This window comes from Salvia hispanica, chromosome 4 (assembly GCF_029641045.1).
Source record: "Salvia hispanica isolate PSC_SH4W2 chromosome 4, Shi_PSC_v1, whole genome shotgun sequence".
Taxonomy (NCBI): domain Eukaryota; kingdom Viridiplantae; phylum Streptophyta; class Magnoliopsida; order Lamiales; family Lamiaceae; genus Salvia; species Salvia hispanica.
The window spans coordinates 54,034,800-54,259,197 of NC_142695.1; the positions used below are offsets into that span (position 1 = coordinate 54,034,800).

Genomic DNA, 224,398 nt, shown 5'->3' on the forward strand with positions numbered 1-224,398 from the left:
GCACGGGCAAATTAAGGGCACTTCAAGACATGAACAAGAAACAAGAAACAATAAAATCTGATAAAAGCAACAAAAGACTGTTTCTTCTATTCATGTGTAGTTTGAATAAAAAAGTAATACTAGGTTATTTAATATATACAATTACTATCATCTAGAAACATCGAGGGGGACATTTTATATTGTATTGCCATGAATTACAAAACAAGACAATCACATTTTAGAAGTAACAGAATTGGGAAATGAACCATGTGATAAACCTACAATTATTAATGATGTACAAGAGATCATAATCAAAATAATTTACCAAGTAAAAGCAATTCAATAGGAAGCATTCCGGTTTAACACACAAACAAACCTGAGCAGCTTCATTGGTAGCATTCTTTGTCCAGATTGAAATTTTCTCTTGCCTTGCTCGAACATTCACAACAGCCCCACAAATTTCATCTCCATAATCAAATTGTTCACCGATCATCGCAAGCAACTAAAAGGAATCCAAAAAAAGAACCATAGCATAAATTCAATAAACAGAGAACAAAAAATAGACATATGATGAGCTTGAAATCATCTCGTTCAACAAAGACGGTTTGAAGCATACCGTGTAAAGCCAACAAGTGTCGGATTTACCGCGTGAGTAAGTCACAGTCCACTTCCCCCCATTGGCACAAATAGGATCTTCCCATTTTGGCTCAATATTATGTTTAAAACAGTAAAAGTCAGCTCCAACTGCAAGCTTTCCCGGATGGTGTATATTATTGTAAACACTACAAATCAAGACAGAGAAATCGTAATGTTGGTACGGTTCACATATACATGAAGAGCAACCAACTGCGACAAATGTTTCTACTCAGATTGGGGGAAGGAATCATACATTTATCGGAAATTCAATCACGCCGTTAACCAAGAAAACAAGATTAATTTCAATTCATATCCCTTCCCTAATTCTCCATTTCTCCATGTTTATTTTCAATTTCTTAAAAACCTATGATCCAAAAAATAGGTAACAACATATACAAATGACGAAACTGTGCAATTACGATCCTAATTCACTCAAGAACACCACTATAATTAAAAACCCCCAAAATACTCACACAGCAGTTTACCTCCAGAAATCTTCGACGGTGGAGAAGGTGTAAATCGGGCGCATTGAGCTTCCCCACGCCGCCTGTTTAGATTTTGCGGACGGATTGTCGAACCAGAACGTCCAGGAGTGCTCCAGGGGGTGTCTCGGCGGTGGCAGCGGTGCGACGGCGTCCGAATCGGAGGCGATGATCTCCCCTTCCTCGGCATCCGATTCCTCGCCGTGGTGAACCTTGTTCGACTCAGATGAGTTATCTAATTCCTCTTTGATGGCGGAAGCCGCTGATTTCTCGCTTTCTTCAACCATGACTCTTCTTCGTCACCGATTTCTGCAGATTTGGGTTTTGGAATGTGCAGTGAAAGAAGAAAATGAAAGATGGGGTTTTGGTAGTCAAATGCAGTAACTCTTATAGGCCCATAACGAGGCCCATTTACTCGAATGTGTATTTTCAGTTTTGGGCCGAGAATTTGATCCATGAAAATAGTTCAAATTATTAACAATAAAAATTAGTCTCAATTCTTTTATTTTATCAATTGTTCATTGAAACTCATGTCGTATAATAATTTTTTCATTAATAGAAATTTATCATTTAAGCATTAGAACTCATTTCATCTATAAATAAGATTATTTTTCTTAAAAACAAAGAGTAATTTGTGCGCGACATTTAGTGATCCATTTTTGTATGAGAAAAACTCATGCAAGCGACGTATCACATGTGTGCGAACAATCGACCCGGATTTGACTAGGGGAGAAGGCGAGGCAACTTTAGTGAGGGGGGGAAGGAGAAGGTGACAACGATGGCAGTGAGATGGCGGCAGCAATGCAGGAGACGGGCGAGAAGGAGAATATTAGGTCGCCCGCACCCCGTCTTTTTCTTTTTGTATCATTTTTACATTTTCATATCTTTTTATATATCTTTAATTTATTTTTATATTAATTAAATTTATACTCGTGACCACAAAAATATATACGAGAATATATATCTCTCGAACCACAAAATATATACGAGAATATCCCAATTGGAAATAAAATATGTATGAATATTTATGGGATTAATACTCATTTCACCTCATATAATCTAAGTTTGAGAATTATCTTGATAACAAAAAATAACAATAATAATGTTAATATAATCCCAACTGAAATTTCAGTACTACTCCGAAACCAAAAAACTGTAAAACTTACATGTACAAGAAGCTAATCAACACACATTTAATCAATAGTAGTAATTAATTAATCAGTAATGAAGCAACAATATTATATGTAGAGACTAGAGAGAGATGCATCTTTATATCTTCATGTAATCAAGAAATGATTTCCCGTTGAGCTTCCTGGCAAAGAAATCTTTAACGTACTGCTCCATCTTCAGCCGCCTGAAAATCGGCCGCTGCGTCGTCAACAACGACCGAGACGGCCCCACTTCCGCTTCGTATTTGCAGTTGAAAAACATAGCGATCGTTATTCTCTCTCTCTCCGAATTCACCGTCGCCCTGTGCTCAATACTCTTGAACTCCCCATTGCTCAATATCTGCTTATAAGTGTTTTTGAGTGAGTATTCGGTTTTTGATTTATCCCAAAAATCGAATCAAGAAAAGCAAAATACAAAGTGGAGTATAAAAATTGATCTGAATCGAAAAATAAAAAAGCTAAACTTATATAAAAATATTATAAAAACCGGAAAAAATCTTAAATTTCAAAAATATACACTATGTACAATACTTTATATATTTATTAATATTATATCATGTGCAATTAATTTCAAACATAAAATCAATATTTAAATGTTATCTTGTTATTATTAATTTACAATTTAGTATAACCAAGTATCTTATTCGTTTAAAAATAGATGTCCAAAAAATTGTAAAATACTCAATACTTAGCGGAGATAATATTAATTAAAAAAATTAAAATTTTAGATATTATTTCAATATTAAAACTCTATATATAATTTAACCCGAAATATGAAATTTAACTAAACTTAGTTTTCAATTTTCCCGATTTTTATATATCCAAACTGAACTAAAATTTGAATTTGTAACATTCCCGATCGAGTCAGCATGCACGATTCTCACACGACTAAAAATCTCTTTGATTAATTAATTGAATGATTGACCAAATCTTGGTGAATATATTAGGATTAGGCTAACATGTGCGAGAGTCAACAAACCTCAAGGATGTCTCCTACGTTGACAACAAAGGCGTCGGACAGGAAATGGACGGGCATCCAGACGCCGTCTTTCTTGATCTGGAAGCCTTGGACGCCGTTAACTTGGAGGAGGACGGTGATCCCGCTCGCATCCGAGTGTGGTGTCAGCCCCATCACCTTCTCCGGCTCCGGGCAAGGAGGGTAGTATGTCATCCGCAGTGACTGCATCCCGTCCTCGAACATATCCTCCACCTCCCTGGCGTCCATCTTAAGAGACTCTGCCATCACAGCGAATATCGCCTTTGACAGCTTCTGGAGCTCGGAGATGTAGGCTTCTAGGGTTTCTCTACATAGAGTTGTTCAGTGCACTCGATTAGATTCAAAAACAACATTGGAATTTATTCTGGTAGAAGCTATTTATTCTAAAATTTGATTTCGTAATTTTGAGACAATGATTTTCCACTGTTTCGTTGTGGTGATAGAGACTTTTGCACAATGACTAACATTAAATCAAATCCGAAAGAATATGACATCATCGTTATTGAAGCCACAAGTGAAAAAGTCAAATTTTGAAAAGGGCAAATTGGTATGTGTTTGGTCAAACTTTCCCGAAACTTAAAAAATTGATAAAAAAAATTATGAAATTTAACATTGCTCGCACCTATCCCATGGCGAATTATTTATGTTGTCTCTATGTAATATAGTTTCAAATTGATTATATGATTGAACAAGTGTTAAGTGTCTTGTCAAACTGATGAAGATTCTCATAGATCTAACTCGTTTTTTGACTATCACACCGGACACGAGGTCACTCAAATCAGAGCCCATGGGACAATTGCGAAATAGTATGTTATACTATGCGATTTTTCTTGCCGATTTTTTAAGTTGCAAGACCATTAGACCAACCAGAATTTGACCAAACTTCATGGTTTTTCCGTCAATTTGGCCTTTCGAAAACCAAAAAATTGTTTAAAAAGAATATGCACCTGAGTGATGGAGGGAGATCGGGAAAGAGATGAGGTTTGCGGCGTTGGATGGGATTAGTGATCATGTAGAATCTGTCTGCCCAATCAACTTTTTGATCTTGAGAAACAATTACTGTTTGACCATAGCCTTCAACCTCTCCCTCCCTAATCTTGTATCTCAACCTCTCTTCCAGTGGAAGATTGTAGAATTCTTTGATTTCATGCTTCAATTTCTCCACCAATGAAGTGTTCACCCGGTGATTCACTAGCTGCATATATACGATTATTAGATGATGACATGAATTCCTAACAAAATCCGATAAAACCTAAAATAGAAAAATTTGAAACCTGGAATATGCCCCACTCGGTGCATGTCGAGTGAAGCTTCTCGAGCTGGGAGGCTTTCGTTTGTTCGTTGAGCAAGCTTTCCATGTCGAGAACCGGGATTTCTGCTGCGGCTGAGGATGAAATATCCTCAGACGAGCGTGAAATCGCGGCTTCTTGATCCACAATGTACCGCGTTGGGATCTCGTGGATTGGTTTTTTCACCATTTCTTGAAGGCTCAGCTCCATTCCTAACTAAGATGAATAAATATAAATGTAGTTTGTGTTATAGTGAGATGTTAGGGTAGAAATTGAAGTATTTATAGGCATGACCGCATGACTGACAATTGTATAAGACTGATTTTTGATTTTAGGAATAATGTATAATGTTGTAGCAGTAGAATACTCGGAAATTAAAGAAGAAAAATACTTTTTCAAAGTTGAACAATGACCGGATTTCGACAGATATGTAAGATCCTATTAGCACCGACCCTCTACCGTAAAATATAATATGTGGTGTATAAAGTTTATTAAATATATTAGTCAAATTGTCTAATTATTTTTGTCTGATTTGAACAACTTGGATTAATCTGTCATGTTCATGCAGAATGTTCATTTAAATAAATCAAATTGCTTCCAGAAATGGAGCTGGCGTAGCAGCATATATTAAATCAATAAAAAGATTTTAGAGCTATTATACCTGATTTATTCAATAGAGTTGTTTGATTATCCATTAATTTGTATTTTTATTCGTTAATCTGTAATAGTATATTTCAATCCCAGTATTTTATTTCATGAGTATATAAATACTACTAATACAATATTTTTTGGGATGTTCGGTTGACAAGATTATATCTCAGGATTAAGTATGTATTGGTTTGGTTCATGCATGGAATTGAATCCCACAACTTAATCATAGATGAATAATGATCGATGTGATAATTAGTCATAGTCATTCCACACCAACTAAAATGATCTCACAAATTAAGATGGATCACCATATAATAATTAGTCATGACAACCGAATGACACCTTCATGTAGTATTTTATATTCCTTTGTGGTACATGAGAATATTGTGATAATTCATGTCGAAATACATTGATATTATGGGCTACTTAGCTCATGAATTAAAAAAAATAATAATAAATCTAAGGGATGTGATCGAGTAGTAGGAGACTGGTACATACTTAATCAAATGATTAGGGGATCATCCCTATTTTTAGGTATGGATCATGTGCTTTTGGGCGTGGAGCATGGGTCAGTTATTCCACCCATCGAAGTGCCTACAAATCAACGGAAGAAATATTCACTTGGTCCATTGGGGATACGCCCTTATTAATAATAATAATAATAATAATAATAATAATAATAATAATAATAATAATAATAATAATAATAATAATAATAATAATAATAATAATAATAATAATAATAACTAAAGTACATCAAAGAAAATTAAAACAGTGTGTGTGAGATAGTACATCTTATTCAATTTGGCACAAGTAATTTAGAAATGAACAGTTCAAACACAAGGATTTATTCTTAAATCGGAAGAAAATGGAGAATTAAAAAATAAGTAATACACTAATTGGCTTTGATTTTTGAATTCCTTTTGAATATTTTCAGTTTTGAGGTATTAATAATATGCTATACTCCTTGATTGCATTATATTATCCAAAAGCAGGAATCAAATTACCCAAATCGCAGGGGCTGTCGACGACAATAATAATAAAAAAAATGGCCACTAGTAGTTCTTAATCTATATAAATACGTATATTTATACAGAGTCATTGTTTATATTTAGTTCTCTGTTGGTCAGTGGTTGTGAAATAATATTAAAAAACTTGTGTATACGTATGGGGAAGCAGGCTGTTCAGACCGGTAAAAGGGTACTTTTGAAGTCTTCCATTTTTTAATGACTAATGTCTTCTTAAATTTCTTTTAGTAGTTCTCCATAATATGTATCTTTTGGTCCCAAATAATTATGATTTGATCTAAGTTTTCGTTAAAATTAATAGTCAAACGTGTTTTATTAAATTAATGGCTTAACTATAATTTAATTAATATTATTAATTTAATATTTAATTTATAAAAAATTTTACTTAAATAAAAATTAACTAAATTAAAAGGAAATGTACTTAAATATGAATTTAATTCATATATAATCTCTATGTAATACTCACTAAAACACTAAAACTTTGTGATAAAAAGAGAGAAGCTTTTCATTAATCGTACTAAGAGAGTACTTTACTGTATTGGGTATAAGTATTTATAAGTAATTTTGTGACAATTTTGGAAAGAAAAATATCTTTTAATTTTTATTCTATGTAAATTTTCTTTTAATTTAATCAATTTTATTTTAAGTAATTTTTTTAATAAATTATAGTATTAAATTAATTAGGTAAATTAGATTATAATTAAATCATTAATTTGGTCAAACAGGTTGACCATTAGTTTTAATGGAAAAAGTCAAGCTTTGACCAAAATATATTGTCTGAGACCAAAAAATCATATATTTAAAGTAAAGGATAAAAAAAAATTTAGGGTAATTGTAGGGGACTAAATTCGTACTTTAGTCTTGTTTAATTTGTTAACACTATTTTATCTTCTTTTTTTTTGGAATGGCTTGTCTTTCATAAAAATATTAATATGAACTTAATTAAACTGCTATTTTTATACTTTGTCGGTGAGAAGAAATAAGTTATTTAATTAAATACTGTTATTCCTAATGCCTCATTTAATTACTCTATGAATTGTTTAATTTGAGAATTAAAGAAAATATATTGAAACAAAACAAACATTTGAATACTCACTTCATAAGCATTGTGTTAAATTTTATGAGAGTAAGATACATTCCTATGTATTAAAGCGTAGTGATACGTGAAGGAGAGATTAATTAAATTGTAGGGTTTCATTGGTTACAATAAAAATGTTTGTAATGGCTCAACTGTTTATATAATTTTATAGACACAAATTTAATTTGATCATTTTCATAAATTTGAAAATTAAAAAATATAGAAGAATGAATCTGGTAAGGACTTAAACCAAGTCGATTTTACTTCATATTTTCAATTTGAGATATAAATTGATAGAAGCTTCATCTTGGACATAATCAAAACCAGAAAAAGTTTATTATAATTATTATAGTCAAGACAAGCAGTTTGAGAAGCTATTCGTGGAAATAATCAATCATATCCATATAATAGTAGGTCGAACATATTATTCATACCTAAAGATTTTGAAATATTCACGTTTTAGAATCAAATCTGGATGCCATTTTCTTTAACCATCTAAATTGTGAATTAAGATGGTTATCAACTTTTATTAATAAACCAGTCGTATGTAAGCAAGTGTTACATGTGCTGTGTCAAAAAATTAATTATTTAATATTGTAAAATCGACTTAAACCAACTTTTTTATTTATTTTATCATATTTGTAGTAGTTATTCTTGACATCTTCAACTTCAAATTCATTTAATAGTTCTAGAATTTTATACTCTATTCCATTTAACGCTGGCGTTGAACCAAACCTAATTATTTATGACACTAATTCGGATAGTTCCAAATAATTTACATATATTTAAATAAAACGTGGCTAATGTCGCGTTTTGTTATATAGAGAAATATGTTTACGTGTTTGACTTATGTGTGGTCTGTATAATATGGAAATTAAACACGTTTGATGAAAATGACAGAATGAATGAATAATAAGATTGGTGTATTACTTTATTTCATTCTTTAATTTATTTTCTGCAGTGAGATGATTACGAATTTTTGGGCCCAAAGCATTGAAATTTCAGCTGTCATGTAATTTAATTAAGAGGCTTGAATCATGCTTTATTGAGATATTTTATTTTTAATTGGGTTATATTTGTTGTGAGTCATCACGTTCCATTCTTTTAGTGTTGATGTAGTAGTAATATTTAATATTTTATGGGCTAAGACATCACGCTTCAATTTTTTTAGTGTTGGTATAATATTTTACAGGCTAAGTAGCATTAAAGTCATAATATCTAATTATTTATTGCGAAAAGTAAATAAATCACTAACGTTTTGTATTCAATTTGGCCACTAATATTTACAGCGAAATACAAATACATCCTTGACCTTAACATTAATGGGCAAACTGAGTCACATATATATGGAGTGCGTTATAATAATAATTCATATTTACGTGGTAATCTAATAACCCTATCATTTTATGGGTCAAAAATATAATTTTTACTAAAAATAATATTTATACATGATAAAATGATATTTTTTCAGCATACATAAAATGATACTTTTAATCAATAAATGATATTATGTTCTATAAAATGATACATTTCGTCCATAAAATGAGGGTTATTAGGTTATCACCATAATTATGTGTATCATATGATCACATCCCCATATATATATATATATAGGGGAGCATTAGGGTCCAAGTGACTCTTAAGTATTAAGTTCAAATGTATTTCTAGCCCTAGGATTAACTAGATGGAGGGTGTAGATTTGTAATGTACCTCCTTCTCCATGTTACATTATTCAGGCTTCCGAATTACATTATGGGGGTATATTGGGAACATCAACTACATCATACGATTTTAAAAAATGAAGCTCCGAAATAAGGGCCATTTATTTCAACCAACCTCCCACATTCCCCTCACTCTCCATTTCTCACTCCAAAGCAGCCGATTCAATTCCAAAAACCTAGTTCCCTAAAATTCTCTACACATTCAACCTTAGTCTTCTTGTTAGCACTACATTCCCTCACTATCAAATTTTCACCCAGGTGATTCCTTGTCCACGGCAACGGAGGCGTCGGGAAAATTTAACCTGGCCTGGATAATCAAAGCGACGGCGGCGGCGGCAGTAGACGCGACCCAAATTGGAAGTTTACAGGTTTGGGATGATTGAACTTGTTTTATTTTGAACAAAAATTTAATCGACCATTTCTGAGATTTGATTTTTGGGTTTTTGGTTTACATTACTGACATTAGTTGAACAAAGATTTGATTGACTGATTTAAAACAAAAATTGGATTTTTGATTGAATCAAACAAAGATTTAATCGACTGATTCAAAACAAAGTTTGAATTTTTGGTTTACATTACTGAGATTAATCGACCATAGGTTTACATTTATGATATTATTTGACCCTAGGTTTTTTTTTTTGGAATTGTATTTCGTTGAATTGTTGGTTTACATTACATTTTTCAGTATATATTTGATTGGTTTAGTGTTTTTTGGTTGAATTCTAATGTTCTTGTGTATCATTTTTTTCAGTCAGTTCTAACAGATGAAAAAAGAGAAGAACGTGGTCAAAAGAGGACGACCCTGCAAGCCCAATTTTAACACCGAAGATGGTAAGCTTTGTGTCTCTGTTAAGACTTGAGATCTTGAAATTTGAATAATGTAACATATTTAGGCTTGTGTTGGTATTTCTTTTTTGGCATGATCTCTGTTACATTGTTTACATCTGACGGATACATTAAGCAATAGGCTACCGATAATAATGTATAGCTTTTTTGTAAACATTGTTGTGCTAAACTTTACATTATTTCGTCCCCTGCATCATCTTAAATAGAGCTTCTGATAGTTGTGTATTTACATTACACAGTTAGTTCTGTAATATTATGCAGTTTGATCATAATTATAAAATTTACATTATTCAGTAGTTCATTTTTAATCATACATATTTTATCTACTTATGTATAAGGTCTAAGAGGCTAAGAGTTGTTGATGCTACGGATGATTCTTGGGATGATTTTATTCCCATAGCAGCGCTAGACATTCAAATCATGTATTTAAATACATTAGTTGATAATGTAATTTATATTATTTTACAGAGACAGCTTCTCTGAAATGCTGTTGAAATGCGGTCAGCCAAAACTAGGAGCCATTATCAAACGATGTGCAGTTAATATCAATTTGTGGAAATGCCTTGGAGAACCAATTATAACCAAATAGATGACAACATTCACTTGATGAGGCACATGGAGACATTCTTTGGAGCAAAGGAGAAGGAATGACGCTGTGACCTGACAACAAATGGCACCAAAAGTCTAGAAACAATGAGAATGAAGGTGAATAGCACCTTGATTCTGTCCGAGCACAATGCCTGGGCGAAGGTTAGCCAAAATTTAGCAACAGCACACGGGAAAGCCAAGAAGATCAAAGGCAGCTTCGAAAATTGACTCGCGTATTATGGGCAGTAATGTGTTTTATGGCCAGAGATTTGGATTGTGAATCACAATTTTATTTTTTAAAGTCTGTTTTTGGTACTAAGGTTAATGACTTGGATCTAGCTAATATAATTATTGTTTTATCATATTTGGAGTTTATGCGAAACCCTTTAAGAATCTACGTATAATTATTCCAGCTCTAGTAATGTCATGATGCAGCACGTCTAATGTGATGATGCTGAATGTATAATGTAATTATGCTGCACGTATAATGTAATTATACATCGCCTAAAATGTAACCCTATTGCAGACAAGGGAAAAGGGGTCGAAAAACCTAGTAGTGTTCCAGTAATTATACAAAACGTATAATGTAATGATACAACACGTGTAATGTAGTGTATCGTTAATTGTTACATAATGTAAAGAGTATACGTGAACAATCTTTAACAAATTCTATACAAAGTAGATGTCAGGTAGGAATAATGTAATAGAAACTAGTTGTGCCAACGTAAGTTCATTACAACGGAGATCTAGTTGAATAGAAGACGTGCTTATTAAAATATGTCTAAAGCAAAAATGATGCTCAATTTAAATAATAGAAATAGTACAAGCCCATAATGTATGAGAGCTGTGAAGATAATGTAAAAAAAAAAAAAATCAACATTTCCTCTTGCCTTATGCTTCTCCATTCCTTTCCTCTTGCCTATACCCGGGTCTTTTTCGGGGCATGTTCTTGAATCATGATGAACCATGTCACCACATGTCCTACACTTCCGAAGGGGTCTACTCGCTTTCTTTATTGCTTTTTCCCTCAATGTCTTGCCGGTTTGGAAAATAACGCGGCTCGCCTCTACTCCCGTCTCAGTGTATTGCCGGTTTGTACGCAACATCATCAAGTATTTCGTTGCATTTAGCTCCATCAAGTATGACGCGATTAAAGTGCCTGCACGATAATCATATATTTTCGTGCAAATAAATAAAACATTAATCGCAAAACATAACCAAAGTAGGCAGCACAGTATCTAATAATTTGTATACAAAATTGGTAACAGTTTGAGAACGTAAATTCAAATCATAAATCATATGCATAAAAACACTTACATTCTTCCATCGTTGATAACACATCAAAATATAGTTGAGCTGATGAAGGATGAAGCGGATTTTCTTACGGTGCTTATGTTCTTCTTCATGAATAAAATTTGATTTGGTTTCAATTACAAATGAAAAATTAAAACTTCCGTTAGAAAATTGGCGTGAATCATGGAAAATAAATAATTGCATAATATATCTCATTCCATCCGTACCCTTTTATCATTTTTATAAATATTAAAAAAGGATAAAATGGAGCCATATAAATCGTCAGATCCATAATTGAAGGGATGAGATTGACTTGGATATTTGACATAAAATGAGTTATGGACCTGATCACTCTCCTATATATATATATCTAAATTAAGCTGTCCAAAATATTGAGATCTAAACATTGAGTATATAATAATTATAAAATGGAGCAGATATTCAAGAAATTTCAGCACTTATATTCATCTTAAATCTTCTGGAAGACGCGATTGAAATTAAAAAACTTTTCTTTAGATTTTGAATTTTGTTCCTGTATTGAATTCACACACAATTCCATCACCAACTTTATATTTATTTAATTTATATAATTAATAATGTTAATAACATGTATATTTGAAGTATGAGAACCAAACTAATGTATTAAAACCAAAAGAAATGAGAGTTTGAGTTAGATGATTAGTGAGAAATCAAAAGTGTAAGCATACAAATCAATGAACAAGAATAATTATAACTGAATAACTACTTCTCAGAAATCAAAACTTCCTTCCAACACAAAAAAGGTTTATTGACAATCATAACTGCCATTTTGTCCCTCTTTCTTCCCAATCATGGTAGCAAAATTAGAAAGAGAAAAGCAGCCAATCAAGAATTATTATGATCAACCTAATCAACACAGAAAAAAGCATATTGACATACTTATTTAGACTCTTATCTCTGATTTTCATCACTCACTACTGTGCACTTGCATGAAGAGCAACCAATGATGCATACACTCCATCTTTGATCTTCATCAGCACATCGTGCTTCCCCTTCTCACAAAGCACTCCGTTCTTCACCACCGCAATGACATCCGCCCCCATTATTGTCGTCAGCCGATGCGCCACCACAACCGTGGTTCTGTTCACCATCACCCGATCCAACGCGTCCTGCACTATTTTCTCCGACTCAGCATCCAGCGCGCTTGTCGCCTCGTCAAGGAGAAGGATCTTAGGATCCTTCAGTATTGCCCGAGAAATGGCTATCCGTTGCTTCTGACCACCTGATAACTGCACGCCTCTCTCCCCAACGCCCGTATCGTAGCCATTAGGCAGCCCGGAGATGAAGGTGTGAGCATTGGCTGCTTTCGTTGCATTGATGATCTCTTCCTCTGTCACCTCTCCCTTTTTCCCGTAGGCGATATTGGCTCGGATTGTGTCGTTGAACAGCACCGGCTCCTGGCTCACCAGCCCCATTTGATGCCTCAGCCAACTCAGCCTGAACTTCCTGAGCTCTACTCCGTCCAAGAAAATCTGTCCCGAGTCAGGATTATAGAATCTCTCTATCAGAGCAATGACGGTTGATTTTCCACTGCCGCTTTCGCCAACTAGAGCAACTGTCTGTAGAAAGTAGGAGTCGTTTTAAGCAAATGTGATTATTGACAGAATTGAGATGAAATTGAACAATATACAGACCTTTCCAGAAGGTATGGAGAGGCATAAGTCTCTGAAGATTGGAATATCAGGCCGTGTGGGATACTTGAAACTGACATGAAGAAGCTCAATCTCACCGCGAACGCTAGACAACGTCGTGCCATCCTCTTTGCTTGAATCGATCTTAGGCTTGCTGTCGAGCAGCTCGAATATAGAGGCAGCAGAGTCTTTCACTTTGTTAACATCCGGAGCTGTAGCGCTAGCTTGGGAGATCCCAGTCGCGGACATGGTTAAGGCGAAGAAAACCTTGAATACTTCACCAAATGATGCTCTACCGTTTTGAATGAGAATGGCTCCTATATAGAAACAGAAGGCCTGGGTGCAGTAGAGCGCCAATGCACCAACACCAAAACCTGCACCACTAACAATTCCGAGCCTGACTCCTTGCTTCAGAGGACCCTCGCATTTCTGCTCGTACATCTTCATCACCTTGTCCTCAGCGCTGAACGACGCCACTGTTCTGATACTGCCAACAGCATCGTTTGCAATTTGGCTAGCCTCTTCATACATAACCTGCACAAACATTCCATTCAAAAACTTGTTTCTCATGTGTGTGTGTGTGTATTTGGTTGGTGGTGTGAAGAGACCTTGGCATCAGCAGAGAAGCCTTTGTAGAATCTCATCTGAAGGAATCCTTGTAAACCAACAAGAGGGAGGACTGCTAAGATAATGATGGCCAGCAACCAGTTAGCAGTGAAGGCAATGATGAGACCTGCTAAACAAGTGGACATATTTTGAGCTATCAGTCCCAAAGCATCCCCCACAATGCTTCTAACAGTTGCGGCATCACTTGATAATCTCGCTCCGATTGCTCCACTGCACATATCAAACACCTCCAACCATCACAAACACGCACCAAAACAGAAAAAAGGGCGTTCAGATATTAACTTCATTAGATAGTGACAAACCTTGAGTTTGCAGGATCATCAAACCAACTGATCTCTTGGTGAACGACCTTCTTGAACGACAAAGAGCGAATCCTCTGGATCAATTTTCCACCCGCAACTCCAAAGAAGAAGTTCTGTACAGGAAGGGCCAGCAGAGTACTGAGGCCTAGCACAACCATCATAAGCCCCCAAAAACTGGAATCCTTCTTGAGCTGACTCGGAGGTTCGAAGAAGATTCTGATAGCTGTTGACAGCAAAAGCCCAAACATAGGGAAGACCAAACCCTGCACTCCTGCACCTACACACCCAAGTAGCAAGTATGGCACTTCGGGTTTGTTCATGGCTGCTAACCGTCTGATAGAAACTTTGTTGCGTCTGCTCGTTGTGTGTTCGTCAGGTTCTTCTTCATCATCTTCGATAGGTTGGATTCCGCGCAGGTCAAAGTTAGGAACACCGTAAAGTGTGAAAGAATGCCTTGATGAGTCATTGCTTGAGGATTTGCGCATGGAAAGTCTCTGGCTGTCGGATCTACTCAAGCTTCTCTCGGATCTGCTCACGCTTCTTTCTAAGGCGTGAGGGGTCTCTTCTTGACTGCTAGGACTACTTTCAGCCTCTTTGCTCCTTTCTTGCATGCGGACAAGCTGCGTATAAGCTCCTTCAGGATCTTTCATCAGTTCATCATGTGTGCCTATGATTCAAATGTTAGTATGTACTAGATCGCAATTAAGACTGAAATGGTGAAAAAACATATGCATATGCATGCACCTTGCTCGACCAGTTTCCCTTGATGCACAACAGCTATGATATCAGCATTCCTAATAGTTGTCAAACGATGTGCAACCACCACTGTTGTACGGTTTGTCATGACATTGTCGAGTGCTTCCTGAACTGTTCGTTCTGATTCGGCATCAAGAGCGCTCGTTGCTTCATCAAGAAGTAGAATTCTGGGATCTTTCAGAATGGCACGAGCAATTGCAATCCTCTGCTTCTGACCCCCAGAGAGCTGGGTGCCATGTTCGCCCACCATTGTATCAAGACCCTGCAATGTTGAAGCTTGTCATTTCCAAAATCCTTTAGGAAAAAGCATGCTAAAGAATATCAGACAAAAAGAGGAATATGTCTTTCCTTTGGTAACTTGTCAATGAACTTAGCAGCATTAGCAAGCTGAATAGACCTTCGTATCTCTTCATCTGTGGCATCTTCCTTCCCGTATAGTATGTTCTCTTTAATGGAAGTGGCAAACAAGATAGGTTCCTGGCTGACAAGTCCAATCTTTCCTCTGATCCATTTCAGCTTTAACTTCTTCAAGTCAACTCCATCAATCAGTACTTCTCCAGCTTCAGGATCATAAAACCTCTCCACGAAGCTAATCACGGTTGATTTGCCACTCCCACTCTGCCCAACCAAAGCAGCAGTCTTCCCACTCGGTATGAAAATCGAGAAGCCTTGAAATATCTGGACTTCTGGCCTTGCTGGATATCTGAAATACACATCTTTGAGCTCGATCTCGCCTTTTATATCCTCCAAAATAATTCCACCACAATCAGCATCAATTTTTGGTTTCCGATGGATGGTCTCAAACATCTTGTAGGCAGCAGCTTGCCCGGCTGCAAAGGCGTTCACACACGGAAAAGCCTGGCCAATTGCTCTGGTGAAGAAGCATAAATCATACTTAGCGAAATATGTTAATCTGGAAAACAATAAACTAAGTTACTGCAACTTACATCCCCCCTGTCATGATGGACATGATAACATTCACAACTTTCCCTCCACTGTATCCTTTGGTGATTATCAGTTTGCCTCCATACCAAATTGCAAGTCCATAAGTAGAAAAGACCATGAACAACATGCAACCAAATCCAGTGCCAGAAGCTAGCCCTTGTTTCACAGAAGCCTTATAAGCAATAACCAATTTGGCGTCGTACTTATCCACAGCTTGTTTCTCACCAGTGTAGGATTGAACCTACACAAACAAGTTAATAGCACGTTTTAACTTGACAAGGAAGAAGCAATGGGATCGAAATTCTGAAAACATACCGTCCTAATTGCTGAAACTGTTTGTTCAACTACATTTCCGGCATCAGCATAAGCAGTTTGTCCACGTGTCGCCATCTTCCCCATGAGTACAGCCGAAACTGCTCCTGCTGCAACAAGAGCAGGAATGCACGTACACAAGACGATCGACAGGAGCCATCCTCTACAGAAAGCAATAATAAAGCCTCCAAAGAATGTTGAAAAAAATTGAATAAATTTTCCCACCTGTTCATGATCAAACTCATATTTAAGAATCCTTGCCTCTTTTATAACTTTTACAATGACTATTATCCTAACTTAAGAGCTTACTTTTTCACCCATGGCTTCTTGAATGAGAATCGTATCGCCAGACATCCTCCCAATGATCTCTCCTGTTGATGTTTGAGTATCGAAGAACTCGACATCCTGCCTTAATATAGTTTTCAAGTATAGTCCTCTTATTCGAGTAGCCTGTCTCTCACCAGTTACCATCCAACACACCATCTCTGTTCATGATTTCACACACAGAGTTTATGGCAATAAATGTAAACCGCAAATTGCATTCAAATGCAGTAAAAAAGGAATTAATACTCACGCAGAAGTGAAGCAATACCAGCAGCAATGCCCAAGTATACCAATTTCAACGAAACCTGCAAAATTAAATGCATCGCTTCATACAAGTTCAAATTCAAATCAATTTAGGAACAGGAAAGGATTCAATCCAGCAATTAATCAAACGAAACAACTCGATTCAGCATTATCACGTTTAATTAGACGACAATCGGCTGCATGAAATCCCCAAAACAGAACATTCAACAAAAAAACAAAAACCTAAATCGATCACCTTCGAAACTGCATGCACCACAGTTGATCGATCACCACCGCCGAAGGAATCGATCAACTCGCCGAAAATCAGCGTCATGAGCGGCTGCGACACGCCATTCCCGATGGCTGAGATTGTGCCGACCACCATTAGAAGTATGTCGAGCTTGTCTGCAAAGGAAAACAGTTTATAAAACGGAACTTTCTCATCATCTTTCTTCTCCGGTGGCTTCACCGCCGCCGCCTGACCGTCGGCCATTATTCTGCGATTTAGAAATTTTTTTTACGAAACACTTTTCTCAAAACTGAAGAAACAATGATCAAATTTTGATGTGAAATATTAATCAGATCACAATTTATAAGTTGAGTGTGTTATATTTATAAATATATATACGTATAAAAGATTTGTTGGATGAATCAGTTATATAGCCGTCGTTATCTCTTTTATGTTAATTTTATTTCTAGAATTTCATGTGATATTTATACACTTTAAATTAGGTAGTTAAATGTGACAAAATCTAGCCACTGAAATACTTCAGATACGGAGTATAAAATAAAATATATGAATGTCACATTTTTTATTGTGTGGAATATTATAGTCAAAGTTCATTCAATTCTAGCCCTTCGTTCTTTGATTTTGGTGTTTCTATAAAGAAATATTATTGCCCAGGTTATAATAATAGTAATAGATCCATTTATTTACAAAATCTTTTTATAGAATTGAAAAATAATGACTGAGATTTCCTTCTCGTAATATATATATGTGGAGATAAGAATTAATCACAAATTTACGTATCTATGAAAGTCAATCACACGTTCCATGCACTAGATTGCGTTGCATTATAAATGTAGTTTATCTCATATGAACGATGTTTTAAAAATCGGACCGGACCTGCTGTTATGATAGGTTTGATCGTGAACCGGCATGTAGTCCAGTCTGGTTCAGCCTATAAAGCAGTTAGCATATCATACCGTTCTGAACTGTCAAAACCATCCAGTCGGGAATCGACCATTCTCTACTCTTGAAAATGTTTTTCAAATTTTTAAAATTTTGTGATTGATAGGATCAAACATATGACCTCTGCTAAACTTACCAACACCTCTATCTTGTTGTCTTGTTGTGGATCCCGAGGCATGAAATTTATCCGCAGCAGATCGAAATGTTAACAATTGGGGTGAAACAGTGGTTTTTGGACGGAACGGAGCTCCATCTGAGTCCGTTATGGGTTTCCTAATTTGCTACCAAACAAAGAGAAGAACATGGATAAAAAGCCTTAACCATGCTCTTGGTAAATTAAGTACTCCTACTAACCATGTCACTTTAGATTGGAGGAGTACTAGAAGGAAAAAAAATAAAGAATCCAAGCCCAAGAGAAAGTCATACTGAAGTAGTACATTCTATCAAATCTCTTATAAAAGTACGGAAATAATTTTTTTTGTATTCGAAGATTTAGTTAATAAATGAGATAAATAATTTAATTTTATGTGAATAAATAAACATGAGTTCATTTTATTGACCATTCATTAATGAAAATTCTTTCTTTAATAAATGTATAGAAATAATGATGCATGATATGTTGGCAACCTAATTCCACAGTGAATCAGTGTAGTCACAGTTTATTTTGTCCAATGAAATTCGGCTTTTTCATTATATTTTATTTTTTGAGGTGTACTTATAACCTTCATATTGCCATTCCAATTTAAATCTATTTCCTCTTAAAACTTATAACGCGTTTTTCCTATCCCAAAATTGTGGAATGATGGAAATGTTAGGCTAGATGTTCTCCTCTTTTTAACAGATGACACTATTGATGTATGCCCATTTTTGGTAGTATTTCACATGTGGTGTGACTTACCTCATTCTCAGCATTTGGCCCTTGTTAAATGCATCCTTCGTCCCATAAAATTTTTTAAAATGATTTATTTTTTGTGTTGAATGGATGAGAAAATATAATTTTTATATTAATGTGAGAGATTTTTTTCAAAAATGGAAATATAATATTTTTATAGAATAAAATCAAAAGAAACTAGACATTTTTTTATGGGATGAGTTAGCAATTAATCACAGCTCTCGGTAAAGATATAATAAAATTGTTGTTTGTTCAACAAATATGTTAACCACAAGGCACTTATGTCACTTAACTTGAAGGGTGTATTAAAGTTAAGGAACGAAAACCAAAACTTCATTTTTCTGGTTCCTTCAATGTTGGGCCACATTTTTTGGGTTAGGCTTATAGCCCACTAACCCACTAAATAACATGTGTACATAGCTTAATCAAGCAATTCAATACAATAATGAACAAATCTTCATAGAGCAATTCAATACAAACCAAATTCAAAATTTTACAATAGTGAACAAAGCTTCATCGAGCAATTCAATACAAGCCAAATTCAACCCACACATAATTATAAAATACTTCACACTTTCAACATTTGAATTATTGCACACCATCATAGTCAATTCAAACACAACATCATTCAAATATAATATCATATTCAACAACGATATTGAAGCTCGAAGGAGGAGAAATGTAACCTGCAACACAAGAAAAATAAAATTAAACGATACTACATTATAATGAGTTGAGCTTTATTAACACTTTAGCAAGGAATGTACCCTTTAGAGAAAGGTAAGATGCTGTTTTCATTGAGCACCAAAAGTGGTAGTAAGAATCAGTTATTCTCCAAAGGATCAATGCTCAACCTGTAAATTTAGCAATAATACAAAAGATTTCTCTTGTTATAAATACAAATAAATGAAAATAAAAACATAATGACAGGATTAGACTTTATGATTTTATTTTGCCAAGTAATTTTCAAGAGCTTATAAGCCTCAATTGAACCAATACCTTGTAACTGTGGGCACATAGGCAACAAAAATAGTAAAGATGTGTTTGGTTTGATGAGTAGTGCCTAATTTAAAAGGATCAAAGAATTATAAGAATTTGTAATTATTAATGATATCAAGAATGAAAATAAGAGCAAATACAACTACTAATTTGCAACTGCCAAGCGAATTTTTATTCTCGTTGCCACAAAAATTCAAATTCTACTATTTCAATGGAACATAAATAAAAGTTAGCTCAGATAATAGATTTTATTAAGAGTTTTGAAATATCTAATATCTAAAATTTCAATCCATCTTATTAAACAATGGATTAACTTGTACTAGTAAAAGCCTTCTTGAGAGTTCTGTTAGCTTTAATTATAAGACCAATTAAACAAGAATAAATCTAATACTAATAATAAAAAACGATTCTTTTTGTAATCAACCATCACCTGTAATGTTAGAGTAGAATCCTTATATAATTTACATCTTGGGAACATATTTGCCTCAGTAATTAGTAGAAGGAGATAAAGATGTGTTTTGGTTAAAAAAAGTATATATGAATAGGAAGCAAACACTACTTACAATTTGTCACATGAACTTAATTTTCTGTTTACTATCCAAAAACTTTACAATATATATAGGGTGTGTTCCAACTCTTTGATGTAAAATGATGGAATCATGGAACATTTATATTTTCAGTATTTATTTTGAGAAGTTTTATAGATAGATAATTATCCCCAGACATAATGGAAAATTTTCCTGGGCAGCTCATTTTCCCTTTTTCATTTTAATCCACAAAGGGACCACTAAAATATTATACACATATAGAAATCAATATTTTCTTATTACTCATTTTCTTACTATAAATTTGCAATTAAATGAAACTCGCCAAAACTAACGAATAAAAATGTGAGAAATGAGATACCTGGGTGAAGACTAGTATTTGAAACGAATTGTGGGGACATGGCGGACTTTGTGGAAATCCTGTCCTGCTGGTGATACCCTTTCGCTCAATTCCGGCATTTTCTTAATTACGAGAGTCTGAAGGGTAGAAATGCCACTCAATCCCTCTGGAACCATCTTCAGACAAGAACAGTCTGTGACTGTTAATTTAGAGAGAAGGGGCATGGCTCCTGCCTCCACTCTCCACACCTTCAACTTTGGTAAACCTAATAATAACAGCTTCTTGAGGCAACGAAAACTGTTTGCTGGGCATGTCATCTTCTCCCCAACAAATGATTCTTGATGCATTCGCAATATTATCAAGCAAGGAAGCTTTCCTAGTATCCCCATCGGATCATCCTCAATCTCACAACTATTCAGTACCAAACACTTAAGTTTCGAGCTCGACAAATCACTCTCGCACTTTGCTAGCGCCTTCGCTGATTTAGATACAATAGTCAAATCATAAAGATTGGGACATGTCAAAGCCTTCTCCAGCATTCGCTCACTTGTTAAGTCGCAACTTCCTTGAATGATTACTTGACAATCTTGTATCTTGTTCAAGTTCATAATGTCATTCATGATAGCTGACAAGCTTTCATTATCGTATATTTTTGCTGTAAAATATCGGAGATTCTTCATTCTGTCCATACATTTAAGTTCATGGCATCTACTATCAAGCCATTGTAGAGTCTCCAACTCATATACTCCCTCATCCAATCTTAGTCGATAATTTCTAATATTTTCATCTCCATAGATAGGAAGAATCAAGTGTTTTAATCGCAACATCTCCTTAAAAACATTTGGAACTTCAACATTCTTTGAAAAGTTCAAATCAAGGGTATCCATATATACCAAATTCTTCATGGAAGAGGGTAGCTTATCAAGTTCACATCTTTGTAAACGCAAACGTCTAAGGTGAACAAGTTTAGTGATTCCTCTCGGTAACTTTCCTCCTGCAAATTTGAATCTAAACAAAAATAGATCTCTCAGCAATTTGAATTTCTGAAAATCAACTATACTTTGTCGGGGGAACTCATCAACAAACGATCCTGTGAGATTGAATAATTGAACAGTCCTTATATGCTCGCTACTATCTTCTCCACAAGCAACTATATTCTCATGCTCGACTTCATTTCTGAAATGTATTGCCAGATGTTGTATCTTCATATGCGACGAAGCTTCCCGTAGTAAGGTACTAAGTTTCCCACCTTTATACTCCAAACTCAGCACACCAAAATGCTCCCTTTTTCCCAATTTCAAACATAGTTCTCTTACTACGTCATGAAGTTTGCATGTAGCATACTTTTTAGTTCTATCTACAACATCATAACCAAGTTTCATTTCAACTTGAACAATGGACCTGGAGGCTAACTCACTTAAGTACAGCTCAGCGATATCCATTAAAGTGTCATCCTTGTCTCCAATATTCTCATATGAAATCATGCCTTGTGCTATCCACATGCTATATAGATAGAAGCATATATGGTTGCATCCTCACCCAATATACCCAAATAGAGAAAGCAAGGCTTCAAATAATAGGGTAAACTTTCATAGCTTAAATTCAGCACTCCATCAATCCGCTCTTCAACTCCATATATGGCTGCTTTGATGTGCTCATTTACTGATTTCCACTCAACAATCGATTTTTTCTCTCTCAAGACCCCACCGAGTAAAGAAATTGCCAATGGCAAATAACCACATTTTTGTACCATTTCTTTCCCAATAATTTCAAATCTTTCTTCCAATGCAAAGTCTGCATATTAAAGTAATAATAAATAAATGATGATCGATTGAATAGTACAATTCTAAGATAGTAGCCTTACAAGTTTTTTAAATCTAAGTTACAAATTGCTCGAGACCTAAAAGTTCATTCAAAATATATGGCAAAATAAGCTTATACTACTCTATAATAAATTAAGCTTCAGTGCTTATGAGCACTTCAGAAATAATTTTATCAACTCAATTTATTTTTTAACAAATTATAAGCAATGGTAAAATTACAAAAATAGTTCTAGTGTGCTGTGTGTTCGAATATTTACTTTTGATTTCATTTCTTTATAATTTTATCTCTATTATGACTCTAATTAGTACTCCATGTCCCATTAGAAATGCAACATTTTCCTTTTTGGGTTGTCCCACTAAAAATGAAACGTTTCCTAAAATGGAAACATCACTCTCTCTACTTTTCCCTCTCTCTTACTTTACTCTTTCTTCATTAACTCACAAAACAACACTTGCATAAAATCTTGTACCGGAAACCAAATATTTCATATTTATTGGGACGGAGGGAGTATTTCGCTAGCTTATAAGCTCAATTATTGAGATATTTTTTATAATTTCAAATCTATTGATAATAGGGATATTGACCCATCTATTATGACTCTAATTAGTATTTCGCTAGCTTATAAGCTCAATTATTGAGATTTTTTTTATAATTTCAAATCTATTGATAATAGGGATATTGACCCCTAATATCATGGATCTTTCAAAAAGTTGATTTTTCCACGAACATTTAATTCGTCAAATAATATCACGAACTTTACCCGAGTTTGTTAATTTCCACTGACGAAAAAATTACGGCAAATAATAACATGATACGGATTTTTTTCATAATTGCTTGAGAACAACTTCGATAGCTTCAAGTTCTTCAATCTTTAAGGATAGTTTTTCTTGAAAACTCCCTCCAAAATTATTCTTCAATCCATTAATATAGCCGTGAATTTTTTCGCCATTGGGAAACAACAAACTCGGGTAAAGTTTGTGATATTATTTGTCAAATTAAAATTTCGTGGGAAAAAACCCAACCTTTTGAAAATTTCATGATATTAGGGGCCAATATCGCTACTGGATCGATCGGTTTGTCTGAGCCTCTTTGTTTAATTCGGTCAGATTCACACATTTAAAACCATGGACTAATGAGTTGCCATCAGTGAGAATCAAGGATCCTAAAATGGAAGGGGCGAAATAAAATTTATCAAAAGCTAACGAAGGAGGGAGGAGCGACGTCAGGAGCTATAAGAGACTATGGAAAATTTACATCCGGGGTCCATGGTAGCTGGTGTGGAGGGGCGGTCGCCCCCTCCTGCCCCCTAGGATCTCCCATTGGCGGCCATGAGTAGGAAAATAAGCTCGTTCGACCATGAACCACAAGATGACCAACCATTTTTAAAATTTTTAAACATTTAAAAATAGTAATTTGTGCCTCGTAAGATTTCAGTCATCCGTTTATCATGAAGAATGTATATCAGAGCTTAACCACTACACCACAAACATAAACATATTAGAACATTAAAAACTTGAAATAATCTTATTAAAAATAATATTTTTATCTAAACTAAATAATAATTTGTATTTGATTATATATTCATATAAAATACTACTCCCTCCATTCCAAGGAAGATAACATCTTTCTTGGGTGACACAAGATTTTATACAACTTTATTTTATATGTTAAGTGGAGATAATACAACAACGAAGGAATAATTAAAGTAGAGATAAAGATGTTTCAAATTTTAGTAATGAGTCATTTTGATTAGGATAACCAAAAAGAAAAATGAGTCATCTTCGGTGGGACGAAGGGAGTAATTTTGAGACATAATGTCTCTATGCCATAATACCTTTATGTTTTTATTTTTATTTTTATCATAAGTATAATTTATATTTTGAGGGGGGTGTTCTTCGAGCTTATACAGAGGTCGAGGAAGAAGCTGGGGTTGAGGGGAGGGGGGGGGGGGGAGCGGATGAAGCGGAGGATTTCGATGACGCCACCGAATAGGCGGTGGCAGTGTTTTTTTTAATTTTTATAAAATTTTCGTTGTATAATTTTCCCCTATCTATAATACAACGAAGATTTGGATTACATTTTTTTATGTTTTACGTGTTTTTCTAATTATTATTGTCTGATAATTTTTAATCGAATTTAACAAAAATAAACAAATAAATAATAAATATTGTGATTTGTGGCCGTGGAATAGGGCTAGACAATTGTTTTTTAAGCTGTGGACAACTTTTGTGGTTGTGAAAACCGGAAGAGATCAATTATTACATTATATATTATAGTATTTCCTAATGCATTATTGTAAAGTGGACTCATAATAATCATAGGCCTTTTCGTAATAATCTTTTTGGAAATGCTAATTAACTAATACAATTACGTTTCTCGTGAAGAGTTAACACAATTATTTAAATTAAAAATAATAAAGAGAGGAAATACTAGAGAGAGTAATATAAAACTGACCTGGAATGTTTCCATGCTGAAATGCTTTGTTTTTGAGTAGTTCCAAAGCAGCATTCATATGTAAGAGCCCATGTTTCACTGCCAATCCAATCTCTGCAACCTTTTGTTCCCGTGTTGTCACCAATATTTTGGTCTGCAAATTTTGGACAACGAATGGATGCTTCAACTCCTCCCAATGAGAAAGCTCCCAAAGATCATCCAAAACAATGAGACATCGCTTCTCTCTTTGTATCTCACATAGTCTCTCTATCAACTCTGAGTCGCTCGGACTTGGAATCTCCACCCTTATTCGTGGCTCATCGCTCAGACTTGAAACACTCCTTTTCTTCTCTAGCTGCCTCAGAACATCCTCCCAAACTGATCGACTCTCACATTGCTGAGTAATGCAAACCCACGCCGAGAGGTCAAAGTCGGTCGTCTCGTTGTAGAGCTTCTTTGCAATTGCGGTCTTGCCTGAGCCTCCCATTCCCCACACTGATATAATTCGATGCTCTGTATCTTTCCCTAGGTGATGAACAAGCAGCTTCACCTCATCCTCCATGCCTAGAAAGCAATCTCCCATCTCCAAATAGGGGAAAGTCTTCCTTGACATATTGTTTCCAGTCGAGCTTTCCCCCTCTCCTTTCGGATTGATGAGTATGCTCCGTGTTATGCCTTTTTCCTGCATATCCTTATTTATTCTCTCCAGGTTTGATGTAATTTGTGAAATCTCGGACCCTAATTGGTGGAGTGAGTAGCAATCTGTCAAAATGCAGGAATATTTGCGGACGAACTGCTTGAGGCCTCTTCTCCTTGAAGAAACTTGATAAGCTGCATGTCTTTCAATGGCGGATTCGGATCTGTAGACGAGATCTCTGATCTCGGAGATCCAATTGGAGATGGTACTGCTTTCATGACGTCTTTTGTCAGCGTCTTGGAGGAAACACTTCATCTCCTTGAGCTGCGACTGGAGCTCTTTCACTTGATTGCCCACACCAGCTAAAAACCTTCCCTCTTCCAAGAGCAAATCACGGATAGTTTCGAGAGCAATTGACACCACTGCTTCTGCCATTGCAACAATTCCAAGCTTTGATTGTTTAGTCAACGGCACTCAGATGTGAAAAAAGGAATGAAAGAAGCATGTTAAGAGAAGACTGTTTAAACATACTAGTACTAGCTTGCATTGGTTAGTTGAAACTACTGAAACTGAAAGAGACATGATTTCCAGCTACCATTGCCACAGATTAAACATACAAAATTAATTAGCATGTCATTATTGGCTTGCTCAATTTGTCTACTAGTGCACATTTTTTATTATCCATTTGTTAGCGGGTCATTAGTGGCTTGCTTAACTTGTCAACTATAGTACACATTTTCTTACTATTATCCATTTGTTAGCAGGTAATTAGTGGCTTGCTTAACTTGTCAACTAGTACACATTTTCTTATTATGCATATGTTAGTAGGTAATTAGTCGCTTGCTTAACTTGTCAACTAGTACACATTTTCTTATTATCCATTTGTTAGTAGGTAATTAGTGGCTGGCTTAACTTGTCAACTAGTACATATTTTCTTATTATCCATTTTTTAGCAGGTAATTGGTGGCTTGTTTAACTTGTCAACTAATACACATTTTCTTATTATCTACTCCCTCCGTCTCATTAAATATACAACATTTGCTTTTCGGCACATGATTTTATATAGTGTTGTTTTGTGAGTTAATGAAGAGAGAGTAAAGTAAGAGAGAAGAAAAAGTAGACAGAGTATTGTTTCTATTTTTAGAAACGTTTCATTTTTTATGGGACAGATAAAAAAGGAAAACGTTTCATTTCTAATGGGACAGAGGGAGTATTTGTTAACAGGTCATTAGTGGCTTGCTTAAGTTGTCAACTATTAGACACATGTTCTTTTCCATTTTGTTTTTTATTTCAATACTCGCCAACAACTTTTCTTTTCTTTTTTCTAGAGTTGGAAAATATGTCTACAATTAGAATCATACGGCTGTATATGAATCACAAGTAATTTCAGGCTGTTATATTATATGAATCTTGCATCACATAGCAAGTCTAAGCCACACACCCTGTTAAGGGCCTTTTCCCTTAACGGCGATCGGTGGCTGTTGCTCGGCGATCTAAACGGCCCGGCGCCCTAGCACAGGGTCGGTGGAAGACGTAGCTTCGAGTTGTGCGCAGGTTCTTTCCGTCGGACAACGCAATAACTAGAGTTTGTAGAGAATTCAACAATATGTTGGGCAGATAATATTTTCATTGATTGATTGAATGAATTTGATGACAATTGCCCTATTTATAGACTAAGGAAAATAAAATACCTAACTTATTGAATAAGAAACAAAGATATAGAAAAGATATGGTGAAATAAAAGATAACTAAATAATTGAGATTTCCTAAGATATGAGATCGTATAACTCCCCCACGGTTGAAATCCACGTTGTCCTCAAGGTGGAAAACACGAAGCAACGACGATAGTTGAAAGCAAAATCTTTGGTGAGGCGTCTCCTCCTGGATCAAACACACACCGAACAGCTGAGCGTCTCCCTCCATCACCTCCATAAAAAATCAACAAAGACAGACTGATGTGGTTGTCCAAATTCAATGCTAAAATGGAAAGCTCTGCCACACGCCCCTGAATGATCAAACACGGCTTGTTATTTCGCTGAGGGATCAACCTTGCACCGGCGTCGAGCGATGGTAAACGAGGATTCATGCTTGTAATATCAATGACATTCAAATCCCCGTTAAATTTCAGAGTAGTATTGAAGACAACATGGTTTGCAGGCATGTGTAGCTCAATCAATGCGAAAGGTCCTTGTGGCAAACAAGCACTTGCTTACTTCTTCATGTGGCAGCTCCTTCTTGCTATCACGTGGATTCGGTTTTGCCATTTGCGTAGTAAGAAATTCACCCTTTTGATTGCTGAAACTGACACATATATCAGGATCGAATGCGCGCGCAGTGATCATTTTGATCATCCTAAATATATCAATATCTTCATCATCTTTACTCCCAACTAAACCTTTCGATTCTATTCCATTCTCTTTCAATTTGTCTTCAACAATGCCCTCTTCCACCCCAACATCAAGAAGGCAAGGCACAACTTTTAACAAACCATATTCATCAGCATTGTGAAGATTTTTTTGCCACTCCTTCTTCCTTGAACTCGGGACAACTTGTGAATGACCATTGGAGGCCAACAATGGAACTGTCACGGACGGCGGGTGCAAGGGCGGGGAAGGTCTTGGAGCGGAGTAGGGCAGCAGCTCCAAGGGCGGTGCTGGGGCTGGCGATCTGATCGCGGCAATGGCGGCGACGACTGGTAGGGTTGGTGGATCTGGTATACAGCAGGGGTTGCCATTAGAGGTGGTTCCCCACACGAAGGCTGGCACGCTTGGGGTTGATCGGATTTGGTGCGGTGTCGTGGTGAATCCGCTGACTCATTGGGCACTAAACCGAGAGGCCCAAAAGAAGCCTCATTATTTCTCGATGGAGTATATGTCCTCTTTCGGAGCGGCGCGGAAACATTTGGTTGATCAGGATCGGGCTCGGGCTGCGGCGACGATCGGAATTTGCTAAACCGACGATTTGTGGCACCGACCCAAGTTTCCATCCTATCAAATGCTTCCAATAAGAGGTCTATTTTGCGTTAATCGGGTCCTCCGCTTTGGTGGCTGAACGAGGGTGATATTGAGGCTGCCACGAACGATATCGTGCATAGGATTCTCGCGGCTGCAGGTCTGAATCCGGGTCCATATATGGGTCAATATACGGTGGTGGACCGCAGCGATCAATGCGTTGTACGGGTTGATCATAATCCGAACATCCTCGCGATGCACAGCGAGGCGGTGGTTCCCAACAAGAGGGCTGCCGCGATGGTGGTGGGTCGTAGGGTTAGAAACTCGGCAGTGGTCGGATTCCGGGAGGATCCCAACAGATGGGGTGGCGGTTTTGGACCGATCCCATGTGGTGAGGCGGTGCTCGCCGGTGACTTGTCGGCGTGCGATGGTTATGTATTGCGCTGTAATTGTGTGGCGGCTGATCATAGGGTGGAAAACCTGTGGATTGCGGCTGTCCGGAGGTTCCCAGCTGGTTGAACGCTGTGGTTGGACCGACTGGTAGGGACAAAACGGCTGCGCAGGCTGAGGAAGGCCGTATTGACGACGATGATAGTTGACGTAGTCGTACGACATGGTGGTGGTCTGACTTCGACGCGGCGCGCGGGAATCCTTCCCGTTGGGGTTGCAGAAGTAGAGTTGTCCGGCGGCTAGAGCTCGGCGGACAGGCGGGACTCGACAACCCAAGCAGTCGTTGTGCGTGGAATGTTTACCGTCGGGCAGCGGTGTAGCTTCGGTTCGAGATGGTGGGAGGGTGAGATCACGATGAAAGCACCAGTTGGTAAGGGCCTTTTCCCTTAATGGCGATCGGCGGCTGTTGCTTGGCGATCTAAACGGCCCAGCGCCCTAGCACAGGGTCGGCGGAAGACGTAGCTTCGAGTTGTGCACTGGTTCTTCCCGTCGGGCAACGCGATAACTAGATTTTGTAGAAAATTCAACAATATGTTGGGTAGATAATATTTTCATTGATTAATTGAATGAATTTGATGACAATTAAATAGACTAAGGAAAATAAAATACCTAACTTATTGATAAGAAACAAAGATATAGAAATAAAAGATATGATGAAATAAAAGATAACTAAATTATTGAGATTTACTAAGATATGGGATCGTATCACACCCATATAGTAGACTATACAAAATCCTCAAACTAACATCTAAAGATCACAAGTAGCAATACAAACGAGAACCCATGAAGCAAATTATAAACTAAACCAAAGTCATTAAAATCGAATGTGACTCTATCAACTAGCCATGAGGATTCAGTTGCATGAGATGGAGACATGTCATATATATTTGATCATGCAAGCTTGATTTAAGGGGATTGAGACGGCACCACAAGTCCTCGTATATCAAAATATCTCCTCTTGAAAGAGTTTACTGATGCAATATTGTCTAGTTGCAGGCAACACAAACCCATTCATATCATGTGAACAAAAAAAGAACATTGCAGCAATGCAGGCAACACAAACCCACTCAGCAAGAATTTGAGTTTCCAACATATTACTACTCCCTCCGTCCCGATTAATTGTCACTCTTTGACCGGACACGAGTTTTAAGAAATATAAAAAAAGTTGGTTGAAAAAGTTAATGGAATGTGTGATCCACTTTTTTATATTGGTTTTATAATAAAATGTGAGTGAAGTGAGTTAGTGGAATGTGAGACCTACTTACCATTTATTGTAAAAAATGAAGTGTGACAATTATTGAGGGACGGACGTTAAAAAGTGACAATTAATTGGGGACGGAGGGAGTATTATTTAGTCTTATTTTCATGATTATTAGAAATTGATTTGATTTGATTTTATATTTGATAATAACTAATCATAAAATAAGTACTTCATCGGTTCCACTATAAGCGAGTCGTAATAGTCTTTGAAAGTAAATGAAAAGGCTAAATTTTGGGATAATAATACTGAAATAAGTGTATCCAATTCAACATAATCGAATCACGCACATTAAGGTGGATATACACTTTATATGAGCAAACATAGTGAAATTGTTATTTGTTTGACGGATAACAACCAAAGCACTTATGCCACATGAAGGGAGCATTGGAACAGAGGAAAGAAAATCAAAAGAATTAAGGACCAAGATAAGTCATTCTAGGTATAAATTCAATCAAATAATCTATTATCCTATAAAGGATAATGACTGATGGAACACCATGTGAAATTTATGAACATATACTATGTGACCATGAATTGAAGTTGTTGTACGACAAGGTGTTCCTTCGAGTGCGATGCTTGTGGCAACTTAGACAGGGGGAGTTTCTACTACACATGCACCACGGATGATTATCAGTATTGAATCCAAAAAAAATTATATGCTTCTCACATTACCAAGAGAAAAGCAAAAGACAAAGACATAGAGATTAAAAAAAGAAAAGAAAAAGGATATTCTATTGTGGAACGTAACCCACAATGCACACTGATCAACGCACGAACTCAACCGTGGCCCAATTTTGTAGTTGGCCTTATATGTAGTATTGGAAAAGCAAAAGGGAAAAGGAAAGGAAAAGGAAAAGGAAAAGGAGATTGTTTTGAGTGAATAATTGGTTACTTCAAAAAAGTATTTGGGTATTTAAATGTCTGTCCAGACAAGCACACACATAGAGTGACATATTTGAGAGGGACAAAATATAGGTGATACGGAGCTGACCTCGACAATGTGCAGGGAGATACAAGAGAATGAGGAGGAACGGGAGAAGGAGAGCGAGGAGTCGGAACTGGAGGAAAACGCACCAGTTTTCGCGACGGAAGAGGAAGAGCCGAGGCCGCCCAAAGCTCAAGCGATCAATGACCGACCTCGGCGACAACACAAGCCGCCGGTGAGATATGGCGATTTCGTGTCACGGTAAAGAGGCGCGCAAGAGCTTCGTTATTTTACTTTCTTTTTACTTTCACGTTTTGGACTATTTTAATTAAATATTAGAGTCGAGCCCAATAAGCATTTTTCCTGGTTTTCTTGGTGATTCTTTCCCGGATCGCAAAAGAGGGTCGAATCATCTAGGGTCCTTAGAATATAAAAGCGGAGCTTTGTTATGATTTGATTAATCAATGAAATAACCTTAATTTTCCTATCTTTGTTTTTCGTCTCTTTCATATTGTCGCAACCCTAGTTACCGGATTTGATCTCGGGGAGAGCCCGTGACGTCCACAAAACCAACCTCGTCGTCGACATCTCATCGTCGCCGACACTCGTTAAGGGGAGAATACCCTTAACAAATTGGCGCTTTCATTGTTGTACTCATGACAAATTCTCAGACGGGCGTGGGAAGAACGGATCCGATGTGTTCCCTTCCGGTGGTAACCGCGCCGGTAGTGTCCCAACTAATGGATTCGCAGTCCTTGGATCAAGCAAAGACCATGTTAGAGCATCTAGTAGCAAGTATGGCTCGTTTTGAGGCACGTATGGATGCCTTTGACCGTCGGCCGTCATCATCACGCTACCCTCATCGGCCGAATCCAGACCCGCCGTACAACATCCCTTCCACCAGATCCATGGAAGCATCGTTGCCAATCACTCCCTCGTTCTCGGCCGTGAGCGTTGCCATTCCATCTCTACCTCTCTCGGCCAGCGCCGCCCCGTTTTTAGGATTTCATGAGGGTTTTTGCCCTAACCCTAATGGGCCACCAGGGTTTTCGAGGGCTCAACCACCACAGCCTTCCAACCGCTGGCAGTCGTCGTGGGATCTTCCGCCGCGTCAACCTCAGACGTGGGATTCATGGGGGGAACCGTCCGCCTCAGGAATTACCGTTCCAGACGACCGGATCGGCGTGGGACTTGCCTTCTGCACGGCAGCTTGGAGGTGCAACTGCCTCTGACAAAACTAAAGGGCTGACCATGAAGCCACCACGCTTTGACGGCTCGAATGCGGTAAGTTGGATCTCTAGGGTGCAATTTATTTTGATCATTTCATGCTTCCGGAGGAACATCGCTTACATTATTCTGTTATGTTATTTGATCCTCCAGTGGCGGATTGGATCTTCAATTATCGGGAGAGTAACCCGGTGGTAAAGTGGTATGAGTTTCAGGAAGATGTCCGGCGCCATTTCGATCCCAAATGCTTCGTGGATTATTTTGGAGTGATCGCGAAACTGAGTCAGACTAGATCGTTGGAGAATTATAACACCGAATTTGAGGGAATGCTGAATCGGGTACGCGTGGTTCTGGAATCACGACTGGTTACACTATATATGGAAGGATTGCAGCAACCGGTTCGTAACCAGGTGAAGTTTCTGTATCCCCAATCGGTGGCAGCAGCAATTGCCTTGGCAGTTGAGTTTGATGCAGTCATAGAGCACCCACCCCTCGGTTGCACCACCATCTTAGCGACGACCGTGGCAGCCTCGTGAACCACGACAGCAGCAATCGTCGCCACACTCAGAAGAGCTGCCAAACTTAAGCCAGCGGCCAGGTCGCCCGAATCAACCACCAACAAAGGGGTTGGACTTCACCGGGTTGCCAGTTATTCGGCTGGGTTTAGGGTATTTTATGTAAATCAAATAGTTGACTATGTTACTCTAATATTTCGTGCATTTTTAATTAAACCATTTGTACATGTCAAATAATAATTCAAATTTGACTATCTTTTGTTAATTGATTTTTGTACGTATGGAATGGGGTTGTTGGTTTATTAATTCATTTGTAAAAAGCCTAATTTATGTTATATGTTTTCTTGGCAGGAAGTGCTAAATATTGCATGAATAATGATTAAAAAAAGCACCCAATTGTGGAAGGAATCGCATGTTATAAGGAAAGAAAATAATATTTTAATTGGTGTTAATATCTATTCCCAAAAGAGAAGAAAAAGGAGGCGAGACTTTAGGGAAAATTGACGACTAATTATAAGAAACTTGGGGTAGAAGAAAAGAAAGATATAAAAAGGAGGGATTGAGAGGAGCGCCGCAGGAGAGATGACCTAAGGAGAAAAGTAGACGGTGATATTGAAAAAATTGAGAAGAAAATTGGAGTGATTACTTGGAGAAGTCAAGAAATCAGGAGGAGGAATCATCAAGTCAAGCATCATCCTCTCCAAATTCACTCCATGGTTTCTAGGGTTTCATCTCCATTTATCATTATTCTTAGTTTAATTATGTTAGGCTAGGAATCTTATGTTACTCCAAACAAGCAGTATGACATTTTGATTTCGTGATTTATTCTATGCTCGTTTCTATCTCATGTTTGTTATTACTACTTATTTGATTGAATGAATTTATTACTCTAGGTGCATCTTTAGTGATAATTCTATAGTCTTGATTTAATGCCTCTTTAGCTTGAATTGAGATGGATTGTGGTAGTAATGAATTATCAATTGGAATTGTTTAGATGACAACTAGATAATGGATTTTGATCTTAATTGCAACTGTACTTTGAATCTCTCGCTTCCGTAGGGTTCTTAGGATTTTTGAAATTGGTTTAAAGAGTAAGTGTTTAACTATTCTTTGACTAGTTGATGTTTAGCATGTTTAGTGGTTGCATGTTGATTTATTTTAAATTGTCCCGAACGTATGAGATAGATTTGAATCCATAGGATAAATCTGTGTCTTGTCGGCAAATGTTTGGAGTAACAATTGTCTCACTTGTGTTAATTTGAATTCATCTTTATTTTCATTGTTTTGAGAAAGCAAATCTTCAAACAAAAACCTTTATCTTTAAAGTTTTTATTTTATTTTATTTGGAGTTAAACAAGCTTACCTTCCCTGCGGATCGACACCTTAAATTACTATACACGAAGCTGTATTCTTGCAGTTAAGTGGTAATATTAGGGATAATTTTGTGAACCTGAGTGCGAATCTATTTTGACTTAAAAGACCTAAACTTACACATCAGTGGGGAACATCGTTGGTATGTTCATTTGCTAGCGTCGCGACAGCTTTACAGATACAAGATGAACAGTTTACAGTTACCTTGCATATTCTTCCTGTTCACGGTCCGGATGTAGTTTTGGGACTGTCGTGGCTTCGCTCTTTGCAACGGGTGACGAATGATTATGTGAAGGGCACTATCGAGTTTGTAAGGGATGGTCTGCCGGTGTGCTTGAAAGTAGATCCCCCGGTACCGCATGAGGTGTCCTTGCGAGTGGCAGCGTCCCTGCTGTTACAGTGGCGAGGCGCAGGTATTTGAGCTGCTGCAATTACCAGTACAGCCGTGGCGTCGATCGAAGTGTTTCCCAAAGATCTGCTGGAAGCAAAATTGGGGGTATTGGAGAAAAACCGTGCAGTGTTCCAGCTTCCCACAGGCATGCCCCCGGAACGCACGTTCGATCACATGATTCATTTGCTTCCCAATTCAAAGCCGGTTAATGCCAAACCTTACAGATACTCGTACTTTCAGAAGACAGAAATAGAACGTCATGTGAAGGAGATGTTGAACACAAGAATCATCAGACGGAGCGATAGTCCGTTTTGGTTCCCGGTTTTATTAATCAGAAAGAAGGATGATTCATTACGATTTTGTATCGATTACAGAGCACTCAATACTGCCACGGTACCGAACCATTTTCCAATAGCCACAACGGATGAATTGTTCGATGAGCTTGGGGTAGCTCGGATCTTCACAAAGTTGCACCTTCGCGCGGGGTACCACCAGATCCGCATACATTCAGAGGACGTGTTTAAAACAGCATTTCGCACACATGACGGACACTTCGAGTTTTTGGTCATGCCATTCGGATTGACGAACACTCCCTACATTCCAGCCGCAATGAATGGCATATTTCGGCCCCTTCTGCGACAATCAGCCATTGTCTTCTTTGCTGACATCCTCATCTACAGCCCGACTTTGGAGGACCATACCACTAACTTACATGAGGTGTTTTCTATCCTTGCTTCGCATAGCTTCTTTGTAAAATTGTCCGAGTGCACCTTCTGCACCTATTCTGTTGATTGTTTAGGCCACTTGTTTGAGGGCGGACAGTTGGGGGTGGACCCGAGCAAGATAGAAGCAATGGTGGCATGGCCTACCCCATCGACGATCAAACAATTGGGGGGATTTCTGTGCTTGACAGGATATTACAAAAGATTTATCGCTGGATACGCGTCCATTGCAACACCCCTGACCGAATTACTTAAGAAAGAGGCATTTGTGTGATCGCCAAGAGCATAACAGAGTTTTGTGGAGTTAAAATCAGCAATGACGTCAGCACCGATATTGCGTTTACCGGATTTCTCAAAGACTTTTTATTTGGAAACCGATGCGTCAGATTTTAAAGTATGAGCGGTTTTGCTACATCCTCTGGCATTCTTCAGTAAAAAGCTCGGTCCTAGGCGGAGGCGGTGCAGAAATGAAGACAATATATGTTGGGACGGGAGTTTGTAATCAGAAGTGATCAGAAAAGCCTAAAAGGGTTGCTGCAACAAATTATTCAAATGCCAGATCAACAGTTATTTGTGCGTAAACTGATGGGATATAAGTTTCGCATCGAGTATAAGACGGGTGCGTCGAACAAAGCTACGGATGCCTTGTCTCGCCGCGATATGGAGGTTCAAGATGCAGCAGCTGCAACGTCGATGCTTGCGTTGGTGAGTCACCCAATACCGGGCTCGTCTATTTCGGCCGTCGCATCGTTGTTGCCACGACTTCAGCGGTTAAGGAAGCTCTCATTCATGAACACCATAGTACTCCGCTGGTCGGTCATCCTGGGGTGGATCGCACATTTCGCCGATTGGCCGATTCGTTCTTTTGGAAGAATATGTGGGCTGACGTCAAATGGTTTGTCGAGGCTTGCTCTGAGTGTCAAACAACTAAGTATTCGACCCAAAAGCCTGCAGGGCTTCTGCAGCCTTTGCCTGTGCCATCTCAAGTCTGGGAAGACGTATCAATGGACATCATCACGAGTTTGCCTCAGTCTCGGGGTTATACAACAATCTTGGTTGCGGTGGATCGTCTTTCAAAATATGCACACTTTGCTCCTCTCCCGTCGAGATTTGATGTGTGGAGAGTGGCGAATCTCTTTATTGACACTGTGGTCAAACACCACGGGTTCCCGAAGACGTTGGTGTCCGACCGCGATCCTCTTTTCCTGAATGAAGTATGGGAGCATATGTTGAACCTCAGTGGGACGAAGCAACACTTTACCACAGCGTACCATCCAAAATCTGATGGCCAGACGAAGGTCCGAAATAGGTGGTTAGAACAATACTTAAGGGCGTTTGTGGCTGACAAACCATCGAAATTGGCTAATTTCCTACCGTGGGGAATTAACATTGAATTACTTTTATCACAAGGGCTTAAGGACTTCCCTGTTTCATGCTCTATATGGTCGGGAGCCGTCCGCGCTAATAGCAGCGCCTCCGTCCGCAGCTACACCGCCAGATGTGGCAAAATACATCAGGTAGAGGGGCGAATTAATTGTCGCACTTCGGAAGAATCTGGAAACCGAATGCATGCAGCAGCGAATCGCCATAGATGACATCTGGAGTTCGCGGTGGGCGACCGGGTGTTACTGAAATTACAGCAATACCGCCAGCACTCGGTGGCACGACAGATTTCGGCAAAATTAGCGCGACGTTTCTATGGTTCTTTTGAAATTCTGGTAAGGATTGGCCAAGTGGATTATCGTTTGAAGTTGCCGGAGGGTAGTAGGATCCACAATGTGTTCCATGTGAGCCTCTTGAGCCCATTTGTTGATGGGGTCGGATAGGGAAACGACAGAATTTCCGGTGATATTTGCAAGGGTACATCCAATTGCTCGTCCGACGCGATTATTGGATAGGTGAGTGGTGTGGTATGATGGTGCTTCGTGAGAAGAAGGGAAATTGCAGTGGAGCGATGATAGGGGTACAACGCAAACGTGGGAGCCAATGTCTCTCATTGAGAAACATTTTCCCGAACAAGGAGCATTCTAAGAAGGGGGGAGTTGATACGGAGCTGACCTCGACAATGTGCAAAGATATACAAGAGAATGAGGAGCAACGAGAGAAGGAGAACGAGGAGTCAGAACTGGAGGAAAACGCACCAAAGCTCAGGCGATCAATGACCGACCTTGGCGACAGCACAAGCCGCCTATGAGATATGGCGATTTCGCGCGCAAGAGCAGCACTTCGTTATTTTATGTTATTTTGCTGATTAGTATTTTGGATATTTTTACTTTCACGTTTTGGACTATTTTAATTAAATATTATAGTCGAGCCCAATAAGCTCTTTTCCTCTTTTCCGGGTTTTCTTGGTGATTCTTTCCCGGATCACAAAAAGAGAGTCGAATCATCTAGGGTCCTTAGAATATAAAAGGGGAGTTGTGTTATGATTTGATTAATCAATGAAATAACCTAATTTTCCTATCTTTGTTTTTCATCTCTTTCATATTTCCGCAACCCTAGTTACCGGATTTGATCTCGGGGAGAGCCCGTCACGTCCACAAAACCTCGTCATCGACATCTCGTCGTCGCCGACACTCGTTAAGGGGAGAATACCCTTAGCAGTAGAGAAGGAAAGCAAATAGAGAAGGAGGAGGAAATGGAGATGGTCGATCATTGGAGCCACGAGTAAACATAATATTTGGTCCATTGCCTATAGATGCAGCTTCCGTGGAACGATTAGTGTAACAACTTATAACGACGACAGTGGTGATGGTGAAGATGATGATGATGAGCAAATGCCCAGCATCATAAGTCATCCAAGTCATCCCAACCATGAGTTGAAGTTGTTGAAGAGAAGGTCCTCCTTCGATTGCAATGCCTGCAGATCCACACGCAGAGGAAGTTCCTACATGTGCACCACAGATGCTTGTGGGTGTCGGGCCACCAGAGATGAGCTTCCTTGCCTCAAATTCTCAAAAGGGAAGACCATCATCACTCTCTTTCTCTATGTTATCGTGTCCCACCAGAATATATGAAATATGGCTACAAATGTGATTTATGCATCAAATATCTTCCACCCCACTGGTGGATATATCATTGTGAAGCCTGCGGATATATTCTCCACATCAATTTTGTCTTCAACCGGTCTGACCTATGTGGGTTTGTGATGCACCTGAGATGCGTACAAGGGTTTACTAGCATTACAGATGCAAATGATGAGCAAAGGTGCAACATCATATATCATCCAAGTCATCCAGACCATGGACTGAAGTTGTTAAGGAGAAAGTGTTCCTTCAAGTGCGATGCTTGCGGCACCACACTCAAAGGGAGTTCCCACACATGCACTGCAGATGATTGTCAATATTGAATCCATGAGAGTTGTGCTTCCTTGCCTCTAAGCTTCAAAAAGGAAGAGCACCATCACTCTCTATCTCTATCCTTTCACGTCCCATATGAATATCTCATTTTTAACTTCAAATATGGTGTGTGCACAACTTTTTGCCACCCAACTATTGGATATATCATTTTTGAATTTGCAGATATATTGTCCACGTCAAATGCGCCTTCAACAAGCCACCTCGCCTCACTGAGTATGTGCTACTACTACACTTTATATTTCTGCAACATTCATTCTTAGATTATCCTTCATTTTCTTCTTATGTCCAACAAAAATATTGGGAAAGACATGATCCGCTTTCCATTGAATGAGGTGGCGGAGGAACTAATTACACCGTTTGTTATGAGACATGTCGGAAGAGGAACATTGATACCACCCATCATCATCCCTGCTGCTGCTGATGCGTTGGTGAATGTGAAATATAACTTCTTTCATCACCATCATCAGCTCACTTTAGTCTCATCCTCACCTCAAAACCTAGAAGAAGAACAAGACAGAAGAGAATTATGGAATAAGATCAGAACTAATATGTGACGGTTGCATCACTCCTATATCTTCATCATCAACTAGTAGTAAATGCTACTACTATATGAGTTGCAGTGAATGTAAATACAATCTTCACGTGTCCTGCTTTCAATTGCCACCTCGCGTCCCGTCTCTTCCACTCCACCACCACCAAGATGATGATGGTCACCACCTAATCCTCAAATCTTGTGACAAACTTCAACCTTGAAACTACCAATATTGTAGTGTCTGTAAGTATAATATGAATGGGTTGTTTTACATTTGTGAAAAGTGCGACTTTCAAGTAGATATCCAGTGTGCTTGTATGCCGGATACCATACACCACGCAGCTCACCCGCTACAACTCCTCAAGCATGTGACTAAGCCGAGTCTACGCAGAGATATCAATTCATGGCGCTTGTCATGTGCTGCTGGCTGTGTCATTGGTAATGGCATACCTTTAAATGATTATTACAAGTGCTCCAGCAACACATGTGATTTCATTGTGCACGTTAGATGCGCTGTGCTGCCTGCGTCAATCAGCAGCCGTAGATGGGACAAGCACCACCAGTTGTTGTTGGCGCACGATGCTACTGTAAACCGTCCTGGCTATTTCTCCTGTGATCAATGTGAAACACAAATGAATCCCAGGAGTTGGATGTTTCGCTGCCACACCTGCGATCTCTCCTTCCATCCACGATGCTTTCAAACTACATCAGGCGAGTATAGAAACACCAAGTTGGGGGCAGGAATATGTGAATCCCGCAACCCAACCACACTGTCTCACCTTTCAACTTCTTACCACAAAACGCCGTTGCAACATTTGTGGTTGGGATAGGCATGAAATGCTAGGTTTTACTGTGCATCATGCAACTTCTTCATTTGTTACTACTTCTGCGGTGAAGACATGATCGCAAAGGGGGACTTGAAGGCCATCGATTGAGAGAAATTATGTGTTTCAGATCATTCATTTAGTACTATGTCTAGAATGATGATGCATATATATGTTGTTTACCTCTTTTACATGTTCTAATATTCTCGTTTCCTTTTCGTCGATGATTGAGTCACACAAAAAAATGAACTCCCAGTTGACCTCTGAACTCAAACATTAACCACTCTTTAGTTAATATATACACATGCTAAAGTTGTACATTATTAATTACTAGTGTTAACCCACGCGACACTAAATTCTATTAATTTGATATTATGAATAAATTAAATAAAATGAAAATAACATTATTACATAAAATAAAGAAAGAAAAATATATTATAGTGACAATATGTTAAAAAAATGATAAATAGCTATAATAAGTGTTCAATTAAATCAATATGAAGATATTTGTTAATTAAAACACTTATTAGGTCTCTACAAGAAATAAATATATTGTTATTAATAACATACATATAAAATACTATCAATATTAAATCAATTTGAAATATTAAAAATGCAACAAAAAAATATTACGAGAGCAATGATATCGCCTTAAAAGATAAAATGATGAACTACAAAACAAAACAAAACGCATATACAAACATTAGAATAATAAAACAATAATTCGTACTATGAAAAAACTTATTTGTAAACAACCTTAAAGGTAGGAGTACAATAATAAGAATAGCTAAATTAATAAAAAGAAATAGTAAAGCACAAATCTCAATCTACAATAACTCTGCCTCAACCTTATTTTCCTCCTTTATCTCCAAATTGATGATTTATACATTTGTAAGTAAACAATGTGAATTTTTATGTTCTTTTTCTTTGTTTCATTTTTCCATTTCGTTGGCTTTGGGTGTTTTTCTTTGCATGAAAAAATATGGAAGTGACAAAGTTAACGACGAATATGCAAAGTTGCAGCTTCAAAATATTATAGATAGTTAGTTAGCTTATGTGATTTCTTACAAAAAAAAAGAATTTCTATAAGCTAAGAAAAAAAAAATATTTAAATAAAACTAACAAAAGTAAAACAAATTGATATTAAAAACGCTTAAAATGAACTAACACCAACGAAATAGAGAATGCTCAAAATAGGATTAAAAATTGTTATTTTCCTTTCACCATCTCTCACACGATTCTCTCCCCGCAACCTCCGACTCGGATCTTTAGCTCTTCGCCTTTCACTCTTTCTTATAGGATTATATCTTCACCACCTACGTCTCCGGCTCCATTATTGTTGCGGGAGAACCCATGTTGCAGGCCGGGTGTTGAATACTTTGAGAAAAGCGGTATGAAATTTACTGTTGTATGAAAATAGATACTTCCACGATGAAATAAACATGTGGAGTATTTATAAAGAAATATTAGAGTTACCAATACATTTTAAAACCTTTCAATTGTCACTATACATTAAATGCATTTATATAGCTAATCAATAATAATTAATTGATAAGTTAAGTAAAAACGTTTTGAGAAATTAATGGTATAATCATATTAATTATATGCTCTTAATTGATTATTAATTAATTTAAATTAATTTGACAGTTTTATAAAACGTAGAGACGGACTATAGTATAGACCTATTCACTAATTAATTAATTTTTTTGTAATTGTGAGTAAATAACTGAAATTGGTTTTTAAAAAATAGATTTCTTTATATTTTTTTGCTTTATATATCATGTGTTTTTTAAATTATCAAACTATTTGAAAAAAAATGCACGTCCTCTTCATCATTTTTAGCTATAATTTATTAATGGCCCTGTTCCTAAATTACATCCTTAAAATTCTCCTTATGTTTCCTCAAAGCTTGCCCTTTATATTGTAATAAAGATTTATTAAAAATTTTATATATCAAAATTCGTTGCCAACTGAAAATAAATAAAATGAGTTTAAAATCTAAAGATCCATGTTGTTTTTTACATATAAATATTTATTCATGGCAGTTACTTACTACAAATATTTATATTTATTGAGAACTATCCAAAATTTATAAATATTCACAATCTAGTATAAAACTAATCTAGTATAAAACTCTAAATATTCAAAATTAGTTCAAAACTCATAAATATTTAAAATCATGCCCAAAATTTATCAATATTCAAAATTGAGGCCAAAACTCGCCTTTTATATATTTATAGATATGTTACGTGTATCTCATGCGTTCTCAAACCAGTCGTTCAATATATGTTTCTTTTGAAATCGAAACAAAAGTCAAATTGAAAACTTCGACAAATGCCGGAAAATCTTATTGTGATTTAATCATTTGTAAAAATTTACTACCAATTCATTTTTAGTTAAAAAAAAGAGGAACTTTATATATATTTGTCTTTTGCATTTCCAAAAAATAATATTTTTATATTGGAAAAGCAAAAGACAGAGGACAGAAAGAAAAAAATTTGTTGATCGTGAGATAACTTGTTACTTTGATACATTCGGTTTGTGCTCTTGAAAAAGAGAAATCCTCAAAGCATTATTTATAACGGGAATCGATGCTTTGGCTCCTGACTCAATCCGATTGTTAATTTAGAGAGAAGGGGCATGGCTCCTGACTCCACTCTCCACTCCCTCAACTTTGGCAAACCTCTTAATGTTAGCTTCTTGAGGCGAGGAAAACTGTTTGCTGGACACCTCATCTCCTCCCCAACAAATGAGTCATCCTTCAATCGCAGTATTACCAGGCAAGGAAGCTTTCCCAGTATCCCCATTGGGTCATCCTCAATCTCGGATCTGCTTTTCATCTCCATATATGGCTGCTTTGATATGCTTATTTACTGATTCCCACTCAACAACTGACTTTTTCTCTCGCAAAACCCCACCGAGTAAAGAAATTGCCAATGGCAAATAACCACATTTTTGTACCATATCTTTCACAATAATTTCAAATCTTTCTTCCAATGCAAAGTCTGCATATTGAAGTAATAATAAATGACGATCGATTAGTTCAATTGACTAAGAAAGTGTTCTTATAAGTTTTTTAAAACAAGTTAGAAATTGTATAAAAACTTCAAAATTCTCATGTGATTTTTTTTATACCTATTTTTATATTGATATTAAAGAATCTTGACATAGGGGTAGTAGACAATCCATCCCATGTTATTTAGCATGACTGGAATAATAGTAATATAAAACTGACCGGGAATGTTTCCATGCTGAAATGCTTTGTATTTGAGTAGTTCCAAAGCAGCATCCATATGTAAAAGCCCATGTTTCACGGCCAATCCAATCTCTGCAACATTTTGTTTTCGTGTTGTCACCAATATTTTGGTCTGCAAATTTTGGACAACGAATGGATGCTTCAACTCATGCCAATGATCAAGCTCCCAAAGATCATCCAAAACAATGAGACATCGCTTCTCTCTTTGTATCTCACATAGTCTCTCTATCAATTCAAAGTCGCTCAGACTTGGAACCTCCTCCCTTATTCGTGGCTCATGGCTCAGACTTGAAACACTCCTCTTCTTCTCTAGCTGCCTCAGAACATCCTCCAAAACTGATCGACTATCACATTGCTGAGTAATGCAAACCCACGCCAACAGATCAAAGTCGGTTGTCTCGTTGTAGAGCTTCTTGGCAATTGCTGTCTTGCCTGACCCTCCCATTCCCCACACTGAAATAATTCAATGCTCTGTATCTTTCCTTAGGTGATGAACAAGCTGCTTCAGCTCATCCTCCATGCCTACGAAGCAATCTCCCATCTCCAAATAGGGGAATGTTTTCCTTGACATGTTGTTTCCACCCGACCTTTCCCCCTTTCCATTTGGATTCATGATTATGCTTCTTTTTATGCCGTCTTCTTGCATAGCCTTGTTTATCCTCTCCAGGTTTGATGTAATTTGTGAAATCACGGAGCCTAATTGGTGGAGTGAGTTGCAATCTTTCAAAATGCAGGAATAGTTGCGGACTAACTGCCTGAGGCCTCTTCTCCTTGAAGAAGAAACTTGATAAGCTGCGTGTCTTTCAATGGCGGATTCGGATCTGTAGACCAGATCTCTGATCTCCGAGATCCAATTGGAGATTGTTCTGCTTTCATGTCGTCGTTTGTCAGCGTCTTTGAGGAAACACTTCATCTCTTTGAGCTGCCGCTCGAGCTCCTTAACTTGATCGGCCACACCAGCTAAAAACCTTCCCTCTTCCAATAGCAAATCACGGATGGTTTCTAGAGCAGTCGACACCACTGCCTCTGCCATAGCAACAATTCCAAGCTGTGTTAGGTCAAATGCTCAGACGTGAAGATAGAAGGAACGGCATAAACAAGAGAGTAGGAGACAGACAGACAAAGCAGCTTGCAACAGATGTCAATAATGCTGACAAATTCAAGCATCCGTACAATAACAACAAACGGCTGTAAACCAAGGAATTTTTTTACAATAATGAACAGAGCTTAATAGAGCAATTCAATACAAACCAAATTCAACCCACGCACAATTTTATAATAGTGAACAAAGCTTCATCGAGCAATTCAATACAAACCAAATTCAACCCACACACAATTATACAATACTTCACACTTTCAACATTTGAATTATTGCACACCATCATAGTATTCAACAACAAGATTGAAGCTCGAAGGAGGAGAAATGTTACCTGCAACACAAGAAAAATAAAATTAAAGACGATACTGCATTATAATGAGTTGAGCTTTATTAACACTTTAGCAAGGAATGTACCCTTTAGAGAAAGGTAAGATGCTGTTTTCATTGAGCACCAAAAGTGGTAGTGATAATCAGTTATCCTCCAAAGAATCAATGCTCAACCTGTAAAATTAGCAATAATACAAAAGAGTTCTCCTGTTATAAACACAAATAAATGAAAATAAAAACATAATGACAGGATTAGACTTTATGATTTTATTTTGCCAAGTAATTTTCAAGAGCTTATAAGCCTCAAATGAACCAATACCTTGTAACTGTACAGAAATAGGAAAAATGTGTTTGGTTTGATGAGTAGTGCCTAATTTAAAAGGATCAAAGAATTATAAGAATTTGTAATTATTAATGATATGAAGAATGAAAATAAGGGCAAATACAACTATTACTTTGCAACTGCCAAGGAATTTTCACTCTCGTTGCCACAAAAATTCAAATTCTACTATTTCAATGGAACATAAATAAAAATTAGCTCAGATAATAGATTTTATTAAGAGTTTAGAGATATCTAAAATTTCAGTCCATCTTATTAAACAATGGATTAACTTTTACTAGTAAAAGCCTTCTTGAGAGTTGTGTTAGCTTTAAGACCAATTAAACAAAAATAAATCTAATACTAATAATAAAAAAACGAATTCTTTTTGTAATCAACCAACACCTGTAATGTTAGAGTAGAATCCTTTTATAATTTACATCTTGGGATATAATTATTGGTTTAGTTAATTCTCAATAACATATTTGCCTCACTTAGTAGAAGGAGATAAATACCCCCTATGTTCCATAGTAATAGAGGCATTTCATTTTGCGCACTTATTTTGAAAAAATAATTATAAATAGTTAAAGTGGAGAAAAAGTAAAGTAAGAGAGAGAATATTATAGATAAAACTCTTCTCTACAATATTCTCTCTCTTACTTTACTTTTTCTCCACTTTAATTATTTATAATTATTTTTTCAAAATGAGTGCAGAAAATGAAATGCAACGGAGGGAGTATGTGTTTTGGTTAAAGAAAGTAGTATATATGAATAGGAAGCAAACACTACTTATAATTTGTCACATGAACTTAAACTGTGGTTTACTATCCAAAACTTTGCAAATTATGTAGGGTGTGTTCCATCTCTTTGATGTAAAATGATGGAATCATGGAACATTTATATTTTCAGTATTTGTTTTGAGAAATTTTATAGATAGATAATTATCCCCAGACAAAATGGAAAATTTTACTGGGCAGCTCATTTTCCTTTTTTCATTTTAATCCACAACAACATTATCATGTAAAATTGATACTTAAAGAACATGAATAAAAAAACAAAGGGACCACTAAAATATTATACACATAGAAATCAATTTTTTCTTATTACTCATTTTCTTACTATAAAATTGCAATTAAATGAAACTCGCCAAAACTAACGAATAAAAATGTGAGAAATGAGATACCTGGTGAAGACTATTCCTTGATGATAATTATAGGGACATGACGTACTTTGTAGAAATCCGGTCCTGATGGTGATACCCTTTCTCTCAATTCCGGCATGTGTTTAATTGAGAGTGTCTTAAGGGTAGAAATGCCACTCAATCCCTCTGGAACCATCTCCAGACAAGAACAGTCTGCGATTGTTAATTTAGAGAGAAGGGGCATGGCCCTTGCCTCCACTCTCCACTCCCTCAACTTTGGTAAACCTCTTAACACTAGCCTCTTGAGGTGAGGAAAACTATTTGCTGGACACCTCATCTCCTCCCCAACAAATGATTCGTGATGTATTCGCAATATTATCAAGCAAGGAAGCTTTCCTAGTAACCCCATCGGATCATCCTCAATCTCACAACCAATCAGATTCAAACACTTAAGTTTCGAGCTCGACAAATCACTCTCGCACTTTGCTAGCGCCTTCCCTAACTTCGACCAGATAATCAAATCATAAAGATTGGGACATGTCAAAGCCTTCTCCAGCATTTCCTCACTTGTTAAGTCGCAACTTCCTCGAATGGTTACTTGACAAACCTGTATCTTGTTCCAGTTCATAATACCATTCATGATAGCTGACAAGCTTTCATTATCGTACATTGCTGCTATAAAAAATCGGAGATTCTTCATTCTGTCCATAGATTTAAGTTCATGGCATCTGCTATCAAAGAATAGTAGAGTCTCCAAATCATATACTCCCTCATCCAATCTTAGTCGATAATTTCTAATGTTTTCATTTCCATAAAAAGGAAGAATCAAGTGTTTTAATCGCAACATCTCCTTAAAAACATTTGGAACTTCAACATTCGTTGAACCTGATAAATCGAGGGTATCCAAATATACCAAATTCCTCATGGTAGAGGGTAGCTTATCAAGTTCACATCTTCGTAAATACAAACGTCTAAGGTGAACAAGTTTAGTGATTCCTCTCGGTAACTTTCCTCCTGCGAATTTGAATCCGAACAAAAATAGATCTCTCAGTAATTTGAATTTCTGAAAATCAACAATACTTTGTGGGGGGAACTCAACAACATTCGATCCTATGAGATTGAAAAATCGAACAGACCTTATATGCTCCCAAGTATCTTCTCCACAAGCAACTATATGCTCATACTCGACTTCATTCTTGAAATATATTCCCAGATGTTGTATCTTCATCCGCGACGAAGCTTCCCGTAGTAAGGTACAAAGTTTCCCACCTTTATACTCCAAACCCTGCACACCAAATGCTCCCTCTTTCCCAATTTCAAACATAGTTCTCGTACTACATCATGAAGTTTGCATGTGCCATATTTTTTGTTTCCGACATCATAATCAAGATTAATTTCAACTTGAACAATGGACCTGGAGGCTAACTCACTTAAGTACAGCTCAGCGATGTCCATTAAAGTGTCATCCTTGTCTCCAATATTCTCATTTGAAATCATGCCTTGTGCTATCCACATCTTATATAGATCCAAACAAGGTATGTTTTCATCCTCATGAAAAATACCCAAATAGAGAAAACAAGGCTTCAAATAATAGGGCAAACTTTCATAGCTTAAATTTAGCACTCCATCAATCTGCTCTTTAACTCCATATATGGCGGCTTTGATGTGCTCATTTACTGATTCCCACTTAACAATCGATTTTTTCTCTCTCAAAACCCCACCGAGTAGAGAAATTGCCAATGGCAAATAACCACATTTTTGTACCATTTCTTTCCCAATTTTTTCAAATCTTTCTTCCAATGCAAAGTCTGCATATTGAAGTAATAATATATTACGATTAATTGAATAGTGCAATTAACTAAGATAGCGTTCTTACAAGTTTTTTAAACTAAGTTACAAATTTTTCAAGACCTTAAAAATTCTTTCAAAATATTTGGCAAAATAAGCTTATAATCAAACTACTACTCTATAATAAAATAAGCTTCAGTAGCTTATGAGCACTTCACAAATAATTTTATCAACTCAATTTATTTTTTAACAATTTATAAGCAATACAAAAATAGTTCTAGTGTGCTGTGTATTCGAATATTTACTTTTGATTTCATTTCTTTATAATTTTATCACTAATATGACTCTAATTATTTCGCTAGCTTATAAGCTCAATTATTTTTGATAAAGAGAGAGAAATACTAGAGAGAAGGTAGAGGAGAGGGGTTGTACTGAAAATGGATTCTCACAAATTATGAGATCTACTGATCCACATTTGTTCTTAGGTGTATTAGACCATCTCCAACGTACTGCAAATCTTAAAATGTAGTAGAAAAATACCTCCAACAGTACTGAAAAACCAATCCTATTATAGATTGTTGAAGAAAAAATATCTATCTTTAGGTTTATACTAAAAGTATATCAAAAACACTTTTCAAATTTTGATTTATTGCATTCAAGTCCAAATCAATTTATATTATTACAAAAAAAAAAGGAAATGAAGAGAAATTAAAAATACAGAAAACCTAAAAAAAAAAACTTGAGGAAGAAGAGCTGCGGTGTGAAATAAGAAGATAGGAATAATAACCTAATTTAATTCTATTATTATTTAATTAGTTTTTAATTAGTGGACTAGCCCATATTAATATAATTAATATAATAGTATTAAAAATGATTGATTAAATTAATAATTAATAATATTAATAACACTACACGTACATAATTAAAAAAAAGTTAGTAAATTAAGCAGTATTGTACTATTCTACTACTACACGTACACAATTATTCATAATACTACTACAGATACATAATTTTCATTTTTCAATAATTGTTTATTAGTTTAAAAACTGACAGAATCTTAATTTTAAACAAAATCTTACTACAGTAACATATTTAATTTAATTTAATTTAATTTAATTTAAGATATTAACAAGTCACGGGTTAGTGTGTAATTTAGATAAAATATATAGGTGTGATTGAAAAGTATAAAATGTACTACCTCTGTCCCAGATATTTCGTCTCACTTTGACCGGGTATGGGTTTTAAGAAACGTAATGAAAAGTGAGTTAAAAAAGTTAGTGGAATGTGGATCCTCCTTTTATATACTCCCTCCGTCCCATTAAATATGCAACATTTGCTTTTCGGCACAGGATTTTAGGTAGTGTTGTTTTGTGAATTAATGAATAGAGAGTAAAGTAAGATAGGGAAGAAAAAGTAGAGGGAGTATTGTTTCCATTTTTGGAAACGTTTCATTTTTAATGGGACAAACTAAAAAGAAAAACGTTTCATTTCTAATGGGACAGAGGGAGTATTAGTTTTAGAATAAAATGTGAGTAGAAATGAATTGGTGGAATATGAGGTCCAAGATGGTAAAAAAGTGAAATAGGACAAACTATGTGGGATGGACCGAAATGGAAAAACGGGACAAATTATATGGGACGAAGGGAGTAAGCGAGCAGAGAATATTCTTTTGAGTTTGGGTTTAGTGTAAATGGTTGGAATAAAATCAAATTTTAGTATGACATTTACACTAAAATGGGTTTGAGTTTAGTGTAATGGTTTGAGATGCTCGTAGGAATGCAATATAATGCATAAGTGATCCCTTCCACTGAAAAAAAACTCCTACCAATCTAAATTACTTGACTCATGTCTATTTTGGATTGTCTCAAGTTATTACTTGAGTTATTTTTCTTATTTTTTCTTTCCCACTTTACTTTTTTTTACTTTATTTTTTGTTTTCATTAAACTATCTAATTATAATTTTCTTAAATTATGTGCCTCACTAATATAGGAATAAGGGAGTGGTTCATTTTTGATATTTTGGTTTATCCACCAAAACTAGTATTTCAAAAACTTTTTTATCATACATTACACTAATAATGATTTGAGTCACATTATTCATTAACAAAACATTAGATACTTCTTCTTTTTATCTTCTTCTAGATCAATTTTGCATTTGAAAGTGTCTAATTTTTTTATTTTTTTTTGGGGGGGGGGGGCTAAGGAATATAAAACTGGCCTGGAATGTTTCCGTGCTGAAAAGCTTTGTTTTTGAGTAGTTCCAAAGCAGCATCGGTATGTAAAAGCCCATGTTTCACTGCCAATCCAATCTCTGCGACCTTTTGTTTCCGTGTTGTCACCAATATTTTGCTCTGCAAATTATGGACAACGAATGGATGCTTCAACTCCTCCCAATGAGAAAGCTCCCAAAGATCATCCAAAACAATGAGACATCGCTTCTCTATTTGTATCTCACATAGTCTCTCTATCAACTCTGAGTTGCTCAGACTTGGAACCTCATCCCTTATTCGCGGTTCATGGCTCAGACTTGAAACACTCCTCTTCTTTTCAAGTTGCCCAAGAACATCCTCCCACACAGATCGACTCTCGCATTGCTGAGTAATGCAAACCCACGCCGACAGATCAAAGTCGGTCGTCTCGTTGTAGAGCTTCTTGGCAATTGCGGTCTTGCCTGACCCTCCCATTCCCCACACTGATATAATTCGATCCTCTGTATCTTTCCCTAGGTGATGAACAAGCTGCTTCACCTCATCCTCCATGCCTACGAAGCAATCTCCCATCTCCAAATTGGGGAAAGTCTTCCTTGACATGTTGTTTCCACCCGAGCTTCCCTCCTCTCCATTTGGATTCATGATTATGCTTCTTTTTATTCCGTTTTCTTGCATATCCTTGCTTATCCTCTCGAGATTTGATGTAATTTGTGAAATCTCGGAGCCTAATTGGTGGAGTGAGTTGCAATCTTTCAAAATGCAGGAATAGTTGCGGACGAACTGCCTGAGGCCTCTTCTCCTTGAAGAAACTTGATAAGCTGCGTGTCTTTCAATGGCGGATTCGGATCTGTAGACAAGATCTCTGATCTCAGAGATCCAATTGGAGATTGTTCTGCTTTCATGTCGTCTTTTATCAGCGTCTTCGAGGAAATACTTCATTTCTTTGAGCTGCCTATCGAGCTCCTTGACTTGATCGGCCACACCAGCTAAAAACCTTCCCTCTTCCAATAGCAAATCACGGATAGTTTCTAGAGCAATAGACACCACTGCCTCTGCCATTGCAGCAATTCCAAGCTTTGATTGTTTAGTGAATGCTAAGATGTGACGAAAGGGTTACGAAAGTAGGAATGCAGGAATCTAGAGAGGATATATAGATTAAGAACTTGTGATGAACAACAAAGTATACGTACAAAGAAAGGGGGAAGAAAGAAGTATAGACTCAAAATGGCCATGTTACATATTTCATGAGTAGTAAAATAATCTCACTTTTATTCCTTTCTTATGCAGTACTTTATTTCTTGAGCAGTATAATAATCTCACTTTATTTCTTACTTATGTTTATTTTCTATGCATTGAAATAATCTCCCTTTATTCTTTTCTTTCGTGAGCAGTAAACATTCTGACTTTATTCTTTTCTAATGTTTAACATTCTGACTTTAATTTTTGTCAAGTAAATGTTTAGGGCATCCACAACTTCGGCCTAGATTCAGGCTCCAAGTCCCCTCCACGTCATCGTTCCCCTAAATTTTAGTCCCAGGCCACAACTCCTCTTACCATGCAGGCCTCATCGAAGCCCCAACTATTAAACTACACTATTCACAACTCTGATAAGACTCGTTTTATGCATAGTTTAGGGTGGTTAATATACTATTTTAGGGGATATAACACAAGAAAAATTGGAGTTTTAGTGTACAGGATGAAGAATCGAGAATCGACCAAGTGGCAGATGCTTCTTGATCAAGTGGAAATAGAAGAGAAAATGGCCCAAAAGTGGTACAAGCTGATCAAGAGAGCGAAAGTGATGTGACCAAGCCAAGCAGCCGTGCAACTTGATCAAGAGATCTAATTAAGATGGAGTTGCGAAAGGATGAGTGAAATGAGAGAAACATGAGTAGTCTTCTTCAACAAGGGTATTAATGCCAAATCATGAAGACCTTGCCCTAGGGATTGGAGCTGAAGCCGTCCTATAAATAGAGGTGTAACCGAGAAGAAAATCATCACCGATCATCGAGCCTAAATCTCGACATACACCCAGTTCCAAATTCTACACCAAAGAGAACCAGCAACCATGGGGAAAGGAGGTTAAATAGCAGCGAGGACCAGATTTCACCAGAAGGATACTCTCTTCTTCCTCACTTGGAGGAGAGAGCTTAGTTTAGAAGAAAGCTACTGTCGTTCGTGTGTTCTTAAGCTCCGGGGAGCAGCTACAATCATTTTAATTCTATATTGTTATGTTTTCGAGATACAAGTCCTAACTGCGATTAAGAACAACGTAAATGTACAACTAGTTCACATTTGTCAACTAGTAGACATGTTCTTCTTTTCCATTTTGCATACGCGGTTACAGCTCTTATTTTTCTAGATGAACATGGTTAGAGTTGGAGAATTATGTTTTTCACAACGGCTGTATATTTCTTCTCAAAATACTTCAAACAAATGGAAGAAAGTCAGAAACTCCATACATGAAATTCTCCAATTGGAAATGAAATTAAAGTTAAATCTAGAAATCTTCTACAACCAAGTCTTTAAATTTCCTTTACAAATAGACAATTTTTTTTTCTAGCGGAAGCATCCACATAACTCAGCTACAGAACATAGAATGGTAGTATTGATAATGAAATTATGGACATACAGACAAAAGAGAGGAAAATACAAGTTACTCCAATTCAAGTAGCACCACTATAGTATTACTAAAATCATAAATTGCGAGTTGTTTTAATAAAATAATCCCTAAACAAAAAATAAATATACTTACTTGCTGCAATATTCAATCGTTGATGGTGAGAAGAGGATGGTTGCACTCAATTAGGAAATAGCTCTCTCTCGCTTGCTCGCAAGGGTCAATTACAAACATTAAGAATTGAATATTAGTAGGCAGCTATTTCCTTCTACTCGAGCATCATCGTTGTGTTGAAATCGTGAGCATAATAATGCTCCACACAATATTGAATCTTCTATGATGGAATAGCCTTCCATCGGCCGCCGATTCCACGCCGTCGGATCCCTGCCCATCTCAACCATCGGCGGCGTCTTCTCTGTCGAGATGATGGATCAAGTTTTGTTCTCTACTTCATATATTTGGGGCCAATTTCTTTCAATATTTGGGCCATAGTTTTTCCTTTAATAATTACTTACAGCCCAATAGCCCACGAACCCATCCATTCTTCAATACACGGATCAGTTAAGGCAACTAAGCAACGGAAGTCGACTTTTTTTAGTTTATTTAATTTTGTGATTTTTCAATTTTAGATCAGGGCTTTATATGATTTCGTATACAATGTTTGGGCCATAGTTTCTCCTTTACTAATTACTTAAAGCCCAATAAGCCCACGACCCCACTAACGAAGCTTGATATAACAATAATCCATTCCTCAATATACAGATCAACTAAAGCACGTAACCAAATGGTCAGGGGATTCCCGATGCCTGTCTTTGGTTATGAAGCAGTTTTAAATCCTTGACCAACTGTCTCACCCATTGAGGGGTCTACAAATTAGCGCGGAAAATAGTCACTGGACCCGATGGATATCGTTAGTAATTACCAAAAAAAATAGTGATAAATATTTAACTTAAAATTTACGTTGGAAATCTGCAAGTTCTTACATAACACTGCATATGTATCCATGTTCCTGAAAGTATGATTATCACAATAGGGATAAATATCAAGAATAGTACTCCCTCCGTCCCAAGATAAGTGACCTACTTCTTTTGGGCACGGGATTTAAGGAAGGGTATTTAAATAAGTTAAAGTGGAGAGAGTAAAGTATGAGAGAGGGAAAAGTAGAAGAGAGAAGAGAGAATAAAGTAGGTGGAGAATAAAGTAAGAGATATGACTTTTTGCTAAAAATGGAAATAGGTCACCTATAGTGGGACACCCCAAAAAGGAATACAAGTCACTTATCTTGGGACGGAGGGAGTATAAATTAGAATATTTAGTAATTTAAAACCGTATTCTCAAATTGTGAATTTAGTTGACAACTAAATGAACACAACTAATTATTTCAGTTTTATCTGAGGAATTTAGTCACTAGATAGAACAAAGAAATAGCAAGCGATTCATCACTCAAGTGCAATTGCAAAATCCAATTTATCCTTATACAGAGAGATTCAATCAAATATCTTATAAAAGTATAAAATATTATTTCCATGTATAAGTGTACAATGATCCTAGCTACTATAATGGATCGACTTTAAACAATAATTGATCGTGCAATTCAATACAAACCAAATACTCCCTCCGTCCGCGAATAGAAGTCCCGTTTTCCATTTTGGTCCGTCCACGAATAGGAGTCCCGGTTCATAATTACCATAAATGGTAAAGAAGCCCCACATTCCACCAACCCATTCCACTCACATATCATTTAAAACTATAATATATACAAGTGGGACCCCTATTCCACTAACTTTCTTCCACTCACTTTTCTTAACATTTCTTAAAACCCGCACCGATAAGAAATGGGACTCCTATTGTTGGACGGAGGGAGTATAACGCAAACACGTACAAACGTGCAATAATTCACTTTCAACATTTGAGCTATTGCAAACGATCAATTTCAATTCAAACACAACATCATTTCAAATATAACTATGTTATTAACCCACACGACACAACTTTAAATTACCAAGATTCCAAACAATTACTTATACACAAACACATAGTAACTAGGAATGATTTCCCGGCCAGAGAAAAGAGTACAAAAAGGAACACTCAGAGAAATACAACAACGTAACTGAAGCAAGAAGGGGAGGAAATTTAACCTGCAACAAAAGAAGAATAAAATAAAATATAAGGCGATACAATCTTACAAAGATTTAAAGTCATTATAACCTTACCAAGGAATGTACCCTTTGGAGAAAGGTAGTAATTCACCTGTAAATAAGCAATGACATGATTAGAGCTTATGATTTTATTTTGCCAAACTTGAATAAAGAAAAATGTGAGAAATGAGATACCTGGTGAAGACTATTCCTTGATGATAATTGAAGGGACATGGCGGACTTTGTGGAAATCATGTCCTGCTGGTGATAACCTTTCGCTCAATTCCGGCATTTTTTTTATTACGAGAGTCTGAAGGGTAGAAATGGCACTCAATCCCTCTGGAACCATCTCCAAACAAAAACACTCCCCGATTGTTAATTTAGAGAGAAGGGGCATGGCTCCTGACTCCACTCTCCACTCCCTCAACTTTGGTAAACCTCTTAATACTAGCTTCTTGAGGCGAGGAAAACTGTTTGCTGGACACCTCATCTCCTCCCCAACAAATGAGTTCTTATATAATCGCAATCTTATCAAGCAAGGAAGCTTTCCCAGTATCCCCATTGGATCGTCCTCAATCTCGGTCTCATACAAGTTCAAAAACCTAAGTTCGGAGCTCAAGAAGTCACTCCCGCTCTCTGCTAGCGCCTTCCCTAGCTTAGAAATGATATACAATTGATAAAGATTGGGACATGTCAAAGCCTTCTCCAGCATTCGCTCACTTGTTAAGTCGCAACTTTCTCGAATGGATACATGGATATCCTGTATCTTGTTCCAGTTCATAATGTCATTCATTATAGCTGACAAGCTTTCATTATCGTATATTGATGCCATAAAAAATCGGAGATTCTTCATTCTGTCCATACATTTAAGTTCATGGCATCTGCTATCAAAGAATGCTAGAGTCTCCAACTCATATACTCCCTCATCCAATCTTAGTCGATAATTTCTAATGTTTTCATTTCCATAGATAGGAAGAATCAAGTGTTTTAATCCCAACATCTCCTTAAAAACATTTGGAACTTCAACATTCGCTGAACCTGTTAAATCAAGGGTATCCATATATACCAAATTCCTCATGGAAGAGGGTAGCTTATCAAGTTCACATCCATATAAAAGCAAACGTCTAAGGTGAACAAGTTTAGTGATTCCTTTTGGTAACTTTCCTCCTGCAAATTTGAATCTAAAAAATAATAGATCTCTTACCAATTTGAATTTCTGAAAATCAGCTATACTTTGGGGGGGGATCTCAACAACATTCGATTCTACGAGATTGCATAACCGAACAGACCTTATATGCTCCCTAGTATCTTCTCCATAAGCCACTATAAGCTCATGCTCGACTTCACTTCTGAAATTGATTGCCAGATGTTGTATCTTCATATGCGACGAAGCTTCCCGTAGTAAGGTACTAAGTTTCCCACCTTTATACTCCAAACTCTGCACACCAAAATGCTCCTTTTTTCCCAATTTCAAGCATAGTTCTCTTACTACATCATGAAGTTTGCATGTACCATATTTTTTATTTCCGATATCAATAATCAAGTTTAATGTCAACTTGAACAATGGACCTGGAGGCCAACTCACTTAAGTAAAGCTCAGCGATATCCATTAAAGTGTCCTCCTTGTCTCCAATATTCTCATATGAAATCATGCCTTGTGCTATCCACATCTTATATAGACGCCAAGCAGATATGTTTTCATCTTCATTGAAAATACCCATCAAGAGAAAGCAAGGCTTCAAATAATATGGTAAACTTTCATAGCTTAAATTTAGCACTTCATCAATCTGCTTTCCATCTCCATATATGGCTGCTTTGATGTGCTCATTTACTGATTCCCACTCATCAATCGATTTTTTCTCTCTCAAAACCCCACCGAGTAAATAAATTGCCAATGGCAAATAACCACATTTATGTACCATTTCTTTCCCAATTTTTTCAAATCTTTTTTCCAATGCAAAGTCTGCATATTGAAGTAATAATATATGACGATTAATTGAATAGTGCAATTAACTAAGATAGCGTTCTTACAAGTTTTTTAAAACTAAGTTACAAATTGTTCAAGACTTTAAAAATTCTTTCAAAATATTTGACAAAATAAGCTTATAATCAAACTACTACTCTATAATAAAATAAGCTTCAGTAGCTTATGAGCACTTCAAAAATAATTTTATCAACTCAATTTATTTTTTAACAATTTATGAGCAATGGTAAAATTACAAAAATAGTTCTAGTGTGCTGTGTATTCGAATATTTACTTTTGATTTCATTTCTTTATAATTTTATCTCTATTATGACTCTAATTATTTCGCTAGCTTAAAAGCTCAATTATTGAGATATTTTTGATAATTTCAAATGTATTGATAATAGGGATATTGGCCTCTAATATCATTGATATTTCAAAAAGTTGGGTTTTTTTTATCACGAACTTTTAAATTGGCAAGTAATATCACGAGCTTTACCTGAGTTTGTTAGTTATCATCGGCGAAGAAATTACGGCAAAAAACATCATGATACGGATTTTTTTTGTAATTGCTCGAGAACAACTTCGAGAGCTTCAAGTTCTTCAATCCTTGAGGATAGTTTTTTTTTTACTCCCTCCAAATTGTTCTTCAATCCATTAATATAGCCTGAATTTTTTCGCCGGTGAAAAATAACAAACTCGGGTAAAGTTGGCAATATAATTTGCCAAATTAAAAGTTCGTGGGAAAATTCAACTTTTTGAAAATTCCACAATATTAGGGGCAAATATCGCTACTGGTTTGTCTAAGTATCTTTGTTTAATTCGGTCATATTCACGCATTTAAACCCATGGACTAATGAGTTGCCATCAGTGGGGATTCAGGATCCTAAACTGGATGGGGGAAATAAAATTTATCTGAAGCTAACGGAGGAAGGAGGAGCTACGTCGGAAGCTATTAGAGGGGGCGGCTATAGAAAGTTTACGTCCGAGGTCCATGGTGGCCGGTATGGAGGGGCGGTCGCCCACTCCTGCCCCCTAGGATCTGCCATTGGCTGCCATGAACAGGAAAATCAGCCCGTTCGACCATGAACCACAAGATGGCCAACCATTTCTTTTTATTTTAAACTTTTAAAAATAATAATTTGTGTCTCATAAGATTTCATTCATCCGTTTATCATGAAGAATGTATATAAGAGCTTCACCACTACACCACAAACATATTTGAGCATTATAAACTTGAAATAATCTTATAACAAATAGTAATTTTTAATCTAAACTAACTAATAAATTTTGTTTGATTATATATTTCATATAAAATACTATTCCCTCCATTCCGAGGAAGATGACATCTTCCTTGGGTGACACAAGATTTTATACAACCTTATTTTGTGTGTTAAGTGGAGAGAATACAACAAAAAGGGAATAAAGGAGAAATAAAGATACTTCAATTTTTAGTAACGATGAGTCATTTTGATTAGGACAAACCAAAAAGAATAATGAGTCATCTTTGGTAGGATGAAGAGAGTAATTTTGAGAGATAATGTCTCTATCACATAAATACTCTTATGTTTTTTTTTAATGATAAGAATAATTTATATTTTGACTTATACCCTAATGTTAGTTTAGAAAAATATTTTAGATTAAAAAAATTGAATTAGATTTTATTTAATGTATCCATAGTTTCAATTAGAGTATTTGAAGTCTCAATTACTACTCACTCTGTCCGCGAATAGGAGTCCGATTTTTCCATTTTGGTTCATCCGCGAATATGAGTCCCGGTTCACTTTTACTATAAATAGTATATAGACCCAACATTCCATTTACTCATTTCACTCACATTTCATTTAAAACTAATTATATAAATGTAACACATATTCCACTAACTTTTTTCTCACTCACCTTTCTTAATATTTTTTCAAATCCGCGCCGAAAAGAAATAGAACTCCTATTTGCGGACGGGTTATAAGGTAGTGCGACTATTTGATTTTTTTATTCTTTACATACTTAATATAAAATTTATCAAATTAATGATAATTTTTAAAACACACATATTTTGTACAGAGAAAGAGCTCATATGATTATTAAAATATAAAATTAAAAATGATTGCTTTTAAAAATAAAATTTCTCAGTTAGTATTAATGTATCATGTATATCAAATTTTAATTTTTTTCATTATATTAAGAATTATCTAAGAATTGAGATCTAAATTCTGATATTTCTCAAATATTAACTAGATAGCTTTAAACTATTAAACAAATGAGTTAATATATATAATTTTTTTTTATCGAAGTTCGACTATGACACTCTAAAAATAAATAATTTATAGAATTTAAACTTTTAGAAAGTAAAGAATTCAAAATCAAAATTGTAAACCCAATTAATATAACAAAAACCACTAATCAAATTTTAATTTATTTCTTAGTATAGTAATTGAGCTAAGAACTCTAATACTCCTCTATAAAGAAAATGAGAAAATAAACTACTATATAGCTTATAAAAAGTGTTAAATAGACAAGTTAAGAATATGTGATTTTTTTTATCTAAGTTCGACTTTAACATTCCAAATAATTATGAGTTTAAATAAATTAAAAGTAAAATTATGAAAATCTCAAAATCGTAATATTAATTATTTTAACTTAAAACATTAAATAGACAATTTAAGAAAATGTGATTATTTTTTTATCGAGGTTCGACTGCAATGTTCCAAAAATTAAGAGAATAAATTACAAATTGAGCAAATATATATTCATTAAAAACTGCTTAGAAACCATATAGGGGGATCGATCAGATATGTATTGTAAGTTACATAGGGAATCTTAGTTTGGGAAAAAATAATGTAGAGAAAATTGATCAAATGTGTATTGTAATTCGTAAAAAAAAATTATGATATTTTTCAGGTTAGTTAAAACAACTAATTATAATTGATTATGAAAATTATTTAAGTATTATAGTATCATCTAAAATTTAAATAATATTTATTTATTTTAGTTAATTTTATACTTATTTTATTAGTAAGCAAGTAAAATTATGATAAGGGTAATTTTGAAAGACATATCTTCAACTAATTAATTTTTGAAAGACATGTCTTCGAGTAATTTTGAAAGATATATCTTCGAGTAATTTATTTCAGTTTGGAAGGTATACATTCAATTAACTATATATTAAATATTTGATTATTTTGTATTTTATATTTTTGAATACTAGTATTGGTTTTAAATGATTTTTTTTTTTTTAATTTAAGTTATCATCATTTGCGAATTTTAAGTGAATCACAATCAACTTATAGAATTGTCAAATAGAGATTTATTGTGATTAATTAATTAAGGAAATATTAAGAGTATGCCATAATTATAAGGATAGCAAATCTCGTTCGCCTTGATTAGAAGAAATAAACAGTTATCACTTATCAGGACAAGAATGTATATATCACAGAGAAAAATGTTTTAGAGATATAATGTCAATGACATAATGTTAAAATGGTAAATGTATATTATATTATATTTTTAATTAAATTTATATTTTATATATGTACTTTATTACCCCTACAGTAATTTGTTTACTAAATACACCTATTTAAGGATATAAATTTGATTATGCATAGATAGGGCTGACAATTTTTAGCACGACACGATAACACGACACGAACCCGCATGAAATTAATGGATATGTGTCAAAGCTTATTGGGTTCGTGTCCTTAACGTGTTGACACGATAATGACACGAAAATTTCGTGTCGTGTTCGTGTTACACGTTAAGTATATTATAATATTATTTTTATTTTTATTTTTATTTATTTAAAAATTTAAAAATTTAAAAAATTTAAAATTTCATATTAGAAATAATATTAATATATTATAATATTATTATTATAGTTTCGGTATCGTGTTGTGTCATATATGTTGTTATAGTGTCGTGTTGACCTGAAGTGGTTCGTGTCGTTAATGGGTTCGTGTCGTGTTCGTTTCTGAGGGTAGCGGGTCGTGTTCGTGTTCGTGTTTGTTGTTATCGTGTCGTGTCGTTATCGTGTCGACACGATAACGACACAACACGCACGATTTGCCACCCCTATCAGCATAGATGATGCATGCATTTAATAACACGTGAATATGCATAGATGATCGCTGCAATCATCTAATCGTTTAAAACATGATTGGATAACTTTTTTTATATACTCCCATTTTAATGTATTTACTTAAAGATATTTCTTTAAAATTTTAAAATATTAATTTTATTAGCTTTATATATTTAGTGTACATTTTGTCTACAAATAAAATAAGATTTATCAGCAAACAAATAATTTCAGACTTCTTAACGGATTAGTCTTTATAAATTTGAATTTAAATAAATTTTAACAAATAATTAGCGCTATAAAATATAAATAATTAGTTATCTAATATTTTTTCACTGTAAATACTCAGAGTTACTATAACATGTGACAAAAAATAATTACTTGGTAATTATAATACTATAATCTTCAATATTGATAAACTTATTCTTTTAGCTCACGTTAATATAACACCCAACACATTAAAATTTGATAATACTATATTATATATTAATACTACTATTAAGTGAGTATATGGTTTTGATTTTAAGAATTCTCTAGTTCTAATTTTTTATTTTGATTTCTTTAAATTCTTAAATCTTGGACCATTACAGTTGAACCTCGATAAAATCATATGTTCTTATATCATCTATTTCATATTTTAAATATATTAAAATATTTAACTATAACCTGCAATAAATTAAATTTGATTCATGGTGTACGAATACTAATTGAGTTTAGTGTTTACAGTTTTAAATTTCATTCTTTATTTTATAGAATTGTTTGTAATTTTAATTTTAATTCTTTATTTTGATTTATAGAATTATAATTTCTTTAATTTATATTTTTTGAAAGATTATGTTTAACAGCGATCAATAAATAATCGCATACTAATAAGTCATAACTCATCCAATTAATATTTTTAAAATATGTAATTAATATTAAAAATATGTATTTAATATGTTCTCGTATTGACCATTATCTTAGCTCAAATAACTGTAGCATGCTATACATTAAAATTTAATATAGGATTTAGTATTCATTAAGATTACCGTTCTGATTTTAAGAATTTCATAATTTTAATTTTAATTTTTTAGCCCAAATTTCAGTTTCTTAATTCTTAATTTTTGGAATGTTACATAGAATATCAATAAAAAAAATTATATGTATGTTCTTAACTCATCTATATTTAATATTTAAATATATATAATTAATATTTTTTTTATAGCTCTTTGCTCGATTCTTTAATATTTTAATGCTATAGTTCGTATTTTCTCTTTTTTTTTTATATAAAATATTAAAGTTTTTAACTAAATTCACTATATCATGGAACAAAGTAAAATTTTATCTATAACGTGTTAATACTAATTGAGTATGTGGTTTTGATTTTAAAATTTTCATAAGTTTGATATTAATTTTTTATGTTCCAAAATTTTATTTTTTTAAAAAAATATTACAATTCAAGATATAAACACATGTTCTTAACTTATATATTTAACATTTTAAAGCTACATATTTAATATTTCCTCTCTCTTTTTTTTGCAAATATTAGACTTCCTAACTCTAAAAAAATAATACTCCGTATTATCTTATACTACCTCCGTCCACCAAAATTTGTCCCATTTTTTCATTTCCATCCGTCCCCCAAAATTTGTCCCATTTCACTTTTACCATTTTTGATAGTGGACCTCATATTCCACTAACTCATTCATACTCACATTTTATTATAAAACTAATATATAAAAGTAGGTCCCATAATCCACTAACTTTTTCCAACTCACTTTTCATTACATTTCTTAAAACCCGTGTCGGATCAAAGCGGGACAAATTTTGGTGGACGGAGGTAGTAATATTAGTAGAGTTTATGATCCTTATTACTTTTAATTCTTAACCAATTAGTTGATATGTGATATATTAAAATAATCTAAAATAAGAAAAATAGATTTATCCTATTATTTCCGTATTTGATTAATAATTTCTTTGATTTTTAATATTTAAAATGATACATTCCAATCTGAATAAAAATTAATTGTATTTTCTTAACTCATCTATTTAATATTTTAAAACTATATAGTTATATTAAACTATTAGACTCCCTAGCTTAATTAAATAAAAATATTAAATTTAATTAAATAAAAAATATTAAATTTAATTAAAGCAAAGAAAAATAAAAAAAATTGAAAAGATAATGAAAAAATAGTATATTATTTTATTATATAAACCAATCTAAATAAGATAAATATTTAATGTTTTACATATTTTTCATATAATAGTTATGAATGATTTCATTGTTACTACATTGACAAAATGTTTCAAAAAATTTAACGAAAAAAATAAGTTATGAAAAAATAGCACAATGGATAAAGAAAAGGCTAAAAATTAAATTATAGAATGATTAAATAAAAATCTATTTGAAAAATCATATAATGCTATTTGAGTTATCAAATTATTTTACAATTAAATATAATAATTTAGTTATGCAGTTTGTTAATTAATACTGATAATCTAAATTACTGATTTTTTAATTAATTGTTTTAAAAATTTATACGACAAGAATGGTTTTGATTAAATTTTTTTTAAATTCATTACTCTAGTGCATTATTAAGTTTATCTCCAATTAACATATATGCATTTAGATAAGAATAATTAATTTGGTTAAATTTTCCTTAATTAAGTATATATCTATTTAATACTATAATGTTAGGGTAAATTAGTCACAATGTAAATTATATCTATAGCAAAAATACATAAGGGTATTATGTCTTGGAGACATTATGTCTCTAAATCACTACTCATATTCAACCTTTTTACGTTAAAAAAAATGGAACAGAGCAGTAACATTTTCTTGTGTGGATATATCCAAAAACTCACAAAAATAAATGCGCAAAAATGCGATTAGTAAATATACTTATTAGACAATTAATTATTGAAACATAGGAATTTTTTAAGAGCAACATTTTCTCACGTGGAACCATATTCAAAAACTCACAACGTAGAACCACGACTTGTAATTTATTATAGAAACAGGAACTTTTTTAGTAAAATCGTACTCCTGCGTCTTATATTATAGAAACAAATGATAGGACTTTAATATAACAAATAAAAGAAAATACCCAGTTGATTTAGCCTTGGTTAGTGAGACTAACTAGTAATAGTAGTAATAATAAATTAAAAAATTCCCAAATAATAAGCCCAGTATAGTTAGAGAAAAAGCATTGATCCTATGAATGCCGAAGAGATCAATTATTACATGTATATTATTTCCTAATACAATATTATAGAGTGGACTCATAATAATCGTAAGCCTTTTCGTAATAATTTTTTTGGAAATGCTAATTAACTAATACAATTACATTTCTCGGGAAGGTTAACAAAATTATTTAAATTAAAAGTAATAAAGAGAGGAAATACTAGAGAGAAGATGGAGGAGAGGGGTTGTATTGAAAATTGACTCTCAAAAATATGAGATCCACTAATCCACATTTGTCCTTGGTGTATTAGGAATGCAATATAGTATAATGTAGTAAGTGATCCCTTTCGCTAAAAAATATTCCGTCAATCTAAATTACTTGAGTCGTGTTTATTTTGGATTGTTTCAAGTTATTACTTGAGTTATTTTCCTTTTTGGTAAGACATCTAATATTCTCTCTAGTACTTACTCTTTTCTCTTTCCTATTTTACTTTTATGCTACTTTATTTTATTTTCATTAAACTCGCTAAATATAACTTTCTTAAATTCCTAATGAAAAAAATGCCTCACTAACATGGGATAAGCCGATAAGGGAGTAGTTCAATTTTTGTATTTTAGTTTATCCATCAATACTAGTCCACTTTTAGTTTCAAAAACTTGTTTACCATGCATTATACCAATAATGATTTGAGACTCATTATCCATTAACAAGACATTAGATACTTTTTCTTTTACTCTTCTTCTAGATCAATTTTGCATTAGAAAGTATCTATTTCTAGAAGAAAGAGGGAGTAATATAAAACTGACCTGGAATGTTTCCATGCTTAAATGCTTTGTATTTGAGTAGTTCCAAAGCAGCATCCATTTGTAAAAGCCCATGTTTCACTGCCAATCCAATCTCTGCAACCTTTTGTTCCCGTGTTGTCACCAATATTTTGCTCTGCAAATTTTGGACGACGAATGGATGCTTCAACTCCTCCCATTGAGAAAGCTCCCAAAGATCATCCAAAACAATCAGACATCGCTTCTCTCTTTGTATCTCACATAGTCTCTCTATCAATTCAAAGTCGCTCAGACTTGGAACCTCCTCCCTTATTCGTGGCTCATGGCTCAGACTTGAAACACTCCTCTTCTTTTCAAGCTGCCTCAGAACATCCTCCCACAAAGATCGAGTCTCGCATTGCTGAGTAATGCAAACCCACACAGAGAGATCAAACTCGATTGTCTCGTTGTAGAGCTTCTTGGCAATTGCGGTCTTGCCTGAGCCTCCCATTCCCCACACTGAAATAATTCGATGCTCTGTATCTTTCCCGAGGTGATGAACAAGCTGCTTCACCTCATCCTCCATGCCTAGAAAGCAATCTCCCATCTCCAAAAAGGGGAAAGTCTTCCTTGACATGTAGTTTCCACCCGAGCTTCCCTCCTCTCCATTTGGATTCATGATTATGCTTCTTTTTATGCCGTTTTCTTGCATATCCTTGCTTATCCTCTCCAGGTTTGATGTAATTTGTGAAATCTCGGACCCTAATTGGTGGAGTGAGTTGCAATCTGTCAAAATGCAGGAATATTTGCGGACGAACTGCCTGAGGCTTCTTCTCTTTGAATGAACTTGATAAGCTGCGTGTCTTTCAATGGCGGATTCAGATCTGTAGACGAGATCTCTGATCTCGGAGATCCAATTGAAGATGGTACTGCTTTCATGTCGTCGTTTGTCAGCGTCTTGGAGGAAACACTTCATCTCTTTGAGCTGCCGCTCGAGCTCCTTGACTTGATCGGCCACACCAACTAAAAACCTTCCCTCTTCCAATAGCAAATGACGGATGGTTTCAAGAGCAATAGACACCACTGCTTCTGCCATTGCAACAATTCCAAGCTTTGATATTTTGGTCAAATTAAATGCTAAGATGTGAAGATAGAAGGAATGGCATAAACAAGAGAGTAGAAGACAGGCAGACAAAGCAGCTTGCAAAAGAGGTCAATTATGCTAACAAATTCAAGAATCCCTACAATAACAACGGACGGCTGTAAATTTAAATAATTTATTAAAAAGTTGAAACCGAGATTCTAGAAATGAACGGAGTTTAAATTCTGGCATTCCCTTGGGAAATCCGCCTACCCAACCCCGTCGATGACTTTGAGATGGAGCAAACACATAAAACAAAATAAAATGAAAAAAAAATAAAGCAAAAATTAAATAACCCAATCCAACCTCCAATTTGGGGTCTTGTTAGCCGGCCTAAGATAAAGTGAAGGCCAAATGACACATGTACATTTTCTATTGGTTCAATGTATTACTCCATCCGTCCATGAAAAATAGAACACTTTCATTTTCTGCACTCGTTTTAAAAAATGATAATAAATAGTTGAAGTGGGGATAAAGTAAAGTACGAGAGAGAATAATGTAGAGAAGTCTCTTGTCTATATTATTCTCTCTCTTACTTTTCTTTCTCTTCACTTTAACTATTTATTATCATTTTTTCAAAACAAGTGCAGGAAATAGAAGTGACCTATTTTTCGTGGACGGAGGGAGTATTATTTTTGCTTTTTTTATTTACTATTAATTATTGATTAATCACTACTTAATTTATGTACATGTTTTAGAATTTTATACTATAAATATGAAATGTAAATATTTTAGGTAATCACATTTTGAATATTTTTAACATTGTGAATTTATGATATTTTTATTACTTTTAGTTATTAATTTAATTTATTTAATTAATTAATATATTTGTCTTTATATATCATTTCAAAACTCATGTGATTTATTCTTCCAAACATTCATGTGAGCACCTCTTGTGAAATATTCACGTGAGCTAGTTCAATTTATTTATAATTAATTATTATTTTAGGTCATTTCTTTATTATTTGCTACTTTTTTATTGTGCTTCATTTTTTCTATATCCCAAGAAGCATGCAAAATCTTCGCAACAAACTAACTTTCTTTTCGTTCTTGTTTTGATAAATTTGGTTTCATGGATCCAAATTATCCAAACTATCGTCCTTGTTTCCCAAACCATCAAAATTGCCAAAATTATCAACAATTATCATAATATCCAAACTCCTAATTTTTTTACAAATTCCGAGTATTCACAAAACCTTGAATTTTCTCCAAATCTAAGTCAAATTCCTACATCTTCTGAAATTCCCAAGCCTGGAAATATCACCTGCAATTTGTTCGGAGATGTCCAACAAGCGAACAAAAATTAGAGGAGCTCAAAAAATGTAAAAAAAGTGTAAGTTGGTGTGTGAAAGAAGATATAACACTTATGTCTTCTTGGATCTACTCAAGCAAAGATAATGTGCGTGGTAAAAATTAGAAGGGAGATACATTATGACTACATGTCCATAAATTGTATCATGAAAGATAAGCATAAAATCCAGGTGAAATTAACAAATGAAATATGGACTCTTTGAAGGGTCGATGGAAACGACTTAACGGAAACGGCAACAAATGGGTGGCTGTTTGCAGAGAAGCCAATGCCCGAAAGAGGAATAGCAAACCATCACTTTCAATTCAAACACAACATCATTTCAAATATAATATTAGTACGAGTCTCTTCTATTATTAATTGATTTTAGGATGAAATCCTAAGAGCATGTGCTTATTTTTTCTTGTATCTCAAGTAAAACATAGTATCTTCTCTATATTCTGGAGCTAAGCTTTCAAACACCTCAGCCAGAAAGTACTCTGTTTTATTTGCACTACGAATGAGAGTAGTCACAAGTGAGGCCGCCTTATGCCTCTGTTTCTCTTAAACCACCTTCATCAAATAGCAAACACTTATATAAGCACTACTCTAAACTTAAACTTTGTAGGAATCTAAGAGATCAAATAAATATACTGCTTTCCTAGGGTACAATAAATGCGGCGGCTGCTACCCAAACGGACTTCCAAGAAATAAACGTGGGCTAGGGTTTCATTTAAAGAGTGTTGACCAGAAGACTAGAAAGAATTATCGGAGTATTTAACCTAGAAGTTTAAATGAAAAAGGAAGGGATCATAAATAACGATCAAAATATCTTAAGTGTGCGACATAATATCCAAGACAAAATCACAAAAAAAAGGGCTAAGGCCTCAAACCGAAGTCAAGATGCAAATATCCCAAAAAAAAATCCTAAGATGTATCAAATTCAGCGGAAAACGACCAAGAGAAAGAGTAGCTATGTATGAAGACACCACTAGCTCGAAGTTCAAAAACATATCCATTAATTAGTTATCATGCTCAACACCCGCCACCGCTCGTCATCATTCAACCTGCACATAAGGAAAACACATGCAGGGCTGAGTATTTTGAAATACTCAGTGAGCTCATTGCCAAAACATTTTATAAGTTATGCCACCCTTACCAAGTGAATTCGAGTTTTAAGCAGTTATAAAAGAAGTATCACGAGTATCACAAAATATATTTTCATAGACTGGCCACTCAAATAATCTCCCATTTTCTCATCAAATTAACAATCATAAACATTCCATGGTGCGACGAAAGTGTGGCCACACTTTTCGCCCACGAGACCGGCCGACTAGCAAGGACGGCTCCCGATCCCCTCGTGTACACAGCCTGGTAGGGCTTGCGGCCCATACTCAAACCCGAATTCGTATAAGCATATCCAACATCACATTTAAACAAACATAGGCATGGCATAACAGTTAAACCACCCTTATAACACCAAACAATAATTTTGATAAAATAAAAGAGAGTGTTTAGAGTAAAGCCCACCTCGACTGCTTAGTTTTCAAGTAGTTTCGCTTTTCCGTTATCCGGCTTCGCAACCAATGTTTCACCTTTTAATCACATAGGCACATATCACAAATTAGGTTCAATACTATTCTTACTCATGCATGTCTCATTATTTTTTTTCCTTTTCCCATCGATTTATCTTATCATTACTAATTAATCAAGATCATGTTTATCTCACAAGATTATTTAGCCATCAAATACACACTACACAACACACACATACACGACACACACACACACACACCACACACGCACACACGCCACGCACACACACACACACACATGAACATATTCCCATATCCCTTATATCCCTCTTTCACTCAACCAAGATGCATGAGGGTTCAAGAAGACCGATTAATCGGTTAGAAGAAGAAAAAGAAGGAGAAGAAGAAGAATAAGAAAAACTCATAAACAAAATACCTCTTTAGAGAAAATGATCGGTAGAAACAAAGTAGAGACTTGGTTCTTCAAGAATCTTGGCGTTCAAACTCTAATTCTTCTCAAAGGATGACAAAATAGTGGTGTGTAGAAGAAGAAAATTTGAGAGAGTGAGGAATGGTGGGGGACGAAAATTATGGGGTCTAGGGTTGGGGTCTTCTCTTATTTATAGTGCTCAACAAGATCTTTAGGTAATTAGAATAGAATATTTGGTAAGATTTTATTCTACACAATAAATAAAATAATATTGTGAAGTAGGGAAGAAGAATTAACAAAAATAGATCCTAGGGCAAATCTCCCTAGTTTTCGAAAATTAGGCTCTCCAATTAGCCAAGATTTTGTTTTGGTATATTTTACGGAGTAGAATAAAATATCACGGAAAAAAATAAAAATGAGAATCCTCCCAATTTGGAGTAGAAATAGGCGTCCCTATGCCTATTTAAATAAGGCATGGATTTTTAATATCAACTAAAATAAGGTAAGGCAAGATCTCTTGAAGTATGAAAAGATTTGGTAGAATATTTTTATTCTAGGTATGGAAGGAAATCAAGTAAGGAATAAATAAAATAAACAAAATATTATTTCCTTCCCAACATGGTGATTTTCGAAAATCACTATTAAAACAAGGGGGCTCGATTTTTCCTTCTTTAAAATAAGGAAAATTTTGGGTCTTGAATTTAATTTGGATAAATATCCCAAGAATTAAATTAAATTCGGAAAAATAGAATTCCTTCTCCAAAAGGCCAAGGGGTCGAAAATTTCAAGAATTAGGGTGACGAGTATTTATGGAAATTTTCTCTAATATTCTCACTCACCCTTAAACAAATAATTTACCAAAAATAAATAAATCACATGTCACATCATATAATCAACAAGTTTGACTTTTCAAACTTCCAACGCAAACCCTAAACTCAACTCGGCCATAGCATCACATGCAATAAATGCATTTACGACTCCACGTCATCAAAATTAAATCCTAGGACTCTAAAATTAGGGTTCTAAATTCCGGGAGGTTACATATACAACCTCAGTTTCAATATTTACCTAGAATCGTAGCAACCCGGTCATAATATGTCCTTTGACCTTCGACCGACCAAAGAATAACTTGAGAATAGCATAACGACCTTTTTTAGTTGACAATATCTAATTTGCTTTCATAAAGTCCAGATAAAATAATATACTCATCACATAAAATAGTTTACATTTTAGCATGACACAAATATGTGTCAATGATACATGATTATCAGAAAGTAGCTTTACTAAACCTTGAAAATCATAGCTTTGAAAGTCCCTAAAACCCTCCATATTTATGCATGTGTCCAAAAGCATGATTACTAGGACAGGGATAAAAATCTATAAGTAGTATGTGGAGAATATGCGCTTTTTAACTGACTTTAATATGAAACAGTTGAGTTCTCACCTTGTGAATTTACTTGACAGGTCCAATGAATAAGAGATCCACAATCGATTATTTCAACTGTCAAAAGAAATCAGTAACTAACTGTTGGTAATTAAAACTAAATATATATAAATATAACTGTTTCACATTGGTGCTCATATGGAACTGAAATCACTATATAAGTATCGTGGGGCCGGCGGCGCCCTGCCCGATCCCAACCAGCGGCGGCGTCTTCTCTTCAGAGGAGGATGAAGTTTTATTTCATTTAAATTGACTTCACTTTTTTGGGCCAGTCTTCTTCATTGTTTTGGGCCACAGTTTAGCTTTACTAATTAGATTTAAAGCCCAATAAATAGGCTCTAAGGCAGGGTAGTTTCGGTCTTAGTTTATTTAATTTTTGTAGTTTTAAATTTAGGACTTTTTTTATGATTTAGCTTAATATTTTTTTTGCCTTAATTTACAGCCACTGATTCTCAACTTCGAATTTAGTGACAGCCCAATAAAGTAGAGATCCGCAGCCAGTTTTTTTAGTTTTGTTGGAGGAAATCTAGTTACTTAAACAAAACAAAAAATAGCAGGTGATTGTTCTCTCATTCGCAAAAATACGTGACTATGAAAATTGTTGACTTAGATTGATTTTTGTCCACATGTCAAATATATTTTGAAAACAAGGTTGCAATCAGTGTATTTCAAATGCTATTGAACATGATTAAATCAATCATATTGTAGTGGTGGACCCTTCATAGAAGTATACGTTGTAGAATTACAACTTGTTCAATTTGAATACTAGAAAATAATCTTTTTGAGTAACAATTTGATGACCAGTTTTCTTGTTCAATTTGAAGACCAGTTGTAGAATTACAACTTGTTCAATTTGAGTTATTACAGACCATCAATATCAATTCAAACACAAATATACTAGGAGTAGTATCTTACAATGAGTTGAGCTTCAACAAAACCTTAGCAAGGAATGTAGCCTTTAGAGAAACGTAAACTGTTTTCACTGAGCACCAAAAAGTGGTAGTGATAATCAGTTGCTCTCCAAAGAATCAAAGCTCAACCTGTAAATCACAAATAATAATATACTGATCAAGAGTTCTCTAGTTATGGATACTATTGAATGATAAGGATGACATTAGAGTTTATGATTTTATTTTGGCAAATAAATTTCAAGAGCTTATAAGTTTCAAATGAAACCAACATCTTGTAATTATGCATTTTTTTTAGTGATTATGCCTAATTTAGCAGGATCAAAGAATTATAAGAATTTTAAATGATTAATGCTATGAAAGATGAAAACTACTTTTAATCTGTGACATGAATGTGTTAAGTGCCTGTTTGGTAGATATGATATGATATGATCACTCCAAGCTTGATAAATTATCACGGTTAAGTCTAGATAATGTAACAAGTACATTGTGTTTGGTAGAGTAAGATATGGAAATGGATAACTAATTTATGAGTTTGGTTCATCAAGATAGCAATTTGGGGGGTGTTGACAACAAAATTGAAGAAAGGAAATGTGAGAAGTGAGTCCTTGATGATACCTGGATGAATACTACTAGTCCTTGATGATAATTGAAGGGACGTGGCGGACTTTGTATAAATCCTGTCCTGCTGGTAATATCCTTTTTCTCAGTTCGGGCATTCTTTCAATTATGAGAGTCTGAAGGGTAGAGATGCCACTCAATCCCTCTGGAACCATCTCTAGACAAGAACACTCTCCGATTGTTAATTGAGAGAGAAGGGGCATGGCTCCTGACTCCACTCTCCACTCCCTCAACTTAGGCAAACCTCTTAACACTAGCTCCTTGAGGCGAGGAAAACTGTTTGCTGGACACCTCATCTCCTCCCCAACAAATGAGTCATCCTTGAATTGCAGTGTTACCAAGCAAGGAAGCTTTCCCAGTATCCCCATTGGGTCATCCTCAATCTCGGATCTCAACAAATCCAGAAAACTAAGTTTCGAGCTCATCAGGTCACTCTCGCACTTTGCTAGTGTCTTGCCTAACTTAGAAATAATATACAATCCATAAAGATTGGGACATGTCAAAACCTTCTCCATCATTCGCTCACTTGTTAAGTCGCAACTGCCTTCAATAAAAACAACACAAAGCTGTAGCTTGTTCCAGTTCGTAATGCCATTCATGATATCTGACAAGCTTTCATTATCGTGCATCCTTCCTACGAAAATTCGGAGATTCTTCATTCTGTCCATATATTTAAGTTCATGACATCTGCTATCAAAATATGCTAGAGTCTCCAACTCGTATACTCCCTCATCCAATCTTACTCTATAATTTCTAATGTTTTCATTTCCATACAGAGGAAAAAACAAGTGTTTCAGTCGCGACATCTCCTTAAAAACATTCGGAACTTCAACATTGATTGATCCCCGTAAATCAAGGGTATCAATGTATACCAAATTTCTCAAGGACATCGGTAGCTTATCAAGTTCACAAGCTTCTAAACGCAAACATCTAAGGTGAACAAGTTTAGAGATTCCTCTCGGTAACTTTCCTCCTGCAAATTTGAATCCCACGATAACTAGATATCTCAGCAATTTGAATTTCTGAAAATCAATTATACTTTGTGGGGGGAACTCAACCACATCTGATCCTATGACATTGGATAATCGAATAGACCTTATATGCTTGCTAGTATCTTTTCCACAAGCAGCTATAAGCTCGTGCTCGACTTCACTTCTGAAATGGACATCCAGATGTTGTATCTTCACATGTGAGGAAGCTTCCCGTAGTAAGGTACTAAGTTTCCCACCTTTATACTCTAAACTTTGCACACCAAAATGCTCTTTTTTCCCCCATTTCAAACATAGTTCTCGTACTACATCATGAAGTTTGAATTTATCATATTTTATATTTCTGCTTGAGACATCATAATCATGACTAATTTCAAGTTGAACAATGGACCTGGAGGCTAAATCATCTAAGTACAGCTCAGCAACGTCCATTAAAGTGTCGTCCTTGTCTCCAATATTCTCATATGAAACCATGCCTTGTGCTATCCACATGTTATACAGATCCCAAGCATCTATGGTTTCGTCTTCATTGAAAATACCCATATAGAGAAAGCAAGGCTTCAAATAATAAGGTAGACTTTCATAGCTTAAATTTAGCACTCCATCAATCTGCTCTTCATCTCCATATATGGCTGCTTTGATATGCTCATTTACTGATTCCCACTCAACAATCGATTTTTTCTCTCTCAAAGCCCCACCAAGTAAAGAAATTGCCAATGGCAAATACCCACATTTCTGCACCATTTCTTTCCTAATTTTCTCAAATCTTTCTTCCGATGCAAAGTCTGCATATTGAAGTAATTATAGATGACAATCAATTGTATAGTGAAAATGAGTAATTAATAAGGTGTTTGACTATTTACATTTGATTTAACAAGGTAAAAGTTGTTCAAACACCTTAACAATCTAACAAAGTAATCCATATGGCAAAATATTAGTATTAATTTTATAAACAACTTATAAGTTGTAAAATAAGCCCCAATAAGTTGTAAAACAAATACGCTTTAGGGTAAATTTTATAAGTTCTCAACTCAATCGACATTCTCGTAATCTTATAAGCCATGGTAAATTTACAAAAATAGTTCTACTACGCTTTGTGTTCGAATGCATATACTTTCAGTTCTCTACAACTTTATCTCTATTCTGATTATGATTTTCTCTCTAATCATAATTTTCCAGCTAGCTTGCTTATCAATTATCCAGATATTTTGACAACTTTAAATTTATTGATACATTACTCTCTTAGTACCAACTAAATTGAGTCCAAATCTATGGGAACGGAGATTAAGAAATTATGCCGAAAAATAGAAGAGAGGAATAAAGTAAGAAAGATAAAGAGAGAGAACTGGATGAAAGAACCAGTTTGTTAAGGTCTTCGTCGTAACAAAGAAGTAGTTGAGCACCTGATACGGTCAAAGAATGGAAAGTCTACAGGCAAGGAGAGAGAGAAGTGGTTTGGCCGAGCTCCAACAGCTAGAGGAAATATCGCGTAATCAGGTGAAGTTGTTAGCAAGAATAGCTCCAGCAGTTCAAGTAGTTCGGTTGTTTTCCATTTCCTATTTTTATGTGATTTGATTCTATAATTTGAATTCATAGATGATGGAGTAAGGAAAGCCAAAAGAGAAAAAGTACTCCCTTTGTTCCATAGTAATGGAGGCAAAACTTTTCGGCACGGAGATTAAGAAAAATTGTGTTACGTGAGTTAAGTAAAGGGAGAATAAAGTGGAAAATGAAAAAGGTAGATAGATGAAGATAGAAAAAATTAAGAGAGAGTAAAGTAGGCGTGGAAAAATGTGTTGACTTTTACTAAAAAAGGGAAATGACTCTATTACTATAGAACGGACGGAAATGGAAAAACGCCCCTATTACTATGGAACGGAGGAAGTATTTCTTAAGTGATCATATTTTGGGACGACTTTGTCGTAGGTGCCTCGATTGTGTGCAATAAAGTTCGGAGCTTTTTCTTTCCTCACATTCTGTGTTGTCATAATATTGAGGAGTGGGTTTGTGAGGAGTGTGAATTTAAGCACATCTCGTGCTTAAGTAATTCCAGTAGCCTTGGGCGGATGCGCGCCTAGACGGTTTGGAGAAGGCTACCGAGGATCTTGTGCAAAGCAAGGTCTCGTTAACTGCAGCGGTCGACGAACTAAATGCCCAGTTCCGTCAAAACCGAGGAAACGGTTACAGCTTTAGGGTCGAAACTCGACGCCATATGTTTATCACATTCGTAGCCTATCACTTGATCCATGTGAAACTCTTTTAGCAGAAATACCATGAAATTTGCCACCATTCCCATCGCTGCCAACCTCTTACAAGTTTCATTTCCTACACAGAATTATACTAGTTCATTTCTAATTAAACATTTAAAAAACAATTAAAGGATTGTGTGTATATATAGTCCATAAGAGAGAGAGAGAGAGAGAGAATAAAAGGCATGGCTTTCCAGCCACCGGGCGTTCTCTGCTTTTGAGTTGCCTTAGCTTCATCGCCTCCATTTTCGAGGGGCGGAGATGGAGGCGACTTGGAAGAGAAAAATCTACGCACAAGCCAAGAAGATGAAGAGGGCTTCATTTCTTTCTCCTCTTGTGATGCATGCAGGTTTTACGGCCCTCCAACTCAAGTCTAAACCAGGCCTGAGGACGAAGGATCTTCTTAGAATGCGGCGCCCAATTCGGTGGTTGTGGGTTGCAAGTCGCAGTCGCCCATGCCGACTTTCAATGGCACGGATGCCCTCGCGTGGCTGGCTAGGGCGGAGCAGTACTTCCTAACCTCGGAGACCCCACCGAGAACTGGGTGGGTGTTGCCATGGTGGCTCTGGCAGGCTCGGCCCTACCATGGTACCAGCTAATGCAAAAACGAGTCCCAAACCTATCTTGGACTCGTTTTGCGCGGGAACTGATGAAATGATTCGGGGTTAACGGAACGTTGGATGAGTATGAAGTTTTTGCCGCAGTGCGTCACACCGGATTTCTTACTGACTACTCCCTCCTCCCTCCGTCCCCGATTAGGAGTCATGGTTTGACCGGGCACGGGTTTTAAGAAATGTAAAGAAAAGTTGGTTGAAAAAGTTAGTGGAATGTGGGATCCACCTTTTTATATTGGTTTTATAATAAAATGTGTGTGAAGTGAGTTAGTGGAATGTGGGACCTACTTACCATTTATGGTAAAAATGAAGGGTGACTCTTAATTGGGGACGGACCGAAATGGAAAAATGTGACTCTTAATGGGGGACGGAGGGAGTACGTCGTGGCGTTCGAGGCACACCTAGCGCAGGTACCGGATATCTCTTGTCATCAATACATGGGATTCTTTATGGCGGCCCTTCTGCCCGAGGTTCGTCTCCAAATGAAGGTAGCAAAAATCACTACCTACGAGGATGTGGTAGAACTAGCGCGACATCAATACATGGGATTCTTTATTGGCAACCACTCACTCGCTGGGACCGACACCCGGTCAGTCTCTTGCACTGGCAGCCACGCTGACCGCCCATTCAGCTCGGACATCCTCGAGGGGCCCAGTCTCCCTCCCAATTCTCCTCAACTGCCTCCTCTCAGAAGAAGCAACCACGTTTCCGAAGCATGACCACAAAGGAATATAAGCGACATATGGCGGCAGGTACCTGAAAAGTGGACTGAAATACGGGCCGACTCACAGATGCCCTCCCAAAACTCTCAATGTTTTTATCTGCGGGGACGAAAAGGGAGCCGAGGATGACGCTGAGTTCGACGAACCAGTAGCTACGGAAGAAAAAGTGGAGCTGCAGCTATCTGAATTATCACTAAATAGGCTGGACACATCCGATACCATGAAGCTGTTCGGGGAGGTTGGTTCGCACAAGGTAAAGGTGATGGTAGATAGTGGAGCCAGCCAGTGCTTTATTTCGGAGCAGCTCGCGCAGCAGCTACGGCTGCCAATTACTCCCACTTCACCCTATTTGGTTATATTGGGAGATGGGACTACCTGTCGGGCGGCAGGATTCTGCAGAGAGGTGCCTTTGGTTCTGGAAAAGGAAACGTTTGTGGTGCCTTGCTACGTTTTTCCCCTACGTAACATCGACGTAATCCTAGGGGTCTCGTGGCTCGCTTCCCTTGGCGATATCATGGCTAATTGGCAGGATTCTTCGATGACTTTCTCTGTTGCCGGTCGTTCAGTTTCGATTACAAGCAACCCGACCCTTATGCATCGTGCTTGTTCGACGCAGGATCTCCGGGTCCTGTTGGCAGAGGACTACTGTTGGGTTCTCAGGTCAGTCGAAAAGGAGTCCACGCCTGCACCATTCGGGATTGGCGGAAGATGCACGATTGCAGTTGCTGCAACTCGTGTTGGAATTTCCCTCCATCACTCAGTCAGAAATCGACCTTCCTCCGAGCCGCAGCGTGGACCACCAAATTCCTTTACTGCCAAGTACGGATCCCGTGTCAGTCCGGCCGTATCGTTATAATCACTTGTAGAAAGATGAGATGGAAAAGTTAGTGGCTGAGATGCTTGCTTCGATGGTAGTTCAACCAAGTACCAGTCCCTATTCCAGCCTGATGCTCCTCGTACGCAAGAAACACGGATCATGGCGCATCTGCGTTGATTATAGGGAATTAAATAAACGAACTATCCCGGATAAATACCCCATTCCGGGGATTCAAGAGCAGCAAATTACATGGAGCTCGCTGGTTTAGCAAACTTGACTTGAAAGCAGGATACCATCAAATTCGCGTGGCTTCCACCGACATCCACAAAATGGCATTCCGCACCCATTCGGGCCACTACGAGTTTTTAGAGATGCCTTTCAGCCTCACCAACGCCTTGGCTACATTTCAGAGTTTGATGAGTGATATATTTCGGCCATCTTTGCGAAAGATCGTCCTGGTTTTCTTTGACGACATTCTCATCTATAGCGATTCTTGGGAGGCCCATTTACTCAACCTACGGCAAGTATTTCAGGCTCTACACACTCACTCGCTCATGGTCAACCCCAAGAAGTGTCTTTTGAGTCATACTAGAGTGGAGTATCTTGGCCATATTGTGTTGGAATCATGGATTAAATGTGCCCGGTCAATGGACTTTGACCAAATAATAAAAGTGACGAGACATTTAATTTTTCAAAATTAAATGCTACAGCGTCGGTCTACGTTCCACGTAGAAGATCGTAGTATTTTCACTTTCTTAAATCCGATTCCGGTGAGTGAGAAATAGTAGATTAAAATTAAGTTGGACACGATTAAGCTTTATTTAAGCTTGGAGTTTGAATGTAGGGAGCCAGCAACTAGTGTTAGTTGTCTCACATTGGAAGTGAGAGCCTCTTTAGAGGTGTGTAACTTAAGTGATCTACTCCCTCCGTCCCGGCTAAGATGACACATTGCTTAGCCGGCACGGGTTTTAGGAGTTATTGGTTAAAGTGTTTAATTGGAGAGAGAGAAGGTGGATGTAAGTATTAAAGTAGAGAGATAAAGAAAGATGGATATTTTAATAGGAGTGAGAAAAAGTGGTTGAGTGTATTAATTGGAGAAAGAAAGTTACCAAAAAAGGAAATGTGTCATCTTAGTTGGGACAAACTAAAAAGGAAAACGTGTCATCTTAAGCGGGACGGAGGGAGTAGTACACTTAATAAATTCTAGTGGATCAAGTTGGGTTAAAGAGCCCACACACGGGCACACGCGCACGCCGCCACCTCCGGCCCGCCGTGCCGTGCTGTGCCGAGCCGCGTCGCCTCGCGCCCATGCCCGTGGACTTGGATCTTGGCAATTGGTCTTTGGGTGGTCTTTGGGCTTTGGGCTCTTGAGCCTTGCCAAGATATTACTTTTTGGACCAACGCCTGATCAAGTTGAAGAGTCGCCATGATCAAGTCCAGTGACTTGATCAAGCTGAAGCTGGAGTCAAGTGACTTGATCAAGTTGAAGCTGGCGAAGTCTAGCGATATGATCAAGCTGCAGAGTCCAGTGAACTGATCAAGTTGGAGCTGGCCTAGTAAAGTGGCGTGACCAAGCTGGCACAGTCCAGTGAACTGATCAAGCTGAGTGCAGTCTTGATTAAGTTGATACTCAATTCAGGATGTACATGTCTAGATACATCCGGAATTCAAAATCCATAATATTTTGTAACCCCTAACGGTTACATACTCTCCATGATGACAACCATCAAGGATGGTTGACCCCTGCAAGTGGATTGAGCCTATAAATAGGCTAGTCATTTGTGCATTCTAGTATAGAATAACTACGAGATCTAGAACTCACAAACATTTGCATCATAAGCTCTCTCCCTCTCTGCATTGGTTTTTTCTGTCGAAAGCTCTGTCCTCTCCTCCTTCCAGTTCGCCGGAGTTCTGTTGATTGCGGTGCTGCTTAATCAGAGACGTTAGCCGTTTTATCTTTGGAGACGAAACGCCAATCCGAGAGCACTACCAGGGCGTATCTCGTCTTGCGGAAAGAGGCCTACTCGACTCGGCTATTTCCTAACTTTCACGATTTTTTTTGTTTCGAATTTTAATTTGTCATTTCGTTTCAGTTTTTTCCCATTTCTGTATTCCTTCATTTGGGTTGTATTACGCCCGGCTAGTGTTTATCTCTTGTATTCCCAGAACCTCACCAACAATCGCAAGACGAGATAGTAGCTTGCCTTTGAAGGAATTTGGACCTATAACTGAACCTAAAACTTTTGAAACTTAATACCTTTGCAGGAGATGTCAACCAAATCCAACACAGGCCCTGCCACCGCCACTGCAGCCGCTACTCCATCCACCATGTCGACCACCGCAGCGGTCAGCACGTCGTCGATTCCATCGATGATGGCAACTCCCGGGCTCTATCCATCTTCATCAACAACCCCTTGGGCGTTTGTTAACCCCTTTGGGCTCACTGGTGGATCCACCTCGAGTGGATCAGTTGGTTCCACTTTTAGTGGTTCCATCAGATCCTTTATTGGATCGAGTGCTGGGGCCTTCGGGTCTCACACGAGTGTTGAGGCCTTCGGGTCTCACACGGGTGCTGGTTCCTTCGGCTCCAACACGGGTATTGGCTCCTTCGGGACTAATATGAACATGTCGGGCTCTATGCCCAACATTTAATATTTTCTGGGAGTCCATGTAGTTTCGACAGCTGCCAGTAGATAGTGTTCGATTATAAAATTTTTAACTCGGGTCGGGTTGGGAAAAAACCACAATCCGAGAAAGTTGGTGGTATTAGATGCCAGTTCTAAAGTTGCGGGAAATACTAAACTTTTCTGAAAGTCTATGTTTGTACATGGAATTATTCCTATAATTTATTATAAAAACGTGATATTTTAGTAAAATTGTACTCCAGCGCCTTATATTATTGAAACATAAGGTTGGGTTTTAATACTCCTTCCGTCCCATAAAAATAAGGGCAATGGATATGTCATGGAAGTTAGAAAATATTGCGAGCCCCAGAATTGATGTTGAATTTTGAAAGCTACCCTTGCTTTCCAGCTTTTCAAAGTTGGGAACCTTCATTAAAAGTTTTCTGCCCAAATCTGGGTTTATTTCATGCAAGCTGAACACATGTCTCCGGTTTCAATTATGTGGGCCATGCCTACCCAAATCTTTATGGGCCCTTTACTCTAGAAATAAAATAGAGCAAAGTGAACACGTCCTTAATCCAAATGAATTATTCTCGATGATTGCATGACTACGCTACATTAGATATATCAAATTCAGGATTTATTAGGATGCGTAAAATATTTTATATGTTTTAAAATATAAAATAGTACTTCCTCTACCTCATTAAAAATAAAATATTTTCCTTTTCAAATCATCTTATTAAAAATTAAACGTTTTCTAAAATAAAAAAAATTGTATCTTTAGTCTCTTATTTTACTCCCTCTCTTCATTAACTCAAACAACAACACTACATAAAAAATCTTATACAGATTCTCAAATGTTTCATATTTAATGAGTTAGAGAGAGTATATAAGTTTTTAGTGATTGTTTTGAAGTATTTTCTTTTGCTATTTTTTTCCTAATTTTATACTCCCTCTGTCCCACTCAAGATGGCCACATTCTTGAGTGGCATGAGATTTTGGGAAGTGTTGTTAGGTGTAATAAAATAGAGAGAAAAAAGGTAGTTAAATATTTTAATGAGAGAAAAAAGAGGAGGTTATTTCTAAAATTGGAAAGTAACCATCTTGATTGGGACAAACAAAAAAGGAAAGATGGTCATCTTGAATGGGACGGAGGATGTATATTCTATTAAAATAAATTGTATAATATAAATAATTATTATCTCAATATAAAATAGTAAATAAGTTTTTATGATTCCTATAAAAAAAATAACAAATACTTACATCACATATTCAAAAATTAAAATTTTTGCAATAATCATTTTCACTTTAAATTCAATATATACTTATATAATTGAAAATTTTACATAATTTTTAAAAAGTATTGACTATAATTTAATTATTTAAATATTTTTTAGTGTAAATAAACGATTGTATATCTACTCAATAGCTTAATATGCAACTAAAAATTAAATTATAGCATATTATCCGTCCACGATTAATTGATCTTTTTTGACTTGACGCAGGTTTTAAGAAATATAGTAAAAAGTGGATTGAAAAAGTTGGTGGAATGTGAGTCCTATTTTTATATATTACTACATTCGTCCCCCAAATTTTGACACACTTTGACTCGGCACGAGTTTTAAGAAATGTAATGAAAAGTGAGTGGAAAAAGTTGGTGGAATGTGGGTCCTACTTTTAAAGTATTAGTTTTATAATAAAATGTGAGTAGGAATGAGTTAGTGGAATATGAGGTCCATTACCAAAAATGACAAAAAGTGAAGTGTGTCAAAATTTAGGGGACGGACCGAAATAGTAAACTGTGTCAAAATTTGGGGGACGGATGTAGTAGTTTTATAATAAAATATGAGTACGGTAAGTTAGTGGAATATGATGCTTATTGTTAAAAATAGTAAAAAAAATAAGGGTGTCAATTAGTTGTGTACCAACGAAAAAAGGAAGTTAGGCGTCAATTAATCTTAAACGGGGAACACTATATACACCCAAAAAACAAGGAAAATTCATACCCAAAAAAAGTACTAATAACTGTTGTACTAATGTAGGAGTATTGATTTAGTCGGTACATATAAGATATGTTATTATATTATGTGTATATATAAATATGTAATATACTCCCTCCGTCCCCAATTAAGAGTCACACTTTTCCATTTCGGTCCGTCCCCAATTAAGAGTCACACTTCATTTTTACCATAAATGGTAGTAGGTCCCACATTCCACTAACTCACTTCACTCACATTTTATTATAAAAACAATATAAAAAAGTGGGCCCCACATTCCACTAACTTTTTCAACCAACTTTTCTTTACATTTCTTAAAACTCGTGCCCGGTCAAACTGTGACTGCTAATGGGGGACGGGGGGAGTAATGTATAGTACTCCTAATTTTCATAAAAGAAAGAGAAAATTATACCCATAAAAAATACTAACAAGGGTTGTATGTATATTTTTAATTATCGGTATATGTAATGTTATTTTATTACATTGTGTATATATAAATATGCAATATTGTATAGAAGTAGTTTCCATACCTAAGATTGAGTAATTTTCTATAACAGTGCTAGAATGTAATTTTTCTAAATTAGTGTATGTCTAGTTGGACGTTGGGTCCTTCATATTTTCATATGTCAAAAATAATTGGTAGGATATACCATCTCATCATGCCTATGTAATGTAAGATGGTTTATTGAAATTTTTCTCTCTTTCTGCCCTTTGCTTAGGATAATTAATGAAAAATCATAACTAAAATATCTAAATGATAATTACAAACCCCGTTTGTATATGGTCTCCATCAATTGGTTTGTACATTTAAGAAGTAATTTTCTAATATTAATCCTACGAAATAGCTAGTTCCAATGTTGGGTAATGTACAATATACTTGGGTAATGTACAATATACAAGTGTTGGAGTTCCAATGTTGAAGTTTCAAGGTAGTGTTGGGTAAAATAACTCAAATAACTTCTTGAGACTGTTGGAATTACTAACGTTCTATTCTTGGAAGTATATTGTACATTACCCAACACTTATTGAAACTTCAACATTGGAACTCCAACACTTGTAATTCCAATAGTCTCAAGAAGTTATTTGAGTTATTTTCCTTTTCGATAAAAATTACATCTAATCTCAATTAGTTTCTCTCTCTCCTGCTTTCCTCTTTCCTACCTTACCTTTTGTTGTCACTTTATTTTATCTTCATTTACCTTATTAAAAATAACTTTTTTAAATCTCGTAATGGAAAAAAATATGTTTGTGACATGGGACGAGGGAGTAATTAATTTTTGACATTTTGGTTCATTTACCAAAATTAGTCCATTGTAATTTTCAAAAACATTTTAACCATGCATTACGGGAGCGGATCCCATAATGTGGAGGAAACACAGCAGGGGCTGTTGTGCCACCAAACGGTGTCGTTTTCACTCAATTTTAACAAACTCATTTCTATCCAAATAGCTTTAACTCACCCCATTCCATTGTAACCATTATTTTACTAGTTTATTACGCTGAACAATATTTGACTATTAAACAATTATTAATTAGGAGTATTGAACTACTCATTATAATTTACGGATTATTTATCATACTAATTAAAATTTCACAAATTTATATTATGTGACATGCTTATTTCAGTAATATTTCAATAGGGAGTTATCAATTGTAATTAACAATCCATTTTAACTAAAACTCTTTTAACTCCCTCCGTCCAATAATAACAGTTACATTTTGTCATTTTCATTTTGTCATTTTCATTCGTTCCACAATAAGAGTTATATTTAATTTTTTTTCATTATTATAAATGGTAAATATGTCTTACATTCCACTAACCAACTTCACTCATATTTTATTATAAACCAATATAAAAAAAAATGAGCATCTTATTCTAATAATTTTTCTAACTGACTATTCGTTACATTTCTTAAAATTAATGCTAACACCAAATATAATTCAGTTGTAGGATGGAGAGAATATTATATATTCCTATAAAACTCTCTCCGGCACATATTACTCACACTTTTCTATTTCGGTTTGTCCTAAACTACTTGTACCATGTGACAGATGGAGTATATAATAAAGATTAACACATTTAATATAAAATTATTTGCTGAATTTGATAAAGTTTTAGTTAAAATTATCAAAAAAATAATACTTAAATAATACTGAATATAAATTTGTGAAATTTTAATTAGTATGATAAATAATCCGTAAATTATAATGAGTATTTCAATACTCCTAATTAATCATTGTTTAATAGTCAAATATTGTTCAACGTAATAAACAAGTAAAATAATGATTACAATGGAATGGGGTGAGCTAAAGCTATTTGGATAGAAGTGAGTTTGTTAAAAGTGAGTGAAAACGGCGCCGTTTGGTGGCACAGCAGCCCATGCTGTGTTTCCTCCACAGCAGGGGATCCGCTCCCATGCATTACACTATCAATAATTTGAGTCTCATTATCAATTAGCATGACATTAGATACTTTTTTTCTTTTTATGTTCTTCCAGATTAATTTCACATTACAAAGTGTCTGTTTTTAAAAGATGGAGGGCGTAACATAAAACTGACCTGGAATATTTCCATGCTGAAATGCTTTGTTTTTGAGTAGTTCCAAAGCAGCATCCAAATGTAAGAGCCCATGTTTCACTGTCAATCCAATCTCTGCAACCTTTTGTTCCCGTGTTGTCACCAATATTTTGCTCTGCAGATTTTGGACAATGAATGGATGCTTCAACTCCTCCCAATGAGAAAGTTCCCAAAGATCATCCAACACAATGAGACATCGCTTCTCTCTTTGTATATCACATAGTCTATCATATACTGAATTGCTCAGATTTGGAACCTCCGCCCTTACTACTCGTGGCTCATTGTTCAGGACTGAAACACCTTTCTTCTTCTGTGGATTTTCTAGCTGCCTTAGAACTTCCTTCCAAACTGATTGACTATCGCATTGCTGAGTAATGCAAACCCACGCCGACAGATCAAAGTCGGTCGTCTCGTTGTAGAGCTTCTTGGCAATTGTGGTCTTGCCTGACCCTCCCATTCCCCACACTGATATAATTCGATCCTCCGTGTCTTTCCCTAGGTGATGAACAAGCTGCTTCAGCTCATCCTCCATGCCTACGAAGCAATCTCCCATCTCCAAATTGGGGTAAGTCTTCCTTGACATGTTGTTTCCACCCGAGCTTCCCCCCTCTCCATTTGGATTAGTGCGTATTATGCCACTTTTTTGCATAGCTTTGCTTATCCTCTCCAGGTGTGACGTAATTTGTGAAATCTCGGAGCCTAATTGGTGGAGTGAGTAGCAATCTTCCAAAATGCAGGAATATTTGCGGACGAACTGTCTGAGGCCTCTTCTCCTGGAATAAATTTGATAAGCTGCATGTCTTTCAATGACAGCTTCGGATCTGAAGACGAGATCTCTGATCTGCGAGATCCAATTGAAGATGGTTCTGCTTTCATGTCGTCTTTTATCAGCGTCTTCGAGTAAACACTTCATCTCTATGAGCTGCCTCTCGAGCTCCTTGACTTGGTTGCCTACACCAGCTAAAAACCTTCCCTCTTCCAATAGTAAATCACGGATAGTTTCGAGAGCAATTGACACCACTGCTTCTGCCATTGCAACAATTCCAAGCTTTGATTGTTTAGTGAATACTCAGATGTGACGAAAGGGTTACGAAAGTAGGAATGCAAGAATCAAGAGAGGATATATAGATTAAGAACTTGTGATGAACAACAAAGTATACGCACAAAGAAAGGGGGAAGAAACAAGTATAGACTCAAAATGGTCATGTTACGTATTTCATGAGTAGTAAAATAATCTCACTTTTATTCCTTTCTTATGCAGTACTTTATTTCTTGAGCAGTATAATAATCTCACTTTATTCCTTACTTATGTTTATTTTCTATGCATTGAAATATTCTCACTTTATTCTTTTCTTTCGTGAGCAGTAAACATTCTGACTTTATTCTTTTCTGATGTTTAACATTCTGACTTTAATTTATTTCAAGTAAATGTTTAGGGCATCCACAACTTCGACCCGGGTTCAGGCTCCAAGTCCCCTCCACGTCATCGTTCCCCTAAATTTTAGTCCCAAGCCACAACTCCTTTTACCATGCAGGCCCCATCCAAGCCCCAACTATTAAATTGCACTATTCACAACTCTGATAAGACTCGTTTTATGCATAGTTTAAGGTGGTTAATATACTATTTTAGGGGATATAACACAAGAAAAATTGGAGTTTTAGTGTACAGGTTGAAGAATCGACCAAGTGGTAGATGCATGAGTCTTGATCAAGTGGAAATAGAAGAGAAAATGGCCCAGAAGTGGTACAAGCTGATCAAGAGAGCGAAAGTGATGTGACCATGCCAAGCAGCCGTGCAACTTGATCAAGAGATCCGATTAAGATGGAGTTGCGAAAGGATGAGTCATATGAGAGAGAAAGATGAGTTGTCTTCTTCTACAAGGTTATTAATGTCAAATCATGAAGACCTTGCCCTAGGGATTGGAGCTGAAGTCGTCCTATAAATAGAGGTGGAACCGAGAAGAAATTCATCATTGATCATCGAGCCTAAAATCTCGACATACACCCAGTTCCAATTTCTACACCAAAGAGAAGCAGCAGCCATGGGGAAAGGAGGTTAGATAGCAGCGAGGACCAGACTTCTACCGGAAGGATACTCTCGTCTTCCTCACTTGGACGAGAGAGCTTAGTTTAGAAGAAAGCTACTGTCGTTCGTGTGTTCTTAAGCTCCGCGGAGCAGCTACAATCATTTTAATTCTGTTTTGTTATGTTTTCGAGATACAAGTCCTAACTGCGATTAAGAACTACGTAAATGTACAACTAATTCACATTTTTTTATTTTTCCATTTTGTTGATTATCAACTAGTAGACATGTTCTTCTTTTCCATTTTGCTATAGGCGGTTACAGCTCTTATTTTTCTAGATGAACATGATTAGAGTTGGAGAATTATGTTTTTCACAACGGCTGTATATTTCTTCTCAAAATACTTCAAACAAATGGAAGAAAGTCAGAAACTCCATACATGAAATTCTCCAATTGGAAATGAAAATTAAATCTGGAAATCTTCTACAACCAAGTCTTTAAATTTCCTTTAAAAAGAGACAATTTTTTTTCTAGCGGAAGCATCCACATAACTCAGCTACAGAACATAGAATGGTAGTATTGATAGTGAAATTATAGAAATACACACAAAACAGAGGAAAATACAAGTTACTCCTATACAAGTTACTCCTATTCAAGTATTACTCCCTCCATATCTTAAAATTAAGTCGTCGCTAGATTCAATAAAAATATTGAAAGAATGTAGTAACTAGAGCCTGCATAGCTTCATAAATTGGTCAGGTAGTTGAACTATAATCTAAAACTCATGCATGTCTTTTAGTATTGCATTAGGCTTTGCTTTGACTGCAGGTTAGATTATAGGACATATTAAAAATAACTTAATAAAACTAAATTGATGTCCTAAATCCAATGGTCCTTAACTAAGCAAAGAATAATACACATGCGAAAGGAAACACCAATAGCACTTGACTTAGGTAAAGAAAGGTAATAAGATAAAAAAAAAAATTAGTGACAAATATCTTATTATTTCAGATTGTGAATAGCACTTGTTATTTAGTAATTTACAACCGTATTCTCAAATTGTGAATTTAGTTGACAACTAAATGAACACAACTAATTATTTCAGCTTTATCTGAGGAATTTAGTCACTTTATAGAACAATGAAACAGCAAGCGATTCATCACTCAAGTGCAATTGCAAAATCCAATTTATCCTTATACAAAGAGATTCAATCAAATATCTTATAAAAGTATAAAATATTATTTCCATGTATAATTGTACAATGATCCTAGCTACTATAATGGATCGACTTTAAACAATAATTGATCGTGCAATTCAATACAAACCAAATATAACGCAAACACGTACAAATATACAATAATTCATTTTCAACATTTGAGTTATTGCAAACCATCTATTTCAATTCAAACACAACATCATTTCAAATATAACTATGTTATTACCCACACTTATACACAAACACATAGTAACTAGGAATGATTTCCCGGCCAGAGAAAAGAGTACAAAAAGGAACACTCAGAGAAATACAACGTAACAACGTAACTGAAGCAAGAAGGGGAAGAAATTTAACCTGCAAAAAAAGAAAAATAAAATAAAATACAAAGAGATACAATCTTACAAAGAGTTATAGAGTCATAAAAACCTTACCAAGGAATGTACCCTTTGGAGAAAGGTAGTTATTCACCTGTAAATCACCAATGACATGATTAGAGCTTATGATTTTATTTTGCCAAAATTGAATAAAGAAAAATGTGAGAAATGAGATACCTGGTGAAGACTATAACTTGATGATAATTGAAGGGACATGGCGGACCATCAGTAAATCCTGTCCTGCTGGCGATAACCTTTCTCTCAATTTCGGTATTCGTTTAATTACGAGAGTCTGAAGGGTAGAAAGGACAGTCAATCCCTGTGGAACCATCTCCAGACAAGAACAATCTGCGATTGTTAATTTAGAGAGAAGGGGCATGGCTCCTGACTCCACTCTCCACTCCCTCAACTTTGGTAAACCTCTTAATACTAGCTTCTTGAGGCGAGGAAAACTGTTTGCTGGACACCTCATCTCCTCCCCAACAAATGATTCCTTATATAATCGCAATATTATCAAGCAAAGAAGCTTTCCCAGTATCCCCATTGGATCATCCTCAAACTCGGATCCAACCAGATTCAAACACATAATTTTCGAGCTCAACAAATCATTCCCGCACTTTGTTAGCGCCTTCCCTAACTTAGTCCTAATTATCAATTCATAAAGATTGGGACATGTCAAAGCCTTCTCCAGCATTCGCTCACTTGTTAAGTCGCAACTTTCTTGAATGGTTACTCGAAAATCTTGTATCTTGTTCAAGTTCATAATGTCATTCATGATAGCTGACAAGCTTTCATTATCGTATATTGTTGCTATAAAAAATCGGAGATTCTTCATTCTGTCCATACATTTAAGGTCATGGCATCTACTATCAAAGAATGCTAGAGTTTCCAACTCATATACTCCCTCATCCAATCTTAGTCGATAATCTCTAATGTTTTCATTTGTATACATAGGAAGAAACAAGTGTTTTAATCGCAACATCTCCTTAAAAACATATGGAACTTCAACATTCTTTGAATACCTCAAATCAAGGGTATCCATATATACCAAATTCTTCATGGAAGAGGGTAGCTTATCAAGTTCACATTCTTGTAAACGCAAACATCTAAGGTGAACAAGTTTAGTGATTCCTCTCGGTAACTTTCCTCCTGCAAATTTGAATCTAAACAAAAATAGATCTCTCAGCAATTTGAATTTCTGAAAATCAACTATACTTTGTGGGGGGAACTCAACAACATTCGATTCCATGATATTGGATAATCGAACAGACCTTATATGCTCGCTAGTATCTTCTCCACGAGCGATTATAAGCTCGTGCTCGACTTCACTTCTGAAACGGATAGCTAAATGTTGTATTTTCATATCCGACGAAGCTTCCCGTAGTAAGGTACTAAGTTTCCCACCTTTATACTCCAAACTCTGCACACCAACATGCTCCCTTTTGCCCAATTTCAAACATAGTTCTCTTACTACATCATGAAGTTTGCATGTACCATATTTTGTAATATTTCCGACGTCATAATCCAGATTAATTTCAACCTGAACAATGGACCTGGAGGCTAACTCACTTAAGTACAGCTCAGCGATATCCATTAAAGTGTCCTCCTTGTCTCCAATATTCTCATATGAAATCATGCCTTGTGCTATCCACATGCTATATAGATTAAAAGCATCCATGGTTTCATCCTCATACAATATACCCATATAGAGAAAGCAAGGCTTCAAATAATAGGGTAGACTTTCATAGCTTAAATTTAGCACTCCATCGATCTGCTTTTCATCTCCATATATGGCTTCTCTGATATCCTCCTTTACTAATTCCCACTCAACAATTGAATTTTTCTCTCTCAAAACCCCTCCGAGTAAAGAAATTGCCAATGGCAAATAACCACATTTTTCTACCATTTCTTTCCCAATTTTTTCAAATCTTTCTTCCAATGCAAAGTCTGCATATATTGATGTAATAATAAATAAATGATGATCAATTGAATAGTACTCCCTCCGTCCCCGAATACTTGACACGGTTTGACCCGGCACGGGTTTTAAGAAATTTAATAGAAAGTGTGTTGAAAAAGTTGGTGGGATGTAGGTCCTACTTTTAAAGTATTAGTTTTATTATAAATGTGAGTAGGAATGAGTTAGTGGAATATGGGGTCCACTACCAAAAATGGAAAAAGTGAACTGTGTCAAGTATTCGGGGACGGACTGAAATGGCAAACTGTGTCAAGTATTCGGGGACGGAGGGAGTACAATTGACTAAGAAAGTGTTATTATAATTGTTTTTCCTAGAACTTAAAAATTCTTTCAAAGTACTTGGAAAAATAAGCTTATAATCAAACTATTACTCTATAATAAAATAAGCTTCAGTAGCTTATGAGCACTTCAAAACTAATTTTATCATCTCAATTTATTTTTTAACAATTTATAAGCAGTGGTAAAATTACAAAAATAGTTCTAGTGTGCTGTGTATTCGAATATTTACTTCTGATTTCATTTCTTTATAGTTTTATCTCTATTATGACTCTAATTATTTCGCTTGCTTATAAGCTCAATTATTGAGATATTTTTGATAATTTCAAATCTATTGATATTAGGTATATTGGCCCCTAATATCATGGAACTTTCAAAAATTTGGATTTTTTCCACGAACTTTTAATTTGGTAAATAATATCAAGAACTTTACCCGAGTTTGTTAATTCTCACAGGCGAAAAAATTACGGAAAATATTATCATGATACTGATTTTTTTTCTGAATTGCTCGAGAAAAACTTCGAGAGCTTCAAGTTCTTCAATATTTGAGGATAGTTTTTTCTTGAAGTACTCCCTCCAATATTGTTCTTCAATCCATTAATATAGCCGGAATTTTTTCACCAGTGGAAAATAACAAACTCGGAAAAAGTTTGTGATATTATTTGCCAAATTAAAATTCGTGGGAAAAACTCAAATTTTTGAAAATTCCATGATATTAGGGGCCTATTACTGGATTGATCGGTTTGTCTAAATATCTTTGTTTAATTCGGTCGTGAATAAATTATAAAAAATGAATTAGATAGTATTTAATGTATCCATAGTTTCATTGCTACCCTTAGGCATGTTTGGTTGACGAGAAAGTAAAATTGGCAAGGAAAATGAATCCCGGGAATATGATTCTTAATAACTTTATTTTCTTGTGTTTGGAAAATATCAAGATTTTAAATTTTGATTTAAACAACAAACTAAAAGTATACTCCTTCCGTCCCAAGTTACTTGAGTCACATTCCTTTTTAGGATGTTCCAAGTTACTTGAGCCATTTTTCTTTTTGGCTAAAAACAAATTATATTGTTATATTTATTATTACGATGGATAGTTTAAATTATATATAATATTATATAATAATAAAACTGTATTTATAGTTATATAGAGTATTATAGTATTATAATCATGAATGATTATAATAATAAATATTATTATTATTATTATTATATTTACGGATAAGATAATTAAATAAATTTTATAATTAAAATTTACTACGATTTTATTGATTAGTTATTAATTTATAAAATAATAGTAATATTTTTTTTATTATATAATTTATATTATACAATTAATATTTAAGTATTTAATAAATTATTAATCTTTATTATGATAATAACAATTAATATAGTTATAACTACGATAATTTTAATTATAGTTATTTATTATAAAGAAATTAAGTATATTTTATAATGTTAAATTATTTTTAAAATATTTTAATTGATAATAATAATAATAATAATAATAATAATAATAATAATAATAATAATAATAATAATATATTGCATTAAATATGTAAGAATCCTTAAAATGGGAAAAAGAATACCTAAGAAAGGGTAGGATTCTATATATTGCATTAAATAAGTAAGAATCCTTAAAATGGGAAAAAGAATACTTAAGAAAAGTTAGGATTCTGAATTCTAGAAGCTTGTACTAACTTTCCTTGTTCTTGAGATTTTGATTGCTTTCTCAGTTTGATTAAAAACTAAAACAAACACAAAAATTTAAAATTTAAGGAATCAGATCAGTTTCTCAGACAGAATCCAGGCAACCAGCCATTGCCTTAGGGATCAATCGGTTTGTTTGAGTACCCTTATGTTTATCTGAGCAAATATATACTCCCTCCGTCCCGACTAAGATGACACATTGCTTAGCCGGCACAGGATTTTAGGAGTTATTTGTTAAAGTGTTTAATTGGAGAGAGAAAATGTGGGTGTAAGTATTAAAGTAGAGAGATAAAGAAAGATGAATATTTTAATAGGAGTGAGAAAAAGTAATTGAGTGTATTAATTGGAGTGAGAAAGTTTCCAAAAAAGGAAATGTGTCATCTTAGTTGGGACAAACTAAAAATGAAAACGTGTCATCTTAAGCGGGATGGAGGGAGTAGTATTCATTAAAAACTGCTTAGAAACTACATTGGGGGATTGATCAGATATGTATTGTAAGTTAGAGAATCTTAGTTTGGGAAAAAACAATGCAGAGAGAATTGATCAAATGTGTATTGTAATTAGTACATGATAAAAAAACAAATAGTATAATTTCTTTTATAATTAATTAAAACAACTAATTATACTATAATTATGAAAATTATTTAAGTATTATATTATCATCTAAAATTTAAATAATATTTATTTATTTTAGTTAATTTTATACTTATTTTATTAGTTAGCAAGTAAAATATAATAACATATAGTGCAACTTATTACTATAAAATTTAAATATGATAAGGGTAATTTTGAAAGATATATCTTTGACTAATTACTTATTTTTTATGCAAAAAAAATACATGTATGTCTTCGAGTAATTTTGAAAGATATACTTCGAGTAATTCATTTCATTTTGCATGGTATACATTCATTTAACTTATTATTAAATATTTGATTATTTTGTATTGTATATTTTTAATTTTGGTATTAGTTTCAAATGAATTTTTTTTTATTTTAAGTTATCATTATTTGCGAATTTTAAGTGAATCACAATCAACTTATAGAATTGTCAAATAGAGATTTATTGTAACTAATTAGTTAATTAAAGAAATATTAGGAGTATTGCATAATTATAAGGATAGCAAATCTCATTCACCTTAATTAGAAGATATAAACGATTATAAAGACAAGAATTTATATATACAAAATAAAAGTTTAATAAGAAGTGAAATGGGTAATAATGTAAAAATATCATTTTCAAAGAAAAAGGGGCATGCGATATGGGACGGAGAGAGTAATAATTAAGTACTCCTACATTTATTAGACTTGGGATCTATCGGATATAAGCAGTGATGTAATCAGGCATTTAAATAATTTAGTGCTGAGTTATAAAAAATATTAAAATATTCAACCTTTTTACGTTAAAAATATGAAACAGAGTAGTAACATTTTCTTGCGTGGGGTTATATCCCAAAACTCACAAAAATAAATGCGCAAAAATGCGATTAGTAAATATACTTACTAGACAATTTATTATTGAAACATAGGATTTTTTAAGAGCAACATTTTCTCATGTGGAACCATATTCCAAAACTCACAACGTACAACCACGACTTCAACTTGTAATTTATAGAAACAGGAATTTTTATAGTAAAATCGTACTCCTGCGTCTTATATTATTGAAATAAATGATTGGACTTTAATATAACAAATAAAAGAAAATACCCAGTTGATATAACCTTGGTCAGTGAGACTACCCAGAAGTAGTAGTAAAAATAAATAAATAAAAACCCAAATAATAAGCCCACTAGAGTTAGAGAAAAAGCATTGATCCTATGAAAACCGGAAGAGATCAATTATTACTCCCTCTGTCCCATTAGAAATGAAACGTTTTTCTTTTTAGTTTGTCCCATTAAAAATGAAACGTTTCCTAAAATGGAAACATCTCTATTTCTACTATTTCATCTCTCTTACTTTACTCTCTCCTCATTTACTAACAAAACAACACTACATAAAAATCTGTGCCAATTTTCAAATATTGCATATTTAATGGGACGGAGGGAGTTCATTATATATTATTTCCTAATACAATATTATAAAGTGGACACATAATAATCATAAACATTTTCGTAATAATTTTTTTAGAAATGCAAATTAACTAATGCAATTACATTTCTTGTGAAGAGTTCACACAATTATTTAAATTAAAAATAATAAAGAGAGGAAATACTTAAAAATAATAAAGAGAGGAAATACTAGAGAGGAGTCAGAGGAGAGGGGTTGGATTGAAAATGGATTTTCTCAATTAGGGCTGACAATTTTTGGCACGACATAATATTCCGACACGAATTCGAACGAAATTAATGGGTTTAGGTCAAAGTTTATTGGGTTCGTGTCCTTATCGGGTCGACCCATTAAGGACACGAAAATTTCATGTCGTGTTCGTGTTACCCGTTAAGAAATAATATTATAATATTACTACCTCCATCCACCAAAATTTGTCCCACTTTGACCCGGCACCGGTTTTAAGAAATGTAATGGAAAGTGAGTTGAAAAAGTTAGTGGATTGTGGGTCCTACTTTTATATATTAGTTTTATAATAAAATGTGAGTAGGAATGAGTTAGTGGAAGATAGGGTCCACTACCAAAAATGATAAAAGTGAAATGGGACAAATTTTGGGGGACGGACGGAAATGAAAAAATGAGACAAATTTTGGTGGACGGAGGTAGTATTATTTTTTAGTATTCTAAAAATGGTACTCCCTCCGTCCCAGAGTATTAGACTCGCTTCTTTTGGGCACAGGATTTTAGGAGGTGATATTTAAATAGTTAAAGTGGAGAGAGTAAAGTATGAGAGAGGGAAAAAGTAGGGGAGAGAAGAGAGAAAAAAGTAGGTAGAGAATAAAATAAGATAGATGCTTTTTGCTAAAAAAGGAAATGAGTCTAATATGTTGGGACATCCCAAAAAGGAAAGTTGGTCTAATACTCTGGGACGGAGGGAGTACTTTTTTTGTTGGATTTCGTTGGATTTTGCTGTTATGAATCAATTGATGTTATTGTTCATCAGATCATATTGTGTAATCAGATTTTATGTTTTTAATTAGACTCTTAATGATCAGATTTAAGATTTTGCAACTTTTGTAAATAAAAAGCAGTTGTTATCAAATTCTAACTGTGTTATCAGGTCGTGTTGTATAGTATCAGGTTGACCCAAGGTGGTTCATGTTTGGTCCGTGCCGTGCTCGGGTCTAAGGGTAGCAGGTAGGGTTTGGGTTTGGAGTTTTCTTAACAGGTCGTGTTCGTGTTCGTGTTGAGTTGTTAACGACCCAACACGCACGATTGGTCACCCATACTCTAAAAAATATGAGATCCACTAATCCACATTTGTCCTTGGTGTATTAGGAATGCACTATATAATGTAGTTGTAGTAAGTGATCCATTCCGCTGAAAAATATCTCGACAATCTAAATTACTTGAGTCGTGCCTATTTTGGATTGTCTCAAGTTATTACTTGAGTTATTTTCCTTTTTGGTAAGACATTTAATATTCTCTCTAATACTTTACTCTTTTCTATTTTCTCTTTTACTTTTTTGCTGCTTTATTTTATTTTTATTAAACTCGCTAAATATAACTTTCTTAAATTCTGTAAAAAAAAAATGCCTCACTAACATAGGATAAGGGAGTAGTTCATTTTTGGTATTTTGGTTTATCCATCAAAACTAGTCCACTTTTAGTTGCAAAAACTTTTTTTAATCATGCATTACACTAATAGTAATGATTTGAGGCTCATTGTCGACATTAGATACTTTTTTTCTTTTTCTCTTCTTCTAGATCAATTTAGCTTTAGAAAGTGTCTATTTCTAGAAGACGGAGGGAGTAATATAAAACTGACCTGGAATGTTTCCATGCTGAAAGGCTTTGTATTTGAGTAGTTCCAAAGCAGCATTCATATCTAAGAGCCCATGTTCGACTGCCAATCCAATTTTTGCAACATTTTGTTTTCGTGTTGTCACCAATATTTTGCTCTGCAAATCTTGGACAATGAATGGATGCTTCAACTCATCCCAATGATCAAGCTCCCAAAGATCATCCAAAACAATGAGACATCGCTTCTCTTTTTGTATCTCACACAGTCTCTCAATCAACTCTGAGTTGCTCAGACTTGGAACCTCCGCCCTTATTTGTGGCTCATGGCTCAGACTTGAAACACTCCTCTTCTTTTCAAGCTGCCTCAGAACATCCTCCCACACAGATCGACTCTCGCATTGCTGAGTAATGCAAACCCACGCCGACAGATCAAAGTCGGTCGTCTCGTTGTAGAGCTTCTTGGCAATTGCGGTCTTGCCTGACCCTCCCATTCCCCACACTGAAATAATTCGACGCTCTGTATCTTTCCCTAGGTGATCAACAAGATGCTTTAGCTCTTTCTCCATGCCTAGGAAGCAATCTCCCATCTCCAAATTGGGGAAAGTCTTCCTTGACATGTTGTTTCCACCCGAGCTCCCCCCTTCTCCGTTTGGATTGATGATTATGCTTCTTTTTATGCCGTTTTCTTGCATATCCTTGCTTATCCTCTCGAGATTTGATGTAATTTGTGAAATCTCGGAGCCTAATTGGTGGAGTGAGTAGCAATCTTCCAAAATGCAGGAATATTTGCGGACGAACTGTCTGAGGCCTCTTCTCCTTGAAGAAACCTGATATGCTGCGTGTCTTTCAATGGCAGCTTCGGATCTGAAGACGAGATCTTTGATCTCCGAGATCCAATTGGAGATGGTACTGCTTTCATGTCGTCTTTTATCTGCGTCTTCGAGGAAACACTTCATCTCTATGAGCTGCCTCTCGAGCTTCTTGACTTGGTTGCCCACACCAGCTAAAAACCTTCCCTCTTCCAACAGCAAATCACGGATAGTTTCTAGAGCAATTGACACCACTGCTTCTGCCATTGCAACAATTCCAAGCTTTGATTGTTTCGTCAACGGTGCTCAGATGTGAAAAAAGGAATGAAAGAAGCATGTTAAGAGAAGACTGTTTAAACATACTAGTACTCGCTTGCATTGGTTAGTTGAAACTACTGAAACTGAAAGAGACATGATTTCCAGCTACCATTGCCACAGATTAAACATACAAAATTAATTAGCATGTCATTATTGGCTTGCTCAATTTGTCTACTAGTAGACATATTGGTTAGTTGAAACTACTGAAACTGAAAGTGACATGATTTCCAGCTACCATTGCCACAGATTAAACATACAAAATTAATTAGCATGTCATTATTGGCTTGCTCAATTTGTCTACTAGTAGACATAATGGTTAGTTGAAACTGAAAGTGACATGATTTCCAGCTACCATTGCCACAGATTAAACATACAAAATTAATTAGCATGTCAATATTGGCTTGCTCAATTTGTCTACTAGTAGACATATTGGTTAGTTGAAACTACTGAAACTGAAAGAGACATGATTTCCAGCTACCACTGCCACAGATTAAACATACAAAATTAATTAGCATGTCATTATTGGCTTGCTCAATTTGTCTACTAGTACACATTTTTTATTATCCATTTGTTAGCGGGTCATTAGTGGCTTGCTTAACTTGTCAACTATAGTACACATTTTCTTACTATTATCCATTTGTTAGCAGGTAATTAGTGGCTTGCTTAACTTGTCAACTAGTACACATTTTCTTATTATGCATTTGTTAGTAGGTAATTAGTCGCTTGCTTAACTTGTCAACTAGTACACATTTTCTTATTATCCATTTGTTAATAGGTAATTAGTGGCTGGCTTAACTTGTCAACTAGTACATATTTTCTTATTATCCATTTTTTAGCAGGTAATTGGTGGCTTGTTTAACTTGTCAACTAATACACATTTTCTTATTATCTACTCCCTCCGTCCCATTAAATATACAACATTTGCTTTTCGGCACAAAATTTTATATAGTGTTGTTTTGTGAGTTAATAAAGAGAGAGTAAAGTAAGAGAGAAGAAAAAGTAGAGAGAGTATTTGTAACATCTCGGAATTTAGAACCCTAATTTTAGAGCCTTAGAATTTATTTTGATTACGTGGAAACGTGAAATATTTATGAACGCATTTATTGCATGAGATGCTATGGCCGAGTCGAGTCTAGGGTTTGCGTTGAAAGTTGAAAAGTCCAACTTATTGATTTTTGTGATGTGGCATGTGATTTATTAATTTATGAAGTGAATTATTGGTTAAGGGTGAGTGAGAATATTAGAGAAAATTTCCATAAATACTAGCCACCTAATTGTTGAAATTTTCGAACCCTAGACCCCTTGGAGAGGGAATTCCATTTTTTCATATTTAATTTAATTCTTGGGATATTTATCCAAATTAAATCCAAGACCCAATTATTTCCTTATTTTTAAAGAGGAAAAATCGAGCCCCCTTGTGCCTTAGTGATTTTCGAAAATCACCTATTGTGGGAAGGGAAGAATTATTTTATTTTAGTTAATCCCTTATTTGATTTCCTTCCATACATAGAATTTAAATATTCTACTAAATCTTTTCATACCTCAAGAGATCTTGCCTTATCTTATTTTAGTTAATATTGAAAATCCATGCCTTATTTAAAAAGGCATAGGGGACGCATTTTTCAATCCCTAATTGGGAGAATTCTTATTTTTATTTTGCTCCGTGATATTTTATTCTACTCCGTGAAATATACCAAAACAAAATCTTGGCTAATTAAAAAGCCTAATTTTCGAAACCTACATGCCTTGGAACCCTAGAGCTTATTTTTGGTATTTCTTCTTCCCTACTCCATAATATTGATTATTTAATTGTGGAGAATAAAATCTTACCATATATTCTAAAGATCTTTTTGAGCTCTATAAATAAGAGGAACTCCTAAACCAAGCCATCAAATTTTCGCCCCCCACCCTAAGTACACGCCCCCTCCCTCTCCTCCACACTCTCTCAATTTTCTTCTACTTTTCTTCAATAATCTTTCAGCCTTTGAGAAGAATTTGAAGTTTGATTCAAGAATCTTGAAGAACCAAGTCTAATACTTAATTCCCACCGATCGTTTTTCTCATAAGGTATTTTATATTCATCTTCTTCGACTCCTCTTCTTTCTAAACGATTAATCGGTCTTCTTGAACCCTCATGCATCTTGGTTGAGTGAAAGTAGGACAAAAGGGATATAGGAATATGATACGTGCGTGTGTGGCGTGTGTGTGTGTGCGTGTCGTGTGTGTGTGTCTGTTGTGTAGTGTGTGTTTGATGGCTAAATATTCTTGTGTGACATATGTTGATGTTAGATCAAGATTTGAGATGCAAATGGAACTTGTGTGATAAACATGATTTTGATTGATTAGTAATGATAAGATAAATCAATGGGAAAAGGAAAACGTTTTGAGACATACATGAGTAAGAGTAGTGTTGAACCTAATTTGTGATATGTGCCTATGTGATCTAAAAGGTGAAACTTTGGTTACGAAGCCGGATAACGGAAAAGCGAAACTACTTGAAATCTAAGCAGTCGAGGTGGGCTTTACTCTTAAAACTCTCTTTTATTTTGTCAAAAATATTGGTGTTATAAGGGTGGTTTAACTGTTATGCCCTGCCTATGTTTGTTTTATTGTGATATTGTGTGTCCGATGCCTAGTTTGTGAGTTCGCTCCATTGGGCTATAGGGCTATGGATATGATTATACGAATTCGGGTCTGAGTATGGGCCGCAAACCCTACCAGGCTGTGTACACGAGGGGATTGGGAGCCGTCCTTGCTAGTCGGCCGGTCTCGTGGGCGAAAAGCGTGGCCACGCTTTCGTCGCACCATGGAAAGATTGAGATTGTGATTGTGGAAATTTATGAGAAAATGGGGAGTTATTTTGACTGGCCAGTCTAATGAAAAATATATTTTGTGATACTCGTGATATTCTCTTATAACTGCTTAAAACTCGAGTTCACTTGGTAAGGGTGGCATAACTTATAAAACGTTTTGGCAACGAGTTCACTGAGTATTTCAAAATACTCAGCCCTGCATGTGTTTTCCTTATGTGCAGGTTGAACGATGACGAGCGGTGGCGGGTGTTTAGCTTGTTAACTAATTAAGATGGATAATTTGAACTCCAAGTGTAGTTGTGTCTTCATACATAGCTGCTCTTTTTCTCTTGGTCGTTTTCCGCTAGTTTTGATACACTTATTGTAACAGCCCGCCCTCCTAGGGTAGAATAAATGCGGCTGCTGCTACCCGAAACCGACTCCAAAGAAGTAAACACAGACTAGGGTTTCATTTAAAGAGTACCGACCAAAGGAAACGAAGGAAATATCAGAGTATTTAATGCACTAACTTAACCTAGAACTTAAATAGGTAAACAAAAGGGAGTTTTATAAATGACGATCAAAACTTAAGAGAATGACATAGGTTTCAAGATAACGTCACGAGAAAAGTATAAGGCCTCAAAAACGAAGAAGAGTGCCAATCAACCAAATCAATATCAGAGTATTAGAACCTAGCGGAAAACGACCAAGAGAAAAAGCATAGCTATGTATGGAGACACAACTACACCTAGAGTTCAACATATCCATTAATTAATTTAGCTGCTCAACACCCGCCACCGCTCGTCATCATTCAACCTGCACATAGGAAAAACACATGCAGGGCTGAGTATTTTGAAATACTTAGTGAGCTCGTTGCCAAAACATTTTATTCAAAAGTTATGCCACCCTTACCAAGTGAACTCGAGTTTTAAGCAGTTAAGAGAAATATCACGAGTATCACAAAATATTTTCCATAGACTGCCCAGTCAAAATAACTCCGCATTTTCTCATCAAATTCCACAATCACATATCACAATCTTTCCATGGTGCGACGAAAGCGTGGCCACGCTTTTCGCCCACGAGACCGGCCGACTAGCTAGGACGGCTCCCGATCCCCTCGTGTACACAGCCTGGTAGGGTTTGCAGCCCATACTCAGACCCGAATTCGTATATCATATCCATAGCCCTATAGCCCAATGGAGCGAACTCACAAACTAGGCATCAGACACACAATCTCACAATAAAACAAACATAGGCATGGCATAACAGTTAAACCACCCTTATAGCTCCGATAATTATCTTTGACAAAATAAAAGAGAGTTTTTTAGAGTAAAGCCCACCTCGACTGCTTAAGTTTCAAGTAGTTTCGCTTTTTTCGTTATCTGGCTTCGCAACCGAGGTTTCACCTTTAAATTCACATAGGCACATATTCACAAATTAGGTTCAATTATAACTCTTAACTTATGCATGTCTCGTTACTTCCCTCTTTCCCATCGATTCACCTTAATCTTCATAACTTATAAATTTCAAGTCACACTCATCATAAATTACTAATTTCAAGTCACGCTTAGCATACGTATATTTCTTAGCATCTCAACCCTAGATCTATCATCATATGTCATACAAAAGTATTTAGCCATCAAGCAAACACTACACAACACACACTCACACGCATAACACACACACGGCACACACACGGCACACACTCTCGGCACACACACACACACACACATGTTCCCATATCCCTTCTTACCCCTTTTCACTCAATTAATATGCATGAAGGTTCAAGAACACCGATTAAATCGGTTGGAAGAAAAAGAAAAGAAGGGGTAGAAGAAGAACAACATAACTCTTAAGCAAAAATACCTTTTTAGAGAAAATCAATCGGTAGAAACAAAGTAGAGACTTGGTTCTTCAATATCCTCAGATTAAACTTCGATTTCTTCTCAAAAGATGAAGGATTTATGGAGTAAAGTGGAAGAAAATTGAGAGAGTGTATGGGGGTGAAGTTTTCGAAAATATGGGGGCTAGGGTTGGGGGTTTTGGTTCTTATTATAGAGTCCAATGAGATCTTTAGGTAATAAGAATAGAATATTTGGTAATATCTTTTGCCTTATAAATAAATAGAATAAAATAATATTTTGGAGTAGGGAAGAAGAATTAACAAAAATAGAGTATGGTAATATTCTCAAATTTTCAAAAATATGGCTAGGGGATTAGCCATGGTTTTGTTTTTGGTATATTTTCCAAGTAGAATAAAATATCATGGAGCAAAAATAAAATAAGGAAAATCCTCCATGAAGCAAGGTAAGGGGCGATTTCTAGCCTTTTAAATAAGGCATGGATTTCTTGAATATTAACTAAAATAAAGTAAGGCAAGATCTCTTGAAGTATGGAAAGATTTGGTAGAATAATTAAATTCTAGGTATGGAAGGAATCAAACAAGGGATTAACTAAAATAAAATAATTCTTTCCTTCCCATAATTAAGTGATTTTCGAAAATCACTAGAAAAACAAGGGGGCTCGATTTTTACATCTCTAAACAAGGAAATAATTGGCTCTTGGAATTAATTTGGATAAATATCCCAAGGATTAAATAAATTCCGGAAAAATAGAAATTCTCTTCAAAAGGGTCTAGGGTTCGAAAATCACAAGAATTAGGGTGACAAGTATTTATGGAAATTTTCTCTAATATTCTCACTCACCCATAAACAATTAATTTACCACATAAATCACACAAATAAATAAATCACATTCCACATCGTAAAGTCAATAAGTTTGACTTTTCAAACTTTCAACGCAAACCCTAACTCAACTCGGCCATAGTATCACATGAAATAAATGCATTCTCGATGCCACGTCATCAACAATAAACTCTAGGGCTCAAAAAATTAGGGTTCTAAAATCCGGGATGTTACACTTATGGTTATTTTGAATATTTTGCATTCTCCTTTCGGATTAGAGGCCTTAGCCTATCTTGTGGTTTTTATCTTGAAAACTATGTCATACTCTTGAGATTCTTGAACGTCATTTATTATATCTCCCTTTTTCTTATTCAAGTTTCTAGGTGAAGTTGTTGTTTTAAATACTCTGATCGTTCTTTCAAATCTTTTGGTCAACACTCTTTAATTGAAACCCTAGCTTTCGTTCATTTCTTCGAGTCCGTTTGGTAGCAGTCGCCGCATTTATTGTACCCTAGGGAGGGCGGGCTGTTACAGTATTGTTTCTATTTTTAGAAACGTTTCATTTTTAATGGGACAGATCAAAAAGAAAAACGTTTCATTTCTAATGGGACAGAGGGAGTATTTTGTTAACAGGTCATTAGTGGCTTGCTTACTTTGTCAACTATTAGACACATGTTCTTTTCCATTTTGTTTTTTTATTTCAATACTCGCCAACAACTTTTCTTTTCTTTCTTCTAGAGTTGGAAAATATGTCTACAATTAGAATCAAATGGCTGTATATTTATCACAAGAAATTTCAGGCTGTTATATTATATGAATCTTGCATCACATAGCAAGTCTAAGCCTCACATCCTGTTAAGGGCCTCGGCGATCTAAACGGCCCGGCACCCTAGCACAGGGTCGGCGGAAGACGTAGCTTCGAGTTGTGCGCGGGTTCTTCCCATCGGGCAACGCGATAACTAGAGTTTGTAGAGAATTCAACAATATGTTGGGAAGATAATATTTTCATTTATTGATTGAATGAATTTGATGACAATTGCCCTATTTATAGACTAAGGAAAATAAAATACCTAACTTATTAAATAAGAAACAAAGATATAGAAAAAATATGGTGAAATAAAAGATAACTAAATAATTGAGATTTCCTAAGGTATGAGATCGTATAACTCCCCCACGGTTGAAATCCACCTTGTCCTCAAGGTGGAAAACACGAAGCAACGACGAGAGTTGAAAGCAAAATCTTTGGTGAGGCGTCTTCTCCTGGATCAAACACACACCGAACAGCTGAGCGTCTACCTCCATCACCTCCATAAAAAATCAACAAAGACAGACTGATGTGGTTGTCCAAATTCAACGCTAAAATGGAAAGCTCTGCCACACGCCCCTGAATGATCAAACACGGCTTGTTATTTCGCGGAGGGATCAACCTTGCACCGGCGTCGAGCGATGGTAATCGAGGATTCATGCTTGTAATATCAGTGACATTCAAATCCCTGTTAAATTTCAGAGTAGTATTGAAGACAACATGGTTTGCAGGCATGTGTAGCTCAATGCGAAAGGTCCTGGTGGAAAACAAGCACTTGATTACTTCTTCATGTGGCAGCTCCTTCTTGCTATCACGTGGATTCGGTTTTGCCATTTGCATAGTAAGAAATTCACCCTTTTGATTGCTGAAACTGACACATATACCAGGATCGAATGCGCGCACCGTGATCATTTTGATCATCCTAAATATATCACTATCTTCATCATCTTTACTCCCAACTAAACCTTTCGATTCTATTCCATTCTCTTTCAATTTGTCTTCAACAATGCCCTCTTCCACCCCAACATCAAGAAGGCAAGGCACAACTTTTAACAAATCATATTCATCAGCATTGTGAAGATTTTTTTGCCACTCCTTCTTCCTTGAACTCGGGACAACTTGTGAATGACCATTAGAGGCCAACAATGGAACTGTCACGGACAGCGGGTGCAAGGGCGGGGAAGGTCATGGAGCGGAGTAGGGCAGCAGCTCCAAGGGCGGTGCTGGACTCGGCTGCTGCGGCTGGCGATCTGAGCGCGGCAATGGTGGCGACGGCTGGTAGGGTTGGTGGATCTGGTATACAGCAAGGGTTGCCATTAGAGGTGGTTCCCCACACGAAGGCTGGCACGCTGGGGTTGATCGGATTTGGTGCGGTGTCGTGGTGGATCCGCTGACTCGTTGGGGACTAAACCGAAAGGCCCAAAAGAAGCCTCATTATTTCTCGATGGAGTATATGTCCTCTTTCGGAGCGGCGTAGAAACATTTGGTTGATCAGGATCGGGCTCGGGCTGCGGCGACGATCGGAATTTGCTAAACCGACGATTTGTGGCACCGACCCAAGTTTCCATCCTGTCAAATGCTTCCAATAAGAGGTCTAATTTTGCGTTAATCGGGTCCTCCACTTTGGTGGCTAAATGAGGGTGATATTGAGGATGCCACGAACGATATCGTGCATAGGATTCTCGCGGCTGCAGGTCTGAATCTGGGTCCATATACGGGTCAATATACGGTGGTGGACGGCAGCGATCAATGCATTGTACGGGTTGATCATAATCCGAACATCCCCGCGATGCACGGCGAGGCGGTGGTTCCCAACAAGAGGGCTGCCACGATGGTGGTGGGTCGTAGGGTTGGAAACTAGGCAATGGTCGAATTCCGGGAGGATCCCAATAGGTGGGGCGGCTGTTTTGGACCGATCCCATGTGGTGAGGCGGTGCTCACCGGTGACTTGTCGGTGTGCGATGGTTATGTATTGCGCTGTAACTGCGTGGCGGCTGATCATAGGGTGGAAAACCCTGTGGATTGCGGCTGTTCGGAGGTTCCCAGCTGGTTGAACGCTGTGGTTGGACCGACTGGTAAGGACAAAACGGCTGCGCAGGCTGAGGGAGGCCGTATTGACGACGGCGTTAGTTGACGTAGTCGTACGACATGATGGTGGTCTGACTTCGACGCGGCGCGCGGGAATCCTTCCCGTTGGGGTTGCAGAAGTAGAGTTGTCCGGCGTCTAGAGCTCGGCGGATAGGCGGGACTCGACAACCCAAGCAGTCGTTGTGCGTGGAATGTTTTCCGTCGGGCAGCGGTGTAGCTTCGGTTCGAGATGGTGGGAGGGTGAGATCACGATGAAAGCACCCGTTGGTAAGGGCCTTTTCCCTTAACGACGATCGGCGGCTGTTGCTCGGCGATCTAAACGGCCCGGCGCCCTAGCACAGGGTCGGCGGAAGACGTAGCTTCGAGTTGTGCGCAGGTTCTTCCCGTCGAGCAACGCGATAACTAGAGTTTGTAGAGAATTCAACAATATGTTGGGTAGATAATATTTTCATTGATTAATTGAATGAATTTGATGACAATTAAATAGAGAAGGAAAATAAAATACCTAACTTATTGATAAGAAACAAAGATATAGAAATAAAAGATATGGTGAAATTAAAGATAACTAAATTATTGAGATTTCTAAGATATGGGATCGTATCACACCCATATAGTAGACTATACAAAATCCTCAAACTAATATCTAAAGATCACAAGTAGCAATACAAACGAGAACCCATGAAGCAAGTTATAAACTAAACCAAAGTCATTAAAATCGAATGTGACTCTATCAACTAGCCATGAGGATTCAGTTGCATGAGATGGAGACATGTCATATATATTTGATCATGCAAGCTTGATTTAAGGGGATTGAGACGGCACCACAAGTCCTCGTATATCAAAATATCTCCTCTTGAAAGAGTTTACTGATGCAATATTGTCTAGTTGCAGGCAACACAAACCCATTCATATCATGTGAACAAAAAAAGAACATTGCAGCAATGCAGGCAACACAAACCCACTCAGCAAGAATTTGAGTTTCCAACATATTACTACTCCCTCCGTCCCGATTAATTGTCACTCTTTGACCAGACACGAGTTTTAAGAAATATAAAAAAAGTTGGTTGAAAAAGTTAATGGAATGTGTGATCCACTTTTTTATATTGGTTTTATAATAAAATGTGAGTGAAGTGAGTCTGTGGAATGTGAGACCTACTTACCATTTATGGTAAAAATGAAGTGTCACAATTATTGAGGGACGGACCCAAATGTTAAAAAGTGACAATTAATTGGGGACGGAGGGAGTATTATTTAGTCTTATTTTCATGATTATTAGGAATTGATTTGATTTGATTTTATATTTGATAATAACTAATCACAAAATAAGTACTTCCTCGGTTCCACTATAAGCGAGTCGTAATAGTCTTTGAAAGTAAATGGAAAGGCTAAATTTTGGGATAATAATACTGAAATAAGTGTATCCAATTCAACATAATCGAATCACGCACATTAAGGTGGATATACACTTTATATGAGCAAACATAGTGAAATTGTTATTTGTTTGACGGATAACAACCAAAACACTTATGCCACATGAAGGGAGCATTGGAACAGAGGAAAGAAAATCAAAAGATAATGGATAATGACTGATGGAACACCATGTGAAATTTATGAACACATACTATGTGACCATGAATTGAAGTTGTTGGACGACAAGGTGTTCCTTCCAGTGCGATGCTTGTGGCAACTTAGACAGGGGGAGTTTCTACTACACATGCACCACAGATGATTATCAGTATTGAATCCAAAAAAATTATATGCTTCTCACATTGCCAAGAGAAAAGCAAAAGACAAAGACATAGAGATTAAAAAAAGAAAAGAAAACGGAGATTCTATTGTGGAACGTAACCCACAATGCACACTGATCAATGCACGAACTCAACCGTGGCCCAATTTTGTAGTTGGCCTTATATGTAGTATTGGAAAAGCAAAAGGGAAAAGGAAAGGAAAAGGAAAAGGAGAAGGAGAAGGAGAAGGAGAAGGAAAAGGAAAAGGAAAAGGAAAAGGAGATTGTTTTGAGTGAATAATTGGTTACTTCAAAAAAGTATTTGGGTGTTTAAATGTCTGTCCAGACAAGCACACACATAGAGTGAGATATTTGAGAGGGACAAAATATAGGTGATACGGAGCTGACCTCGACAATGTGCAGAGAGATACAAGAGAATGAGGAGGAACGAGAGAAGGAGAGCGAGGAGTCGGAACTGGAGGAAAACGCACCAGTTTTCGCGACGGAAGAGGAAGAGCCGAGGCCTCCCAAAGCTCAAGCGATCAATGACCGACCTCGGCGACAACACAAGCCGCCGGTGAGATATGGCGATTTCGTGTCACGGTAAAGAGGCGCGCAAGAGCAGCACTTCGTTATTTTACTTTCTTTTTACTTTCACGTTTTGGACTATTTTAATTAAATATTAGAGTCGAGCCCAATAAGCATTTTTCTGGGTTTTCTTGGTGATTCTTTCCCTGATCGCAAAAGAGAGTCGAATCATCAAGGGTCCTTAGAATATAAAAGGGGAGTTTTGTTATGATTTGATTAATCAATGAAATAACCTTAATTTTTTCCTATCTTTGTTTTTCGTCTCTTTCATATTGCCGCAACCCTAGTTACCGGATTTGATCTCAGGGAGAGCCTGTGACGTCCACAAAACCTCGTCATCGACATCTCATCGTCGCCGACACTCATTAAGGGGATAATACCCTTAACAAATTGGCGCTTTCATTGCTGTACTCATGACAAATTCTCAGACGGGCGTGGGAAGAACGGATCCGATGTGTTCTCTTCCGGTGGTAACTGCACCGGTAGTGTCCCAACTGATGGATTCGCAGTCCTTGGATCCAGAAAAGACCATGTTAGAGCATTGAAAATCCGTAATTAGTATTTGTGTGCGCAGAAAAGAATAACAAGTTTCCTAGGTCCAACAAATCCACTAGATCACAGGGTCTAGGAGCTCACTGGTCGTTGGAAAATCTCGGTCGTCGGACACACAGAATACTTCTTCAAAAAAAACCCTCAACCACTTATACTAAAATTTAGCACAGGGAAGTAGGTATCGATCCCACAGAGATGGATGCGTAATGAACATGCTCAAGGATTTGGAAATTATTTTTGGATTGGCTGCTGCCACGCATTTTTGGGTTGAGGAAATTAGACTAAACTTGGAATTGAAATATGCTACGCTGACAGCTAGATCAAGCAGAACAGAAATCATGCATGCAAACTGGAAAACGAGACAATCACTAGATCTAAGAAACTATCCTAATTACCTAGACCTGGGAAATAAACTGACGGTGGGGACCATGGCTGAAAAAGCAGAGTACAGACGAAAAGCTGGAAAAACAACTAACTAAAGTACTAACTAACAGCGACATCATCTTCTCCAATTCAAATTGCACAAAAACTCAGAAGAAACAGGTACGAAGCGTAATCGGAAAACAGAGTAGACTGGATTTTAGCAATTCAACGAAGAACAATCAGGAACTAAAAAGATCTACGGCTACTAGACGAAGTAAAGCAGAAAGGAAATAGAAAACTCAAAAATCCATGTACAACTTGAATCCCCTGTTCAGATCCAACCTCGAATGCTAAATCCACTCCGAATCCAAGAATCCGACACAAACTCCGGCCAAAAACATTCCATGACTACAAAACCACCAAACGACCTCCGATCAACAACACCACAGATCTACAGCCAATTCCCCAGATCAAGCACCAAAGTGACAAAAACAAAGATTAACATGCAACTTGCCGAAATAAAACTTCAGAAAAACAGGATCAACGTAGATCAACACGAGATAACACCGATATAACAGAAACTAAAGGAAATGCATAGATAATTTGTAACAGCAACAACCAAATTTGACTTCCAAATGCGAAGTTTAAACGAAATAAAGTGCAAAAGCAGAATGAAAATAGATTGTTTCTTCGCCTTTCATGCGGACGGTGTTACGACTGACTTCTTTCGGAAGATGAGACCCTTCAAACCCTAGACTACCCCAGAACTCCCATTTCTCAAGTGTGTGTGTTGTGTGTGAGCTAAGAGCGGAATTGTATATGTTTGCGTGTGCTGCATGCTCCTTATTTATAGGCGTTGAAGTGGGGCCCAGCGAGGTATAGATAGTCTTCGTTGCCCTCAGCTATTGACTCTCTTCTTCTAGCCATTCTTCTCCTTTTCTGCTCACTTTCCTTCATTTCCTTCGTCTAGTCCATTTCCTCCGGCTTCTCCTGGATCTAGCGATTCTGTCACACACCTGGCTTAAAAACTGTGTTAGACCCAGTAAAATATAACATTTTTTCACCACTTAACCGATGCATGAAATTAGCCTTATCAAGCATCTAGTAGCAAGTATGGCTCGTTTTGAGGCACGTATGGATGCCTTTGACCGTCGGCCGTCATCATCACGCTACCCTCATCGGCCGAATCCAGACACGGCGTACAATATCCCTTCCACCAGATCCATGGAAGCATCGTTGCCAATCACTCCGTCGTTCTCGGCCGTGAGCGTTGCCATTCCATCTCTGCCTCTCTCGGCCAGCGCCACCCCGTTTTTAGGGTTTCATGAGGGTTTTTGCCCTAACCCTAATGGGCCACCAGGGTTTTCGAGGGCTCAACCACCACAGCCTTCCAACCGCTGGCAGTCATCGTGGGATCTTCCGTAGCGTCAACCTCAGACGTGGGATTCATGGGGGAACCATCCTCCTCAGGAATTACCGTTCCAGATGACCGGATCGGCGTGGGACTTGCCTTCTGCACGGTAGCTTGGAGGTGCAACTGCTGTTGGACATAATTTATCATCATATATTCAAGAATACATAATTGAATATAAATAAAGCAAGATCTTCGAACATCATGTATTTCACGTAAAACCATAAACATAATAGGATCGAAACATACCTTGGCGATCCATAGCGGAAGCGATTGAGGAAGGAGGAGACGATTTCCTTGAACCTTTTTCCGGCGTAGTAGCGCAACTCCAAGGATTTGTTTCTCTCTCTTTCCCTCGTTTATGTGTTCTCTTAATGTGTGTGTTTTGATGGGATCACCACACTTGTATATATAGGCAGAGAGAGGACAAACCCTAATTATAAAACATTAAAGCCCTTTCCATCAAAGTGGCCATTTAATATAACAATAATAGAAGCGTTTCTTTTCATTAATTTAATAACAAACTTGATTCCCAAGTTTAATAACAATCACAGACTTGATTCCTTACCATATATTTAATTAATATATAGTTCATTATTTTGGTTAGTCAACGAATTGCTAATCAAAACTATATATTATAATATATTCATTTCCTTAATTGTAATAAGAATCATATGCGATTTGCTACTAATTGATTTTGTCAATTAATAGCTAATTAATCACATGATTAAGAAACGTCCCAATAATAATAAGTAATTTAGGGAAAATGTGTCTTTTACCAAGTTAATGTATTACATTCAAAATCCAATTCTATTTAGGATTCTATCACATGTCACACATGTGAGACATAAAACTTACATTCTCCCACTTGGCGAACATGTGGGACACAAAGTTTTCGATTCTCCCACTTGTCACACTTGACGGAACCACAGTAAAATAGACATAATAAACATAAGGCGCGCATAATATTGGACTTTATAAATACTTGCATCATTGGTAAACATAAGTATTGTATTAGTGAGACTACTAATGCGGGTCATGGCGGGCGTATATCATTCAATCGACATAGTTCCTTCCATGTACCACATCACCAATAACCCCACTAATATAATCTATAAGTGACACAATGTCCATAATTGTCTTATTTCAAGACCTCCTGCATTAATACTAAACACGTACATATGCATATCAAATAATAAGTATATGCAGGAAAAGTAGAAACAACTTTATTGAATTCAAAATATCTATAACTTAAGTGTCTGAACCAACATGGAAACATAAAGATTAGACGTTTCCATACCCAAGACCCATTCTGTTAACTTATTCTATAAATGTCTTAGGCGGTAACACATTAGTCAATGGATCAGCAACCATAAGCTGTGTGCTTATATATTATATAGATATTCTTTGTTCCCAAACTTCATCTTTCACGACAAGAAACTTTAATTCCATGTGTTTAGCTCCTTGAATACTTGTCATACTTACAGAAAGATATGATTGCACTATCATCACAATATAATGTGAGCATAAAATCTTTTGTTCACTTTAAGTATCTCATTATTATCTTTGCAGTTCTCCAATGTTCAACACCAGGGTTACTTTGGTAACGGCCTAGCATTCCAACTGCAAAGCTGATGTCTGGTCTAGTACAGACTTGAGCATACATCAAACTTCCCACAATAGATGCATAAGGAATATTTTCCATATCCTTACGTTCCAATTCAATTTTTGGACATTGATCCAAACTGAATTTGTCACCTTTATGAATTTGAACAACACTTGGAGAACATGCACTCATGCCATATCTCTCTAAAAGATTCGATCTATGTAGCTTTTATGAGACAATCCAAGAGTCCACGTGATTGATCACAAGATATTTCTATCCTATGACATAAGATGTCTCACACATATCTTTTTATGTTGAAATTTTTAGAGAGATAATTTTAGTGTCATGTAGTAATCCAATGTCACTATTAGCAAGCAATATATCATCAACATACAAAACCAAAAATATGAACTTGCTCCCACTAACCTTGAGGTATATGCACCGATCAACAGTGTTCTCTTTAAAACCAAAAGCAGTAATAGTGTCATGGAATTTAAAATACCATTGTCGAGAAGCCTGTTTCAGTCCATAAATTGATTTCTTAAGTTTGCAGACTAAATGTTCATTCCCTTTCTTAATGAAGCCTTCAGGTTGTTCCATGTAGACTTCTTCTTCCAAATCATCATTTAGAAAAGTAATTTTCACATCCATTTAATGTAGTTCCAAGTCAAAATGGGCTACACGTGCCAAAATGATTCTAAGTGAGCCCTTCTTTGATACTTAAGAGAAAGTCTATTTACAATCAATGCTATCTTTTCTGAGTATAACCTTTGGCAACAAGTCTGACTTTAAATCGTTAGATGAAACCATTTATGTCGAATTTGGTCATGAAGACCCAATTACACCCAATACACTTTTGTTTATCGGGTAATTCGACAAGGTCCCAGACTTTAATCCATAGATTTTAACTCATCTATCATGCATCAATCCATTTAGTAGAATTATTACACTTAATGGCTAGTGAATATGAAACTGGATCATTACGTATTCCTATATCACATTCGGATTCTTTGAGATGTGCCACATAGTCATCAGAAATGGCACTTCTGTAGATGCTTCTTCCACACCCATGTTCAATGACTTTGGCATCATCATTAAGTGGTTGGTCATTCAAATATTGTTAGGCTGTTCAACAATATTTGCCACACTTAATTCTTGAGGAAATGAGGGAAGAAGGTTATACCCTTATTTCATTAATGACCATATTATGACTGTTAAAACTCCCACTGATCTCACCATTCTCAAAGAATCATATATTTCCAGTTTCCACAATTCCCATGCTATTATTAGGACAATAAAACCTATACCCTTTGGATTTTTCTGGTAACCCATAAAATAACCAATAATTGTCTAAAATTCATTTTTTCTTTCTGCGAAGAGTATACTCTAGTTTCCACTGAACAGCCCTAAACATGAAGGTGCTGCAAACTGGGTTTTCTACCTCCAAAGTTCTTGAGAGAGTCTTTGGTACAACCTTACGAGAAACCCGGTTTAATACATTAATAGCGGTTCTAAGAGCATAAATTCACAACGATATAGGTATGGTAGAATTAATATACTTCTAACCATTTCCATGAGAATTCGGTTTCGTCTCTCAGCAGCATCATTCTGCTGAGACGTACTTGGCATAGTATATTAAGCATAAATGCCATGCTTTTCTAAGTATTTGGCAAAAGGTCCATGTAATTGACTTATTTTAGTGGTACGACCATAAAATTCACCACCTCTATCGAATCGAATAATTTTCACCTTTCTATTTAATTGTCTTTCAACCTCAGTCATAAAATGTTCAACTCTGCCTGAGATTTTTCTTGCAATAAATAAATCCATAACGCGAAAAAAAACGTCAATAAAGGTGATAAGATATTTTTCTCCACCAAAGTCGAGACATCAAAAGGTCCGCAAATATCTGTATGTATGGTTTTAAGGAGCTCATTACTTCTTGTGGCATTTTTAGTATTGTGTTGGTTTGTTTACATTTAATACAATCCACACAAACGGTAATGCTTGTAAAGTCTAAATTCGAATGAATATTATCCTTTATAAGCCTCTTAATTCTTTCACTAGAAATATGATCCAGTTCCTTTATGCCATAAGAATGATAAATTCGAATGAATATTATCCTTTAGAAGCTCCTTCGGTTGCAATTTGAGCATGAGATACACCCATTCCATACTTCTTCATCTTATGCTCCTCCTAGACCAATACGTTTCCCAATTCTTTAAGAGTCCACTAATCTTTTATAGTGAATCAATTTGGAATGGTCCATATTGAGGAGGTAAGGAAGTTAGGGTGAATTGGACAAGGAAATCCTCATCCACCTATAATCCTAATTTCAGCTTAGAAGAGATGTTATTTATGTCCATTACATGCTCGTATATAGTCCGAGAATCATTATATTGCATGCTCATGAGATCCTTCATAAGTTTTCCTGCAATAAACTTTATATGCAGTTGTGAAGCGATCCTCAACATTCTGCAAACATTCTTTTGCAATGTCAGTCGTTGAGAGACTTTATCTGCAACGAACATTCTAATGAACTTGTAAACTTAGTCCTGTAAGATTTTTCCCTAGCATTATGGGTAATCAGCCAACTACTTTGATCATAAAATAATTGGCTTATCATTCAACAATGTTAGGTCCAAGTCCATTACTTCAAGAGTGAACTTAAGTTTCTCTTTCCATTCAGAGAAGTTAGTTCCATTAAGTTGGGGAACGTTTGAGATAAACATACTAGTAGAAAAAAATGTTTTACATTATAGGAGCAATTAAAAGATGAATTCTCACATATAAAAAAGCTTTGAATAATAACACGAACATTAATTTGAAAACCCATATCATGAGGCAATTATGAAAACTCCTTTGGGTAGTCTTCATACAATATTAAAAATCATGCTTTTAACATCAATATCTTATTTTAATAATTGAGTAATAATAGATTGGTGTTACCTTTGGGTAATCGACACCAATTTAAATTATTAACTCCATTAGTGTTTATTATGTCGCAAAGACTATTTCCTTTGGGAATCTAGACCTTTTAACAAACAAACTATTTAGATAATGAATAGCCACAACAAGCATGATGATTAATTGCATACATAGATTTTCATATTAACTTGATTATAAACTCTTCTCATTTTACCTCACTTTGGTGATTGCAAAATAAACATAATATAATCAAGAATGTATAGCCATTAATTGCTTAAGCAGAATTTCACTTAATTTGATTATAAACTATTATTTTACCCCACTTTGGTGATTGTAAAATAAACATAATATGATCAAGAACATATAGAGATTAATTGCTTAAACAAATTTTAATATGAGTTTTATTATAGACTCTCCTTATTTTGCTTCACTTTGGTGATTGCAAAATAAACATAATATAATCAAAATACATATTAATACAAGAATTGAATTATGTAATCATTCATTCCACCGTCTCGATAAATTCATAATTATGAAACATTTAATTGAAATTTCGATTCACCAATACATGTATATAATGAATTCATCAAAACCAATAAATATATAAACTCACTTTACATAGATACGAACTATTAATTCTTAAACAGAAAAGAAGTGAATTTGATTAACAAATGAATTCTTAATTCCTCATAGTCACTGTACGCGGATTCATAATCCAAACCAAGCATAAAACAATTCACTAAACATCCCAACATATGTTAATTGGAAACTATCTACACGTCTGTAATCAAATCACCGAATCCACAAACATCCATAATCAATTCCAATATATATTAATTTGGAAATAAATAGTATATTTCAATTATGGCACATAGGGGAGATTTGAAACGTGCACTGATCGAGAGAAAAAAATATATTCTCACAAGATTTTTTTGTAGTTTATTTCGTTCTATTCCAGGTTTTGAATTATTTGAATTCAAAAAAACAATTCATCAATAAAATAAAATAGTTATCGGATCCATAAAACAACAAGATAATAAACGCAGTTAATTATCTCATGGCACACAGATTTAAAGCAAAAGACATAAATTATGGTTTCAATAATACGAAAATACATGAGTTCTTAACCATGCTCTGATACCACATGTTGGACATAATTTATCATCATATATTCAAGAATACATAATTGAATATAAATAAAGCAAGATCTTCGAACATCATGTATTTCACGTAAAACCATAAACATAATAGGATCGAAACATACCTTGGCGATCCATAGCGGAAGCGATTGAGGAAGGAGGAGACGATTTCCTTGAACCTTTTTCCGGCGTAGTAGCGCAACTCCAAGGATTTGTTTCTCTCTCTTTCCCTCGTTTATGTGTTCTCTTAATGTGTGTGTTTTGATGGGATAACCACACTTGTATATATAGGCAGAGAGAGGACAAACCCTAATTATAAAACATTAAAGCCCTTTCCATCAAAGTGGCCATTTAATATAACAATAATAGAAGCGTTTCTTTTCATTAATTTAATAACAAACTTGATTCCCAAGTTTAATAACAATCACAGACTTGATTCCTTACCATATATTTAATTAATATATAGTTCATTATTTTGGTTAGTCAACGAATTGCTAATCAAAACTATATATTATAATATATTCATTTCCTTAATTGTAATAAGAATCATATGCGATTTGCTACTAATTGATTTTGTCAATTAATAGCTAATTAATCACATGATTAAGAAACGTCCCAATAATAATAAGTAATTTAGGGAAAATGTGTCTTGTACCAAGTTAATGTATTACATTCAAAATCCAATTCTATTTAGGATTCTATCACATGTCACACATGTGAGACATAAAACTTACAACTGCCTCTGACAAAACTAAAGGGCTGACCATGAAGCCACCACGCTTTGACGGCTCGAATGCAGTAAGTTGGATCTCTAGGGTGCAATTTTATTTTGATCATTTCATGCTTCCGGAGGAACATCGCTTACATTATTCTGTTATGTTATTTGATCCTCCGGTGGTGGATTGGATCTTCAATTATCGGGAGTGTAACCCGGTGGTAAAGTGGTATGAGTTTCAGGAAGATGTCCGGCGTCGTTTTGATCCCAAATGCTCCATGGATTATTTTGGAGTGATCGCGAAACTGAGTAAGACTAGATTGTTGGAGAATTATAACACCAAATTTGAGGGAATGCTGAATCGGGTACGCGTGGATCTGGAATCACGACTAGTTACACTATATATGGAAGGATTGCAGCAACCGGTTCGTAACCAGGTGAAGTTTCTGTATCCCCAAGCGGTGGCAGTAGCAATTGCCTTGGCAGTTGAGTTTGATGCAGTAATAGAGCACCCACCACTCGGTTGCGCCACCATCTCAGTGACGACCGTGGCAGCCTCGTGAACCACGACAGCAACAATCGTCGCCACACTCAGAAGAGCTGCCAAACTCAAGCCAGCGGCCAGGTCGCCCGAATCAACCACCAACAAAGGGGTCGGACTTCGCCGGGTTGCCAGTTATTCGGCTGGGTTTAGGTTATTTGATGTAAATCAAATAGTTGACTATGTTACTCTAATATTTCGTGCATTTTTAATTAAACCATTTGTACATGTCAATTAATAATTCAAATTTGACTATCTTTTGTTAATTGATTTTTGTACGTATGGAATGGGGTTGTTGGTTTATTAATTCATTTGTAAAAAGCCTAATTTATATTATATGTTTTCTTGGCAGGAAGTGCTAAATATTGCAAGAATCAGGATTAAAAAAAGCACCCCAATTGTGGAAGGAATCGCATGGTATAAGGAAAGAAAATAATATTTTAATTGGTGTTAATATCTATTCCCAAAAGAGAAGAAAAAGGAGGCGAGACGTTAGGGGAAATTGGCGACTAATTCTAAGAAACTTGGGGTAGAAGAAAAGAAAGATATAAAAAGGAGGGATTGAGAGGAGCGCCGCAGGAGAGATGACCTAAGGAGAAAAGCAGACGGTGATATTGAAAAAATTGAGAAGAAAATTGGAGTGATTACTTGGAGGAGTCAAGAAATCAGGCGGAGGAATCATCAAGTCAAGCATCATCCTCTCCAAATTCACTCCATGGTTTCTAGGGTTTCATCTCCATTTATCATTATTCTTAGTTTAATTATGTTAGGCTAGGAATCTTGTGTTACTCCAAACACGCAGTATGACATTTTGATTTCGTGATTTATTCTATGCTCGTTTCTATCTCATGTTCGTTATTACTACTTATTTGATTGAATGAATTTATTACTCTAGGTGCATCTTTAGTGATAATTCTATAGTCTTGATTTAATGCCTCGTTAGCTTGAATTGAGATGGATTGTGTTAGTAATGAATTATCAATTGGAATTGTTTAGGTGACAACTTGATAATGGATTTTGATCTTAATTGCAATTGTACTTTGAATCTCGCGCTTCCGTAGGGTTCTTAGGATTTTTGAAATCGGTTTAAAGAGTAAGTTTTTAACTATTCTTTGACTAGTTGATGTTTAGCATGTTTAGTGGTTGCATGTTGATTTATTTTAAATCATAGGATAAATCTGTGTCTTGTTGGCAAGTGTTTGTAGTAACAATAGTCTCACTTGTGCTAATTTGAATTCATTTTTATTTTCATTGTTTTAAGAAAGCAAATCTTCAAGCAAAAACCTTCATCTTTAAAGTTTTTATTTTATTTTATTTGGAGTTAAACAAGCTTACCTTCCCTGCGGATCGATACCTTAAATTACTACACACGAAGCTGTATTCTTGCAGTTAAGTGGTAATATTAGGGATAATTTTGTGAACTTGAGTGCGAATCTATTTTGACTTAAAAGACCTAAAATTACACATCAAGTTTTGGCGCCGTTGTCGGGGAAGGCAATAGGTTGTTTAACTTTTTGTTTTATTTTTATTTTTATTTCATCTTTTTAATTTTATTTTGCAGGTACTTAATTCGTGTTCTTGCGGGTTATAGCTATCTACCACGTTTGGACTCGAAGACGAAGGAGTGTTTTATTTGTGGTAGTATCTTTCTAATTCTTTGTGTTTTATTTTAGGTTTTCTAGTACACATTCAAGCACACACTTTTTCTAAGACTAATCCCGAAGTTGTGGAGATGTCTCGCTTTCGGTAGAATTAGTATATTTGAGTTGTGTTTGGTTTCTTTTATATTGTGTAGGTGTTCTAGAAAATTGAAAACAGAAAAAAAAAAAAAAAAAAAACAGTGGATGCAAACCAGATCCAAGGATACACCGCAATTTGGGTTATTGATACATCATAGAAGATGACAGTATTCTGTTGTGATTGGTACACATCAGGACGTCCCGTGAGAGAAAATCCTCTTTTCGAGACAAATTTTTAGGGTAGTAGCAATTATTTAGAAGCTGAGTCTATGGCTGAAGACAATAACAATGCTCCTCCAGTTGAAAAGTTTGGTGATACTGTCAGATCGGGAGTTGATCACCCGAGAAATTTCGCCCATGCTACGGACAACACAAGCATCCCACCTCACTACATCAGCTTGGTGAATGGTGGCAACTTGTTTCATGGCCGTGAAGACGAAGAGCCCATAAGCCACCTCAACGCATTCTATGAGTTGACCATGAACCACAGACCTACGAATGTGCCACATGATAATATCAAGAGAGCTCTCTTCCCTTTTACGTTGAGAGACAAAGCACGAGAGTGGTACGACTCACTTCCGGGATACAATGTGGTGACCTTTGAAGATCTGAAATCCAAGTTTCTCCTAGAATATAATTCACCAATGAAGATCGAGAGATGGAGGGATGCCATCACATCTTTCTGGCAGCAAGGTGATGAATCTTTTGCTGAAGCATGGAAAAGTTTTAGTGAGATGTTGAAAAAGTGTCCCATCCATGGTCTTGCTCCTGGCCGTGATCTTGTCAAATTTTACCAAGGCTTAAACAATGAAAGTATGGGACTTATAAATGCAAGTACTGGTGGAGATCTTGATAATAAGACACATGAAGAAGTGAGGAACTTGTTTCAAAAACTAGAAGATAATCAACGAAACTGGTGCAATCCAAGGAGAGTGGTTGAGAAGAAGAGAGATACCTTCGGAGCATCAATAGAATCTGAAAGAATGACAGCAGTTGAGGCACAACTAGCCAATATCAGCACCCAAATGACATCGGTGGTTAAAGCAGTATCTTCCATGCAGCTGAACCCACAGCCTCAGACTGTTGCAATGGTTAAATGTGGACTCTATTAAGGTGGGCATCACACAGATCAATGCCAAATGAACCCAAATGATTACATAGGCAATAACCGCCAAGGTTTTAGCCAAGGAGGTCAATACAATAACAATTCATCAGAACTAAAAGTCAACAACAACGAGGGAATTGTAAGGTCAAGTAACAACGGTGGGAACCAATGGCGAAACAACTCCCAACCCCCTAGTTTTGATAAGAAACCCTCACTAGAAGATCAGATTGGGTAGATATTCTCTTTCATGGCGAAGAGTCAAAAAGAGAATGACATCTTCAAAGAGAAATCAATCGAGAAGTTTGGACAGCTCTAGGCTTCTATGAGGAATTTGGAAACACAAATAGGGCAGATTGCTACAGCTTCTCATACAAGAGCTCCCAGCACCATTCCAAGTGATACATTACCCAACCCCAAGGGCAATGAATAGTGCAAAGCAGTCACCCTGGGAAGCGGAAGAAATTTGGATTCAACGCCTTTAATGGACGACCAAGGTACTTCCGGCATCTCGCACGCAGGGGCGGTTAGGCTTGCATTCCTCGCACGCAAGGGTAGACGAGGCATGTAAGGGAAGTCCCGCGTTGGTGCAAGACGCCCAACATGGTCAAGAACAGGCTGCATCTGGCACCAAGGAACAGGGCGATGGATCTAAGTTAAATGGAAGACTTACAGCAGGAGAGAACGGCAAAAAGGTCATTCAGACAGAACCCAAGAAGAGCAAGTCTAGTATCCCTAACGACATTCCACTGCCTCCATATCCATTCACAAGAAAGAAGCGAGTGCGGCAAGAAAAGAGTTTTGAGTGGATGATGAATATGAATAGAAAGGTGAATGTAGACATCTCATTGGTGGATCTTTTCGCCAATTTCCCGAGATTCTCCAAGTTCTTCAAAGACATGATGGCGAACAAGGAGAAACTTCAGGATGAGGGGATTATGGCATTAAGCACGAATTGCTCACAGTTGATATCTGGAATCATGCCGACTAAAAGAACAGATCCAGGAGGTTGCATCATACCATGTGAAATTGGTAACACAATTTTTACAAAGTGTTTATTGGACCAAGGTTCAGGGATCTCACTGATGGCATTGAAAACTGCTCGTGCCATTGGTTTGGAGGAAAGAATGGAGCCTATCGACATCGCTCTACAATTGGCTGATCACTCCATAGTGAAGCCCACTGGAATTGTTGAGGATGTCTTGGTTAAAATTGATAAGTTCATCATTCCCGTTGATTTTATTGTGCTCGACATGCCCGAAGATAAAGAAGTGCCAATTTTGTTTGGTAGACCATTTTTAGCAACGGGAGATGTATTGCTTGGAGCAAAGGATAACTCTGTTACATTCAGAGTTAATGGTGAGCAACTGACCATCGATGTTGAGAAAGCAATGAAACATCCTACTGATGCAAAGGCATGTTTTCGAGTTGATGTCTTAGACAAATGCATCTTTGATAAGTCGTGCTATTCTGCTAGAATTGAAGGAAGTGTGTTTGAAAAGGGAAGTCTGGAAAGAGACTTCGGCTCCACATTTAAGATGAGTATTGATGAAATGGATGGAGAGCAAGTCAATCAATCGAGCTCTAAGAAACAAGTTATAATTGACACATGTGTCGCAGATTTGAGACCATAGATTGAAGTGCCACCCAAGCTTGAGTTGAAACCACTTCCAAACAATGTCAAGTACGCATTCTTGGGGAAAGATGAGACTTTACCAGTTGTAGTGTCAACAGAACTCGGTGTTGATGAAGAGGAAAAATTGATAGAGCTATTGAAGAAGCATAAACGTGCTCTGAGATGGTCTATAGCTGACATTAAAGGAATAAGTCCGGCAATATGCATGCATAAAATTCTAATGGAAGAAGGGGCTAAACCAGTCAGAGATAGGCAAAGGAAGCTGAATGACTCAACTTATTTTTAACACAAGTATACCTGCAAGTGTACGGGACTAATGTATCAAATAGTAAGCAAAGAGTATCGTATCCATAGAGACAATTAGTGTCAACCTAATTACCACGAACCAACCTCAACTACTATCTAGATGAATCGAAATTTTGTTTTTCTAAATCTATTTAAAAGCAAGGTAAAAACAATTAAAAAAAATAGAGAACTAAAAGCAAATAAGAGAACACGGATGTAGATCAAGGATGAGATGGGTAGAATCCTACGGGATCGATAACAACTATCCTATGCTCAACTAACTTCCTAACTATGCCAACAGAGGGTCTCAAAGGCTATTAAGCTATCACTAAGGTAAAACTATATCTTTTCTCAAAGCATATAATTTGTAGATTGCTACCTAGAACCGAAGTGTCCTTCCTAGAACTAAGGTAACAACTCCTAAAAGCTCCTAAGATACTTAGCTTCATTCAAAGGCTCAAATCTCTCGATTATATTGGCAAAGACGCCAATTTCTTCCCTTTCGAATTAAACTACTCACTTCTCAGTTCTTGTATTAAAACCCACATGCATTTATAAGGTGATCAGTCAAATAAATGTATAAGCACAGAAGAAATCAAAATAACCACATGAGCCAAGATATAGAAAAAGGAAATCAATTAAATATAAGAATCATTGTATCTCCCCCGTAGAACTCTACGAAGGATTTAGCTACTCATGTTCAACACAAAAGTCAAAAAAATATTCAAAAACATTGTTTGAACAAGAATAAAAGTAAAAGTAGAAACTCCTAGAATTGGATTGGGCGGATTGGAGGCCTCGTCTTCAATCTCGTGATGAATACTCGTCCTCTGCTCGTTTTTCTCTTCTTCCTAGGTGAAAAAGTGGTATTTTTGGGGTAGGAGGCGTGTAAGTTGTGTTTGAAGGCGTTTCCTACGCATATATATACCTAGGATTGACTTTGGGCCCGAAATAAATTGTCGGACGAAGCTGGCGGGTCGCCAGGTTGGGTGTGCGTCAAAGCTGGCGAGTCGCCAACTGCTTACGGCATTTTTCTCGTCTTTTGCTGGCTGGTCGCCAGGTTTGCATGCAGACGAACCTGGCGGGTCGCCAGCTATGTCACTGCTCTGCGCAGTCTTAGTAAAACGGCCGTAACTTCTTCTACCGAACTCCGATTGAGATGTTTAAGATATCCACGTGAAGCTCTTTCGAAGATGAAGAGAATGGTATGAGTTACATGTGAATCAGACATCAAAATCTCCAAAAAAGCTGTCTCGAACATTGAGCAGCTGCACATCCACATGTTTTGTATATTTTTCTACACATTCTTCACAAAATGGTCAAAATACCAACATAATAGAGAAGTAGCTATAACCATGTCTCAAAGTACACAATATATGATCAAAACCATGTAAAACTACTCTCTAAAACCATGTAAAATCCAAGTTAATCACTGAACCCACTCATGCAAGATGTGGTTGAGAAAGAAGTTATAAAGCTATTAGATTTTGGGATGATTTACCCCATATCCGACAGCGAGTGGGTAAGCCCGGTGCATTGTGTACCAAAGAAAAGGGGAATAACCGTTACAGTTAATGAGAAGAATAAAGTTATAACAACAAGATTGGTTAATTCATGGAGAGTGTGCATGGATTATAGAAGATTGAATAAGGAAACACGAAAATATCACTTCCCATTGCCATTCATGGACCAGTTGCTTGACAGAATTATGGGATATTCCCATTATTGTTTTTTGGATGGATACCCAGGGTACAATCAGATCAAGATTTCCCCAGAAGATCAAGAAAAGACGACATTCACTTGCCCAATTGGCACTTATGCTTACCGTCGTATGTCATTTGGTCTTTGCAATGCACCGGCAACATTTCAGCGGTGTATGATGGCGATATTTAGCGACATGAATGAAGAAATAATGGAAATATTCATGGATGACTTCTCCGTCTTCGGGTCATTATTCGACCAATGTTTAGACAATTTGAGACGAGTTCTGCAAAGATGCGAAGAATCCAATCTCGTTCTCAATTGAGAGAAATGTCAATTCATGGTAAAAGAGGGCATAGTGTTAGGACACAAAGTGTCAGAGTTGGGGTTGGAAATGGATAAGGCCAAGATAGATGTGATATCAAAGTTGCCAACCCCAACGAACGTGAAAGGCATCCATAGTTTCCTAGGCCATGCGGGATTCTACAGAAGGTTTATTAAAGACTTTTCAAAAGTTGCAAAGCCATTGTGCAACTTACTAGAGAAGGATGCCAAGTTCGTCTTTAATGATGCATGCCTTAAGGCATTTGAACTATTGAAAAAGAAGCTAGTCGAAGCACCCATAATTGTCACACCAGACTGGTCGAAGCCATTTGAGTTGATGTGTGACGCTTCTGACTATGCAGTTGGGGCCATGTTAGGCCAGAGAAAGGATAAGATCCTTCATGCTATATACTACGCCAGCAAAGTACTCAATGATGCGCAGTTGAATTACACAGTGACGGAGAAGGAAATGCTAGCAGTAATATTTTATTTTGAGAAGTTTAGTGCTTACTTATTGGGCACAAGGGTGGTGGTCTTCACAGGCCATTCGACTATCAAGTATTTGATGAACAAGAGGGACGACAAACCTCATTTGGTGAGATGGATTCTACTATTGCAAGAGTTTGATGTTGAGATTAAAGACAAGAAAGGATCTGAAAATGTGGTATCTGACCATCTTTCATCAATGCGAAATTTCCTGACGAACAAGTTTTGCAAGTGATGGCTTGGGAAACGTACATGACATGGTTTGCTAGCTTGGCAAATTACCTTGTCACAGGTATCACGCTAGAAGGGCTCTCTTCAAACCAAAAGAAAAAGTTTTTGAGTGACACCCACATGTATGTATGGGAAGATCCTTTCCTCTTTCGTATTGGCAGCGATGGAGTAATTCGGAGATGTGTGGGAGAGCATGAACACATTCAGATTTTGTCCGCTTGCCATGATTCTGAGTATGGCGGCCACTTTGGAGCGCGTCGCACTGCGTTTAAAGTGCTCCAATCGGGATTCTCGTGGAGGAATGAAATGCCAATGAACAACATCCACGAGGTAGAACTCTTTGATGTGTGGGGCATAGACTTTATGGGACCATTTCCCAAGTCTAATGGGCAACAGTACATTCTTGTAGCTGTTGATTATGTGTGTAAGTGGGTGGGTAGAGGCAGTTGCCTCAGCAACCAATGATGCCAAAGTCGTCTTGAAGTTCATCAAGAAACATATCTTCAACCACTTTGGGACACCACGAGCTATCATCAGTGACGGAGGGACATATTTTTGCAATAAGCTTTTTGCAAACCTCCTAAGCAAGTATGGCGTTCAGCATAAGGTTGCTACCCATACCATCCCCAAACTAGTGCCAAGTGGAAGTTTCAAATCGTGAGATCAAGAGGGTGCTGGAGAAGGTAATTAAGCCGTCTCGCAAAGATTGGGCAGAAATGTTAGATGATGCATTGTGGGCATACCGAACAGCTTACAAGACTCCAATTGGAACTTTGCCATACAAGATGGTTTTTGGAAAAGCGTGTCACGTGCCGGTAGAACTTGAGCATAAAGCTTATTGGGCTTTGCAAAAGCTCTACTTAGATTATGAGGTTGCAGCCGAGAAGAGGATGTTTGATATGAATGAGATTGATGAGTTTAGGCTACACACTTATGAAAGTTTTGATCTATACAAGGAGCGTGCCAAGAAGATACATGATGCAGCTATTAAGCCTCGTCAATTTCATGAAGGACAGCTGGTTCTTTTGTACAACTCTAGGCTAAAGCTCTTTCTGGGAAAACTCAAGTCAAGATGGTGGGGTCCCTATGTGGTGCACAAGGTGTACCCCAATGGTGCTGTTGATATCCAGGATCCGAAAAATGACAATCTGTGGAAGGTTAATGGCCAACAATTGAAGGCCTATGTTGGTGGTGAAAGTGGTAAGGAAGCAAGAGAGGTGGTCACACTAGAGAGCCCGAAAGCATAGACCGAGGATGAAGAAGGTCGAGCCAACGACTATTAAAAAAAGGCATTGATTGGGAGGCAACCCAAGTTTTTTATTTGTTCTTTTGTTTTTGCTTTCATATATTGGGGGTTTTGTTTGCTCAATTCTTTCCCTAAATATTTATTTTGAATTGAGCATTTTTTATTTTTATTTTGTTTTTGTTTTTTGTGTAGGAGTGAAGATGGAGGTCGTAATCTCAATCTGTAGGAAAAAAGAGTCGCCCAACCCACCCACCCATGAGCTTCACAATGACAGGGGAGTATCTTTATACTTACCTTATATTTGTCTTCTACCTTGGGGACAATGTAGAATTTAAGTTTGGGGGAGAGGGTTGAAATTCTGCGTGTTCATGTTAGAATGATTTCCTATGGATTGTTAGTTGCTCATACTTGTTAAAATTTTGAAGTCACTATATTAGCATACATGATATATCCTTTTGTTAGCCCCTCTTTTCAGTCCTTGTCACTAAAATTGAGGTGCTAGCACATCTTTGGGTAGTTGCTGTTGGTGGCAAGAAAAATGTCACGAGTTTGCTTGTTATGTAATATCCAATTTATGCTTGAGAAATAAAGTGAAAAGTTGCTAAGTTAAAAAAAAAAGGAAAACAGAAAAAAAAGGCAGCCTGTTCATAGAGAAAAAAAACCAAGCTTGTTATGTAGTAATATCCAATTTATGCTTGAGAAATAAAGTGCAAAGTTGCTAAGTTAAAAAAAAAAAGGAAAAAGCCAAGGCAGAAAGAAAAAAAAAACACTCAAATTAGTGCTCGAACGAAAGGAAAACAAAAATAGCTTGATTTGTTATGTTGAAAAATCTTAAGTTTGGGGGTGTGAGCTGAGGAAATTTCATGCTTAATATTTATGAAGCTTTGGGAGATGATGTCTTATGGGATGTGCTAGTATTCTTGATTTTTGGTGGAATGAGCTACTAACCAAATTTGATATCCCACCTCAACCAAAAGCCCCATTACAACCACAAATAAAGACCTTTTGATCTGTGCAGGTATTGACATTTTGTTGATGAGTTCTGCTTTGAGTTTTGTGGAAAGACCTGATAGATTTAAAATAGAGAATAGCCGAATGAACTTCTTTTGACGATCTAGCAACGATGGTTTGAGACACTAGAGTCATTGCTTGGACTTGGATTGCTTGTTGGATAACTAGATCTTAGGGAGTTGGTTTGTGTTCATACTATCATTCTAAGTCATGTTCAAAGGAGAATGTGGAGTTAGCTTTGATAATCTCTGGACTTGTGAGAGTTTTTATGATATGAATTTGGAGAATATGACTCTTGTTTTGATATGAAAACCTTTGTGCATAATTGCTTATTTTGCTCGAGAAATAGTTGACTGTGCTACTCTAATATTTCGTGCATTTTTAATTAAACCATTTGTACATGTCAATTAATAATTCAAATTTGACCATCTTTTGTTAATTGATTTTTGTACGTATGGAATGGGGTTGTTGGTTTATTAGTTCATTTGTAAAAAGCCTAATTTATATTATATGTTTTCTTGGCAGGAAGTGCTAAATATTGCAAGAATCATGATTAAAAAAAGCACCCCAGTTGTGGAAGGAATCGCATGTTATAAGGAAAGAAAATAATATTTTAATTGGAGTTAATATCTATTCCCAAAAGAGAAGAAAAAGGAGGCGAGACTTTAGGGGAAATTGGCGACTAATTATAAGAAACTTGGGGTAGAAGAAAAGAAAGATATAAAAAGGAGGGATTGAGAGGAGCGCCGCAGGAGAGATGACCTAAGGAGAAAAGTAGACGGTGATATTGAAAAAATTGAGAAGAAAATTGGAGTGATTACTTGGAGAAGTCAAGAAATCAGGCGGAGGAATCATCAAGTCAAGCATCATCCTCTCCAAATTCACTCCATGGTTTCTAGGGTTTCATCTCCATTTATCATTATTCTTAGTTTAATTATGTTAGGCTAGGAATCTTGTGTTAGTCCAAACAAGAGTATGACATTTTGATTTCGTGATTTATTCTATGCTCGTTTCTATCTCATGTTCGTTATTACTACTTGTTTGATTGAATGAATTTATTAGTCTTTGTGCATCTTTAGTGATAATTCTATAGTCTTGATTTAATGCCTCTTTAGCTTGAATTGAGATGGATTGTGTTAGTAATGAATTATCAATTGGAATCGTTTAGATGACAACTTGATAATGGATTTTGATATTAATTGCAATTGTACTTTGAATCTCTCGCTTCCGTAGGGTTCTTAGGATTTTTGAAATTGGTTTAAAGAGTAAATGTTTAACTATTCTTTGACTAGTTGATGTTTAGCATGTTTAGTGGTTGCATGTTGATTTATTTTAAATTGTCCCGACCGTTTGAGATAGATTTGAATCCATAGGATAAATCTGTGTCTTGTCGGCAAGTGTTTGGAGTAACAATTGTCTCACTTGTGTTAATTTGAATTCATCTTTATTTTCATTGTTTCGAGAAAGCAAATCTTCAAACAAAAACATTTATCTTTAAAGTTTTTATTTTATTTTATTTGGAGTTAAACAAGCTTACCTTCCCTGCGGATCGACACCTTAAATTACTACACACGAAGCTGTGTTCTTGCAGTTGAGTGGTAGTATTAGGGATAATTTTGTGAACTTGAGTGCGAATCTATTTTGACTTAAAAGACCTAAACTTACACATCAGTGGGGAACGGGGAATCGTTGGTATGTTCATTTGCTAGCGTCGCGACAACTTTACAGATACAAGATGAACAATTTAGAGTTACCTTGCATATTCTTCCTATTCACGGTCCGGATGTGGTTTTGGGACTGTCGTGGCTTCAATCTTTGCAACGGGTGACGAATGATTATGTGAAGGGCACTATCGAGTTTGTAAGGGATGGTCCGTCGGTGTGCTTGAGAGTAGATCCCCCGGTACCGCATGAGGTGTCCTTGCGAGTGGCAGCGTCCCTGCTGTTACATAGAGGTGAGGCGCAGGTATTTGAGCTGCTGCAATTACCAGTACAGCCGGAAGTGGCGTCGATCGAAGCGTTTCCCACAGATCTACCGGAAGCAAAATTGGGGGTATTGGAGAAAAACCGTGCTGTGTTCCAGCTTCCCATAGGCATGCCTCCGGAACACACGTTCGATCACATGATTCATTTGCTTCCCAATTTAAAGCCGGTTAATACCAAACCTTAGAAGACAGAAATAGAACGTCAGGTGAAGGAGATGTTGAACACAAGAATCATCAGACGAAGCGATAGTCCGTTTTGGTCCCCGGTTTTATTAATCAAAAAGAAGGATGGTTCATTTCGATTTTGTATCGATTACAGAGCACTCAGTATTGCCACGGTACAGAACCATTTTCCAATAGCCACAACGGATGAATTGTTCGATGAGCTTGGGGTAGCTCGGATCTTCACAAAGTTGGACCTTCGCGTGGGGTACCACCAAATCCGCATGCATTCAGAGGACGTGTTTAAAACAGCATTTTGCACACATGACGGACACTTTGAGTTTTTGGTCATGCCGTTCGGATTGACGAACACTCCCTACATTCCAGCCGCAATGAATGACATATTTCGGCCCCTTCTGCGACAGTCAGCCATTGTCTTCTTTGATGACATCCTCATCTACAGCCCGACTTTGGAGGACCATACCACTAACTTGCATGAGGTGTTTTCTATCCTTGCTTCGCATAGCTTCTTTGTAAAATTGTCCGACTGCACCTTCTGCAGCTATTCTGTTGATTTTTTAGGCCACTTGTTTGAGGGCGGACAGTTGCGGGTGGACCCGAGCAAGATAGAAGCAATGGTGGCATGGCCTACCCCATCGACGATCAAACAATTGAGGGGATTTCTGTGCTTGACAGGATATTACAGAAGATTTATCGTTGGATACGCGTCCATTGCAGCACCCCTGACTGAATTACATAAGAAAGAGGCATTCGTGTGATCGCCAAGAGCAGAAGAGAGTTTTGTGGAGTTAAAATCAGCACTGACGTCAGCACCGGTATTGCGTTTACCGGATTTCTCGAAGACTTATTATTTGGAAACTGATGCGTCGGATTTTGAAGTATGAGCGGTTTTGCTACAGGAGGGGCATCCTCTGGCATTCTTCAGTAAAAAGCTCGGTCCTAGGCGGAGGCGGTGCAGAAATGGAGACAATGTATGTTAGGACGGGAGTTTGTAATCAGTAAGTGATCAGAAAAGCCTAAAAGGGTTGCTGCAACAAATTATTCAAACGTCAGATCAATAGTTATTTGTGCGTAAACTGATGGGATATAAGTTTCGCATCGAGTATAAGATGGGCGCGTCGAACAAAGCTGCGGATGCCTTGTCTCGCCGCGATATGGAGGTTGAAGATGCAGCAGTTGCAACGTCGATGCTCGCGTTGGTGAGTCACCCAATACCGGGCTCGTCTATTTCGGCCGTCGCATCGTTGTTGCCACGACTTCAGCGGTTAAGGAAGCTCTCATTCATGAACACCATAGTACTCCACTGGCCGGTCATCCTGGGGTGGATCACACATTTCGCCGATTGGCCGATTCGTTCTTTTTGAAGAATATGTGGGCTGACGTCAAATGGTTTGTCGAGGCTTGCTCTGAGTGTCAAACAACTAAGTATTCGACCCAAAAGCCTGCAGGGCTTCTGCAGCCTTTGCCTGTGCCATCTCAAGTCTGGGAAGACATATCAATGGACATCATCACGAGTTTGCCTCAGTCTCGGGGTTTTACAACAATCTTGGTTGCGGTGGATCGTCTTTCAAAATATGCACACTTTGCTCCCCTCCCGTCGAGATTTGATGTGTGGATAGTGGCGAATCTCTTTATTGACACTGTAGTCAAACACCACGGGTTCCCGAAGACGTTGGTGTCCGACCGCGATCCTCTTCTCCTGAATGAAGTATGGGAGCATATGTTGAACCTCAGTGGGACGAAGCAACACTTTACCACAGCGTACCATCCACAATCTGATGGGGGTTAGAACAATACTTAAGGGCGTTTGTGGCTGACAAACCATCGAAATTGGCTAATTTCCTACCGTGGGGAATTTGCATTGAATTGCTTTTATCACAAGGGCTTAGGGACTTCCCTGTTTCATGCTCTATATGGTTGGGAGCCGTCCGCGCCAATAGCAACGCCTCCGTCCGCAGCTACACCGCCAGATGTGGCAAAAGACCTCTGGTAGAGGGGCGAATTAATTGTCGCACTTCGGAAGAATCTGGAAAAGAGCAAAACCAAATGCATGCAGCAGCGAATCACCATAGATGACATCTGGAGTTTGCGGTGGGCGACCGGGTGTTACTAAAATTACAGCAATATTGCCAGCACTCGGTGGCACGACCGATTTCGGCAAAATTGGCGAGACGTTTCTATGGTCCTTTTGAAATTCTGGTAAGGATTGGCCAAGTGGATTATCGTTTGAAGTTTCCGGAGGGTAGTAGGATCCACAATGTGTTCCATGTGAGCCTCTTGCGCCCGTTTGTTGATGGGTCGGATAGGGAAACGACAGAATTTCCGGTGATATTTGCAAGGGTACATCCAATTGCTCGTCCGATGCGATTATTGGATAGGCGAGTGGTGTGGTATGATGGTGCTTCGTGAGAAGAAGGGAAATTGCAGTGGAGCGATGATGGGGGTACAACGCCAATGTGGGAGCCAATGTCGCTCATTGAGAAACATTTTCCTGAACAAGGAGCATTCTAAGAAGGGGGGGAGTTGATACGGAGCTGACCTCGACAATGTGCAGAGATATACAAGAAAATGAGGAGCAACGAGAGAAGGAGAGCGATGAGTCAGAACTGGAGGAAAATGCACCAGTTTTCGCGACGGAAGAGGAAGATCCGAGGACGCCCAAAGCTCAGGCAATCAATGACTGACCTCGGCGACAGCACAAGCCGCCGATGAGATATGGCGATTTCGCGCGCAAGAGCAGCACTTCGTTATTTTATGTTATTTTGCTGATTAGTATTTTGGATATTTTTACTTTCACGTTTTGGACTATTTTAATTAAATATTAGAGTCGAGCCCAATAAGCTCCTTTCCGGGTTTTCTTGGTGATTCTTTCCCAGATCGCAAAAGAGAGTCGAATCATCTAGGGTCCTTAGAATATAAAAGGGGAGTTGTGTTATGATTTGATTAATCAATGAAATAACCAAATTTTCCTATCTTTGTATTTCGTCTCTTTCATATTTCCGCAACCCTAGTTACCGGATTTGATCTCGGGGAGAGCCCGTCACGTCCACAAAACCTCGTCGTCGACATCTCGTCGTCGCTGAAACTCGTTAAGGGGAGAATACCCTTAACAATAGAGAAGGAAAGTAGATAGAGAAGGAGGAGGAAATGGAGATGGTCGATCATTGGAGCCACGATTAAACATAATATTTGGTCCATTGCCTATAGATGCAGCTTCCGTGGAACGATTAGTGTAACAACTTATAACGACGACAGTGGTGATGGTGAAGATGATGATGATGATGATGATGATGATGATGATGAGCAAATGCCCAGCATCATAAGTCATCCAAGTCATCCCAACCATGAGTTGAAGTTGTTGAAGAGAAGGTCCTCCTTCGATTGCAATGCCTGCGGATCCACACGCAAAGGAAGTTCCTACACGTGCACCACAGATGCTTGTGGGTGTCGGACCACCAGAGATGAGCTTCCTTGCCTCAAATTCTCAAAAGGGAAGACCATCATCACTCTCTTTCTTAATGTTATCGTATCCCACCAGAATATATGAAATATGGCTACAAATGTGATTTATGCATCAAATATCTTCCACCCCACTGGTGGATATATCATTGTGAAGCCTGCGGATATATTCTCCACATCACTTTTCTCTTCAACCGGTCTGACCTATGTGGGTTTTTGATGCACCTGAGATGCGTACAAGGGTTTACTAGCATTACAGATGCAAATGATGAGCAAAGGTGCAACATCATATATCATCCAAGTCATCCAGACCATGGACTGAAGTTGTTAAGGAGAAAGTGTTCCTTCAAGTGCGATGCTTGCGGCACCACACTCAAAGGGAATTCCCACACATGCACTACAGATGATTGTCAATATTGAATCCATGAGAGTTGTGCTTCCTTGCCTCTAAGCTTCAAAAAGGAAGAGCACCATCACTCTCTCTCTCTCTCTATCCTTTCACGTCCCATATGAATATCTCATTTTTAACTTCAAATATGGTGTGTGCACAACTTTTTGCCACCCAACTATTGGATATATCATTTTCGAATTTGCAGATATATTGTCCACGTCAAATGCGCCTTCAACAAGCCACCTCGCCTCACTGAGTATGTGCTACTAGTACACTTTATATTTCTGCAACATTCATTCTTAGATTATCCTTCATTTTCTTCTTATGTCCAATAGAAATATTGGGAAAGACGTGATCCGCTTTCCATTGAATGAGGTGGCGGAGGAACTAATTACACCCTGTTATGAGACATGTCGGAGGAGGAACATTGATACCACCCATCATCATCCCTGCTGCTGCTGATGCGTTGGTGAATGTGAAATATAACTTCTTTCATCACCATCATCAGCTCACTTTAGTCTCATCCTCACCTCAAAACCTAGAAGAAGAACAAGACAGAAGAGAATTATGGAATAAGATCAGAACTAATATGTGACGGTTGCATCACTCCTATATCTTCATCATCAACTAGTAGTAAATGCTACTACTATATGAGTTGCAGTGAATGCAAATACAATCTTCACGTGTCCTGCTTTCAATTGCCACCTCGCGTCCCGTCTCTTCCACTCCACCACCACCAAGATGATGATGGTCACCACCTACTCCTCAAATCTTGTGACAAACTTCAACCTTGGAACTACCAATATTGTAGTGTCTGTAAGTATAATATGAATGGGTTGTTTTACACTTGTGAAAAGTGCGACTTTCAAGTAGATATCCAGTGTGCTTGTATGCCGGATACCATACACCACGCAGCTCACCCGCTACATCTCCTCAAGCATGTGACTAAGCCAAGTCCATGCAGAGATATCACTTCATGGCGCTTGTCATGTGCTGCTGGTTGTGTCATTGGTAATGGCATACCTTTAAATGATTATTACAAGTGCTCCAGCAGCACATGTGATTTCATTGTGCACGTTAGATGCGCTGTGCTGCCTGCGTCAATCAGCAGCCGTAGAAGGGACAAGCACCACCAATTGTTGTTGGCGCACGATGCTACTGTAAACCGTCCTGGCGATTTCTACTGTGATTAATGTGAAACACAAATGAATCCCAGGAGTTGGATGTATCGCTGCCACACCTGCGATCTCTCCTTCCATCCACGATGCTTTCAAACTACATCGGGCGAGTATAGAAACACCAAGTTGGGGGCAGGAATATGTGAATCCCGCAACCCAACCACACTTTCTCACCTTTCAACTTCTTACCACAAAACGCCGTTGCAACATTTGTGCGGTGAAGACATGATCGCAAAGGGGGACTTGAAGGCCATCGATTGAGAGAAATTATGTGTTTCAGATCATTCGTTTAGTACTATGTCTAGAATGATGATGCATATATATGTTGTTTACCTCTTTTACATGTTCTACTATTCTCGTTTCCTTTTCGTCGATGATTGAGTGCCATAAAAAAATGAACTCCCAGTTGACCTCTGAACTCAAACATTAACCACTCTTTAGTTAATATATACACATGCTAAAGTTGTACATTATTAATTATATGTTACGTGTATCTCATGCGTTCTCAAACCAGTCGTTCAATATATGTTTCTTTTGAAATCGAAACAAAAGTTAAATTGAAAACTTCGACAAATGCCGGAAAATCTTTTTGTGATTTAATCATTTGTAAAAATTTACTTCCAATTCATTTTTAGTTAAAAAAAAAGAGGAACTTTATATATATTTGTCTTTTGCATTTCCAAAAAATAATATTTTTATATTGGAAAAGCAAAAGACAGAGGACAGAAAGAAAAAAATTTGTTGATCGTGAGATAACTTGTTACTTTGATACATTCGGTTTGTGCTCTTGAAAAAGAGAAATCCTCAAAGCATTATTTATAACGGGATTGATAATGTATATTAATCACATGAAGGAGAATGTATATTGAAATTTGAAAAAGACAAAGGCAATGTTAAAGAAAAAGGAGATTTGCTTGTTAAACTTTATTCTTTTTTGTTGTGAAACGCTCGATTCAGAGTTTTGCTTTTATAGATGAAATATTGGGTGCTAAAGTTTTGGGTTCGAGCACCCATGACGCACTAAATACCCAAGCGTATGGCCTCATACCAGTCTAGACAAAAACAATCTCTACAGGCTCACAATGTTTCCCAACTTAATCACAATGTTAACAAGCAAGGACGCTTTCCAAGAACCCCCATTGGATCATCCTCAAACTTGGATCCATACAGGCTCAAATACCCAAGTTTGGAGAGCTCATCAAGTCACTGCTAGAGTCTTCCCTAACTTAGATCTATAGACAACAATTCATGAAGATTGGGACATGTCAAAGCCTTCTCCAGCATTTCCCCACTGGTTAAGTCGCAACTGCCTTCAACAGAAACTCGACAAACCATTATCTTGTTCCAGTTCATAATGGCATTCATGATAGCTGACAAGCTTTCACTATCGTGTATTCTTCCTAAAAAACTTCGGAGATTCTTCATTCTGTCCATACCTTTTAAATCATGAAATCTACTATCAACGTATGCTAATTTCCAACTTTTTCATCATCATACGAAGGAAGAATCAAGTGTTTCAATCGCAACATTTTCGTAAAATAACATTGGAACTTCAATATTCCTGGATTTTATTAAATCAAGGGTATCGATGTATGGCAAATTCCTCAAGGATGATGGTAACTTATCAAGTTCGCATGATTCTAAACGCAAACATCTAAATTAGTGATTCCTCTCGGTAACTTTCCTCTGCAAATTTGAAGTTTCTCTTAGCAATTTGAATTTCAGAAAATCAACAATACTTTGTTGGGGGAACTCAAAAACATCCGATCTAATGAGATTGGATAATCGAAAAGAACTTATATGCTGGCTAGTATCTTCTCCACAAGTGACAGTAAGCTCATATTCGACTTCGACTTCACTTCTGAAATGGATAAGCCAAATGATGTATTTTAATATGCGAGGAAGAATCGAGTAGTAAGGTACTAAGTTTCCCACCTTATACTCCAAACTCAGCACATCCTCCCTGTTTCCCGCTTTCAAACATAGTTCTCGTACAACGTCATGAAGTTTGCATGAATAATATTTTTTACGTCTATTTGCAACATCATAAGTTAACTGAAATTCCACTTGAACGATGGATCTGGATCTCTGCGATGTCCATCAAGTATCATCCTTGTCTCCGATATTTTCATATGAAATCATGCCTTGTTCTTATCCACATCTTATATACTATATCCCTAACATGTACTGTTTCGTCCTCGTTGAATATACCCATATAGAGAAAGCAAGGCCTCAAATAATATGGTGAACGGGAGTATAATGCAATCACCTCTTACCATAAAATAGTTTGTGTAACACAAATATAGAGTATTAATATTTAGAAGCATGATTATCAGAAAGTAGAGGTAACTTTAGCTTTGAAACAGAAGGTGGTGAAATATGTTTCTCTTCCATGGAGATGTGTCAAATATTTTAGATAGAGAGACTGCAATAAATGTATCCAAATATTCGATTCAACATGATCAAAATAAATACTCCTACAGTCAAGTGGATATAATCTTACAAAGAGTTGAGCTTCAGTAAAATCTTAGCAAGGAATGTACTCTATAGAGGAAGGTAAAATGCTTTCTTTTACGCGAAAATTGGCAGTGATGATCAGTTTTTGAACCTAGCAATGAGTTCTCTTGTCATGAATACTAATAATGAATGAAAATAAAAACATAATAATATGATTAGAGCTTATGACTTTATTTTGCCAAAGAGTTTCATGGCATATAAAACCAACCATCAAATGGTTGCAAATTTATTGAAAACACATCAACGTGAGAAATGAGATACCTGGGTGAAGACTAGTCCTTGATGATAATTGAATGGACATGGCGGACTTTGTGGAAATCCTGTCCTGAAGGTGATACCCTTTCGCTCAATTCCGGCATATGTTTAATTACGAGAGTCTGAAGGGTAGAAATGCCACTCAATCCCTCTGGAACGATCTCTAGACAAGAACACTCTCCGATTGTTAATTTAGAGAGAAGGGGCATGGCTCCCGACTCCACTCTCCACTCCCTCAACTTTGGCAAACCTCTTAATACTAGCTTCTTGAGGTGAAGAAAACTGTTTGTTGGACATGTCATCTCCTCCCCAACAAATGAGTCCTCCTTGAATTGCAGTGTTACCAAGCAAGGAAGCTTTCCCAGCATCCCCATTGGGTCATCCTCAATCTCACAACCAAGCAGATTCAAGCGCTTAAGTTTCGAGCTCAACAAATCACCCTCGCACTTTGCTAGAGCCTTCACTGACTCAGATAAAATCCTCAAATCATAAAGATTGGGACATGTCAAAGCTTTCTCCAGCATTCCCTCACTTGTTAAGTCACAACTTCCTTCAATATAAACACGAAAAATCTGCATCTTGTTCCAGTTCATAATGCCATTCATGATAGCTGACAAGCTTTCATTATCATGTATTATAGCTATAAACAATCGGAGATTCTTCATTCTTCCCATACATTTAAGTTCATGGCATCTACTATCAAGCCATAGTAGAGTCTCCAACTCATATACTCCCTCATCCAATCTTAGTCGATAATTTCCAATGTTTTCATTTGTATACATAGGAAGAAGCAAGTGTTTTAATCGCAACATCTCCTTAAAAACATTTGGAACTTCAACATTCGCCGAACCTGTTAAATCAAGGGTATCCAAGTATACCAAATTCCTCATGGATGACGGTACCTTAGCAAGTTCACATTGTTGTAAACGCAAACATCTAAGGTGAACAAGTTTAGTGATCCCTCTCGGTAACTTTCCTCCTGCAAATGTAAATCCCATGATAGCTAGATTTCTCAGCCATTTGAATTTCTGCAAGTCAACTATACTTTTTTGGGGGAACTCAACATCCCATCCTATTCGATTGGATAATCGAATAGACCTTAGATACTCACTAGTATCATCTCCACAAGAGACTGTAGGCTCGTGCTCGACTTCACTTCTGAAATGGATAAACAAATGTTGTATCTTCACATGTGAGGAAGCTTCCCGTAGTAAGGTACTAAGCTTCCCACCTTTATACTCCAAACTCAGCACGCCAAAATCCTCCCTCTTTCCCCATTTCAAACATAGTTCTCGTACTACATCATGAAGTTTGGATGTCTTATACTTTATATTTCTACTTGCTACATCATAACCATAATAAATTTCAACTTGAACAATGGACCTGGAGGCTAACTCACTTAAGTATAACTCAGCGATATCCATTAAAGTGTCCTCCTTGTCTCCAAGATTCTCATATGAAATCATGCCTTGTGCTATCCACATGTTATATAGATCCAAAGCATATATGGTTTCATCCTCCTCGAAAATACCCATATAGAGAAAGCAAGGCTTCAAATAATAGGGTAAACTTTCATAGCTTAAATTTAGCACTCCATCGATCTGCTTTTCATCTCCATATATGGCTGCTTTGATATGCTCATTTACTGATTCCCACTCAACAATTGATTTTTTCTCTCGCAAAACCCCACCGAGTAAAGAAATTGCCAATGGCAAATAACCACATTTTTGTACCATATCTTTCACAATAATTTCAAATCTTTCTTCCAATGCAAAGTCTGCATATTGAAGTAATAATAAATGACGATCGATTAGTTCAATTGACTAAGAGTGTTCTTATAAGTTTTTTAAAACAAGTTAGAAATTGTATAAAACCTTCAAAATTCTCATGTGATTTTTTTTTTTTTTATACCTATGTTGATATTGATATTAAAGAATCTTGACATAGGGGTATTAGACAATCCATCCCATGTTATTTAGCATGACTGGAATAATTGTAATATAAAACTGACCGGGAATGTTTCCATGCTGAAATGCTTTGTATTTGAGTAGTTCCAAAGCAGCATCCATATGTAAAAGCCCATGTTTCACGGCCAATCCAATCTCTGCAACATTTTGTTTTCGTGTTGTCACCAATATTTTGGTCCGCAAATTTTGGACAACGAATGGATGCTTCAACTCATGCCAATGATCAAGCTCCCAAAGATCATCCAAAACAATGAGACATCGCTTCCCTCTTTGTATCTCACATAGTCTCTCGATCAACTCAAAGTTGCTCAGACTTGGAACCTCCTCCCTTATTCGTGGGTCATGGCTCAGACTTGAAACACTCCTCTTCTTCTCTAGCTGCCTCAGAACATCCTCCAAAACTGATCGACTATCACATTGCTGAGTAATGCAAACCCACGCCGACAGATCAAAGTCGGTTGTCTCGTTGTAGAGCTTCTTGGCAATTGCTGTCTTGCCTGACCCTCCCATTCCCCACACTGAAATAATTCGATGCTCTGTATCTTTCCTTAGGTGATGAACAAGCTGCTTTAGCTCATCCTCCATGCCTACGAAGCAATGTCCCATCTCCAAATAGGGGAAAGTCTTCCTTGACATGTTGTTTCCACCCGAGCTTTCCCCCTTTCCATTTGGATTCATGATTATGCTTCTTTTTATGCCGTTTTCTTGCATAGCCTTGCTTATACTTTCGATATTTGATGTAATTTTTGAAATCTCGGAGCCTAATTGGTGTAGTGAGTTGCAATCTTTCAAAATGCAGGAATAGTTGCGGACTAACTGCCTGAGGTGTCTTCTCCTTGAAGAAGAAACTTGATAAGCTGCGTGTCTTTCAATGGCGGATTCGGATCTGTAGACCAGATCTCTGATCTCCGAGATCCAATTGGAGATTGTTCTGCTTTCATGTCGTCGTTTGTCAGCGTCTTTGAGGAAACACTTCATCTCTTTGAGCTGCCGCTCGAGCTCCTTAACTTGATCGGCCACACCAGCTAAAAACCTTCCCTCTTCCAATAGCAAATCACGGATGGTTTCTAGAGCAGTCGACACCACTGCCTCTGCCATAGCAACAATTCCAAGCTGTGTTAGGTCAAATGCTCAGACGTGAAGATAGAAGGAACGGCATAAACAAGAGAGTAGGAGACAGACAGACAAAGCAGCTTGCAACAGATGTCAATAATGCTGACAAATTCAAGCATCCGTACAATAACAACAAACGGCTGTAAACCAAGGAATTTTTTTACAATAATGAACAGAGCTTAATAGAGCAATTCAATACAAACCAAATTCAACCCACACACAATTATACAATACTTCACACTTTCAACATTTGAATTATTGCACACCATCATAGTACTCAACAACAAGATTGAAGCTCGAAGGAGGAGAAATGTTACCTGCAACACAAGAAAAATAAAATTAAAGACGATACTGCATTATAATGAGTTGAGCTTTATTAACACTTTTAGCAAGGAATGTTGTACCCTTTAGAGAAAGGTAAGATGCTGTTTTCATTGAGCACCAAAAGTGGTAGTGATAATCAGTTATCCTCCAAAGAATCAATGCTCAACCTGTAAAATTAGCAATAATACAAAAGAGTTCTCCTGTTATAAACACAAATAAATGAAAATAAAAACATAATGACAGGATTAGACTTTATGATTTTATTTTGCCAAGTAATTTTCAAGAGCTTATAAGCCTCAAATGAACCAATACCTTGTAACTGTACAGTGGACACATAGGCAACAAAAATAGGAAAAATGTGTTTGGTTTGATGATTAGTGCCTAATTTAAAAGGATCAAAGAATTATAAGAATTTGTAATTATTAATGATATGAAGAATGAAAATAAGGGCAAATACAACTATTACTTTGCAACTGCCAAGGAATTTTCACTCTCGTTGCCACAAAAATTCAAATTCTACTATTTCAATGGAACATAAATAAAAATTAGCTCAGATAATAGATTTTATTAAGAGTTTAGAGATATCTAAAATTTCAGTCCATCTTATTAAACAATGGATTAACTTTTACTAGTAAAAGCCTTCTTGAGAGTTGTGTTAGCTTTAAGACCAATTAAACAAAAATAAATATAATACTAATAATAAAAAAACGAATTCTTTTTGTAATCAACCAACACCTGTAATGATAGAGTATAAATCCTTTTATAATTTACATCTTGGGATATAATTATTGGTTTAGTTAATTCTCAATAACATATTTGCCTCAGTTAGTAGAAGGAGATAAATACTCCCTTTGTTCCATAGTAATAGAGGCATTTCATTTTGCACACTTATTTTGAAAAAATAATTATAAATAGTTAAAGTGGAAAAAAAGTAAAGTAAGAGAGAGAATATTATAGATAAAACTCTTCTCTACAATATTCTCTCTCTTACTTTACTTTTTCTCCACTATAATTATTTATAATTATTTTTTCAAAATGAGTGCAGAAAATGAAATGCAACGGAGGGAGTATGTGTTTTGGTTAAAGAAAGTAACTGTGGTTTACTATCCAAAACTTTGCAAATTATGTAGGGTGTGTTCCATCTCTTTGATGTAAAATGATGGAATCATGGAACATTTATATTTTCAGTATTTGTTTTGAGAAATTTTATAGATAGATAATTATCCCCAGACAAAATGGAAAATTTTACTGGGCAGCTCATTTTCCTTTTTTCATTTTAATCCACAACAACAATATCATGTAAAATTGATACTTAAAGAACATGAATAAAAAAACAAAGGGACCACTAAAATATTATACACATAGAAATCAATTTTTTCTTATTACTCATTTTCTTACTATAAAATTGCAATTAAATGAAACTCGCCAAAACTAACGAATAAAAATGTGAGAAATGAGATACCTGGTGAAGACTATTCCTTGATGATAATTATAGGGACATGACGTACTTTGTAGAAATCCGGTCCTGATGGTGATACCCTTTCTCTCAATTCCGGCATGTGTTTAATTGAGAGTGTCTTAAGGGTAGAAATGCCACTCAATCCCTCTGGAACCATCTCCAGACAAGAACAGTCTGCGATTGTTAATTTAGAGAGAAGGGGCATGGCCCTTGCCTCCACTCTCCACTCCCTCAAGTTTGGTAAACCTCTTAACACTAGCTTCTTGAGGCTGGGAAAACTATTTGCTGGACACCTCATCACCTCCCCAACAAATGATTCGTGATGTATTCGCAAAATTATCAAGCAAGGAAGTTTTCCCAGTAACCCCATCGGATCATCCTCAATCTCACAACCAATCAGATTCAAACACTTAAGTTTCGAGCTCGACAAATCACTCTCGCACTTTGCTAGCGCTTTCCCTAACTTCGACCAGATTATCAAATCAGAAAGATTGGGACATGTCAAAGCCTTCTCCAGCATTTCCTCACTTGTTAAGTCGCAACTTCCTCGAATGGTTACTTGACAAACCTGTATCTTGTTCCAGTTCATAATGCCATTCATGATAGCTGACAAGCTTTCATTATCGTACATTGCTGCTATAAAAAATCGGAGATTCTTCATTCTGTCCATAGATTTAAGTTCATGACATCTACTATCAAAGAATGCTAGAGTCTCCAACTCATATACTCCCTCATCCAATCTTAGTCGATAATTTCTAATGTTTTCATTTCCATAGATAGGAAGAATCAAGTGTTTTAATCGCAACATCTCCTTAAAAACATTTGGAACTTCAACATTCGCTGAACCTGTTAAATCAAGGGTATCCATATATACCAAATTCCTCATGGAAGAGGGTAGCTTATCAAGTTCACATCCATATAAAAGCAAACGTCTAAGGTGAACAAGTTTAGTGATTCCTTTCGGTAACTTTCCTCCTGCAAATTTGAATCTAAAAATAATAGATCTCTTACCAATTTGAATTTCTGAAAATCAGATATACTTTGTGGGGGGATCTCAACAACATTCGATTCTACGAGATTGCATAACCGAACAGACCTTATATGCTCCCTAGTATCTTCTCCATAAGCCACTATAAGCTCATGCTCGACTTCACTTCTGAAATTGATTGCCAGATGTTGTATCTTCATATGCGACGAAGCTTCCCTTAGTAAGATGCTAAGTTTCCCACCTTTATACTCCAAACTCTGCACACCAAAATTCTCCCTTTTTCCCAATTTCAAACATAGTTCTCGTACTACATCATGAAGTTTGCATGTACCATATTTTTTACTATATCCGACATCATAATCAAGTTTAATTTCAACTTGAACAATGGACCTGGAGGCTAACTCACTTAAGTACAGCTCAGCAATGTCCATTAAAGTGTCCTCCTTGTCTCCAATATTCTCATATGAAATCATGCCTTGTGCTATCCACATCTTATATAGACGCCAAGCAGATATGTTTTCATCTTCATTGAAAATACCCATCAAGAGAAAGCAAGGCTTCAAATAATATGGTAAACTTTCATAGCTTAAATTTAGCACTCCATCAATATGCTCTTCAACTCCATATATGGCTGCTTTGATATGATCATTTACTGATTCCCACTCAAAAATCGATTTTTTCTCTCTCAAAACCCCACCGAGTAAACAAATTGCCAATGGCAAATAACCACATTTTTGTACCATTTCTTTCCCAATTTTTTCAAATCTTTCTTCCAATGCAAAGTCTGCATATTAAAGTGATAATAATTGACGATTAATTGAATACTGCGATTGACTAAGACAAGGTCCTTAAAAGGTTTTAAATTAGTTACAATTGCTCACTAATATAGGATAAGGGAGTAGTTCATTTTTTGTATTTTGGTTTATCCACCAAAACTGGTCCACTTTTAGTTTCAAAAACTTTTTTATCATGCATTAAACTAATAATGATTTGAGACCATTATCCATTAACAAAACATTAGATACTTTTTCTTTTTCAATTCTTCTAGATCAATTTTGCATCAGAAAGTTTCTATTTCTAGAAGACAGAGGGAGTAATATAAAACTGACCTGGAATGTTTCCATGCTGAAAGGCTTTGTATTTGAGTAGTTCCAAAGCAGCATCATCCATATCTAAGAGCCCATGGTTCACTGCCAATCCAATCTGTGCAAACTTTTGTTCCCGTGTTGTCAACAATATTTTGCTCTGCAAATTTTGGACAACGAATGGATGCTTCAACTCCTCCCATTGAGAAAGCTCCCAAAGATCATCCAAAACTATGAGACATCGCTTCTCTCTTTGTATTCCACATAGTCTCTAATCAAATCAAAGTCGCTCAGACTTGAAACCTCCTCCATTATTCGTGGCTCGTCGTTCAGACTTGAAACACCCTTCAGCATTGGTGGCTCATCGTTCACACTTGAAACACCCTTCTTTTTCTTCTGATTCTCTAGTTGCCTTAAACATCCCCCCAAACTGATCGACTGTTATATTGCTGAGTAATGCAAACCCACGCAGAGAGATCAAAGTCGGTCGCCTCATTGTAGAGCTTCTTGGCAATGGCGGTCTTGCCTGACCCTCCCATTCCCCAAACTGATATAATCCGATCCTCTGTGTCTTTCCGTAGGTGATGAACAAGCTGCTCCAATTCTTTCTCCATGCCTACGAAGCAATCTCCCATATCCAAATTGGGGGAAGTCTTCCTTGACATGTTGTTTCCACCCGAGCTTCCCTCCTCTCCATTGGGATTCATGATTATGCTTCTTTTTATGCCGTTTTCTTGCATATCCTTGCTTATCCTCTCGAGATTTGATGTAATTTGTGAAATCTCGGAGCCTAATTGGTGGAGTGAGTTGCAATCTTTCAAAATGCAGGAATAGTTGCGGACGAACTGCCTGAGGCCTCTTCTCCTTGAAGAAACTTGATAAGCAGCGTGTCTTTCAATGGCAGCTTCGGATCTGTAGACCAGATCTCTGATCTCCGAGATCCAATTGGAGATTGTTCTGCTTTCATGTCGTCTTTTATCAGCGTCTTGGAGGAAATACTTCATTTCTTTGAGCTGCCTCTCGAGCTCCTTGACTTGGTTGCCCACACCAGCTAAAAACCTTCCCTCTTCCAATAGCAAATCACGGATAGTTTCTAGAGCAATAGACACCACTGCATCTGCCATTGCAGCAATTCCAAGCTTTGATTGTTTGGTGAATGCTCAGATGTGACGAAAGGGTTACGAAACTAGGAATGCAAGAATCAAGAGAGGAAATATAGATTAAGAACTTGTGATGAACAACAAAGTGCACGTACAAAGAAAGGGGGAAGAAACAAGTAGAGACTCAAAATGGTCATGTTACGTATTTCATGAGTGGTAAAATAATCTCACTTTATTCCTTACCTATGTTTATTCTCACTTTATTCTTTTCTTTCGTGAGCAGTAAACATTTTGACTTTATTCTTTTCTAATGTTTAACATTCTGACTTAATTTTTTTCAAGTAAATGTTTAGGGCATCCACAACCCCGGCCCGGATTCAGGCCCCAAATCCCCTCCACGTCATCGTTCCCCTAAATTTCAGTCCCAGACCCCAACTCCTCTAACCCTGCAGGCCCCATCCAAGCCCCAATGGTGTAGTATTCAGATCGCCGGAGATAGGAACGACGACCAGATTTCTACTGGAAGGATACTCTCTTCTTCCTCACTTGGAGGAGAGAGCTTAGTTTAGAAGAAAGCTACTGTCATTCGTGTGTTCTTAAGCTCCGCGGAGCAGCTACAATCATTTTAATTCTGTTTTGTTATGTTTTCGTGATACAAGTCCTAACTGCGATTAATAACAACGTAAATGTACAACTAGTTCACATTTTATTTCTTTTTCCACTTTGTTAATTGTCAACTAGTAGACATGTTCTTCTTTTCCATTTTGCTATAGGCGGTTACAGCTCTTATTTTTCTAGATGAACATAATTAGAGTTGGAGAATTATGTTTTTCACAACAGCTGTATATTTCTTCTCAAAATACTTCAAACAAATGGAAGAAAGTCAGAAACTCCATACATGAAATTCTCCAATTGGAAATGAAATTAAAGTTAAATCTAGAAATCTTCTACAACCAAGTCTTTAAATTTCCTTTACAAATAGACAATTTTTTTTTCTAGCGGAAGCATCCACATAACTCAGCTACAGAACATAGAATGGTAGTATTGATAATGAAATTATGGACATACAGACAAAAGAGAGGAAAATACAAGTTACTCCAATTCAAGTAGCACCACTATAGTATTACTAAAATCATAAATTGCGAGTTGTTTTAATAAAATAATCCCTAAACAAAAAATAAATATACTTACTTGCTGCAATATTCAATCGTTGATGGTGAGAAGAGGAAAGAGCTCTCTCTCTCGCTTGCTCGCAAGGGTCAATTAATCTATTACAAACATTGAGAATTGAATATCAGGCAGTTATTTCCTTCTACTCGAGCATCATCGTTGTGTAGAAATCGTGTGCATAATAATGCTCCACACAATATTGAATCTTCTAAGCCGGAATAGACTTCCATCGGCCGCCGATCCCACGCCGTCGGATCCCTGCCCATCTCAACCATCGGCCGCGTCTTCTCTACCGAGATGATGGATGATGTTTTGTTTTCTACTTCATATTTTTGGGGCCAATTTCCTTCACTATTTGGGCCATAGTTTTTCCTTTACTAATTACTTAAAGCCCAATAAGCCCACAAACCCACTAACGAAGCTGATACAACCATAATCCATTCTTCAAAACACACATCAATTAAAGCAACGTAGGTGTCGACTTTTTTAGTTTATTTAATTTGTGATTTTCAATTTAGATTTACGGTTATTTTATGATTTTTTTTTTTAGTATGAGATGACGTTTTCATGTCGCATTTCTGTCGTTGGTAACAGTTTAGTTTTATAGGAGTATATGTTGTAAAAAGTAAAATTTATAAAATTGCATTGTTCATGAATCTTGCAGAATAAATTAAATTTATATTGTAGACAATTAGTTGATATTGAAATTTTCTTAAAATTAAGTCGTCGCTAGATTCAGTTAAAATATTGAAAGAATGTAGTAACTAGTGCCTACATAGCTTCATGAATTAGTCAGGTAGTTAAATCTCATACATGTCTTTTAGTATTGCATAAGACTTTACTTTGACTGCAGGTTAGATTATAGGACATATTAAAAATAACTTAATAAAACTAAATTGATGTCCTAAATCCAGTGGTCCTTAACTAAATTGATGTCCTAAATCCAGTGGTCCTTAACTAAATTGATGTCCTAATCTAAATCTCATTTGCATTAGGCTTTAATTTGACTGCACGTTAGACTACATAACATTGCATACGTATCCATGTTCCTGAAAGTATGATTATCACAACAGGGATAAATATCAAGAATAGTATATATGAGAATATTTAGAACCGTATTCTCAAATTATGAATTTAGTTGATGAAATGATTCGAAGCCTAATCGAGTTTTCAGAGATCTATCTAAGAGCTGCGAGAGGAAGGATTGATCGAGAGAATGGAGCGAAATCTTATTGATCAAAATCTGAGAGAGAAACTGTACAACTCTGTTTTTAATATGAAAACCAAAAGAGTAAAGGCAACAAAACAAAATAACAACTCTCTAACGGCTATCTAATCTGACGGCTCAGATGCAAGCTCACTAACTAACGCAATCCAACGGTTGCTGAAACACTCGAGCTTGAGATTAGCTCAAGGCTGATTCCTCTCTTTGAATGTGCTGATATTGAGCCATCACAAGTCTAACAGTTGACAACTCAATGAACACAACCAATTATTTCAGCTTTATCTGAGGAATTTAGTCACTTGATAGAACAAAGAAATAGCAAGCGATTCCAATTTGGATGAGTGGAGATTGGCTTAACTGAAGTGTTGTGGCAACACGGTGGAATCGACACTTGATCGATCAAAAGTCCAATTGACGAATATTTTGACCAAAAGATGTTGAAACAAAGAAAAGAAAATCCAAAAAATATCCTTATAGAAAGAGATTCAATCAAATCTCTTATAAAAGTACTATAAAATAATATTTCCCTCTATAAGTGTACAATGATCCTTTAATGGATCGACTTTAAACAATGGTTAATCGAGCAATTCATTACAAACCAAATTCAACGAAAACACAAATATACAATAATTCAATTTCAACATTTGAGTATTTACAAACCATCAATTCAATTCAAACACAACATCATTTCAAATTAAACATCTTATTAACCAACACTACACAACTATAGTGGATACCCTTACAAACCATCAATTTAATTCAAACATAACATCATTTCAAATATAACTATGGTATTAACCCACACAACACAACTTTAAATTACCAAGATTCCAAGCAATTACTTATACACAAACACATAGTAACTAGGAAGGATTTCCCTGCCAGAAAAAAAGAGTACAAAAAGGAACACTCAGAGAAAGACAACAACGTAACTGAAGCAAGAAGGGGAAGAAATTAAACCTGCAACAAAAGAAAAATAAAATAAAATACAAGGAGATACAATCTTAGAAAGAGTTATAGACTCATTAAAACCTTACCAAGGAATGTACCCTTTGGAGAAAGGTAGTTATTCACCTGTAAATCAGCAATGACATGATTAGAGCTTATGATTTTATTTTGCCAAAATTGAATAAAGAAAAATGTGAGAAATGAGATACCTGGTGAAGACTATTCCTTGAAGATAATTGAAGGGACATGGCTGACCTTCACGAAATCCTGTCCTATCACCATTTCTCTCATTTGCGGCATTTTTTTAATTACGAGAGTCTGAAGGGTAGAAATGGCACTCAATCCCTCTGGAACCATCTCCAGACAAGGACACTCTCTGAATGTTAATTTAGAGAGAAGGGGCATGGCTCCTGACTCCACTCTCCACTCCCTCAACTTTGGCAAACCTCTTAATGTTAGCTTCTTGAGGCGAGGAAAACTGTTTGCTGGACACCTCATCTCCTCCCCAACAAATGAATTCCGATATAATCCCAATATCATCAAGCAAGGAAGCTTTCCCAGTATCCCCATTGGATCATCCTCAATCTTGGATCCAACCAGTCTCAAACACCTAATTTTCGAGCTCAACAAACCACTCTCGCACTTTGCTAGCGCCTTCACTAATTTAGATGCAATATACAATTGATAAAGATTGGGACATGTCAAAGCCTTCTCCAACATTCCCTCACTTGTTAAGTCGCAACTTCGTCTAATGTTTACTTGACAATCCTGTATCTTGTTCCAGTTCATAATGCCATTCATGATAGCTGACAAGCTTTCACTATCGTGTACTATTGGAGAAAAACGTCGGAGATTCTTCATTCTGTCCATACATTTAAGTTCATGGCATCTGCTATCAAAGAATAGTAGAGTCTCCAAATCATATACTCCCTCATCCAATCTTAGTCGATAATTTCTAATGTTTTCTTCTCCATAGATAGGAAGAATCAAGTGTTTTAATCGCATCTCCTTAAAAACATTTGGAACTTCAACATCCGTTGAACCTGTTAAATCAAGGGTATCCAAATATACCAAATTCCTCATGGATGATGGTAGCTTATCAAGTTCACATCTATGTAAACGCAAACATCTAAGGTGAACAAGTTTAGTGATTCCGCTCGGTAACTTTCCTCCTGCAAATTTGAATCTATAAAAAAGTAGATCTCTTACCAATTTGAATTTGTGAAAATCAACTATACTTTGTGGGGGGAACTCAACAACATTCGATCCTATGCGATTGAATAATCGAACAGACCTTATATGCTCCCAAGTATCTTCTCCACAAACAACTTTATGTTCATACTCGACTTCATTTCTGAAATGTATTGCCAGATGTTGTATCTTCATATGCGACGAAGCTTCCGGTAGTAAGTTACAAAGTTTCCCACCTTTATACTCCAAACACTTCACACCAAAATGCTCCCTTTTTCCCAATTTCAAACATAGTTCTCTTACTACATCATGAAGTATGCATGTACGATATTTTTTATTTCCGACATCATAATCAAGTTTAATTTCAACTTGAACAATGGACCTGGAGGCTAACTCACTTAAGTACAGCTCAGCGATTTCCATTAAAGTGTCCTCCTTGTCTCCAATATTCTCACATGAAATCATGCCATGTGCTATCCACATGCTATATAGATGCCAAGCAGATACGACTTCATCCTCACCCAATATACCCATATAGAGAAAGCAAGGCTTTAAATAATAGGGTAAACTTTCATAGCTTAAATTTAGCACTTCATCAATCTGCTTTCCATCTCCGTATATGGCTGCTTTGATGTGCTCATTTACTGATTCCCACTCGACAATCGATTTTTTCTCTCTCAAAACCCCACCAAGTAAAGAAATTGCCAACGGCAAATACCCACATTTCTGCATCATTTCTTTCCCAATTTTTTCGAATCTTTTTTCCAATGCAAAGTCTGCATATTGAAGTAATAATAAATGACGATTAATTTCTTACAAGTTTTTTAAACTGTGTATGTATTTTTATTAAGTATTCTATTGGATAATTGCAGTTAGAATCACAAAGTTTTATATTAAAATTTATGAATTACAAATTACTACTACGGTAATCACTGATTTACATAATTAAGATATCATGAGGAATTAAATTATAAACTATAGCTAAATAAAAGTAAAAGAAAACAATAACTTGGATCACACCACATGCATCTTGACTGAAAGATCGTTGAAATTAATTTGATAGTAATAAATACTCCCTCCGTTTCATAGTAATAGAGTCATTTTGTCGTTTTGGTACGTTCCATAGTAATAGAATCATTTCCCTTTTTAGTAAAAGTCAACACATTTTTTCACAACTACTCTACTCTCTCTTACTTTTTTCTCTCTTTATCTCTCAACCTTTTTTCATTTTCCACTTTATTATCCCTTTACTTAACTCACCTAACACAATTTTTCGTAATCTCTGTGCCGAAAAGAAACGCCTACATTAATATGGAACGGAGGGAGTATGTAGTAAATTAAGTTAAATGTAACAAAAAAATTAATCATCAATAATGTGTTTAGTGCCTAATTAACCACCCATTAGAAAACGTGTAACTATTGATACTATGTGTGTATGATTAAAAGCGTCGGGCCACCAATGCATTATTTAGAGTAAGATGGGCCCCGATTACTAACTTGATGAGCTTTATCCAAGACCTTAAAAAATCTTTTAAAAGAATGTGATTATTTTTTTTATTGAGGTTCGACTGTAATATTCCAGAAATTAAGAGTCAATAAATTACAAATTGAGCAAATATATATTCATTAAAAACTGCTTAGAAACTTTATAAGGGGATCGAACAGATATGTATTGTGTAAGTCACATAGGGAATCTTAGTTTGGGAAAAAACAATGTAGAGAGAATTGATCAAATGTGTATTTCGTACATGATTAAAAATTACTACCCCTCCGTCCACAAACAATAGATCTATTGTTGTCCGTCACGGATTTGAATGTAGAATTGGTAAAGTAAGAGAGCTGAGGAGAAAAAGTAGGTAAAGTAAGAGAGATAGGGAAAAAAAGTGAGTAAAGTATGAAAAGGAGAAAAAAATGTGAGAAAAATATGAGAGATAAACTTTCCATTTTTAGAAAGTGATCTATTTTTCGTGGACGTTCCAAAATGGCAAAAGTGATCTATTTTTTGTGGACGGAGGGAGTATGATATTTTTCCGGTTAGTGATAAAAAACAAATAGTATAATTTGTTTTATAGTTAAAACAACATTATACTTAATTATGAAAAATATTTAAGTATTATAGTATCATCTAAAATTTAAATAATATTTAGTTAATTTTCTATTTATTTTATTAGTAAGCAAGTAAAATATAATAACATATAGTGTAACTTATTACTATTAAAATTTAAATATGATAAGGGTAATTTTGAAAGATATATCTTCGACTAATTAAGTATTTTGTATGCAATGTCTTCGAGTAATTTATTTCATTTTGCATGGTATACATTCAATTAACTCAATATTAAATATTTGATTATTTTCTATTTATATTTTTTAATATTAGTATTGATTTTAAATGAAAAATTATTTAATTTAAGTTATCATCATTTGTGAATTTTAAATGAATCACAATCACCTTATACAATTGTCAAATAGTGATTTAGGGGTGCATTACCCTCTTTATCACCCCCAGTATAAAACATAGGACTAATATAATCCTTTGAATCTATTAATCTAATGGTTTTGATTAAAAGCATCGTCGTACATTATTATACCATTTTCGTACATTAAAGGGCAATTTGAGTATATTACTGTTACATCATTTATATGGATTAGTACATTAACTTAATAAAAACATTAATGTGTTATTAATGTAACATTAATGTGTTTTAGTGTATATGTCCCTTCTACGTAATGTATATTATAATTTATTGCATGAGTGACGAAAGTTATATCCATTCCCAAGGGTTTAGCAAACCATGAGGCTAGGGTGTAGTACTGACTCAGTAACACAACGTTCACTAGGGTAATCTTGTGGATATTATACCCTAGCCCTATGGATAAGTTAACCCTAGGGGACTGGATCTAACTTTCTCCGGTTAGTGAATGTTATGTTAATATGATGGTACTACACCCTAGTCCCATGGACTACTAAATCATTGGTGAATGATGTTAACTTTTGGCCCTAAGGGAATTAATACGATGCTACATTACTGGATAAATGATGTACAATATACCCATGATAATGTTTAGACCATTCAGTCACGTACGTACATTAATGTGTGAGACTCGTACATTAAAATACCATTTTCATACATTAACATCATGTACTAATAGAACATGATGTACAAATATAACTACATCATTTAGCGAAGTCATGTACAACTGTGCTTTACCATTTTTACCCTTTTCGATTATTTTATTAATTTTTAAATTTTAAGTGGCTTTCATATCAACCATCAGATCACACATAATCTATGGATGAAATTAGTTTTCCTTTTTAACAGTTTTTTACACATTAATATGGATTACATCCCTAGTGATTTATTGTTAACTAATTAGTTAATTAAGGAAATATTAGAAGTATGCCATAATTATAAGGATAGCAAATCTCATTCACCTTAATTTGAAGAAATAAACGGTTATAAGGACAAGAATGTATATATACAAAATAAAAATTTAATAAGAAATGAAATGGGTAATAACGTCAAAAAATCATTTTCGAAAGTAAAAATAGTCATGGGACCTAGGAAGTAACTAAGAACTATTTACATTTATTAGATTTGGAATCCAACGGAGATTTTAACAATTTGGTGCTGAGTTTTAAAAAATATTAAAATATTCAATCTTTTTACGTTAAAAAAAATGAAACATAGTAGTAACATTTTCTTGTGTGGAACCATATCCCAAAACTCACAAAAATAAATGCGCAAGAATGCGATTAGTAAATATACTTACTAGACAATTTATTATTGAAACATAGGATTTTATTAAGAGCAACATTTTCTCATGTGGAACTAGGGCTGACAATTTTTAATACGACACGATAACACGACACGGACCCGCACGGAATTAACACGACACGAACACGTACGTTTAGGATTTGGGTCATTATAGGGTCGACCCAATAAGGACACGAAGATAACGGGTTGGGACGGGTCGGGTTTGGGATACACGTTAAGAAAAAAAATAATTATTTTTATTAATTAAAAAATTATTAAACTTTAATTTTTTTAGTTATTTTTGTTGATTAAAAATATTATACTTTAATTTTAATTAATTGAAAAAATATTATACTTTAATTTTAATTAAATAAAAAATATTATACTTTAATTTTATAAATTAAAAAATATTAATTAAATTTTTTATGAATTTTAAGAAAATATTATGCTTAGATTTTATTAAAAATTAAATTTTTTAATTATTTAATTTTATTATATAGATTTAATATTACTATAATTTAATTTTATTATTTTGATTAAGAAAATAATTATTTTAATTTGCTAATTTTTTATATTTTATCGTGTAACATCATGTTTTAATCGTTATCGTGTCGTGTCAAGTTAACTTACTATCCTTAACAGAGAGTTGACTTTTTTTAGGTACATGATAACACGCACGAACCCGACACGAACCCGCTGGTTCGGGACACGATGGGACACGATAAGAATCCGATGATTTCGGGTTGGGTTGGGTTGGGACACGATTGGGTTGGGTCGATAATGGATTGACACGATAACGACTCAACACGATTTTACAGCCCTATGTGGAACTACGGGTGATAATACGGATATCGGGTATTGGGTTTACCCGTACCCGTACCCGACTCCCGACTCGATACCCGCCTGGTATTGGGTATCCAATATCCACTTTTATGGGATTGAGTATTGAAATTTAAGATAATTCGGGTATTGGATAACCCGAATGGATATTGGGAACTACTTGAATACTCAATTTATTATTTTAAGTATTTTTATAAATTAGGTTTAGTCATTTCGGACTTCAAGAGCCGGGCTAATTTATTTAGTTATTATAACTTCTCTAAACTTAAAGTATAAATAAGTCACTCTCTTACTCTAGGTCACTGCTTCTACATTTTAATTAAATGTGTAACTTTTATCGTTTTACTTGTATATAAAAGTGATCCATTTTTTTATAGTTTTATACTACAAAATAAATGCAACATTAAAGATATTAGTCTATTTAAATATTTTCTATAGTTATATAAATATAATTATAATTTGAATTTTTTATTAGTTATTAACACATGTAAAGAGTCGGGTATTTGGGTACCCGATTCGTCGGGTTTGGATACCCGGAGCGGGTATTGGATTACCCGAAAATATATCGAGTCAGGTGTCGGGTGGACATTTTAGATGGTTTTCAGGTTTGGATACCTGATTTTTTCGGGTCGAATATCTACATATACCCATATTTCCCACCCCTATGTGGAACCATATTCCAAAACACACGACGTAGAACCACGACTTGTAATTTATTATAGAAACAGGAATTTTTTTAGTAAAATCGTATTGTTGCGTCTTATATTACTTTTTTATTTAATATGCACCTTCCAATTTTGGAATTTTTTTTCACTCTAATGAGATGAGACCCATTCTCTACTAACAATACTTTAATTACTTTTCCTCTCTACTTCTTATTACTTTCTCAATTTTGTATTAAAACTTGTATCAAACCAACGTGCATATTCTTTTGGGACGGAGGGAGTATAGGATAAGGGAGTAGTTCATTTTTGGTATTTTGGTTTATCCACCAAAACTAGTCCACCTTTAGTTTCATAATTTTTTTACCATGCATTACACTAATAATGATTCGAGTTTCCTTATCCCATTAACAAAACATTAGATACGTTTTCTTTTTCTCTTCTTCTAGAAGACGGAGGGAGTAATATAAAACTGACCTGGAATGTTTCCATGCTGAAATGCTTTGTTTTTGAGTAGTTCCAAAGCAGCATCCATATCTAAGAGCCCATGCTCCACTGCCAATCCAATCTCTGCAACCTTTTGTTCCCGTGTTGTCACCAATATTTTGCTCTGCAAATCTTGGACGATGAATGGATGCTTCAACTCATGCCAATGAGAAAGCTCCCAAAGATCATCCAAAACAATGAGGCATCGCTTCTCTCTTTGTATCTCACATAGTCTCTCAACCAACTCTGAGTCGCTCAAACTTGGAACCTCCTCCCTTATTCGTGGCTCATGGCTCAGACTCGAAATACTCCTCTTCTTCTCTAGCTGCCTCAGAACATCCTCCCAAACTGATCGACTCTCACATTGCTGAGTAATGCAAACCCACGCCGAGAGATCAAAGTCGGTCGTCTCATTGTAGAGCTTCTTGGCTATTGCGGTCTTGCCTGACCCTCCCATTCCCCACACAGATATAATTCGATCCTCTGTTTCTTTCGCAAGGAATTGAACAAGCTGCTTCAGCTCATCCTCCATGCCTACGAAGCAATCTCCCATCTCCAAATTGGGGAAACTCTTACTTGACATGTTGTTTCCAGTCGAGCTTTCCCCCTCTCCTTTCGGATTGATGAGTATGCTCCGTGTTATGCCTTTTTCTTGCATATCCTTGCTTATCCTCTCCAGATTTGTAGTAATTTCTGAAATCTCGGAGCCTAATTGGTGGAGTGAGTAGCAATCTGTCAAAATGCAGGAATATTTGCGGACGAACTGTTTGAGGCCTCTTCTCCTTGAAGAAACTTGATAAGCTGCATGTCTTTCAATGGCGGATTCGGATCTGTAGACGAGATCTCTGATCTCGGAGATCCAATTGGAGATGGTACTGCTTTCATGACGTCTTTTGTCAGCGTCTTGGAGGAAACACTTCATCTCCTTGAGCTGCGACTGGAGCTCTTTCACTTGATTGCCCACACCAGCTAAAAACTTTCCCTCTTCCAATAGCAAATCACGGATAGTTTCTAGAGCAATTGACACCACTGCTTCTGCCATTGCAACAATTCCAAGCTTTGATTGTTTGATCAACACTCAGAAAGAAGCAAGCTAAGAGGAGACGGTTAAGGCACTTTAAAAATACTGCTAGCTTGCATTGGTTAGTTGAAACTACTTATGATTTCCAGCTACCATTGCCACAGATTAAAAATGCAAATTTAATTAGCATGTCATAATTGGCTTGCTCAATTTGTCAACAAGTAGGACATTTTTAATTATCCATTTGTTAGCAGGTCATTAATGGCTTGCTTAACTTGTCAAATAGTACAAATTTTCTTATTATCCATTTGTTAGCAGGTAATTAGTCGCTTGCTTAACTTGTCAATTAGTACACACTTTCTTATTATCCACTTTTTAGAAGGTAATTAGTGGCTTGTTTAACCTGTCAACTAATACACAATTTTCACATTTTCTTATTATCCATTTGATAACAGGTCATAAGTGGCTTGCTTAATTTGTCAGTAGACACATGTTCTTCTTTTCCATTTTGTTTGATATATTTCAATACTCGCCGACAACTTTTCTTTCTATTTTCTATTGAATATTATAGAGTTGGAGAATATGTCCATTTTCAGAATTAGAATCAAACGGCTCAAGGCTGTATATGAATCACAAGTAATTTCAGGCTGTTTGGATATATGAATCTTGCATCACATAGCAAGTCTAAGCCACACCCTCATAGTAAACAATACAAAATCCTCAAACTACAATCTAAAGATCACAAGTAGCAAGCAAAAAGGAGAACCCATGAAGCAAAATAAAAAATAAACAAAAGTCACTAAGATTGAATATGACTCTATTAACTAGCCAAGAGAATTTAGTTGCATGAAATCGAGTCATCGAGACATCGTCATATATGATCATTCAAGCTTGATTTAAGGCACTTTAAACATACTACTAGCTTGCATTGGTTAGTTGAAACTACTGAAACTGAAAGTGACATGATTTCCAACTACCATTGCACAGATTAAACATACAAAATTAATTAGCATGTCATTATTGACTAGCTCGATTTGTCTACTCGTAGACGTATTGGTTAGTTGAAACTACTGAAACTGAAAGTGACATGATTTCCAGTTACCATTGCCACAGATCAAACATACAAAAATAATTACATTTCATTATTGGCTTGCTTAATTTGTCTACTAGTAGATAATTTTGTTGATTATAAGCCTATCCCACATGAGGTATTTGAAGGAAGTTGAAAGGTGTATATATATAATTCATGTCCAATCACAACTAGTTTGAGGTATTGTTAGGATCGTCGAAGTTTGAATTTGATTTTGGGTCACCCCCAAAAAACCTCAAACTAATTGAAATTAGATAGGAATTATATACACCTTTCAACTTACCTCCTTATCTGATGTGAGTTGGGTTTATAACCCAACAATTTTTTATTATCCATTTAGCAGGTCATTAGTGGCTTGCTTAACTTGTCAACTGGTACACATTTTCTTATTATCCATTTGTTAGCAGGTAATTAGTGGCGGGCTTAACTTGTCAACTGGTACACATTTTCTTATTATCCATTTGTTAGCAGGTAATTAGTGGCGGGCTTAACTTGTCTACTATTACATATTTTCTTATTATCCATTTTTTTGGCAGTTAATTAGTGGCTTGTTTAACTCGTCAACTACACATCTTCTTATTATCCATTTGTTGACAGGTCATCAGGGGCTTGCTTAACTTGTCAACTAAGTACGCATCTTCTTTTCCCTCTATTCCATTCTATATCAGGCATTTCTATTTCGACACAAAATTTTATATAATGTTGTCAACTAAGTACACATCTTCTATAAAAATAGGCCTCACATTCACTAATACTTTAAAGGGTTTTGGCTTTAAAAACCAAAAACTTTTCCCGAATTCCGGTTTAACCCACCAATTTTAAGATTTGTTTTTAAAACCACGAACTTTCGATTTGTGTGCTTCTTCCCACGGCGGGTCAAAGGTGAAACTCAACTGGTCTATGTGTCATTTTTAATCCTACTTGACAGTAAAATCATAAGTGAAGTCCTATTTGGCAATGCCAACTATTTTGCCATATTACCATTTCCCACCCTTCATCTTTCCATTTATCCCATTTCACATCACTAATGAGGAATTCTAACGCTCTGCTCCCTCCTTCCTCATTCTTCCTCCCTCAACTACTTCGACCTCGAACGCCTTTCGCGGATAGGGACGGAGACTGACAGATGAGCTTTCAGATGAGACTGAAAGCAAGTCGGTAGAGACAGACGGAGATGGTTTCATCGCAGAGAGAGAGAGAGCGCTAGACGGAGGTAAGGCGGTGCCGGCGAAAGACGTTGAGTTGCCGTGAGAAGGAAGAAGAGAGGGTGCGTTTTTAGAAATAAAGAGAATTTTCCAAGAAGGAGAAGAGCGATGGAGAGGGACAGCAGCAGTGATATCGACGGCGGATCGGCGACAGATGGGAATGGAGGCGGCTGCATCTGTTCGCTCAAGCGGCCTTGAATTTGGCGGAGGCGGCAGCGTTGCGCGGCTGTGAGAGAGAATTGCGGCAGAGATGGGAAAGAGATTTGGCCGGCAGAAGCGAAAATGCGTTTGGTCGAAAATTGCAAATTGTGGACCTCTCAGTGAAGAAGGAGCTCCAGAATGGCAGATTGAGAAGCTCGAGAGTGCAGATTGCATCTTCAGAAATTGGTTGATGACTATTTTTCAAAATCTTGTGGATTCACTAAAAAAAAAAATGTTAATTAGTGACGGCAGCGGAAATTTCAGGATTAGTGACGGATAAGCAACTGAAAAATGTCAGTCACTAATTCGTGACAGAATAGTCCGTCAATAATCTTAATTTACCATGGCTGCCGCCTTTGTTTTCCGTCACTGTAACTTTAGTGACGGAAATCCGTCACTAATTGTTTTTTACTGAAAAGCTTATTATTGACGGATCTGTCAGTAATTAGTCTGACACTAAATTTGTTAATTGCCTAAATTTCGGTGATTAGTGACGGAAAATTCTGTCACTAAATCGCGAGTTTCTTTTGTAGTGATTGAGGATCTCGAAAATTGTACTCCTTCCATCCCAGAAAGATTGATCCACTTTGACCGGGCACAGAGTTTAAGAAATGTAATGGAAAATGAGTTGAAAAAGTTAGTGGAATGTGGGTCATACTTTTATATACTTATTAGTTTTATGGGATGTAATCAATTGCTAACTAAGCAATCCAAAATTGAGACCAATTTTCAACTATTAGATTAGAAGATCTTGTGGTTAATATAATGCCAAGTGTAATATATTTTAAATTTAAAAAATTATTAATTAAATTAAAAGGGTATTAATGTCAAATCCTATATGTAGTAATTATAACTAACTACTTTCTCTCTCCTCAAAATCATCTCAAATCTTTAAACTTACGTAACTCTCTCAATTTAAATTATTTTTTCGCAAAAAATATATCAAATTAAAGATAATTTAATAAGGATTCCAACGAGATCTCAATTGCATATGTTACGACGATGTTCGGGTGATGAAATTTGATAAATTATATTTCAATTTTCGTACATGTTGATAAGCAGCTTTTATCAACAAATGCAACAAAAAATCTCAATATATTGTAGGCAAAATCTCAATATTATGCATGTCCAATCTCAATAAAAATGTGTTGATATTTTCTTGTCCTTGTATTGATATTCTAATGTCATATTGTTGATATTTGTAATACACAATATTGATATAAAAAAACACCCACGAAAATTATCATATGATAACATAATGACGATATTACCCCTTTGTTGATATTTTGCCTACTATTTATTGAGATTTGTGAGCTTTAATCTCATCCACTCATTTTAAAATCCAAGGGTGGAGATTTAGTCTTGATTTTGGATTAGGGTGCTATAAGTATTAGAATAGGACCCTTAGTTTTATAATAAAATGTAAGTAAGAATGAGTTAGTGGAATATGGGGTCCACTACCAAAAATAGTAAAAAGTGAAATGGGACAAACTTTGTGGGACGGACCGAAATGGAAAATTGGGACAATCTTTATGGGACGGAGGGAGTAAATTGCATCTCCAGAAATTCTTTCGATGATTATTTACTTAATTTTAAGTTTTAATTCAGAAAATAGTGTTATTTAACAGTCATATTTCCGGTTGTCCACGTTGGACAATTTTGCATCGGAGATTTGGTATTCGGGTCGGGTTGGTAAATAGCACACGAATCGAAAGTTCATGGTTTTAAAAACAAATTTTAAAATTGGTGGGAAAAACTGAAATTCGGGAAAAGTTTATGGTTTTTAAGGCCAAAAACCCTACTTTAAAAGTATTACCCTCATCCTACTAATTTTTTTAACCCACTTTCCATTATATTTCTATTTAGTTGACGGGTCCAATGAATAAGAGTGTCCACAGTGGGTGGACACGGCTGTGGACAAGGGAGGTGGCTTGGCCGCGCCTCCCTATAGTGGAGGACGCGGGCGGACATGGCGGTGGGTGGAGGACGCGTCCGCGCCGAGTACTCGGCAGGGACAAGGCAGTGGGTGGTGGACAACATTTATTTTTTTTATTTTTCATTTTTTTAAAAAAAATTTATGTTAAATTATACTCCCCCGTCCCATAATAGATGGCATAGTTGGAGAATGATACAAGATTTTAGGATATGTTGTTTTGTGTATTAGATGGAGAGAGAGATAGTATATTTATATTAACGTGAGAGAATGTTTTCCAAAAAAGGAAATGTGACATCTTTTGTGAAACAATCTAAAAAGAAAATGACATCTATTATTGTATATTTTTTTTCTAATTATTTTCTTCTGATAATTTTTATTTCAAATTGAACAAAAATACACCAACAAATGATAAAAAAAAAAATATTGTGATCTGGAGCTATGGACAAGTCCATTACAGGGGAAAAAAAAAAAAAAAAAAAGGTCCATTATAGGGCTGGACAAGGCTGTGGCCTGTGAATAAGTTTTCGTGGCTTGTCAACCGGCCATGTCCACGCTGGACAAGGCTGTGGCCTTGTGGTTGATATTGATTTTCATTCAATCGAGAATATGTCAGATATTTTGGATATCAAGACTGCAATCAGTGTATCTAAAAACCCGATTCAGCTTGATCGATCAAACACATTAAAATGGATAAACATTTGATAAAAGGAAAAATAATAAAATTGTTGCTTGTTCAACTAGAATATTTTATTAAAATCCGTGTCGAATCCAAAGTGCATATTCTCTAAGGACGGAGGGAGTATTATATAATTGAAGTGATGTTGTCTTTGAATTGAAATTGAGGATTTATAATATCTCATATGTTGAAAGTTGAGAATTGTATAATTGTGTTCCGTTGAATATGGTTTGCATTGAATTGCTTGATTGAACTTTGTCAAGGTTGATCTTTCTAAGGAAAATAATATTCCCTCCGTCCATAAAAATAGAACATAATTATCATTTTCATGTCACTTTAACTTGAAGCAGTATTGGAACGAATGAAAGAAAAAAGTAAGTGATAAATAGTGTTAGTGGAATGATGTGTAGGGCTATTATTTATTGAAAATTTTCCATAAATGAATATGTTTTATTTGTATGGACGGGCCAAAATTGATAATTGTGTTCTATTTTTGTGGACGGAAGGGAATATTATTTTCCTTAAAAAGATCAACCTTGACAAAGTTCAATCAAGCAATTCAATGCAAACCATATTCAACGGAACACAATCATATGAGATATTATAAATCCTCAATTTCAATTCAAAGACAACATCACTTCAAATATATAATACTCCCTCCGTCCTCAGGGAATATGCACTTTGGATTCGACACAGATTTTAATAAAATTGGTAAAATAAGAGAGAGGTAGAGGAAAAAAGTTATTAAAATATTGTTAGTAGATAATGAGTCTCACTTCATAAGAGAGAAAATACTTTCTAAAATTAGAAAATGTCTATTCTTGTGGGACGGATTAAAAAGGAAATAGTTCATATTCTTATGGGACGGGGGGAGTACTATCATATTATAGGTAATGATTAAATGCAAACTTTATATATTGTACAAACTCCAAACTTTTCAACACAACGTCAACACAATATTAACACAGTGTAAAATTTCAAGAGTTTGATGTCAACACGGTGTCAACCGTTAACACTGTGTTGATATTTTCTATAAGACGTTATTTTGTCATCTGTTGATATTTTCTAATAGTCCAAATTATAGTCTGGAATTTGTACAATATTTAGAGTTTGCGTTTGATTACATTCCGTATTATTAACCTACACAACTTTGAATTACATTAATTACTTATACACAAAAACTTAACAATAAAGGATATCTCCGGCAGAGAAAAAAGTACAAAGATGAACACTCAGAGAAATGCAACAACATGAGTGAAGAAGCTTGACGGTACAAAAATTTAACCTGCAACAAAAAGAAAAGTAAAATAAAAGGCTATACAATCTTACGGATTAAATACCTTACCAAGGAATGTACCCTTAGATAGAGAGAGAATGTTTTGTTTATGCACCAAAAAACCTTACCAAGGAATATACCCTTTAGAGAAAGGTAAAATGTTTCCTTTAAGCACCAAAAGTGGCAGTGATGATCAGTAATTCATTCAACCTGTAAACTAGCAATGACTACTCCTGTTATGAATACTAATGAATGAAAATAAAAACATAATGACAGGATTAGAATTTACCAAACCATCAAATGGATGCACATAAATTTGCAACAATTGAAAACACATCAAAACTAAACAAAGAAAAATGTGAGAAATGAGACACCTGGGTGAAGACTAGTCCTTGATACGAATTGAAGGGACATGGGAGACTTTGTGGAAATCCTGTCCTGAGGGTGATACCCTTCTCTCAATTTTGGCATTTGTTTAATTACAAGAGTATGAAGGGTAGAAATTCCGCTCAACCCCTCTGGAAGCATCTCCAGACAAGAACAGTCTCCGATTGTTAATTTAGAGAGAAGGGGCATAGCTCCTGCCTCCACTCTCCACTCCCTCAACTTTGGTAAACTTTTCAATGTTAGCCTCTCGAGGCGGAGAAAACTGTTTGTTGGACACATCATCTCCTCCCCAACAAATGATTCCCAATATACTCGCAAACATATCAAGCAAGGAAGCTTTCCCAATATCCCCATTGGATCATCCTCAATCTCGGATCCAAACAGATCCAAAAACCTAAGTTTTGAACTCATCAAGTCACTCCCACACTCTGCTAGCACCTTCCCTAACTTCCCTAACTTAGAACTAATCCACAAAATATGAAGATTGGGACATGTCAAAGCCTTCTCTGTTGTTAAGTCGCACCTTTCTTCAATATAAAGTTTACAAGCTACTATCTTGTTCCAATTCATAATGGCCTTCATGATAGCTGACAAGGTTCCATTGTCATGTATTCTTGCGGCAAAACGTAGGAGATTTTTCATTTTGTGAAGACTTTTAAATTCATGAAATCTACTATCTAAGTTTAGTAGAGTCTCTAGCTCATCTACTAAACTTTTCATTTCCATAGTCGGGGAAAATCAAGTGTTTTAATCGCAACATCTCATTAAAAACATTTGGGCCATGTTTGGTTGTCAGGATTCTGTTAGGGAAAGCAATCTGATTCCGTAAATTTTAAATTCCAATGTTTGTTTCGGTTTTTAATCAAACTGGGAAAGTAATCAGAATCCGAGAACAAGGAAAGTTAGTACAACTTTCCAGAATTCTAAATCCTAACTTTTCTTAGTATTCTTTTTCCCAATTTTAGGATTCTTGCATATTTAAGCAATAAAGTATAATTTTATTAATAATAATGATAATAATAATAACATAATAATAGTAATAGTAATAATAAAAATAATAATTATAATAATTACAATGTTTTTAAAATAATTTAAAATTATAAATCATACTTAATTTCACTATAATAAAAAAACTATAATTGAAATTATCATAATTATAACTTATTTTATAATAATTCATAATAATAATAATAATAATTTATTAAATAATTAAAATATAATTAAATAATATAAATCTTATAATAAATAATAAATATTTCATTTTATAAATTAATAATTAATTAATTTATTAAATTTATTAAATTATAATATTCGTAAATATTATAATTATAATATAATAATTATTATATTTATTCTTATAATAAATGAGTATTGTAATACTCCATGTAACTATAATTATAATTATATTATTATATATTATGATGGATAATCCATATTTAAACTATCCATCGTAATAATAAATATAATAATATAATTATTATTATTTGTAATTAATAATTTAATAAGAATTTTACAATATTATTCTTTTTATAAATAAAATAATAATAAGTATATTTTTAGCTTGGTGTTTAAATTAAATATAAATTTAAAATCTTGATATTTTCCAAACACAGGAAAGTAAAGTTACTAGGAATCATATTCTGGGGATTCATTTTCCCAGGAATCATTTTCCTTGCCAACTTTACTTTCTCGCCAACCAAACATGGCCTTGAAACTTCAACATTCCTCGAGTATTCTAAATCAAGGATATCCATGTATACCAAATTCCTAATGGAAGACGGTAGCTTATCAAGTTCACATTGTTGTAAACACAAACGTCTGAGGTGAACAAGATTAGTGATTCCTCTTGGTAACTTTCTTCCCGCAAATTTGAATCTCACGATAACTAGATCTCTCAGCAATTTGAATTTTTGAAAATCAACTATATACTTACTGGGGGATACTCAACATCGTTCGATTTTATGAGATTGGATAATCGAAGAGACCTTATATGCTTGCTATTATCTTCTCCACATGCTATTGTAAGCTCTTGATTAACTTCAATTTTGAAATCGCTAGTCAAATGTTGTATTTTCATATGCAAGAACGCTTCGCGCAGTACGCTACTAAGTTTCCCGCCTTGATACTCCAAACTCTGCACACCAAAATCCTCCCTTTTCCCCAACTTCAAGCACAGTTCTCGTATTACGTCATGAAGTTTGCATGCATAAAATTTTTGACTTCTATTTGCAGCATCATAAGCAAACACAATTTCAACTTGCACGATGGACCTGGAGGCCAACTCATTTAAGTACAACTCAGCAATGTCCACTAAACTTTCCTTCTTGTCTCCAATATTCTCATATGAAATCATGCCTTGTGCTATCCACATCTTATATAGACGCCAAGCATGTATGGTTTCGTCCTCGTTAAATATACCCATGTACAGAAAGCAAGGTTTCAAATAATAGGGTAGACTTTCATAGCTTAAATTTAGTACTTCATCAATCTGCTTTTCATCTCCATATATGGCTTCTTTAATATCCTTATTTACTAATTCCCACTCAACAATCGAACTTTTCTTTCTCAAAACCCCACCGAGTAAAGAAATTGCCAATGGCAAATACCCACATTTCCGCACCATTTGTTTCCCAATTTTCTCACATCTTTCATCAAATGCAAAGTCTGCATATCGAAGCAATAATAAATGATGATCAACTGAAAAGTGAAATTGACTAAGAAGGTGTTTGACTGGGATTATAAGTTCTTCTAAAAAAGTTCCAAGTTGTTCGAAGAATATAGATTCTTATAATTTACAATGAAATGCATTCGAATATAGAGCAATCCAAAATAAGCTTAGCCAAACACCCCTTACCACTGTTTTTTATTATCTTGAAACAGTATAATTATTTTATATGCTTTGCAAGTGAAGCGATAAAATGGATGGATGCCTATACACAGCTCAAGTCTAAAAGTACAATTTTAGATATGGATCTGAATAGAATAAAAGTATAAAACTGACCTGGAATGTTTCCTTGCTGAAATGCTTTGTTTTTAAGTAGTTCCAAAGCAGCATCCATATGTAAAAGCCCATGTTTCACTGCCAACCCAATCTCTGCGACCTTTTGTTTTCGTGTGGTCACCAATATTTTGCTCTGCAAATCTTGGACGATGAATGGATGCTTCAGCTGATCCCAATGAGAAACTTCCCAAAGATCATCCAAAATTATGAGACATCACTTTTCTCTTTGTATCTCACATAGTCTCTCTATCAACTCAAAGTCGCTCAGACTTGGAACCTCCTCCCTTCTTCGTGGTTCATGGCTCTGACTTGAAACACTCCTCTTCTTCTCTAGCTGCCTCAGAACATCCTCCCAAACCGATCGACTCTCACATTTCTGAGTAATGCAAACCCATGCCGACAGATCAAAGGCGGCCATCTCGTCGTAGAGCTTCTTGGCAATGGCAGTCTTGCCTGACCCTCCCATTCCCCAAACTGATATAATCCGATTCTCTGTTTCTTTCCCTAGGTAATGAACAAGCAGCTCCAATTCATTCTCCATGCCTATGAAGCAATCTCCCATCTCAAAATAGGGAAAAGTCTTCCTTGACATGTTGTTTCCAGCCGAGCTTTCCCCCTCTCCATTTGGATTCATGATTATGCTTCTTTTTATGCCATTGTTTTGCATATCCTTTGTTATCCTCTTCAGATTTGATGTAATTTGAGAAATCTCTGAGCCTAATTGGTGGAGTGAGTAGCAATCTGTCAAAATGCAGGAATATTTGCGGACGAACTGTTTGAGGCCTCTTCTCCTTGAATATACTTGATAAGCTGCGTGTCTTTCAATGGCGGATTCGGATCTGTAGACGAGATCTCTGATCTCGGAGATCCAATTGGAGATGGTTCTGCTTTCATGTCGTCTTTTATCTGCGTCTTGGAGGAAACACTTCATCTCTTTGAGCTGCCGCTCGAGCTCCTTGACTTGATCGGCGACACCCGCTAAAAACCTTCCCTCTTCCAATAGCAAATCACGGATGGTTTCTAAAGCAATCGACACCACGGCCTCTGCCATTGCGACAATTCCGAGCTTTGATTATTTGGTCAACACTCAGATATGGAGAAGAGAGGAAGAAAGAAGGAATAAAAGATACTGTTGCTACTAATATAGATAAGGAACGTGTGTAAAGCTAGTAGCCATGTATCTTTTTTATATTGATAATCCATATAACAGTTGCCTACAACATTAACTTATTTATTATTTGCACAATGATTATTGTTTATGCCAATTTTGTACATTTTTCTATTTTTTTTTCGTACTATAAAATTTATCTCATTTCTAATTTTGTCATTTTTATAGTGGAGAGCATATTTCACTAATTCATTTCCACTCACATTTTATAATAAAAATAATATACAAACTAGTGATCTACTCTCTACTAACTTTTCAACTCACTTTCTATTACTTTTTTTAAAACTCATGCTCAATCAAAATGTGACAAAATTTAAGTCGCGGAGGGAGCATTAACTATTGCCTCTATTATGTGTCAGATTACTCATATTTATATTTAGCATGAATTCTATGATATAAAGTATTCTCGCCGTCCCACAATAGGAGTTATATTTGGCGTGGTCGTGAGTTTTAAAAAAAGTAAAAAATAGTGGGTTGGAAAGTTGGTGGAATATTGGGTCACTTTTTACTAGTTTTATTACGAAGTGGGTTAGTTGAATGTGGTACCTTCTTACTGGTAAAAATGAACGGAACGAAATAACAAAATGTGACTTTTATTATGGGACGAAGGGAGTATAAATTAAAATGAGTAAAAAAATTAACCGATACTCCTATTATATACTATATATATGGGATCCATTTTTGAAAAAACAACAAAAATTAAATGAGACACTTAAAAAAAGAGATATCCCATGATAGACGAAGTGTAACAAATAATAGGGGACAAACCGAGCATAATATTTATCATGTCCCATTAAAAATGATGCTCCCTCCGTACCATAAAAGATGTCACACTTATGGGATGGTACGGGATTTTAGAAGGTTTTGTTTTGTGTGTTAAATGGAGAGAGAAAATATAATTTTTATATTCATGTGAGAGAGAATTTTTTCCAAAAAGGGAAATGTGATATCTTTTCTGGGACAAACTAAAAAGGAAAGTGTGACATCTTTTGTGAGACGGATGGAGTACGTTTTTTATTTTGAATTATCACATTGAAAATGACACATTTTATAAAATGGGAACTACATTATTTCTATTTTTCTTTTACTTTATTCGCTCTCTACTTGACTCACAAAATAATACTACCTCCATCCCAACTTAAGAGTCTTATTTTGTCATTTCTGTCTGTCCCAACTTAAGAGTCCTATTTCATTTTTACCATAAATGGTAAGTAGGCCTCACATTCGACCAACTTATTCTACTCACATTTTATTATGAGGGTCCATGAAAAATATTGCACATTTGTCATTTTTGGTTGCCCACGAAAAATAGGGCACATTGAAAAAAGGAAAGATTTCAACGACTTCTCTCTTACTTTTTTCTCTTCTCTATTACTAATAATATATACCCCACATTCTACTAACACTACTTCTCTCTTAATTTTTCACTTCTCTCTTACTTTTTTTCCCTTCTCTCTTACTTTACCAATTCTACATTAAAACCAGTATCATTCACCAAATGCCTCATTTTTTTGTGGATGGAGGGAATATATGACTCATATTCCACTGACTTATTTGACTCAGTTTTTGTTACATTTCTTAAAACTCATGCCCTAACTAATTAAGACTCTTAAGTTGGGACGAAGGGAGTACTAAATAAAATTTCAAGTCAAAAAATAAATATTACATATTTAATGAGATTGAAATTATAATTTTTAAGATTTATGATTTCTAGGAATATACTTATTGAAAATATGCTTTATGGAGAATATGACTACTGTGTTTGAAAATAAAATTAAGTCAAGATTTTGATACTATCATTTTCATTTACTTAAAATAATTTAATAAATTGGAAAAAATTAAGTGAAATAAAAAATACTCACTCCGTTTTCTAAAAATAGAATTTCTTTTTTTTGTCCGTCTTTTAAAAGTAGAAACCTTCTATTTGACGAAATTTCTTTCTCTCTAATAAGATGAGATTTATTTTTTATCAACACACTTTTCTTTTTATCTATTTTATTTTATCAATTTTGAATTAAAACTCGTATAATTTCAAGGTTTTTATTTTAGGAAACAGACTGAGCAAAACATTCTTTACTACTACTATCTTTTTGGTACTTGAGATATATATTAAGAAAATTCAAAGCTTTTCTTCTCTCTACGTACTATCTCAACACAATTAAGGGTTTGTTCGTTTTCCTAGTTTTGTCAGTGTTAATGATATCCACATTCAAAATCGATCAAAATATTGATATTGCCAAGATAAGTTTCGAAGGTCATCTCTAAAACCATCAATTACTACTACAAATTAAGAATTTGAATTTGAGGCAACTATTATTTCCTACACGAGCGTCAGAGTTGTGAAGAACACGTAATTTTTACAGCAGAAATGAATCAACTCAGCATCCCAGATCAGATCAGGGGATTGAACCAAATCTCAATCATGTACCCACTCAATCAATAAACTTAATTTGCGGTATAATTTGTGGGGACTCTTTGGCACTTTTCCACGTACTCGGATGGAAACCATCCTGCTCTGCCTTTACATTGACTACCCGGACGGATTCACCCGAAAGATACCGCGCTTGTATCAAACGACTTCACCACTGCGATAGAAGTGGACCGAAGACGCACCCACTGTCAGTCACATGATGCAACGTAATGAGAAAGAGTTAAGGAAAGCACAAGACCTTCCAGACAACAACAAAATCTCCTACTGCTAGACTCAGTTACCTTGTTTGTTTCAGCATCAAAAGCATGAACTACAATCATAACAAGTTTCAAACACTGAGGTAAGGTAAGGAAGATAGAAAATCTTTGTTTAGTATAGAATGCAATTGACTACTATTATTGCCTCCAGTCCATGTTAATAGAGTCATTTTTCTATTTTGAAAATTTCCAATATAATGAGTCATTTATATTTTTAGTAAAAAGTAATGCACTCTCTTATTTTATTCTCTCTTCATCTCTCTTACTTTATTCGCATTCTACCTAACACACAATTCTCCCGAATAGAAATGTCTCAATTAACAAGAAAAATATGGAGTAAGTAACAGTCTTCTTGACTCAAACTAGAAAAAGAAAAAGAAGAATACAGAAACTGCATTGTTGTGGAGTCTTCACTTCACTACACATGCCAAATACTGGACTTCCTATGAAATACCATGTAGTACTTCTTATTTTATGTTATAGCCGCTCTAGTAATAACAATTTTATACTACTATTCTGAAGTTCTAACTTTCAAATACCTCAGCCAGAAAGTACTTGGTTTTAACTTAAGTGTGAATCAGAGGAGTCACAAGTGGAGCCACCTCCTTCCTTTGTTTCTCTGAAGCCACCTTCATCAAATAACAAACACTTATACAAGCATAACTCTAAAGATTAAACTTCGTAGAAATATAAGAGGGAAAGTGCAGAATAAGGTTTCAGTATTTGCCTCACTTCAAACTTAAGAACTGTGTTAAATTAATGAGATGAGATGGTTGTGAATATATGGCAAGAAAAGAAGGGGAAGAAATTAAACCAGCAACAAGAGAAAAATAAAAAAAAAGGCAATACAATTTTACAAAGAGTTGAGATTCATTAAAACCTTACCAAGGAATGTAACCCTTTAGTGACACGTAAAATGTTTTCTTTGAGCACCAAAAGTGGCAGTGATGATCAGTAATTCAACCTGTAAACCAGCAATGACTTCTCTTCTTATGAATACTAATAAATGAAAACAAAAACATAATGACAGGATTAGAGTTTATGACTTTATTTTGGCAAAGAGTTTCATGGCATATAAATTTGCAACCAATGAAAATACATCAGAATCGAAGAACGAAAAATGTGAGAAATGAGATACCTGGGTGAAGGCTAGTCCTCGATGATAATTGAAGGGACATGGCGGACTTTGTGGAAATCCTGTCCTGATGGTGATACCCTTTCTCTCAATTTTGGCATTCGTTTAATTACGAGAATCTGAAGGGTAGAAATGCCCCTGAATCCACCTGGAAGCATCTCTAGAGAAGAACAATCTTTGATTTTTAATTTAGAGAGAAGGGGCATAGCTCCTGCCTCCACTCTCCACTCCCTCAACTTTGGTAAACCTCCTAATGTTAGCCTCTTTAGGCGAAGAAAACTGTTTGCTGGACATGTCATCTCCTCCCCAACAAATGATTCTGAACCTAATTGCAATGTTACCAAGCAAGGAAGCTCTCCCAGTATCCCCATTGGGTCATCCTCAATCTCGGAATTGAAAATATCCAAACACCTAAGTTTCGAGCTCAACAAATCACTCCCGCACTTTGCTAGCGCCTTCCCTAACTTCGACCAGATACTCAAATCATAAAGATTGGGACATGTCAAAGCCTTCTCCAGCATTCCCTCACTTGTTAAGTCGCAACTTCCTTCAATATAAACACGGCAATCCCCCATCTTGTTGCAGTTCATAATGCCATTCATGATAGCTGACAAGCTTTCATTATCGTGTATTCTTGCCAAAAAAAGTCGAAGATTCTTCATTCTGCCCATACATTTAAGTTCATGACATCTACTATCAAAGAATGCCAGAGTCTCCAAATCATATACTCCCTCATCCAACGTTACTCGATAATTTCTAATATTTTCATTTCCATACATAGGAAAAAGCAAGTGTTTTAATCGCAACATCGCCGTAAAAACATTTGGAACTTCAACATTCATTGATCCCCGTAAATCAAGGGTATCCATGTATACCAAATTCCTCATGGATGACGGTAGATCATCAAGTTCACATTGTTCTAAACGCAAACATCTAAGGTGAACAAGTTTAGTGATTCCTCTTGGTAACTTTCCTCCTGCAAATTTGAATCTCACGAAAACTAGATCTCTCAACAATTTGAATTTCTGAAAATCAACTATACTTCGTGGGGGGAACTCAACAACATTCGATCCTATGAGATTGAATAATCGAACAGACCTTATATGCTCCCTAGTATCTTCTCCACAAGCAACTATATGCTCATGCTCGACTTCATTTCTGAAACGTACTGCCAGATGTTGTATCTTCATATGCGACGAAGCTTCCCGTAGTAAGGTACTAAGCTTCCCACCTTTATACTCCAAACTCTGCACACCAAAATGCTCCCTTTTTCCCAATTTCAAGCATATTTCTCGTACTACATCATGAAGTTTGACTGTCTTATATTTTAAATTTCTACTTGCTGCATCATAATCATAAAAAATGTCAACTTGAACAATGGACCTGGAGGCTAACTCACTTAAGTACAGCTCAGCGATGTCAATTAAAGATTCCTCCTTGTCTCCAATATTCTCATATGAAATCATGCCTTGTGCTATCCACATCTTATACAGATCCAAAGTAAGTATGGTTTCGTCCTCGTTGAAAATACCCATATAGAGAAAGCAAGGCTTCAAATAATAGGGTAGACTTTCATAGCTTAAATTTAGCACTCCATCGATCTGCTTTTCATCTCCATATATGGCTTCTCTGATATCCTCCTTTACTAATTCCCACTCAACAATTGAATTTTTCTTTCTCAATACCCCACCAAGTAAAGAAATTGCCAATGGCAAATACCCACATTTCTGCACCATTTCTTTCCCAATTTTTCCAAATCTTTCTTCCAATGCAAAGTCTGCATATTGAAATAATAATAAATGACGATCAATATATTTGGCAAAATAAGCTTATAAACAAACTACTGCTCCATAAAATAAGCTTCAGAAGCTTATGAGCCCTTCAATAATAATTTTATCAACTCTATTTATTTTTTAACAATTTTATAAGCAATGTTAAATGTACAAAATTAGTTATAGTGTGCTTTGTATTCGAATATTTACTTTTAATTTCATTTCTTTATAACTTTATCTCTATTCTCACTATAATTTTGTCGCTAGCTTAACGCTCAATTATCCAGTTTTTTTTTAACAAATTTTAAATCTACAGTTAATACTATATTACGTTTTGTAAGCTACTAGACCGGTCGGTTTGTCTGAGTAACAGTGTTTGATTTTGGTATGGTTCAGACATTTAAAACCATGGACTAATGAGCTACTGTGAACCTGAAAAATTAGCTAGTTTGGCCATGAACTACATGAATTTTTAATTTTTAAACATTTCAAAATAATAATTTGTGCCTCGGGAGATTTCATCTATTTTTCATGAAGAATGTATAAAAGAGCTTAACCACTACACCACAAACATATTTGAACATTATAACTTGATATAATCTTATACTTAAAAATCAATTTTTTTTTTACTTTAACTAATAATTTGTGTTTGATTATATATTCATTAAACAATTACATTTAATGTGTTGAAACAGGACTTTAACCGTACTCCTGCATCTTATATTATTGAAACATAGGATTGGGAAAAATATTTTAACAAATAGTAAAGGAGAAAAGGCCCCAAAAATAAGCCCAGTAGGATAAGAGAAAAAGCATACTCCTCCAAACTTTATTTTTTCTCCTACTTTACACTTTACTTTTTTCTACATAATATGTTTTTATTACTGTATTTTATCTACATTTAACTCATTGGATACAATTTTCTTAAATCTCATACCAAAAACAATGCCTCAAATAGTATGGGATGAGGGAGTGGTTGATTTTTATCATTTTGGTTCATCTACCAAAATTAGTCTGCTTTAATTTTCGGAAATCTTTTTATCATGCATTACACTATTCATAATGTGAGTCTCAATATTCATTAACACGTTTTTAATAGTTTTTTCTTTTTCTCTCTCCTAGACAATTTTCACATTACCAAGTCTCTATTTCTAGAAGACGGGGGGTAATAATATAAAACTGACCTGGAATGTTTCCATACTGAAATGCTTTGTTCTTGAGTAATTCTAAAGCAGCATCTATATGTAAGAGCCCATGTTCGACTGCCAATCCAATCTCTGCAACCTTTTGTTTCCGTGTTGTCACCAATATTTTGCTCTGCAAATTTTGGATGATGAATGGATGCTTCAACTCCTCCCAATGAGAAAGTTCCCAAACATCATCCAAAACAATGAAACATCGCTTCTCTCTTTGTATCTCACATAGTCTCTCAATCAACTCGCAGTCGCTCAGACCTGGAAACTCCTCCCTTGTTCGTGGCTCATCGTTAAGACTTGAAACACCCTTCTTCTTCTTTGGATTCTCTAGCTGCCTCAGAACATCCTCCCAAACTGATCGACTGTCACATTGCTGAGTAATGCAAACCCACGCCGAGAGATCAAAGTCGGTCGTCTCGCTGTAAAGCTTCTTGGCAATGGCAGTCTTGCCTGAGCCTCCCATTCCCCACAATGATATAATCCGATCTTCTGTGTCTTTTCCTAGGTGATGAACAAGCTGCTTCAGCTCATCCTCCATGCCTACAAAGCAATCTCCCATCTCCAAATTGGGAAAAGTTTTCCTTGACATGTTAATTCCAGTCGAGCTTTCCCCCTCTCCATTTGGATTGATGATTATGCTCCTTTTAATTCCGATTTCTTGCATATCCTTGCTTATCTTCTCGAGTTTTGACGTGATTTGTGAAATCTCGGAACCTAATTGGTGGAGTGAGGCGCAGTCTTTCAAAATGCAGGAATATTTGCGGACGAACTGTCCGAGTCCTCTTCTAATGGAGGTAACTTGATAAGCTGCGTGCCTTTCAATGACGGATTCGGATCTGTAGACAAGATCTCTGATCTCGGAGATCCAATTGAAGATGGTACTGCTTTCATGTCGTCGGTTGTCAGCGTCTTTGAGGAAACACTTCATCTCTTTAAGCTGCCACTCGAGCTCCTTGACTTGATCGGCAACACCAGCTAAAAAACTTCCCTCTTCCAATAGCAAATCACGAATGGTTTGTAGAGCAATAGACACCACTGCCTCTGCCATTGCAAAGATTATGAGCTTTGATTTTTTGGTCAACGATCAAATGTGAAGAAAGCAGGAATAAAAGATACTAGTACTAATATAGATAAGGAACGTGTGATTGAAGAACAAAGAGGAGAATAATTGTGTGGAAATAAAAATAAGTCAAGATTTTTATACTATCATTTTCATTCAATTGTAACAACTTTCTAAATAGGAAAATTAAGTGAAATAAATAATAAAACATTCCTTTTATCTTTTATTTGTACTAGTGGTATAAGAAAATACCAGTCGCTTCAGTTAAACGACTGCTAACTCTGTAATTGAGTCTTAAAGCTTTTCTTCTTCCCATCTTCCATCTCAACACCATAAGGGTTTGTTCGATCAACTCAGCATCTCAGATCAGATCAGGGGATCCAACCATATCAATAAACTCAATTTGCGGTATAATTTGTGGGAACTCTTTTGCCCTTCTCCACATACTTGGATGGAAACCATCCTACTCTGCCTTTACATTCTCCTTTTGACCACCCAGATGGATTCACCTGAAAGAGCGCTTATATCAAACAACTTCACCATTATGATAGTGGACCGAAGACGTACCCACCGTCGGTCACATGATGCAACGTAATGAGAAAGAGTTAAGAAAAAAACAAGACCTTCCGGAAAAACACCAAAATTTCCCATTGCTAGGCTCGGTTGCTCTTCTGTTTCAGCCTGAAAAGCATGAATTGCCTTCAACAATCGTAGCAAGTGTCAGCCACTGAGGTTAGGTAAGGAGATAGAAGATCTCTGTTTAGTACAGAATGAAATTGACTAGTAAATAATTGTCTTCTCGACTCAAACTAGAAACAGAAAAAGAGAATAGATAAACTGTATTGTTGTGGGGTCTTCACAACACATGCCAAATATTGCTCTGACATTATTGACTTCCTATGAAATACCATGTACTTATTTTTCTTTATAGCTGGTCTAGTAGAATAATTCTTTAAAATTACGAAGTTCAGGATTTTAAATACCTCAGCCAGAAAGTACTTTGTTTTATCTAAAGTGTGAATCAGAGAGGAGTCACAAGTGGAGCCGCCTTCTTCCTTTGTTCCTCTGAAACCACCTTCATCAAATAACAAACACTTATACAAGCAGAACTCTACAAAATTAAACTTTGTCGAAATATTGGAGGGCAAAATACAGGCCGCAGTTTCAGTATTATCCCCAACTTAACATGATAAGAAGAGTAAACACTACTTTTAATTTTCAACATCAACTTATTATGTGGTTTACTACCTATATCATTGCAATTTAGGGTGTATTCTTATGATGGAATATGATTAAATACGTATATTTTCACTCTCTTTTTCCAAGTTCTATAGGAAATTAGGAAAGATAATTATCCCTGCACATAACGGAAACTTTTCTAGAGAAGCTCATTCCCTTTCATCACATTGATACATAATGACATTATTATGTGATATCAATGCAATAATATTAGTTTCCCCCCAATTTTTTCAAACTTTCCATTGTAAAGAAAAAGAACATGAGATAAAAGCAATGGGGACCCCTAAAATATGATCATACAAAAATCAATCTTTACTTCTCACTTGTTTTTGTACGATAATTTGCAAATAAAGATAACATGCAAAAACTGAAGAATGAAAATGTGAGAAATAAGATACCTGGGGGAAGACTGGTCCTCAATAAGAATTGAAGGGACATGGCAAACTTTGTGGAAATCCTGTCCAGATGGTGATACCCTTTCACTCAATTCTGGCATTCCTTCAATTATGAGTGTCTGAAGGGTAGAAATGCTACTCAATCCCTCTGGAACCATCTCCAAAGAAGAACACTCTGCGATCCTTAATAGAGAGAGAAGGGGCATGGCTCCTGCCTCCACTCTCCACTCCCTCAACTTTGGTAATCCTCTTAAAGTTAGCCTCTTGAGGCGAAGAAAACTGTTTACTGTACACGTCATCTTCTCCCCAACAAATGATTCCCAATATAGTCGCAATCTTATCAAGCAAGGAAGCTTTCCTAGTGTACCCATTGGATCATCCTCAATCTTGGATTCAAACAGATCCAAAAACCTAAGTTTCGAACTAACCAAGTCACTCCAGCACTCTGGTAGCGCCTTCCCTAACTTGGACCTAGTCACCAATGCATGAAGATTGGGACACGTGAAAGCTTTCTCTAGAGTTTTCTCACTTGTTAAATCGCAACTGGCTTCTATAGAAACTTGGCAATCCACTATCTTGTTCCAGTTTGTAATGGAATTCATTATAACTGACAAGCTTACTTCATCGTGTATTCTTGCTACAAAATGTCGGAGATTCTTCATTTTGTCCATACATTTAATTTCATGATATCTACTATCAACGAGTAGTAGAGTCTCCAACCCATCTAATCCTTCATCCAATCTTACTCGATAATTTCCAACTTTTTCATTTCCAAAGACAGGTAAAGTCAAGTGTTTTAATCTCAACATCTCCTTAAAAACATTTGGAACTTCAACATTCATTGAATTTGTTAAATCAAGGGTATCCATGTATACCAAATTCCTCATGGATGACGGTAGCTTATCCAGTTCACATGCTTCTAAACGCAAACATCGAAGGTGAACAAGATTAGTGATTCCTCTCGGTAACTTTCCTCCTGCAAATTTGAATCTCACGATAACTAGATCTCTCAGCAATTTAAATTTCTGAAAATCAACTATACTTTGTTTGGGAAACTCAACAACATTCGATCCTATGAGATTAGATAATCGAAGAGACCTCGTATGTTTGCTACTATAGCAAGTGACTGTACGCTCGTGTTCGACTTCACTTCTGAAATGGATAGCCAAATGTTGTATTTTCATATGTGAGGAAGCTTCCTTTAGGAAGGTACTAAGCTTCCCACCTTGATACTCCATACTCCGCACACCAAAATCCTCCCTTTTCCCCATTTTCAAACATAGTTCTCGTACTACGTCATGAAGTTTGCATGCATAATATTTTCCATTTCGATTTGCGACATCATAAGCAAACTGAATTTCAACTTGAACAATGGACCTGGAGGCCAACTCACTTAAGTACAGCTCAGCGATGTGCATTAAACTTTCTTCCTTGTCTCCAATATTCTCATATGAAATCATGCCTTGTGCTATCCACATCTTATATAGATCCAAAGCAAGTATGGTTTCGTCCTCGTTAAATATACCCATATAGAGAAAGCAAGGCTTCAAATAATAGGGTAGACTTTCATAGCTTAAATTTAGCACTCCATCAATCTGCTTTCCGTCTCTATACATAACTTCTTTGATATCCTCATTTACTAACTCCCACTCCACCATCGAGTTTTTCTTTCTCAATACCCCACCGAGTAACGAAATTGCCAGCGGCAAATAACCACATTTTTGCACCATTTCTTTCCCAATTTTCTCAAATCTTTCTTCCAGTGCAAAGTCTGCATATTGAATTAATAATAAATGATGATCAATTGAATAGTGAAATTGACTATGAAAGTGTTTGATAGAGTTTACATGTTCTTTAAAACAAGGTCGAAGTTGTTCGAAATAAGCCCCAGTAGCTAATAAGCACTTCAAAAATAATTTTCTCAGCTTAATTTATGCATCCATAATCTTTAAAGCAATGGTAAATTTACGAAAAAAGTTCTACTACGCGTTGTTTTCAAATATATTTCTCTACAATTTTATCTCTATTCATTCTATGATTTTCTCTCTAATCATAATTTTCTGACTGCCTTATACACTAAATTATCAAGATATGTTGACAATTTCAAAACTACTGATTCATAATTTTATAGTACTCCATACTCTATTGAAGATTATGAGCAATCCAAAATAAGCTTAGACAAACACCCCCTACCACTGTTTTTTATTATCTTGAAACAGTATACTTATTTTATAAGTTTTGTAAGTGAAGTGATAAAATGGATGGATGCCTATACACAGCTCAAGTCTACAAGTACAATTTTAGATATGGATCTGAATAGAATAAAAGTATAAAACTGACCTGGAATGTTTCCATGCTGAAATGCTTTGTTTTTAAGTAGTTCCAAAGCAGCATCCATATGTAAGAGCCCATGTTCCACTGCCAATCCAATCTCTGCGACCTTTTGTTTCCGTGTAGTCACCAAGATTTTACTCTGCAAATCTTGGACAATGAATGGATGCTTCAACTCATCCCAATGAGAAAGTTCCCAAAGATCATCCAAAACTATGAGACATCGCTTCTCTCTTTGTAACTCACATAGACTCTCAATCAATTCTGAGTTGCTCAGACTTGAAACCTCCCCCTTTATTTGTGGCTCACCGTTCACACTTGAAATATTCTTCTTCTTCTTCTGATTCTCTAGTTGCCTCAGAACATCCTCCCAAACTAATCGACTCTCGCATTGTTGAGTAATGCAAACCCACGCTGAGAGATCAAAGGAGGTCGTCTCGTTGTAGAGCTTCTTGACAATGGCAGTCTTGCCTGACCCTCCCATTCCCCATACTGAAATAATCCTATCCTCTGTGTCTTTCCCTAGATGATGAACAAGCTGGTCCACCTCATCCTCCATGCCTAGGAAGCAATCTCCCATCTCAGAATTGGGGAAAGTCTTCCTTGACATGTTGTTTCCAGCCGAGCTTTCCTCCTCTCCATTTGGATTGATGATTATGCTTCTTTTTATGCCGTTTTCTTGCATATCATTGCTTATCCTCTCCAGACTTGATGTAATTTGTGAAATCTCGGAACCTAATTGGTGGAGTGAGTTGCAATCTGTCAGAATGCATGAATATTTGCGGACGAACTGTGTGAGGCCTCTTCTCCTTGAATAAACTTGATAAGCTGCGTGTCTTTCAATGGCGGATTCGGATCTATAGAATAGGTCTCTGATCTCTGAGATCCAATTGGGGATTGTTCTGCTTTCATGTCGTCTTTTATCAGCGTCTTCGAGGAAACACTTCATCTCGTTAAGCTGCCACTCGAGCTCCTTGACTTGATCGGCCACACCAGCTAAAAACTTTCCCTCTTCCAATAGCAAATCGCGGATGGTTTCCAGAGCAATCGAAGCCACTGCCTCTGCCATTGCAACAATTAGAAGCTTTGATTGTTTGGTCAACGCTCAGATGTGAAGAAAAGGGGATGAAGAAGGAATCAAAGAAACAAGAGAGTGGCAAAAAAAACAGATTGCAGAATAGTATATTATACATACACATTGGATGTTTCAGCTGCCACATAATTAAACATAACAAAATTAATTAGGTGACAACTTTTCTTGTTTTCTATTTGAACATTTAGTTGGAGAATTATGTCCGTTTTCACAAGACTGTATATTTCTTCTCAAAATTCTTCGAACAGACGGGAGAAAACCCATATATGAAATTCTCCAATTGGAAATGAAAATTAAGTCTGAAAACTCTTCCGCAAACAAGTGTTTAAAATTCCACAACGGCTGTATATTTCTTTACTTTTTAAGAGAAAGTATCCACATAACTCAACACTAGAACACAGAATGATAATAGGTAGCATGAAATTATGAAAATACACCACATAAATAGATAAATTACGCGTTGTTTTACTAAAAAAGAAATCCGTCAACAAAAAACCACTTACTTTCTGCAATATTCACTTCGTAGATAGTGAGATGAGGATGGTTGCGCCACTTAGAAACAACATTCAGAATTTGAATTTGGGGCAGCTATTTCCTTCTACACTTCTACTCGAGGATCAGAGTTGTAGAAATCGTGAGAATTAAACACATAATATAATATGACACAGTAGAATTGAATTTTCTCAGCCGTGAATAGTTTTCCATCGGCCGCCGACCCCACGCCGGCGGCGGCGTCTTCTCTTCAGAGGAGGACGGAGTTTTTATTCATTTAAGTGGACTTCACTTTTTTGGGCTGGTCTCCTTCAATGTTTTGGGCCACAGTAGCTTTACTAATTAGTTACAAAGCCCAATAAGTAGTACTTTATTTCAATTTTTGTAGTTTTGATTTTAGGACTTTTTTAATTTAGCTTTATACACCCTCCGTTCCACACTATGAGTCACTCTTATTGTGAGTACGAATTTTAAGAAATATAAAGAATTATGGGTTGGAAAAGTTAGCCGAATATGAGACTCACATTTTTATAACTTTATAATAAAAGGTGAGTGAAGTGAGTTAGTGGAATATGTGACTTACTTATCATAAAGGGTGACTCTTATTGTGGTCGAAGGGAGTATTGTTTTTAACTTAATTTACAGCCACTGAATGAGCCCAATGAAGGAGAGATCCGCAGCCAGTTTCTATAGCTTGGTGGAAATGTGGTTACTTAATAAACAAGCGAGAAATACCAAGAGATTGTTCTCTTATTTGCAATAGCATAATCTTGAGGAATGAAGAATGACTTGGCTGAAATATTTGTGACTTTGAAAATTGTTGACTTAGATTGATTTTTTCCACATGTCAGTATATATTTTGAAAACAAGGTTGCAATTTCAAATGCTATTAAACATGAGTAAATCAATCATATTGAAGTGGTAGACAATTCACAGAAGTAGTACATTCTAGAATTACTGCTTGTTACTCCTAAATATTAAGACCAGTTCTCTTGTAAAACTAGAAAATAAAATTTTTGTGTAAAATGATCAACATTAAACAAAGTTTAATCAAACAATCCGATACAAATCAAACTCAACCCAAACACAATTATAGTACAATTCTTCACATTCAATAATTAAGTTATTACATACCACCAATTTCAATTCAAACACAAATATACTATCCTTTAGAGAAAGATAAAATGTTTTCTTCGAGCACCATACCTTTTGGCTTTTGTGATAGTCAGTTATTTTCCAGAGAATCAATACTCAACCTGTAAATCAGTAATAATGCAAATGAACCAACGTCGTCTAATTTTGCGTATCTAGGCAAGGAAGGTAGTAAAAGAGGATAAAGATGTGTGTTTTTTTACAGCACTTTTCGAGTACTCCACTCAAATTGTGCCTAACTTAACAGGATCAAAGAATTATAATAAGGGTTGTAGTATTTTCTCAAGGGCTCTGCCCACTCTTGTAACCAAAAAAAAAAAAGAATTATAAGAATTTCAAATAATTATTGATATAAAAAATGTAAATAAGAAAACAAATACAACTAGTTTTAATTTGCCACAGGAATTTGTTAAGTAGTTTAATATCCAAAATCCTTCGATTTATTTTATGGGAGTTTCTAAAGACAGAGGGCAACAACTTGGGAAAACATAGTGATAGATAATATCATTTCAATGGTATATAAATCAAAGTATGTCACTGCACTACTACTTCAATCTATCTAGATAGGTTATTATCTTCAAAACTAATTTAAGACCAGTACAACAATGAGATGAGATTGTTAGTTGTGATTTGTGAATACATGTCCAGAAAACCAATAGAAGGAGATAAAGATGTGTTTTGATCAGATCTTACGCCATTTTTCAAGGGGTAATAGTCATAACTAACTTACCAGGATAAAAGAATTGATAAAACTCTAAACAAAGATGTATGAATAAGAGGAGCACATATCACTTTTTCACTTTAATCCATAATAACATTGCCTATTATTTGATGTTTTGATGCAATAATACTTTCCTCGATTTTTTCAAATTTCTCACTTTTTTCATAAATTTATTTTCTTAAGATGAATTTGCAACCAAAGAAAATATGCCAAAACTAAAGAAAAATAGTGAGAAATAAGAAACCTGTGTGGAGACTAGTCCTTAATACGAATTGAAGGGACATGGCGGACTTTGTGGAAATCCTGTCCTGATGCTGATACCCTTTTTCGCAACTCTGGCATTTGTTTTATTACAAGTTTTTGAAGGGTAGAAATGCCACTCAATCCCTCTGGAAGCATCTCCAGACAAGAACACTCTCCGATTGTTAATTTAAAGAGACGGGGCATGGCTCCTGCCTCCACTCTAAACTCCCTCAACTTTGGTAAACCTGTTAACACTAGTCTCTTGAGGCGAGGAAAACTGTTTGCTGGACACCTCATCTCCTCCCCAACAAATGATTCGTGATGTATTCGCAATATTATCAAGCAAGGAAGCTTTCCAAGTATCCCCATTGGATCATCCTCAATCTCGGATCCATCCAGATTCAAACACCTAATTTTCGAGCTCATCAAGTCACTCCCGAACCCTGCTAGCGCATTCCCTAACTTTGACCTGATCCCCAAGTCATGAAGATTGGGACATGTCAAAGCCTTCTCCAGCATTTGCTCACTTGTTAGGTCGCAATTGCTTTCAATTATAACTAGACAATGCACTATCTTGTTCATGTCCTTAATGGTATTCATGATATCTGACAAGCTTTCTTTATTGTGTACTATTGCTGCACAACGTCGAAGATTCATCATTCTATCCACACATTTAAATTCATGATATCTGCTATCTAAGAATTTTAGACTCTCCAGCCCATCTAATCCCTCATCCAATCTATGATTTCCAACTTTTTCATCGTCATAATAAGGCAAATTCAAGTGTCTTAATCGGAACATATCCTTAAAATCACTTGGAACTTGAACATTCCATGACCATTCTAAATCAAGGGTATCCATATATACCAAATTCCTAATGGATGGTGGTAGCTTATTAAGTTCACAATCTTGTAAACACAAACGCCTAAGGTGAACAAGTTTAGTGATTCCACTCGGTAACTTCCCTCCTTCAAATTTGAATCCAACTATAACTAGATCTCTTAGCAATTTGAATTTCTGAAAATCAACCATACGTGGGGGAAACTCAACCACCTTTGATCTTATGAGATTGTTTAATTGAAGAGACCTTATACCCTTGCTAACATCTTCTTTACAAATGGCTGTAAGCTCGTGCTCGACTTCACTTCTGAAACGGATAACCAAATGTCGTATTGTCCTATGCGAGGACAATTCCTGAAGTAAGGTAGTACTAAGTTTCCCACCTTGATACTCCAAGCTTAGCAAACCAAAATCCTCCCTTTTCCCCATTTTCAAACATAGTTCTCGAACTACATCATGAAGTTTGCATTTATCATATTTTTCAGTTCTATATGCGACATCATAAGAATAATGAATTGTAACTTCAACTAGAGAACTAGAGGCCAACTCAGTTAAGTACAGCTCAGCAATGTCCATTAAAGTGTCCTCCTCCTTGTCTCCAATATTCTCGTATGAAATCATGCCTTGTGCTATCCACATATTATATAACTCGCATGTATCTATTGTTTCGTCCTTGTTGAAAATACCCATATACAGAAAGCAAGGCTTCAAATAATATGGTAGATTTTCATAGCTTAAATTTAGCACTCCTTCAATCTGCTTTTCATCTCCATACATGACTTTTTTGATATCCTTATTGACTAATTCCCACTCATCCATCGTATTTTTCTTTCTCAATACCCCGCCAAGTAGACTAATTGCCAATGGCAAATACCCACATTTCTCCACCATTTCTTTCCCAATTCCCTCAAATCTTTCTTCCCGTGCAAAGTCTGCACATTGAATTAATAATAAATGGCAATTAATTAAAGTCCAATTGACTAAAAATGTACTCCCCCATCCCTAATAATTTGTCGCCCCGACACTAATTTTAAGATATGTATAAAAGGTGGGTTGAAAAATTTAGTGATAAGTGAGTCATACTTTTATATATTAGTTTCATGATAAAATACGAGTGAAAATAAGTTAGTGAAATGTGGGTCCACTGCTAGAAATGGTAAAAAGTGAAAGATGACAATTTTTTAGGAACAGATGAAAATGGAAATAAGTGACAAATTTTCAAGAATAGAAGGATTATTTGAGTGAGCTTACATGCACCTTTACAAAACAACTTACAAGTTGTTTAGGACCTTAAAACTACTAACACTATTTCTATTTTAAGTAATAATTAGGGTATTTAATTACTCTCTCCGTCCCCGATTAATTGTTACTCTTTGATCAGACACGAATTTTAAGAAATGTAAAGAAAACTTGGTTAAAAAAGTTTGTAGAATGTGAGACCCACTTTTTTACATTAGTTTTATAATAAAATGTGAGTAAAGTGAGTTAGTGAAATATGAGACATACTTAGCATTTATGGTAAAAATAAAGTGTGACAATTATTGAGGGACGGACCAAAATGGAAAAGAGTGATAATTAATCAGGGATGGAGGGAGTAATATATTCAATCAATACACTTAAAATACTAATTTATTTACTCTAAAAAAATCAATCTCAAATTTAAAATCTAAAATAAAAAGTGTGAGTATATAATTTTTGGAGTTTAAGAGGGTATTTTAGCCACTTTATAATTAAAGCATAATTAGGGGGTAATTGAACAATCATGTATCCAATTTTCATTAGATTTCTACCAACTTTCTCTTTCCTAAAAAACATCTTAAAACTTTAAATGTCAAATAACTCTCTCAATGTCATTCTTTATACTTGCCGAAAATGTATCCAATTCTTTATCTAATTCTCAGTTAGATCTTATTGTTCGAAATTCTTTATCTAATTCTCAGTTAGATCTTATTGTTCGAAATGATGTCTTGTGTTAATTTGAAAATAATATTTTTCATCTAAAAGGATATCGATGTCATTTTTATACCTGCTAGTTTTTGCGATCTCTGTAATATCAATATAATATATTAAAAATCTCTGTAATAACAATATAATATATTAAAAATGTGTAACACAATTTCAAGTTGTCGAAGTCAATACAATTGTACTGACATTTTACATGAATTAGACTGACATTTTATATAGTACTAGGTGACAATTCCATGAGTATGTTTCCTAGTTACCTAAATATTGAAAATTCAAATAAGATTATTAAATTTTATATTGAATATATGCAATTAAGATCATATTAGTATACTTAAAATTTTACCTTTAATATAATACTCCCTTCATTCCCATATACATACAACATTTGTTTTTGGGGACGAAATTTTATGTAGGTTGTTCTGTGAGTTAAGTGGAGAAAAAAATTGAGATAACGTTGTTTTTGTTTCAGAAAACATTTCATTTTTAGTGGGATACTTCAAAAAGGGAAAAGGTTTATTTTTAATGGAACAGATAGAGTATATGTTTTTATTAAAAAATAATTTAAATCAAGATAAAATCAATAAAGTATATGAGTGAGAAAAAAATTGAGATAACGTTGTTTTTGTTTCAGAAAACATTTCATTTTTAGTGGGATACTTCAAAAAGAGAAAAAGTTTATTTTTAATGGAACAGATAGAGTATATGTTTTTATTAAAAAATAATTTAAATCAAGATAAATTCAATAAAGTATATGAGTTCAAACTTTTTACAGATATTTTTTAAGAGTTAGTTATAACCAGTGTTTTAAAAATCGGACCAGCTAGGCCAGTCGGACCGGTTCGGCCGTGAATCAGTGCCTAGTCCAGTCCGGTTTGAGCTTTAGCTTGGGCCGTTTTGGACCGGCTAGACCAGCCGGTTCGGCCGGAAACCAGAATTGGTTGGACCAGTTGTTTCATTTTTTTATGGTTTTTTCAAATATTATAGAATTGATCCCATCATGAATTGATCCTTAGACCTCAGACCTCCTTGTTATTAGACTCTCACTTCTACCACCCCACCACTTCTATTTTTTTGACATTGCATGAACTTTAATTAAAACTATATTCAAACTGCCGAATTTTGTTACCTATGCTTTCATCAATTTTATATAGGGTTGGCACAGTACGGTATACCGCATACCATACTGTAAATTGTGGTATGAGAAAATGTCATATCCGATACTATTACCATACCGTCTATGCGGTATACCGTACTTTTACGTTATACCGAAATAAGGTATGGCATACCGAGTACGGTATACCAAAATAAGGTATGGCATACCGTAATACTTGTGTTTCATACAAAAAAAAATTCTATTTTAGCCAAATTTTTAAAATAAAATTTCACCTATTTAAATAATGTCCAAAAGATTAAAACTACACCACAATCAAATCTATACAGTTGACTTGATTTGAATCTCTGCGTGTGTGTGTTTGGAGTTGGGGCGGTTGAACTAAAATATGAAAGTAGGGTTAGGGATTTTAACATATTAACTATTTTTTATATAAATTTTAAATACAACATATATATCGAATTTTTGACTAATATCGTAAATGCGTAACATTGCGGTATACGGCGGTATAGAAAAATCTATATATTTACCGTACCAAAATCTATCGGTACCGTACCGCAACTTGCAGTATACCGCAAATTCGGTATTTTCGGTATCTTTGCGGTACGATAAGTGCGGTATTACGGTATATTTAGCCAACCCTAATTTTATATACTAGTATCTAAATAACTAATAACTATTAACAATTTATGTATGTACGTAATTATTATATTTACAAAATCTTTAATATATATATACATATTTTTTAATCAATTTATCATTATGTTACAATGATATACTCATATAGTATAATAAATTATCATTTTATAGTTTTTGTATAAAATTTAAACATTTTATGTATAATATGTAGTAATTTTATCCATCATCCACTAATGAAAATGTTCATCATTTCTAAGTATTGATTATATTTTTATCTATAATTAAATTTTAATGTTTGGATATTACATATACACATATGTTAATACTATCATTTAATCATTTTTGTATAATAGTTTATGTTTGATGATAAATTTATTTTTTTAGAGGTATAAATATGATTTTAATTTTTTTGTGATGTGTACTTAATACTCCCTCCGTCTCATAGTAGATGTCACACTTGACACGAGATTTTAGGAGATGTTATTTTGTATGGTAAGTGGTGAGAGAAAATATAATTTTATAATTGATTTGAGAAAGAACTTTTTCCAAAAGAGGAAATGTGACATCTTCTGTGGGACAAACTAAAAAGGAAAGCGTGACATCTACTATAGATGGAGGGGGTACAATATTTGATCATATATTAAATTGTAATATTTTTATAATATATATTTAATTATGTACAGTATTTCAGTCCGACTAGTAGTTCAACCGGTTGGACCAGTTGAACCATGAACCAGTAGCCTCGCCGATTCGCTTACTGATCCGATTTTTAAAACATTGGTTATAACTAACAAAATTCAATCAATTAATATCCCGATTGACATTTTTTACACCCAAATTAACATTTTTTGCACTGGGGTTCGCATCAGGCTGAAATTGCCAACTGACCACCGATTTACAGACAATGGATCAGAATTGGTTGTACATAGCATATTAATAGATGGTTATCATCATAATAGAACCCTATACAATTCACTAGATTCGACAATCTGATCGATATAGAAACATGTCATGTCACAACCTTATCCATATTAAATTTTACCTGGAACGATATTTTAGTCTTATAAATTTAATTGCATTCATAGATTAAGCGATAAACTAATACAAGGCATGCAACTAACATTGCTAGAATGATAAATTGATATATACATATTGATATAATGTTTTCAAATATTAACCAAAGCATATCAATATCAACACAACGTTCATCGAATATTAGTATATGAGTTGGTATAACCTTAATTACGTAAAGATATGAACATGCAAAAGAATATTAGTAGTATTAAATTTCTTTATCTGTACAGACACAATTAGGATTTGGATTTTCATAAAATTTACTTACAATTTGATATGTTTCATAAAAAATATTTAGATCAAGAAAGTAAGATTCAATTTTTTTTGAAATATATTCTTAAGAATGAGAAAATGATTAGTTATATATAATAATAAATGCAAAACACTATTTTTTTGTTTCTATTAATGGCGCTATATTGACATTGTTATAAAAGAATAAACAACGATGTCGTGTGTTAATAGACACTACAACCCATGTAATTTAAAATTACTAATAACAATAAAAGAACTGACCTGGAATGTTTCCATGCCGAAATGCTTTGTTTTTGAGTAGTTCCAAAGCAGCATCCATAGGTAAAAGCCCATGTTTCACTGCCAATCCATTCTCTGCAACCTTTTGTTCCCGTGTTGTCACCAATATTTTGCTCTGCGAATCTTGGGCAATGAACGGCTGCTTCAACTCATCCCAATGCTCCCAAACATCATCCAAAACAATGAGACATCGCTTTTTACTTTGTATCTCATGTAGTCTCTCAATCAACTCTGAGTCCTTCAGACTTGGAACTTCCTCCCTTATTCGTCTATCATCGTTCATTGAAACACTCTTCTTATTCTTCTTATTCTTCTTCCGATTCTCTAGCTTCCTTAGAACTTCCTCCCAAATCAATTGACTATTGCATTGCTGAGTAATGCAAACCCACGCCGAGAGATCAAAGTCGGTCTTCTCGCTGTAGAGCTTCTTTGCAATGGCGGTCTTGCCTGAACCACCCATTCCCCACACTGAAATAATCCAATCCTTTGTTTCTTTCCCTAGATAATGAACAAGCAGCTTCAGCTCATCCTCCATGCCTACGAAGTAATCTCCCATCTCCAAATTGGGAAAAGTCTTCCTTGAAATGTTGTTTCCAGTTGAGCTTTGCCCCTCTCCATTTGGATTTAAGAGTATGCTCCTTGTTATGCCGTTAGCTTGCATAGCCTTGCTTATCTTTTCGAGATCTGATGTAATTTGTGAAATCTCGGAGCCTAATTGGTGGAGTGAGTAGTACTCTGTCAAGATGCAGGAATATTTGCGGACCAACTGTCTTAGGCCTCTTCTCCTTGAATAAACTTGATTGGCGGCATATCTTTCAATGAAGGATTCGGATCTGTAGACCAGATCTGTGATCTCCAAGATCCAATTGAAGAACATACTGCTTTCATGACGTCTTTTGTCAGCGTCTTTGAGAAAACATTTCATCTCTTTGAGCTGCCTCTCGAGCCCCTCCACTTGTTTGCGCACACCAGCTAAAATCGTTGCCTTTTCCTTTAGCAAATCACAGATGTTTTGTAAAGCAAGCGACACCACTGCATCTGCCATTGCAGTTTTTTAGTGAAAAACAAGGAATTGGAATGAAAGAATCAAGAGAGGAGGAAGAACAAAGTATATGTGCAAAGAAAGGGGAAGAAACAAGGAGATACTAAAAAGCAGCTTATGAGAAAGCAGCGGTGCATGTTTATTCATTTCGTGCGCAGTGAAATAATCTCACTTTATTCTTTCCGTAAGTTTATTTTGTTAGCAATGAAATAATCTCACATTATTCTTTTCTTAACATTGATGCTGATGGCGATGTTTAATTTTTAAATAAATGTTTAAAAAAACTTAAGAATATAGGATAATTTATGGTAGGACATTCTAAATGAGAAAATATGCACTATATTTCGGAATGGAAAATATAGAATAAAAGTACTCCCCATAGGAATATTTATCAATTAAGTCTATAATGACTTTTAGCTAGTTCCAAAATGTTTGAAGACGTAATATTAATTTACCATTTTTTTTCAATCGTTTCATCAGTCGAATTTTGGGAGAAACACGTGGTGATGTGGCAGTCGGAGTTCCCAACACCAAGAAAACATATAGTGAAGAAAACGAAGTCTTTTGGTGATACTCAAAACGATGTCGTTTCATTGAAACAATGATTTTTTCTTAAAAATTATCTTTTATTTATCTCTCCACCTTTACCGGACCACTAACAACGGCGACGTCCTTGGATCCCCTCTAGACTCCCCGTTTCTTTCTTTCCTTCTTCACTCGACTAAAATATGATACTATCAAAAATCAATCTTTTCTTATTACTCGTTTTCTTAGGATAAATTTGCAACCAAAGAAAACACGTCAAAACTGAAGAACGTGTGAGAAATGAGATACCTGAGTGAAGACTAGTCCTCGAAGATAATGGAAGAGACATGGCAGATTTTGTGGAAATCATGTCCTGAAGGCATTACCCTTTTTCTCAATTTCGGCATATGTTTAATTACAAGTTTCTGAAGGGTAGAAATGGCACTCAATCCCTCTGGAATCATCTCCAGACAAGAACAGTCTGCGATCTTTACTTTAGAGAGAAGGGGCATGGCTCCTAACTCAACTCTCCACTCCCTCAACTTTGGTAAACCTCTTAATGTTAGCCTCTTGAGGCGAAGAAAACTGTTCGCTGGACACCTCATCTTCTCCCCAACAAATGATTCCCAATATAATCGCAATCTGATCAAGCAAGGAAGCTTTCCCAGTATCCCCATTGGATCATCCTCAATCCCAGATCCAAACAGATCCAACAACCTAAGTTTCGAGCTCATCAAGTCACTCCCGCACCCTGCTAGCGCCTTCCCTAACTTTGAACTGATCCCCAAGTCATGAAGATTGGGACATGTCAAAGCCTTCTCCAGCATTTGCTCACTTGTTAGGTCGCAACTGTCCCCGATATAAACTCTACAAACCACTATCTTATTCCAATTCGCAATGGCACACATGATAGCTGACAAGCTTTCTTTTTCATGTATTCTTGCTGCAAAACGTTGGAGATTCATCATTCTGTCCATACATTTAAATTCATGATATCTACTATCAATGTGTAGTAGAGTCTCCAATCCATCAAATCCCTCATCCAATCTTACTTGATATTTTCCAACCTTTTCATTTCCATAGAATGGAAAAATCAAGTGCTTTAATTGCAACATCTCCTTGAAAAAATTTGGAACTTCAACATTCATTGAACTTCTTAAATCAAGCGTATCCATGTATACCAAATTCCTAATGGATGACGGTAGCTTATCAAGTTCACATTCTTCTAAACGCAAACATCTAAGGTGAACAAGATTAGTGATTCCTCTCGGTAACTTTCCTCCAGCAAATTTGAATCTCATGATAACTAGATCTCTCAGTAATTTAAATTTCTGAAAATCAACTATACTTTGTGGAGGAAACTCAATAATCTTCGATTTTATGAGATTGGATGTTTGAAGAGACCTTATATGTTGGCTAGTATCTTCTCCAAAAGCGACTGTAAGCTCATGCTCAAATTCACTTTTGAAACGAATAGCCAAATGTTGGATTTTCATATGTGAGGAAGCTTCCCGTAGTAAGGTACTAAGTTTCCCACCTTGATACTCCAAACTCTGTACACCAAAATCCTCCATTTTCCCCAATTTCAAACATAGTTCTCGTACTACATCATGAAGTTTGCATGAATGATATTTTCTAGTTCTATTGGCGACATCATAAGCTAACTGGAATTCAACTTGAACGATGGACCTGGAGGCCAACTCACTTAAGTACAGCTCAGCAATGTCAATTAAAGTTTTCTCCTTGTCTCCAATATTCTTATATGAAATCATGCCTTGTGCTATCCACATCCTATATAGATGCATAGCATGTATGGTTTGGTCCTCGTTGAATATACTCATATAGAGAAAGCAGGGCTTCAAATAATAGGGCAGACTTTCATAGCTTAAGCTTAGCACTCCATCAATCTGCTTTTCATCACTGTATATGGCTTCTTTGATATTCATTTACTAATTCCCACTCAATAATCGAATTTTTCTTTCTCAAGAGCCCACCGAGTAAAGAAATCGCCAAAGGCAGATAGCCACATTTATGCACCATTTCATTCCCAATTTTCTTTAATCTTTCTTCCAATGCAAAGTCTGCATTTTAAATTGATAATAAATGATGATCAATTGAATAGTGCGACTAAGAAGGTTTATTAAGTTTTTTAAAGCAAGTTATAAATTGTGTAAGACCTTATAAATTCTTTCAAAGTATTTGGCGAAATAATCTTATAAACAATCTAAATAGTATAAAGTAAGCTCCAGTAGCTTATACGCACTTCAAAAATAAACTAATATAGTCATACAACTAAGATGATTGTAACCGTAAGTCTATAAGTGCAATCACACAAATATTCTGAATTCACTATTTCCACTCAATTCAGTCACAAATGTAAATCCTATATTTTTTGTATCCAAAATTGGTCTCGTGCATGTTATTTATGTAGGGCTAGGTGGCCTTACTCATTTTAACTGAATACTTAATTGAAACTTTGACAATAAGGAGAAGCTAGTGAATAGAATTTATTTAAAATATTTATTTTTCTTATTCATAAGAATTTTGTTATAATACAAATAGGGAAAAAAAAGGTGTGACTATCTTGGCATGATATATATACACCCAACGCCATTAATGAATTGTGCTTTCCTTAGAATTTAAAGTTTTGAGATGTTTTATACTCCCTAGAAAATAGAAAATAATTAACTTTACATAATAAATGTGCAAACAATTTTTTGTTTGTTTTATTATCCCTATGTTGACATTGTTATTAAAGAATCTTGACATAGGGTAGTAGACAATCCATCCCATGTCATGTGCTACTCCCTCCGTTCCATAGTAATAGGGGCGTTTTTCTATTTCCGTCCGTTCCATAGTAATAGAGTCATTTCCCTTTTTAGTAAAAGTCAACGCATTTTTCCACACCTACTTTACTCTCTCTTACTTTTTTCTATCTTCATCTCTCTACCTTTTTCATTTTTCACTTTATTCTCTCTTTACTTAACTCACCTAATACAATTTTTCTTAATCTCCGTGCCGAAAAGTTTTGCCTCCATTACTATGGAACGGAGGGAGTATTTAGCATGACTGGAATAATTGTAACTGACCTGGAATGTTTCCATGCTGAAATGCTTTATTTTTGAGTAGTTCCAGAGCAGCATCCACATGTAAAAGCCCATGTTCCACTGCCAATCCAATCTCTGCAACCTTCTGTTTCCGTGTTGTCACCAATATTTTGCTCTGCAAATCTTGGATGATGAATGGATGCTTCAACTCATCCCAATGAGAAAGCTCCCAAACATCATCCAAAACTATGAGACATCGCTTCTCTCTTTGTATCTCACATAGTCTATCATATAACTCTGAGTCGCTCAGACTTGGAACCTCCTCCCTTATTTGTGGCTCATGGCTCAGACTTGAAACTCTTCTCTTCTTCTCTAGTTGCCTCAGAACATCCTCCCAAACTGATCGACTCTGACATTGCTGAGTAATGCAAACCCACGCCGAGAGATCAAAGTCACTCATCTCGTTGTAGAGCTTCTTTGCAATGGCGGTCTTGCCTGACCCTCCCATTCCCCAAACTGATATAATCCGATCCTCTGTGTCTTTCCCTAGGTAATGAACAAGCTGCTCCACCTCATCCTCCATGCCTAGGAAGAAATCTCCCATCTCCAAATCGGGGAAAGTCTTCCTTGATATGTTGTTTCGAGCCGAGCTATCCCCCTCTCCATTTGGATTGATGATTATGCTTTTTTTTATGCCGATTTCTTGCATAGCCTTGCTTATCCTCTCGAGCTTTGATGTAATTTGTGAAATCTCGGAGCCTAATTGGTGGAGTGAGTTGCAATCTTCCAAAATGCAGGAATATTTGCGGACAAACTGCCTGAGGCCTCTTCTCCTTGAATAAACTTGATAAGCTGCGTGTCAGACGAGATCTCTGATCTCGGAGATCCAATTGAAGATCGTACTACTCTCACGTCGTCTTTTGTCAGCGTCTTTGAGGAAACACTTCATCTCTTTGAGCTGCCACTCGAGCTCCTTCACTTGATCGGCCATGCCATCTAAAAACCTTCCCTCTTCCAATAGCAAATCGCGGATAGTTTCAAGAGCAATCGACACCACTGCCTCTGCCATTGCAACAGTCCCAAGCTCTGATTGATTCACCAATGATCATATATGAAGAAAAAGGGAAAGAATGATACAAGATAGGAAATATAGATAAGGAATGTGTGATGAGGAACAAAGTAAATGTACAGTTAATAGATATGGAAGTATAAATAAGAAACGTGTGATGAAGAACAGGGTAAATTTGTACATTATTAGAGTTGGAGAATTAAATATTTTTTATATTTGCAATGATTAGAGTTAGAAAATTATGTGCGTTTGCAAAATTAGAATACATATATATTCTCCAAATTGGAAATGAAAACCATATCTGAAAATAATCAGCAATCAAGTCCTTAAATTCAAATGTTCTGTCACTTGAAGCTTCTTTGTGAGCAGAGAAAGAGGAAAAAATATTGGAAGGCACAGGTTCAATCCACTGAGCTATATGTGCACTTTTGAAATAATAAACGAATAATATTATATTTTTATGTTATTTATATCGGTTATAACTGATGACTGAAACTTTTTGTAATAACCAGAATCGAACTAAAACCACATAGAAAAATTTTAAGGAACAGTGCGGCATATGGAAGAACCATATACACTTACCAGCTTCTATATGTTTATAGCCTAGAGTAGTGAAAGTAAGATAACTCTTTCTGAAACTCTTGCAAAGGGAAAAGCATGATTGTTTCTAGAGAAAAGCATGATTGTTTCTAGATCCAATTAGTTATTGAAGGTCCAGATCCAATTAAACTCCAAACTAAATCTCATGCATGTCTTCAACTGCATTAAGCTTTACTTTGACTGCAGGTTGGCATTACAAACATATTCACAAGAACTTGACAAAACTAAAATGTCCTAAACCCAATGGCCCTTGACTCATCAATGAATAATTAAGGATATAACATACATGGGAAAGGAAACACCAATGACACTTGACTCAGGTAAGGAGGGGTAAGAGGGAGTAGAAATTAGATGACAAATACTGTACTAAACCTTTAAATTAGCTTGGAAGTCTTTACAGAAACCTCATAAGTAATTATGTTCCCGAAAGCATGATATCAGAATAGACATAAAAATCTAGAATAGTACCTCGAGAATTTTAACAGTTAAACTTAAACCCTTCTTTCTAATGCATAACGATCTTGTAAGTGACTAAGTGAGTTGAAATCAGTTTTCTCAATAAGCACTCTGAAACTGAAAATCTGGAATCGTAACAGGCAAAAGACAGAAGCTATATGATAAACTCAATCACTACGGTTAGAAAGAAACAGAATCAGAAACAGAATTTTCCATCAATAATATTGCACTCTCCAATTCGGTAATATAACAAAACACACCAGCAAGTTACCTATTGATGCATAAAACATGTACTTCAATAATAATCTTCAATATCTGATATGTACTCCTATACAACACCATAATCGATGTTCCTCGATTACACACGAAAACATTACAATTAAGAAAAAGCTAATAACTCCGATGCATAGTTCAGCAATGGAAAATTAATTACCGTGTGTCGTGTGTTGGAGCCGCAATGCAGTGATTTTGAGTAGTTCGGTAAAAACACCGGCGCTTCGAAGTCGGCGTTGTTCAGTATTCAGATCTTCGCTTAATTGCAATGACACTGACAATCCAAATCGCATTGATAGAACTATGGTCGTGTGAGGTCAGCACGAATTGCATAGCACTCAGGTGTTTCGTTTCCATAAATTTCTACTTCAATTTTCTTTGCTCTTATGTGGTTGAGTTCCAAACTTCTTCCTAAAACACATTCAATTAATAAAAACACACTTCATTAAATAAAAAAAAATTACAATTTAAAATCCTAAAAAAATAAAAAAAAAACACATAATTAAAATCTTTAAAATAAAATTAAAAAGATACTCCCTCCGTCCCACTTTAGGAGTCCCGATTTACCATTTTTGGATGTCCCACTTTAAGAGTCCCGGTTGAAATATTCCATAAATGGTATTAGCCATTTTTTATTACTGTATCTAATTTTCGTCAATTTTCCGATGGTCAACCGTTAATTAGTGTTTTATTAATCGGATTAGCCATTTTATACTACTGTATCTAATTTTTTTTTTTAAAAATTCTTAAACATTTGTAAAATAGAAAACCCTTAAATAAAAATATGAATAAAAATTATTTTTTTTATTCTCCCTCTTTCATTTCTTCTTTCCCACACCACCAATAACCTAATTTTCTTTCACAGTAACTTGGTCCAAAACTCATCGTACTCGTTGGATATGGAGAGGTCGTGGTGTTGCAGAAATTTCAGCGACAGGGGCGACCCATCGACGAAACGAAGCCGTTACTGTCAACCTTAGTTATCATTTCCGATAAAGCAATTGAATTTTGATTTTGAATTTAGACTTTTGAATTTTGAATTTTGAATCTTGAATGTAAGTCCCTGAATCTATGTCTTTGAATTCTGACAATGACAATGTTGAGATGCATATTAAGGTTCTGAAACTGGATTTGAAACATCAACATAGTATTATGGACTACTATTTCGTCGAAGATGAAGCAAAATACCGTCAAACTAGTCCAACATATTCATTATCAATATCAAATGCGTTCTGAACATTTACAATTCTAAGCATGACCAGTGCCGATTGATGTCAAAAAAACTATGGCAAACAAGTATCCACCATTCAAAAAACCAGCACACACCATCAACAAACAAGTAGCCACCAACAAAAGATAACCAGATAATCGGCGGCGTCGGCGGTGTTCACGGTCAGACTCAGACTTAGGGTTTTTGTGGATTGTGTGTAAACAACGAGAAGAGAAAGTTGGAGAGTTGCGGAGGGAGTCGATTAAGTTTCCAAGTGTGGTATGGATGAATGATTTTGAATTAGATATGGAACTGGAAAATACTTAAAAAATACTTAAAAAATTACTCCCTCCGTCCCAGATTAAGAGACACTTTTTGTCATAAAAGTCCGTCCCAGTTTAAGAGTCACTTTTAGAATTTTCCATATTTGGTCATACAATTTTACCCCATTCTTCATCAAAATTACATCAAAATGTCATTATCTACATTAAAATAAACCAAAACAAAAATCAAAAGTCAAAAAGGACCCACCTTCAACCAACTCTACCATTTCACTTCATTTATTACACACTCTACCATCTCACTTCATTTATTACACCCTCCGCCATCTCACTTCATTTATTACACACTTCAACTCTTTCTTAAAACCCGAGCCATAACAATAAGTGACTCCAAATGTGGGACGGAGGGAGTATTTAATTAGCAAAATAATTAGAAAATAATAAGATTCTAATAATCCGAGATTAAGCCTAATCGGGTCAAATTTTTGCTAATCGACGGTTGACCGTAAAAAAATGACGGAACTGTAAAAAATGGACCGGATCGACACGAATTTCATTTGTTATGGACCTGTTTTTCAAAAAGTGAATGTTTTGGACCAAATTCGTGTATCGGCCATTCGGCCATGTGTTTAGTAAAAAAATTGACCTTTACTCATGTTTTAATCCATGATCTCTCTAGTCATAATATTGTGCCTATAAAAGGCATAGAGTAGTGTATGAATTAAACACCAACAAAAGCTCAACACCCCACTAACTTTTTTCTTTCACTTTCTACTAAATTTCATAAAACTCGTGCTAAGTGAGTACTCCCTCAGTCCGCCATTAAATGTCACTAGTTTCCTTTTTGGTTCATCGACTAATACCTGTCACACCTACCTTTTACTACTTTGGTAATGATTCCACTAACTTATTCTTATCCACATTTTATTACTCCATCTGCCCACCATTTAAAGAACCATTTTTTGCCATTTTGGGTTTATGCGATTTATAAAATCATTTAATTAGTCAACTTTTAGTATGCAGACCCCAACTGAGTATGCAGATCCCAACTTTTAGTATGCAGACCCCACAGTCCATCAACTTTTCATATTCACAGTCTAATACTCCCTTCGTCCCAACTGAGTTGAGTCGTATTCTTATTTGGGATGTCCCAACTAAGTTGAGTCATTTCCTTTTTTTACAAAAAATAAAATATCCAATCACTCTTACTTTATTCTACTATATAACTTTACTCTCTCTCTCTCTTTATCTTTCTTATTTTATTGCTATCTCCTACTTTTCAACATCATTTCTTAATCTCCGTGTCTAAAAGCTATGACTTAACTTAGTTGGGACGGAGGGAGTATAAAACTAATACTTTAAATGCGTCCCACATTCCACTCACATTCTCCAATTACTTTTCTTCACAAAGTCAAACAATTTCTTGAAACCCGTGCCAAGTCAAAATTACTCTTTAAATGGTGGACAGGGGGAGTATGAAACTAATATACTCCCTTCCTCCCATAAAAATATGTACACTTTCCATTTTCGTTCGTCCTATAAAATTTGAGCATTTCCATTTATGAAAAGTTATCGCAATTTATACTCTTATACATCAAATTATTTACAATGTATACCACCATCAAAACATTAATAATAATGTGGGTCCCACTATCCATTAACAATATTTTATCATCTTCCTCTTATTTCTTAGCACTTTACTAATTTTATCTTAATTGTTGGCAATTGAAACTAAAAATATAATCTATAACTGTTCCACATTGGTGTCAAGAGAAAACTGAAACTAGTATATAAGTCTCATGAGCCTCTTCTTCTATCACCAATTGGTTTTAGGATGGAACCCATGGATTTCTAACATGGTATCGGAGCAGGTTCAAATATAGAGATCGGTCACTGTCTCTATATCAAAAAAAATCCAAAAAACCTGAACATGCCTTCATCATCGTCCCTTCCAAAAAGACCAGCCAAAACCCTTTCAAAAACAGCCACGAATCAGCCCCAAAAAAATCTGATCAAATTTTAGTTCCATCAGGAAAAGAAACCGATCCAGTTCGCTTGGTTACAATTTCTAGCAACAAGTTGATCATGTTGATTAGGAGTCCAACTAAGAAGTTTATTAGCTGTATTAATTCCAACAACCACACAGTCCAGAACTGATAAGGAAGAAGCGTCAGAGATACAGCAGTGGAAAGAGACAAAAAGATGGCGCTGCAAGGAGGAGAGAATGAAGAGAATGAAGATGTTGGACTATTCCTCTTCGAAACGGAGCCGAACAATTCCGCCAAGGGGGAGAAGAAGCTTAAACCGAGAAGGTGGAGTAGCCAACGTCTGTGCAGCTGAGGGGGAGAGGCCTCAGCCGCTGTGAAGAGTTGGCGGGAAGAACGTCGTCAAATGATGATGTTGGAGGAACAACCACGGGAAAATTCAACGCTGATCCTCGAGAAAGAGTGAGGAATCATCCAGCTGAGGGGGAGAGAACTGCCACAGCCGGATGATTCCAGCCAAGAAAGAAGACTGCGCGTCGTCGTTAGAAGAAAAGCAAGCAAGTACCGGTCCGACAAAAGGGAAGGCCAGAGAGGCCGCATGCCATCCGCCGATATGGTGAGAAGATGAAAGGCCAGTGGCGAACCCCGAGCAACCATGCCAGGAGAAGAAGGCTGACTGTGGCCGAAGATAAAACAACAACAGTCAAGATAAGAAGAAGTTCACGGTTTGTCCGGCCGAGGGAGGGAGGAAGAATGCAACCGAACAACTTCTCTCCAAATCTATGGTAGCCGTGAACGCCAAAGAAGACCGATTTGATATCGCCGGAATGTCCTGAGAGAAGGCTATCAAACCAAAGGAAAAAACGACGAGTTATCCGGCTAAGAGGGCGAGATATTGACCAACCAGATAACTCGTCTTCAAAACAGAACCACTAGTGGAGAGAATACCGACGGAAAAGAGTTGAATCCCATACACAACCGCATGAAAGATTACTTGATGGAGTCATGAAAGATTATTTGATGGAGTCGCTAAGAGGGCGAGAAGTAATAGGTGAACACTGGTGAAGTTTCATCACGCAATCGGTGTTGAAGTCAGAATTTTGGTGAGAAATAGCGACATGAGAAGAACTTGCCATGGAGAGCCTTGGCGATAACACCAAAAAGAATGACACTACGAAGATGGTCAAGAAGGTCCTCGAGAAAGAGTGATGATCATCCATTGAGGAGAAAGAGAGCGGTTCAAGTTTGGTGCCAGAAGTGGTCACCGAGAAGAGACCAATAAGGAGAAAGGAGACTTATGGTTTCACGTCTTCATTTTTAGAAAAGTAAATTTGGGCCCAGTGGTTATTAGACTCAATAAAGGGGAAAAAGATGAAAAAAAAATAATGGGCTCATAGTTTGAGCTGGAATGGAACGAGAATGGTCTTAAGATGGCTCCTGGATACGAGCTAAAATTGTCTAAGATGGCTCTTAGATACGAGCTGAAACTATCTAAGAGGCTCCTAGATACGAGCAAAAACTGTCTAGATTAGCTCCACGACAAGAGTCAAAACAGTCCAAGATGGCTCCTGGATATGAGTTAAAACTATCTAAGATGGCTCCTAGATACGAGCTAAAACTGTCTAGGTGGCTCCTGGATACGAGCTAAAACTGTCTAAGATGGCTCCTAGATACGAGCTAAACTATCTAAGAGGCTCCTAGATACGAGCAAAAACTGTCTAGATTAGCTCCTCGACATGAGTCAAAACTGTCAGAATTAGCTCCCAGACACGAGTCAAAACTGTCTAAATGAGCTCCTCGACAAGAGTAAAAACTGTCAAAGATGGCTCCTGGATACAAGTTAAAACTATCTAAGATGGCTCCTTGATATGAATTAAAACTATCTAAAATAGCTCCTAAATATGAGTAAAAACTGTTTAGACAAGCTCCTTGACACGAGTTAAAACTGCCAATAAAAAATTGAAGAACTCCTTGACACGAGTTAAAACCGTCAACAGAAAATTGAAGAACTCCTTGAAAGGAGTCTAAACTTTCAATGAAGAAAAATGAAGCAGCTCCTCAAACTTGAAAATTGAAGATCATGCAAGTTAAGTATCGAAATATTCGATTCTCAACTTGAGGGGGAGTGTTGGAATGGAATGAAGAAATCAATTAAGAGAAAATTAAGGAACCATGACAGTCAACTCAAGAAGCTTTGAAGATGTTCTTTGCAAATTGAGTATCGGAGATCCCACTACTCAATTTGAGGGGGAGTGTTAGTAAAAGAAAAAGATATTAGCTTGGAGATCAAGAAACGTGTTAGCTTGGAGGATAAGAAACATATTAGCTTCGAGGCTAAGAAATACATTAGCTTGGTGCCTGAGAATACTTGGAGCACAAGTTTTGTAATACCCTATATAAGGGTGTCCTATTATTGAAGAACCAATCAAGCCATCTATCAAAATGTAGTCTTCAAAGTTCTTCGATATTTTTTTAATTTTAGTATTTACATTTCCGCATTTCAATTCTATTATTCAACATGGTATCAGAGCGGGCCGACTGTGGGTCAAATTTAACTGACCTAGCAGTATATCTGGGCCGAAATCGAAAAAATATTGACCCAACAGTATATCTGGACTTAAAAGTTTGGGCCAAGTGGTCCAACCGATCGGAAAAAAATTGGGCCGATTGTCCAATCGATTAGAAAAAATCCAACCCCTCCAAGGTTCACCTTGAAGGGTTTGAGGGAGGGTGTTGGCAATTGAAAATAAAAATATAACATATAACTGTTCCACATCGGTGTCAAGAAAAAACTGAAACTAGTATATAAGTCTCATGAGCCTCTCCTCCAATCACCAATTGGTTTTAGGATGGAACCCATGGATTTCTATCATTAATTTTTGTGTCATATCATTTATATTCATATTTTTATGAGATGGAGAGAGTACTCACTCAGTCCGCCATTAGGAGTCTCATTTATGGGCAACACGGGTTTTAAGAAATGTTAAGAAAAGTGGGTGGAAAAAAAATAGTGGAATAGCGGTCTCATTTGTATATATATTAGTTTTAAATAAAATGTGAGTGTAATGAGTTGTGGAAGATGGGACATATTACCATTTATGGTAAAAGTGAACGAGACTTCCCTTCGTGGACAGACCAAAATAAAAAAACGGGACTCCTATTCGCGGACAGAGGAAAAGGAGTATAAAAATAGTACTGATGTTTTACTAATATTTTTAATCAACTTTTCACTATATTTATGAAAATTAGCGTCGAGTAAAAGCATGACGCAAACTAGTGGCGTAATTCATAAAATCTAGTGCCTCAAAAGAGCATCTCAGTTTGGGGGTAATGGATCCTGGCGAATAGTACAGCAGGGGCTGCGGTGTATAAAATGCATGAAACGCAGCTATTTAGTTTGATATGAATATTATATGCTTGGCCTTCCATTAATTTTATTGTTAACATTCATTTTCATATGGAGTACTGTGCTTGTCATCTTTAATTTTGGTTTCACGATTAATTATTTTATAAGTTATTTTTCGATAATTATTTAGTAATCATACATGACCATTTTCGTTCTTTCATTAAATCCAATCACAAAAAACAGACTCTCTTTCTATGAATTAAAATAACTTAAAATTTCTGATTATGGACCATTTTCGTTCTTTCATTAAATCCAATCACAAAAAAACAAACTCTCTTTCTATGAATTAAAATAACTCCTAAAATAAATAATTACCGAAATTATATTAAAGAAAAGACACTACTAGTACGGATTAAAATAACTTAAAAAAGTAATTTATGATGAAAGCAAAATTGAAGAAAATGAATGTCTTGCTTTTTTTTTTTTTTTTTTAATTACCAAGGGTATTCATCGGTGGGCTCAATAACTAACAGAAAAATCAATGGAAGGCAAAGAATAGCTACATTTCATGCTTTAAAAGTCTGGGAATTGGACGGGACGAAGTCCAGGAATATCTAGCATCCGGAACCTGTCAGCGGGACCTACATATTAATTTCGCGGCAATGGGGCACTATTATTGACCCGTTTTGCAAGCTGCTTTTTGTTTCTCCTCTCTTATTTCTTTGATCCCTTCTTTCTCCCCCCTTCCTTCACGACCGCTGATCAAACAATCAAAGCTTGGAAGTGTTGCAATGGCAGAGGCAGTGGTGTCGATTGCTCTTGAAACCATCCGCGATTTGCTATTGGAAGAGGGAAGGTTTTTAGCTGGCGTGGCCGATCAAGTGAAGAAGCTCGAGAGGCAACTCAAAGAGATGAAGTGTTTCCTTAAAGACGCTGACAAAAGACGACATGAAAGTAGTACCATCTCCAATTGGATCTCCGAGATCAGAGATCTGGTGTACAGATCCGAATCCGCCATTGAAAGACACGCAGCTTATCAAGTTTATTCAAGGAGAAGAGGCCTCACACAGTTCGTCCGCAAATATTCCTGTATTTTGAAAGATTGTTACTCACTCCACCAATTAGACTCCGAGATTTCACAAATCACATCACATCTTAAGCGGATAAGCAAGGATATGCAAAAAAATGGCATAAAAAGAAGCATGATCATGAATCCACATGGAGAGTGGGAAAGCTCGGGTGGAAACAACATGTCAAGGAAGACTTTCCCCTATTTGGAGATGGGAGATTGCTTCGTAGGCATGGAGGATGAGCTGAAGCTGCTTGTTCATTACCTAGGGAAAGAAACAGAGGATCGGATTATATCAGTGTGGGGAATGGGAGGCTCAGGCAAGACTGCCATTGCCAAGAAGCTCTACAACGAGATGACTGCCTTTGATCTCTCAGCATGGGTTTGCATTACTCAGAAATGTGAGAGTCGATCAGTTTGGGAGGATGTTCTGAGGCAGCTAGAGAAGAAGAGGAGTGTTTCAAGTCTGAGCCATGAGCCACAAATAAGGGCGGAGGTTCCAAGTCTTAGCGACTTTGAATTGATAGAGAGACTATGTGAGATACAAAGAGAGAAGCGATGTCTCATAGTATTGGATGATGTTTGGGAACTTGATCATTGGCGTGAGTTGAAACATCCATTCATTGTCCAAAATTTGCAGAGCAAAATATTGGTGACAACACGGACACAAAAGGTTGCACATATTGGATTGGCGGTGAAACATGAGCTCTTACGTATGGATTCTGCTTTGGAACTACTCAAAAACAAAGCATTTCACTTTGGAAACATTCCAGGTCAGTTCTATATATTATTGTTATTCTAGTAATGTTAAATATCATGTCATCGTTCCTAAATAACAGTTCCAATATAGCGTTAATAGTAGAAACTAAAATTTCTAGTCATGTTAAATAGTAGGAGTATATCTCAAAAAATTAAATTTTACTATATAACTCTCATGATTTAGATAATTTATTGAAGATGAAGAAATACATTAATATTTTTTTTGCATGTTCACACGTTAAAGTAATTATGGTTTTACACATGATTTATATCTAGATATATGGTAAATAGAAAAGATAAAGATATGAAAATTTCGACCCAAAATTATTGAGCTACTACCATATTGATGGTGTCATCAGAACGTGAAGAACATACTAGACGTACATGCAAGTGCAACATATGAGTATATGTATATATGCATATCAACACAAGACATAGTATCAGTTATCACCAATCCTGCACGCCACTCCATCTCATCCAAGTTTCCAATGTGTGGCAGTACGTCTCCAAAAACATGGAATATTAATGACTTAAAGTTAAATGCCTAAAATATCAGTCTAGGTAAAATTAGTATGAATAAGGTTAGACGGTTAGTCACATGACATATTTTATATCCATTAGAATGTTGAATCTAATAATGTAAATACTACTTGTGTCTCCAAAGAATAAGCATTTTGGGTTCGACACGAGTTTTAATGTAAAATTGATAAAGTAAGGGAGATATAAAGAAAAAAAGTAATTAAAGTATTGTTAGTGGGAAATGATCACACCTCATTAAAAAGAAAACAGTTTCTAAATTGGAAAATGCATATTCTTGTGGGACGGACTAAAAAGAAAAAAGTGCATATTCTTCTGGGACGGAGGGAGTAGTTTTTAGCTCTTATTTTTAACGTGGTTGTAATTTGATTACAACCTTATATAATACAATTAAAAAAATTAGTGGATGATAAATACAATTAAATACTCCATATATTGCATAAAATATTAATTGAACATAAATTAATAGCTAGTGCAAATAAAAGAAATTTGATGTTTTATATATAAGAATACGTTTCAAGTTTATAAAAAAAATTGTTTGTGGTGTAGTAGTGGGTTAAGCTCTTTTATATCTTCAAGAGTAATGGATGAAATCTCACTAGGCAAATTTTTTTTTTAATGTTAAAAAATTTAAAATTGGTTCAATCAACTAGCAGTTCAAGATCAAACTGGCCAATTTTCCGATTTGCAGCAGCTCATTAGTTCACAGATTTAAATGTGTGAATTGGACCCAAAGAAATCTCGATTTGTGGCCTAACTGCCAGGTCCAGTGAGGTTTTAAAAACAGTGATTAGTGGTATGCTTATTATGGAGAGATCATAAAGCTCCAATAACTCATAAAATATAATGTATCAATAGATTTGAAATTGTCAAAATATCTGGATAGTCGAGCTTATAAGCTGACAAGAAAATTATGAGTAGAGAGAGAAAATCATGAGAAAATATTGTAGAGAAATGAATTAAAAATATATATGTTCTAATACAAGTCACAGTAGAACTATTTTGTAAATTTACTAATGCTTAGAAGGCTATGGAAATTAAAATTGAGTTGCGAAAATCATTTTAGAAGTGCTTATATGCTATCGAAGCCTTATTTTATGGTAGTACTAGTTTATAGAATTATAGGTTGCTTATATTGCCAAATATTTTGAAAGAAATTTTAAGGTCTTTCAACAACTTGTACGTTTGTTTAGAAAAGCTTACAAGTTCAGTCAAATACCTTCTTAGTCAATTGCACTATATATTGAACTGATTGCCATTTAATTCAATATGCAGACTTTGCATTGGAAGATAGATTTGAAAAAATTGGGAAAGAAATGGTGCAGAAATGTGGGTATTTGCCATTGGCAATATCTTTACTCGGTGGGGTTTTGCGAGAGAAAAAAACAATTGTTGAGTGGGAATCAGTAAATGAGCACATCAAAGCAGCCATATATGGAGTTGAAGAGCAGATTGATGGAGTGCTTAATTTAAGCTATGAAAGTCTACCCTATTATTTGAAGCCTTGCTTTCTCTATATGGGTATTTTTAACGAGGACGAAATCATATCTGCTTGGCAACTATATAAGATGTGGATAGCACAAGGCATGATTTCAAATGAGAATATTGGAGACAACGAGGACACTTTAATTGACATCGCTGAGCTGTACTTAAGTGAGTTGGCCTCTAGGTCCATCGTTCAAGTTGAATTTCAGTTAGGTTATGATGTTGCAAATAGAAATAAAAAGTATTGTACATGCAAACTTCATGACGTAGTACGAGAACTATGTTTGAAATTGGGGAAAAGGGAGAATTTTGGTGTGAAGAGTTTGGAGTATCAAGGTGGGAAACTTAGCTCCTTACTACAGGAAGCTTCCTCGGCTATGAAAATACATCATTTGGCTATCCATTTCAGAAGTGAAGTCGAGCATGAGCTTACAGCCTTTTGTGGAAAAGATACTAGCAAGCATGTAAGGTCTCTTCGATTATCCAATTTCATAAAATCGAATGTTGTTGAGTTTCCCCCACGAAGAATAGTTGATTTTCAGAATTACACATTGCTAAGAGATCTAGTTATCATGAGATTCAAATTTGCAGGAGGAAAGTTACCGAGAGGAATTACTAATCTTGTTCACCTTAGACGTTTGTGTTTAGAAGAATGTGAACTTGATAAGCTACCGTCATCCATTGGGAATTTGGTATACCTGGATACCCTTGATTTAACTCTTTCAGAGAATGTTGAAGTTCCAAATGTTTTCAAGGAGATGTTGCGGTTAAAACACTTGATTTTTCCTATCTATGGAAATGGAAAAGTTGGAAGTTATCGAGTAAGATTGGATGAGGGAGTAGACAAGTTGGAGACTCTAGCATACTTAGATAGCAGATTTCACGAATTGAAATGTATGAACAGAATGAAGAATCTCCGACGTTTTTCAGCAAGAATACATGATAATGAAAGCTTGTCAGCTATCTTGAATGCCATTATGAACTTGAACAAGATAGTGGTTTGTTGTGTTGATATCCATGACAGTTGCGACTTAACAAGTGCGCAAATGCTGGAGAAGGCTTTGACATGTCCCAATCTCCATGAATTGAGGACTATGTCTAAGTTAGGGAAGGCGCTATCAGAGTGTGGGAGTGACTTGATTAGCTCGAAACTTAGGTTGTTGGATCTGTTTGGGTCTGAGATTGAGTATGATCCGATGGGAATACTGGGAAAGCTTCCTTGCTTGATAAGATTGCGATTATATTGGGAATCAGTTATTGGGGAGGAGATGATATTTCCAGCAAACAGTTTTCTTCGACTCAGGAGGCTAACTTTAAGAGGCTTGCCAAAGTTGAGGGAGTGGAGAGTGGAGGCAGGAGCCATGCCCCTTCTCTCTAAAGTAAAGATTGCGGACTGTTCTTGTCTAGAGATGGTTCCAGAGGGATTGAGTGGAATTTCTACCCTTCAGAAACTTGTAATTAAACGGATGCCAGAATTGAGAAAAAGGGTAACGCCTTCAGGACATGATTTCCACAAAATCTGCCATGTCTCTTCCATTATCATCGAGGACTAGTTTTCACTCAGGTATCTCATTTCTCACACATTCTTCAGTTTTGACGTGTTTTCTTTGGTTGGAATATTATCCTAAGAAAACGAGTAATAAGAAAATATTGATTTTTTGACAGTATCATAGTAGTATATTTTAGTCCAGTGAAAAAGGAAATGAGGGAGTCTAGAGTTGTTAGTGATCTGGTAAAGGTTGCAAGAGTCTCGGTTTGGGAGGATGTTCTGAGGCAACTAGCGAATCAGAAGAAGAATAAGAAGAGTGTTTCAAGTGTGAACAATGAGCTACAGATAAAGGAGGAGATTCCAAGTCTGAGCAACTCAGAGTTGATTGAGAGACTATGTGAGATAATACAAAGAGAGAAGCGATGTCTCATTGTTTTGGACGAACTTTGGGAACTTTTTCACTGGGATGAGTTGAAGCATCCATTCATTGTCCAAAATTTGCAGAGCAAAATATTGGTGACAACACGGAAACAAAAGGTTGCATAGATTGGATTGGCAGTGGAACATGGCCTTTTACATATGGATGCTGCTTTGGAACTTCTTAAAAACAAAGCATTTCCCCGTGACAACATTCCAGGTCAGTTTTATATTCCCGTAATGCCAATTAACATGACTGAGCTTATTTTGGACGGCTCTTTTGCTCAAATAGCTTATAAATTGTTGCGGGTGGTGCGATGGATGTCTTAGTATCTTTCTTGCCATCGTTGCACATTCTTCTTGTAATAAATTTGATGAGTTACACTACTCGATGCTGCATCTATAAGCTTGCTCCCCTCTCCATCGTCACCCCCTGCCATATTATTTGAAAAAACAGTTCAACTCAAAATCAAGGATAACAACAACACCACACATTATCTTAAACTAAATGCTTTATACAACCTTGTCTTAGTTACTGTCATCAAGATCCACCACCATTCACCAGATCCCTGGACCATTTAATTTATGAATACTGTTTTATAATAAGTACTACTCCCTCCGTCCCAAGGAAGATGACCCATTTCTTGGGCGGCACGAGATTTTATGCAACTTTATTTTGTGTGTTAAATGGAGAGAGTAAAGGAAGAGAGAGAGAGGATAAAGTAGAGATAATGGGATTTCCATTTTAAGTAATGGGTGATCTTGGTTGGGACAAACCAAAAAGAAAAATTGGTCATCTTTAATGGGACAGAGGGAGTATAATATAATATTATACTATGATATCAATGTACATCTATACTATATTGGAATAGTATATGGAACGCCAATTTCATATGAAATTTTCCATATTCAAGCAGAGTTTCCATAAAATAGCAAATGGACGTTTCTTATTGTACCGTTAGTTTATCAAATATGTGTCCAATTAATATGGCATGTGGGCCCTTTAGTTGGTACACCGTACACCACATTATGCCAACTCGGTATGAAAGAGTAATGGAATTTTTTCTTCAATCTTATTCACCAGATTCCTGGACCATTTAATCTCTGACACGTGTATTTCATTCTCCTACTTATTTATTTTAAATTTCATAGACTACTGGATTGTTCACATTTCTCTCCACTACAAAGCTCTGCGTCTCTCTCCATTCTCACACTGTCATCATTATTCAGCAAAGCTGTACTTGGAAATTAAAGTTTCAGTTTAGAGAGAGACAATCAGACAAAGATATTCGGGTGGTAGATTTCGACTAATCTGATCATCATGCCATCAGGTGCGAAGAAGCGAAAATCTGCCAAGAAGAAGGAAAATCGAAATCTGTCTAACAATCACTCTGATTCTGCTCCTGCTCACACTCATGGTTCGTCACTCATTGCTTTTACTGCGCGAAAATCTTTTCAAAATTACTTCTTTACTAATCTAATGTGTGTAGTTCAATGCTTTCTTATTGTGTGCGTATATTCTTGCAATTTTTTTGTAAGTAATAGTACTATATTCTTGAGAGTTGAGTTTGATTAAGCATCATTATTACATTAGCTATTTCTTTAATGTTCCTTGTGTTTGTTGCCTTGGTGCAATAATTGAAGTGGATTCCTAGCTTAGTTGCTAAGTTTTGTTTGTGGGTTTCTGATGATTGGAAAAATGATATCTTTTCCCTTTTCCCCTATCATGATTTGAAATTTCCTATGAACTCACAAAGTAAGATCAAGCAATTAGTTTAAGATAATGTGTGTGTTGTGGTTATCCTTGATTTTGAATTGAACTGTTTTTTCAAATAATATATGGCAGGGGATGACGATGTGAAGCACCAAGATGATGGAGAGGGGAGCAATGTTGGTGAGCTAAGCTCCCCTACATCCGAGGACCACGAGATGCCAGCTGTCGAAGCTGAGGCCGGAGGTGCTTCTTCCATGGAAGGATCAATAGTTGACAATGGGGAGGCAGAGAAGGAGATCAGGATTGAGGATGAGTCGGGCGTAAAACATGGCATCGTTGCCCAAAATGGGGCGAACAGGAAGCCGGATGATGGAGGCTCGTCCTCATCCGGGAGCTGTGGCAGCAGCTCAGATGATGAGAACCGTGGAATCAAGAAAAGGCAAGCTGAGTCTAGCATTGCCTCCGGGGAATCATCAGTGGCAATGGATGATTCTTTGTCTGGAAAGCTAGTTGAGCCTGTTTATGATTCTCAAGCTGCCATCTCTGTGGCTCCTGGTGTTGTTGAGCCTACACTTGAGGAAAATGTGGGGGAAAAGCATGGCACTGTCGAAGAAAGAACTTGCACGTCCGTGGAAGAAGCAGGTATTGGATCTGCTGAAGGCACTCCAAAAACATCTGATCCAAAGGAATATGTTACACAAGAAAATAATACTAGATCACCATCTCCTAGAGTTGATTTAGACGGTGGAGAACAACGCGTTAAAGAATCTGTAGATACTCAGGCGTGTGCTGCGTCTGAGCCTTCGAACACATTCAAGTATTCTTGAAGAAACTTATGCTATAATGATTTATTTGTTTCTACTTTTTGCAGCCATTTCAGAAAACATCGTGGAAGACTTGTTGTGGATTGTTTGAAGTGTTTTCAGTCTGGTGATTAATCAAAGGTAAAATCCCTCCAAAAGCTCAGTATCCTTTGTGTTTGCTGATTCACAATTTGTCACACAAAACAGTTTCTACCATATGATTATGTATATTTCACTTTTTAGTCTAATGGTCGAGTTAAATGGCACCAAACATATGAATGCTTTCCTTTCTGGTTGAGTTAAATGGCACCAGAAATTAAAAATATATACTGTAAGTTTAACTGATAATTATCCTTTTTTGTTTCCTAGATGGTTAAATATATATTTCCAACTAGATAAATGTACTAATGGGTCAATGACAACAAGACCTTTATATTTTGGATAAAATCCCCTAAACTGTTGTAACTGCTATTACAAAACTAGTAATCAGATGGATACAAGACACAAATTTTGTTTTTAGTAGCAGCATCCAAGCACCAAAATATTGAAGAGCGAAACTCATAAGAATTGGGAGCAGTTGGTGCAACATCGACCCAATCTTTCTCAACTTTCTCCACATATGAATTGCAGCCCTCAACGCCTTCAAACTGCAGCTTGTTTACCTGTTTCACCAACTTCCTCAAGAAGCTCATGGACAGCATCACATCTAAATTCTCTTCCGATGCCATGTCTTTGAAGACCTGCAGCCCCACATTTGCTTTGCACGAATCAACAAGGCCGGCTAGGGCGTGGTCGCTCTTGTGTTCTTGGTTGATCTTGCGGACCTGCAGAATATTATGCAAGGACATTCTTCAATCATGGGAGGGGAGGTTCAGAGAGAAAATGCTTGTGATGCAGATGACAAGTATGCACTTACTTGGACGTACTCCACACCCAGTTCGCCTAGTTCATCTAGTAACGAGTCCTGGGACGAAAGCAGGCTGATCACGCCTGCAGATCCGATTGGTCTCTGGAGAAACTCCCATGGTGACTTCATTAGGATTTTATGCTTGCCATCTTCTGCAACTGAGCTACTAACAAGAGGAAGCTTTTCTTCTTCCAGAAACCAGACCTGTTGGGAGATCGAAATGCATCAGCGAAAAAACGCATGGTCATAAGACGCATCACAAAAAACGTATCGCTTCTCCTCAAGATGCATGTAAGTGACTGTAAAAGGTATTGACAGAACTAACCTTCTGGGGGTCAAATGCAAAGTAGTCATGGTCTGAAAAAAACTCTTGGCAATAACTGATTGAACCAGTAGAACCCACCAATAGCAGAGGCACAGCTGAGCGGTCTTCGATCTGCAACCGGAAAGCCAGTGATTTAGATGATATAGCAATCAGTTGCATCAAAGACAACCATATTGGGGTGCTTTCAGCAGATCACATTCATCTCTGTGGCAGTACACACTGATTCAATTATTCATGAATGTCTAAACATCAACTCAGGCAAAATAAGAATGGTTAGTCTCTAATCATCTTCAGCTGGCAATATATGCTATGAATCAATTTTGCCAGAAACACCAACAACTAAAAATACAAAAAAAAAAAAATCAAAGTAGACAAAAATGTGAAGGATTTGTCATAATGATGTTCTCCGAGATTCTCTATAAATCAGTATGCCTAAACAATACCTTAGGAAATCTTGAGTTATCATCTAGCAATGCTTTTAAAAGGGGATTCGCACTTTCATTTCCCTCAGAATCAACAAGATTGTTGTTGGAAGTCCCTTCAGTCCCCTCAATGTCCTCCAATATCAAAACTATTGCAACTTTCCCATTAGAAATCATTTCACATCCTGCTCTTTGTAGTGTGCTATATGGATCAGGCAGTACTCCTGTACCATTTGAACTAGGATTATCAGGTACCTTCAGTCTGTTTGATCTTGGCACCGTGGCCAAAATTTGGTGTAAATCCAGCCTGATCCAAGATGAAGAAGGGATGCATAGATATCACTTATGAGCAGAAGCTTGATTCAAAAATACTGGTAAACAAGGCAATAAGTCTGTGCACTCAAAGTCTAAGCAAGGCAAAAGACAGAAACACAGAAATTGTGTCTTAGTAGTATTTTCTGTTCCAAAATGAATCAGCAATCGTTGAACACTTGCACATAACTACATATAGTCTCAAGCAAGCAAATCATCCATACAAATATTCCAGAGGGTGTGAGCAAGGCCCGTTCATATTGAGAAGACTCATCATATAAAGCTACATAATGAGAGGAGCTGCACCTTGTTGACGGGATTCCAATATTTTCCAGAGCCTGTCGTAGCAATTTTGAATTTACAGTTACTATTTCATTCGCAAGTGAGCTCCTCTGGTCCTTTTCTCCATATCTAAAACCATGAAACACGTGTTGCTGTTCCACTTCACATAGTTTCTTTTTGGCTGCTATCAAGCGTCTTTGGAATTTTTTCCTCTCTTTCCATTCCTGATGTAGCGGGAAATGTTATCAAGTGATTTAAGACAGAGGAAACCAAGTAGCAAGCAAATTCTGTAGAGTTTATGAACTAAGACAAGAAAACGCAGAAAAATAGTATTACATCTCACCAGCTCACGCCTTTCTTTCTTGCTCCTCATATCAGAGCGAATATTTAACTCCAGGAGCCCCTTTGGTGGTGTAATCAACATTTCTCTTTTTTCCATATGACAGTTGGGACAATTTCTTCAACAAATGGAACCCAAACTAATGGGCCAGAATCACCTTCCCCAGTTTTTTCTGTCTGGTCTGGAATCTTTCTAGATGAACTCAGCTTGACATGCAAAAGATCGCTTGCTCCGCTGTTGAATATATTAGCAACAGTTCCAATTGGTTCCCTTGATTCCTGTAGAATCAAGTTTGTTGAATTAATTGTGGCCTATTATTCTTTGGGCTTGTTTTATTTCTGTCTGGGCTGTTGTTTTTCCTTTGACCGAGCCCAGAAGCCCAATCTCTTAAGTGAAAATAGCTGGATTGCTGCCACGTGTCCCTCTCACTCGGATGGTGTTTCCTGACCGTTGGATGGAGGGTTTGTGAGATGTGTGGTTATGAGATGTGTGAGCCGGTTGGTTTGCTTATTCATTCGATACTCCTCTCTCTCTCACTTCTCTCTGATTTCTCTCGACTTCTCCTTTTGCTTCTCTGGTTAATTCTTTGGGGTTACTCACTATTCTTGTGTGAATATCCTAGTGTTGAGTGGAAGGAAGGCAACTGCTTCGGTTGCTTGTGGTGTGAGAACGAGGGTTTCTGATCTAAGGGGTTTCAGTGACCTAATCCGGAGTATAAGGGTGATGCTGTGAAGGTATTGACGGTTTGAGGATAATCTCCAGTCAATTCATCGGTGCTCCCTTGGATTTGGTTCTAGTTGAATAGATCTGGGCTATGTGGCGGGCTCTGAGCCATTTTCTGTGATCTATTTCGTTTCCCTTGTGATAGCTTCTGGTTTTCTGATCTGAATGGATCATGTGTGAAGTTACTAACCTTCTTCCTGAGTGTGCAGGATTCTTGCTAAGGAAGATGAACCAGCTAGGGTTTCGGTTGAGAGATCTGTAATAGTTAGGGTTCCAATTCTTGTATCTTTTGTACACTTACACTTCTCTAATAGTGTATATCAGCCGCGTGGGTGAGAGTTTGGCTGAGCTCTCTTGTACAAGAACAAAGAGGTTTTGGTAATTAGTGAATCCGACCCTAATCTGATCCCTACAGTGGTATCAGAGCCACGGGGGGATTAGGGCGGCACGCCAAGTCGCATAAGGAGGTGGGCAAGTGGAATCCTCCTTCGAGTGAGGGTTCGCTCTGGTAAATTGGCTTTATCTCCTGGTTTCTTTATTTTTTCTGTTTAGTGTCACTATAGGCTTGGGATCTTGTTTTCTGGTAGATAGTCTCTGGCAAAGACTTAGGTCTTTCTGTGCTTTCTGTGTTTTTTCTGTGTTGCTTCCGCTGGTTCTTGTGCTCTGTGATCTTGTGATCTCATTTTACTTGACCACCAAGCACCTATACTGCCCAAGTGACCCCCTGCGCCCTCCATAAGTGAGTGATTGCGAGCTGGGATAGCCTTGGCCAGTGTTGCTCGTGACAGTCAAGGATTTGAGGTCCTTTCTGTTGTGTGAAAGCTGTGTACCTGTTCCTGTGTTTGCTGGTGGATGTTTGTGTGTTGTGTGTTCTCAGGTGTGTAAGTTTGTGTGTTTTAGCCTTGCCTCCTGTGTTCTTGCAAAACTTGTTGTAAAAATGTCTCAGCATGTGAGTTTGGTTCCTTATAATGGTAAAAATGATTTTGCTATTTGGAAACAGAAAATGAAGTGTGTTTTAATTCAACAAAAAGTGTTCAAAGTTGTTGATGACTCCTTACCTGAGGATACTGCTCAGGATAGGAAAGATGAAATGAATGAGTTGGCTAGGGCCACTATTGTGTTAAATTTGTCTGATTCTGTGATTAGAAAAGTTGATCATGTTGAATCTGCTTCTGAAATGTGGAAATTGCTTGATACTTTGTTTACTGAAACCTCTATGTCTTCAAGGATGTATTTGCTTGAAAAATTGTTTAAGTTTAAGCTGGATCTTACTAAGGACATAGATGATAATGTTGATAGGTTTCAGAAGCTTGTTCAGGATATTAAAAGATCTGGTGACGCCACAATAGATGCTTACACTAGTATTGCCCTAATGAATGTCATTCCTGACTCTTATAGTGATGTTAAAGCTGCCATTAAGTATGGCAGAGACTCTGCTCCTCTAGATTTAATTGTTAGCTCCCTAAAATCTAAGGAACTTGAACTTAGGGAAAGAGCTGCTGATAAGAATGCCTATAACAAAGTTCTTAATGTTAGAGGTAGGTCTAAAACTAGAGGGGGAAATGAATCAGGTAGTGGCTCTAACTCAGGTAATAATGGCAAGAAAAAGTATAGATCTAGGTCCAGAAGTAAGGATCCTAAGACCTATAGGAAGTGTTTTAACTGTGGGGATGTTGGGCACTATAAAAAGGAGTGCACTAAACCTAAAAAGAATAAATTCCAGAATAATAATTCCCAGGTTGAACCTCTAGTCAATGTGGCTACTTATGATAACATGAATGATTCTGTGTTCATGGTGCATGATCTGCCTCTTGTGAATGCTTCCCCTGCTTGCCCCTTTACTACTAATGAATGGTTATGTGACTCTGGGTGTACTTATCATGTGAGTCCTTTCAAGGAAGTGTTTTCTGAGCTAAAACCTGTAACTAAAACTTTTGTGTCAATGGCTGATGACAAGAAATGTGAAATTCTTGGTATTGGCACTGTGTGTTTGAAGTTTGAAAATGGTTATATTCTTAACTTGAAGGATGTGAGATATGTTCCAGATCTGTGTTATAACCTTATGTCTTGTACTGCTCTTGAAAATGAGGGTCTGGGGGGAAAGTGGGGAGAAGGCTGCATGAAAATCTGCCAAAGGATCTATGTGTCTGTTCAAAGCTAACAAAAAATGTGGTTTATATGTCTGTACTGCTGTGCCTCTTTCATGTGAAAAAGCTTATGCCAATGTTGTTAAAAATGATAGAACCATGTTGTGGCACAATAGGCTTGGTCACATGAGTGCTAAAGGTCTAAGTATTCTGAAAAAGCATGCCATCCTGTCTGATAATGATGTCCAAAGTGAGTTTCCCTTTTGTGATTCCTGTGTGCTGGGTAAACAGCATAAGGTTTCATTCCCTACTACTCCTGCACCTGCTAATGTGAGTAAATGCATTCTGGAATACTTGCATATGGATGTTTGGGGTCCTGCTTCTGTGTCTTCTCACTCTGGTTGTGTATACTTCTTATCTGTGATTGATGATTTTTCAAGAAAAGTTTGGTGTTTTTTGATGAGACACAAGTCTGATGTCTTTGAAAAGCTTAAAACTTGGAAAATCTTGATAGAAACTCAAACTGGTAAGAAAATTAAGGCTATTAGAACTGATAATGGTCTGGAGTTCTGCAATAATCAGATGGATGACTTATGTGATGGTTTTGGAATTAAAAGACATAAAACTGTGCCATATACTCCCCAGCAAAATGGGGTTGCTGAAAGAATGAATAGGACTCTTCTTGAAAAAGTAAGATGCATGCTATCTAAGTCTGGTTTGTCTAAAAAATTTTGGGGTGAGGCTTTATTAACTGCTACTTATTTGGTGAATAGGTCTCCTTCTGTGCCTTTGGTTGGTCAGTGTCCTGAATATGTGTTCTATGGAAAACCTCTTAATTTGTCTCACCTAAGGGTCTTTGGTTGCTCTGCTTTTGTGCATCACAAGTCTGATAAACTTGAGCCTAGGTCTAGGAAAGGTGTTTTCCTAGGGTACCCTGAGGGTGTTAAAGGTTATAGGGTCTGGCTTAGGGATGAACCTGGGTTTAAGGTCATCATAAGAAGAGATGTAGTCTTCAATGAAGATGAATTCCCCTGCCTAAGATTGACAAGTACCCCAGATCTCATAGATGTGGACAATGAGCCTCTTAGTGAGGTGGAGTCCACAGACTCACTCACTGCTGTGGAGCCTCTCAATGATGCTTCAAGTGAGGTGGAGCAGTCCTTCTGGAACACCTATCCAGCCTATATGCCTGATGAGACACCTAATGAAGGACACCCAAATGATGTTCAAAATGATGTGACTGCTCAAAATGTTTGTGAGAATCTGCCTGATATGCATGATAGTCCTGCTAGAAATTTTCCTCCTGCCCCTGTTCAAAATGTGATTAATAGCCCTGCTGGTATTCAGAATGCCATTGAAGTTTCTAACTTACAGGATTATGTGCTTGCTAGAGATAGAGCTAGAAGAACTAATGTTAAGAAACCTGTTAAGTATGATGGCTTTGTGGGTTTAGTTGCTCTTATAAACTTAGCTTTCAATGTTCATGAGTCAGATGGGGATGAACCCCAAACTTACAAGCAAGCTACTAAATCTAAATTTTGGAGTCAGTGGCATAAAGCCATGGTAGAGGAAATGCACTCTTTAAAAATTAACCTTACTTGGATTCTTGTACCTTTGCCTCCTGGTGCTTCTGTGTTTGATTGCAGGGGGCTTTATAAATTGAAAAATGAGGTGGAGGGCCTTAGGTACAAGGCTAGACTAGTGGCAAAAGGCTTTACCCAACAAGAGGGGGTAGATTATACAGAGATTTTTGCCCCTGTTGTTAAATTTACCACTGTGAGATTAATGCTTGCCTTATGTGCTCATTTTAATTGGGAATTAAAACAGATGGATGTTAAGACTGCCTTCTTGCATGGTGAGTTAGATAAACCTATTTACATGAAACAACCTGAAGGCTTTGTTGACCCCAAATTTCCTAATCATGTGTGTTTATTGAAGAAGGCCCTGTATGGTTTGAAGCAATCTCCCAGACAGTGGAACATCAAGTTCAATAATTGCATGCATAAGTTAGGCTTTGTTAGAAGTACCTTTGATGCATGCTTGTATATTAAAGATCTTGCTTCTGTTCCTGTGTTTCTGTTGTTATATGTGGATGATATGCTTATTATGGGACCTTGTTTGAAAACTATTAAGGCTGTGCAATCTTCTTTGAGTGATAACTTTGATATGAAAGACTTGGGAGATGCTCAGAAAATTCTTGGCATATGCATTGTGAGAGATAGGAAACAATGTTCTCTTGTTCTGCATCAGGAACCTTATGTATATAAAGTGTTGAAGAAATTTAACATGTTTGATGCTAAGTCTGCTTCTGTTCCCCTTGCTGCTCATTTTATGTTGAGTAAAGATATGTGCCCTAAGTCTCAGCTTGATATTGATGCCATGAAGAAAGTCCCTTATGCTAATGCTATTGGATCAGTGATGTACTTGATGGTCAGCACTAGGCCTGACATTGCCTATGCTGTGTCTTGCCTTAGTAGATATATGGCAAATCCTGGTTCTGTTCATTGGGAGGCTTTGAAGTGGCTTCTAAGATATCTTAAGCACACTGCCAAGTATGGGCTGTGTTACTCTAAATGTGATGATGGTGTTTTACTAACTGGTTTTGTGGATTCCAACTATGCTAATGACAGAGATAAGAGGAAGTCAACTACCTCCTATGTGTTTACTGTTTGCAGGTCATGTGTTAGTTGGAAATCACAGCTTCAGCATATTGTGGCCTTGTCTACTACTGAGTCAGAATATATTGCTATTACTGAGGCAATGAAAGAAGCTGTTTGGTTAAAGGGAGTTCTCTCTGAACTTAAGTTTGTGAATGAAACTCCTACTGTGTTTTCTGATTCTCAATCTGCTATTCAGTTGTGTAAAAATCTTGTTTTTCATGATAGGACAAAACATATTGATGTGAGATTTCATTACATTAGAGATATTGTTGAGAAAGGTGAAATTTTTCTTCAAAAGGTGCACACTGACAAAAACCCTGCTGATATGGGGACTAAATGCTTGCCTGTTGATGAATTGCTCACTTGCATTAGGATTTTGCATTTTGATTGTGGTTAGCATGTGCATGTCCCGGGGGTAAGTCCTAAGTGACTCAGTGAGCCTTGGCTCTTTGAGATCACTAAGGCATGAAAGACCTGCAAGACTAGTTGATTTACCAGTAGGTGATCTTCTTGTAATCTTGTTAGGCAATGCTTTGGTTATTTCCTTGACTAATGAGCATTAATGCTCTCTGGTGTCAGGATCTAACCTTGTGGGCTATGATGAAAATGTCTAAGCCTTTAGCCGGTTTCCTAGAATAAGAGTCCAAGGTGGAGTATGTTGAATTAATTGTGGCCTATTATTCTTTGGGCTTGTTTTATTTCTGTCTGGGCTGTTGTTTTTTCTTTGACCGAGCCCAGAAGCCCAATCTCTTAAGTGAGAATAGCTGGATTGCTGCCACGTGTCCCTCTCACTCGGATGGTGTTTCCTGACCGTTGGATGGAGGGTTTGTGAGATGTGTGGTTATGAGATGTGTGAGCCGGTTGGTTTGCTTATTCATTCGATACTCCTCTCTCTCTCACTTCTCTCTGATTTCTCTCGACTTCTCCTTTTGCTTCTCTGGTTAATTCTTTGGGGTTACTCACTATTCTTGTGTGAATATCCTAGTGTTGAGTGGAAGGAAGGCAACTGCTTCGGTTGCTTGTGGTGTGAGAACGAGGGTTTCTGATCTAAGGGGTTTCAGTGACCTAATCCGGAGTATAAGGGTGATGTGGTGAAGGTATTGACGGTTTGAGGATAATCTCCAGTCAATTCATCGGTGCTCCCTTGGATTTGGTTCTAGTTGAATAGATCTGGGCTATGTGGCGGGCTCTGAGCCATTTTCTGTGATCTATTTCGTTTCCCTTGTGATAGCTTCTGGTTTTCTGATCCGAATGGATCATGTGTGAAGTTACTAACCTTCTTCTTGAGTGTGCAGGATTCTTGCTAAGGAAGATGAACCAGCTAGGGTTTCGGTTGAGAGATCTGTAATAGTTAGGGTTCCAATTCTTGTATCTTTTGTACACTTACACTTCTCTAATAGTGTATATCAGCCGCGTGGGTGAGAGTTTGGCTGAGCTCTCTTGTACAAGAACAAAGAGGTCTTGGTAATTAGTGAATCCGACCCTAATCTGATCCCTACAAAGTTCAAATAATAATTTAACAAAGACAAAAGCAAGCAAGGGAAGTGAAATCACATCTTCCCAGCCACCTTCGAAAGATTTCAGCACAAAGATCTGGTAAAACTACGAATCTTAAGAATAACTTTCATGCCAAGGAGATCATGAGTATAGATTTTAGCACAAAGATTTTGGACAATGAATGGATGCTTCAACTCATCCCAATGAGAAAGTTCCCAAACATCATCCAAAACAATGAGACATCGCTTCTCTTTTTGTATCTCACAGTCTCTCAGTCAACTCAAAGTCGCTCAGACTTGGAACCTCCTCCTTTATCCGTAGCTCATTGTTCACACTAGAAACACTCTTCTTATTCTTCTTCTGATTCGCTAGTTGCCTCAGAACATCCTCCCAAACCGATCGACTCTCGCATCCTCTCTCCACCTTCACCAGACCACTGACAACGGCGACTTCCTTGGATTCCCTCTAGACTCCCCATTTACTTTTTCACTAGACTAAAACATAATGATACTATAAAAACTCTATATTTTCTTATTACTCGTTTTCTTAGAATAACTTTCCAACCAAAGAAAACACGTCAAAACTGAAGAATGTGAGAGAAATGAGATACCTGAGTGAAGACTAGTCCTTGATGATAATGCAAGGGACATGGCGGACTTTGTGGAAACCCTGATGGTGATACCCTTTCGCTCAATTCCGGCATTTTTTTAATTACGAGAGTTTGAAGGGTAGAAATGCCACTCAATCCCTCTGGAACCATCTCTAGACAAGAACACTCTCCGATTGATAATTTAGAGAGAAGGGGCATGGCTCCGGACTCCACTCTTCACTCCCTCATCTTTGGTAAACCTCTTAATGCTAGCTTGATCTTGAGACGAAGAAAACTGTTCGCTATAAACTTCATCTTCTCCCCAACAAATGATTCCCAATATCACTACAAAAAAAGTCAGTTTACCGACGGAAAATTTTCGCTATGAACTAGCGACGGAATTACCGACGAAAATACATTAATTAAAAAGAAAAAAATATTAGTGACAAAAAATTCCGTCGCTAATTCCGTTGCTAATTCGTAGCGAAAATTTTCCATCGATCAACTGACTTCTTTTGTAGTGATAATCGCAATCTTATCAAGCAAGGAAGCTTTCCCAGTATCCCCATTGGATCATCCTCAATCTCGGATCCAAACAGATCCAACAACCTAAGTTTCGAGCTCATCACGTCATTCCCGCACTCTTGCTAGCGCCTTCCCTAACTTTGAACTGATCCCCAAGTCATGAGATTGGGACATGTCAGAGCCTTCCCCAGCATTTGCTCACCTTTTAGGTCGCAACTGCCTTCGATATAAACTCTACAAACTAGTACTATCTTATTCCAATTCGTAATGGCATTCATGGTAGATGACAAGCTTTCTTTGTCATGTATTTTTGCTGCAAAACGTTGGAGATTCTTCATTCTGTCCATACATTTGAATTCATATCTACTATCAATGTGTAGTAGAGTCTCCAATCCATCAAATCCCTCATACATTTGAATTGATAATAAATGATGATCAATTGAACAGTGCAATACACTAAGAAGGTGTTATTAAGTTTCTATAGCAAGTTACAAATTGTGTAAAACCTTAAAAATTCTTTCAAAAGTATTTGGCGAAATAATCTTATAAACAATCTATATACTATAAAGTAAGCTCCAGTAGCTTATAAGCACTTCAAAAATAAACTAATATAGTCATACAACTAAGATGATTGTGTAAGTCTATAAGTGCAATCACACAAATACTCTGCATTCACTATATCTCTCAATTCAGTCACGCATGTAAATCCTATAATTTTTTGTATCCAAAATTGGTCTCGTACATGTTATTTATGTAGGGCTAGGTGGTCTTACTCTTTTTTAAGGTAATACTTAATCGCAATTTTGACAATAAGGAGAAGCAAGTGAATTGAATTTATTTAAAATAAATTTTTCTGCTACATAAGAATTTTGTAATTATACAAATAGAAAAAAAAGGTGTGACTATCTTGGCATTTGGCAAGATATATATATATATATATATACACCTAACGCCATTAATGAATTGCGCTTTCTTTAGAATTTAAAGATTTGAGATATTTTATACTACTAGAAAATAGAAAATAATTAACTTTACATAATAAATGTGCAAAAAAATTTTTTTTTTTTTTACATTGATATAAAGAATCTTGACATAGGGGGTAGTAGACAATCCATCCCATGTTAATTAGCATGACTGGAATAATAGTTTAAAACTGACCCTGGAATGTTTACATGTTAGAATTTTTGGACTTCCACGTTACTAATTTAATGTATATGGCTATTTTTCAGTTGTCCAATTAAAGTGATCCAATAAAGATTAAAGTTTGGGCTAAAGTGTATTTATTTGTTATGGAAATAAGTGTAGATACTATATGGGATTTTCTATTTGATGAGGGACCGAATAGAAAATAAAGGGGTTTATATTTAATATAAATATAAGCTAGGGTTATGGTCCCTAGACGTCAGAAGAACGTTCAATATCTTTGTATTCTCTCGGCAGACTATTGTGAAGGACGTCTCTGATCGTTTGAAAGATCCATAGCCGCTGCAAAGCAATTCCGTCGTTCAATTTGTTATGGATTAAGGTACGCTTTTGCTTTACAGTTTATGCTCCTTCTCCGTCGTTCTCGGTTAATCATCATAGAGAGCTTTAAGTAATTGCTCACTCAATTATTCCAACATTCCATGCTGAAATGCTTTATCTGAGAGATCAAAGGCGGTCATCTCGTTGTAGAGCTTCTTGGCAATGGCAGTCTTGCCTGGCCCTCCCATTCCCCACACTGTATAATCCGATCCTTTGTGTCTTTCCCTAAGTGATGAACAAGCAGCTCCAGCTCATCCTCCATGCCTACGAAGCAATCTCCCATCTCAAAATAGGGAGAAGTCTCTCTTGACAAGTTGTTTCCAGTCGAGCTTTCCGCCTCTCCATTTGGATCAGTGATTATGCTTCTTTTTATGTTGTTTTCTTGCATATCCTTGCTTATCCTCTCCACACTAGTTGTAATTTACAACCGTATGCTTATCACAATAGGGATAAATATAGACCTACTTACCACTTTTCTTTTTAGTTTGTCTCAAATAAGATGACACGTTACTATTTTGTGAAATTCTCTCTCCAATTAATACACTTAACAACCACTTTTTCTCTTCCCAATTAAATATTCAACTCAATTCCTCTAACCATTTAATACTTACAATCACATTTTTTCTTTTCAATTAAATATATTAACCAACAATTCCTAAAATCTCGTGTCAACTAAGACATGTGTCATCTTAGCCGAGACGGTGAGAGTAGTATATAATGAGAATATTTAGTACTAATTTACAACCGTATTCTCAACTTGTGAATTTAGTTGACAGTTCAATGAACACAAC

General features: G+C 36.3%; 20 protein-coding genes, 1 long non-coding RNA gene and 8 pseudogenes across 41 annotated transcripts in view; 6 read left to right on the forward strand and 23 right to left on the reverse strand.

Moving 5' to 3' along the window:
* LOC125193909 (eukaryotic translation initiation factor 4E-2-like) overlaps positions 1-1,449 on the reverse strand; it is a 2,128-nt gene extending 679 nt beyond the window's left edge. Inside the window, exons 1-3 of the mRNA XM_048091848.1 lie at positions 1,101-1,449; positions 596-761; positions 356-481 (exon numbers count right to left, since the gene is read on the reverse strand). Of these exons, the coding sequence (XP_047947805.1) occupies positions 356-481; positions 596-761; positions 1,101-1,384 (576 nt within the window). The 5' untranslated portion in view covers positions 1,385-1,449. The remainder of the gene's footprint in view (positions 1-355; positions 482-595; positions 762-1,100) is intronic.
* A 753-nt stretch (positions 1,450-2,202) lies between these two features.
* On the reverse strand, positions 2,203-4,786 carry LOC125193908 (protein SRG1-like). The gene is made up of 4 exons (XM_048091847.2): positions 4,538-4,786; positions 4,211-4,458; positions 3,246-3,570; positions 2,203-2,606 (listed from the first exon to the last, which is right to left on the reverse strand). Exons 1-4 carry the CDS (start codon positions 4,760-4,762, stop codon positions 2,367-2,369), a joined length of 1,038 nt encoding a protein of 345 aa, XP_047947804.2. The 5' UTR covers positions 4,763-4,786; the 3' UTR covers positions 2,203-2,366.
* A 4,336-nt stretch (positions 4,787-9,122) lies between these two features.
* On the forward strand, positions 9,123-10,826 carry LOC125193910 (uncharacterized). Its single transcript, XR_007171661.2, has 3 exons — positions 9,123-9,398; positions 9,782-9,861; positions 10,345-10,826. It is a non-coding gene; the product is annotated as an uncharacterized LOC125193910 (long non-coding RNA).
* Positions 10,827-12,710: 1,884 nt separating this feature from the next.
* Positions 12,711-17,446, reverse strand: LOC125193906 (ABC transporter B family member 9-like; annotated as a pseudogene). Its single transcript, XR_016137592.1, has 10 exons — positions 17,193-17,446; positions 16,944-16,998; positions 16,679-16,854; positions 16,373-16,594; positions 16,060-16,298; positions 15,101-15,983; positions 14,357-15,023; positions 14,036-14,264; positions 13,431-13,961; positions 12,711-13,355 (listed from the first exon to the last, which is right to left on the reverse strand). The product of XR_016137592.1 is annotated as an ABC transporter B family member 9-like (transcript).
* A 1,991-nt stretch (positions 17,447-19,437) lies between these two features.
* LOC125193693 (putative disease resistance protein At1g50180) lies at positions 19,438-26,518 on the reverse strand (annotated as a pseudogene). The gene is made up of 4 exons (XR_016128845.1): positions 25,183-26,518; positions 20,926-22,698; positions 19,788-19,874; positions 19,438-19,706 (listed from the first exon to the last, which is right to left on the reverse strand). The product of XR_016128845.1 is annotated as a putative disease resistance protein At1g50180 (transcript).
* Positions 26,519-39,756: 13,238 nt separating this feature from the next.
* Positions 39,757-40,332, forward strand: LOC148929437 (uncharacterized). Its single transcript, XM_089056850.1, has one exon. It carries the CDS (start codon positions 39,757-39,759, stop codon positions 40,330-40,332), a length of 576 nt encoding a protein of 191 aa, XP_088912976.1.
* Positions 40,333-42,807: 2,475 nt separating this feature from the next.
* Positions 42,808-44,615, reverse strand: LOC148929438 (putative disease resistance protein At1g50180; annotated as a pseudogene). Its single transcript, XR_016128849.1, has 2 exons — positions 43,562-44,615; positions 42,808-43,331 (listed from the first exon to the last, which is right to left on the reverse strand). The product of XR_016128849.1 is annotated as a putative disease resistance protein At1g50180 (transcript).
* Positions 44,484-47,792, reverse strand: LOC125195409 (putative disease resistance protein At1g59780). 4 transcript variants are annotated; one of them, XR_016128848.1, is made up of 4 exons: positions 47,605-47,710; positions 46,511-47,482; positions 45,096-45,182; positions 44,724-45,012 (listed from the first exon to the last, which is right to left on the reverse strand). XR_016128848.1 is itself a non-coding variant. In XM_089056365.1 (2 exons), the coding sequence occupies exon 1, from the start codon at positions 47,790-47,792 to the stop codon at positions 46,521-46,523; it is 1,272 nt and encodes a 423-aa protein (XP_088912491.1). In that variant the 3' UTR covers positions 45,206-45,378; positions 46,511-46,520. The 4 variants fall into 4 exon arrangements, 1 of the variants encoding a protein (XP_088912491.1); XR_016128847.1 differs by lacking the exon at positions 44,724-45,012 and adding an exon at positions 44,484-44,608 and having other exon boundaries at positions 46,511-47,792; XR_016128846.1 differs by having other exon boundaries at positions 46,511-47,792.
* A 10-nt stretch (positions 47,793-47,802) lies between these two features.
* LOC125193694 (putative disease resistance protein At1g50180) lies at positions 47,803-53,603 on the reverse strand (annotated as a pseudogene). Its single transcript, XR_016128850.1, has 3 exons — positions 53,222-53,603; positions 50,475-51,560; positions 47,803-48,276 (listed from the first exon to the last, which is right to left on the reverse strand). The product of XR_016128850.1 is annotated as a putative disease resistance protein At1g50180 (transcript).
* Positions 53,604-55,428: 1,825 nt separating this feature from the next.
* LOC148929439 (putative disease resistance RPP8-like protein 4) lies at positions 55,429-57,187 on the reverse strand. The gene has a single exon (XM_089056367.1). It carries the CDS (start codon positions 56,603-56,605, stop codon positions 55,430-55,432), a length of 1,176 nt encoding a protein of 391 aa, XP_088912493.1. The 5' UTR covers positions 56,606-57,187; the 3' UTR covers position 55,429.
* Positions 57,188-65,197: 8,010 nt separating this feature from the next.
* LOC148929440 (putative disease resistance protein At1g50180) lies at positions 65,198-66,280 on the reverse strand. Its single transcript, XM_089056851.1, has one exon. The coding sequence runs from the start codon at positions 66,278-66,280 to the stop codon at positions 65,198-65,200; it is 1,083 nt and encodes a 360-aa protein (XP_088912977.1).
* A 5,571-nt stretch (positions 66,281-71,851) lies between these two features.
* LOC125195897 (disease resistance protein RPH8A-like) lies at positions 71,852-74,285 on the reverse strand. The gene is made up of 2 exons (XM_089056366.1): positions 72,549-74,285; positions 71,852-72,062 (listed from the first exon to the last, which is right to left on the reverse strand). Exon 1 carries the CDS (start codon positions 74,282-74,284, stop codon positions 72,563-72,565), a length of 1,722 nt encoding a protein of 573 aa, XP_088912492.1. The 5' UTR covers position 74,285; the 3' UTR covers positions 71,852-72,062; positions 72,549-72,562.
* Positions 74,286-84,983: 10,698 nt separating this feature from the next.
* LOC148929441 (putative disease resistance protein At1g50180) lies at positions 84,984-86,173 on the reverse strand. The gene has a single exon (XM_089056368.1). It carries the CDS (start codon positions 86,171-86,173, stop codon positions 85,091-85,093), a length of 1,083 nt encoding a protein of 360 aa, XP_088912494.1. The 3' UTR covers positions 84,984-85,090.
* Positions 86,174-88,464: 2,291 nt separating this feature from the next.
* On the reverse strand, positions 88,465-97,930 carry LOC125193751 (putative disease resistance protein At1g50180). Its single transcript, XM_089057172.1, has 4 exons — positions 96,586-97,930; positions 88,931-90,700; positions 88,811-88,847; positions 88,465-88,733 (listed from the first exon to the last, which is right to left on the reverse strand). Exons 1-2 carry the CDS (start codon positions 97,634-97,636, stop codon positions 88,941-88,943), a joined length of 2,811 nt encoding a protein of 936 aa, XP_088913298.1. The 5' UTR covers positions 97,637-97,930; the 3' UTR covers positions 88,465-88,733; positions 88,811-88,847; positions 88,931-88,940.
* Positions 97,931-119,469: 21,539 nt separating this feature from the next.
* On the forward strand, positions 119,470-130,311 carry LOC148929442 (uncharacterized; annotated as a pseudogene).
* A 6,656-nt stretch (positions 130,312-136,967) lies between these two features.
* LOC148929443 (putative disease resistance protein At1g50180) lies at positions 136,968-140,927 on the reverse strand. Of its 2 annotated transcripts, XM_089070023.1 has the most exons (4): positions 140,838-140,927; positions 139,365-140,411; positions 137,360-139,130; positions 136,968-137,189 (listed from the first exon to the last, which is right to left on the reverse strand). In XM_089070023.1, exons 1-3 carry the CDS (start codon positions 140,866-140,868, stop codon positions 137,371-137,373), a joined length of 2,838 nt encoding a protein of 945 aa, XP_088926149.1. In that variant the 5' UTR covers positions 140,869-140,927; the 3' UTR covers positions 136,968-137,189; positions 137,360-137,370. The 2 variants fall into 2 exon arrangements, with proteins under 2 accessions (XP_088926149.1, XP_088926148.1); XM_089070022.1 differs by having other exon boundaries at positions 136,968-139,130.
* Positions 140,527-144,448, reverse strand: LOC125193133 (putative disease resistance protein At1g59780). The gene is made up of 4 exons (XM_089070021.1): positions 144,314-144,448; positions 142,220-143,988; positions 140,838-140,924; positions 140,527-140,750 (listed from the first exon to the last, which is right to left on the reverse strand). The coding sequence occupies exon 2, from the start codon at positions 143,100-143,102 to the stop codon at positions 142,230-142,232; it is 873 nt and encodes a 290-aa protein (XP_088926147.1). The 5' UTR covers positions 143,103-143,988; positions 144,314-144,448; the 3' UTR covers positions 140,527-140,750; positions 140,838-140,924; positions 142,220-142,229.
* A 72-nt stretch (positions 144,449-144,520) lies between these two features.
* On the reverse strand, positions 144,521-145,413 carry LOC148929444 (putative disease resistance protein At1g50180; annotated as a pseudogene).
* Positions 145,414-148,518: 3,105 nt separating this feature from the next.
* Positions 148,519-156,791, reverse strand: LOC125195888 (putative disease resistance protein At1g50180). The gene is made up of 4 exons (XM_089070024.1): positions 155,661-156,791; positions 148,942-150,699; positions 148,822-148,858; positions 148,519-148,744 (listed from the first exon to the last, which is right to left on the reverse strand). Exons 1-2 carry the CDS (start codon positions 156,709-156,711, stop codon positions 148,952-148,954), a joined length of 2,799 nt encoding a protein of 932 aa, XP_088926150.1. The 5' UTR covers positions 156,712-156,791; the 3' UTR covers positions 148,519-148,744; positions 148,822-148,858; positions 148,942-148,951.
* Positions 156,792-163,446: 6,655 nt separating this feature from the next.
* LOC125203638 (putative disease resistance protein At1g50180) lies at positions 163,447-167,583 on the reverse strand (annotated as a pseudogene). Its single transcript, XR_016128803.1, has 3 exons — positions 166,463-167,583; positions 165,173-166,125; positions 163,447-164,238 (listed from the first exon to the last, which is right to left on the reverse strand). The product of XR_016128803.1 is annotated as a putative disease resistance protein At1g50180 (transcript).
* A 2,291-nt stretch (positions 167,584-169,874) lies between these two features.
* On the reverse strand, positions 169,875-175,960 carry LOC125193701 (putative disease resistance protein At1g50180). 6 transcript variants are annotated; one of them, XM_048091566.2, is made up of 6 exons: positions 175,734-175,960; positions 174,410-175,462; positions 171,457-173,230; positions 171,204-171,282; positions 170,858-170,937; positions 169,875-170,215 (listed from the first exon to the last, which is right to left on the reverse strand). In XM_048091566.2, exons 1-3 carry the CDS (start codon positions 175,813-175,815, stop codon positions 171,468-171,470), a joined length of 2,898 nt encoding a protein of 965 aa, XP_047947523.2. In that variant the 5' UTR covers positions 175,816-175,960; the 3' UTR covers positions 169,875-170,215; positions 170,858-170,937; positions 171,204-171,282; positions 171,457-171,467. The 6 variants fall into 6 exon arrangements, with proteins under 6 accessions (XP_047947523.2, XP_047947521.2, XP_047947520.2 ...); XM_048091564.2 differs by having other exon boundaries at positions 169,875-170,246; XM_048091563.2 differs by having other exon boundaries at positions 170,858-170,947.
* A 155-nt stretch (positions 175,961-176,115) lies between these two features.
* LOC125195436 (putative disease resistance protein At1g50180) lies at positions 176,116-180,515 on the reverse strand. Of its 4 annotated transcripts, none has more exons than XM_089069875.1 (4): positions 179,456-180,515; positions 177,119-178,886; positions 176,465-176,546; positions 176,116-176,237 (listed from the first exon to the last, which is right to left on the reverse strand). In XM_089069875.1, exons 1-4 carry the CDS (start codon positions 180,513-180,515, stop codon positions 176,202-176,204), a joined length of 2,946 nt encoding a protein of 981 aa, XP_088926001.1. In that variant the 3' UTR covers positions 176,116-176,201. The 4 variants fall into 4 exon arrangements, with proteins under 4 accessions (XP_088926001.1, XP_088926002.1, XP_088926003.1 ...); XM_089069876.1 differs by having other exon boundaries at positions 176,465-176,556; XM_089069877.1 differs by having other exon boundaries at positions 176,184-176,208; positions 176,465-176,556.
* A 1,530-nt stretch (positions 180,516-182,045) lies between these two features.
* On the reverse strand, positions 182,046-190,352 carry LOC125192612 (putative disease resistance protein At1g50180). Its single transcript, XM_048090238.2, has 3 exons — positions 189,290-190,352; positions 183,149-184,919; positions 182,046-182,287 (listed from the first exon to the last, which is right to left on the reverse strand). Exons 1-2 carry the CDS (start codon positions 190,350-190,352, stop codon positions 183,160-183,162), a joined length of 2,823 nt encoding a protein of 940 aa, XP_047946195.2. The 3' UTR covers positions 182,046-182,287; positions 183,149-183,159.
* LOC125195435 (putative disease resistance protein At1g59780) lies at positions 190,208-196,704 on the reverse strand. Of its 2 annotated transcripts, XM_089056266.1 has the most exons (4): positions 196,480-196,704; positions 193,964-195,007; positions 191,184-192,955; positions 190,208-190,345 (listed from the first exon to the last, which is right to left on the reverse strand). In XM_089056266.1, exon 3 carries the CDS (start codon positions 192,818-192,820, stop codon positions 191,195-191,197), a length of 1,626 nt encoding a protein of 541 aa, XP_088912392.1. In that variant the 5' UTR covers positions 192,821-192,955; positions 193,964-195,007; positions 196,480-196,704; the 3' UTR covers positions 190,208-190,345; positions 191,184-191,194. The 2 variants fall into 2 exon arrangements, with proteins under 2 accessions (XP_088912392.1, XP_088912393.1); XM_089056267.1 differs by lacking the exon at positions 196,480-196,704 and having other exon boundaries at positions 193,964-195,153.
* On the reverse strand, positions 193,935-194,990 carry LOC125195434 (putative disease resistance protein At1g50180). Its single transcript, XM_048093583.1, has 2 exons — positions 194,834-194,990; positions 193,935-194,773 (listed from the first exon to the last, which is right to left on the reverse strand). Exons 1-2 carry the CDS (start codon positions 194,988-194,990, stop codon positions 193,935-193,937), a joined length of 996 nt encoding a protein of 331 aa, XP_047949540.1.
* Positions 196,705-203,923: 7,219 nt separating the features above from the next.
* On the forward strand, positions 203,924-208,591 carry LOC125195433 (putative disease resistance protein At1g50180). The gene is made up of 2 exons (XM_048093582.2): positions 203,924-204,983; positions 206,782-208,591. The coding sequence occupies exons 1-2, from the start codon at positions 203,933-203,935 to the stop codon at positions 208,542-208,544; spliced, it is 2,814 nt and encodes a 937-aa protein (XP_047949539.1). The 5' UTR covers positions 203,924-203,932; the 3' UTR covers positions 208,545-208,591.
* Positions 208,592-208,676: 85 nt separating this feature from the next.
* On the forward strand, positions 208,677-211,762 carry LOC125192013 (uncharacterized). 2 transcript variants are annotated; one of them, XM_089057735.1, is made up of 4 exons: positions 208,680-209,117; positions 210,229-210,315; positions 210,744-211,253; positions 211,483-211,762. In XM_089057735.1, the coding sequence occupies exons 1-4, from the start codon at positions 209,060-209,062 to the stop codon at positions 211,524-211,526; spliced, it is 699 nt and encodes a 232-aa protein (XP_088913861.1). In that variant the 5' UTR covers positions 208,680-209,059; the 3' UTR covers positions 211,527-211,762. The 2 variants fall into 2 exon arrangements, with proteins under 2 accessions (XP_047945421.1, XP_088913861.1); XM_048089464.2 differs by having other exon boundaries at positions 208,677-209,117; positions 210,744-211,762.
* On the forward strand, positions 208,694-209,026 carry LOC148929445 (putative disease resistance protein At1g50180). The gene has a single exon (XM_089056853.1). It carries the CDS (start codon positions 208,694-208,696, stop codon positions 209,024-209,026), a length of 333 nt encoding a protein of 110 aa, XP_088912979.1.
* A 64-nt stretch (positions 211,763-211,826) lies between the features above and the next one.
* Positions 211,827-214,286, reverse strand: LOC125196619 (uncharacterized; annotated as a pseudogene). The gene is made up of 6 exons (XR_016128660.1): positions 214,006-214,286; positions 213,687-213,886; positions 213,090-213,375; positions 212,647-212,757; positions 212,331-212,525; positions 211,827-212,238 (listed from the first exon to the last, which is right to left on the reverse strand). The product of XR_016128660.1 is annotated as an uncharacterized LOC125196619 (transcript).
* Between the last annotated feature and the right edge of the window lie 10,112 nt (positions 214,287-224,398).

Coding starts and splice junctions, on each gene's coding strand:
- LOC125193908 (XM_048091847.2), bottom strand. CDS start 4,762: ATGGAGCTGAGCCTTCAAGAAATGGTGAAAAAACCAATCCACGAGATC. Junction 4,459..4,537: donor CCGAGTGGGGCATATTCCAG/GTTTCAAATTTT, acceptor GTATATATGCAG/CTAGTGAATCACCGGGTGAA. Junction 3,571..4,210: donor GATCTCCCTCCATCACTCAG/GTGCATATTCTT, acceptor AACTCTATGTAG/AGAAACCCTAGAAGCCTACA.
- LOC148929437 (XM_089056850.1), top strand. CDS start 39,757: ATGAATGGGTTGTTTTACATTTGTGAAAAGTGCGACTTTCAAGTAGAT.
- LOC125195409 (XM_089056365.1), bottom strand. CDS start 47,792: ATGTTTGAAATTGGGAAAGAGGGAGCATTTGGTGTGCAGGGTTTGGAG.
- LOC148929439 (XM_089056367.1), bottom strand. CDS start 56,605: ATGAAGATACAACATCTGGCAATCAATTTCAGAAGTGAAGTCGAGCAT.
- LOC148929440 (XM_089056851.1), bottom strand. CDS start 66,280: ATGGCAGAAGCAGTGGTGTCTATTGCTCTTGAAACCATCCGTCATTTG.
- LOC125195897 (XM_089056366.1), bottom strand. CDS start 74,284: ATGGTGCAGAAATGTGGGTATTTGCCATTGGCAATTTCTTTACTTGGT.
- LOC148929441 (XM_089056368.1), bottom strand. CDS start 86,173: ATGGCAGAAGCAGTGGTGTCAATTGCTCTCGAAACTATCCGTGATTTA.
- LOC125193751 (XM_089057172.1), bottom strand. CDS start 97,636: ATGGCAGAAGCAGTGGTGTCAATTGCTCTAGAAACTATCCGTGATTTG. Junction 90,701..96,585: donor TCAGCATGGAAACATTCCAG/GTCAGTTTTATA, acceptor CAATATATGCAG/ACTTTGCATTGGAAGAAAGA.
- LOC148929443 (XM_089070023.1), bottom strand. CDS start 140,868: ATGAAAACAGCATCTTACCTTTCTCTAAAGG. Junction 140,412..140,837: donor ATCTTACCTTTCTCTAAAGG/GTACAACATTCC, acceptor TTGCTATGGCAG/AGGCAGTGGTGTCGACTGCT. Junction 139,131..139,364: donor TCAGCATGGAAACATTCCCG/GTCAGTTTTATA, acceptor TTCAATATGCAG/ACTTTGCATTGGAAGAAAGA.
- LOC125193133 (XM_089070021.1), bottom strand. CDS start 143,102: ATGAGGAATTTGGTATATATGGATACCCTTGATTTAACAGGTTCAGCG.
- LOC125195888 (XM_089070024.1), bottom strand. CDS start 156,711: ATGGCAGAAGCAGTGGTGTCAATTGCTCTAGAAACTATCCGTGATTTG. Junction 150,700..155,660: donor TCAGCATGGAAACATTCCAG/GTCAGTTTTATA, acceptor TTCAATATGCAG/ACTTTGCATTGGAAAAAAGA.
- LOC125193701 (XM_048091565.2), bottom strand. CDS start 175,815: ATGGTGTTGAGATGGAAGATGGGAAGAAGAAAAGCTTTAAGACTCAAT. Junction 175,463..175,733: donor TCGTTTAACTGAAGCGACTG/GTATTTTCTTAT, acceptor TTGCAATGGCAG/AGGCAGTGGTGTCTATTGCT. Junction 173,231..174,409: donor TCAGTATGGAAACATTCCAG/GTCAGTTTTATA, acceptor TTCAATATGCAG/ACTTTGCATTGGAAGAAAGA.
- LOC125195436 (XM_089069875.1), bottom strand. CDS start 180,515: ATGGCAGAGGCAGTGGCTTCGATTGCTCTGGAAACCATCCGCGATTTG. Junction 178,887..179,455: donor TCAGCATGGAAACATTCCAG/GTCAGTTTTATA, acceptor TTCAATATGCAG/ACTTTGCACTGGAAGAAAGA. Junction 176,238..176,464: donor CAAAGTACTTTCTGGCTGAG/GTATTTAAAATC, acceptor TGTACTAAACAG/AGATCTTCTATCTCCTTACC.
- LOC125192612 (XM_048090238.2), bottom strand. CDS start 190,352: ATGGCAGATGCAGTGGTGTCGCTTGCTTTACAAAACATCTGTGATTTG. Junction 184,920..189,289: donor TCGGCATGGAAACATTCCAG/GTCAGTTCTTTT, acceptor TTCAATGTGCAG/ACTTTGCACGGGAAGAAAGA.
- LOC125195435 (XM_089056266.1), bottom strand. CDS start 192,820: ATGAATATCAAAGAAGCCATATACAGTGATGAAAAGCAGATTGATGGA.
- LOC125195434 (XM_048093583.1), bottom strand. CDS start 194,990: ATGGCAGAGGCAGTGGTGTCGATTGCTCTTGAAACTATCCGCGATTTG. Junction 194,774..194,833: donor AGACGCTGACAAAAGACGAC/GTGAGAGTAGTA, acceptor TCTGACACGCAG/CTTATCAAGTTTATTCAAGG.
- LOC125195433 (XM_048093582.2), top strand. CDS start 203,933: ATGGCAGAGGCAGTGGTGTCGATTGCTCTTGAAACCATCCGCGATTTG. Junction 204,984..206,781: donor TCACTTTGGAAACATTCCAG/GTCAGTTCTATA, acceptor TTCAATATGCAG/ACTTTGCATTGGAAGATAGA.
- LOC148929445 (XM_089056853.1), top strand. CDS start 208,694: ATGAGGGAGTCTAGAGTTGTTAGTGATCTGGTAAAGGTTGCAAGAGTC.
- LOC125192013 (XM_048089464.2), top strand. CDS start 209,060: ATGGATGCTGCTTTGGAACTTCTTAAAAACAAAGCATTTCCCCGTGAC. Junction 209,118..210,228: donor TCCCCGTGACAACATTCCAG/GTCAGTTTTATA, acceptor TCATGCCATCAG/GTGCGAAGAAGCGAAAATCT. Junction 210,316..210,743: donor TGCTCCTGCTCACACTCATG/GTTCGTCACTCA, acceptor AATATATGGCAG/GGGATGACGATGTGAAGCAC.